The 236,173-nt window shown below is 40.3% G+C and overlaps 1 protein-coding gene across 1 annotated transcript; it reads right to left on the bottom strand.

The window, feature by feature from the left end:
- Nucleotides 1–27,001: 27,001 nt before the first annotated feature.
- LOC126469794 (chondroitin sulfate synthase 2) lies at nt 27,002–147,586 on the bottom strand. Its single transcript, XM_050097046.1, has 9 exons — nt 146,819–147,586; nt 125,577–125,728; nt 82,133–82,285; nt 80,445–80,675; nt 53,927–54,093; nt 53,606–53,786; nt 52,830–53,117; nt 37,486–37,672; nt 27,002–27,731 (listed from the first exon to the last, which is right to left on the bottom strand). Exons 1-9 carry the CDS (start codon nt 147,495–147,497, stop codon nt 27,397–27,399), a joined length of 2,373 nt encoding a protein of 790 aa, XP_049953003.1. The 5' UTR covers nt 147,498–147,586; the 3' UTR covers nt 27,002–27,396.
- Between the last annotated feature and the right edge of the window lie 88,587 nt (nt 147,587–236,173).

Below are 236,173 nucleotides of genomic sequence, written 5' to 3'. Positions count from 1 at the left end.
TTAGTTCTGGAGTCAGAAGGTAACAAATGTTATAAAAATATCATTTTCTGAAAATGTATTTTACGTCAACATTTTTTCTCGGGCTATGGGTAAACTTATACGCTACTGTAATATCTCCCAATACATTACATTTTTTCTTCTATAGCTACAAGAGCTGTTCATCTCAAAACAGCTACTAACCTCAAATAATCCTGAGATAATTGAAGAAATCCAGATGATGTTTCTGATCAGTGATAGTTCACTAAAGAGCAAGTGTTTTTCTGAATGGACAATGCTCAAAAATATTGAAGCGAACGTGATTTATGCAAATGCAGAATTTTGCTTATTTTATGATGTATAAGATGGTTACTATATGAGAATGCATGCTTTCTCAGCAAATTTTGTTCATGAGATCTCTGTGGGTTATCAGCCCAGTGTCAGCACCTAACAGATCAAAACGAAAATTTCTGTTCCGACACTGACAATGTTGAGTGTTTATGGAAAAAGTTCAAGGCAATCGTAAAATGCGTTTTAGACAGGTACGTGCCGAGTAAAACTGTGAGGGACGGGAAAAACCCACCGTGGTACAACAACAAAGTTAGGAAAGTACTGCGAAAGCAAAGAGAGCTCCACTCCAAGTTTAAACGCAGCCAAAACCTCTCAGACAAACAGAAGCTAAACGATGTCAAAGTTAGCGTAAGGAGGGCTATGCGTGAAGCGTTCATTGAATTCGAAAGTAAAATTCTATGTACCGACTTGACAGAAAATCCTAGGAAGTTCTGGTCTTACGTTAAATCAGTAAGTGGCTCGAAACAGCATATCCAGACACTACGGGATGATGATGGCATTGAAACAGAGGATGACACGCGTAAAGCTGAAATACTAAACACCTTTTTCCAAAGCTGTTTCACAGAGGAAGACCGCACTGCAGTTCCTTCTCTAAATCCTCGCACAAACGAAAAAATGGCTGACATCGAAATAAGTGTCCAAGGAATAGAAAAGCAACTGGAATCACTCAATAGAGGAAAGTCCACTGGACCTGACGGGATACCAATTCGATTCTACACAGAGTACGCGAAAGAACTTGCCCCCCTTCTAACAGCCGTGTACCGCAAGTCTCTAGAGGAACGGAGGGTTCCAAATGATTGGAAAAGAGCACAGATAGTCCCAGTCTTCAAGAAGGGTCGTCGAGCAGATGCGCAAAACTATAGACCTATATCTCTTACGTCGATCTCTTGTAGAATTTTGGAACATGTTTTTTGCTCGCGTATCATGTCATTTCTGGAAACCCAGAATCTACTATGTAGGAATCAACATGGATTCCGGAAACAGCGATCGTGTGAGACCCAACTCGCCTTATTTGTTCATGAGACCCAGAAAATATTAGATACAGGCTCCCAGGTAGATGCTATTTTTCTTGACTTCCGGAAGGCGTTCGATACAGTTCCGCACTGTCGCCTGATAAACAAAGTAAGAGCCTACGGAATATCAGACCAGCTGTGTGGCTGGATTGAAGAGTTTTTAGCAAACAGAACACAGCATGTTGTTATCAATGGAGAGACGTCTACAGACGTTAAAGTAACCTCTGGCGTGCCACAGGGGAGTGTTATGGGACCATTGCTTTTCACAATATATATATAAATGACTTAGTAGATAGTGTCGGAAGTTCCATGCGGCTTTTCGCGGATGATGCTGTAGTATACAGAGAAGTTGCTGCATTAGAAAATTGTAGCGAAATACAGGAAGATCTGCAGCGGATAGGCACTTGGTGCAGGGAGTGGCAACTGACCCTTAACATAGACAAATGTAATGTATTGCGAATACATAGAAAGAAGGATCCTTTATTGTATGATTATATGATAGCGGAACAAACACTGGTAGCAGTTACTTCTGTAAAATATCTGGGAGTATGCGTACGGAACGATTTGAAGTGGAATGATCATATAAAATTAATTGTTGGTAAGGCGGGTACCAGGTTGAGATTCATTGGGAGAGTGCTTAGAAAATGTAGTCCATCAACAAAGGAGGTGGCTTACAAAACACTCGTTCGACCTATACTTGAGTATTGCTCATCAGTGTGGGATCCGTACCAGGTCGGGTTGACGGAGGAGATAGAAAAGATCCAAAGAAGAGTGGCGCGTTTCGTCACCGGGTTATTTGGTAACCGTGATAGCGTTACGGAGATGTTTAATAAACTCAAGTGGCAGACTCTGCAAGAGAGGCGCTCTGCATCGCGGTGTAGCTTGCTGTCCAGGTTTCGAGAGGGTGCGTTTCTGGATGAGGTATCGAATATATTGCTTCCCCCTACTTATACCTCCCGAGGAGATCACGAATGTAAAATTAGAGAGATTAGAACGCGCACGGAGGCTTTCAGACAGTCGTTCTTCCCGCGAACCATACGCGACTGGAACAGGAAAGGGAGGTAATGACAGTGGCACGTAAAGTGCCCTCCGCCACACACCGTTGGGTGGCTTGCGGAGTATCAATGTAGATGTAGATGTAGATGTAGATGTATGCGCCACATTTTGATAAGTTTCCTACTAGTCATCTTCAGGCAAACTGCTGTGTTTCTATAGGACATGATCCTTTATAGATTTTGTACCACACTCCTTATCAACTTTGTGTTTTGGGAACACACTTTCAGACATACATGACTGATCTGTCTGTTTTCCTCTCCAGGAAAACAGAGCTCAGTCTAGAATCTATACAGGATGACTTCCTACAAGAATCTGGCACATTACATGAAGCTGGCAAGTACAAAACTTGCTTCAAGATAAAGCTGCGAGGCACAGAGCTTGTGATGTTCTGGCAGTCGTGGCTTTCACATTTAATGCATTTCCTGCCTCTTCTTGAGATAAGTTTCACTGTGAACTATGACAGCACACCATTGTCCTCTTCTTTTCAAGGCTGTCAAATGCTAACTTCAGTTTTTTCAAAACTCTAATTGTTTCAGTATCTTGGTAGGTAAAAATTATAAGTATTAATCATATTGTAAAATTCACATCTCTTAATGTACTATCATTTGTCAAAAATGATATCTGTAATAGTTCCAGAAATATTTGAGATTACCAGCTCAGCTGGCTGACAGTACCATAGACACAAAACAGTGAAAGTTCTTACAGTCATCCCACAAATCGGTTGCTATACAGTTATCCCAGGGTACCTCTTTCAAATGCTGTAAAATTACATACGTGATTACATTTACTGAGTAACATGAGGATATCTCTTAGGTGACTTCTTGTATTAACAGCCATACCCCCACCTACAAAACCATCATTTTCAAATGACATAACACTTTCTTCAAAAGGATGAAAGATAATTATACCTTGTAGAGAGGGTGGGGGTGGGATGAACTGAGATTACCACACTCTTTCATATGTCATTCAACAACTATGTAATAGTAAATAGAGCCAGATTCCAGCAAGCAACAGTAACCTAATTTTTAGTAAGGCTGTAGTGTTACACTGGAAAACTGCACAGAAAGAGGAGATGGTAGAGACAAAGAACATTATTCAGTGAATCAATGTTGTTTCGTAAACAACACCTGCCTTTATTTTGACAAAATCAAATATGCTGCTGTTAATTGCCAGTAATATAGAGACACCATCTTGGCTTCTACGGGGACAGTATATTTGTAGAAGTAAACAATTATCATGACTCAAAATGGTTCAAATGGCACTGAGCACTATGGGACTTAACATCTGAGGTCATCAGTCCCCTAGAACTTAGAACTACTTAAACCTAACTAACCTAAGGACAGCACTCACATCCATGCCCAAGGCAGGATTCGAATCTGTGACCGTAGCGGTCGCGCGGTTAGAGACTGAAGCGCCTAGAACTGCTCGGCCACACTGGCCGGCCTCATGACTCAGCAACAGTCCTAAGTCACTAGCTCTGCTAATCACAATGTGTAGAGAAAGACTGTCCACTATTCCTTACAAGAGGAAGAGACAGAAGGTAACAGTAAAAAGGTGAATACACTACATCCCTACAATAAAACAGAAAGCCACAGGGAGAAATCCTATGTATAGACAATGATGCACATCATCTTGAGAAACAGGTGTGTGGTGTTTGTGCAGCATAATGTCCTAAGATAAACAAAGCTGGCAACAGCACCTGCACTTATGCATATATAAAAAAAAGTGTTTCTTTCTCAAAAATGAAGATTGTGTTCTCTGAAATAAAAATGTCATTAGTTGTCATGTAATTTCAACAGCAGATGAAAAAATATAGCTCTACAAGAACAGTCACATTCTTCAAAGAAATGGAAAAGCATTGGTACAACGAAAAGTATAAGATTTCAGGTCTCTTGTCTGCCACATAAGAGCTTGTGGAGGCTAACCCAATAAACCTCTCCTAAGATCACAGGCATCTTATGTTGACAGAAAGAAAGGAGCAGACACAAAGAGAAACTTGGTTCCTGCATAACAGTGGAACATCAATTGATTCAGAAATACTGTTGAGTAATTCAGTCCCCTAACACAGCACAGGTGAACATGCATATGTTTCGTGATTTTAACTGTAGGGGCATTAGGTTGTGATCCATGGCATTTTACTGTGCATAATATTTCCTTTGGAGACACCATCAGAGGCTATAAAGACTTTGTAGTTGCTTTTTGAAGTCACACAAGCTCAGCAAGTTCAATCGTTTCTGCATAGCCACATCTGGTTGAGTAGTCCTTCTGACTGTGGAGCCGAGTTGGTCATCGAAGATTTGGTGCTATAACTGAGGATGTAAATACTGCTGTGAAAGCCAATGATGCATGCATATGTTTATCAGAAATCCAGTTGGAGCCAGGTAAACATTTATTCTAAGAGGTTACAACTGCCACAGGAAGTACAGCGTCAATGGTGACAATGTACAGGACAGTGTAGCTGTGCATGGAACACCTCACCTTTATCTCTTTCCACAGAGATGGAATCAGTTGCTATTATAGTTCTTGTGCAAACCTGAATAACTTGTACCTGCTACCACATGATACTCTTGACACTGTAGAGGAAAATAATGAAGATAATACACTCCTGGAAATGGAAAAAAGAACACATTGACACCGGTGTGTCAGACCCACCATACTTGCTCCGGACACTGCGAGAGGGCTGTACAAGCAATGATCACACGCACGGCACAGCGGACACACCAGGAACCGCGGTGTTGGCCGTCGAATGGCGCTAGCTGCACAGCATTTGTGCACCACCGCCGTCAGTGTCAGCCAGTTTGCCGTGGCATACGGAGCTCCATCGCAGTCTTTAACACTGGTAGCATGCCGCGACAGCGCGGATGTGAACCGTATGTGCAGTTGACGGACTTTGAGCGAGGGCGTATAGTGGGCATGCGGGAGGCCGGGTGGACGTACCGCCGAATTGCTCAACACGTGGGGCGTGAGGTCTCCACAGTACATCGATGTTGTCGCCAGTGGTCGGCGGAAGGTGCACGTGCCCGTCGACCTGGGACCGGACCCAGCGACGCACAGATGCACGCCAAGACCGTAGGATCCTACGCAGTGCCGTAGGGGACCGCACCGCCACTTCCCAGCAAATTAGGGACACTGTTGCTCCTGGGGTATCGGCGAGGACCATTCGCAACCGTCTCCATGAAGCTGGGCTACGGTCCCGCACACCGTTAGGCCGTCTTCTGCTCACGCCCCAACATCGTGCAGCCCGCCTCCAGTGGTGTCGCGACAGGCGTGAATGGAGGGACGAATGGAGACGTGTCGTCTTCAGCGATGAGAGTCGCTTCTGCCTTGGTGCCAATGATGGTCGTATGTGTGTTTGGCGCCGTGCAGGTGAGCGCCACAATCAGGACTGCATACGACCGAGGCACACAGGGCCAACACCCGGCATCATGGTGTGGGGAGTGATCTCCTACACTGGCCGTACACCACTGGTGATCGTCGAGGGGACACTGAATAGTGCACGGTACATCCAAACCGTCATCGAACCCTTCGTTCTACCATTCCTAGACCGGCAAGAGAACTTGCTGTTCCAACAGGACAATGCACGTCCGCATGTATCCCGTGCCACCCAACGTGCTCTAGAAGGTGTAAGTCAACTACCCTGGCCAGCAAGATCTCCAGATCTGTCCCCCATTGAGCATGTTTGGGACTGGATGAAGCGTCGTCTCACGCGGTCTGCACGTCCAGCACGAACGCTGGTCCAACTGAGGCGCCAGGTGGAAATGGCATGGCAAGCCGTTCCACAGGACTACATCCAGCATCTCTACGATCGTCTCCATGGGAGAATAGCAGCCTGCATTGCTGCGAAAGGTGAATATACACTGTACTAGTGCCGACATTGTGCATGCTCTGTTGCCTGTGTCTATGTGCCTGTGGTTCTGTCAGTGTGATCATGTGATGTATCTGACCCCAGGAATGCGTCAATAAAGTTTCCCCTTCCTGGGACAATGAATTCACGGTGTTCTTATTTCAATTTCCAGGAGTGTAGTTCAACAAGTCATTGATGCCATTAGAGATGAAACCCTACCTCATCTGAAGAACTCATAAAGAAAGTAATTTTTAAAGAACCATCCAAGCTTTAATCTGAAATGAGTTGAGGAAACCATGGAAAACACAGATCAGGATGACTGGACAGGGGCTCGAACCTCGCTTCTTTATGATTGTGTCACTTCATTTGGTTTGTAGATAATGTGGCTCTGAAAGAACTCAAAGAACTACCCTCCCCATAAAGTGCCATGGTGCTTCAATATTGCTATTCACATAGTCAAAGAATGAGGTAATTGGTCATTTATCTTTTAAATTCAAGGCACATGAGACACTTTTGCACAGAAGATGAGCTATATGCTGCTATGTATCACTTCTGCTCTCCCAGTCTCCCAGATACTGTAAAGTAGAAAGTAACCGTAGATTTACATCCCAGAATTGATTTTCCACCTGGATTCAGATAAGAAACAGAACAGTGACTGAAATCAAGGTGAACTTGTGTGGTCTGCAAGGGACACTGGATGCTTTCCAGCTAGATGGCTGTTTTAAAATTACGATAGTGTCCTTGCTGTTGTGGGTGTAATTCACTAAGCCATTGGTGTGTCCATTTCGAAGTAGAAACTTCACGGCAGATGAGGACTGCATGCCTAACTGGGACTTGAATCCAGGTTTGGGTTCAAGCTTCAGTCTGGCACACAGTTTTAGTCTGCCAGGAAATTTCAAAGCAGTGCGCCCTTCATTGCAGAGTGAAATATTCACTCTGGTATTTCAGAGTTGTTAGTTATGTCAAAATGCAGCCTGTTGCTGAGTGAATAAATGAGTGTCATTTAGCAATCAGGGAGGCAGCATATGCATGGAGGCTGAAGACAAATAAATCAAGGAAGGAAGAGCGCATGAACTCTTAGAAACATTTTGATGTGCTTTCAGAGAGATGTCCAGAGTAGAGATGAGCAAAGTCATTCATCCTTGGGAACTAGTTCACTGGTGATTGCTCTTTTTCGGGAACCATTCATTTTTACTTGTTCACCATTCATTGTGCTTGGTATATGGTTCTTATGAAAAATTGAAAATTAGTAGCACAGGTGACTGAAGATGGAAGGCGCCAAGAGGGGCACTTGCCTACCCCCTGGAGTACAGAGTTTTCATTCATAACAGAATTCTCACACACTTGTAATTCGTGATTCCGCAAAACATCTTGTTCAGCCAACTGTAGCATTATGTGGTTGAACACAGTGAAATAATATAAGGTGAAGCATGAAAAACCCGGTCCCAAGTACAGACTGCTCGCCAATTATGCACGATTTGTTGACTGCCATTAGCAGAATAGATAAACATGTAATAATTAGGCAGTGAAGGAATAACAAATAAGCTAATGCAAACAACTTCGAAACAATAGATGATGAATGGTAAGCGACAATGAGCAGTCTAGTACTCGGGGCAGATTTTTCATGCGCCACCCTGTACCACTGAAATAATATTGTAGAAGTTATCATATTCTCTTTACAAAATGTAACACCATACACTCGATTACGAAGTGCAGGCTTCATTCGGTTGTGAGTCGGTCTGCCTTCCATTACAATGAATATACTCTTGTACCTTGGATCAAAAAAAGACGGAAAATGGCCACTCGCATGTGCCGTGCCGACATCCTTTGCATGTGTAATAACAAAAAATCTTGCCTTTTTACAAGTATTTCTTCTGCTGTTTATCGAAATAGTGAAGTAAGCTGATACGCTGTTTTGTTACCTGAAAAGATGTATGTATTACATACCACGTAATTTTTATGTAATTTATGTAATCACAAAATACATTTTAATTACCAGTCATGGATGCTGAATAGAATACAAAAAGAACCAGAAGTTCAGAGTTGAGAAAAGATTTGAAACAGATCTAGAATTGGCATGCAAAGTGAACTAAATGAACGACGACAACTCGATACTGAACTAACTATGAGCAGTCGGCAGTGGAACTGCGACTAGTGGCCACGCGAAGGACGAGTCCGGCCGAGCGAGACCGAGACAGATGGGAACAGGACTGAGGCTGGAACGAGACCGGCCAACGTGCCGTTGCAGGAACGAGACCAACCATTTTCCGTTTCCGGGAACTATAAGTACAAAGCCACAACCAAAGTGAACCATGAAAGACTGTTCTTAGAATTCGTTCCTTGCTCGTTCCATTCGTTTTGGTGAACCGTTCCTTTGGACCCGTTAGTACGCGAATGACCCATCTCTAATCCAGAGACTGACAGGTCATGTGTGATTGACTTCTAAAAAGTACTTGTCATACCCAGAACTGCTAACCTAATGTCCTGAGAGAGTAAATATTGTGTATCAGACCTTTCATGTATCCCACTATGAGTGCCGAGGATGGAGTGCCACATCGTAGCTGACAGGATATGTGTCAGCTTCCTCATGGCAAAACATACATCGAAGGTACTAAAACGTGGATGCAATCATAAGCATTCACCATCCTTCCTCATTCACCTGCCAAACATCAATGCTGCAGGCAACAGCATGATTTTGGATTCATGGCAATGTAAATCACATTGAGCTGGATGTAGTAAATCTGAAGGTTCTTTGCATATAAAATTACAATGGTAAGTTTTGGTGCTTGCACCAAAGGCTCATTACTTGTGTGATGGGTTCAGTTTTTGAACATATGAATAAAAGAGGGAAACAAGGTAAGGTTTTAAAGTCCTGTTAACATCAATGTCATTAAGAGACAGAGCACAAGTCTGAAGTGGACAAGGGTGGGAAAGAAAACTGCCATTGTTCTTTTCAAAGGAAACATCCCAGCATTTGCCTCAAGTAATTTAGACAAATAAAACATAACCTAAATCTGGAAGGTTAGATGGTGATCTGAACCTTGCTCCTCCTGAATGAGAGTCCTGTGTCTTTATCCACGGACTTAAAAGTTAACTTTTTAGTGTAAAAGCCATTAGCTGTTCCTATGAAGTGTACCATCTTTTGTACAAGAGTCACTCCATAAACAGAATTGTAGTGGTACAGGGGCGGGGTTTCTAATTGCTCATTGTTGTTATAAAGTAGATATGACTTACACACGATTATGAGTAAGCATTATGCACCTAAAAGTTTTCATTGAGCGAAAATCTGTAGTAAGTTACCAAAAAGCATTAGTGAAGGAGAGCAGTAAAAATAAATTATGTTAATCTTTTATTTGTACAAATACTTGCAATGAAGTGCAAAAATTGCTGAACTGTGTTTTATTTCTGTTTCAATTATCCTCAGTATGTACACCACTTTTTTTCTTTTCTGCCATTGTACCTAACTCCTGAGAGCAAGTCTTTAATTGTACTAGGAACGTTATGCACCAACTGTCAGATGTTTTATATTTGTACAACATACTTTAGAACTATGTCATCCCATTATCAAGTGTTATAAAATGAAGAAACATTACATTGCTATACTATATGTAATGACAACCATATAAAAATATTTTTAACATCCTGTTGTATAGCATACCTTAAAGCTTCTATGTTGTTAGGCACCATCAAAAGTAAAAGCCCAGCAGCAAATATCCATTGTCAAACATGTAAATATTTTTACACAGTTGTCATTACATATACTATTGCAAAGACATGGTTTGTTTCCTTGTTTTGTAGCACTTTATAACAGGATAATCTAGTCCCCAACATGTTATGGTAAAAATACCCTATGTGATCAAAAATATCTGGACACCACCCAAAACATATGTTTTCCATATTAGGTGCATTGTGCTGCCACTTACTGCCAGGTGCTCCATATCAGCGACCTCGGTAGTTATTAGACATCATGAGAGAGCAGAATGGGGTGCTCCGCGGAACTCGCGGACTTTGAATGTGGTCAGGTGATTGGGTGTCACTTGTGTCATACGCCTGTACACGAGATTTCCACACTCCTAACCATTCCTAGGACCACGTACAACACAAAAGCATACAGGCCAACCTCGTCTGTTGACTGACAGAGACTGCTGACAGTTGAAGAGAGTCGTAATGTGTAATGGGCAGACATCTATCCAGACCATCACACAGGAATTCCAAACTGAATCAGGATCCACTGGAAGAACTATGACAGTTAGGTGGGAGGTGAGAAAACTTGGATTTCATGGTCAAGCGGCTGCTCATAAGCCACGCATCACACTGGTAAATGCCGAATGACACCTCGCTTGGTGTAAGGAGTGTAAACATTGGACGATTGAACAGTGGAAAAACATTGTGTGGAGTGATGAATCATGGTACACAATGTGGCGACCCGATGCCAGGGTGTGGTTACGGCGAATGCCCGGTGAATGTCATCTGCCACTGTATGTAGCGCCAACAGTAAAAATGCACAAAAGCATACTGTTTTTCAGTCTAATCCATTTTGTGTAGGTGTTCTTGTAAGTGATAGTGAGCCTAAAGCTGATGATAATGTTCAATCTGAAGTATAATATGTATCTTTGATGATTAAGAATATTGTAACACTAACATTTTGTAAGAGGAAGGGCAATATAAGATTTTAAATAAAAGCTTATTGTTCCAGCTCATGTCGGTGTTGTTATTTTTTTACGAAAACTGGGAACATATCAGACATTATCCTGATAGTCTCTGGCTTGCTTTCCTGGTTCCTGATAGCGACGCTCGATGGAAACAAAATAAATGCATCAGCTGCTGTTATTGTATTAGAGGAGTTGTGGTATTACATACCTAATTTGGACCAATTGTTAACACAATTTAGAGAAGCCTACCGAGAATATGGTTATGGTGTGGTCATGTTTTTCATGGAGGGGGCTTGCAACTCTTGTTGTTTTGCATGGCACTATCACAACACAGGCCTACATTGATGTTTTAAGCACCTTCTTGCTTCCCACTGTTGAAGAGCAATTCGGCAACTGCATCTTTCATCATGATCAAGCACCTGTTCATAATGTACGGCCTGTGGCAGAGTGGTTACATGACAATAACATCCCTGTAATGGACTGGCCTGCACAGAGTCCTGACCTCAATCCTATAGAACACCTTTGGGATGCTTTGGAATGCAAACTTCGTGCCAGGCCTCACCAACCGACATTGATACCTCTCCTCAGTGAAGCACTCCGTGAAGAATGGACTGCCATTCCCCTAGAAACCCTTCCAGCATCTGATTGAACACATACCTCTGAGTGTAAGCTGTCATCAAGGCTAAGGGTGGGTGAACACCATACTGAACTCCAGCATTACCAATGGACGGCGCCACGGACTTTTAATTCATTTTTAGCCAGGTGTCCGGATACTTTTGATCACAAAGTGTATAATGTTAGACAACTGGTGTGTTATATTCTCAGTACAGATTCATCAGACAGTTGTACAATGGCTTCATGACAGATAACAAGTCTTTAAATTTAAAACTGCCTGTACACTTTTTTGTCTACCTCAATCTGCAGACTTGTTTGTGTTCCATAACTTTTTCAAGAACATGGTGTCTCTTGCAGAAAGCTGTTAGCCACTGGTGAAGTGGAACACTGGTAAGAAGAACCATAGTGATCAGGCATTAGTATGCTCAGAAGAAGATCCTATACAAAATTCTAAGAGTTCCTGAACAATTGAAGCAGTCACATGTGGTGCAACATGTCTTCCACTTGCATACCTGTACCCGTAATTTATCATATGTTGCCTGTTTTGACTCAATATGCCATGTCCATATTACTGTCACTATATTGGTTTTTCAGATACAGAGTCAAAATTTGATGCAGGTAAAACGGACTTATATTATGAGAATATAAGAACAAACATGACTTTATTATATTACACAGCTCAGAATGACCTGCTTGCTCCTTGTGCAATTCATTTATTGTGTGGAGCTCATTTAGCATATGCAGTCTGAGAAGGATGGTAGCAAAGCATAAAATATTTATTTAAATTTATTGAAACAAAAGGGTTCTATTACAGAATATCTTTACTGGGATGATTTTATTTTGTTGTTAAGAGGAATATGTCCTATGATGAGTAAGGGAAACAAAATTCTATCCAGACAGAGCCCAAATAAGAATGCCAAGTGTTATAGAAGTTGACGTGCTTTACCTTGACAGCTATTAATTTCATTAATGTATTGTGTCCTACAGGGATGCAAACAAACAATTAAATGTACAGAGCAATGAAATGATTATGAATGAAAAATCTAGTTTTGGTGGTGCTATCAAACAGAAATAAGATGCGAGTGCTTCAAATGCATGCCAATGGGACGTCATTCCAGGCAGCTTTACTCTGAGCTGCAAATTTTACTATGTTTGCAACTGAATGACATTACAGATAGGGAAAAATACAATATTTGCCATGCAGAGCAGATGTGTTGAACAGTCCTTGCAACTTGTGGACAAGTATTGTACTTTTGGAATATAGCTCTGTGAGTGGTACAACTTCAGGCTCTAAAAGCTTCCTTGATATTTCTGTATCTATTGAAAGTATGCGTGGTTTGGTGTAACAAATGCAATGGCATCAAATACCACCATTACATACCATTATTCAGTATGATACTAGAAACTAGCATACTTACACAATTCCAAATACATAATCTGTACGTTGTCACCTGCAGCACTGAATGAAATATGTGATTTGCTTCTAAAGAGTCACCTTTGTTATTTCCAAATAACCTTATTCTTGTTTATCCTGAGCCCATGGAAGCCTATAATCCTACATTTACAACTTCATTAGTCAAAGCATTTCTAGTAGCTGACTGAGGCAACCATGAAATAAGAGACAGACTTACTGAGCCAGCGACTAAAGTTGCATGTACTAGGTCCAGGTAAACTAAATCTTAAAAACACAAATTGGGGATTGGCATTATAAAATTCCCACCATATGTACTATGTACATAAGTTAGCTAGAACTCTCATGTTGTATTATAAATCTAGAAGCCATGCATATTGCAATTTGATGTCCCTGGGAAACTTCCATGTACATTTTTCTCATGGGACACAGTTTAAAGGAGCCATTTTTAGGTGCTGTGTACTTCTGAAAGTATTTTTATTATCTACTTGTCTACTCTGAATTTAACAGTAAGTTAGCAGTAAGTTCATTAGCTAAGACACATACATTCAAATATAAGTGTCAAAAACAGAATCAGTAGGGAACGTGGCATATATCATCATCTTAAGATTTATGTTGAAACATCTACAGAAAACACGGAAAATTTGATTTGAGATATATCTACCATGATTTGAAATAGAATCGTCTCAGGTAAGATGTATAGGCTTAGCCACATCACTCGGCATGTTGGTGGCAGGTATTTGCAAACTAAGTTCATTTCATTATCTGTTATTATCCAGTGGTCACTACCAAAAGTGAAACAGTGTATGTATACCACAATTTATAAGCCCTAAAATTTGTCTTTACATGATTTTATGGAGAAAACTTTACAAATGTGAATGAAGAACATATATAACACAGGATATGCTTTATTCATGCAACATTTATGTATCAAAGGTGTTTGTAATAAATATGCTCCACTTTTTATTTACCATGTTTTCCTCATACTTCTTATAGATACTTAACCAATGGTACCACACGGAGGATATGCTTCACTGTAGGCAACATATTCATCCCGAGTGGCTCAGCAACTTTACTGATATTTAAGATAATTCTCATTTATTGTTCAGTTTCAGTTGCACATTTTTAATTAGATGACTTGTTTCAATCACTCAGGATCATCTTCATATATAAAACAAAGTAAAACTAAACATGTAACATCTAATATTTTACAATAAGTGGGAAAAAGGAACTTTACATAAATGTGGAATTTAGCTAAGTACAAAGGTTGTACCAAAAGTAAGGTTCCCAATGTGCTACAGCTTCGAGGGAAGGTACTAGGCTAAATCTGACAACAGTGCCATGCGCAGTGGTTCCCTCACTCTCGAGCCCGCCTGTCCGCAATTCGCTATGTTGCTCAGTGTTGACTTGGCAGCCGTCAGAGATGGAAGTGTTGATCGCTGCTCTCGCCAAGTGTGAGGTTTGAGCAGTAATCTGGTTTCTGCACGCAAGGAAATTATCACCCATGGAGATTCATCAGCAACTGACTGAGGTTTATGGCGAAGAGCACATGTCTGTTCAGCATGTTCGCAAATGGTGCAGGGCTTTCGCTGAGGGTTGCATGGAAGCTCAAGATGAAGAACGGAGTGGAAGACAGCCAATTTTGGATGTGATTCTCCAGAAGATCAACAGTGAGCTGCTTAAAGATCAGAGGGTCACTGTCTGTGAACTCGTTGAATGCATTCCTGAAGCTTCCCATGGCACAATTGAAAGAACTTTAACAGAAAATTAGGTTATCGCAAGGTGTGTGCTTGCTGGGTCCCCCAGATACTGACTGATGTACACAAGTAGAAACACCTTAACTGTGCTCGCAAGTTTCTTCAACAGTGTGAGGGGGGGAGACAACAAGGAAAAGTTGTTGACTCTATCGTCATGGGAGGTGAAATGTGGGTGTTTCATTATACCCCCCAAACAAAACAACAATCTCGTCAGTGGTGTCACTCTGGTTCACCACCACCGAAGAAATTCAGACAAACGCAGTCGGCAGGAAAGGTTATGGCGACTGTGTTTTGACATTGGAAGGGGGTACTCCTCATCGATTTCATGCAACCTGGGACAACAATAAACTCTGACAGATATTGTGAAACACTGACCAAACTCCGGTGAGCAATCCAGAATTGCTGGAGAGGACAAATGAAGGAGGGAGTAGCGCTTCTTCACAACAATCCTCGACCCCACATCGCTCGTCAAACACAGGAGCTTCTGAAGAAATTTGAGTTGACTGTTATGCCCCATCCCCCGTACAGCCCAGACTTAGCCCCCAGCGATTATCACCTCTTCTCCAAGCTAAAGGAACACTTAGGTGGAAAATGCTTCAAAAGCAATGATGAAGTCCAAGCAGAGGTCACACGCTTCCTGAACAGGTTGGTGGGAGACTTCTTCGACTTAGGAATACAAAAGCTGGAGCACCATCTTCAAAAATGTGTTGAAAAAATGGAGACTATGTTGAAATATAGACAGAAGTGTAAGATTTTCAACAATGTATAAATTAATAACAGTAAACAATGTTTTCTATTTGTAAAAAATATGGGAACCTTACTTTTGGTACAACCCTCATAGTTGTGTCAGCAACCCATCTTGTCTGTTTAGAACCTCATATCATAGTATTGAGTTTTGCAACTGTTTTAAATAGGTGTATGTTGGAGTAGGGGAAGGGGGTGGGGGAAGGTGGAAGGGGAAAATGGAGTGAGAATGATTGGGGGATGGGAAAAGAAGCAGGGAGGGGATGTCATGAGATTAGCAAGACAGGTCTTGCTAAAATTATAGAAGGTATAATTGTGTAAAAACTCACATTATTAAAAGTGCATTTTTTAAAAAATGCTTTGAAGATCTCTTCCACCTTGCTGCAGCACATGTATCATTACAGTCTCACTCACCAAGAAGAGACAGCAGCAGTGGATCAACTTACAATGTCTTGAGGCATATAGGCAGTCATTTTTCCCTCGTTCTGTTTGGGGGTGGAACAGGGAGAGAAGCTACTAGTTGTGGTACGAGGTGCCCTCCGCCACACACCATATGGTGGATTGTGGAGTATGGATGTAGATGTAGATGTAGATGTACACACTGTCCTAGCAGCAGGCTGGTGTGCAGACTGGCTTCTGTACATACTGCAAAAAGCTCCGCACTGTACAACACCACCCAGCAGAAGCAAATGCATTTAACCATAACTGTCACACCTTGTTCCCTGTAACTTTAATTGCTGCATAGTTTCCCTTTTACAATGTATTGTTTTATAGTTTTTACAGTTTTATACTTTCAACATTAAAAAAATATATATATTTAATGACACTTCATGCAGTTCTGTGTCCGCTACATAATTCCACTTCTGCAGTTTTATGATCTTTATAGCTTTCACTATTTATACATCCATTGTTCTAGGCCTATACTTGTAATATTTTTATCTTTTATACTTTCAGAGTAAGACATTATGGTTCTATACTTTCAAAGCTTCACACTTTTAATATTTTAAGACACTAATTCAATTTTAGCTACTTTCTTTCCACTTTTATAATATACTATTTTATCCTCTTTTATAGTTTTACTCATCCACTGGTCTTCACTTCTGGTATTTTAATAGAAGTTTTGTTACATAAATGCCTTTTTGTAATTTTAGTATAAGACCGTCCGTCTCTTGTTAAACCCACAGCATCCCTGCAACTACCCCTCCCTCCACACACCCTTGTTTTCTTTCCCCACTCTCAATCACCCTCATTCCATTTTATAATTTAACACTGTTTACATTTTACATACCCATTATTCTACACTATTAGTATTGTAATGAGAATGTTTCCATAATAATACCTTCCATAATTTTAGCAAGACTCTTTGTTAAACTCATGACATCCCCATCACCCCCTCCTTGCTTCTTTCCCCTCTCCCAATCACCCTCACTCCATTTTCCCTTCCAACTCCCTCCCCCCTCCCCTATCTCCAAGATATAACTATTTAAAACACTGACCACAGTTGCAAAACGTTGTACTCTGATATGAGGTTCTGAATAAGCAAGACTGGTTGCTGACAACTACTTAGGTAAATTCTACATTTATGTATAATTCTTTTTTTGTTGTTGTTGTTATTATTGTAAAATACTAGATGGTACATATTTAGTTTTACTTTATTTTAGATCTGAAGATGATCTTGAATGATCAAAATGTCGTCTGATTAAAAATGTGCAACTGACACTGAACAATAAATGAGAATTATCCTGAATGTAGCCCTGTTGAAGTGATATTGTACCTAGCTATTACCAAAATCAGCAATAAATCGTCTGTTTATTGTGTGTCACCAAAGGTAAACAAATATGTGGTACAAATTTTATATCCCATTCATCTTTCAAAAGGGAAAAGGAAGGAGTATTAGAGTTTAATGTCTCCTCAATCAGAAGGTCATTATAGAGATGGAGCTCAAGCTTGGATTGAAGAAGGAAATTGGCCACACCCTTTCAAACGAATCATCCTGGAATATGCCTTAAGCAAGTTAGGAAGATTGTGGAAAACTTAAATCTAAATGGCCGGATGGAGATTTGAACCGCCATCATCCTGATTGTGAGTCCAGTGTCTTGCTTGCATAAAAGAGGAAAGGCTTTAGGGAAATAAGACTACCCAGAAATTAAATGACAGTTTCATTATCTTTATCCCCCTATCCTGTTGGTTCTTTATTGGCTTACTGTGTAGGGGTAACTTCCCTACTTAATCTTTGAACAGTCTTGTTTCTTCAAAAGCTGTGCACTGCCAGATATAGCAACCTCTAATACAGTTAGAATGTCTCCCGTTCTGTTTGTGTTTGTATCTGCTGCTGTTTTTTTTCTTCTTCCTTTTTGTATCTTTGTCAGATTGTTTACAATAAATTAAATCATTCACCAAAGAATTGGAATTACATAGCGCAGCATCAGCACTTCACATACAGGTGAAGGGTCAGTAGTCCTCTGAAAAATTGCCTGTGTTTAGTCAAGACTTTGCATTATTTTAACCCTTAACTGCTCTAGTGGGGTCCTGGAGAACCCCAGGCGATATGAATACAATACATAGTATGTGAACGGAACAACAGATGGCATCTGTGTTCTTGGTAGTCCTCAGTGAAGTGATGCCGTTTAACATGGAGTGTTGGATGCAGTGTTTCCGGTAATATTTTGTGAGATACAGACAAAGAGCTCTCAGAATACCCCACCATAGCATTAACATAAGTTGTTTTTCATTATCTGAATTAGTTTCTTACACATCTGAAGTCTTAGAGTACTTCGAAAAGAGCAAAATTTCAATGATAACATCAATTTTTACGGTTATGTGAGTACGTATGCATTATTTTTCAGATTGGTATCTACATCTACATCTACATGACTACTCTGCAATTCACATTTAAGTGCTTAGCAGAGGGTTCATCGAACCACAATCATACTATCTCTCTGCCACTCCACTCCCGAACAGCACGCGGGAAAAACGAACACCTAAACCATTCTGTTCGAGCTCTGATTTCTCTTATTTTATTTTGATGATCATTCCTACCTATGTAGGTTGGGCTCAACAAAATATTTTCGCATTCGGAAGAGAAAGTTGGTGACTGAAATTTCGTAAATAGATCTCGCCGTGACGAAAAACGTCTTTGCTGTAATGACTTCCATCCCAATTCGCGTATCATATCTGCCACACTCTCTCCCCTATTACGTGATAATACAAAACAAGCTGCCCTTTTTTGCACCCTTTCGATGTACTCCGTCAATGCCACCTGGTAAGGATCCCACACCGCGCAGCAATATTCTAACAGAGGATGAACGAGTGTAGTGTAAGCTGTCTCTTTAGTGGACTTGTTGCATCTTCTAAGTGTCCTGCCAATGAAACGCAACCTTTGGCTCGCCTTCCCCGCAATATTATCTATGTGGTCGTTCCAACTGAAGTTGTTCGTAATTTTAAGACCCAGGTACTTAGTTGAATTGACAGCCTTGAGAATTGTACTATTTATCGAGTAATCAAATTCCAACGGATTTCTTTTGGAACTCATGAGGATCACCTCACACTTTTCGTTATTTAGCGCCAACTGCCACCTGCCACACCATACAGCAATCTTTTCTAAATCGCTTTGCAATCATTAACAGATGACGAGTCGGAAAGAATAGTGAATGATCCTGCATTTTTGCAATCTGATGAGGAGAGTACAGCAGATGAGGTTGAATTTATACTAAGTGATTGTGATTCCACCTCTGAAGTTACATCAGAAAGTAGTTGTGAAGAGGCACGTATTAGGCCTTGCACTGACAAATATTTTTTTGGAAAAAAGGAGTGCTACAAGTGGTCAAAAGAAGCTCCTCCTACAACTTGTAACCATGCTCACAATATAGTTAGTCGCCTTCCAGGCGCTAGACGTGAAGCAAAAACGCTTGATTCAGCTGACATATTATCTGCCTGGGAATTGTTCATTACTGAAGATTTATTACTCACCAGTATAAACGTCAAGATACACATGTCAAACAAATACAGAGCTCCTCAACCAGCATTCATAAAGCCACTAGATATAATACAACTGAGAGCATTTCTAGATCTGCTTCATTTTTCCTGGCATAATGAAATCTAATTACAAAGATGTTGTTGGACTTTTTGCTAATGATGGAATTGGTTGTGATGTGTTTTGAGCCACTATGAGTGTTCACAGATTTTTATTCATTTTGTCTTGTTTGCGTTTTGACTGTGCTACTACAAGAGATGCTAGGAAGGCTGATGACATACTTACAGCTATTAGAGATGTCTGGGAACTCTTTATAGACAAATGCCAAAAGTATTATACTCCAGGAGCAAATGTGAAATCGGTTATATGTTAGTACCCTTTCACGGTAGGTGCAAATTTCGCATGTATATGCCTAAGAAGCCAGCCAAATACGGCCTCAAAGTTATGTGCCTTTGTGATTCACAAACATTCTATTCATGCAATGCCATTTGTCTACACAGGCAAAGGGACACATAAAAGTATATTATCAATTCCAACACAGGGTGTTTTGAAATTAATAACACTAATTGAGGGAAGCAATAGAAATGTGACAGTAGACAATTGGTTCATGTCACTTGAACTCTGTGATCAACTGGAAGCCAAAAAGTTGACTGTCTTAGGCACTCTAAAGCTAAATAAACTGCAGATCCCAGAAGAATTCAAACCAAACAGAAAGAGGCCAGTAGAATCTTCATTATTTGGGCATAATGAAGGAAATACAATTTGTTCTTACATCTCTCAGAAAGGTCGAGCTTTGTGTTGCTTTCATCTATGCACTATGATCAGAAAATTCAGTACTCAAAAGAGAAAACCTGAAATGATCATTGATTGCAATGCCACAAAAGGAAGAGTGGATGCACTGGACCAAATTTGCGCCAAGTATTCAGTATCAAGGCGAACATGCATGTGGCCAATGTCTGTATTTTATGCCATTTTAAACATAGTAGGAGTCAATGCTGCTGTTTTACTTCAGTGCACCAAACAACTTGATCAAACTGATGATTTAAAAAGAATTGCTACAGAGGCTTGGAATGGATTTAGTTTAACCCCATACACAAGGATGAGATATCCTGCCCCCTTCTCGTGAACTGAGAGACGTTGTTGTTAAACTTGGTAGTACTCCTCCTGCCTCAACATCTTCAGAGCCAGAACCCATGAGGAAAGCAAGGTGCCACATGTGTTCAAGAAATGTGGACAAGAAAACCAAAATAGTGTGTGAAAAATGCTCAAAACATGTTTGTCCCGATCACAGATTTTCAGTGTGCCAAAATTGTTTGTAATCATATCTCAAATGCATAAAAATGTTAATAATATTCTCCTGGAGGAGAGAATATGCTTGCTGATACATGTTCCTGAGCTACAGACATCACATTGCCTGCCAACATTTCATATGAAGGTGTTGCAAAGACACAAAGCAGTGACCCAAAACTGACAAAAAGTGAAGAATTCAGACTCCTGTTCCACAGAATTTGTAAAAATATTGATGGATGACAACTACTTTGTGATAATTCTACAAGTAAACTGAGGCTGCATGTTCCTGCATTGTATTGTCAAAAAGTCTTCCATGCACTACATGACGTGTTTCACCGTGGCATCAATGTTATAGTGGACTTGATTCGACAACATTTCATTTGGCTTTCACCGAAACATGATATAGTCCTAGGGACTAAAATGAGTTCATTGTCAATAAGCAAAAATATCAAAACAGACAACCAGTGCTTTTGAAACTTTCCGTGAAACTGACAGTCACTTCTCGCAGATACACATTGTTCTAGTGGGACCATTACCTTCTTCTCAAGACTTCACCTATCTATTAACAATGATTGACAGTAAAATTATAAAGGATGTAGCAACCAGTCGCGGAAACATAATTTATTTATCTTGTTGCAAATCGATTTCGACTGATATCAGTCATCATTGGTGCATTTTTCTAACCGATACATGCCACAAGTAGAAGTACTGTCCTTGCATTGATAATGACTGATACCACTCGAAATCGATTTGCAACAAGATAAATAAATTATTTTTCTGCAACTTGTTGCTACATTCTTTATAATTTTATATTCCATGGTTGCTGCACAGAAAGGGAACCTTATGGAGCCCAACATTCAAAAATGATTGACAGGTTTGTACTTTGGCCAGAGGCAGTTCCACTGAGGGACATCTCAGTTACTATAAGATAATTTTTCCATTACTGGTTGACTTACATGTTGCTCTGCTGAAGGTTAATTTTGGTTTTCATGTACAGGCTCCAAGCCTGATTTCAGATTCCTTTTGTTATGTCAATACGGAAAGAATATCACTACCAAGTATTAAGTGCTTCTTGTTCCTTCTCACGGATACCTTTCATGTGGTTTGAAGATTGGGAAATTACCTTTGTATGGAATAATTTGCTAAAGATATCAAGTAATGTGAAAGCAAATGAAAAAAGTTGTCATCAATAAACCCAGTTAAGAAAAGAAGTATGTAAATTTCTAATATATTTGACAAATATGACATTCTTATCTGTATCAGAGCACATGTGATTAACACAGGGTCAAATATTCCAGTTATAAATACTAATTTACTTTCTGGTTTATGACATTGTATGATTTTATTTGTGTGGCTCTTGATGCTCAGAGAAAACAAAGACTCAGGAATTTAAAAAAAAAAAATCTATGTTGAGTATTTCTGATGCCTAACAAAAAATGAACAACTTCCATATGTTGCTGATGATGCTTTTGAAATAGTAAGGACTGATAAAACAATAGTGGGGGGGGAGTCACTTGGCATTTGGAATTAAATTTAATAAATTATGAAAATCAATCTCGGCATTGTGTGTGTAACTACAAAGGTGTGTGTGTGTGTGTGTGTGTGTGTGTGTGTGTGTGAGGGGGGAGGGGGGGGGAAGTTACTCCCTTACTCCTACATTATTCATTATTTATATTCTTGCAGAATTTTCCCTACAATAAACAGAAAACACGCGGTCATCTGTGCCTTACATAATTGTATGAAAATGAAAGATGGTTATAGAAGATTCACTTAATCCAGCAATACACACACATAAAAACCATAATACAGTGCATGCTCAGTACGGTGTGCAGATAACATCAGATTTAAATTTAGAAAACATTTTGTGAATAAAATTTACATAAAATAGTACAATGTATTAAAGTGTAATTCTTACAATAAATAAAGATATATATATGCTTACCTAATATTTACATATCTCCACTTTGGAAAAACTCTTCCCAGGGATATAATGTTGTTAGGGTTTGCTTCTGAACACATATCAAAAATTGCACTTTTTTTCCAGTTTCATCATCAAAAATTAAGTCTTTCATGATTCAGAGTTAGTATAATTGAAAAGGGAAATCGATAGGTGGATAGTTTGAAGTTTGATAGAATGGGGATTAATGAAGTTCAATGGCTGGATGAACAGGACTTCTGGTCAGATGAGAACAGGGTTGTAGCTACAAAATCAAATACAGGTAATGCAGGAGTACATCTAATAATGAATAAGAGAACAGAAATGCAGATAAGCTACGATGAGCAGTATAGTGAATGCATTATTGTACCCAAATAGACACAAAGCCAACACCTACCACAGTAGTAGAAATTTATATGCCAACTAGCTCTGCAGATGATGAATAGATTTAAAGAAACTAAGAAGAGATAAATGAAATTATGCAGATAGTAATGGGATAGTAAGCTTAACTGTGATGGGTGACTGGAATTGGGCAGTAGGAAGAGAACTATAAAACAGCAAGAGAATATGTATGTACTTGGGGGAAAAGAGTGAAAGAGGAAGCTGCCTGATAGTATTTAGCACAAAGTGTAATTTTCCCACAGCTTTGGCCAAGAATCATGAAAGAAGGTGATATATGTGCAAGAGACGTGTAGACAGTGAAAGGTTTCAGACTGGTTTTACACTGAGGTGACAAAAGTCATGGGATACCTCCTAATATATTGTTGGACCTCCTTTTGCCTGGCATAGGACAGCAGCTCAATGTGGCATGGACTCAACAAATTGGAAGTCCCCTGCAGAAATATTGATCCATGCTGCTTCTACAGTTGTCCATATTTGCAAAATTGTTGCTGGTGCAGGATTTTGTGCATGAACTGGCCTCTCAATTATGTCTCATATATGTTCGATGGCATTCATGTAGGGCAATCTGGTTGGTCAAATCATTTTCTCAATTTGTCCAGAATGTTTTTCAAACCAATCGCAAACTGTTGTTGCCCAGTGACATGGTGCATTGTCATCTATGAAAATTCCATTGTTGTTTGGGAATGTGGAGTCCATGAGTGGGTGGGTGCAAATGGTCTCCCAGTAGCCGAACGTAACCATTTTCAGTCAATGACTGGTTCCCGCTGGACCAGAGGACCCAGTCCACTCCAGGTAAACACAGCTCATACACCATTACAGAGCCACCAACAGCTTGTACAATGCCTTGTTGACAACTTGGGTCCATGGCTTCATGGGGTCTTATCCACACTCGAACCCTACCATCAGCTCTTACCAACTGAAATCAGGTGTCATCTGACCAGGCCATGGTTTTCTCATCATTTAGGGTCCAACCAACATGATCATGAGGCCAGGCGACACACTGCAGGCAATAATGTCATGGTGTTAGCAAAGGCACTCACATTGGTCCTCTGTTGCCATAACCCATTAATGCCAAATTTTGCTACACTGTCCTAACAGATACGTTCATCATACCTCCCACATTGATTTCTGCAGTTGTTTCATGCAGTGTTGCTTGTCAGCACTGACAACTCTATGAGAATGCCATTGCTCTCAGTCATTAAGAGGAGGTAATCAGCTACTATGTTGTCTGTGGTGTGACGTAATGCCTAAAATCTGGTATTTTCAGCACGCTCTTGATAATTTGGATCTCGGAACACTGAATTCTCTAATGATTTCTAAAATGGAATGTCCATTGCATGTAGCTTTAACTACCATTTCGCATTCAAAATATGTTAATTTCCACTGTGTGCGATACTACCACCAACTGTATATGTGCATATCACTATTCCATGACTTTTGTCACCTGAGTCTGTAATAGTAAAACAGAGATTTGAAACTGAGATTTTAAACTGTGAAGCACTTCCATCAGCAGATATGGTCCCTGACCATAATTTACTGGTTGTGAACTCTAGATTAAATCCAAAGAATCTGCAAAAAAGGTAGGAAATTACGGAGATGGGATCTAGATAAGTTGAAAGAATGAGAGGTTGTTGAGAGTTTCAGATGGAGCATTAGGCAACAAATGACTCGAAAACGTGAAAGGAATACTGCAGAAGATGAATGGGCAGCTATATGAGATGAAATAGTGAAGGCAACAAAGGATCAAATTTGTAAACAGACAAGGCCTAGTAGAAACCCCTTGGTATCACAGAATATATTTAATTTAATTAATGAAAAGATAAAACATAAAAATGGAGCAAATGCAGCAGGTGAAAAATTAGACAAACATCTACAAAATTACATTGAAAGGAAAGCTCAGATGGAAAACAAGTACTAAGCAAAGAAGGGAAAGCTGAAAGGTGAAAGGACTATATAGAGGGGCTATAAAAAGGAACTGGGCTCGAAGGCAATATTATGGAAAGGGAGGAGGGCATAGATGAAGAAGAGATACAGAAATATGATGCTCCAAAAAGAAAGGAAAGGAGAGTCTGACAAAGCAATAAAAGATTTATGCTGGAACAATGCCCTAAAATACTGACACGAATTACTTACAGCAAAATAGGAAAACTGGTAGAAGTCGACCTAGGGGACAATCAGTTTGGGTTTCGAAGAAATGGTAGAACACTCATGGCAATACTGACCCTACGACTTCTCTTGGAAGATGGGTTAAGGGAAGGAAAACCTATGTTTACAGTATTGTAGATTTGGATAAAGCTTTTGACAATTTTGAATGGAATGCACTCTTTAAATTTTGCAAGGTATCAGGCATAAACTTCAGGGAGCACAAATTTATTTGCAAACTGTAGAGAAACCAGGTGGCCCTTATAAAGAGTTGAGAGGAATGAGAGGGAAGCACTGCTTGAGAAGGGAGTCAGACAGGGTAGTAGCCTATCTCTAAGTACAGTCTCTGTACAGTGAGCAAGCTGTGACGGAAAGAAGGAGAAATTCAGAAAGGATGAGCTAACACAAAATAGAGAGAAGAAATAAAAACTTTGTGGTTTGCCAATGATACTGCAATTCTGTCAGAAACAGCAAAGGATTTGGACAGTTTTTTCAGAGGAGGATATAAGATAACCATTAACAACACGGTCTGGGCTTTAAAATAACATATGATGTCCAAAGTAGAGAGGATATAAAATGCAAAATGGCAATGTCAAGAAAGGCATTTAATTCCAGTGTTAGGAAGTCTTCTCTAAAGCTATTTGTCTGGAGTGTAGTCATTTATGGAACCGAAACGTGGAAGATAAGCAGTTTAGACAAGAGAACAAAAGCTTTTTAAATGTCATGCTACAGAAGAATGGTGAAGATTAGATTGGTCGAGCACATAACTGATGCCGAGGTACTGAATAGAAGTGGACAGATAAGAAATTTGCGGCATAACTTGACAAATAGAAGGGATCAGTTAATAGCAGATATTCTGAGACATCAAGGAATAGACAATGCAATACTCGAGAGAAGTGTGGGATGAAAAAATTGCATAAGGAAACCAAGAGACAAGTACAGTACGCAGGTTGAAATGTATCTGTAGCAGTAGTTATTCAGAGGAGAGGAGGACTGCACAGGATAGAATAGCATGGAGAGCTCCATCAAACCAGTCTTTGGACTGATGACCACAACAACAACAACAACAACAACAATGTTCTGGGGGAACCCATCTTTAATAAATAAAGTCTTCATTGCGCAAAAATGTGCTATACGAATAATGCGTGGTGCTCACCCTCAATCACCTTGTAGACATCTGTTTAAGGAGTTGGGCATTCTGACTACTACTTCACACTATATTTATTCCCTCATGTAGTTTGTTGAAAACAATCTACTAAAGTTCACGACGAACAATGATGTATATAATTATAATACCAGAAGGAAAAATGATAGTCTTTACTTCACATTAAGGTTGTCTTTCGCACAGAAGGGGTGCACAATGTTGCAACAAAAGTTTTTGATCCCTTATCCAATGATATAAAATGTCCGACAGACTGCAAAGTAAAATTTGGAAACAAACTGTGAAAGTTTCTCCTTGACAACTTCTTCTATTCTGTAGAAGAATTTCTATCACTGAAATGTAATAGATGGTGAGTAAGACTTACTAACTGACAACATCTGTGTATATTTTTTTCTTTTTGGGAAGAAACTTGGTAAAGTTCAGAATGTACCCATATTTACAAATTAACTTGCGATGTGAATGTAGAATGACTCGTTTCGCATCATTATGATCTATGTGCAAAATGATACATGGTACATGTAACTAACTAACAACAAGAACAACATATTCATAAATCTCTCAAAACTATGGCAGGAGTAAAAAGAAACACATTCAAACGCAACAAAAGAGACACTTCAGATGAACAGTGTGTGGTAATATTCCATGTCTAACTTTCCATCTAATGTAAACTTTTAAAATTTTACCTTTTGGTCATTTAATAATTGATTATATTTTCAAAGCATGGACTGCAAAAGTGTGTATATAATCACAGTCATCAGCACATATTCTGCAAGTAACTATAAATTTTGTAGACAGACAGAAGTCTGCGTAGTTTGGAACAATGCATTCGCACACCACAGAGACAGAAAAAATGTATTAATTATTCTATGCTGCTAATTAGTAATACAATAAAGTAAATAATTCTGAAAACACAACCAGGCAGTCAAACTTAATTAAAGTCTTGCAACAGATTATGTTATTTTCAAGCAAAAAGCAGCATCCAAGTTCTGTTCAACAACATCCATTAACTCTTTTACACATATTCATATCACAAGCCTTTATACATACAAGAATATATAAAAGATAGTATGCTTTATAATGTGTGACCTGTCTTATATTCGAGTATAGCATGTGCTAATTGGCTTCTATGTCCTAAATTAAAAGCTCTCTGCTGCTCACAATCCTGCAATAGCTGTAATCCATAAAGTACTGAACAGTTTCTTTCTCTGTGCCTTATTCTGAGGCCAGGCTCCACAGCACGAAGAACGTGATAATTGCTTGCACAAACAAACATAGAATACAATGAATTTATAGAACAGCCATAACTAAAATCTGATCCAACGAAAGTACGATTTCTCGTAGTAACAAGTGAGTTGATATCACGATCATTTTGCACGGTTGGAATGATATGTTCCACTTGTCTGCGAACTGCAATATAAAAAAACAAAAGGTTGGTTTTTAAAGGATTTACGAAACAGTGACTGACATATTACAAACATCAGCATGTGAGTTTTAGTACGGTAAAAGCATTGCAAATATAAACAAACTCAAAACTGCAATCTATGTTGTAAATTAAAAATTTGCATATGGCAACACAAGGAAAATTTTCTACACCTTGACAGACTGAAGCCACTAAACTGCTCACCACATTACCAACAAGAACTTTACTCGCACATATTCTCTCTAAAATATTGTGAGAAAAATAATTTTAAGAAAACAAATGCTTAATAACCACAATAAGACCCCTGTTATTTAAGACAATTAGAATTTGACAGTTAGGCAACCAGTTAATGTATTTGTGAACACATTAACTTTTGTAAAAATTGCAATGTCAAGAAGGATGTGTGTAACAGAAATGAAATTTATATCACAGATTAGGTACATGTCAACACACAAAAAATAAGGACACAGGACTGTAGATGATCTACAACTTTGAGCATATGAATATGGTGAAATGGGCTTTGCCTGAAACCAATAAATAATAATAAATAAAAAACTCTCAGAATTCATCCTCTAACAATTGTAGCATGGAATCAAAAGGGGTGGGGGCTGGATTTGCTCCCAGGGCAATCTCCCTCTACACAGTTTTATGTGAGTCCACAAAGTACCAACAACAACAGTTGATGGTGGACAATTAACCCTTTAACTGCTCTAGACGTGTCAACGCACGAGCCTTTGTACCTGTCCCTGTGTGCTCTGAACATGTTTACGTGCGCCACCAGTCCTTCTACCCGGTACTCTGAATGTGTCTATCCTTTCTTTCAGGAGTGCTAGTTCTGCAAGGTTCGCAGGAGAGCTTCTGTAAAGTTTGGAAGGTAGGAAACGAGATACTGGCAGAAGTAAAGCTGTGAGGACCGGGCGTGAGTCGTGCTTCGGTAGCTCAGATGGTAGAGCACTTGCCCGCGAAAGGCAAAGGTCCCGAGTTCGAGTCTTGGTCGAGCACACAGTTCTAATCTGCCAGGAAGTTTCAATCAATGGAATGTTAAACGCTCTTAACCAACCTTGGTTGTGCATCCAAAAACACTTGCAGCAGATTGGTAAAGACAAACAATGCTAACTGATACATCACATACAATTTATTGCTTCAGCGGCACAATACGGAAGCTTTTTTTTTTTTTTCTTTTTCTTTTTTCTCTTTTATTAAATTGCTTGTTCACTGGAGATGAAAAATAGGTCATGTATGATAATCCAAAATGCAAAAGTCAGTGGCTCTCTCTGAATGAATTGCCACAATGTGCAACTGGTCCAGGTTTACTCCCCAAAAAGGCACTTTTGTGTGTTTGGTGGAGTATTCAAAGGGTTGTTTGTTTTGAAGTGCTGAAAGCTGGATCAACAGTGAATGAAGAACTTTACTGTCAACAACTGGATCGAATAAATCAATCTTCAACTGAAATATGCCCAGTGATTTTCAACAGAAAAGGTGTTATTCTGCAACACAATAATAGATTGGCACTGCACAAGACGAACCCAGGAAAAACAATCAATGAATTGGGGTGGGAGGTATTGCCTCACCCATCATACCTGCCCGATATAGGGCCATCAGATTTTCATTTATTCTGATTGCTACAATACTTTCTAAGTGGCAAGAAAATGTGAAACTGTGGATGAGATCCAAAATGCCACCTCCATATGAAGGGCTTATTTCAATAGTGGTACAAGTCCATTTTTCTTCATATTGAGATACACAGTCCTAAAGTTAAATGAGTGCTGAAAAATCTGCAGTTGAGATACCAGAACTATTCAAGCATATGGCTTCTTGCTAGAGATGAACCTTTCTTTCTTTCCTTTTTTTTTTTATCTATAATTTCAGAAGCATTATAGGCAGAAAAGTGGAGGTAATGGACTTGTACCACTATTGAAATAAGCCCTTCACATATTTTCCTCAAAACCCAATTGATTTTTATCGATCTGGCATTGAAAATTTCCACACTAGATGGCAAAAGGTACTGAATAATGAAGGTGATTACATTGCTGGCTAAAAATAAAACCATGTTAATGATTCATCTGTTTTAATGTAATGTATAAAAATGACATTACTTTCCAGTCCCCCTAATATAAGATAATAATTGATGTCAGTTATCTATAACTGAGAAATGGGCTACAGAATGATCCAGTAGGAAAAGGCATGTATAAAGAGATGACCATTCTGAACACAAACCTTCAAATAAACACACATTTCATTATCAGCAGACTTGTTGAAACTCACAATTTTTGTTATTTTGGCCACTTAAACGGACAAACAGGTGAAGGTGTCTCCTACGCTATGGTGGATAATAATTTTAGGTGATGTTTCTAACCTAAAATGCTGTTCAGTATGACTGGCAATCATTTTATCCTGCATTAATTATTGTATTGCTATATCTGTCACAATCATTGTACAGTAATGCCCCTGCATCCACAGTACTTCACAGTCACAAACATTTATTCACTGAACATTGTGGGATTGGTGGAAAAAATTGTGAGAACAATGTTGAACCTCCTAGCTATCATCTAATTTTTGTATCCTTTTCTCCTTTTTCTGTTCAGTAAGAAGTAGATACTGAAGTAACATAATAAAGGAAATTAAATTACACTTAAGCCAATTTTTTCTAGTCTTACATGGATGTAGAGACAATTGTAAATAAATTAACAAATTTTGTATTTTTCTTGCTACTTAAGATTCATGGATGGATACAATTTTTTAAAAATCATCTCTTGGGAAAAGTTAAATGTATAGCATAAAATTGGCCCTGTTTCACAAATATATAAATTTACAAGTTTTACTAGGGCATATAACACACATTCTGGATGGTTAGTAGTGACTGCTCTCTTTCATTCTTCTCCTGTGCTCAAATAACTCTGATGCACTTCAGATTAAATTTAGATACTGCCTCAATACTCAAGCACATTCCTCTTCCCTCCGCTGTGCTTATGCTTAAAGTACAGGGTGCAACATGAAAACTTCCTTATTTAAAAAAATCATAAAACAGGAAGCATTGGTGATATCAATTTAATTTCCTTTTCTTTACATAGAGGTACATTTAAAGTTTTATTTATTTTGAAAATGATATTTAGAAGGTGGCCTCCATTCTGCTCAATGCATTTGGAGAGTGTAAATTGGCAGTTTCAGTCCACTTTGTCCAACATGTCTGCATCTATGTTGGCAATAGCAGCACAAATATTGTCCCACAGCTCACTCAGGGCCTGTTGACGACTGGTGCCACCAAGGATTTAAGATAATCCCATAAGAAAAAGTCACAGGTGGGTTAAATTTGGTGAGTGTGCTGGCCACTGAAAATTGACATTCAATGACATGAGACAGTCGGGGTTGTGTTCATGCAAGAATGTCATTGATGTTTGTGCCATACGAGCCACAGTGCTGTCTTGTTGGAGCCAAACAGTCCCCATATCCATTTTTTCAAGTTCAGGAACAAAAAAAATTTCTCAGTCATCATGACACAATGCTAAAAAGTGACTGTAACTGCCCTATCATTCTCTTTGAAAAACCATGGGCCAATAATGCCAATTGTATTTAACGCACACCAAATAGTCACATGTTCTGTATGCAGGGGCTACTCATGAAGTTCTCGGGGGTTCATGCCAAACGTCGCTGAAGACCACAAGGACATCATAAGGAAGGTTTTCGATCAAGACTTCACATGCATTTTTTCATGAAAGAAAATCACACTGATTAAGTATGTACACTACTGCCAGTTTATATGGATGAAATTTCAACTTTTCATGAAGAATTTGTCTCACTGTCTGATCAAAAATTGCAAGAGCAGCTACATGTTTGTGTCCAGATCACTTGGGAGAATTCAAAATCACCAGCTTTACTTTCTCGAAATTTCCTGGTGTCCGGGTGGTTCTTGAAGGTCCTGCTTTTTTTTTTCTGCACACTACCAGTATCCATAAATGTGTCCACCCACATAACAATAGACTTTTGATCAGGAACATGACCTGCAGGTGTGATATTAAACTGTTCCCCAAATGCACACTGGGTTGCAATGACTGGCCATTCGAAAAGAATGTCGCCACAGCGGATGCGCACTCCTCTCTCACCATACATACACACACACACACACACACACACACACACACACACAGAGAGAGAGAGAGAGAGAGAGAGAGAGAGAGAGATAGAGAGAGAGAGAGAGTTAAATTTCACCCTTTCAAATTCGCTCCATCCCACACAACAATGAGCAACAGCCACTGTGTGGCACGTGTTTCAAATAAGGAAGTTCCTGCACCACGCCTTGTATGTTTTGCTGTTGTCCTACTTCACAACTCATTCTTCATTCCACTATAATGTTCAGCTTAGACTCACAGCTCTCCATTACTCCACGTTTAGCATCAGGGGGGCAAGATACACTAACTGTGTAACAATGGAAGAATTTTGTGGTCAGAGGAGGAGGAGGAGGATATTAGTGTTTAACGTCCCGTCGACAACGAGGTCATTAGAGACGGTGTGCAAACTCGGGTGAGGGAAGGATGGGGAAGGAAATCGGCCGTGCCCTTTCAAAGGAACCATCTTTGTGGTCAGAAGTCCATCTACATCTCCATCTGTACTCCACAAGTTACTGTACAGTGTGTGAGAAGTCTCATTTTTCTCCATTCCTATTCCATTCACGTATGGCACAAAAGAAACAAGACTGCTGGTATGCTTTTATATGGGCGCAAATTTCTCTAATTTTAGCATCGTGATAATTATGTCATATGTATGACGGAGAAACTAGTATGTTTCTTGACTCATTCTGTAATGCATGCAATCAGAATTTTGGGAATAAGGCTTTCATTGATGCACCCCATCACTCTTGCAATGTCTCCTATTGGAGTCTGCTGAGCTTCTGTGTGACACTCTCAGCACTCCCGTGATACTCATGTTGACTAAACAAATCCAAGACAAATTGTGCAATTCTTCTTTGAATCCTGTGTATTTCTTCCATTAATCCAACTTGGTAAGAATCCCAAACTGATAAACAATACTCATAATTGGTTGAATGAATGTCTTGTGTGCGAATTATACTTCCTCAGGATTCTTCCAATACTAGCATCTACCACTCCCATGACTTTATTTATGTGGCTATTCCATCTTAAATTTCTCTGGATGGAAACTCAGATACTTGAAGGTTGTGTATGATTCCAGTGAGTGATCACTGATCATGCTGTCATACAATATCAGATCCTTGCATAAATTTAAATGCATTACATTATACACTAGACTCTCGCTAATCTGGCCCTCAGTAGTCCAGCCTCTCAGTAATCCAGCACACATCCAAAAACATGTGCACAATGAATTATCATGTACAACAATACTTAGTTAAACAACACTTTATATACTGTATTTGAAATTGCAGCTGAATCATGTCTTTTAAAAGGAAACACATTACGCTAGACTTCAAACAGAAACTCAGAATTTCAAATAAGTTAAATCAAGGTTCTTCGCAGAAAGTCATTGCTGCTGAGTTCAGTGTTGGACGAGCTACTTTAATGACATTAAAAAGAAAGATGTTATTCAACAGCACTCAGCACAAATGGATACTGAGTTGGGAAAATGGAAGGTTATGCAAAAGAGTGAGAATGAAGAACTGGACATAGCTGTTTATAGATGGTTCATACAACAACGCAGTAAAGGAATTCCAGTCAGTGGCCGATTATAAAGAAAAAAGCAGCTGCATTTAACAAAAACTTGGCGGTAGTAACCTGTTTTGCAGAGAGCGAAGGTTGGCTATCAAACTGGAAAAAATGACATGGCATTCGGCAGCTGACAGTCACTAGGGAAAGTCGCTCAGCTAACAATAAGGATTGGGGTGAGTCTGTAAGCAAGATACGGAAGATTATAGAAGAAGAAGATGATTTAACTGCTGATGCCTTGTATAATGCTAATGAAACAGGACTTTTACAAGATGCTCGCTTCAAAAACATTAGTTGCTAAGGACGAGAAGGAAGCTTGTGGGCCGGCCAAAGTGGCCGTGCGGTTAAAGGCGCTGCAGTCTGGAACTGCAAGACCACTACGGTCGCAGGTTCGAATCCTTCCTCGGGCATGGATGTTTGTGATGTCCTTAGGTTAGTTAGGTTTAACTAGTTCTAAGTTCTAGGGGACTAATGACCTCAGCAGTTGAGTCCCATAGTGCTCAGAGTCATTTTTTTGAAGCTTGTGGTTACAAGCAACAGAAACAGCGTGTAACATTACTGGCATGTTGTAATGCAAATGGGAGTCATGAACTACTGCTTATGGTGACTGGAAAATCCCAACATCCACATTGTTTTCAACACACTGACATAAATACTATACCAGTGCAGTATAGTGCTCAGAAGAAAGCGTGGATGGACAGACAAATATTCTCTTGGTGGTTCCATGAAACGTTTGTAGCAACAGTGAGAAAAGAGCTAAAGAAAAAGCTTCCACTGAAAGCTATCCTTATAATTGACAATGCTCCCAGTCACCCCTCAGATGTTTCTCTAAAGTCCGATGGTATACATGTACAAGCACTCTTTCTCCCAACCAATGTGACAGCCCCAATTCAGCCCATGGACCAGGGAATTTTGGAATCAATTAAACGTCACTATCAACATTCACTTCTTGTCTCCTTGCTGAACGAAACTGGAAACGACTCTATTGAGACTATGCTGAAGGCGTGGAAAGCAATTAACATACATGATGTTTTTTCCAAGCAGCCGAAGCATGGGATAAAGTGGAGAATGCTACCATAATGAAGAGATGGAGAAAATTGTGGCCATCCATTGATGCCGAATTGGATCTAGTAGTGAGTGACAGTGATGAGCCAGTCAATTCGAAATTTTCCATTACTTTGTACACTGACATGTTCCATAACCTTCCAGGAGGAGAAGAAATTAATGATGACGATGTTACTAAGTGGCTGAATGAGGAAAACTGTGATACGGACCAAACTTTAACAGATGAAGAAATAATCAAAAGTGTGCAAGAAAGTAATGATGAAAGTGATGAAGAAGAGGACACAGGAGGAGAGAGCGTGAAGATTTCTCACACTGCTGGTGCTGAAGCTGCCAAGGTCTTCCTGGAGCACATTATGGAACAACCGAATACATGCAGTACTGATGTAATGCTTGTAAAGCGGTTGCATGATAAAGCATGCCACCATCACGTATCATCATTGCTACAGTTAAAAATTAGAGACATGTTTCAAAGTGAGTAATACAACTGTATAATTATGTACAGTACACACTCAAGGGTGAAGTTTTCTTTGAAAATTAATGTATTTTAAGATTTAATAAAATGTATCCTCTATGTTTTAAAATTGTATCCCTTGGTTTAATAAAGAACAGTACACTATATCTCCTATGTTTTCAAAATAAATAAAAAACAAAATAAATGAATAAAATAAATTTCAGACACTCAATAATTCGGCACTTCCGCTAATCCGGCACCCATATGTACCCAGGAATGGCCAGATTAGCGAGAGTCTAGTATATTTATTTATGTTTAGAGTCAGCTACCAATCTTCGCACGAGACACTGATCATCGGCACGTCTCTCCGCATTTTGTAACAAGTTTCTAACAATGTCACCCTCATGTATAAAATTGTGTCATCTAAGAACAGTCCTTAGTTGTTATCTGCCAAACATTTATATACAGGGTGATTCAGGAGGAATATCACATAATTTGTGAGGTGGTCCTACATGTGAAAATAAACTGAAAAAGTCCTATGAACATGTGTCCAATTTTCAATCGTGGAACTGGAGTGGGTTGAAGACTACGCACATCCATGAATGATTATGAAGATAAGTGTGAATATTACTTAGCAAAATGCTGTGTAGGTGCTGTGGTGGGCAAATAATGGTGGAGCAGATGACTAATACATCCTGCAAGAGGTGTTCAAAGAGCCCACCCATCTCAATGCACTTGTCAACTGATTGAAGGATACACTGTGTTGCACATCGATCATCATCTCAGCAGGCTTTAATGTGGGCAACAGTGTCGGAGTAACAAGTTCTTCATGTGTATTCAACTTTGTAGCATCCACATCCCCCTTTAACCATCCCCATAAACAGAAGTATAATGGGTTAGGCCAGGTGGTCTGGCAGGGCACTTAAGGGGTCCGCCATGATCAATCTACCATTGAGGAAATGTGTTATTCAGAAACTGGGATACTTGTGTGGTACAATGATTCGGTGACCTATCATGTTGCAGATACATTTGCCATCATAGCTCTAATGTCACGACTTCCAAAAGTGCAAGTAGAGCTTCTATCAGAAAATGTACATTTGCTGCGACTGTCATGTAATTTGGTAGGAACACAGGCCATATCACCATGGCATCAATCATACCACACCAAGACATTCACTGAGAACCTAACTTGAAATCTTGTTTCCCTAGTGTCATGTGGGTTCTCCATCACCCAAGTATGAGAACTGTGGGTGTTCATGATACCATTGCATGTAAACGTAGCCTCATCTGTAAATAAAGTGTACTGCACAATGTCTCTGTTTACAGCCAACTATTCACAAAAGTTTTTTTGCTTACTGAGTCACTTGAATGCAGATGTTTAATGAGCTGCACATGGAATGGGTACAAGCCCTCAGAATGTAATGTATGCCACATTCATTCAAGTTTGTGGAATATGGAGCTGATGGCTAATGCATCATGTAGTGGTGGTGGGACTCCATTGTGCCATTACAATAATGTCTTCCCTTTCCTCAACTGACTGGATGGCCTCACATTCTGATGTTATGTATACCCTGGGTAGTGTTCCGGATGCACAAAATGTTTGAAAAGCCCTGGGAAATACCCTGGCACAGGGGGTTTGTCAGTCAGGGAAACGTATCTGGTATTCTGTTACAGCTGCAGGGGCACTGAAACTAGAGTACCTGTACATGCCTGTGAATTCTGCATAGGTGAAAGAAAGTATGCGGCATGTTGGTATTAACAGGCACAATGGACTTGCTCAGTTAAACAACACTCAAGCACGCAATGCACACAGCCTCATGACTGCTCACTTATCCAACCCACAATTACACACTGGGTACTCTTGCAGCTGTTGCCTCAGAGCAACGTCACAGTGCTGCTATCTGCTGGAGAACCTCCATCCCTCTCTTGTAGGATGGATCAGTCATCTGTCCCACCATTATTCCATCCACCACAATACCCACACAGCATTTTGGTAAGTAATATTCACACTAATCTTCATATTTTTTCATGGATGTGCGCTGTCTCCAACCTGCTCCATAATGATCGAAAATCAGACCCATGTTCCTACGACTCTTTCGGTCTGTTTTCGCATGTAGAATCACCTCACAAATTATGTGACATTCCTCTTGAATCATCCTGTATATCATGAGCAACAGAAGCCCTGTCACACTACTTTGAGGTGTGCTGGGTTCTACGTTTCCTTCTGATTATGCCTCTCCATTAAAACTGACACACAGAGTTCAGTCTGCAAGGAAGTCTTAAATCCAACAAAATATGTGTTTGGATATTCTGTATATAGGTTTTCCTAGTGACAGCTTATTTCTATTCAAAAATTAATCTGTGATACAGAAGCTGTTGTTAAGACAATGTAATTATACTAGGCATCCAAAACATTTCTGCTGTCAGACATTTTATTCCCATGCACAGATTGTCAAAGGGTTACACAGCTGTGTGTTTCACACATTTGTGTGTCAAAGCTAGATTCATAGTTATGATCTATTATCAAAAATATAAAATGAAAGAAGTGATTACCTGCAAGGTAGTCCTTTGCATAAAATGCCAGATTACTTTTGCTAAATGAATCATAATGACCATAATTTTTGTTTATGTCCAGTTCTACTGCTCTTTGTACTTCAGGTGTATACACAATATCAGGATGGAACTCTGTGAATGGTATAGGGCTAAACACCTGCCACTGAAGGACTGTATTCATCCGAACCTGTTAAGTATAATGAAAAAAAGCATATATTTAGAAACAATTATTTTGTCACACACTTTATTAATGCTACATGTTTTGTAAAATGTAGGCAGTTCATGTATGATACCAGTAAATAAACTATCATGAACTGAATATGAAACAGAAGCAATAGGATAACTTGGAGTATGAATATAACTCTGGCTGCCCAATGTTCATTGCTTGGGAAAGATTGTAAACTCACTCGTATATATGTGGGAGAACATTAAACATGTTAAATACATATTTGACTATGTCTTTCACCCTTTGAATTTTATGTTTAAAAAAACATTCACTCTCATTCTTTAACCTTCCTTCTCAACTTAGTGCATATATTTGCTTTTCCAAATTCTGAGGAAGGAGCCATAGGTTGCAATTATGTGTGTTGAACACACACTGAATTTTACTTTCATTAATAGTGAGTATTTACATTTCTTCTTCATTTTGGCTTCACAAACCAGATGCTTCCATACAGCTCAATTTTTACCTTTGCAAACATATTCCCACAATTTCCATGCAGATGTTATACATAAAGATCATTTGTTTTCTTTCTCTGAATTTGTTACTCTCTTAATACTATTCCTACAGAATTCAAAGCTTTCACTTATTTTTATTTAATATTACTTATCAGATACATATCAAGACCTCAGATGGAAACCCAGTTCTAAGCAAAGAAGGGAAAGCAGAAAGGTGGAACGAGTATATAGAGGGCCTATACAAGGGCGATGTATTTGAGGACAATATTATGGAAATGGAAGAGGATGTAGATGAAGATGGAATGGGAGATATGATATTGCATGAAGTTTGACAGAGCACTGAAAGACATGAGTCGAAACAAGGCCCCCGGAGTAGACAACATTCCATTAGAACTACTGACAACCTTGGGAGAGCCAGTCCTGACAAAACTCTATCATCTGGTGAGCAAGATGTATGAGACAGGTGAAATACCCTCAGACTTCAAGAAGAATATAATAATCCCAATCCCAAAGAAAGCAGGTGTTGACAGATGTGAAAATTACCGAACTATCAGTTTAATAAGCCACAGCTGCAAAATACTAATGCGAATTCTTTACAGACGAATGGAAAAACTTATAGAAGCCGACCTCGGGGAAGATCAGTTTGGAATCTGTAGAAATGTTGGAACACGTGAGGCAATACTGACCCTACGACTTATCTTAGAAGAAAGATTAAGGAAAGGCAAACCTACGTTTCTAGCATTTGTAGACTTAGAGAAAGCTTTTGACATTGTTGATTGGAATACTCTCTTTCAAATTCTGAAGGTGGCAGGGGTAAAATACAGGGAGCGAAAGGCTATTTACAATTTGTACAGAAAACAGATGGCAGTTATAAGAGTAGAGGGGTATGAAAGGGAAGCAGTGGTTGGGAAGGGAGTGAGACAGGGTTGTAGCCTATCCCCGATGTTATTCAATCTGTATATTGAGCAAGCAATAAAGGAAACAAAAGAATAGTTTGGAGTAGGTATTAAAATCCATGGAGAAGAAATAAAAACTTTGAGGTTCGCCGATGACATTGTAATTCTGTCAGAGACAGCAAAGGACTTGGAAGAGCAGTTGAATGGAATGGACAGTGTCTTGAAAGAAGGGTGTAAGATGAACATCAACAAAAGCAAAACGAGGACAATGGCATGTAGTCGAATTAAGTCGGGTGATGCTGAGGGAATTAGATTAGGAAATGACACACTTAAAGTAGTAAAGGAGTTTTGCTATTTGGGGAGCAAAGTAACTGATGATGGTCGAAGTAGAGAGGATATAAAATGTAGACTGGCAATGGCAAGGAAAACGTTTCTGAAGAAGAGAAATTTGTTAACATCGAGTATTGATTTAAGTGTCAGGAAGTCGTTTCTCAAAGTATTTGTATGGAGTGTAGCCATGTATGGAAGTGAAACGTGGACGATAAATAGTTTAGACAAGAAGAGAATAGAAGCTTTCGAAATGTGGTGCTACAGAAGAATGCTGAAGATTAGATGGGTAGATCACATAACTAATGAGGAGGTATTGAATAGAATTGGGGGGAAGAGGAGCTTGTGGCACAACTTGACTAGAAGAAGGGATTGGTTGGTAGGACATGTTCTGAGACATCGAGGGATCACCAATTTAGTATTGGAGGGCAGCGTGGAGGGTAAAAATCGTAGAGGGAGACCAAGAGATGAATACACTAAGCAGATTCAGAAGGATGTAGGTTGCAGTAGGTACTGGGAGATGAAGAATCTTGCACAGGATAGAGTAGCATGGAGAGCTGCGTCAAACCAGTCTCAGGACTGAAGACCACAACAACAACAACAACATGTTCCATACAGTGATTACTTGCCCTAAATTTGGAACACGTCAAAATTTTACGTGTACTTAGTTACACATCAGCACTAATAATGGTGTGGTGATATTCGGTCTGAAGACTTGTCTGATGTAGCTAGTCTGTCCTGCACAAGCCTCTTCATTTCTGCATGACTATTGGAACCTGCATACTGTATTCAAGCCTTGGTTTCTCTCTACAATTTTTACCCCCCATACTCCCATCCATTACCAAGTTGAAAATTACTTGATGATTCAGGACATGTCATATCAACCCATCCCTTCTTTTACTCAAGTTACACCATAAATGCCTTCCTTCCCAAATTCGATTAAGTACATCATCATTTGTTTACCAGTTTGTCCAGTCTTTATAAACAATTGGTGTCAATATTTTGCAGCCATGACTTATGAAACTCATAGTTCAGTAGTGTTCTCACCTGTTGGCACCTACCTTCTTTGGAATCAGGAGTATTATATTTTCCTAAAGTTAGAGGATATTTCACCAGTCTCATGTATCTTGCACACTAGGAGTATCAGTTTTGTCATGCTGGTTCTTCCAAGGATCCCAATATGAGCAGCATCTATCTTTCCCCTGGTTATGCGTGCTTCTACAGCCTGCATTTGGCCTCTAGCTAATCCTGCTTAGCCATTATGCACTTTCTGTCAATTTTATATTTATAAAGTCTGTATTTTCCTTGCCCGCTTCATTTGCTGCATTTTTATATTTTTTCCTTTTTTCAATTAAATCCAATATCTCCTCAGTTATCCAAGGTTTTCTACTGGGCCTTGTCTTTTTAGGTATGTGATACTCTGCTGCCTTCACTACATCATCTCTCAAATCTAACTATTCGTTTTAATTATTCTTCCCCCCCCCCCTCCCCCTCCCCCCCTCCGTTTCAGTCCAACATTGCCTAATACTTCCTCTGAAACTCTCATTCCTTCAACTTATTCTCATCCTATCTCCTCAATTTCCTACGTTTTTTGAAATTTCTTCAGTTTTAGTCTGCAATCCATAACCAACAAATTATAGTCAGAGTCTACATCTGCTTCTGGAAAAGTCTTACAGTTTAAAGTCTGGTTTCAAAATCTCTGTCTTATGATTATATAATCAGTCTAAAACCTTCCAGTGTCTCCAGGTTTGTTGCACATATACCACCACCTGTCAAGATTTTTAGCCCAAGTGTGTTAGTGGTGATTAAATTACGCTGTGTGCAGAATGCTACCAGATGGCTTCCTCTTTCATTCCTTTCCCCCATCCATGTTCACCCACTATTTTGCCTTCTCTTCATTTTCCAGCTAAATTCCACTCACTTATCACAATTAAATTTTCCTCTCTCTTAACTATTTGAATAATTTCCTTTATTTCATCATAAAGTCTTTCAATCTTGTCGTCTTCTGTGGAGCTAGTTGGCATATAAATTTGTATTACTATGACGGGTGTTGGCTTCACGACTATCCTGGCTATGATAATGCATTCATTATGCTGTTCATAGTAGCTTACCTGCAGTTCTATTTTCTTATTCATTATTAGGCCTACTCCTGCAATACTCCTACCTGATTTTGACCAAAAATCCTATTCTTCCTGCCACTGCACTTCACTAATTCCTACTATATCTAACTTCAAACTATCCATTTCCTTGTGACCTACTTACTTGTTTAAGGACTTTAACATTCAACCCACTGACCTGTAGAATGCCAGTTTCTTTTTCCTGATGACCACACCCTCCTGAGTAGTCCCTACCTGGAGATCCAAATGGCAGACTATTTTGCCTCTGGAATACTTTACCCAAGAAGATACCATCATCATTAACCCATATGGTACAGCTGCATATCCTCAGGAAAGAAAAATCACAGATGTAGTTTCCTCTTGCTTGCAGCTGTTAGCAGCACTAGCACAGCACAGCAAGGACCTCTTGGCTAACATTACAAGGCCAGGTGCGTCAATCATCCAGACTGTTGTCACTGAAACTACTGAAAAGGCTGCTGCCCCTCTTCAGGAATGACCTGCTAGTCTGGTCTCTCCAGAGGTAACCCTCTATTCTGGTTGCTCCTACAGTACAGCTGTCTGTAGCACTGAGGCATGCAAGCAACCCCACTTCATCAAGAGATAAATAATATACATCCACAATTTCCTTACATTTACAGAAGATGCTACTGTAGTAATCTTACAAGCTAAATAATAAATGCAGTTGTATAAAAATATAGACAGAGTAATAAGACAAATTCTTCATAACATTACAAATCACACAATAAGTACAAAAATAAAAAATAACATAAATGCAGTAGTGACATATACAAACCAGCATAAGGCTTAAATGATAAATGACCTTATGTACGCACAGTTCAGAAACATGAGCTGCTTAAGATGTTCAATTATCTGGTAAACTTGATTCACAAACTTTTTAAAAGAACAGAAAGAATGATCCCAGTTAAACTGCTTTAATTTTTTGTGAAATGTGGTTTCTGTTTTCTTAGATATTTGATCTCTGTGAGAACGAAATTGAAGATGTTGGCATCGGCATGCTTGCCACATTTTTGCACCATGACAAGTGTTTTAAATTATAATGGCTCGCATGTTTGCATCTGGTATTGTGACTGTCAACTTTTGGTTTATTTTCAAAGAGGTTTAAAAAAAGATGTAAAACTTATACGAAGGATTATGTACAAGGAAGCAGCCAAAGGCCTGAACAGTCTGTGGCAAGAAATTCTTCTGCTTACTTTACGTATTTTCTGAACAAAGAAATACTTTTATGAATAATTAGAGTTTTTATTGAAAAGACTCCATATGATGTTATAAAGCAAAACCAAGTGAAATGCGCTGTCTCTGTTACAGACTGAGCCATAATGTAAGAAAGTATTCTTAATGCGAAAGTAGCTGCAGCACTTGTTGGTTTCACTTACCCAGGAACTATGAAGTGTCTGCTGTCTGTTAACTGTAGGTTATTATATGCCACTGAGACTGATTCTACATCTTTCTGACTCTAGTGGAATTTAATGAACTTACTCTCACTAGTATTTGCCATGAGAGCGTTTACTGTGAAATGGTTGAGAAATTCGGATAGGATGTTCTTGTTGTCTATGATTGACATACTTTCCAACATAATGCTAGTGCCATCAGCAAACATGGTGAATTTACATCCCTGTGGGAAGATTATAACATAAATTGGGAATAATAAGAGACCAAGGACAGGACCCTGCAGACTCCAAGGTGAATAACTCACCAGTCTGCTGTAACAGCTACTCCCACTTCAGGAGTCCACAGCTTCCAGCACTAAGAGGGTTGCCATTTTTTAAGTTTTTACAAATGACCATTAGATGGCACTACTGAGGAGTGACATTATCATTGTTTTAAAATTTGTCATTTGTTATTGTTAAACTGATGACAGCTCAGAAACTGGACAAGTAGTTTGTTTACAGTGAGCATTTAAAGAAACAGTGTTGCGAAAATATGCAACATTCACTTGAAGGTTTTCATTGGATTAGTTTTTTTACAATTTTTATGTAGTCCTAGCTGAACAACAATGTCTCAAATAATTTCATTCAACTTTTGGTAATCGACCACCTTCACAAAAAACTGAGATACAGAAGAATTAAAGACATTAGCTGCCAGTGGGCATTGATTTATATCAATGGAGGAAATTCAAAATTTTTGCCAGGCTCAGATTAGAACCTGGGTCACCTGCTTACTAGGCAGATGTGCTGATCACTACGCCATCTATACACAGTGGTCACCACAACTGCACAAACTACCCCAACACACCTCCCGTCAGACCCAAATTCTCAACATATACCTCACACTACTAATTTAGTGCCCCTGCTCATTAGCCACATTACTTCTAACATCTCGCCGATACCCATAAGAGTTCGAGCTTGGCGTGCATCTGCACTGAAGGGAGCATTGGCCTTTATCACCTTAATTATGTATGTGGTGTCTGTTTTTTCAGACATGTTTGAAAGAACAGACCATTTTGATCCTGCAGCCACTATGAATCACAACACAAAGGAATTAAAGACAGTAACTGCCAATGGGCATTGATTTATATAATGAGGCAAGTTGGTTGGTTGGTTGGTTGATTTGGGGGAGGGGACCATACAGCAAGGTCGTCGGTCCCATCGGATGAGGAAAGGATGGGGAAGGAAGTCAGCCGAGCCCTTTCAAAGGAAGTGCCTGAAGTGATTTAGGGAAATCATGGAAAACCTAAATCAGGATGGCTGGACGCAAGTTTGAACCATCGTCCTCCCAAATGCGAGTCCAGTGTGCTAACCACTGTGCCACCTCACTTAGTGAGCCAAGTTGAAAATTTATGCTGGGCTGGGATTAGAACCTGGGTCTCCTACTTCAGACGGCTGACCACTATGTCATTAACACACAGTTGTCACCATGACTGCACAGACAACCCTGGCTCGCCTCTCATCAAACCCAAATTCTCGACTTATACCACACACTACTGACGTAGTGCACTGCTCATTAGCCTCATTACTCACGGCATCTCTCCACGACCTGTAAGAGTTTGAGCAGGGATCATGGGCCATCATTTCCTTAATTATGCGAGGGTTGGAACTTAAACAGTGGCAACTATTTATTCACAACCGATACAAAAGAGTTACATGTTTGCACAGGTTACAGTCCTTCAAAGTAGTCACTAGCGTTGTGTAGAACCCTTTGCATGTGATGTGGAACGCATAGTATACCGTTAGCAGAGCCTGTTTTGTTGATGGTGCGAATGGAGTGGTCTACTGCCCATCGAATTTCTGGAACAGTTCTGAAGCGAATGCCATGAGGTGGTTCCTTCATCTTCAGAATCAAATCAAAGTCACAAGGATGGTGGATGGTAAGGTACTTCCCAGTCCCATCGACCGAACAGAGCAGCCACAGCTTGCGCTGTATGCGCCCACACATTGTTGTGCAAAATGATGGGTGGGTTGCACAGAAAGTATCACCGCTTCTTTCACAAAGCTGGTTGCAGGTGATGCTCCAAAAACAAACAGTAATACTGTGCATTGACAGTCTGCTGTGGATGAACGTAATGTGTTAGGATAACACCATAACAGCTGTACATGAGAATCACCATAACTTTCACCATACTGGGGCTCTGACACAGTTTCGACTTTCGCAGTGACCTATAATGACACCATTCATTGGATTGGCATTTCAGTTTTGGCTTGTACGATGTGGCCCATGTCTCATACAATGCTACGATATGGCACAAGAAAGCCTCTCTTCATGCACATAGTGCTCCAAGTGCATCTGAGCACCATTGTAACACATCCATTTCTGCACTTCCGTCAAGTCATGGGGAACCCATCATGATGCAATTTTTTGCATGCCCTGGCAATCCTTCGGGACGCGAAGTACAGTCGTATGCACTAATACGGTTTCATGGGCGAGCTCACAAATTGTATGTTGTTGATCATTGTCCACTAATGCAGCAACAGCATGCACTTCTTCGTCAGAGACGCTAGGTCGACCTGCCCAATGCATGCCTGCTGCAGTTTGCCGACCTTCATTGAAGGCTTTTACCAAACGTGCCACTGTTCTGCACGGCAATGCTGATTCCCCGCACGCCTCTTGAAGACCTTGATGACACTGTCATGCTGTACAACCTCTGGCACATTCAATCTTGATCCAACTCCGTTGTTTCTGTTTCCAAAACATAGTGACACTTTTAGGTTACACCTGACTGTGTTTCCCTCGATTGTGCACACGCCGGTGACGTGGGACAGGCAAGTCCATTTTCTCGGAGGTAAGGTAGGTATGTCAGCAATGTGTGCTATCAGCGACAATAGTAGATTCCATTGCACAGTGTCTCCACAGCAGTGCTGCCACTATTTAAGTTCCAACCTACGAAGATGTGGTGTCTGTACTTTTGAACATGTTCCTTGATGCTTCCCCCCTATGTCAATCATATACTGTTCAAATTTGACAGCATTCTGAGCAGCGATTCTCCTCCTACAGTGTTTAGAAATTGGAACTTCAATTATTTGAAGAAGCCAGGAACTAAGCACAAGTCAGTGGCTTAGATGTTCCAACAGGAACCAACCCAAATAGTTGATTCATGAAGCACTTCCAAGAAAATGATCAATTGTTTCTTCGTTACCCTGGACTTGATATGACCACTGCTTTATGGAATCTAACAGTAGCTAATCCTGAATGATATAAGACAATTAGTTTGCCAATGTCAATTAAAGCTGCCAAACAACTGACAATACCATATCAGTCTTCATCGTGCCAATATCAGCTGTCACACAGTTTGGAGAAGATGGTACATGTGTAAAAAAATCTCGTTTAATGCCTACCTGCTAAAACGCCTTTCTAGCATAATAGCGTCACCAGTCTTAAGACAAATCTATTTTGGTATTATACACTCCCACCTACAATACGGTATTGAGATTTGGGGCAGGGCACCAACGGTATACACGGATAGGGCTTTTAGAGCCCAGAAGAGAGCAATTAGGATAATAGCGAATATTAGTAAACGTCAATCCTGTAGAGAATACTTCATTAAGTATAATATACTAACAGTGTATTCATTATATGTTCTAAGGACTATACTGTTTGTAAAAGAAAATATGGAGCACAGTATAATAAATAGTGATATCCATAGAAGGAAGAAAGAGGATTACCACATAAAATTTAGAAATAAAAAAGCAACCGATCATAATCCATTTTCTGCTGGAAGATTTTTTTACAACAGACTGCCAAATACCATAAAAATGTTAAAAGGAAACATATTTAAAATAAAATTAAAGCAGCTGTTAATTGCTAAATGTTTGTACTCCATCAAGGATTTTTAATGTTGTATGTACTGTATTTCTACTACTAAACTACGAGGGTTGTTTTTCAAGTAAGGGCCGCTTTTATTTTTTAAAAAAGATACAAATACTTTTGTAAAAAAAAACTTTTATTTTCTGATTCTACACACTTTTCCCTATTTTTCTACATAGTTGCCTTGTTTATTTAAGCACTTGTCATACCGTACAACTAAGTATTTAATTTCCTCTTCAAAGAATTCGGCCGCCTGCTCTGACAGCCAAGAAGAGTTCACAGCTGCTTTCACTTCATCGTCATCATTGAAGCGCTGCCCGCCAAGATGGTGTTTCAGGTACCGGAAAAGGTGAAAATCGCTAGGAGCAAGGTCGAGACTGTATGGTGCATGGTCCAAAACTTCCCAGCCAAAAGAATCAATCAAATCCCGAGTCTTTTGAAAGGTGTGAGGCCTAGCGTTATCGTGCAGGAGCAAAACTCCTTTTGTCAGCATGCCGTGCCTTTTGTTTTGAATTGCTCTGCGGATCTTCTTTAGAGTTGCACAGAAGGCATCTGAGTTGATTGTCGTTCCTCGTGGCATAACGTCCACTAGCAAAACACCATGCCGGTCCCAGAACACAGTTGCCATAATCTTGCACTTTGACAGCGTCTGTTTGGCTTTGACCTTGACGGGTGAGGTTGTGTGTCGCCATTCCATCAATTGTCGCTTACTTTCGGGAGTGATATGAGATACCCATGTTTCATCTCCACTGACAATTTGACTCAACATGTCATCCCCTTCTTCCTCGTGATGAATCAAAAAGTCCAATGAAGTGGCAAATCTCTTCCCTTTGTGGTCCTCTGTGAGGAGTCTGGGTACCCACCGACAACACAGTTTCTTAAAGTTTAGGTTTTCAGACACAATTTTGTACAAAACTGATCTTGAAACTTGTGGAAATTCCAAAGAAAGAGTGGAAATTGCGAATCTTTGGTCCTCATGAATCTTTGTTTCGACTGCAGCCACCAAACCATCAGTGATCACAGAGGGCTGGCCTGAGCGTTCTTCGTCATGGATGTTTTGACGGCCATTTTTAAACTGTCTAACCCATTGACGCACTTTACCTTCACTCATTGCATTCAAGCCATAAACTTCTGTTAACTGACGATGAATTTCTGCAGCTGATAGGCTTCTCGCGGTCAAAAAACGTATCAATGACCGTATCTCACACGCAGCGGGCGATTCAATAATCGTAAACATTATAAAGTAGCACTGCGATGCGTACACGTCAGCTACAGAGCTGCAACTTGCATCAGTGTGAATGGGAAGGATGCCGGCAAGTGGCACAATGGCTTGTTGCGGCGTCCACGCGAACTATGGGACTATACGCGCGAACGGCCCTTACTTAAAAAACAACCCTCGTATTATTATTGTTCATGTATGTACTGACTGACTATGTCGACGACTGTAAAAGTTATTATGGACAAACAAACCATTACTATTATTACTATTATTACTATTATTATTATTATTATCATCCCTTCCTCAGCAGTTCCTAACATAGTAAGGACCTCATAATTGGTCTATACTACTGAATTGTTTTTATTACAAGATGAAGTGCTCCCTCAGGTCGTCCACGCCCAGCACTTCCATTTTGTGTTACTTTCAACTGTTCTAAGGTGGTAATAACTGTACTATAAGTATATTGTAGTATATGAAAAAAGATAACACTTAGCGAATTGTCAAAAAAATGAAGTACATATTTTTCCAACTACTACATTTTTAAATATTTTTTTATGAGTGGCAAGAAAGAAAGACAGAAAAACCAAACTTAGCAGAAACATGTAATTTTAAAACCAATATGCTTTCATCAGGTTGACTTTTCTATATACACTACTGACAGAGTAATTTCATTAAAAACAAATGATATGCAAAATTTTGTGCAATTTGTGGAGTTACAGATTTCAAATTCTAATATGTTGGAGAGTTTAAAATGTAATGATATTGTGTGGCTTTTGACTACTGTAACAAATATTTCGACTGTAGTCCACATTTTAAATGACTCTTTCAGAGCATGCAGGCATTTGCTTGACAGGTTTCAAAATTTCTATGTGCTTTCTATTGCATAACTGGGTGATACATTTTACTGTTCATCACTTGGGAAAAGATCCCCCCTCTCAGTAGAAAATTATTAGGACATTGCAAGCACCAAATGGAAGGCAATGATTAATTTTAATAACCAACGTGGGTATGGCTACTAGAGATAGCTGTGGGCATTAACTGTTCACAGCAGGGTGTTCCCTACGATGCCCATGGCCATAAATGAAATCTGCCCGTGTGGACCATCAGAGGAGTCATGTCAGTGAGTCTCCATGTCTCACCACGTTCTGCCTCAGGAGTGTTATGCCTTGTTAAAATTTTTGTTGAGATGGGCACGAGGCTTCAATTTCTGAACATTGTTGTACCAGTTGAGGGAAGCGCTCTGAATTTCTGTTACTTGTTTTCAGTACTACCATCCATGAAAAGTACCATGCAGCAAATGGATTTATAGTGAAACCGCTATTTTATGTTTTCTTTAACCCAAACGTTAAAAAAATGCAAAACTGAGGAAAATGAAGAATTTAGGAGAATGTCAAAACCCCCCAAAATATGAGTAAAACACATGTAATTGGCATATATGATTTAAACCTGCAATCCTCTCCAATATTTTGTATAAAACCAATGCGAAGGAAATTAAATGTACAATATAATTTTTATACAATAATTTGTGGCAATGATTTTCATCAGTTCTTAAAAAATCACAGAAGTGTAACAGCAAGTAAAAACCAGCTCTATCCAGACGACATGTACATGTCAAAGGGAATTGAGCATTCACTTGTTGGCAGAACTATCCCAGCAGAGAGAAGTAGTTATTCAGGAAAACCATAGAAAATTTAAATCACATTAACAACACTGACGGAAAAAATTGCAACATGCAAAAATAACTTACGTAGAGTAATGAAATTTTGGGAAATGTGTAGGTAACATATTTAAGTGATTAACATTATAGGTTAATGTAAGCATGAGATAAGCTATTGGAAATGTGAAATGCTGGTACATTAATAGCTGGTAACCACCAGAATGTAAAATGCAAGCATGAAAATGTGAATGCATTGTGTTGTACAGGTGCTGGATGTATGTTTGTGGGATGGAGTTTCACGTCTGTTGCAATTGGTCAGTCGATACACAGACGGTTTTGCTGTTTGTGGATGTTGATGGAGATGTTGTCTGATGATGTCTCATATGTACATAATGGGAGACAAGATCTGGTGATTGTTCAGGCCAAGGCAACATGTCTACACTCTGTAATGCATGTTGGGTTACAATGGTGGTACATGGGCGAGTGTTATCCTGTTGGAAAACACCCCCTGAAATGTTGCTCATGAATTTGGCAGCACAACAGTTCAAATCACCAGGGTGATGTACAAATTTGCAGTCAGGCTGCATGAGATAACCACGAGAGTGCTCCTGCTGTAATGCAAAATTGCACGCTATAATATAACTCCTGGTGTAGGACCAGTGTGTTTAGCGTGCAGATAGGTTGTTTGCAGGCCCTCAACTGGCCTTCTCCTAACCAACACACAGCCATCACTGGCACCGACATGGAACCAGCTTTCGTAAGGAAACACACCAAATCTCCACTCTGTCCTCCAATGAGCTCTCACTTGACACCACTGAAGTCACAAATGGTGGTGGTTTGCGGTCAGTGGAATGCACACTACAGGACACCTGGCTTGGAGCTGTCCTTGAAGTAACCGATTTGTAACAGTTCAGTGTGTCACTGTGGTGCCAACTGCTGCTCAAATTGCTTCTGCAGGTGTGGTACAATGCACCAGAGCCATACACCAAACACAACGGTCTTCCCTCTTCATAGTGCCATGTGGCCGTCGGGAGCCCGGCCTTGTGACTATACAGTCTTGAGATCACTGCTGTCGGCAATCATGTGCAGAGGCTACATTCTTGCCAAGTCTTTCTGCAATATCACAGAAAGAACATTTAGCTTCTCATAGCCCTATTACATCACCTTGATCAAACTCAGCGAGGTGATGATAATGGTGTCTTTGTCGACTGAAAGGTACTCTTGACTAACATCAACTCACCATGTCCAATCTCAAATGTAAGTAACACTCATGACCACCGCAGAGTGTATTTAAAGCAAACCTGATTTGCACCCTCACAGTGGTACTACTGGTGCCACTCTTACGCAGCTGGTGTGAAATTTGTATAGATATTGTCTTTCAGATGAAGACACACACCTACCAAGTTTCGTTTATGTCACAAAATGTCTTCTTGATGTTGCAGTTTTTTTTTTTCGCCAATGTATATTGTGCTTTGAATCCAATGACTCTTGAATATAAGTCCAGTTTCTTAAGCAGCATGCCAAAATACTCGATAAGTCATTAAGAGCCAAAGGCAAAATAAAAATGTAAAATAGAGAAGAGTGAAAAAAGGATAAAATGGTGGAAGTATAATGTTTCCCACAGTGAAATCAATCTCATAACATGGTTGTCTATGAAAAAGAACTAACTAAAAAAAAGAACATCAGGCTTCGATAAAATTTCAACTTGTCACAAAGACTGGCATTTGGCTCCAAATGCAGAAAAAAAAATGAAGTTGCATACACAACATTAAAAGAAAAAAAAAAAAAATCAGAGAAAAATCAGAGAAATACCAGTGAGTATCCACTAGTAAAGTGACTGACAGACTTTGGTTTCCTGAAAGCATATTGGCAAATACCAGTAGCAGTTTTTCTATGAAAGGAACTGCTTATAAAACATTTTTACAGCTAATACTGGAATACTGATTAAGAGTGTGTTATCCACATCAGAGAACAATAAACACACGCAATGAAGGACAATGTAAATGGTCACAAGTCTGTTTAACTCATGTGACTGTAACACAGAAGAAACAACATACACATGCAGACATTCCAAAAGACTTTCCTAATATCTGCAAAAACTCACTAGAAACAGTTTTCAAGGAATTCTCTAAGAATATTCTTCAGATCCCTAGTATAACATTTCCATATTTATTATTTAAAGAGCTTTATTTCCTTGATGGATTTTATGGTTTCAGGGACTGTGTAAAGAAGTTTCAAGTTCATGTGAAAATTTAATTCTTGCACAGTCAAATATTAGTGTGGGTTATATAAAGGTTTCTGTTCAGTTTGCAATTGTCTTTGTGGTCATCACAGTTTCTTTGAAACCTTTAGTTCTTATTAGTTGTACATGATTTAAAAAACAGAAGTATACCTCTGATGTAAATACATGCTTGTGGGATTATATTCAACATTGTGAAACCAGGTTTACAATTGTCCCTAATTTTACTTCTCATTCACTATATTAATATCCCTCTTTTGAATTCTAAGTGTACAATGTAACACAGGAGTGTTTCCCCAGAGCATTACTCAATAATTTAGGTGGGACTGAACACAATGATGGTATGCACTCATAACAATCTCCATACTGGTGCATGGTTTTAAACCTCTTAAGACATAATTCCCTTACTTAATTTATCATTTGGTAACAATATAAGGATAAGATGTGGAATCAAATCACACAGTAGTTAATCAAATTGTCTGAAGTGGAGGAGTGAACATGAAGAACCAATGTTTGGTTTTCACATGAATGATTAATTCATGAATGTCTTGAAGAAAGGGAGATTAGGGCGTAACCTTTCATTGATGACATGACTATTAGAGATGGGGTACAAATTCAGATTGGGGGGGGGGGGGGGGGGATGTGTGTATGGCACATATGGTCTGGAGACCCCTTCTGAGGAGTTTGGCCACCTGATGCAAGTAGTATTTTTATGAGACCTCACTCCTGCAATAATGATGAAATGCTGATGAGGACAACACACGCACCCAGTCCCAAGTGAAGAAAATCCCCAACCCAGACAGGAATCAAACTCAGGGCCCTGTGATTGAGAGTAAGCTGTTGGCATATCAGAGAAAGAAACTGGTCATGCACTTTCAGTCCTAGCATTCACCCACAGTAACAATGTCTACTTGATTATTTTCATAGAAAAAAAGAAACAAGATATACTTACCCTATTGAGGTAATCCTGCCGTATTTCCATATTTGGCTGACATAATAATATTAAGGAATCAGGTGGGAGCTTTTTGACAACAAGATCCACAACTGCAAAGTCAATGAGAGAACCTGAGTGGAGGACAACTCCTGTCTGAATGGGTGCAGGAACCTTTATTGACACCCATGCTATTTTACCACCATCTTTTTTGTACTTGTCACTCAGTGCCAATGCCATATTTTTGACGTCTAAGAATACATCATCTTTATTGCCCTTGCCCGGCACTTTTGCATCATACAGTAAAACCTGCAATGGAAAACTGGGTAACTGCTCACAAAAAAAAACCTCTCAAACATATTCCATGTATACTTATGCAGTTAATATATTGACTTACCTGTAAATTACACAGGATTGATGGTGTACTGACAAAAGTTATCAGAAAGAATTCTATAGAAGAATGAATGAAGAGTTTATTTGCTTGGTCTTCAGAGCAGGAAAACAGATTTAAGAGGGCAATAATGACTGAAGGAGATACTCCTTCCCTTCAACAAAATAAGCATTTTAATTTTATTGTGCATTCCAGTTAACTTCTGGTCTTCATATCATTCACATGCTTTTCTTAATAAAAACCAGTCACAATTTTCAAATTACTGATTTCTGCATTTGGCCCATCAGTTTAACAGTGATTAGTATAAAGTATTCTCAGTTTTTATCTGGTAGGCAGAAGGTTATCTGTTCTGAAAAAAAATCTGAAAAATGTTACGTTACATTTCTGTTCCCATTCAAACACTTACCAGCATAAGGAATGTTTTGTCATGTTTTTCCATACAAATTTTTGCATACTGCTCCATGAAGGTTTTAGCCTCCTCTTTCAAATCTGCTTCAACAGGAAGAATAAGATTAACCCGAGTGTTCTCAGTTACATAAGGCATGGGAATAATCTCTACTTTACCCAAAGCCTTGCAAACTTCAATCCTGTAACACAGTGACAATACTGTTTTAATACTTAATCCTATTTTATGAAGTCTATAAAAGCTATAACATTCTGACATGTTTTAGATCTTACACTAACTCTCAAAAGTAATGAGATATCATTACTACCAATAACAATTCACCTTTTATGTACTTCACGCCCAGTAGTTGTACTTTTGAATGCCATATCTAGACGGTAGTCCATTCCACGAGACTGGTCAAATCTTCTGTAGCCATTTATGAGTTTACGAAACACCAACTGTCCATTGTACAGGTTTTCAATTTTCAACACAGCTGCTTTTAATACATACTGAAAAACAGATGTGAACTTGTAGAGAGAAAATAACTTTTCCAGTGTACCAAAAAATTGTGAGTTTGAGGAAAAAACGCTACCAAATAAAAAGGTTGTATAAATAAATTTCACTGATACTGCTCTCAACTGGAAAGAACACATCCACATATCCAGGCACAGAAAAAATGGAATTTTAACTGTCCATAAGTATCTGATATGCTACACCTGACATTTAAGACTTGTGGATTGTTATGTGAAATTCTGTGGCAAGTAGAAGTTATGATCCAAAGGATATAAAGACACCAGCTGTTATTGGTAATTGAAATGCATCAGTGGGGAAAGTTGAAAATTTGTGCCAGACTGTGATTCAAACTCAGATTTTTCGATTTCCTCATTCACCCAGACATGACCCCTCCCTGACTCGAACTTCAAATTTATCCACACAACGCTACATCATGCCCCTGCCCATTACTTTCACTACTTGCAGTGATTGACTGACTCCTATAAGAGATCGAACATGCTTGTGCATCTGTGGTGAAGATATTATTGGGCCATCTCATCCCAGTTACATACATATGCAGTGTCTGTTCTTTTGGACATGTAACACTCAATCCTTTCTATCCTCGAAATGATATTCCTTTCCTTTATGCAGGTACTGAAGCAATAGAAACGGACTGAGACTACAGGCAGTTGAATCAAATGATAAGGTGTCTGTGGTGACAATGAAGTTCTAAATTTTTTAAATCAGTCGTCAAAGTGTGCCCCCATAATTATGGAGACCATGTAGTGAGTGGGTGGTTGAAATTAAAGTGCAGTTATTAAGGGAGGTCCAGTGTGGGGTGCAACTATTGTATGGCAGTGAAACTTGATAGATATGCCAATGTGTTAATGCAGAACCAATTTATGTTGAAAAAAAAAATTTGTTCCAATTTGGGCTACCAGGTCCAAATTTGGGATTGTATACTGTTTGTATGACAGTATGACATACACACTGTCACTGGACAAACCATAACATGAGTGAACAATATGGCTACTGAGAAGAGAGACCGTACACTGTTAGTGAATCTGTTTTATGTGAGTGGTAGCAATTACAGTACCTCACTGGGAGAGTATTGCTGACTGAAAGGTCTGTAGAGAGGCCTCATGTCATTAAATGGTTTAAAGAAGATGGTAATGAAATTCGAAACATAAGTCAACTTGGTGTGGCACCTGGAAGAGGAAGGCATCCTATTCCGGTAGGAGTTATTGATGAGGTTGCTGTTGCTGTAACTGTCCATGCAGCATGTGGCCCAGGCAGTGCTAGTGCTCATGCAGTGTCATGAGAACTGTCCATCCCATGGTCAAGATTACAGAAAGTTTTTGCAGTCTTCACTACTCTGGTACCTGTACATGATCCAGATGGTGGAGCAATTAAAACCTAATGATCTACAGCAGTGTTCTGAATTTGCTCTTCGGTTCCTGGCTCATTTGGCCGGGCAGTATTTTATGGTGTGACAAGGTACATTTTACACTACAGAGTGCAGTGAATACACAGAAGTACTGAATTTGGGATACTGTTAAACCATGTGTTGTGGAAGAAGATGCCATTGCACTTGTTGTATGTGACTGTGTGGTGTGGGTTCACAAGCACCTTTATTCTTGATCCATTCTTTGAAGAGAATACACCCAGAGGGCCTGTGAGGTGTACCGTGATTCTGCACATTATGAGACTGCCTTGTACACTATGTGATTCTTGTTTTAGAAGAGCACAACTGTGGGGAAACCACAGTTTTCGTGCAAGATGGCACAACACCACCTTATGTCACCCATGAAAGGTTTGCTTCATGCAACCTTCCATGAACATGTTATATTCAGAGGTTTTCCAGATGCATGGCCTGCAAGCTCACCTGATATGAATCCATGTGACTTTTGGCTCTGGGGATATCTAAAAGAACATGTTTACCAGGGATACATTTGGCCTCTATGTGATCTGAAAGCTAATACACAGGAACACAGTGCTGAGATTCGATGGGAAGTACTGCAAGCAATTGTTGGTCACCTCATTATCTCCAGCACTCATATTGAATAAATTGTGCAAGCTGCAATTAATAATAAAATCTCACTTGTTTGATCTTTTCTGCCAAGATCTTGTTCCTAATCCATTATATATGGAAACATTTATGTATGCATGTCTTGCATTCACAGCAGCAAGTTTGCACCTGGTCACCAAAACTGGAACCAATTTTTTTTTCCAGTGTAAATTGGTTTGGCATTAATGCATTAGCATATCTACCAAGTTTGACTGCCACATGATAATTACAGACTACACTGGGCCTCTGAGAGTTGCTGCACTTTAATTTAACCACCCACTATTACAATTTATGCAAATAGCTTCTAGTTCACAAGTCCAACCTTTCTGTCATGGTTATGGTTATGAAGGTTCAAAACACAGGCTTGTGCCATTACTCAACTCTATCAATCCTTTTGAAACAAAATGTAACACTGAAAAACATTAAAACTACAAAATATTTACAGTCAAAGAAACAGCACACCTGCCAGATAATCCCTACTTAATTTCCTAATTCAGATACTGTTAAAAGAAAATATCTGCAACACAGAAATCAAGTCCCTACTTATCATTTGCTGTTAATAAAAATACAAATAAAAAAGATACATCCAATTTGTGATACTGAAACTTTTTACGCAATTTTCTGCCTTTTTCTTCCTTCACAACAATACCTTGGAAAGATGAAAGGTGGAAGGGGAGGAAAATGAGTCAAAATCCATGGGCTCCACCTATGCAGGCGGAGGTGCAAGCCTCTCTGGGTCCCATGGTTGCAGGTGATGGGAGGACTGCACAGGGCATGCAGGGGCAGCAATGAGGAGGCTTGCCATGCATGTGGGAGCTCATCCCTGGAACAATGTCATGATCAGCCCTGACACTCAGCTCACCAGAAGGCCACAGAGGCAATGCACCAACATGGCGCAGTCACAACTGATTTGCATGACAGGTCAGCTGCGCCCCACTGACGTCCACTACAAACAACTGCTGAACATTTTGACTCACTACAACACCAAGCAGCTACCCCTGCCACTGGCTGAAGAACTGGGTCCAAACAGCAGTTCTGGGAGGAAAACGAAGTGGGCCAAAGTGGTCTGTGGCATGTGTCTCAAGGTACAACAAATACAGGAGACCCTGTGGTGTATGCCCACGCAAACTTTCCACAGGGCTATCAAATTGTTAATGTCACAATTAATCACCAGCCAATAGAAGTGATGTCATGTCAATGCCTTTATAAGAGTTATACCCCAGTGTGACACATGCAGCAACGGGAGTATGCGAGGACCCAACACCGGGGATATGACTACTCAACAGCACTGCTCTCCATGGCAAGCATGAGGGTTCATTGGACAACACTGAGCCGATCACATAGGAGGAAAAATGTATGTCATGCCTTGTCCCCAAGAGATGCAGTCTGGCCAACTCATCTGGACGGCTAAACGATTTTTTGGAAAAGCTGGTCAGCGGTCATAGCGGTTGCGACTTTGCATGCCATCAATGGAAAATCTGACAGGGTTTGCTGCAAGGCATCATACAAAACAAGAGCCTCCTGCCCACTGTTGGTTGTTTTTGGGGGGAAGGAGACCAGACAGCGAGGTCATCGGTCTCACCGGATTAGGGAAGGAAGTCGGCCGTGCCCTTTGAAAGGAACCATCCCGGCATTTGCCTGGAGCGATTTAGGGAAATCACGGAAAACCTAAATGAGGATGGCCGGACGCGGGATTGAACCGTCGTCCTTCCGCCTGCCCACTGAATTCAGTATTTGGCCCCACCAGCAGTCGCAGTAGTGCATCAGCATTTGCATGCTGGGCGATGGAGTGGTAACAAATATCATAACAATAGTTACAGTGAAAGAGGGCCTACCACTGCAACTAATGGGCAATTCTATCTGGCAGCTTGGAACAAAAGCCAAATAAAGCAAACAATGGCTTGTGGTGGCGATGAGGATGAACCTTGTCCCATATAAGAAAACGTGAAATCTTTTAAGCCCAAAAATAATAGCTAGTGCGTCCTTTTCTACCTGTTAATAATTACGCTGCTCAGCAAAAAGTGTCTTCAATCCATAAGCAATCGTCCGTGTGCCATCCAAGTTCTGATGTGACACAATGGCACAAATGTCATGCTGGGACTTGTCACAGGCCAGGGTTAAAGGTTCACCTGTTGTAAAGGAAGCCAGACACGTATCCAAGAACAAATACTCATTAAGAGACTGGAAATCTCATTGTCAATCTGCAGACCACACAAATGTAACGCTATTCCAGTGAAGCTTGTTAAGAGGCTGGCAGGTACGCACAACCTGGGTAATGAACAGAGCATAATACGAAATCTTAACCAAAAAAAGACTAGACCTCTTTCAGGTTTTCGACATTGGCAGTTTGAAGATGACTTCGATGTGGTCATCTGTAAGGATGAGACCATCCTTAGTAAGCACCTGACCTGAGAAATACATCCTTAGGGAGAAAAAGCTGCACTTTTCCAGCTTGCAGTGAAGGCCATTCTTCAGGAGGTGTTTGATATCTGACTGAAGGTTTTGTAAATGCTCCTCATGCATAGGGCCCGCAACCCAGATGTCATCAAGGTAATTGATGCAACAGGTGATGTCCTGAATCAAGTGCTCCAAATACTATTGCTAAAATGCAAACACCATTGAGATTCCGAAAGTGATTAGCCTAGCAAAGCCCGAAGGTGGTGTTGAGGATAAGGAAAGACTGAGAAACAGCATCCAATGGTAACAGCAGGTACGCAATGCACAAGTTGATATGCAAAAATGCCTGCTCTTATGTATTTAGGTGTTCTAAGATTTATTTCCCATGTCAAGTGCAAGAAGTTAAACATGAAACACATATTACGCCAGATAAGATAAAAACCCACAATACATATTAATGTCCTAATTTAGACAGTAGATCCGCATGTACGCTACGTCATGACACTACAAACTTTACAGTCTAAAGTAACATTGGGGTGATTTGCTCAGAAGAATACCTTCAAGTGGATGTTTATTTACATTGGTAGTGCTAGAGCAACCAACTGCAAATGTAGGGGAGGAAAAAAGTGCTCACACTTTTTATAAGCCAACAGTCCAACAGTCAGTCGTAACACTGGGGGGGGGGGTTGCTGTTCTGGGTTGTGATAAAACTGCGATTGGAATTTTGTGTTACAGCAAGGACTGGGAGATACAGCCTTTATAAAGTCTAGTGGTCATATGCACAGAATTTTAAGAAAATGTAGTCCATGAGAAAATCAGTGTGTGTCCATACTTGGTGGAATGAATGATATTTACAGAAACAAACTGATATAGTCACGTTAAGCTTTGAGAATCACAGTGAATAAAGTGAAAAAGAAAACCTGGGATTTCATATCTCCTCTCTTTACTTAATTGTTTCTTTCTTTGTTTCATGGAGAAATGAGCATATGAAATGCACCAGTGTTATTGATGAAACTTCCTGGCAGATTAATTTGGTTTTAATCAGTGAGGAAGTTTCATTCCAGCACACACTCCACTGCACAGTGAATATTCATTCTGGAGTATTATTGATGTATATAAGTAATTTCACATGCCTGTATCAAATTTTCATTTGTTTCATATGACCCATAATTGAAAATAAAATATTATAATTTTCATCACAAAATTATGATTTAGTATTTATGTACTACAATTTCTGCTTGACAAAAACTGTAGAATTTAAATAAAAATTTGCTGTAATGGAGATCTGAATCAGAGACCTTTCCTTTACCAGACTCTGATACTACATATTCAGTTACCAGCATGACGTAGCGTACATGCGGATTTACTGTCTAAATTAGGACATTAATATGTATTGTGGGTGCAAAATATTTTACACTTCACACTGATCAGATATCATCTGATTTTTACAGGCAACATTTTCGACTTTTTCTTTTATTAAAATTGAGTTGCACTGCTTTAGGAAACTGATGTCTGAGCATAGACTTCCTGTGTGTGTGTGTGTGGGGGGGGGGGGGGGGGGGGGGTGTTGTCTGTGGTTTTGGGCATTGGGCACCTAGTGGTGAAGTTATCAGTGCCCTTACAAATATTAAACGAAAAAAATGTAGCTAAGAGGCCTAAAAATGCCACACCACAAGGAGTAAACCTACGAAATGAAGTTCACTCACTCACTCACTCACTCACTCACACCTCACTTGCACTGAGCTAGACAATCACTCTCTCTCTCATGCCGTAACACAACGGAGAAAATGGGAAAGGTGCTATATCTGAGATTAATACATAAAGAAGACACAGAAGAGCTGAAATAACAGCACAATGAAATGTGACTGACTGACCACTTAAAAAATGGCCTAAGCCAATCACCCTGGTAACACATTAAGAACATTTCCCTAAAATTTTTGGAAACAAGACGGACGTATCACAATGCTTTAAAACTCTAACTACATTCATTTGAATGTCCAATAAGACAGAGCAACTTTGGTGGCAATCCTGCAGCTGACCTCTGGTCTGATAACAACACACAATCTAGTAAAATGTGGCACACAGTGATCTGTACGCCACAAGCACCATGCATCGAATGTCCTCTCACCAGAGCAGGAGGCTATGAGTCATAGGGCTGTGGCCAATGCAAATATGAGTAAGGAGGACCTCATCCTGCATGCGTGGCTGGAAGGAGCTATGCCACAGCAATGTTGTGTGCTTCACTAGACACAGCTTACGGTCTGTCACTTCCAGCCACTTATCTTCCCGATTATAGTGGGAAGTGTTGAGAAAGAAGTTATAAGAACAGTGGTAGCAGGTAAAACAACACAGTCAGGACCAGAGAACAAAGAAACAGCAAAATTGACAACATATTTAGCTACAGAAACAACTACATTGTCAGATACAACAGTAAAAATATCCATAAGGACACAACCTGCTGGAGCGAGAAAACCACCATCAAGAAGTGAGGATTTTTACTGGCCACAGATGAAGACAGCACCTCCACAGTTCATTCCAGAAGTGTTCTTCAGATTAAAATGAAAGGAAGGCAGAGACAAATAAAGGTAAGTTATAAATCAGGTATGCCAAGCAGAAACCCCAAGTTTATAATAGGCCATCAAAATGTGCAGTCATTGTGAAACAAAATTAATGAGCTAGAAGTATTACTGTCAGATCAATTAAAAGAAGTATTTGTAACGTGTTATAGTGAACATTGGCTAACTGATGAGACGTTAGCAATCACAAGTACACAGGGTTATGTTATGACATCTTGTTTCTGTAGAAAAATATCTGCACATGGAGGAACATGTATATTTGTGGAAGACAGTATCAGCTACTGCTGCCTAAAATCTCTCGAAAAGTTAGGAAAAGAAGGTGATTTTGAAATTTCTGCTGTAGAACTAACCTCAATAAAAACAATCATTGTTTGCCTGTACAGAAGTCCAAACTCAAACATAAAAATATTCTCTTGAAGGTAGTCTTTACAGTATCAGGGACCTAAACAAAACAGTTATTATATGTGGGGACTTTAACATTAACTTTAACAAAGTTTCAAAAGATAGAGATGATCTTCTGGCTATTTGTGCAACATAACCTGCACCAAATTATACCAGAGTTACAAGTGTATCGAGCACCACTATTGATATGACACTGATAAACAAGAAAAGCCATGAATACACAGCTAGAAACTTCAACACAGGTTTCAGTGACCACTATGCACAGCTTCTTGAAATATCTTCAATGCTGAACTTAACTAAACGAACAGAGGCAATAAAAATACTGAATACTTTAGGAATTTACTAAAGAAGGAAACATAGACTGAAATGTACAGATACAAAAACACAGATGAGAAGTTAAACATATTTATAGATATATTTACACATTATTTTAACATGTCATTTCCAGTTAAAAATCAGAAAATAAAGTGTAGTAGGCTTAACAGAAAAAACTGCTGGTTGACAACTAGTATAAAAAAGTCATGTGGTGAAAAACCAAGATTATATGAGATCTCCAAGTCTTCTATAGTATCCAATGAATTCCTTGCATATTTCAAAAATTATAAAATGATACTTAAAAAAGTGATCACAGAAGCTAAAGTAATGGCAAATGACTGTTATATAAATAACTCCAATAAAAAAATGAAAGCTATATGGAGTATAGTCAAACAGCAAACTGACAATATTTCTTCTCAAAATTCCAGTATTAAATTGAATTGTAATGGCTAAGAAATTAATGATCCTAAGGAAATAGCAAATGTGTTCAATACTTATTTTAGCAATATAAGTGAGCAATTAATCGCTGAAATCAAACCTTGCAATACAAACTGCCCAGTATCATCTTTAAATACCAACATAAATCCTACTTCACTGTTTCTCTTTCCAACAACCCAGAAAGAAGTCCTGTCAGTTATCAGAACTTTAAAAGTGAATCATTCCACTGGAATAGATGGCATCCCAGACAGCCTTATTAAAAAATGTAGAGATCTCATTATTGAACCATTAGCTCACCTTTAAAATAGTTCCTTTCAAACTGGAATTTTCCCATCATGCCTAACAACAGCTAAGCTTAAACCACTATTAAAAATAGGTAAAAAAGGATGAAGTGGCTAACTACAGGCCCATTTCTCTACTATCTGTATTCTCAAAAATCATAGTAAAAATTTTTCAAAGAAGAGTAGTAAATTTTCTGTAAGAGCACAAAATACTATCCACAGCACAACATGGTTTTCAGGAAAGGCCGATCAACTGATACAGCAATTTTTGAACTATTAAGTGGAGTACTTCAGAAATTAGATAACGGCAAAAATGTCATTGGAATATCTCTAGACCTCTCTAAGGCTTTTGATATCACAGATCACACAAAACTATTGTCCGCCCCCAGTAGCTGAGTGGTCAGCGCGACAGAATGTCAATCCTAAGCGCCTGGGTTCATTTCCCGGCTGGGTCAGAGATTTTCTCCGCTCAGGGACTGGGTGTTGTGTTGTCCTAATCATCATCATTTCATCCCCATCGACGTGCAGGTCGCCGAAGTGGCATCAAATCAAAAGACTTGCGCCTGGCGAATGGTCTACCCAAGTCACACAACATTTATTTATTTACACAAAACTAAACTATTGGCTAAGCTTGACAACATGGGGATTAGAGGAACATCTAACAACTAAATAAAGTCATACCTAAGCGGTCAAAAACAAGTGGTTGAAGTGGAACGTCAAAATTTCATCAAACACACTCAACACTATTTAAACTACGAAACCATTAAATATGGAGTGTCACAAGGTTTAGTTCTGGGACCTCTTCTATTTCTGTTGTACGTGAATGACGTAAACAAATTCTGCGAGAACATCATCCAGTTTGCTGATGATACTAGTGTGCTAGTGAGTGGGAAAGAAATGGAAATGCTTCAGAAGTCTACAACAGACACACCGAACAATATTGAAAACTGGTTCAGTCACAACAAATTGGTAATAAATGGAAGTGGGACAGTAGCATTAAATTTCAGTAATGTGAAAAAGGTGAGAAAATTGTTCAGATTCAGTTACCTGACACAGAACTTCAGTATGTAGACAACATTAAGTTCTTGGGAGTATGGCTCCAAGATAATCTTAAATGAGGGACACATATTGAAAATGTCTGTAAGAAATTAAGCACTACATGCTACTTAATGAGAATATTAGAGGGATGCTGCAACAAAGATTCTCTGAAAATTGTGTATTACGCCTATATATACTCACAACTGAAATACAGAATTATTTTCTGGGGTAACTCTTCTCTCAGCCAGAAGCTCTTTAGGCTACAAAAAAAGAATTATAAGAATAATGGAAGGTGTAAAATGAAACAAAACCTGTAGACCACTCTTTAAAAAGCTAGAAATCCTCCCACTTCCATGTATATATGTGTATGAGATAACCGTATTTGTGAAAAAAAATTCAATGGAAAATACCACTCTCTTCCAGAAAAATGAAAATATCCAGTCCTATAACACCAGGCAAAAAGGAAACTTTCATTTAGAGCCCACCAACACCACCCTGAATAAAAAAGGAACCCTGCATTATGGGAAAGTTATATATAATAAACTTCCCCCACAAATTAAATCAATAAATGACCTGGCAAATTTCAAGTCAACTGTTAAGGCAAAACTGACTCATCACTGCTTCTATAGCCTCCACAAGTTCTTTCAGGAAGGTCACTAATGATTTGTGTCTTTGCCTTTATGATGTATTGTATAAATGTTAATAGAACTTTAATGATTTACCATGTAAATGTTGCTGTAATACATATATTAATCTGCCAGTACAGTAAATGCTCTTTCTGCTTTAAAATATCTACTCTTTATTTTTGTACAATATTTGCTCCGTATATTGTAACTCAGTGATCATTTAATGTAGAAATAATGAAATTAATACAAATTTAACATTATATTTTGTTATACATTGACCTGTCCTACATCAGAATGTACTATTTGTGTACTATATGATTACCAGGGCCAATAAAACTCTACTCTACTCTACTCTACTCTACCCTACTCTACTCTACATTGACACATGACTCTGTACCTCAGCAGCAAGGTGATAGCATGCAGGGGATGGCACAATGAACTAACTGAGGATTGCAACACACCTCCTTGGCTGCTACATCTGCCCTATCTTTCTCTGCAATACCCATGTGCCCTGGCGCACAGCATAAAGACATCTCCTGCTTCAGTCTTTGTAGTTGTAGGAGGGAGTCCTGGATATTCTAGGCTACTTTATCCGTTGGGTATAAGTGTTGTAAAGGATGAAGGGCACCCAGGGAATCAGAACAGGCTAGGAATTTAGCACCTGAAACACGTCTCATCTGTTCCAATGCCTGCTACATTGTTTATACTTCTATGTCAAAGACAGTAAAGTCTTGAGGCAGTCGGATCTTTAGGACACGGTCAAAGAAAACAACAGAGCAATCAACCCCTGCTTAGACCCATCCATAAATACAGCTATAGAGTTGTTGTGGTCTCACTTAAAATGTCATAAAACAATGTATTGAAAGCATATGCACCAGTGCAACCTCTTTTGTACTGCACTAAAGCTAATTACTATGGGCCTCAGCAGTAACTAGAGTGGCAGATGGTTGTACTTGCTCCATACCAAGTGACTCCAGCAGGTGGTCTTGCTGCTCATGGACAACTGTAGAACAGTCGTTCCAGAGGTGGACAACCAACAGTATGGCATGCAAATGAATCTGGAGCTGCAAGGAACTCACAAGCTTGACACACCACGAGGACTGGTTATGGTGCTGGTCCAGTAAGCACCTGTGGCCCGTCTAATTCCCGTGTGATGGACAGCATCAATGATCTTCAGATAAGAAGCCCTAGTTGAAACATACACTGTGCACCCATAGTCAAGCCATGATTGCACAAAAGCCCATACAACTGGAGCAGGTGCACTGTCCGCTCTCCAAGGCTTGGGGCTAAGGCACTTTAATGCTTTATTTACTGGCAGGGCTTAGGAGTCCTGGAAGATTCTGTGCAGATTTATGTAATTCAACAGCCCTTCAGATCTATAGGGACAGAAAGGTCTCGTTCCATGTAGTTTGTGCTTCCTGCGCTGGATGGCAGCACAGCCTGCACTCCATTCTGAGGCCTACACATCAACCTGGAATCTGGACAAACGTATTGGAAATAGCTGCTGGTGTTTGAAACAATGCAGTGAGATTACATAAATAAAAGTAAGATATATATGTAAACTGGGGGTTGCATGATGTAAATAAAGGTTTTTTTGTCTACAATGATTTCAGTGTTGACTGAGACTCAGTGTACACAGTGGAAAAGAATAATCATTCCTGCACAAAAATTCAGGGCTAAAAGGATTAAGATGTTCCAGTTTTCAGGTCTCTCAGGTGTGGTAACCACAACAGCTCGGAGTCAAAAATGAGGTCGTGAAACCTCACTGAAACTCTAAAATGTAGAATGGGTCCCTCATATGGAAGCCAGGCAAATTAAAAGTACAATGAGAAAGACTGTCATTGAAAAACACTGTAACACTGGAGGAGGAACAGAAAACTGTAAAATCGTCCACAAATAATGGACACTGTACAGGACTCCTTACAATAGATGTGATACTGTTTGTAGATATGGCAAGGAGCCCTGAGGAACAACATTGTCCTGCTCAAAATGATCCAACAGCACTTAACCAACTTTGCATCTGCAAAACTGTTTAGAGAGGAAGCATTGCATGAAGATGGAGAGGTGGCCACAAAAGCCTCATTAGTGGATCTGCCCTAGACTACTGCATTTCCAAGTAGTGCCATACATCTTACTGACGTCAAAAATATAACAAAAAAGTGATGTTTATGGAGGAAATCCTGCAGGGTAGTTGCCTCTAGCAGGGTCAGGCTGTCAACTTTGGCCAAAATTTCTGAAATCCACACTAAAGAGTGGCTAAGGAGTTGCCTGGTCTTTCACAAACAGACCAGATGATGGTCAACCATTCGCTCCAGGGTCTTTGCTACACAGCTACTGGGATATGTTCAGTCCTTTCCTGGTTAAAGGAGAGGTACCAATACCGCCTGTCTCCACAAGTTGGGAAAATGGCCTGCCTGCTATATCAAATTAAAACATTCAAGCAGAATTTCCCTGACACTGCTGGAAAATGTTGAAGCATGCTGTACCAGATTTGCTCATGACCAGGCGCAGTATTACGAGTCTCGGACAGTGCCAAATCCAGCTCACACATGGAGGAAGGACAACTGTAAGACTCAGAATGCTTGCCATCATCTGAGTGATGTTGCCAGACATTATTAGCAGATATCCCTGTTTCAGCATTGTTGCTATTGGTAAACGACTGTACTTGACGGAAAGTCTTCTGATGGTCTTCTGATGGCTACCTATACTTTGGCAGAACATGATAACAATTGGCAAGACTCCAGGAATGCTTCCATGACCTTTTCTTGCCCTCCATAATCATGTGTCAGAGCTCTTGTGAAGAGGCTGTCTGCTGTGTGGCAGTATTTAAACTGTCAGAGAGCCGCTCACCAGACCCAGACTGATGAGTAAGACTCACACATCCACCAAGGTACTGGTTGCCTCCTAAGATGACCTGAGGTCTTTGGGATAAATACGTCCGCAGGATGATGGATCACTCGTGTGCTGTGGTCCAAGGCCTTTTAGATCTTTTTTGCCCTACCATACTGGACGCACTTCGTAGTATTAATCTCTTGTATCTTCCTTTCTCCAAGAAAGACACTGCAGTCCCTACATCATACTGGGTGATTCCCAGGGCAATTTACACACTTCAGAGGAGACGAACAACTGAGTCCTTCATGGGCGACCTTACCACATTTGCCACAAGTGGCTTATCCTTTACATCCTAAAGTGGCGTGCCCAAAATGCTGGCATTTAAAACAGCACACTGGGTTGGGGGCATAAGGCTGTATGGCGTATGCTTAGGTGAAGGAAACCTGCCTTGACATACTTTACATCTACATCTATACTCCACAAGCCACCCAACGGTGTGCGGCGAAGGGCACTTTACGTGCCACTGTCATTACCTCCCTTTTCTATTCCAGTCGCGAATGGTTCGCGGGAAGAACGACTGTCTGAAAGCCTCTGTGCGTGCTCGAATCTCTCTAATTTTACATTCGTGATCTCCTTGAGAGGTATAAGTAGGGGGAAGCAATATATTCAATACCTCATCCAGAAACGCACCCTCTTGAAACCTGGCGAGCAAGCTACACCGCGATGCAGAGCGCCTCTCTAGCAGAGTCTGCAACTTGAGTTTGCTAAACATCTCCGTAACGCTATCACGGTTACCAAATAACCCTGTGACGAAACGCGTCGCTCTTCTTTGGATCTTCTCTATCTCCTCCGTCAACCCGATCTGGTACGGATCCCACACTGACGAGCAATACTCAAGTATAGGTCGAACGAGTGTTTTGTAAGCCACCTCCTTTGTTGATGGACTACATTTTCTAAGGACTCTCCCAATGAATCTCAACCTGGTACCCGCCTTACCAACAATTAATTTTATATGATCATTCCACTTCAAATCGTTCCGCACACATACTCCCAGATATTTTACAGAAGTAACTGCTACCAGTGTTTGTTCCACTATCATGTAATCATACAATAAAGGATCCTTCTTTCTATATATTCGCAATACATTACATTTGTCTATGTTAAGGGTCAGTTGCCACTCCCTGCACCAAGTGCCTATCTGCTGCAGATCTTCCTGCATTTCGCTACAATTTTCTAATGCTGCAACTTCTGTGTATACTACAGCATCATCCGCAAAAAGCCACATGGAACTTCCGACACTATCTACTAGGTCATTTATATATATTGTGAAAAGCAATGGTTCCATAACACTCCCCTGTGGCACGCCAGAGGTTACTTTAACGTCTGTAGACGTCTCTCCATTGAGAACAACATGCTGTGTTCTGTTTGCTAAAAACTCTTCGATCCAGCCACACAGCTGGTCTGATATTCCGTAGGCTCTTACTTTGTTTATCAGGCGACAGTGCGGAACTGTATCAAATGCCTTCCGGAAGTCAAGGAAAATAGCATCTACCTGGGAGCCTGTATCTAATATTTTCTGGGTCTAATGAACAAATAAAGCGAGTTGGGTCCCACACGATCACTGTTTCCGGAATCCATGTTGATTCCAACAGAGTATATTCTGGGTTTCCAAAAACGACATGATACGCAAGCAAAAAACATGTTCTAAAATTCTACAACAGATCGACGTCAGAGATATAGGTCTATAGTTTTGCGCATCTTCTTGAAGACTGGGACTACCTGTGCTCTTTTCCAATCATTTGGAACCTTCCACTCCTCTAGAGACTTGCGGTACACGGCTGTTAGAAGGGGGGCAAGTTCTTTCGCGTACTCTGTGTAGAATCGAATTGGTATCCCGTCAGGTCCAGTGGACTTTCCTCTGTTGAGTGATTCCAGTTGCTTTTCTATTCCTTGGATATTTCAATGTCAGCCATTTTTTTTTTGTTTGTGCGAGGATTGAGAGAAGGAACTGCAGTGTGGTCTTCCTCTGTGAAACAGCTTTGGAAAAAGGTGTTTAGTATTTCAGCTTTACACGTGTCATCCTCTGTTTCAATGCCATCATCATCCCGGAGTGTCTGGATATGCTGTTTCGAGCCACTTACTGATTTAACGTAAGACCAGAACTTCCTAGGATTTTCTGTCAAGTTGGTACATAGAATTTTACTTTCGAATTCACTGAACACTTCACGCATAGCCCTCCTTACGCTAACTTTGACATCGTTTAGTTTCTGTTTGTCTGAGAGGTTTTGGCTGCGTTTGAACTTGGAGTGAAGCTCTCTTTGCTTTCGGAGTAGTTTCCTAACTTTGTTGTTGAACTACGGTGGTTTTTTCCCGTCCCTCACAGTTTTACTCGGCATGTACCTGTCTAAAACGCATTTTACAATTGCCTTAAACTTTTTCCATAAACACTCAACATTGTCAGTGTCGGAACAGAAATTTTCGTTTTGATCTGTTAGGTAGTCTGAAATCTGCCTTCTATTACTCTTGCTAAACAGATAAACCTTCCTCCCTTTTTTTATATTCCTATTAACTTCCATATTCAGGGATGCTGCAATGGACTTACGATCACTGATTCCCTGTTCTGCACTTACAGAGTCGAAAAGTTCGGGTCTGTTTGTTATCAGTAGGTCCAAGATGTTATCTCCATGAGTCGGTTCTCTGTTTAATTGCTCGAGGTAATTTTCAGATAGTGAACTCAGTATAATGTCACTTGATGCTCTGTCCCTACCACCCGTCCTAAACATCTGAGTGTCCCAGTCTGTATCTGGTTAATTGAAATCTCCACCTAAGACTATAACATGCTGAGAAAATTTATGTGAAATGTATTCCAAATTTTCTCTCAGTTGTTCTGCCACTAATGCTGCTGAGTCGGGAGGTCGGTAAAAAGAGGCAACTATTAACCTAGCTCGGTTGTTGAGTGTAACCTCCACCCATAATAATTCACAGGAACTATCCACTTCTACTTCACTACAGGATAAACTACTACTATAGTTCAATTCTTTTATCTTGGCGGCTCGCGCATGCCCGCCCAGATGCTGGAGATTGCTGCGTTGCCAGTTGCACACGACGCACGCGCCAATAGAAGCAGCGCCATAGTATAGCATAGTTCGCAAGCTTACGTGTAGGGGGGAGCGCGCAGTTCATGAAGTAAAGCCACCACGGCCGCATTAACCCTTTCGCTGCTACAAAGACGTGCTCCCTGCATTCCGCGCTGTGGGCGATTTTGTCACTGCACTGCTCGCCTGTGCAGACACATTGTGTTCCGACTGCTTTGACACTCTTTATCATTCGATTCCACAAAAACTATTTGGCTCAAAAATTAGATTTTTACCTATCTTCTTGACTGATACCTTCCCCCCATAAATGACTTAATTTTGTTTCGATGTTCAATGCAGTTATTATGCAGCATTAAATATAGTAAACCTTTGCACGAAATTTTGAAGAGTTTGCAGAGGTAAAAGTCCATAGAGTATACTTTCCGTACGGTCGATTTTAGTTGCCACAATGTTGAGAATGAAATGTGGACAAGATACCTATATATTTCATTTAAGTACCACATAAGTGTCCTATGTAATATTGAGAAATATTCCACCTTTCGCGACTGTAACAAAAGTTTTACTTACACTGGGCACGTTTGGCTTTATTTTAAAGCACTTCAATCAATCAAAAGGAAGTAGACAAAATACATTAAACAAAACTGTGGACTTACAAAAACATTAGGACTTGAATATACCGTCTGTCAGTGAAGTGCTCAGAGCTATGTCAAATATAATTTTGTGTGTGGCACACACAAACAGCATTTATTTGCTAAAACACTGATGAGCCAACACAAACGTTGAATATTGTGCTACCGCAGCACAAAACTACAAATGGTGACTTGGCAATGGAGGACACAAAATACAGTCCTCTTATGATGCTTCAAAAGAGAGAAACGCGTCTGGTCTAAATAAGTCGCTTATTACAGTTGCAGAAGAGGGATATATTTCAATACCATTGGTAAAACTGCGACTGTGGAACAAAATCAAGAAATAGAACATGAATACCATTGTGTATGTGCCATACCTTTCACCGATGGAAGTGCTTTAAAATAAAGCCAAACGTGCCGTGTGTATATAAAACTTTTATTACAGTCGCGAAAGACGGAATATTTCTCAATATTACATACGACACCTATGTGGTACTTAAATTAAATGAGATATTGTTATACAGTAAATATTATATGAAATTTAGGTATCTTGTCCACATTTCATTCTCAACATTGTGGCAACTAAAATCGACCATACGGAAAGTATACGCTATGGACTTTTACCTCTGCAAACTCTTCAAAATTACGTGCAATGGTTTACTACATTTAATGCTGCACATCAAAACAAAATTAAGTCATTTATGGGGGGAAGGTATCAGGCAAGAAGACGTGTAAAAATCAAATTTTTTGGCCAAATAGTTTTTGTGAAATCGAATGATAAGTGTGTCAAAGCAGTGGGAACACCATGTGTCTGCACAGGCGAGAAGTGCAGTGATGACAAAATCGCGCACAGCGCGGAATGCGGGGAGCACGTGTCTGCAGCAGCGAAAAAGTTAATGAAGAGGTAAAGCACTAGAAATTTCATTCAAACAAATAAAATTCGTGAAGTAAGGCACTCCAATATTGTTTTTAAATAAAGAAAATATTAAGCACCACACAAGGTTTGAACTCATAACCTTTCACTTGGTAGCCCGACACCTTAACCGTTCCGCTACCTCAGCTCATCGAACAGTGTAACTCCATAAGGACTTTAACACCTCACGCAACTACTTATAAACACTGTTGGTATGACTATGAATTACTCACGCTTCATCGAAGTACAATAGGAAATAAACAATTACCGCTGTTCTTTATTGCGAAAAAGCAGTTCGTGAGATTGAAACAAACACCTTTCCTTGCTATTGCCTGAATTAGGAGTCTTATTGCTTGTTTGGTTTAATTAATTAATAGAATATGAAGCAATTGGTATAAAGAATGCTTTTTCCAAACTTTCTGTAAAAGAAAGTCTGCTATCAAGACATTGTTTTTGTTCTATTACTTTATTTATGACTGAACGTTTCTAAAACTGAAAACACTCGTCCGTGCTCTGCACTGCTGTCGAGATCTGGCAACGTCGTTCTCTGTTCATTGGCTGACTGTGATTTGTGACGTCAGATGCGCAGAACGAACCTAAACTCGGCCGCCAAGATATATGACGCGCACTTTAACAGCGACAAACACGCCACCACCGGTTGCAGGCAATCTGTCCTTTCTAAACACCGTCTGTGCCTTTGTAAAAATTTCGGTAGAATTTATCTCTGGAAGTTCTGTGCTGAATAAATTTAATCAGATCACCACCCACCCTTTTCATAATACTTTGCACATCAACAAAGACTTCTTGGGCTCACTCATTTTTCAGTTTTTCTCTGGGACTATCTACCAGATCTCTGCAAGACACAACACCTTTCCTGTAGTTCAAGGCATTATGTAACACAGTTTTGATTGCATATTCCCCAAGGCAGTTAGCTTCCTGGAGGTTCTTTAGTTGTTGGGAACTATAAGTTTCTACCAACAGCATCCCACTGCACAATCATCTGATAGATTTTAAAGTGGCAGCAATGCTCTCTAAACCCCTTTGTATATAAAAAGTGGATACTTTCTCAAAGCTGCCCTATTTCCTTTTAACTATTATAAACACATTCTGGCAGGCAGCATGCATTCCGTTACTAGTAGCACAAGAACTCTGAAAAAAATTCTGAATCGGGTGGACTGGCTACATGCACCCTCTTGTTAGACAGCTCCAACTTGATCCCATGAGCAACTAGGGAAATAATGGTCCACTGAGACAAAGCCCTATTTGCCTGAGTAAGCCTTATACAATGTAGGTGCAGCAGTTTCCCCAGAGGCTGCCCACTAACAACTGTTCTACCTCAACAGCCATGCACCTAATCGGTGCACAGCACACCTAGAGATTGAGGTTTTTTTTTATAGAGGTTTTCACCATCCTCACAATCCAGGCTGTCAAGCCATGATCCCCATTCCCTGTGGCACACAATGTTCCATCCCCGCATCATACACTGGTCGTTAAAGCTGGCCCAGAGCTTAAAGTGACAAGAGGACTAGCAGTGTTTGCTAGTATCCAGCTCTGTAACACTAGGGTCGCCAAGCCCGTACCCAGCAAAAGAATACTGAACCCCTGAGGGCCAGACTTCCAAATCCTATAAATGTACATAAATATAAATTAAATGGGGTGCATCCATAAGGTCCCCTGGTACGATATATGCTCATGTATAAGCTCAGAGCTATAAAATCAACACAACCTGCTGGCTGACCAGAGTGAAAACACACACAGAGTGCATAACAAATCCTCCAACAATAGCTCATACACACTGCAGTCATTTTCATAAGTCTTGAAAACAGTAACTCACTGAGCGTGACATCTAGTGGCAGTGCCAGGTACTTGTTGGCTTGATGTCAAGAGCTGTGACCCCATTAACCTCTGAGTTTAATGTTGAGTGTTCTGCTTACTGCTGCCTGCAAGTAAACACTTCCATCACTGGGTCTGCCCATACCATGTGATGCATGGCCATACATAGCAGCAAGTTTCTGAACTACTACGCTGCTCTACCCATGCCAGTTCATCTGCCTCAATCGCAATGTCTGCTGGCGGGGATTCAAAATTATATATTCTCACAAAAATACAAGCTCATCTGAATTTGGTGGTGTTTCCAACAGAATACTAAAGACTTGTTCCCATATAATAGCACTGTCTTTTCTGAAATATGTTATGCATAAGTAACAAGGCATTTTTCCACAGAGATTGAAATGTGCCATTGTTGAACACTTCTATAAGAAAGGTGATTGGAGGGATACAACTACCAACCTGTTTCACTACCGACATCATTTTCCAAAAGTTCTGAGAGGGCCATGTATTCTACAATAGAATACCACCTCAGCAACAATAAAATTCCAGTAAATCACAGTTTAGATTTTAGAAGATGTGCTCAACTGAAAGTTCACAAATTAACAAACCAAGTTTTACAAGAACTAAACAACAAAACAGCACCAGTTGGTATTTTCCGTAACCTATCTATGACATTTGACTATGTAAATCACAATATTCTCCTTGATAAACTGAGGTTTTATGGAATTTTCAGTATAGCCAACCAATGGATAATGTCATATCTACCCAAAAGAAAGCAGAAAGCTGTATTTAACAATTTAACCAATGTAAGAAGATGAAATTCTTCTGATGGGACAGAAATCACTTATGGGGTTCCACAATGCTCAATCTTATGTCCACTACTACTTCTCATAAATATAAACGATCTTCGTCTAAGCTACAAGAAGCAGAATTAATTCTTTTTATTGATGGTACTATTATCATAATCAGTCCAAACACACATATAGCAAGAGAAGAAATGGTAAATAATGTTCTTAAAAGAATTACTAAGTAATTTTCTGTGAGTGGTCTCACTCTCAGTTTCAAAAAGACACAACATATTCAGTTCTGCACATATAGAGGTACTACACCAACACTGTGTTAATACATGGTGAGGAAATAATAACTATGGTGGAAACTTCAAATTGTTTGTGTCCATATTGATGAGAATTTAAAGTGAAAGAAACACCTTTTGGAACTTCTAAAACAACATAGTTCAGCCACATTTGCACTTTGAATCATTACAAATCTTGGGGAGAGACAAATCAGTAAGTTGACATACTTCACGTATTCTCATTCAAGAATGTCATATGGAATAATGTTCTGGGGTAACTCATCTTTAAGTAAGAAAGTCTTCATTGCTCAAAAATGTGCTGTAAGAATAATTGTGGTGCTCACCCATGATCATCTTGTAGACATCTGTTTATGTAGTTAGGCATTTTTATTACTGCCTCACAATGTATTTATTCCCTCATGAAGTTTGTTGTAAATAATTCACCACAGTTCAAAGAAACAATCATTTACATAATTAGAATAGCAGTAGAAAAAATTACATTTATTACTTGGCATTAAGATTGTCTTTAGCAAAACAAAGGGTGCACAACACTGCCACCACAATTTTTGATCACTTACCCAATGATAGAGAATGTCTGACAGACAGCAAAGTGAAATTTTGAAACAAACTGAAAAAATTTCTCATTGGCAAATCCTTCTATTCTGTATAAGAATGCCTATTTTTGTAGTGAGTGAAAGGTGGTGGGTATGAACTACTAACTCACAAATGTATTAAAAAATCTAAATAGTCGGCATGTAGCCATATTCACATACGAATGTGTAACATGACTCGTTCCTCATCATTACAATTAAATTGTACAAATGATCAATTGTACATGAAACTAACTAATTAACTAACTCCAGTATTGTAAGCAATGCTGCTGGTGGGATAACAGAATTAACAAAATACTTCAATGATCAGGGTCTCAAGGTGATGTCACCAAATCTCTGTTATTGGCATAAAAAAAGATTTGATAAATGTAACCCAACAATATGCAATTCACCTATGAAGGAGGAGTTATCAAACAAAAATCATTTCAATTTTTTTTAACTTTCATGTTCTGCCAGCACTTCATTCTATTATTACCATTATGTGGAAACAATCAATATTTCCAGAAAGGAAATCACCAATGAAGGCCAGGCATGAAAGTGGCAAGATAACATGAAGGGAAAGAGGAGATATTATTATTATTATTATTATTATTATTATATTATGTTGTTAGGGCATCAAACAGCATGAGAGATGGAGAGAGATGAGAGTAAAAAAGTTTTGAGAAAGGTAGTAAATACAAAAACTCAATACTGAATGAATAGTTAAAGATGATGGCAAAAAGAATGTCATCAGCATGTTATGTTCTTATGGTTCTGGCATCAGTTTGCAAAAGCCAATTTCTTGTGGTGACAAACTATTTCTATGTACACTCAGTTCTGATCTATGAGATTCTTCTCTTGAGATCAAAGGCACAAAACATGGACACAATTTTCAAACTGCAGAAAAGGACCATAAGAATAACAACCAAAAGTCGTGGTCAGGATCAATGTAAAAAAACTATTAAAAACAGTGGGTATCCTTACAGCACAAAGTGAGCCCATCTGCTACTCTGTTGTGCATTATCAGGGAAAAATTAGTAAGTATTTCACTAATAGTTCTATACATAATCATGGAACAACTAAATACCATAACATGAAAAAAATGCAAAATACAGCTATTTTAAAAAAGCAGATAAAAATTTGCTGGATGCCTCCCTAAGAGACAGTCGTCTCCAGTCCTTCCAATCTAACTATGAAAGTGTAGACCAAATGAGGCTTGAATTCAAAGAAACAGTATTGACAGCAACTGAGAGATGCATACCAGATAAAAAAAACTAAGAGATGGTACTAGTCCGCCATGGTACACAAAATATATCAGAACACTGTTGCAGAAGCAACGAAAAAAGCATGCCCAATTTCAAAGGATGCTAAACCCCCCAAGATTGGCAAAGTTTTACAGAAGCCTGAAATTTACTGCAAACTTCAGTGTGAGATGCTTTTAACAGTTTCCACAATGAAAGTCTGTCTCAAAACCTGGCATAAAATCCAAAGATATTCTGGTCATATGTAAAGTACACCAGCAGAAAGGCACAATCAATACCTTCACTGCAATACAACGATGGTGATGTCACGGACGACAGTGCCACTAAGGCAGAATTACTAAACACAGTTTTCTGTAACTCCTTCACCAAATAAAATGAAGTAAATATACCAGAATTTGAATGTAGAATAATTGCCAACATGAATAACTTAGAAATAGATATTCTCAGTGTAGTGAAACAGCTTAAATCACTTAATAATGGCAAGGCTTCTGGTCCAGACTGTACACCAGTCAGATTCCTTTCAGAGTATGCTGATACAATGGTTGCATACTTAGCAATCATATACAACTGTTTACTCATAGAAAGATTTGTACCTAAAGAGTGGAAAGCTGTACACGTCACACCAATACCAAAAAAAGGAAATTGGAGTAATCTGCTGAATTACAGACCCATATCACTAACATCACTCTGCAGCAGGATTTTGAAATATAAATTGTGTTTGAAGATTATGAACTACACTGAAAAACGATTTACTGACAAATAGCCAACATGGATTCTGGAAATATTTTTCTTGTGAACACAACTAGCTCTTTATACACACATAGTAATGAGTGTTATTGATGGGGGGCCATCAAACCGATTCCTTATTTTTAGATTTCCAGAAAGTTATTGACACCATTCCTAACAAGCTATTTCTAATTGCGTGCCTATGTAGTATCGTCCCACAAGTGGTTTCACAATTACCTGTCAGAAAGGCCTCACTACATAGTAATCAATGGGAAATCACTGAATAAAATGCAAGTGATATCTGTCATTCCCCAAGGAAATATTATAGGCCCTCTGCTTTTCCTGATCTACATAAACAATTTAGAAGACAATCCGAGCAGTCCTCTTCAATGGTTTGCAGATGATGCTGTCATTTATCGTCATCAGATGATCAAAACAAATTAGACAAGATATCTGTATACTGCAAGAAGTGGCCATTGACTCTAAATACTGAAAAGTATGAAGTCATTGACATGTATACTAAAAGGTATCTGCTAAATTTCACTTACAGGAAAAACACACAACTCTAAAGGATGTAAATTCAACTAAATACTTAGGGCTTACAATCACAAGTAACTTCTGGAATGACCACATACATAATGTTGAGCAGAAATCAAACCAAAGACTGTGATTTATTGACAGAACACTTAGAAAATGCAAAAGGTCTACTAAAGTGACTGCTTACGCTACGCTTGTCTGCCCTCTTCTGGAATACTGCTATGTGTGGTGTGGGATTTGCATCAAATAGAACTGATGGGGGAAGCTGGAAAAGTTCAAAGAAGGACAACCCATTTTGTATTATCATGAAATAGGGGAGAGAGCGCCATGGATATGATAAAAAAATTGAGGTGGCAGTCATTAAAACACAGGCGTTTTCTGTTGTGGCAGGAACTTATAAAATTTGGTCAGCAACTTTCTCCTCAGAGTGTGAAAATATTTTTGTAGGTGCCCATCTACGAGGATTGGAACTTTAATAGTGGCAACTATTTATTTACAGCTTGTACAAAATAGATACATGTTTCAAATTTTACTGACCTTCAAAGTAGTCACCAGTAGTGTATAACCAGTTGCCAGTGATGTGGAAGTCATAGGATACTCTTAGCAGTGCCAGTTGTGTTGACAGTTCGAGCGGCGTGGCCTACTGCCTGACGAATTTATAGCAGTTCTGAAGCGAAAGGCGTGAAGTGTTTTCTTCAGTTTAGAAATCGAGTTGAACTGACGAGGGCTTAAGTCAGGGGAGTGCAGTAGGTTGTATAGCACTTAGCAGCCCCATAAGTCAAACAAATCAGTAACAGCTTGCACTGTATGTGCTTGAGCATTGTCCTGCAAAATGATGGTCAGGTCCTGCAGAAAGTGTATCACTTCTGTCTCTAAGCTGGTCGTAGGCTGTGTTCTAAAAATGAACAACATAGAGACAGAAGTGATGACACTTTCTGCAGGACCTGACCATCATTTTGCAGGACAATGCTCAAGAACGTACAGTGCAAGCTGTTACTGATTTGTTTGACTGATGGGGCTGCTAAGTGCTATGCAACCTACTGCACTACCCTGACTTAAGCCCTCGTAAGTTCAACTCGATTTCTAAACTGAAGGAAACACTTCACAGCATTCGCTTCAGAACTGCTACAAATTCGTCAGGCAATAGACCGCGCCGCTCGAACTGTCAACACCACTGGCACTGCTAAGAGTATCCTACGACTTCCACGTCACTGGCAACAGGTTATACACAACGCTGGTGACTACTTTGAAGGTCAGCAAAACTTTGAAACATGTATATGTTTTGTACAAGCTGTAAATAAATAGTTGCCACTGTTGAAGTTCCAACCCTCGTATATATAGAGGAATGATCACCATAATAAAATAAAAGAAATCAGAGCTTACACAGAAAGAGTTAAGAGTTCTTTTTTTCCATGTGCTGTTTGAGAGTGGAATGGAAGAGAAATAGCTTGAAGGTGGTTTGATAAACCCTCTGCCAGTCACGTAATTGTGAATTGCAGTGTAATCATCTAGATGAAGACATGTAGATGTAGAACGCAGGGCAATTTGAACTTATACATTTACCAAGTAAAAACAAACAAAAAACTAACAACAGTTTCTACAAGGGAATAAAATTGTATAAGATTGTCCAAGGAGGTGAAAAAGATTACTGAAATACATCTTACATTCTCTGTAAATAATGCATTCTATAAAATTGAAGAGAATTTAGAGTAGGGGTTAATAATGATAGGGGACAACTACAATACCAAGTCACATTACAATACATGAACACAATGTAATGCTTTTACAAGAAAATCATGTACCAAGATCTACAATGCACGATACAAATGCCATGTTATTCTCCTGAGTTCCTCTAAGTCACCATGTGCAGACTGAAGGAAGTGCAAGGGGATAACAGCACATTCTTGGTCCTGGAGTTGCCAGAGGATGTTTGTAACATATGCAGTGATAGTGCAGAGATGTTTAAAGAAACAACGCAAAACTGTTTTTTTATAATGTAAGTTATCTCATGCAAACTGTGTATGAAAAACAGAACATAGTATCATAAGGATATCATTGGGACTGACTGAACGTGGCACTGTAATTGTTAAGACATTGACCTCATATTTGGGAGGATGAAGTTTGATATTTCCAGCCATCCTGACTTAGGTTTTCCTAAACTATTTCAGGAAAATGCTGGGACGGTTCCTTCAGCAAGGCTATGGCCTATTATCATAAAAAGATCCTTATATATCCTACTTGTTTGTGAATTTTGAGCTATTTATTTTCATTGTATTATGAGGACAAATGTTATATCGAAAGGAATAAATAAATAAAACTATTTTCACTGTTCTCTCTCCCCCTCTCAAAGCAGACCATTCTCAAGCTTCATAATTTTTAAATGTTATGATTTAGTACCTATTCTCTAGTCTTGCCTGCTAATATTTTTTCTATTTCTAGTAGGCATCTCTACCCAGCCTGTCACACACTGATGTAATTGCAAAATAATACAAAATGAAGAAGATAAAAGTTGTCTAATTTTTTAAGGTAAAATTCTTTCAGTGATGTCTAGTTAGATTATACAATAATGAAACCAGATGTTTCATTTTGGCTCTACCAGCACACTGTATGTCGCAAAACAGCTCATAATATTTCCAATTAAAAAGAATAGTATTTGTGTTTTACTTATAATAATTAGTTAAAACAGGCATAGTTAAAACAGGCACAACAGATCAAAAATATTGAAACAAAATGATATTTACCTCAATGTCACGTTTGTCAGCACCTGTTAGCTGTTTGACATTGGTAAAGTCTGAACCCAGATACATTAATTTCTCAGTGAAGTAATCCCATCGCAACACGTCAAAACGTGTGCTTGGAATATTTCCTGGCTGGTTTCCCACAGGCCATGTAATAGGTACTAAGGTATGACTTTTGTTTGTCATAGAATGTCGCAAAGCATCTATTTTGTTAACAACATCATTTAAAGATGACTGAAAACAAAAACTAACCATTATTAAATCAGCAAATCTAATTCATCTTCAAATACAGAAAACAGGAGCTCATTTAAAGCAATTAACTCTGCCTCTTAACTGATACAACAGTATATAACCACAAAATAAAATATTAAATGATTCACTCTACATCATTCGAGGATTTGCTAGAACTTAGAAAGAACAGTTAAACACTATATCATTGATGAGTCTTCAACAGTTCATGTTCATGGATACAGGTAAAAATACACTCTATGATTTAATGGGTGGGAAGAGAAAGGAGGTTTGGTTTAGGGTTGGAAGGGAGAGGCAGCAAAGGAATCGGAACAGAATATGGCACCTGCGAGTTCGCCCTGAAGGAGACAAGGGGAGTTGTGTGTGGTGTACAACGAAGTGCAGGAGTGGATTGGGAAGTCAATATAGTACAGAGCAAGAGGGAGACTGCGGAGAAGAAAGTGGATGAGTCAACTGATGGGCAAGCTGGTCTTCAGGGAGGAGGATCCAGGGGACACTGTTTGTGAAGCAGCCACTGAAGTTGAGCATACTGTGTTCGCAGTACATTTTGCTACTGGGTGGTCAGTTCTGCCCTCAGTCACAGTTTGATAGTGGCCATTCATTGGAGACCCATGTGAAAGGCAGTGGAAAAGTTATAGTATAACTAGTATATGACATAACTGCTTTCACAGAAGGCTCTGCCTCTGATAAGGTCAGATATGGCTGTGGCAGTACTGTAACTGGATGTGCTTCAGGGTGCAACTGTGTAGGACAGATCAGGCTGCTGATCACTACATTCTCCACTTCAATGACTGCTTCACAGCTCATGTCAATTTAAATCCCCCCACTAAGACTAGCTTCTCTGAACTACCTAGATGGGAGCTACCCTTACAATACATACTCCAATCCTGCAGTCCTCTTGGCCTTGATCTCCATATGCCCGTCTTACACTCATTCCCACCCCTCCCTCCCACTCTCCCACTTAATCTATGCTAACACATTCCTTTGTGCAGTCTTCACATTCCTCTATTTTATTTACCTCTCCCAGTCCACTCATCCAGTACAGGCACCACACACAACTTCCCTTATCCGTGCCACGGCGAGCTACCAATGCCTCATTTCTGTCCTGTTCCCTTACTGCCTCTCCTTCACAGCCCTTAGCAACGTCTCCTTCCTCCTGCCTCCTGCCACACACTCCAGCTGAAACACTGCCTCATCCTAGTAGAGCTGCAGTGTTGGGACAATGCACTTGTGTGTGTTTGGCTCTGTTATTTGTTTACTATTTCCTCATTTCAAAGAAATATTCTTTTCTTCAGATCATAAGACCAGCAAGTACTGATGTTCATGAAATAGACTTTAATGGTCAAGATATCTTATACCAGTATCAGCTTTTCTTTCTAGTATGAATCACTTTTATATATGTCACATCTCACAATCAAAGTGCAACACAAAAGCAACCATACCTTACAAAAATAAGAATGCAACTTGTATGCCAAAGCTTCACTGACTGGATATATGGTCAGTGAAGATTCAAATAACTGATCTTGTTGCAATTTATCAAAATTTTTTCTGATGTCCATATTACTGTTCAGTTCAAAACTCGTAAACTTCTGACCCTGAAATAAAACAGAATTCATACACATGTAACAGAGATATAAAAGAAAAATTTCATTACATAACCTAAGTAATAAACTATAAGTGGCAATTACTCACATCTACGTACAAATGCTGCAAATCACTTCACAGTTCGTGGTGAAGGGTACTTTGTGTAGCACTATCATTTTCTCTTTTCTTGTTTCATTTGCGAATGATGTGCAGAAAAAAAACAACCGGCAAGCATCGTTATCCATTCAAATTTATCCAATTTTCTTGTCACAGCCATTTCACAAGATGCATGGTACCCAATTCTTATTGTAATATTTATTTTAAGGCTTTTAACAGTAAACCTTGGTAATGCACTACACTTCCTTTGGAGTAAATGTCATTGCAGTACAGTGATCATTTCTTTGATGTTCTTGCACCTACTAAGCAAGCATGTGACAAAATTTGTTTCTTTTCTTTGGAATTTTTTTCTATCTCCTGTATTAATGCTACCTGGTAAGTATCCCAGACTGATGTCTGTTACTCAAGAATAGTCAAATAATGATATTGTTAGCTGTCTACTTTATGGGACAACTACATTTGCGTAGAATTCTTCAAATAAACCTTAGTCTGGTATTCACTCCTCTTACAACTAGTTTTACATTGTTGTTGTAAGATCACTCTGAAATCATGTTTCTATATACCAAATGACTGTGTGTTTCCAGTGACTGATTGTGAATCGTGTAATCAAATAACATTGAGCCTTTCTGTCCAATTATGTGCAATGTGTTACATTAGTTTATGTTAAAGATTAAGAGCCAGTACCTGAATCAGTTAGGACAGTGCAGCACAATTTGGTGTTAACAGGCTGTGGCTGCAGATGACCAATGCAAGTATCTTTGCTAACAGCATAATATTGCCTAGAGTGCCTCCCCTGGGCTCATGCCCACATTGGTTGGACCCTAGATGACAGGAAAACCACGGACGGGTCAGATGAGTCTCAATTTCAGTTAGTAAGAGCTGATGGTAGGGTTTGAGTATGGCTGAGGCCCTATGGAGCCGAGGACCCAAGTTGTCAACAAGGCACTGTTCAAGCTGGTGGTGGCTCCATAATGGTGTTCACTGCATTTACATGGAATGGACAGGGTCCTCTGACCCAACTGAACAGATCATTGACTGGAGATGGTTATGTTTGGCTACTTATAGACCATTTGCAGCCTTTCATGGACTTCATGTTTCTAAACATATCACTGGATCACAACTGTTGGCAATTGGTTTGGAAAACATTCTAGACAATTTGAGCAAATTATCTGGCCACCTACACCACACAACATGAATCTCATTGAAAGTTTATTAGACATAACTGAGAGGTCAGTTTGTGCAGAAAATCCTGCACCAGTAACACTTGCAATTATGGATGGCTACAGAGGCAACATGGCTCAATACTTCTGCAGGGAACTTCCAACAATTTGTTGAGCCCATGCCACACTGAGTTGTTGCTCTACACCGAGCAAAAGGAGTTCTGACACAATATTAGGAGGTATCCCATGACTTTTGTCATCTCAGTGTATATTATAAACAGTAAAACCTTACAACACTTATTTGGGGTATGGCCAAGTTACTTTCATTTCTAACAATTTCTTCCTATCACGAGCAACATGCTGAGTTCCATCTTCTGAGAAGTCCTCAATATGTCATAGTTAGTTCAATATTTTATAAGTTCATGTTTCAATTGTTGGGTAACAGCAAAGGACTGTATTAAATGCCTTCCAGAGGTCAAGGAACACGTTATCAATCTGGGCACCACTATTTACTGTCTTCTGGATCTCATGGATGAACAGCTTTACAGGATCCCTTTTTGTAGAATCTATGTTGATTCTTAAAGAGTAGATTTTGTGTCTCCAAGTAGGTGAGAATAAAATATTTTTTTAATAATTTTATGATGGAGTGGTATTTAGGAAGGAAGGTTAAGGTTTAATGACCCGTTAATGACAACAGGCAGTATGAATTCTTAGTGGGGAAGGAAATCAGACTGAAGCTGAAATCGTTATAGGTACAGAAAGCTGGCTGAACCCAGAGATAAATTCTGCCGAAATTTTTACAAAGGCACAGGCGGTGTTTAGAAAGGATAGATTGCATGCGACCGGTGGTGGAGTGTTCGTCGCTGTTAGTAGTAGTTTATCCTGTAGTGAAGTAGAAGTGGATAGTTCCTGTGAATTATTATGGGTGGAGGTTACACTCAACAACTGAGCTAGGTTAATAACTGGCTCCTTTTACCGACCTCCCGACTCAGCAGCATTAGTGGCAGAACAACTGAGAGAAAATTTGGAATACATTTCACATAAATTTTCTCAGCATGTTATAGTCTTAGGTGGAGATTTCAATTTACCAGATATAGACTGGGACACTCAGATGTTTAGGACAGGTGGTAGGGACAGAGCAGCGAGTGACATTATACTGAATGCACTATCCGAAAATTACCTCGAGCAATTAAACAGAGAACCGACTCGTGGAGATAACATCTTGGACCTACTGATAACAAACAGATCCGAACTTTTCGACTCTGTATGTGCAAAACAGGGCGTCAGTGATCATAAGGCCATTGCAGCATCTCTGAATATGGAAGTTAATAGGAATATAAAAAAGGGAGGAAGGTTTATCTGTTTAGCAAGAGTAATAGAAGGCAGATTTCAGACTACCTAACAGATCAAAACGAAAATTTCTGTTCCGACACTGACAATGTTGAGTGTTTATGGAAAAAGTTCAAGGCAATCGTAAAATGCGTTCTAGACAGGTACGTGCCGAGTAAAACTGTGAGGGACGGGAAAAAACCACCATGGTTCAACAACAAAGTTAGGAAACTACTGCGAAAGCAAGGAGAGCTTTACTCCAAGTTTAAACGCAGCCAAAACCTCTCAGACAAACAGAAGCTAAACGATGTCAAAATTAGCGTAAGGAGGGCTATGCATGAAGCGTTCAGTGAATTCGAAAGTAAAATTCTATGTACCAACTTGACAGAAAATCCTAGGAAGTTCTGGTCTTACGTTAAATCAGTAAGTGGCTCGAAACAGCATATCCAGACACTCTGGGATGATGATGGCATTGAAACAGAGGATGACACGCGTAAAGCTGGAATACTAAACACCTTTTTCCAAAGCTGTTTCACAGAGGAAGACCGCACTGCAGTTCCTTCTCTAAATCCTCGCACAAACAAAAAAATGGCTGACATCGAAATATCCAAGGAATAGAAAAGCAACTGGAATCACTCAACAGAGGAAAGTCCACTGGACCTGACGGGATACCAATTCGATTTTACACAGAGTACGCGAAAGAACTTGCCCCCCCTTCTAACAGCCGTGTACCGCAAGTCTCTAGAGGAGTGGAAGGTTCCAAATGATTGGAAAAGAGCACAGGTAGTCCCAGTCTTCAAGAAGGGTCGTCAAGCAGATGCGCAAAACTATAGACCTATATCTCTGACGTCAATCTGTTGTAGAATTTTAGAACATGTTTTTTGCTTGCGTATCATGTCGTTTTTGGAAACCCAGAGTCTACTCTGTAGGAATCAACATGGATTCCGGAAACAGTGATCGTGTGAGACCCAACTCGCTTTATTTGTTCATTAGACCCAGAAAATATTACATACAGGCTCCCAGGTAGATGCTATTTTCCTTGACTTGCGGAAGGCGTTTGATACAGTTCCGCACTGTCGCCTGCTAAACAAAGTAAGAGCCTACGGAATATCAGACCAGCTGTGTGGCCGGATTGAAGAGTTTTTAGCAAACAGAACACAGCATGTTATTCTCAATGGAGAGACGTCTACAGACGTTAAAGTAACCTCTGGCGTGCCACAGGGGAGTGTTATGGGACCATTACTTTTCAGTAGATAGTGTCGGAAGTTCCATGTGGCTTTTTGCGGATGATGCTGTAGTATACACAGAAGTTGCAGCATCAGAAAATTGTAGCGAAATGCAGGAAGATCTGCAGCGGATAGGCACTTGGTGCAGGGAGTGGCAACTGACCCTTAACATAGACAAATGTAATGTATTGCGAATACATAGAAAGAAGGATCCTTTATTGTATGATTACATGATAGTGGAACAAACACTGGTAGCAGTTACTTCTGTAAAATATCTGAGAGTATGCGTGTGGAACGATTTGAAATGGAATGATCATATAAAATTAATTGTTGGTAAGGTGGGTAGCAGGTTGAGATTCATTGGGAGAGTCCTTAGAAAATGTAGTCCATCAACAAAGGAGGCGGCTTACAAAACACTCGTTCGACCTATACTTGAGTATTGCTCATCAGTGTGGGATCCGTACCAGATCGGGTTGACGGAGGAGATAGAGAAGATCCAAAGAAGAGCGGCGCGTTTCGTCACAGGGTTATTTGGTAACCGTGATAGCGTTACGGAGATGTTTAGCAAACTCAAGTGGCGGGCTCTGCAAGAGAGGCGCTCTGCATCGCGGTGTAGCTTGATCGCCAGGTTTCGAGAGGGTGCGTTTCTGGATGAGGTATCTAATATATTGCTTCCCCTCTACTTATACCTCCCGAGGAGATCACGAATGTAAAATTAGAGAGATTTGAGCATGCACGGCGGCTTTCAGACAGTCGTTCTTCCTGCGAACCATACGCGACTGGAACAGAAAAGGGAGGTAATGACAGTGGCACGTAAAGTGCCCTCCGCCACACACCGCTGGGTGGCTTGCGGAGTATAAACGTAGATGTAGAAGTAGATGTCTTTTTCAAAGGAAGCGTCCCAGTATTTAAGCCAAGGAATTAATGGAAACCATGGAAAACCTATATCTAGGTGTCTGATGAGATATTGAACCTTGTTCTTCCCGAATGCACTCAGTTATGTAGGCCTAGAGTTATGTGTGTCTATCTGATGACCTTCCTTAAGAAGTGGAATGGCCTGACATGCTTGTCATTTGTATTGCTTTATTGCTCAAGTAACATGTAATAAAATGCTGCAAAAAAGGGAAGACATTCTTTTGCATAACATAGAATCATAAAGGTATCCCAGCAGGTATAGCTGCCTTTCCTCTGTTGATGAATTTTATTTGATTTTCTATTCTGTGATCACTTATCACAATATTTATTTATTTATTTGGTTGGTTAGTTGAGTCAGAGGAGGGTCCCATTTATTTATTTATTGAAACAGATCAGATCTTACTTCAGACCAGAGTTTCACACATGCAGTACTTTTTTATATCATAGTTAGCTAAGAAATAAGAATAATTTTAATATAACAAATGTAATAAAATGGTATTAATACAATAAAAATGATTTGAATGTATTTATAGAGAATGTGAATAAATAGCACTAACTAAGAATTAAGAAAATTAATATTAGCAGTACTAATGCTACTGCTTTTGATGAATTATAGTGCTGAGTGATAGTGGTACATACAAAATGTACTTATGGGTGTACAAAGATATTTCTGACAAAATGAGATCTGAGGGAAAGACATTTTCATAGATTACACTAGCTACGAACATTGAGAAATGAGGAAGATCTGGTTGGAAAGAAGGATGTAATAGGGTAACGAGTATTATGGGGGCAAAGGTAGACATTAATGTCGCTTCAGCAGGTATGTCATTAACTGCCTTTTGAAGCTGGAGACGTTATTCAGTTCTCTAATACAATGAAGGTAGACTCGACTGTCTGGTTCCTGCTACTGACAAGGACTTTGAGGTGGCTGGATGACGGAGTGGGACTTAAGGATTTTACTCTGATGGGAATGAATATTTCTGCTATGTTGTTCACACAAGAGCATTAAGGCCACGGAGAAATATGAGGGACAGTGTACACTGACAAAACAGTAGAGGACAGAGTATATGGAACTCTCTATACTTGGCTACACATTACCAGGATAGCTGTCTATAAAATGGTAAAATAGGATCAAATAGTCAAACATTGCAGATTTACCAAATGCAGGCAATTCATCACCAGTTCCAGGCATCATCAGCTTCCTGAGAAAGACTTTCCAGATAACATTGTTGTAATCAAAAGTTTAAGCATTTGTGCAGTTTCTTTTTCAGGTTGGAAGGGAAGAGCTTTTATATTTTTATAGGACACAGAGTAATGCAGATGCCTTCTTGCATGTTCCTGTTGTGTGTTCAGCCCAATTTAGCTTTTCATCTGTTACTGTTCGTAGATTATTTGCTGAAGGAAAGAAGATAATATTTATACCATTTAAGATTGAAGGTGGAAGGGATTCAAGATGTTTTGGGCTAATGAGCCTAATATGACCCACCAGGATTACGTGGGTTTTAATTTCTTAGACACTCATAGTGATTTGTCATCATCTCGCAGAATCGAGTGAACTGCCGGTGATCCGCATCTTCCCAACATGATCTTTGATGTCATAACTTGGCATCTTCATCAAGTGTTTCCTGGGCTGCCTGGGTGGTTCTTGGTGTTCACTATACTGTCCATGCCCACTGTGGCTGTTTCTTCAATGGTATCCATCTCCATGCATTCCCTCTTCTGTCCACACCTGTTGAAGCTGTCTTCTGTGGTGGCAGCTGTACCATGGTGTTCCATATTAGGTGTGTTCTTAGCACTATATGATACTGGAGATGTTCCTTATGCTGTTTGCAACTGCTGCAGCTTTCTCTTGTGGCTACTTGTGGAGGTAGCTGCTGCCTGGTGTTCTGTATTATGTCTGCTCTCAGGTTGTGCGGTGCCAGAGGTTTCAGATGGTTGATGTTGTTCCCTATCTTGTCCGTCACTGCTGTGGATGTCTCCTGAGGAGATAGTGCCAACCTGATGTGTATGAGGTCTGCCCCTAGTCATCTGAGTTTCATTACTGGAGAAGGGAACTTTTCCCCCTTGTTTCTGTAGTAGTTCCAAAGCCAGATTCAATGCCACACTGTGCTGGTATCCTGATTCCTGGTTGATCAGGTTCTCTGCCATCTTGATTTCAATAGACTCATTGATGACACTGTCCCAGAATCTGGGGATCTGAGCCATGATCCTGTTTTGTCATGATCCTGTTTTGTATGGCTCTGGTGTTCCTTACATCTTATGTCCACTGTTTAGGTGGTTTGACCGATTTAAGACATACCACACTCACATGGTATATGGTAAATACCAGGTTTTCTTCACCCAAGATCATCCTTGATCGTTCCAAGGAAGGTCCTGATATTGCTAGGTGGGCAGAACAATCTTTCAATTTTAAGCTTCTTTGAGATTCTGCTGATCTTACTAAAGACAGGCCTTGCATACAGTAGAAAGGCTACCTTCCTGGTCTCTTATTCTTGTTCCACTTCGATTGAAGCAGGTCATCTGGTAGGATGTAACACGTTGCAGATGTTCCTGCTTGAATATACACTTCCTGGTCTCTTCTTTTTGTTCCACTTCCACTGAATCAGATCATCTGGCAGGATGTAGTATGTTGTAGATGTCCCTGCTTGAATATCTGTTGTTTGTGAACACTCAATGTAGATGTTCTAAGTCCATTGTCAAGCTGTCTGGGTCAGAGAATGTCTTGGCTCAGTGTACAAATGTTCTGAACACACTGTTCTTCTGTGCTGGGTGGGGGCAGCTGACACCTGTAGATATAAGTCGGTGTGTGTTGTTTTCTATACCCAGTGTGGCCAAATATGCCATCTGCCTTTCCCTTCACTAGGACATCCAGGAGTGGGAGTTGAGCATCATTCTCTGTTTCCACGGTGAACTTAACGTTGGGATGTGTTGAGTTCAGATGGTCCAGGAACTCGTCCATCTCTTCTGGCTGTGTGGTCAGATGATGGACATGTCATCAACATATCTGAAAGAACATGTTGGCTGGTAGGCAGCAGTTGTAAGGACATCACCTTTGAATTTCTACATAAACAGATTTGCCACTACCAGAGGTAAGGAGCTACACATCATACTCCTTCAGTGTTAAAGTATGCTTGAAAAGATCCAGCAGAGCTTCCTCAAATCTCTCACTGATCAAATTGAGTGTATCCTGAAGTGGTACTCTGGTGAATAAAGACACAACGTCAAAGCTGACCAAGATGTCTGTGTCTGAGATTTGTAGGTTTTTGAGATGTTCCATGAAGTCTGAGGAGTTGTGGATGTAGTGTGTAACACTTATAATCGATTAGAAGCAGGTTTTTATTACATAACTGTGAATCTACAATTATGAAGTGTTTATTCTTTGTTAGTTAAGTTCAAAATTTTATAATATATGTAAGTTTATAAGATAAGCAATGTGAATTGGAAGCTGGTTCATGCTTAGGGCACTTGTACTGTAAAATGTTAAAGACGTAGGGAAGTCCCTCCGCAAAGGAAGTGGCTTGGCACGATGCAAAATGTATTTTTGGCGGTCGAACTGGATGGCTCCTTGGTGTGGACGGTACACAGTCACTGGCTAGCTGTTGCACGGTACACATCAGCGGTGCCAAGGGAGACAATTGGAAGCCACTTTGCAAGGAAGTTTGCCTCGGATGTGGATTTGGCTGTTGCTTGGTACTCTCAGCAACAAGGAATAGGTCTAACACATTAAAAATCCACCGCCAAGAAGAAATTTTATAGAGCATTCAAACATCAAGAACCGTGAGTAGTTAGCCACCATGTCGCTTGCCACCACAGATTCACCACTGCTCCACAAACTTCATGCATACAGATATGTATCAGAGTACAGACCACTTAATTTGTGAGAGTGATTTCAATAATAATCCAAGCGCTATACATCTGTGTTTGGAACCATATCTTCTATCCTGATCATGAACCTATGCAGTGTCCTCTCCTACGTGTTCGAAGAACCAAGTATCCTGTTTCAAATGAACTAGTGATTTATTTATGTTTGTCAAACATGCAAGGATTAGCAAGAGTTGAAGTTAGTTAGAATGTTGCTAAAGTGCTCTCAGTTTATCGCAAAGTATTGTTTTTCAAAAAGTTCAGTGCAAGACTGTGTAAATGTTACTATCTAAAACACCTGCTTCACAGATAATGAAAAAGGCACAAAGTTAAACTTACTTGAAAGATAATTTAACACTGATTGCTGTCATGAACAATTCTTTTGAAGTTAATAGAGCTCAGTGTTGAACAATTTGCCTTGAAAAGTAAAAACATCAACTATTCCAAGTGAAGCTAACAATTAACTTTAGTTGAATTAAATTTTGCTACTGAAATAATCATAGGGTTTCATTAGTCATACTATATCAGTTTATGGGTCCCCACCATTTTCTTCTCATATTAGAATGATACTTGGAATATTATTGCTACTAAAGAAATCTGATATATTTCTTTGGGAGTATAAACAGTGTAATTGTGATATTATTTGTTTTTTTATTAGTGGTTGTTATATGTTAGTTAAGTCAGAAGCCCCTGCTGGCCAATTTTAGTTCTGCATTTCTTGCAGTAACTTTTCAGTACTGAGCCAAGTAGTGATCTTGAGTGTAACTATTACTAGTATTAGTGTGGTACACTTTTGCTTTCTATGATTACTAGTCTGTGCATTATTGGTAACTGCTGCTCCACACAGTTCAGAGTGTCCGGTGTCAGTTTGTATCCTATGTGCTATTCAAAGAGAAATCTTAATGAAAGTCACTTCAATAACTAATATTCAATTTTCTTAAACATATATTTCTAAATTAATGTGCCAAATTGGGCTGGTGGCTGTTTCTTTTTTATTTTTTTTTTTTTTATTCGTATATGAACTTTTCTGCTTTCATTAAACCCCAAAGTTAAAGCCTGTTTATTTTTTCTGTTAATTGCAATATATTCAAAATTATAGTCCGATATCTTCATCCATTAGATATATGCATGGTCAAATTTCCCAAATCCTCTCAGAGGGTAAAATTAGCTTGTTTCACAGCAGGTTAGTGTTATAAGTGGACACACTTCCCCACATATGGTGCCAACATCTTCTTAAGGTATGTGGCTATATCAATATTGCTCATGATAGAATGAAGCAGTACATCCTCTTTATGGATCTTAGGTAATCCACACAATCTTGGTGGCACTGGTGCCTTAGCTTTCAGTTGCTTGGCAGCTTTCTTAGGCAATTCTGTTTCCTTAAGAAGAGCCTTGTTTTCCTGTGCACTCTATTGATGGGATCATTCTATTGTGGACTATAAGTAGGGTTCTCTAAAAGTTGACAGATCTTCTGGTCATAGTTGGTCTTCTGCAGTGTGAAAATTGAATTCCCATTGTCCGCTGGTAACAACACTAAGCTTTCATCTTCCACTAAACACTTGGGAGCCATCCACTCATCTCTTGAGATGTTCATTTTGGGCAGCCTGGCTTTGCTTATCACCCTGTATGTCTCTCTCTTTCCAAATCTCTTCTGCAACACTTGATGGTAGGGTGTTGACCTCTTGCCCCACAGAGCTGATGAAGCTGGAAACCAGTAAATCTATAGAAGTGACTACATAGTTGAGGGTCCTTCTGAGTATCTTTAAGGTGGCATCATCTAATATGCGACTACTCAGATTTACCACCTTGAGGGTAACATGTGTTTGCTGCACTCCATTGTTCATGCACTCAAATTTTGCCAGTTGCAGAGCTGTAGTATTGTGTTTGACGCACGCCATCAGTGCGTAGTGACCATGACCCACCATCCGTCCTGTCCCAGACCTCATGTGCTAAGTTGTTTACAGAGTCCAGATGCAGACATAGTAGCTCCCTGGCGGTGACGTCCAGTCTGTTCCACATGTCATGGATCCTTTCCCTTATCAGTGCAATACTGGCATGATGCTTGATCCTGTTGGCCACCTTAGACACACCATGATGTTTAATGTTGGCATACCTGATTGGTATTTGTGTACAACAGTTGTTCCCTACCTGGGGTAATTACCCTTGAGGGGTAAAATGACAATTTCTGAAGGGTAAAAAACAAAATGCATTTAATTTAAAAAAAATAATTTTTATTATCAAAATTGTGGCTGATTCTAATATAAAACACATCATCAGCAGCAGCAGCAGCAGCAACAGCAGCAGCCATTCGATACCCACTGTTGGGTAAAAGCCTCCTCTAGGTATTTCCAGGCACTGCGACCTTCAGAGATACAAATCAATGTTGTTCTTGCATATCTTTTAATGTCTCTGCCTCTCTTCCATATATTTTCACTTTTTTCTTATTTCTTGGAATGCGGAAAAGATCTTACTTTGGCCACCTATCCTCCTCTCCCTTAGTACTGTAAAGTCCACTTTCTCTATCTTTTCATCACTATCACAGTTGTCCCACATTCTAATCTGTTCCCTAATCCATTTATTTCCATGCCTGTCTCTCCCAGTTAATTGCAACATCGTCTCATCAAAAGTTAATGGGTCACCCTCAAATTTTTGGTAGTAATCATGTTAAAAGATCACATTTCACTGTCGTGAGTTGAGACTGTTAATACAAACTGTTTGTTAATGTTCAGTTTCGTAAAAATTAAAAACTTCATTTTGAAAATTTATTTATTATACCAACTTCACTCAGGTCAACTTTACTCTCCTATTTATTGCTTCTGCTGTCCATCCAGTGGCAGTATTACTTGCCATCAGTAGCAAATTCTAATAGTAAATATTTTTTCAGGTTCGGAAAATTGACCTGGGTTCTAAGACCAGTTTCTGTAGATGAAGGAATATTTTCAGGCACTGAAATTCACACTACTGGACAGTTCCTTGGATCTTGCAAAGGCAACAAACTATAAAAAGATTTTCATACAATAGCACTCATTGTTTTAGCAATTGGTCTGTCATTAGTAGCTATTACTGTTGAAAGACCTCTTAAGAATGCCAATTCCATTTGTCACAACTTATAGGTGTTTTAAAGGGACATCCTCCTCTAGCATTACTTTTCCTCAACAGAAGTAGTCGATACCAGAAATATTTTTGACTTTTAGACAGGTCAATATTATCTCAGCTTGTTTTTCTGAAAAATTTCATATAATTTTATACACTATGTATTATATTTCACACTAAAATCTATAAAAAGAAATTACTTTATTTTCACCATTACAATTTATATGTACTAGCTTCGTATGTGCAGTTAATTTTTTTTTTTGAAACATTTTAAATTAAGAAATATTTGGCACACTTAAAATTTCTTTTATTAATTATGCAATTTGGTACCATGTTTATTCCTGTATTCATTTATAAAATAATAATATAAACTACTAGAAATTCATCTGTCAAGAAAGATTGTAAACCCTTTGGAATCTTGTTATTACTGCACAGTGTAGTAGTAGGGGGCATGCCTCTGATGTGACTGGACCTGTTTTGAAGAACAATGTAATTCGGCTTTGTTAATGTGAAAATTCAAAAAGACAGTGTGATATAGTAAAATGTGAGAGAATACATTACTGTGAAAACAAAAAATTTGCACAGGCATTCTTCAAAGTCAATTATGTCAATTGGAACCATGAAAACCTAAAATATGAAAATTCCAGCTTCAAGAATCAGACCCCTAGACATGAAGAACTGGAGAAAAGAAGATACGTAAAAAGCTTACGGTAAATCTTACTCCTCTCACATTTTTGAAAAAGAGAGACTTTACCATCAACAATAGTAGTGACATCAACAAATTGTTGGAGGGGTAGATTACAGCATGAAAGTGGACTTTCAACGGTGGTAGCAATGAAACAAAAGTAAAGATCTGAATAAACTTGGTACATGACATCCGATGTGCAATGGCCATTCAAACCAAATATAAGAAAGGATTATTAGAAATAAGCAGAACCAAACACCCCATTGACTCATTATTTTTTGGTGCTGAAGATGTGTGTGTTTCAATTGTTTGAACATTAACTAATTATTATAAATAATTTCTCACATTAAAGAAAGGAGTGTTAATTTTGTTACACCCTAATGTTTAAATAGGTCTCATTCAGGGGTCTCAGAAAGGTTGGGAACCCCTGCTCTAGAAGGTTGGTTGTACTTAAGTAGTTGGCTAGCTTGTTCTGGACTGTATGTTCTATGGCCTTGAACAGAGTTGGAAGAATTCAAATAGGTCAGTAATCAGAGGCAATGTCCTTTTTCGGTAGTGGCTTAACAAGTCCCGTTTTTAGGCCTCAGGGAAAATACTTATGGTTAAAGACTGGTTGATGATATCTGCTGTTCTGGGTGGTAGTGGGTGAACAATAAGCTTAATTATTTGGACTGTAATATCATAATGTCCAGTAAATGCTGATATAACATGCATGATAAACTTTTTGATAGTATTGCCAGTAACTTGCTTGGGAAAATTTTTTTTGTGACCACCGTCATTTATTTCTATTTCCATGAAGTACTCCATAAGTCTCTGTTTCATTTGTACCTGCCATTCTGGCAATCATGAGATGACTAAAAGGATGAACCATATTATTATTATTATTATTATTATTATTATTATCATCACTGAAATGATCTTGGAAGTCCAAATCCAGCATTTTAGTCCTGGTTCATTTTGGTGCCAGAATGATCACAGAGAAACTGTGTAGGTTATTTTGACACATTTTCTGACTAAGACCTCAGTGACACTTTTTCCTCAAAGACATTACTGGAGGTAGAGTTCTCTTGACACCTACAGCAGAAATCGAAGCAGTAATGCAGCTCAGTGAAAGAAGGAGTATTTTTAATGGTTTGTTACTGATATAGTCAAAGGGGGGCACATGCCAAGGGATTGCTACACTCCACTGTCCAATATCTGTGAAAGATTCAGCTTCAGGAGTCAACACTCCCAAACATGAGGAAAAAAGGAGACATGTACGTATAAAACAAATTCAAGATTGTTAAATAAGAACATAAGCACTTTGGCCACTGGGCAGCACTCTCCATACATCCAGCCACCACAGGTCAGTGAGCAGCTGTTATGGTCAAATTATGTACTAATGCAAAAGTAACATTTTATTAGATGCAGGGTCACAGATATTCATACTTATAGTACGAAAGTTATGTGTGGCCTAAAACCAAGCAATCCATGGTGTATGTAGACAGAATTATGTTTTACAAGGATATCTAAGTGCACATAACCTGAATGCATAATATTCTGACATGACCAAAGGTTGCTCTTGGCAGACTAAGTGTCCTTGGAGGCATTCAACAATTGGGACATATCACTGATCAGAAAAAAATCTGACCGTATTCTTGGTTACTTCAAGATGTAGAAAGTTACCTTATGATGAGTACAAAGAAGGAATTGCTGTCCTCCTCTGGCCTAACAGATTATTACTAGGACTTTGTGTCCGATTCTGTAAGGCCTTCAATTTAACTGCTAATAAATGGGTAAAATTTCACTGGATGACGGAATGTGAAGAAGTTCTACCGCAGTTGAGAAACTTGCTAAAAACCGTCTTGGCGTTACTTGGCCCAGTTAGCGGCAACAATTTACTCTACCATATGATGTCTTGGAATGCACCTTGAACCAGGAAATAGGTGAAAACAACAACATGAGACCTCTTATGTCTCCCAATAATTGAACAGAGCTGAGCACAGCTACACAATATCAGTGCAAGTAATGCTGAATGTTTTCTTGGCCTCGAAGATCCACCCAGTTAACTAGCTAGGTGGGTAACATGTCTCAGCAAATTTGTTTATACAGATGGACATGGTTGCAAAGTATCCGGAATAGAGGGTGATGTTATTTCAGTAAAAGAATAGTGACATGTACAGAATTCTGATCCAAAATGTCAGCCCTTCATGTCACAAATGCATGTACTTGATGATAAAGAATGGTGTACAGATAAGTACTCATATAACCCCATGAGTCAAAGCTGATGGGACATCGAGATTGGCCACAAACCCAAAAGTTGTAAACTATTACTGATGTAAACACTGAAAGTAAGATATAACACAGTACATAAGAGACAATGTACAAAGTGCACAATGAGTGGAATTTAGTCATCAGCTAGCACACTGTGAAGACTGCCAAGAGCTAATCAGCCATTACAGATGATCAGATAAGAAACTTACACTCAATCTGTCAAAACATCTCTAAATCATTGCCAATGTGCTCATTATTATCAATCATTTATCCTTTTATCTAGCAATGATAGCTATCTCAGGTAAGTACACCAGAACTGTGGCACAAGCAATGGGGAGACAATGGCTATACAAGTCTGGCATACCAGATTCCCCTCTTACCAACTGGGGCACTACATTTACTTCAGAATTATACAGTAGTATCGAACCATGAAAATGCAGACGTTACACACTAGTTTCCTGAAGCCAGCTGCAAATAGATATATGAAATGTGTATACAGTCATCAGCATTGTTATGAATCAGCATCAGCTTCTTTCATATGTGGTAGCCATAGAAAATTCAAGTATCACAGGAGCACAGGGCTGTCCCTGTAAGAGGCCATGTTGTGTCCTTCAGTTTCAAATTATGGAAGACCTCACATTCACAAATGAAAAAGTTGAGGATTTTGTGGAAGCAAATGAAGAAACTGTAAGTGCAGCTTTGAACAGCATGAAGGAAACATCACCCCAGCTGTAGTGAGCACTAACTAATCCCCACATGAGAATGGAGAATGAAAAAAACATTGACGCAAAGTGAAATAGACCATGCCAGCTCATCAATAAGATATCTCTAGTCAAAATCTAATTACAACGTCTTATTAGAAATAATACTGTCCATACGGATAGACTCAGGTCTCAAAGTGAAGGATCACTGTCTCCTACAGATACGAAAGTGAGCACAAGGAAACTAACAGCTAGAGCAAAACAACAAAGCAGCCCTGAAGCACCCAGAATAACGTATACACCTCCACTGTCATTACATTCACAAGGATGAGTAATCTCTTCCTCCCCACCCCCCCTTTCCAGCTAGCCATAGAGATGCATTATTAATTCTTTCTTGATCTGCCTTTTGAAATAGCAACATTCATGAGCTTCTCCAACCTCCTCACCCCAGCTTCCCACTCGACTGACACAATCAGTCCATTTCATCAAAAAGTGACTATATCCGCAGGAACACATGTTACAATGTTTGCTCAAATATAATTTAAGGTTTCAGCATGTAACCACCATTATGAGTCTGTTTTCCTCCACTGGAGCAGTAGTAATTCTTGCCACAGGAATTGTGATTTTTCACCACAAGCAAAATATATTTGAAAATGGCAATTGAATGCTGCAACAATTTTGAAATATTGTGTTAAAACATGATAGCATGCTTGAATGTAATTTGTGATTATTTGTGTTTTGTTAATTGTAATTTACACACGAAGAAAAATACAGAGCTCAAAACTTGTGAATATGTTATAATTCTCACTTACTTTGTATATACAGGGTGGTCCATTGATCGTGACCAGGTCAAATATCTCACGAAATAAGCGTCAAACGAAAAAACTACGAAGAACGAAACTTGCCTAGCTTGAAGGGGGAAACCAGATGGCAATATGGTTGGCCTGCTAGATGGTGCTGCCATAGGTCGAACAAATATCAATGGCATTTTTAAAAATAGGAATCCCCATTTTTATTACATATTCATATAGTACATAAAGAAATATGAATGTTTTAGTTGGACCACTTTTTTTGCTTTGTGATAGATGATGCTGTGATAGTCACAAGCATATGGCTCACAATTTCAGACGAACAGTTGGTAACAGGTAGGTTTTTTAAATTAAAATACAGAATGTAGGTATGTTCCAATGTGATACATGTACCTTTGTGAACTTATCATTTCTGAGAATGCATGCTGTTATAGTGTGACTACCTGTAAATACCACATTAATGCAATAAATGCTCAAAATGATGTCCGTCAACCTCAATGCATTTGGTAATACGTGTAACGACATTCCTCTCGACAGCGAGTTGTTCGTCTTCCATAATGTTCGCACAAGCACTGACAATGAGCTGACGCATATTGTCAGGCATTGTTGGTGGATCACGATAGCAAATATCCTTCAACTTTCCCCACAGAAAGAAATCCGGGGCCGTCAGATCCTGTGAATGTGCAGGCTATGGTATGGTGCTTCAATGACCAATCCACCTGTCATGAAATATGCTATTCAATACCGCTTCAACCGCATGCGAGCTATGTGCCGGACATCCATCATGTTGGAAGCACATCGCCATTCTGTCATGCAGTGAAACATCTTGTAGTAATATCGGTACAACATTACATAGGAAATCAACATACATTGCACCATTTAGATTGCCACTGATAAAATGGGGGGCAATTATCCTTCCTTCCAAAATGCTGCACCATACCTTAACCCGCCAAGGTCGCTGGTGTTCCACTTGTCGCAGCCATCATGGATTTTCCGTTGCCCAATAGTGCATATTATGCCGGCTTTCGTTACCTCTGTTGGTGAATGACACTTCGTCGCTAAATAGAATGCGTGCAAAAAATCTGTCATCGTCCCGTAATTTCTCTCGTGCCCAGTGGCAGAACTGTACACGACGTTCAGAGTCATCGCCATGCAATTCCTGGTGCGTAGAAATATGGTACGGGTGCAATCGATGTTGATGTAGGATTCTCAACACTGACATTTTTGAGATTCCCGATTCTCATGCAATTTGTCTGCTACTGATGAGTGGATTAGCCGCGACAGCAGCTAAAACACCTACTTGGGCATCATCATTTGTTGCAGGTCATGGTTGACGTTTCACATGTGGCTGAACACTTCCTGTTTGCTTAAATAACGTAACTATCCAGGAAATGGTCCAGACACTTGGATGATGTCATCCAGGATATCGAGCAGCATACATAGCACACGCCCATTGGGCATTTTGATGACAATAGCCATACATCAACACAATATCAACCTTTTCTGCAATTGGTAAACGGTCCATTTTAACACATGTAATGTATCACGAAGCAAATACCGTCCGCACTGGCGGAATTTTACATTATACCACGTACTTATACGTTTGTGACTATTACAGCGCCATCTATCACAAAGCGAAAAAAGTGGTCCAACTAAAACATTCATATTTCTTTACATACTACATGAATATGTAATAAAAAAGGGGGGTTCCTATTTTTAAAAATGCAGTTGATATCCGTTTGACCTATGGCAGCACCATCTAGTGGGCCAACCATAGCACCATCTGGTTTCCCCCTTCAAGCTAGAAGAGTTTTGTTCTTTGTAGTTTTTTCATTTGATGCTTATTTTGTGAGATATTTGGCCCGGTCATGATCAATGGATCGTATATTAACTGTATATTAACTAGAGTCATTTTCTTCATGGAAGGAAGGAGATGATGTGAGCTATGCTGATCTGAATGATTTTGATGTAACCAGATGGCTGGATGGCTGCATTGGCACTGACAAAGAGATTGGATGCCCAGGAGGAACTAACATTTACAAATTGAGTCAATACTCAGAATAATTACGGCAATTTCAACCTGACCAAACAGATGGGGCACAACAAATTCTGCTGAGTAAGTGACTGTGTGAATGGCCAAATTACTAACTGCTACACTACCTCAGTTCCCAGACCCTGATACAACTACACTGTTGTACATTTGGGAAAGCGGGTCTCTGACTCCACATGAATGTAATACAATCTAGATTTGTAATATAAAATATCTATGATGAACAGTCTTGGGTTACTGGACAGTCACAGCAAACCAAACCTAAAAGCCTTGTCTACAGGGACAGTTATAATTACTGCACCCATCACTATACCAGCTGTCACAACCGTGCTGTTGTCTGGAGCCACTTAACTATAAATACAGTAAATACAACCCAGCTCAGAGACTAAAATCAAAGGCTGGCTACTCTTGACATTCAAGTCAGGTTTGAACAAGCAAATACAACCATTGAAACATATCCCTATCCCTATCTCATCTACCTACCCTCAGAACTTCAGCCCCCCCCCCCCCCCCCCCCCAATATTTCTCTGAGCAGTCATCCACTTTTATCCCTGATTTGGTATCTACAGCCTCAACTGCATGCATTTACATGTTCCAGAGTAGGTGCATTTTAGTGTATTATTATCCTTTCCATGTGCCGATCCACTGCTCATAGCCTCTTCTATTTGGGGAGTAGCCACCTGTCTCTGCAAGTCATCTCAAACCTGGAATTTCAAATCTGTGTTATTTGTAATATACATGGAAATTCTTCTATGGAGCAGAAGGAGTTGCCATGCAGATACGGTTTCAGCTTTTGTTTGAAGTTAATTTTATTTTCTATAAGGTTCTTTCCATTACTACATTCTAACACTATAATTACAATGCTGTTTTCAGATTGGGACTGACTGTTGACACACAGAAAGTAAATGTACTGTGAGGCTGTTCTCAGTACGCCCAAATGTTTTAAAAGCTGTATCTATGAAGATTTTCACACAGTGTCAATGCAATAAAATCTTCAAGGGTGTCTTGCCGCGTAAGATTGCAGTGTGAGATTGTGGTGTGAGTATGACATTCTTTCGTGTTCTGGAGAAGTCCTGGAGGATCACAGTCCATCTCCTTGTGTAGGTATCAGTGGCAGGCACATAATCTGTGTTGCAATGGCCATTCCACAGCAGTTTAACTGAGGTTTAAATGCCCTCCACTGATACCTACATAAGAAGTGGGACTGTGAGACATCAGCACTTCCCCAGAAGAGAGAAAGAGACAGTAGCCTTTCCAAAATGATGTGCTCACACTGCATTCTTATAAGGCAAAAAAAAAGTGCAGATTTTATTCTTTCAAGAGCTGTCTACATGAGCTTCTAGAATGGACACCACATATTATCTGTCACACACACTTCTTGTCTCCTTAATGATGAGTTACCCCAGAATATGACTCCATAATACATTAGAGAATGAAAATAGGAAAAGTCAGTCAATTTTTTGACATTTTCATCTCCAAAATCCATAAGGAAAAATTTGCAGAGCTTACACTTTTAAGATATGTAACATATGGCTTCTAGTTCAGGTTCTTGACAGTATAAATACCCTAGAATTTAGAAGCTTCTGTTTTTATTTATTGATTTACTCTCATGCAGTTTTTCTAATGGTGTGGTCCGACATTCTGCAGATACTGCACTTTATGTAAGTTCAGTGATGGTACATTTACAGAGATGCAGCAATTTATTTTCAAGAAAATATTATTTACATTTTTAAGTGGTGAAATTTCTTCATCAGGTTTGATCATAATACATGCATAACCAGGATGTGTGTGTCTCTCTTGTATGAGGGCAGATCATTTATAAGAACAAGAGTGCCACAAATATTGAGCCCCGTGGCACAACTGTAGTGATTATTCCAAATTCCAAAGAAATAGTTTTGTTGTGTGCATGTGCTGCATTTCTTAATATGACACTCTGCAGTCTTTTAGTTAAAAATGGTAACTGGTAACCAGTAATATCTCCAATACCATATCTGAGCTCCGTTAGGAGAAGACTGGGAACTACACAATCAAATGCTTTTGGGAAGTCAGAGAGAACATCAGCTGGCAATATTTCCTCATTTTAATTTTGCACATCTTATTTGGGAACTGAAAAATAGCACGTTCTGATGACGGACTCTTAAAATACAAAATGAGACAAATAATCTTATTTTAAGGGAGGTTTGTCATGTTTCTTGCATACACAGTCTTTTCCTCTGACTTCAAGGAGGAGCAAGATTGGTCAGTAACTATTAACATCTATCTCACTATCTTTCTTTTACATGGGTCTTATGATAGCACAGTTCAGTTTGTCTGGAAATAACCTATGTGATAATGGTGTATTGTGTATGTGACTGAATATATCTATCTATATATATAAAAACAAAGATGAGGTGACTTACCGAACAAAAGCGCTGGCAGGTCGATAGACACACAAACAAACACAAACACACACACAAAATTCAAGCTTTCGCAACAAACTGTTGCCTCATCAGGAAAGAGGGAAGGAGAGGGGAAGACGAAAGGAAGTGGGTTTTAAGGGAGAGGGTAAGGAGTCATTCCAATCCCGGGAGCGGAAAGACTTACCTTAGGGGGAAAAAAGGACAGGTATACACTCGCACACACGCACATATCCATCCACACATACAGACACCAACTGGCCGAAATGGTTGTTTAAAAGGTGAAAGGAGCTGTTTGTGAACTAGAAACGGTGGATATTATAGCGGCGGTAGTGCTGAAAGCGGCAAAAAAAATTTTTTGGTTATAGTTTGGAAGTGGGTTACGTATTGTTGAGTATATATATAGGCGGGATAAAATAGTATAGCAGATTACGGTAAAAAGGAGAAGGTGAATGCAAAGTGAAACTACTGGCAAAAACAGAAAGAGGAAAATAAGACGACAGAAAAGATTTCGAAATGGAACAGTGACAATAACAAACGTAATTGTTGGATTCAAATTAATGATATCAATATAATGGAAGGAAACATTCCACGTGGGAAAAAATATATATAAAAACAAAGATGAGGTGACTTACCGAACAAAAGCGCTGGCAGGTCGATAGACACACAAACAAACACACACACACACACAAAATTCAAGCTTTCGCAACAAACTGTTGCCTCATCAGGAAAGAGGGAAGGAGAGGGGAAGACGAAAGGAAGTGGGTTTTAAGGGAGAGGGTAAGGAGTCATTCCAATCCCGGGAGCGGAAAGACTTACCTTAGGGGGAAAAAAGGACAGGTATACACTCGCACACACGCACATATCCATCCACACATACAGACACCCGGCAAAAAAAATTTTTTGGTTATAGTTTGGAAGTGGGTTACGTATTGTTGAGTATATATATAGGCGGGATAAAATAGTATAGCAGATTACGGTAAAAAGGAGAAGGTGAATGCAAAGTGAAACTACTGGCAAAAACAGGTGTCTGTATGTGTGGATGGATATGTGCGTGTGTGCGAGTGTATACCTGTCCTTTTTTCCCCCTAAGGTAAGTCTTTCCGCTCCCGGGATTGGAATGACTCCTTACCCTCTCCCTTAAAACCCACTTCCTTTCGTCTTCCCCTCTCCTTCCCTCTTTCCTGATGAGGCAACAGTTTGTTGCGAAAGCTTGAATTTTGTGTGTGTGTTTGTGTTTGTTTGTGTGTCTATCGACCTGCCAGCGCTTTTGTTCGGTAAGTCACCTCATCTTTGTTTTTATATATATTTTTTCCCACGTGGAATGTTTCCTTCCATTATATAAATATATCTATCTATATACATAAAGAAGAGTGTTTGTCTGTTTGTTTGTTTGCAATTCATACAAATCTACAGTTTTATTCCAATCTTGATGAAATTTTGCACACTTTACCTTCAAGACAAGAGGAAGATTATTGTCTACATAAGATTTTGTAACCTGACTTGAAACATATATAATACATAAAGGGAAAGGTAGTTACCAAAAATCTCTAAAATTTATTGGCCGATTTACTTCAAATTTCTACGCGAAACCTGTTATGAACATTTGGGTGGACATATGAAATATATATTTTTAATATACATGACATATAAATATATACAAAATATATAAAGGAGAAACATAACCACACATCTCGAAAAGTACTTGAACAATTTACTTCAAATTTTTACATTCAGATGAATCAGTGACATAAATTAATGAAAAATTAAATGCTTAACACAAGAAATATATCACAGTAATCTGACAGTAATTCCTATCGCAAGAATCTCGTCTTGGAGATAGTACCATCTGACATCACTAGACCGTTGAATGAGCAAAAGCTCAAGAATATGACAGAAACATGACTGCAAACTCTTATTTACTGATTAGTTGCTGTTGTCCTATATGCAATGGAACAAGATTTGCCTCGAAGAACCTATTGCTGAATGTAATAGAGGCCAACATAATCATTGGGTGGGCCACAGTTGAAGACATATTCATTCCTTGCATTCCCTTGATACTCAGTGATTTAAATATGCCTTTCAGTTTAAAATGATTGGAGATTCCCATGTGGCTTGCATTCAATATGAGTATCAACATGACACAGGGACAGTCACTTTGTGTGGCAGACATTAAACATCCTGGGCAACATAGGGCACTGCAGCTAGTTATATATATGAAAAGAACAAGATTTCAGTACCAGTACTTTACTTGAAAACACCAATGGCCTGTGCATATCGACCATGCATGTGAAGCTTAGTGTACAACAAGGTGAATGTAATGGACATTGACAGAAGCCACTGACAGGGATAACATCACCCCTTTGACCTCATATTTTAAGAAAAAAAGCACACTTGCATGACATCAGCCCAACAGTTGATCCCTTGTGAAAATTTGGGCTATAATTCTGATATTAGCAGTTATGACCTTCATAAAGTACAGCTTTTAAGCTTTTGTGTGCTACAGTTGTTTGTCATTCACTGTGCCACACTGCAGCTACCTAGCGCCCAAGTTCCAAGTACTGTACTGTACAGAGGAATGATAACAAGAGCCCTCCTAGTTGCAGGACGTTGAAGGCGAGTGAAGAGGTAGACGATGAAAGGGGGGGGGGAGGGGGGGCAGAGGTTGTCATATCTGCACAATGTGTTTTGAAATCTTGTTTGAGAACACATGTTATTTTGGATGCAAAACAGAGTAATATGAATATGTAATACGTCAACCTCACACACATACACGTTCAATATTATTTTAACAATATTCTCATACTGATATTCTGCAGCTGTATACCCTAAGTGATCAAAAGTATCTGGACAGCCCCGAAACATACGTTTTTCATATTAGGTGCATTGTGCTGCCACCTACTGCCAGATATTCCATATCAGCAACCTCAGTAGCCATTAGACATCATGAGAGAGCAACATGGGGCCCCCTTTGGGACTCACGAACTTCAAATGTGGTCAGGTGATGGGTGTCACTTATGTCATATGTCTTTATGAGAGATTTCCACATTCCTAGGTCCACTGTTTCTGATGTGATTGTGAAGTGGAAATGTGAAAGGACACATACAGCACAAAAGCGTACAGGCCGACCTCGTCTGTTGTCTGACAGAGACCGCCAACAGTAGAAGAGGGTAGTAATGTCTAATAGGCAGACATCTATACAGACCATAACACAGGAATTCCAAACTGCTTCAGAATCCCCTGCAAGTACTATGATGGCCTCGCTTGGTGTAAGGAGCGTAAACACTGGACGATTGAACAATGGAAAAATGTTGCGTGGAGTGACCAATTATGATACACAAAGTGGAAATCTGATGGCAGGGTGTGGGTATGGCAAATGGCTGGTGAACGTCATCTGCCAGCGTGTGTAGTGCCAACAGTAAAATTCAGAGGTGGTGGTGTTATGGTGTTGTCGTGTTTTTCATAGAGGAGGCTTGCATCCCTTGTTGTCTTGCATGGAACTATCACAGCAGGGGCCTACATTGATGTTTTAAGCAACTTCTTGCTTCCCACTGTTGAAGAGCAATTTGGGGATGGCGACTGCATCTTTCAACACGATTGAGCACCTGTTCATAATGCACAGCCTGTGGCAGAGTGGTTACATGACTATAACATCCATGTAATGGACTGGCCTGCACGGAGTCCTGACCTGAATCCTATAGAACACCTTTGGGATGTTTTGGAATGCAGACTTCATGCCAGGCCTCACCGTCCAACATCGATACCTCTCCTCAGTGCAGCACTCCATGAAAAATGGGCTGCCATTCCCCACGAAACCTTCCAGCACCTCATTGACCATATGCCTGCAAGAGTGGAAGCTGTCATCAAGGCAGGGTGGACCAATACCATATTGAATTCCAGCATTACCAATGGAGGGCACCACAAACTTGTATGTCATTTACAGCCAGGTGTCTGCATACTTTTGATCACATAGTGTAAATGTCTCAAAATCAAAATGAATAAACTTAAGCAACTGAAGAATTATTATGAAATGAAGTTACTGATTTTCAATTTACAACTGACTAATGCCAATCACATTGAAGAACAGCACATCTCCTGCAAATACATGTCACTTCAGCAGTGCCAGTTTTAAATTCCAAAGAAAGTAGTGGAGAACAGTAATGTCAATAATTAAAGAGTGCTACACTACTTCTTTAATGACACACTGATTTTTTTCATTCACTTACAGTGCATTTATGGATAGCAACACCAAAACATTCAGAGCTTTTCTCTGAGACCAGCTTTTCATAACTGTGTACTATTAGAATCACGGCCCAAATTTTTGAAAAACAAACAAATTTGTTTATACAGCTCTTCAAAGTTTTCATATGGTTTATGTGCAGTTCAAATAGATAAACTGCAATATTGTGCTGTCATAACATGCTTTGCATTGGACATTTTATAAGCAACTTAAATCCATTGGGAGCCAGTAAAGATTTATAAATAGTATGATACTTCATTTTCAACCATTAAATTATGGGCAACTAAATTCATGCACGGCTGTACTTCTCTTGAAGATGATCCATTTGTAGGATATGCAAAAATTGCAATCACAGATGGAAACATCAAGAACATTTACAGTGTAGTATGGGGCAACAGCGGGTTGAAAGGAATATACTCAAAGAGGGAAAAAAAATGTTGGGCAAATAAAACTGTCATAAAAGGAGACCACAACTACAAATTAGTCTTTTAACCTAAAACCTAAAATAATCGCTGGCAGGTCAAAAACTTGCCTCATTTCAGATTTTCCATTCCAAAGTTAACAAAAAATGCACTAATTATTTTTGTTTTGCTATTTTAGCTCCATCACTCTTTTCTTTCTTTCCACTTCCTGATTTTGTAGGAGTTTGTGTGTTATTTGGTCCACAATTACAATGGAATACATGATGAACTCTTCTTAAGAAAATTCAGTAGCTGCTGAGTACTCAAGTTGTTAACCTTTAGAGTTGGGTTGTTTTGGGGGAGGAGACCAAACTGCGAGGTCATCGGTCTCATCGGATTAGGGAAGGATGGTTAAGGAAGTTGGCTGTGCTCTTTTCAAAGGAACCATCCCGGCATTTGCCTGAAGAGATTTAGAGAAATCACAGGAAACCTAAATCAGGATGGCCGGATGCAGGATTGAACCATCATCCTCCCGAATGTAAGTCCAGTATTAACCTTTAAAGTTACAACCATAAAGCCTACTTCGTCAACATTACTGTGGAACCACTTCCTGTCCTAGTATAATTACTATCGTGTGACTTCAATATCTCAGGTATTATTGCAGCATAATCTTACTTCACATTAGGATCTAGGGAGAAGTAAGAAATAACTTATTTTCACATCCATACCTCAACTCATCAAAATGTCCAGTAATGTGGTCCACATTCCAAACCTTGCTAAGCTAGTTCTTTGACAACTTGCAGATCTCAACTTTTCCAAATCAATCCTATTTGGCATGTGAACCTGACAGCTGAAAACTCATAACACACCTTCAGACAAATTACCTTCTTTTACAAAATCGGCACACATTTCAGAAGTGATGAATGTGTGGAGCAATTTCACTCATATTATACATGTCACAAAAGGCAGTAGATAATCCTGGTCAACCGTGCTTTTTGTGCAGTGATACAATCAGTGTCATTAGGAGGTATCAATGTTACAGACAGTACCTACTACGCAAATTATACAAAAAAATTTCATGTTCCTACAACGTATTACAATTCCGTGTGTGTGTGTGTGTGTGTGTGTGTGTGTGTGTGTGTGTGTGTGTGTGTGTATGCTGGCATGCACACATGTGTGCGCACCCTCTGAAGGCTTTTTCTGATTGCTAAGCATCTTTGTATTGTCCTTCCTATTTGCTTGCCTTCAGTTATCTGTACTCGTACAAGTATTTTATTATATTCCCCCTTAAATTTCTTGTTAAAAAGTGGGATTTTCAGCAAATTTTGTAAATGATGCATCTGCTTTAACAGCTTGCCTGTGCCATTATCAGGTAAACAAATAACATGGCAAAACATCACAAAAATATGCAGCTGAAGAAGAATTCAGAGAAAGCAAAAGAATGTGATACAGGTTTAGGAAGATCAGAAATGGCACTGTGAGGCATAGCTAAGTTATGCACACACCACTTCCCTTTTTGCTTAAGTGCCAAGAAAACAAACTATAAAACAGGGAAGGCAATGTAGAATGGAAAGCTTGTTATCTCTGACAACATTATGTGCACCTCTGTGGTGAGAAAATCAAAGAATTTGTGGTACCCGGAATATGAATGTATATAGTGAGGGGCAACTGAGTGCATCAGATGCCAGCCACTAGACAATCACAGAGTACTGTGAGTACCTACATGTTACACAATATGTGGTGTCAGAGAGGTTCAGGTTTTACAGAACATTTTGTTCACTAGTCATTAGGTAGTTAGTATATCAACACTGGTATACATTTTATGAAGTTCTCTCTCTCTCTCTCTCTCTCTCTCTCTCTCTCTCTCTCTCTCTCTCTCTGTGTGTGTGTGTGTGTGTGTGTGTGTGTGTGTGTGTGTGTGTGTGTGTGTGTGTTCTTTTTCCATTGTCTTTATCTCTTTTCAAAGTAGTTACAATCAACATCAGTTATCTATGTTACCCACAAACAGTTAAAAATTCTCAAATTCTACTGTACTGAGTATAACACTATGTCACTTTGCTGTCACACACAAATGTCATAAAATTGTTAAAATGAGAGTGAAAATTTTTGGAATTACTAGTTTTCATCTACATCAATATCCTGCAAGTCACCGTATAGCATGTGGCGGAAAGTACCCTGTACCATCACTAGTCATTTCCTTTCCTGTTCTACTTGCAAATAGAGTGAAGGAAAAATGACTGTCTATATGCCACCACATGAGCCCCAATTTCTCATATCTTATCTTTGTAGTCCATACATGCAATGTATGTTGGTGGCAGTAGAATCACTCTGTAGTCAGCTTCAAACCCTTGTTCTCTAAATTTTCTCAATAGTGCTCCTCAAAAAGAATGTCACCGTCCCTCCAGGGATTCCCATTTGAGTTCCGGAAGCTTCTCTGTAATATTTGTGTGTTGTTTGAACCTACTGGTAACAAATCCAGCAGCCCGCCTCTGAGTTGGTTCAACATCTTCCCTTAACCTAACCTGCTACGGATCCCAAACACTCGAGCAGTACTCAAGAATAGGTGCTATATGCAGTGTCCTTCACAGATGAACCACACTTTTCTACAATTCTCCCAATATACCAAAGTCAACCATTCACTTTCCCTAACACAGTCCTCACATGCTCATTCCATTTCATATTGCTTTGCAACATTATGTCCAGATATTTAAACGACGTGACTGTGTTGAGCAGGACACTATTAACGCTGTACCTGAACATTACGGGTCTGTTTTTCCCATACATCCACATTAACTTACATTTTTCTACATTTAGAGCTAGCTGCCTATCATCACACCAATTAGAAATTTTGTCCAAATCATCTTGTATTATCCTAGTCACTCAAATTTGACACCTGACCATAGACCACAGCCAACAACTTACCATACACCACAGCGTCATTAGCAAACAACCACAAATTACTGCCAACGCTGTCCGCCAAATCATTTATGTATATACACTTCCTTGAGGCACTCCTGATGATACGCTTGCCTCTAATGAATACTCGCAGTTGAGGACAACACACTGGCTTGTATACCTTAAGAAGTCTTTGAGAGACTCACATATCTGGGAATCTATTCCCTATGCTCATACCTTCATTAACAGCCTGCAGTAGGGCACCGTGTCAAATGCTTTCTGGAAATCTAGAAATATAGAGTCTGCCTGCTGCTCTTCATCCATAATTCACAGTATATCATGTGAGAAAAGGGCAAGCTGAGTTTTGCATGAGTGACACTTTCTGAAACAAAGCTGATTCATGGACATAAGTTTCTCAGTCTCAAGAAAATTTATTATTCTCAAACTGAGAATATATTCAATGACTTTGCAGCAAACCAATGTTAGGGATATTGGTCTGTAATTTTGTGGGTCCGTTCTTTTATCTTTCTTATATGCAGGAGTCACCTCTGACTTTTTCCTGTCAATTGGGATTTTGCGCTGGGCAAGAAATTCACCATAAATGCAAGCTCAGTAAAAGCTCTTTGTAAAACTGAAATGGGATACATCCAAACCTGATGACTTATTTGCTTTCAAGTCTTTCATTTATTTCTCCCTGCCAGGGATATTTATTACTAAGTCGTCCATATGGGAGTCAGTTTGATGGTCAAATGACAGAATGTTTCTACAATTCTCTTGTGTGCACAATTTATTGAAAGTGAAATTTAAAACTTTGGCATTTGTCACTCCAAAACATACTAGTTTTTGTTTTTGTCTTCTGAAATGTTTATAACATCTTTGAATTTCATTGCCTTGGTATATTTATTATTTCTGTCTATGGAACAGGGTTACTAACACTGCTTGTGCAACTTTGTTGGTTATCATACAATCTCTAGCACATTCTTAAAAAATTTTGTTCTTTAAAACATGATCTAGATAAGTTTTAAGAGTGTTTTATCTTTAAACAACATCTTAAAAACAGCTATATCAATACTTTGTATAGATATTATAATTTCAAAATTAAGTTGAGAAAGTGATCTTTCACCTAGGACAAATACTGTTGCAAATGTTTTACCACAAGAAAAACAGTATTCACACAGGAAATAGCTAAAAGGCTACAAACTTCACAAAAATTGGTGATCTACATACATAAAAATCTAGTGTATTCTGCTATAGCCCTCTAGATCATATCTGGATATGTGCCAAGGCATCAGGCCACAGGCGAACCACACTCAAATTCTCCGCCAATGGCATGTGTGTGGGCCGATCACCAGGGGCAGCCTTCGATCTATGCACATGCCATAGCACCCACTGTACCGTCTACCAGAGCTCTCCTGTATTTAAATACAGTGCTCCTTTTAGGACATTACATAACACGGGATTGAAGTGCAACTTGGCCAAGTCACATTCTTTTCAGCCATCCACTGTATATTTGGAGTTTGAGTTGTCTTAGGATGGTGCAAAGCCTTTATGTCATCATGTCACTGCTGCTGTCACCACTCTGCCTCACCCTTCCAATGTCAAAGAACTCCAAGCATTTTTAGAGAAAATTGCCTATCATCACAATTCATTCCAGGTGCAGGCACATTAGCCCACCTCCCCCACGAATTGCTCCACAAGGAGGTTCCTTTTCGGTGGGAGTGAGTCTGCGAGTGCACATTCGTACTTTTGAAATCTAAATTGCACTCTGCACTTTGTTTCACTACCTTCCATCTTGGCCACTGTCTGGTCTTGGATGCAGACACCTCTCAGTATGGCCTTGTGGCTGTTCTTTCACATCTCTATGAGCAAGGTTCAGAATGTCTGATAGCTTACGCCTCAAAAACACTCAACTTTGCTCAGCATTACTACTCCCAAGTTGAAAAGGAAGCACTTGCTACTGCCTACGCCTTCAAGAATGTTTGTGGGTCTAAGTTCCACATCATTATGGCCCACAAGCCCTTTGTTTTGTTATTTAATCCTTCTGCTTCATTTCCCAACAAAGCAGCACATTGCCTCCACTGTTGGGCCTTGTTTCTGTCTTGCTGCAATTATGAAATACATTTATGGCCTACTGCACAGCATGCCAATGCCGATGCATTGTCCCGACTTCTGATGGAGCTGGTCCTTACTTTTGATCAGGATGAACTCCTTTGTTTTGAGGTGCAATGTACAGTGGAAGTGTTTCGTATTACGGACTCCCAGATCATTGCTGGTGTTGCTGCCTATCCAGTTTTGTGCCAAGTTGTTCACCTCATTCAGCATGGATGGCCGGACAGGTGTCCAGGTAGGGCTTTGGATCATTTATGTAGCTATTTTGCTCTTCATCACTACCTTTCAGTGTTCAATGGTCGTGTTCTCTTAGCTATGGATAAGCCATCACCCAGGGTTGTGCTCACAATTGCTCTGTGGCAGGATATACGTCAGCTTCTACATCTGGGACATTGGGGGTTCTCTCTTACCAAGTCATTGGCCTGTCAACACATTTTTGCCTGCATCAATGGTGACATTGTGCATCCTCTCGTGGCCTGCTCTCAGTGTGCTTCGTGACAGGTAGTGCCACAGGTGACGCTCTCTCCATGGCTAGCACCGCAGCATCTGTGGGAAATCATCCATGTTGATTTTGTGGGTCCCTTCCTCAATTCTTACTGGTTGGTGGTTTTTGATGCTTTATCAAAATTTTCGTAAGTTAACCACTATTCTTCCATGACAGCTGTGGCTACAGTTCAGACCCTCTCAAAAAAATTTTCTATTGAAAGATTGTATTATATGCCTGGGATGGATAATGGTGCACAGTTTGAGTCTCAGACCTCCCACAATTTCTGTGCCCATCAAGATAATTGCCAAGTTACTGCTCCTCCATTCCATACCCAATCTAATGGCGATGCGGAACAGCGCATCCGCATGTTCGAGATTCAAATGATGAAGTACATCATGGACTCTTCCGTGGACAACATCTTGACGCACTTCTTGAGTTCTTACAGGGTATGTCAGTGGGGAAGAGTCTGACCAAGACTTTCCATAATCACTAACCACATATCCTCCTGCATCTGCTCATGACACTCCATCAATGACCTTTGGTGTGGACCTCTTCACGGTTCGCTTCTGGTTCCAACAGGGTCTGGGATCGGGGGTTTGGCTGCTGACCTAAGCAGATTCTGTTTATGGTCCACAGCTGCCACAGCCATTGCCCTTGTACGGCTGGTGGTACACCATCATGATCAGCTGTGTCCTTATGCCACGGCAAGGTCTGCGGGCCCACCACCACCACCACCACCACCACCACCACCACCTTTGCCTCCTCCATTGGCACCCATCCAGACTTTGGAAGGCGTCCCTGCTGTAGGGGCACACCAGCCCTCTTTGTGGATGTCACCGCCTCGGCCTCTCCTCGAAGGTCTGGTGCCCCCAACGCATGCTGCCAGCCTGTCTACATCTACATCTACATCTACATTCACACTCTGCAAGCCACCCAACGGTGTGCGGCACAGGGCACCCTACATGCCACTGTCATTACCTCCCTTTCCTGTTCCACTCGCGTATGGTTCGCGGGAAGAATGACTGTCAGAAAGCTTCCGTGTGTGCTCGAATCTCTCTAATTTTACATTCATGATCTCCTCGGGAGGTATAAGTAGGTGGGAAGCAATATATTTGATACCTCATCCAGAAACTCACCCTCTCGAAACCTGGACAGCAAGCTACACCATGATGCAGAGCGCCTCTCTTTGCAAAGTCTGCCACTTGAGTTTGCTAAACATCTCCGTAACGCTATCATGCTTACCAAATAACCCTGTGACGAAACGTGCCACTCTTCTTTGGATCTTCTCTATCTCCTCTGTCAACCCGACCTGGTACGGATCCCACACTGATGAGCAATACTCAAGTATAGGTCGAACGAGTGTTTTGTAAGCCACCTCCTTTGTTGGTGGACTACATTTTCTAATGACTCTCCCAATCAACTCAACCTGGCACTCGCCTTACCAACAATTAATTTTATATGATCATTCCACTTCAAATTGTTCCGTACGCGTACTCCCAGATATTTTACATCTACATCTACATACATACTCGACAATCCACCATACGGTGCGTGGCGGAGGGTACCTAATACCACAACTAGCATCTTCTCTCCCTGTTCCACTCCCAAACAGAACGAGGGAAAAATGACTGACTATATGCCTCTGTACAAGCCCTAATCTCTCTTATCTTATCTTTGTGGTCTTTCCGCGAAATATAAGTTGGCGGCAGTAAAATTGTACTGCAGTCAGCCTCAAATGCCGATTCTCTAAATTTCCTCAGTAGCGATTCACAAAAAGAACGCCTCCTTTCCTCCAGAGACTCCCACCCGAGTTCCTGAAGCATTTCCGTAACACTCGCGTGATGATCAAATCTACCAGTAACAAATCTAGCAGCCCGCCTCTGAATTGCTTCTATGTCCTCCCTCAATCCGACCTGATAGGGATCCCAAACACTCAAGCAGTACTCAAGAATAAGCCGTATTAGTGTTTTATAAGTGGTCTCCTTTACAGATGAACCACATCTTCCCAAAATTCTACCAATGAACCGAAGATGACTATCCGCCTTCCCCACAACTGCCATTACATGCTTGTCCCACTTCATATCGCTCTGCAATGTTACGCCCAAATATTTAAGTGACGTGACTGTGTCAAGCGCTACACTACTAATGGATTATTCAAACATTACGGGATTCTTTTTCCTATTCATCTGCATTAATTTACATTTATCTATATTTAGAGTTAGCTGCCATTATTTACACCAATCACAAATCCTGTCCAAGTCATCTTGTATCCTCCTACAGTCACTCAACGACGACACCACAGCATCATCAGCAAACAGCCGCACATTGGTATCCACCCTTTCCAAAAGATCATTTATGTAGATAGAAAACAACAGTGGGCCTACCACACTTCCCTGGGGCACTCCAGATGATACCCTCACCTCCGATGAACACTCACCATCGAGGACAACGTACTGGGTTCTATTACTTAAGAAGTCTTCGAGCCACTCACATATTTGGGAACCAATCCCATATGATCGTACCTTAGTTAGGAGTCTGCAGTGGGGCACCGAGTCAAACCCTTTCCAGAAGTCAAGGAATATGGCATCCGTCTGATACCCTTCATCCATGGTTCGCAAGATATCATGTGAAAAAAGGCAAGTTGCGTTTCGCAGAAGCGATGCTTTCTAAAGCCGTGCTGATGCACGGAAAGCAACTTCTCTGTCTCAAGGAAATTCATTATATTCGAACTGAGAATATGTTCGAGGATCCTGCAACAAACCGATGTTAAGGATATTGATTTGTAATTTTAAGGATCTGTCCTTCTACCCTTCTTATATACAGGTGTCACCTGCACTTTTTTCCAGTCGCTCGGGACTTTACGTTGGGCAAGAGATTCGTGATAAATGCAAGCTAAGTAAGGAGCCATTGCAGTAGAGTACCCTCTGTAAAACCAATTTGGGATCCCATCAGGACCTGGTGATTTATTTATTTTCAACCCATTCAGCTGCTTCACAACCCCAGGGATGTCTATCACTATGTCCTCCATACAGGAATCTGTACGAGACTCAAACAGCGGTATGTTTGTATGATCCTCCTGCGTGAAAGATGTCTCAAATGCTAAATTTACAATTTCAGCTTTCGTTTTGCTGTCTTCCGTTGCCAGGCCAAACTGATCAGTGAGTGACTGGATGGAAGCCTTTGACCCGCTTACCAATTTTATGTAAGACCAGAATTTCCTTGGGTTTTCAGCAAGATCTTTTGTTAAGGTATGATGGTGGTAGTGGTTGTATGCTTCGCGCATCGCTCCTTTTACAGCAGCACGAATCTCTACTAACTTTTGCCTGTCCTCATTCTCCCAATCTTTCTTGTACCGCGAGTGCAACTGTCTTTACTTCCTGAGCATTCTCCGAATTGCGCTGATAAACCACGGTCGGTCTTTTCCGTCCGCAACCCACTTTTTCGGCACATACTTGTCCAATGCGTGATTTACAATGTGTAAAATTTGCCCATAATTCTTCCACGTCCATCGTACCAGAAGTAAATGAAGTCGTTTCATTTACTAAGTGGGATGCTAACAACTGCTTATCTGCTCTTTCTAGTAAGAATACTCTCCTAGCCTTCTTGACCGACTTTTTAACTTTTGTAACCATAGTCGTAATGACAACATCATGATCACCAATCCCTGTCTCAACACTGACACCGTCAATGAGGTTTGGTCTGTTCGTGGCTACCAGATCTAAAATATTTCCATTACGTGTTGGCTGTTGATTTAGCTGCTCAAGACAGTTTTCGGATAATGTGTTCAAAAGTAATTCACACGACGGCTTGTCTGTACCACCCGTAATGAATCCATAGACATCCCAGTCTATACTAGGTAGGTTGAAGTAGCCTCCAACTAATATAGCATTATCCGGGTACTTCTGTGATACAGAGTGTAGACTCCCTTTGAATGATTCTAGAACTGTCACGGTGGAACCTGGTGGCTGGTAATAACACCCAACAATTAACTTTATTTGTCCTAGCCCTGTTAAATGTGTCCAGATAACTTCACAATCACACTCTACTTCGACCTCAGTAGACACAATATTTTTGTCAACTGCAATGAAGACACCACCTCCTATGGTGTCTAATCTGTCTTTCCGATACACGTTCCAACCCTCACTAAATATTTCAGAACTTCCTATCTCAGGGTTCAGCCAGGTCTTAGTGCTGAGAATAATTTGCGTGCCACACGCTTCCTGGAAGGCAGTAAATTCAGGAGCTTTATTCCGAACACTCTGAAAATTTACTGCTAATATCTTGATAGCTGAAGTGTCTTTACACTGACCGTGTACTGATTTCCCTGCCTGCACATCGCCTGGTGAGTGTTCATCAGCACACCTCGCACTACTGCCTAGCCTAAAAAAAACCCATGTGCACACCACAAGTACTCTACTACCCGAGTAGCAGCTTCCTTTATGTAGTGCACCCCTGACCTATCTAGGGGCGTCCTACAATTCCCCACCAAATAGTGCAAGTCTAGAAATCTTCAGCCAAGACCGTCACAGAGTCGACGAAGCCTCTGGTTGAGACCCTCCACTCGGCTCCAAACCAAAGGACCCCGATCCACTCTGGGAATGATGTTGCAAATAAAGAGCTCTGCTTGCACCTCGCGTGCGAGGCCAGCGGTCTTCACCGAATCTGCCAGCCGCCTGTACAAACTGAGGATCGCCTCAGAACCCAAGCGACAGGCATCATTGGTGTCGACGTGAGCAACTACTTGCAGACGACTGCAACCTGTGCGCTCGATAGCCGCAGGCAAGGCCACCTCCACATCTTGGATGAGGCCCTCTGGCAGACAAACTGAGTGCACGTTGGAATTCTTTCCAGCCTTGTATGCTATTTCCTTAAGGGGCTCCATCACCCACCTAATGTTGAAGCTCCCAATAACCAGCAAGCCTCTGCCCCCGTGTGCCTGCTCGGCCCTGCTGAAGGAGCAGCCACCTGCCCACTAACAGGATGAATGGGCGAGGCCAGGTGGCCAGCCTACACATTGACCCTCCGCCTCGAGCAATGCGAACGCATTGCAGTCCGCCACTCACCCTGAGGTGAGGGTGGCCCCAACATGCCGGGTACACTAGAATGTGCCTCAGTTGCTGAGTCAGCGGATGCAGCAAGCGACACCTGGGGTGTCTCAAGCGACGTGCCAGACCCTCCGCCGCCGCTGCACCTCGAGGCAGCAGCCTGAAGGTGGCTGACCGTGGCCAACAGCACGCTCAGCTGCTCGCAAACCACTGCCAGCTCCTCCTGCACCCGCACACAGCACACACACACCCTATCCATCCTACTGCTAATATCTGCACGTATAGAGTTGCGACAAATAAAACAGCAATATGCGACAGCACAGTTGCATCACCAGCGCAAGATTAAGCTCTACATCTACATCTACATGATTACTCAGCAATTCACATTTAACTGCTTGGCAGAGGGTTCATCGAACCACAATCATACTATCTCTCTACCATTCCACTCCCGAACAGCGCGCGGGAAAAACGAACACCTAAACCTTTCTGTTCGAGCTCTGATTTCTCTTATTTTATTTTGATGATCATTCCTACCTATGTAGGTTGGGCTCAACAAAATATTTTCGCATTCGGAAGAGAAAGTTGGTGACTGAAATTTCGTAAATAGAACTCGCCGTGACGAAAAACGTCTTTGCTTTAATGACTTCCATCTCAACTCGCGTATCATATCTGCCATACTCTCTCCCCTATTACGTGATAATACAAAATGAGCTGCCCTTTTTTGCACCCTTTTGATGTCCTCCGTCAATCCCACCTGGTAAGGATCCCACACCGCGCAGCAATATTCTAACAGAGGATGAACGAGCGTAGTGTAAGCTGTCTCTTTAGTGGACTTGTTGCATCTTCTAAGTGTCCTGCCAATGAAACGCAACCTTTGGTTCACCTTCCCCACAATATTATCTATGTGGTCTTTCCAACTGAAGTTGTTCGTAATTTTTACACTCAGGTACTTAGTTGAATTGACAGCCTTGAGAATTGTACTATTTATTGAGTAATCGAATTCCAACGGATGTCTTTTGGAACTCATGTGGATCACCTCACACTTTTCGTTATTTAGCGTCAACTGCCACCTGCCACACCATACAGCAATCTTTTTGAAATCACTTTGCAACTGATACTGTAACAACAACAACGCTGTATTATTGTACAAGTAAGTAAATTTTTTTTCTTCTGGTTTTTCGATAAACTTGAGTAATTGATGTTCTGCTTTCATTTCTTTTTTGTTTCATGCCATTGTGTTAAGAAAACTGTAAACGAGTTTCAATGTGAAAATTAATGTTTATGTCAAATGTCAAGCAATATTGTAATAGAATTGAAATGTAACAAATGTTGAGACTGTTGTTAAGATGTTTAAAATTGTAACTGTGCGTCTGGTCCATACGTAGGCAATGTGTTAGGATATGTAGAATGCAAAACCTCGGGTGAATACTCTGTCTGTAAGGGAGCGGTAAATGGTGGATGACAGGTGAGCACGGGAAAATGTACGCGGGCACTGTACGGCACAACGGGCTCAGCAGTAGTAGTTGGAGTTTGACATTGGTCTGAGCAACACCTTCTGGAGCGAGGAGGCTCTCCTGGAAGACGTAGTTTCACTGAGCCTCGGGTATGCTGTTCCAACGCCCACACAGCATGGAAAAATTCCATAGGCACTAAATGGAAAAGTATTGCGATGCTAAGAAGAATTAAAGTGCCGATACGTCAAGAGCCATAGCTGTGGTTGTATGTGTGCTCTGTGCCTCGCCATCTCGCCGCCCGCCAACCGACGCATCGATACGAGCAGGTTGAAACTTTTAGTACTGTATTTGTATGGACCAGAGAGTGAACTATTCAATAATAACCTAAATTTTACCAGAACTTTCCCATCATTTAATTATCCTCACAACTAACCTAGACAGGGTCCTTTCCAAATGTTGTGCAATCCGAGTGTCCCGAAATGAAAAATTAAATTTGGTGTTAATAATAATTACTTGTAGACCTAGTTATATTAGAATGGTGTTTAAAGAACTGTTTTGTTAATGAACCAGTAAATGAATAACGAAGGTGTAACGAAGTTGAAAGATAACTTTAATATTGAAATAGTAATGAAGTTTAATTATTTCGAGACAGATATAAAGGTATTTAAGTGAGAAGCAAATAAGATAAAAAGAGTAGCAACTCATATACTGGGAATCTTGAATGCATGATAATTTCAGTAATCAATTTTTTAATATCGTGATCATAACAGTTTCAGAGTTCCCCCCCCCCCCCCCCTTTTTATTCATTTGAATTTTGAAGTGTTCTAAATTGGTTTGACCAGCAAAAGTTAAAGTCAATATAAAAGCCAAAATTTATCAGTGTTTTATCTTTATTAAAATTGACATTTTGTGTGTGGCTCGAAAGTACTATTTCTAGGGTAACCTATGCCCGATTTTAATCAGATCAATAGACAGTACGAAGTTTTATAGTATACATTATAGTGTAGTGTTATGTATTCATGGTTTTTCCATATCAGTACAGAACGTGAAACTATCAGTTCAATAGATTTTCTGGTTCTAAAATTTTACTATATTATGCAGTGTTACTACGTGTTGTTTTGCATGAATATATACCAACTTGTACAGGGAAGAAACTCAGTTAATGCCTAATTAGGCTGGCGACTGTATTATTATCAAATTGGTAGCATCTTCAGTGTTACTTTTGTTCCATACTGACGTGTAATTGCATTTTGAATTTACGTGACAGATCATTATTATTACAGAGTGGGTGTAAGTCTGATTTGCCACCATTCAGGTACATGCGGTCAATATCTATACGAAAATCCTGTCTTGTAAGGTGAACCCCGCTCACTCACCATAGTACAGGCTTTAATGAGTATTGTGCGCCACCCGCGCGCGTTACAATACTGGTCTTCAGATGACCTTACTAGACGGTAAATTACAGCATCATCTGCGAACAACCTAAGAGAACTGCTCAGATTGTCACCCAGGTCATTTATATAGATCAGGAACAGCAGAGGTCCCAGGACGCTTCCCTGGGGAACACCTGATATCACTTCAGTTTTACTTGATGATTTGCCGTCTATTACTACTAACTGCAACCTTCCTGACAGGAAATCACGAATCCAGTGGCACAACTGAGACGATACCCCATAGGCCCGCAGCTTGATTAGAAGTCGCTTGTGAGGAACGGTGTCAAAAGCTTTCTGGAAATCTAGAAATACGGAATCAACTTGAGATCCCCTGTCGATAGCGGCCATTACTTCATGCAAATAAAGAGCTAGCTGCGTTGCACAAGAACAATGTTTTCTGAAACCATGCTGATTACGTATCAATAGATCATTCCCTTCAAGGTGATTCATAATGTTTGAATACAGTATATGCTCCAAAACCCTACTGCAAACCGACGTCAATGATATAGGTCTGTAGTTCGATGGATTACTCCTACCACCCTTCTTAAACACTGGTGTGACCTACACAATTTTCCAATTTGTAGGTACAGATCTATCGGTGAGCGAGCAGTTGTATATGATTGCTAAGTAGGGAGCTATTGTATCAGCATAATCTGAAAGGAATCTAATCGGTATACAATCTGGACCTGAAGACTTGCCCGTATCAAGTGATTTGAGTTGCTTCGCAACCCCTAAGGTATCTACTTCTAAGAAACTCATGCTAGCAGCTGCGATGTATGAACAATTACTTACGAACTAAGCAATCAAATGACCATGACTACGCCACTATACAGATATTACAATGCGATCCTACCCCTGTGTTAGTACAAATGACAACCGCCTATGCAATGTTACACTCTACCGTTATTAAAATTCGATACTACCCATTTCTAGTTCGAAAATACGCAAAGATCTGAAAAATTTCACCACGCAAGCACACAAACACACAAAGTAATTTGAATTAAACCTGCGAAATTAATACGAAAAACTGAATATAAGACTAGTTTCTGCTACTGCTGTTCACACACGTCACTCTGCAACCACAGATGAAACTGTACTGGCCTCTGCCCGCTGCTAACTGACTATACGAAATAAACAGAAAGCACTGGCTGTCCAAAACAAACAACTGACTAACGACTCTGCGTATTTATACTTTACAGCTATCAATAAGCAATATAACTCCCCTCAAATACGAGAATACACAAGGATTATATGTAATTAAATATGCAAGTGCACAAACACTCAGAAAGAAATTAAGAATCAAACTACAAAACAAATATGAAAGCTAAATATGCGACTCCCTACTGCACTGCTGCTGCACTACATTTTACAATAGTAACTGCTACCAGTGTTTGTTCCGCTATCATATTATCATACAATAAAGGATCCTTCTTTCTATGTATTCGCAATACATTACATTTGTCTATTTTAAGGGTCAGTTGTCACTCCCTGCACCAAGTGCCTATCTGCTGCAGATCTTCCTTCATTTCCCTGCAACTTTCTAATGCTGCAACTTCTCTGTATACTACAGCATCATCCGCAAAAAGCCGCATGGAACTTCCGACACTATCTACTAGGTCATTTACATGTATTGTGAAAAGCAATGGTCCCACAACACTCCCCTGTGGCACGCCAGAGGTTACTTTAACCTCTGTAGACGTCTCTCCATTGAGAACAACATGCTGTGTTCTGTTTGCTAAAAACTCTTAAATCCAGCCACACAGCTGGTCTGATATTCCGTAGGCTCTTACTTTGTTTATCAGGCGACAGTGCGGAACTGTATCAAACGCCTTCCGGAAGTCAAGGAAAATAGCATCTACCTGGGAGCCTGTATCTAATATTTTCTGGGTCTCATGAATAAATAAAGCGAGTTGGGTCTCACATGATCGCTGTTTCTGGAATCCATGTTGATTTCTACAGAGTAGATTCTGAGTTTCCAGAAATGACATGATATGTGAGCAAAAAAACATGTTCTAAAATTCTACAATAGATCAATGTCAGAGATTTAGGCCTATAGTTTTGCGCATCTGCTCGACGACCCTTCTTGAAAACTGGAACTACCTGTGCTCTTTTCCAATCATTTGGAACCTTCCGTTCCTCTAGAGACTTGCGGTACACAGCTGTTAGAAGGGGCAAGTTCTTTCACGTACTCTGTGTAGAATCGAATTGGTATCCCGTCAGGTCCAGTGGACTTTCCTGTGTTGAGTGATTTCAGTCGCTTTTCTATTCCTTGGACACTTATTTCAATGTCAGCCATTTTTCGTCCGTGCGAGGATTTAGAGAAGGAACTGCAGTGCGGTCTTCCTCTGTGAAACAGCTTTGGAAAAAGGTGTTTAGTATTTCAGCTTTACGCATGTCATCCTCTGTTTCAATGCCATTGTCATCCCAGAGTGTCTGGATATACTGTTTCGATCTACTTACTGATTTAACATAAGGCCAGAACTTCCTAGGATTCTCTGTCAAGTCGATACATAGAATTTTACTTTCGAATTCACTGGACACTTCACGCATAGCCCTCCTTATGCTAACTTTGACATTGTTTAGATTCTGTTTGAGTGAGAGGTTTTGGCTGCGTTTAAATTTGCAGTGAAGCTCTCTTTGCAGTAGTTTCCTAACTTTGTTGTTGAACCACGCTGGGTTTTTCCCGTTCCTCACAGTTTTACTCAGCACATACCTGTCTAAAATGCATTTTACGATTGCCTTGAACTTTTTCCAGAAACACTCAACATTTTCAGTGTTGGAACAGAAATTTTCATTTTGATCTGTTAAGTAGTCTGAAATCTGCCTCCTATTACTCTTGCTAAACAGATAAACCTTCCTCCCTTTTTTTATATTCCTATTTACTTCCATATTCAGGGATGCTGCAATGCCCTTATGATCACAGATTCCCTGTTCTGCACTTACAGAGTCAAAAAGTTCGGGTCTGTTTGTTATCAGTAGGTCCATAGGTCCAAGATGTCCCATGGTGCTTCGCTGCCAACTGCGCTTCCACCACCAGCTGGACCAGCACTGTCAGGCCCTTCACCACCAGCATCCCCAGTGCCTCCACCCAAGCCTTCACCATCAGCACAGTTCCGCAACGTCAAGGACGCGTATATCAAGCTGCTAACAGCAGCCTCCCTTGTACTTAACAAGAGGAAGACTGGCCGGTGCGCATGATTATGACTGCACCACTTCCACCTGTATTTATCAGTTCTGGCCCAGAATCTCCTTCTGCTGTTGCCGTCATCACCTGCCATGCCTGCCACAGAGGCCATGGATGTATCATCAGTCACCCTGATGCCTGCATCAGAGGAGCACTCTTTCCCCAAGGAGGAAGACATGATATAGCACTGTACATCATCTTTGTATACGCACTTCAGCAACAGGCTGCAGGCACACTACACTCAAATACTCCACCAACAGCACCTGTGTGGGCCAGCCACCAAAGGCTGCCCATAACTTGTGCACACGGCACAGCACCCACCGCACCATCTACCGCAGCTCTCCTCTACATAAAGACAGTGCAGTCAGCTCAAAAAAGAAATCCAAATTAAGATCTGCAATGGCTTATAATTGACTCAATGGCGCTAATGAAATTAAAAATCTGTTTGAGACTGGCTGGAGCGAGGTGAGATAATTTTTAAGATACTCTGAAATCATGATTTTCTCAGAAACTACATGTGGGGGAAAATGATCTAATTAAATAATCCTATAGAACCTGAAATCTTAATGTTCTATCTGCTATTTCTTTAGATATTATTACAGGTCTGCTCTTCAGATGAGCCCATGTTGTCAATATGTGAGGTGAGCAGCCAGTATCTCAAAAGAGCTAGTGATAGCCTGTTGATAATGTCACGTGTGGCTCAAACAGTCAAGTGCCAAATTTCTGTTATGGTGTGGGGCATAATATCTGTAAATGGTTCATATAGAACATATATTGTTCAAGGTTCAATGAATCAACAGCAACAAGGAAAAGATATACTGCTTCAGATGGTGAAGTGGTTTTCTCATGGTGACTCTGTTTTTATGACAAATAAATTGTTGCATCATAAAGCCAAGTCAGTCAAACAATTCTTTGCTAAAAATGATGTAAAAACTTTGTCATGGCCTAGGAACAGCCAAGATGTGAACCCAATAGAAAGTATGTGATCAGTTGTAAAGCAAAGATTGAAGGAAACCACCTTTACAACAAACATGTAACTCCTTGAGCAGCTTACAGAAATACACACATATGAAGAAATTGGAAACTCTTTGCCCATACCTAGCAGAATGCATGCAGAGGAGGATTGAAATGTTAATCAAGGTGAAACTCATACACAAAATACTGATGTAACATTTAGCTGTTAAATAAATGAGTATATAATACAAAAAGAGTTCATTTTTGCAAATATTCTGCTTGAATCCAATAATTCACACACCATTATAGATTTCACAGAAGCTAAATTATAATAAGAATGCCGACATTACAAGAAACAGAAACTACAGCACTCTAAAATCTGGCCTCTTATAGTTGTCATAGCTATATTAATTCCATAAATGAACTTTTTTGTAACATAAAATAATGTTAGTAATTTCAAGAATAAAAACACAAAACAGTGAATATTCTACCTCCAGATTTTTACCTGAACAGAATCCTGGCATGAGAGTCCTGAAGCATGAACAATGCAACGTCCAACATTGGCATCGTCAGAGTCCGAAAATGCATTCTTGACGCACCACTCCATGTTTGCTAACACTTTTCGTAGCACTGAATTGCTTAACAGTAACCCAGCATCTGAAAATTTGTGGATGTGTCTGCAAAAACTGTCACACTACTTAATGACAATACAATGAAATATAAACCTGAAATATTTACTTTTGGGTTAAAGGAGACCATTCACTATAAAGCAGAAGCATTGAGTTATCAATAGGCACAGATAAAAAGAAAGGAAACTTGGTAGCTTTCAGAGTTACCCTTTTACGAGCTAGAGTAAAGGGAGGAAGTTGGTTTGCCAGATAGGTATGCGGGAGGGAGGAGTGGGAGGTATATGGGCTGCACATGTAATGAACAAATATAGGGGCCAGTGGGGAGTGGCCCATGCTGAAAGTGACATGGGCATGTGAATTGGAAAGGGGTGACAGGATGGAGGAGGGAGAAACTGTTGAGAGGAGGGTGCAGGGACAGTGTGTTACTTGAGACCGAGGCCAGGATGATTGCAGGTGCAGAGGATGTGTTGTAAGGAGAACTCCCATTTGTGTAGTTCAAAGAATATGGCAGTGGAGGGAAGGATACAGATGACCAGGGTTGTGAAGCAGCCACTAAAATTGAGCACACTGTGCTCAGCTGCATGTTGTGCCACCAACAGCAGCTCAACTTTGTTCTTGGCAACAGTTTGGCAGTGGCCATTCATCCTGGTGGACATCTGGTTGGTAGTTATACCAAAATAAAAGTTTACGCTGTGATCATAGCAGAATTGCTTTATGACATGGCTACTTGTGGAAGCAAGTAATCCAGCCTCTGACGGGAGTACGATAAGCCTGTGACAAGACTGGAATAGGAGGTGCTGGGTGGGTGGATTGGGCATGCCTTATACCTTGGTCTGCTCAAGGATATGACCCCTGTGGCAAGGGGTTGAGAGTGGGAGTGGCATAGGGACGGGCTAGGATGTTGTGTAGATTGGGTAGGTGATGAATGACCACTTTAGGAAGGGTAGGAAGAATCTCAGGTAAAAAGTCCCTCATTTTAGGGCAAGATGTGAGATAATCAAAGCTCTGGCAAATGATATGGTTCAGCTGTTCCAGTCCAGCAAGATGCTGGGTGACTAGGGGGGTGTTCCCTTGTTGCTGATTAGTGTAGGTTGTGGGAGGATTGGGTGTATGTGAGGATGGGGCATAAGAAATCTATTTGTGGACTAGGTTTGGGAGTGGGGGAGGTTGTATTGCCTGCCTGTGAAGGCCTTTGTGAGGCCTTCAGCATACTGGGCAAGTGAGTTCTGATCACTGCAGACACACTGCCCACAGGTAGCTAGGCTGTATGGGAGGGATTTTTAGTGTGGAAGGGATGAGAGTTGTTGAAATCCAGTTAATGTTGGTGGTTGTGGGTTTAATGGGGACACAAGTGTGGATATCAGTGAGGCAGAGAATAATATCCATGAAACTGAATTGATGAGTAGAGGAGGATCAGATGAAGCAGATGGAAGAAAAGGTGTTGAGGTTGTGAAGGAATGTGGATAGGTTGTCTTCGCCCTGAGTCCTGATCATGAAGATATCACAAAAAACCTGAACCAGACAAGAGGTTGGGAGTTTTGGGAGCTAGAAAGGTTTCTACTAGATAACCCATAAACAGGTTGGAATGGGATGATTCCATGTGTTGCCCATGGATGTGTCGTGGATTTGTATGTAAACCTTCCTTTCACAGGAAAAGTAGTAGTGGATGATAATATAGTAGATAAGTTGTATAATGACTGAGGTGATGGGTTTGGAGTCTGATGGATGTTCACAGAGATAGTATTTGATAGTAGCAAGGCCATGGGCATGATGGATGTTGGAGTTCAGGGAGGTGGCATCAGCAGTGATGAGTAGTGATTCAGGAGGTAAATGCCATTGGGATGGTGGAAATATTTGTTCATTTTACCAGATTCATAATGCATACTACAAGAGAGCCATGCTGATGTCTACTATGTCTGTATTTATACAATATACATGGGATTAAATTATAATGAACCAAATGTTGACATAAAATTTAATCTATCCTATTATAAATTCATATTATGATTTGAAAAAAGCTTTCTGCATAAGCTAACCAGAAATGATATTAAACAGCCTTGTAAAACTCCATGGGTCACTGCAGGGATTAAAGTATCATGAGACAGGAAAAGTGAAATGCTTCTGCTCGCAAGAACAAGTAAAGATTTTACAGTAGCTGCACATTACAAAACTACTCAAAATTACCAAGAAAAGGTATCAAAAATCAATAAAACACACACATTATGTCAGAAATCAGTAATTGTGACAACAGACTTAGGGCTATATGGAGTGTAGCAAAAACAAGAGACAGAGCAGGATAACATCACTATTGAATTAAATGGAAGGGCTATAAATGATAAGTCAAATGTAGAAGATATGTGTAATAATCATTTCCCAAATTTAGTAGAAAATATAGGGATAAATAGTTGAAGACAAAAATCAAAATAGTATGCTGAACACCTTACATAAAATTCAATTATATAGATGTCTCACAGACCAACTTACCTTTCCGAAATTATGAAAATTATATATTCTCTCAAAAATAAAAGCTCATCTGGATTTGATGGTGTTTCCAACAAAGTACTACGACTTGTTACACTATAATAACCACTATCTTTTCTGAAATATCTGATGCACCATTAACTCAAAGCATTTTTCCAGAGAAATTGAAATATGCCACTGTTAAATCGCCTCTGTAAGAAAGGTGATGCGAGATATAAATAACTACTGACCTGTTTCACTTACTGACATCATTTTCCAAAAGTTTTGAGGTCATATACTCTACAATAGTGTCCCACCTGAGCAACAGTAATGTCCTCAGTTAATCACAGTCTGGATTTCAGAAGAGTTGCTCAACTGATAATGCCATTCACACAGTCACTTACTAAATTTAACAAGCATTAAATAACAAAACAACATCAGCTGGTATTTTCTGTGGCCTATCTAAGGCATTTAACTGTGTGGATCACAGTATTTTCCTAGATAAATTGAGGTTTTATGCAACTGATAGTACAGTCAACCAATCAATAATGTCATATCTAACCAAAACAATGCAGAAAGTTGTACTTAGTCATTCAACTGATGTAATCAGGGGAGAGTTTTCTGACTGAAGAGAAATCAAATATGGGGTTCCTCGAGGCCCAATCTTACGTCCACTATTGCTTCTCATATATGCAATCAATCTTCCATTGAACATACAATGAGCAGAATTGGTTCTTTGTGTGAATGGGACTTGTGTTGTAATTAATCTGAGCATACATACAGCAACAGAAGAAATGGTAAGCAATGTTATAAAACGTATCACTGACTAGTTTTCTGCAAAAGGTGTCACTCTCAATTTCAGACAGACACAATGTATACAGTTCCATAAATCTTGAGGTACTACCCCACTGATAAGGGTAACACATGGTGAGGAATTCATAAAATGAAGCTTAAAATTTTTTAGATATTCATATTCAATGGAAAAAAAAACACATCCACACGGATGGATATGTGCGTGTGTGCGAGTGTATACCTGTCCTTTTTTCCCCCTAAGGTAAGTCTTTCCGCTCCCGGGATTGGAATGACTCCTTACCCTCTCCCTTAAAACCCACTTCCTTTCGTCTTCCCCTCTTCTTCCCTCTTTCCTGATGAGGCAACAGTTTGTTGCGAAAGCTTGAATTTTGTGTGTGTGTTTGTGTTTGTTTGTGTGTCTATCGACCTGCCAGCGCTTTTGTTCGGTAAGTCACCTCATCTTTGTTTTTATATAAAAATTTATTAACAGTATTATCTGTATAAATCCACTTATCCACACATCCTGCCAAACAATCTGGTCATACTCCATGGGACATTTTAGAGTAACAAACCTTTTGGCGTAATTAGTGGTCAGGATAGCATGTTTGTACTAATGTCAAATAATTCTGCATACTTAAGTCCGAAACAAGGCCCACTTACTCTCACAGAGTCAAATGACAGGCTGATTGAAAAAATAAGCAGTGAAATTAGCATACAAACTACAAAATATGATATTTATTATTTATTTATAAGTGATCTTGAAGTATGTGGGCTATTGAAGGGGGAGGGAGGGTACCATACAAACAAAGTAGGTTTCCCTAAATAATATAATAGCACCTATGAACTATATCACTCACTCGCATAGAGTATAATAATTTAATTCATAATTCTGATGCAGAATTAAGTAACCAAGAGCACTTTTGCTATAACTTTACAACAAGTACATATTGGAAACATAATTAAACTATGCAAAACAGTCTAGGAAAAGCTCTTTAATTTTATGGCTTATTAAAGTAAATGAACAACATTGGGTCTGTAATTTTTCAAATTCTTCCAATATAATTCATGATGAAGTAGTTCATGGGTTACTGGCTGGATGTCAGTGTCCAATGGGCACAAGACTTTGGCAAGCGACCACATTGCCATCATCAGCTGTGCTGATGAACTGAACATCTAGGGACTGGCACAGGACTTATATCTCCTACCCCCTCCATCCGACCTGGTGCTCTCTCCGATGTCCATGCTCAGGCACAGGCATGAGACCAGCATCTCCTCCCCATCTTCTCCTGCCAACAGATTGCTCTGTACGAGGTTTGTGCCCAAAGACATGAGTTGTCAGGTCTCTGCTATTACTCTACCACCCCTCAAAATCAGTTTGTTGTGGGATATCTTAATCTGACCAAGAACAGGTTCCCAGGCCTTACTAAGGATGTAGCCACTATTATTAGTGACCAGCAGTTCCCTTACTCAAATCTTGACAGATGCTTTAATGTTTAAAAGTTACAAATTAAAACAATCTTGATCACATAAAAACATTTATTATAATGGTAACTGGTTTCAGTCTATTTGCAGAACATCTTCAGACCATTCTCCAGTGGTGGCTGGCAGAGGTAATGAACCGAGCAAGTACTGTCTGTTGAGAGATAAACCTCAACTTTTTTAATGACAGTGTCCCAGAAATTAGACGCTTGTGTCAGAACCTTAGTGTGGTCATAATAAATAGCCTGTAGGTCCAACAGACAGTGTTCTGCTACTGACAATTTGTTAGGCAGCTGTGACCTGGGGTACCACTGATTCTCCCAGCAATGAGCTAAGACAGTACACACCATCTGACCTATGTATGTCATGCCAAATTGGCAGGGGGTATGATTGTTAAGGAGTTACTACAGAAGCACCAGTTTCACCGAGACTTTATGGACTTTCAAACATCTACAAAATATGGAGTGCCTTTCAGCCCCACTGTTACCAACGTCTGTGCTCCAACATACTCACTCACTAAATCTTTGAAGGATATGCTTAGCCTATACATCAGAACATGTTTACATCATATTCATAGCTCCATGGATTTTGTTGGGCGACTTCACAACTTTAAGCTTACATCATATTCATAGCTCCATGGATTTTGTTGGGCGACTTCACAACTTTAAGCTTACAGATCCTTACGAGTTTCGATGTTCTCTTTACAAGAATCCATGGAACTTTTTGGAAAGAAAAATTGTGTTTATTCCATTTTTGTGCTGCATTATTGGTAAGGTAGAATTAATGCTTTGGTAATGCCAAGTGACTACTGGCAACTACCTACCAGCTAAAACATGGGCACTACTCAGTAATGTGAAGGACAACCTTGGACTATGGAAGTCTGAGGTCAATCAGATCCCCTGCCAGTGTGGCATGACATTTATAGGTCAGGTGGTGTGTACTGTTGCCAAGAATACCAATAGCATATGAGACTGCAGCAGCCTAACAAGTCGGCAGTAGCAGAACATTGCCTACTGAACCTACATGCTATGGATTAATGACTGTTATAAAGGTCTGACATAGATGTCTATCTCCTGGGAATGTGTTATTAAAGTATCTACAGAGATTTTAGTAAGGGAACTGTTGATCAGTCATAATAGTAGCTACATCCTTAGTAAGGCCTGGGAACCTGTACTTAGATTAAGAAGAGGAAGGAGATATCTCACAAGTAGCTGACTTCTGTGGTTGGCGGAGCAATAGCAGACACACCAGCAGCACGTATCTCCATGCACAAACCTCTTACGGAGTAATGTACTGATACAAAAAGGGGAGGGGCGGGGGGAGGTACTGGGCTCATGCCTGTCCCTGGCTATGACCTCAGAAAGAGCACCGGGTCGGACGGAGGGGGCCAGGAGATATACGTCCAGTTTCAGCTCCTAGATAATCAGTGTACCTGATGATGACAACATGGTCACTTTGTGCCCTTTGGGCAGTGACATACAGCTGTTCACCTGTGAAATATTTGATCAACATTGAATCTAACGAGAATATTCATACTCCTGTTCATCTGTGCTGAAACTAATGAAATATTAGACAGATAAGTTTGACAACATAATCAGAATGAAGTTGTTTACAGCCTCTTGGTTAGAACATCACCATTGTGTGCTTTACAAGGCTTAGTCATGTTGAAAATAGTATAAATTTGCCTTCCTTTGGCCTGAGAATCAACCAATTGCAGGAGGAATTTGAACTACCGCGTAACCTTGAATTTGTACACAAACGAAGCAGTTGCAGATATGAAAATAATATGCAACAAGTATTATTAGGGCCAGAAAGGAATCAAACCCTGAAGATTTCTATGTGTAGTCTGACATCTATCTCCTATCAAATATTTAAAATAAAATATTGACTACCACTTTGAAATGCTGTCAAAATGAGAGACGTAGGGACAAAGGGGAATAAACTGTAAAGTATATTTCAGAAAACTTACAACAATTTGTATGATATAGCCTTTAACTATCTTGTATGTATTTGAGAACTGAGTAAGTACGGCATGTAGTACTCAGGACTGAATGCTTTCATGCAAATGGAAATGTTACCACCGTTTGCATGGGTAGACAAAACTGCTGTTTTCTAGTTGTGTGAAGGGATTAACGCTTACTTATACACCAACTATAATTGTAAGGCATTTTGTGTTGTTAAACATGCTCAAAAGCATCTCTCTCTTTCTCTCTCTCATTTTTAATTTATTTTTTATATTTGGAACAAATTATCATGCCTGCAAGATTGGTGGAGCAATTTATCATGCCTACCACAGCAATGAAACAGTGCCCCAATGAATTATCTGTGGATACAACTGTACACAGGTAAGTGATATGTGTGGATGCAATGATACACAAGTGAGTTATCTTGCCCACAGCACTTGTGGGTTCATTTGCTTCAGATGAATTATCTCGCCTTCTCCAGTTAAAGGGTTAACAAATATGTCACTTTAATCAGGTAATAATCTAATGTTATCTACCCTTAGCATTCCTCTGTTCCACAAACACCAAAGTTTCATTCCATCAATTTAGAACAAAATAGCAATGTTCTTTCAGAAGAGATAAGTAAATGTGTTTATACTGAAAATATGGGGTCAATGAAAGCATCTGATTCCATGCGTCTGGTTTGACCCGTGACGTAAGGGCGTTTTGGTGTGTGACGTCACTACGGCATGGAGTTTATGACTTGTTTGTGTTTGTAGAGAGAGAGAGAGAGAGAGAGAGAGAGAGAGAGAGAGAGAGAGAGAGAGAGAGAGAGAGAGAGAGCATGTCGGGGGGAGGTTGCATGAGCATGTGGCCAACCCAGTTTGCAGTGCCAGAATTTGTTGGTGGTGCATAATTGTTTTTTCCTTGGGGTCTATTCCTCTCGAGTTGCAATGTTTTGTGTATTTATGGTGTACTGATTTTGTTTTAATTCATGTAGGGAAGTTTAATTTCTGGGCTTTTGAGGTGTTATAGTTTCGACTTTATTTTTTGTAGTTGAAAGTGTTGGTTTTTTGGTATCAATAGTTGTGATCAACCTATGTAGGTCAAGGGAAATGCCCAATTCCAATTTTCGTAGTTTTAGTTGTAGGTATTGGTGTGGTGTCGTCAGGTGCGACTGATCTATATTGATCAAGTGATATGTCCGATTCCAATTTTCATAGTTGTAGGTGTTGGTGTTTTGGTCTCTTCAGCTGTGGTTGAGCTGTATTTGTCAAGAGAAATGTCCGATTCCAATTTTCATAGTTGTAGGTTTTTTTTTTTTTTTTTTTTTTTTTTTTTTTTTTTTTTTTTTAGCGGTATCGATAGTTGCGAAATGCCAATTCCTGCAGATTTTGTTGTTGTAGCAGAATGTTGTAATTTTTTTACAGTTATATGTAGCTTGTCCCCACCCTAAAACCCCCAATTTCCAGCAGTTGTCCCGTTAGTTTGTTTGTATTTTTGGTGGGAGATGTATGTTATTGTCTTATTTATGCGTATTTTCGTGTTTGTTGCCATGTGTACGTAGTGATGTCATAGGTGCAATATTGGAGATGCTTAGATGGCCATTTCCTCCATTTTGATGATATCATGGGTCAAAGCAGACAGGTAGAATCAGACACTTCTGTAATCCCAAAATATGTATAAACTGACTCCACTCTCATCAAAAAAGCAGAAAATGTGTGCTTCTCTTTTGCAATAATTCAATTCATATTGAATGTGCAACCACTGGAGCACATTCACATACAATAGGAACTGTGTGCCTTCAAACACAAAACAGTGTTCCAGAATTTCTCGGAGAACTAAATCTCATAACAGAGCTGACATTTGAAGCACATCCCTCCCAAATGTATCTGCTACATCCTAAATGGAAATGTTAAATAATTAATCCATTATAAACAAAAACGTGACAAAATAAACCATATTTAGTTGGACATGCACAAATATGTTGAACTGTAACACAAAACACTGAAAAGTCCACATAACAAATGTGATATACATACTGAAGCGCAAGATTACTGAATGATCAAATTGTTGTGAGGGAAGGAAGTAAATAGAAAGCTGTCAATGTCATATTGCCAAACAGTGAAAATGAATAATAACTACATTTTTGGCATTAACCACCAAGTACGAATTCAGAGAGGGAGTCTAGAAATTAAGGGAAAAAAAAACCATGAAGGGGTGGGACATTTTACTGAACGAATACATAAATTGACTATGATTTCCCTGAATATATGTATTAAATGAGCTATTTTGTTTCCATACGCTTCTTGGTTTAAGAATCATGAAAGAAAGTTGTATACATGGAAGAACCCTGGAGATACTAAAAGGTATCAGATAGATTGTATAATGGTAAGACAGAGATTTAGGAACCAGGTTTTAAATTGTAAGACATTTCCAGGGGCAGATGTGGACTCTGACCACAATCTATTGGTTATGAACTGTAGATTAAAACTGAAGAAACAGCAAAAAGGTGGGAATTTAAGGAGATGGGACCTGGATAAACTGAAAGAACCAGAGATTGTACACAGTTTCAGGGAGAACATAAGGGAACAATTGACAGGAATGGGGGAAAGAAATACAGTAGAAGAAGAATGGGTAGCTTTGAGGGATGAAATAGTGAAGGCAGCAGAGGATCAAATAGGTAAAAAGATGAGGGCTAGTAGAAACCCTTGGGTAACAGAAGAAATATTGAATTTAATTGATGAAAGGAGAAAATATAAAAACGCAGTAAATGAAGCAGGCAAAAAGGAATACAAACGTCTCAAAAATGATACCGACAGGAAGTGCAAAATGGCTAAGCAGGGATGGCTAGAGGACAAATGTAAGGATGTAGAGGCTTATCTCACTAGGGGTAAGATTGATACCGTCTACAGGAAAATTAAAGAGACCTTTAGAGAAAGGAGAACCACTTGCATGAATATCAAGAGCTCAGATGGAAACCCAGTTCTAAGCAAAGAAGGGAAAGCAGAAAGGTGGAAGGAGTATATAGAGGGCCTATACAAGGGCGATGTACTTGAGGACAATATTATGGAAATGGAAGAGGATGTAGATGAAGATGAAATGGGAGATATGATATTGCATGAAGAGTTTGACAGAGCACTGAAAGACCTGAGTCGAAACAAGGCCCCCGGAGTAGGCAACATTCCATTAGAACTACTGACAACCTTGGGAGAGCCAGTCCTGACAAAACTCTACCATCTGGTGAGCAAGATGTATGTGACAGGCGAAATTCCCTCAGACTTCAAGAAGAATATAATAATCCCAATCCCAAAGAAAGCAGGTGTTGACAGATGTGAAAATTACCGAACTATCAGTTTAATAAGTCACAGCTGCAAAATACTAATGCGAATTCTTTACAGACGAATGGAAAAACTTATAGAAGCCGACCTCGGGGAAGATCAGTTTGGATTCCGTAGAAATGTTGGAACACGTGAGGCAATACTGACCCTACGACTTATCTTAGAAGAAAGATTAAGGAAAGGCAAACCTATGTTTCTAGCATTTGTAGACTTAGAGAAAGCTTTTGACAATGTTGATTGGAATACTCTCTTTCAAATTCTGAAGGTGGCAGGGGTAAAATACAGAGATCGAAAGGCTATTTACAATTTGTACAGAAAGCAGATGGCAGTTATAAGAGTCGTGGGACATGAAAGGGAAGCAGTGGTTGGGAAGGAAGTGAGACAGGGTTGTAGCCTCTCCCCGATGTTATTCAATCTGTATATTGAGCAAGCAATAAAGGAAACAAAAGAAAAGTTCGGAGTAGGTATTAAAATCCATGGAAAAGAAATAAAAACTTTGAGGTTCGCCGATGACATTGTAATTCTGTCAGAGACAGCAAAGAACTTGGAAGAGCAATTGAATGGAATGGACAGTGTCTTGAAAGGAGGGTATAAGATGAACATCAACAAAAGCAAAACGAGGATAATGGAATGTAGACGAATTAAGTCAGGTGATGCTGAGGGAATTAGATTAGGAAATGAGACACTTAAAGTAGTAAAGGAGTTTTGCTATTTGGGGAGCAAAATAACTGATGATGGTCGAAGTAGAGAGGATATAAAATGTAGACTGGCAATGGTTGGACAAGAAGAGAATAGAAGTTTTCGAAATGTGGTGCTACAGAAGAATGCTGAAGATTAGATGGGTAGATCACATAACTAATGAGGAGGTATTGAATAGGACTGGGGAGAAGAGAAATTTATGGCACAACTTGACTAGAAGAAGGGATCGGTTGGTAGGACATGTTCTGAGGCATCGAGGAATCACCAATTTAGTATTGGAGGGCAGCGTGGAGCGTAAAAATCGTAGAGGGAGACCAAGAGATGAATACACTAAGCAGATTCAGAAGGATGTAGGTTGCAGTAGGTACTGGGAGATGAAGAAGCTTGCACAGGATAGAGTAGCATGGAGAGCTGCATCAAACCAATCTCAGGACTGAAGACCACAACAACAACAATGCTTCTGGAATGTTTCAAGCAGACAACAGTACATCATTCCTAAAGGATGGTAATGTCCAAGATACAGAAAATTACAGAATAGTCAGTCAGCTCTCTTTGTTCTCAAATATCTCAGAAACAATTATGAAAAACAAAACAAAATTATATAATGATGAAGGCTTCCAAGCGAAGCAAAATTTAGTCTCAGGTATGGCAGCCATACTACTGTATAATACAGAAAAGTAACGCATCAGGCACTCAACAATGATAAAAATGTAACATGTATATTTTTAAACCTATTATTTGCCTTAGTTGATAGCTGCAACTTTTGTCCTGGCTACTAGTTTAGGTATCTAGTACCATCATCACATCAACTTACGCGCACAGTCAATACTGACACCCCTACTTGAGAAGAGAGAATGATAACTGCATATCAAGAGATCACTTGATGATAGTACAAGGTACCTGGTACCCAGTTGATAAAATAAAAATTGTGGCTATAGACTAAAGTAAATAACTTTTTCTTATTCTGCTGGTCATTGTTGCAAGAGACAGTGTGTTGAGAAAATGTGAAAAATAGGGCACATAGTTTTGGTATATCATACACTATGTGATCAAAAGTATCCGGACATGCCCAAAAACATGTGTGTTTCATATTAGGTGCATTGTGCTGCCACCTACTGCCAGGTACTCCATATCAGCGACCTCTGTGATAGAGCAGAATGGGGCACTCCATGGAACTCGTGGACTACAAAAGTGATCTGGTGATTGGGTGTCGCTTGTGTCATACATCTGTACACAAGATTTCCACACTCCTAATCATCTCTAGGTCCACTGTTTCCAATGTGACAGGGAAGTGGAAATGTGAAGGGACATGCACAGCACAAAAGCGTACAGGCTGACCTCATCTGCTGACTGACAGAGACCACCGACAGCTGAACAGGGTCATAATGTGTAATAGGCAGATATCTATCCAGACCATCACGCAGGAATTCCATACTGCATCAGGATACATTGAAAGTACTATGACAGTCAGGTGGGAGGTGAGAAAACTTGGATTTCATGGTCAAGCACCTGCTCATATGCCACACATCACACCGCTAAATGCCAAACAATGCCTCACTTGGTGAGGGAGTGTAAACATTGGACGATTGAACAGTGGGAAAACATTGTGTGGAGTGATGAATCACGGTATGGCGAATGCCCAGTGAACGTCATCTGCAAGTGTGTGTAGTGCCAAAAGTAAAATTCGGTGGTGTTATGGTGTGGTCGTGTTTTTCATGGAGGAGGCTTGCACCCCTTGTGGTTTTGCGTTGCACTATCACAGCACAGGCCTTCATTGATTTTTTTAAGCACCTTCTTGCTTCCCACTGTTGAAGAGCACCTGTTCATAATTCACAGCCTGTAGCGGAGTGGTTACATAACAATAACATCCCTGTAATGGTCTGGCCTGCACAGAGTCCTGACCTGAATCCTACAGAACACCTTTGGGATGTTTTGGAACACCGACTTCGTGCCAGGCCTCACCGACCAACATTGATACCTCTCCTCAGTGCAGCAGTCCATGAAGAATTGGCTGGCATTCCCCAAGAAACCTTCCAGCACCTGATCGAACATATGCTTGCGAGAATGGAAGGTGTCATCAAGGCTAAGGGTGGGCCAACACCATACTGAATTCCAGTATTGCCGATGGAGGGCGCCACAAACTTTAAAGTAATTTTCAGCCAGGTGTCCGGATACTTTTGATCACATAGTGTATCCCAAATACTGTACGGGTAAAGTTATTAATGGCATACAGGGTTTGTCTGTGAAGTAATGAGACTGGGCCTGGTAAGAAGAATTTATTGATACAATCAGTATATATCGTTACATTTCTTCAGAATATTTTCCTTGGGTGTTGATACACTGCTGTCAACATGATTCCCATGCTGCATAGGGTCCTGGGAAGTCAGCTGCCGTAATCTCCTCCCGAGATTCTGTGACAGCCTGCTAGATGGCAGGAAAATTGTTGAAATGGTGACCTTTCAGGCTTCTCTTGGGCTTTGGGAACAGAAAAAAGTCTGATGGACTCATATAGGGGCTTTACAGTGACTGTGGCAAGTTGCAACCCCTATATGGGACAGTCAGTCACTCACAACGAAGGCAGTGCGGGCTGGAACACTGCCGTGGTGGAGCTTCCAGTGATTGGCACTGAATAGGTGTGCAAGGGCTTCTTTGTAGAAAACAGCACTGACAGTTCAACCTCGAGATAAGAATTCTTTGTTTTTTCACTTTGGCCACATTTTGTCCCAACCACTCATTGGAGGGTATCCAGACCACTCCATGTCTTCAATGGTCTCCTATCCATTCTTGAACCCACTGGGAAAGCTGGGCCCTTGACAGGACACCATCTTTATAACAGCCTTTAACCAAGTTGAGTCTCCTGGAAGCAGTTTTGTCCAGGTGAAGGCAAAATTTAATAATGTGCATTGCTGCAGCATAGACTCCATTTTTCATGTTTACTGCCATGACAAAATCTCAAAAAGAGCTTTTGTGCCCTGAATGAGCCTCAGTTGTGTCGGAGCTTGGACGTGACTGCCGCCCAGTTTGTTGCTTAGCTTAGTCCCCCACACAAATTCCCCTGCCGGGGAGCCTGCTTCTGGCAACCAGAGCACTGCTTGGTGGTCAGTCTCCTTTCTTTAGACATGAACCCTGTATGTATATCATATCCAAAACATAATAATATAGTGTTCTGAGGAGTGCCTCTGCTGACCAATATTGGTTTTAATATTTCTAAATGATTTTCCTGTCTATATCACACACAGTGAAGCTATTTTGTTTGAAGCAGATACATCATTGAGACCAACAATAAAACATTTCAACTTCTGATAAAGAAAGCAAAAGAAGCATGCAGGGATATCTATGAAGGGTCAACAAGGAATAAGTTACCCTAGAACATTAATACACAATAAAAACATAAATTAAAAAAACTGTATAAATTTCATCTTGAAAATAAAATATGATGATGTTGTTTAGCTAACCATAAATAATAACTTCACACATGCTGAGTATCAAACATACTTTATATACCAACAAGTCAGCCTACTGTATTCAAGTTGATGACAGATGTAATAGCTGCTAGAACTCAGCATTATGTGGAAGAAAGCAGTATTCTGCCAGCAGGACAAAAAGGAAGTAAACAGGGACGTAGGAGCACAGCAAACAAGATCATAACTGTGATTGCGTAGGCTTTCCCGGCATAATGAGTCTTGAAAGTCTCTTCGGGTTTGCTGCCGGATCCTAAAATCAACTTGACTCGATATTTCAGCGATCCAACTGTTCGCCATCTTCAGAAACTGTGATGGGCGGCGCATGCGCCGTGTACTGAACGGTGGCCTATATAGGACGTCGATTTGCAACCTGGCGTCAGGTCTCAGTGGGACTCATCAGCATAAGCAGCATTTTCCTGAAGATGGCGAACAGTTGGATCGCCGAAATATCGAGTCAAGTTGATTTTAGGATCCGGCAGCAAACCTGAAGAGACTTTCAAGATCCTAACTGACAAAATGGTCCTAGAAAATTACAAAACTAGCCAGCATGTGACTGGATCATCTACAGGAAAGCCTTTGACTCACTACCTCATCGTTGGTGCATAAACTGTCTGGAAACCATTGGAGTCATCAAAAACATTTGGAGGTTCGCAGAAAATGCAATGAAGTACTGAAAGACAGAACGTTTTGTTGGCAGATTGGTCATTATCAGGTTAGGAACCTTTCAAGGTGACTCTCCCCCCCCACTGCTGTTCATCATCACTACAATCACCCTATCCATAATTTTCCAAAATACGAACCTGGGTTATTAAGCAGGCACAGATCAACAGAAAGTTTTTCATCTACTGTACACATACGACTTCAAGATGTATAGAAGATCAGATGCTGAAATCCAGTCACTGGCCAACACCATAAGGATCTTCAAGCTGGACATCAACATGGAATTTGGTCTGGACAAATGCTCAGCAGTGACACTAGTAAAGGGGACATTCACAGAAAGTGAAGGCACAGGCAGGCCATTACGTACCGTAAGTTAAAGCATGGAATTCTGCAACTGAGCAAACATCAGGCACGAACATGTAAAAATTGGGGTCAACAAAGAAAAAACGCTAAGGGCCATGAAAGTTTTGAAAAATCAAACTAAATGGTTTAAATACCATCAACACCATAGGTCGTACCTATCATCAGGTACAATGCTGCCATTTTGAATTGGACACAGGCAGACCTTGACAAGTTGGACAGGAAAGCTAGAAAAGTCATGCTGATTCATCGTGTGTTATACTCTTGTAGTGATGGCATGACATCCTCATAGTGATGTGAATAGGTTATACTTACCCAATAAATCAGGTGGCAGTGGGCTTCTGCACGTTAAATAGCCAGTTGCAGAAGAAAAACTTGAACTAGCAGGCTACACAAAAATATCTGAGGAAACTGCTCTGTCAACATCCATACACTGCTGAAAGTGCAACAAATGAAGACTCAAACCAACTATGCAAACTTGGATGGACAGATGATGTGTGAAAAAGTTCAGAATACAAGGGCTATGCTGAAAGTTTTTAGCAGCCTGTAAACCATAAGGCAGAGGACAGTGGGGTTGTTTTCATTCGAAAGAGCGATGTTTTTCAACTTTGGGACATGCACTCGCAGTCCCTGGCTAGCAGTGATCCCCCCACAGTGAGGTAAGAAAGCGCAGGCAGTGCTGAGTCAGAGACGGTGCACGATGGAGCTGTCTTGCCGCGACTTTCGCGCCATGCTTTTTTACGATTATAAAAAGGGTTCAAGTGCTGAAGAATGTCATTCTTCTTTGCTGCGTGTTTTTGGTGAAGTTTCCTCTTCTAGGGCCACAGCTGGAAATTGGTTTCGCGAGTTTTCGAGGGGTCGGCAGTCAATTGAAGATGAACCTCGTCCCAGTCGGCCAGCAACAGCTGTGACTCCTGAAAACATTGATGCTGTGAGGAAAATGATCAAAGAAGATCCACATCTTACATTTTGCGACATTGAAGGGACCCTAAATATTGGATCAGCAGCAGCGCAGACCATCGTTCATAGTCACTTAGGCCTTACTAAGAGATGTGCCCGTTGGGTGCCACTTTCCCTGACAGAAAGCCAAAAGGAGGCGAGAGTGGACTGGTGTCGTTCCATGCTCGAAAAATTCAATGCAGGGAATTCCCAAGACACCTACAATATCGTCACAGGTGATGAAACGTGGGCCAACCATTATGACCCTGAAACAAAGAGACAGTCTTCTGTGTGGTGCTCTCCAGGGGAGGAACCACCTACAAAATTTCGACGAAGTGGGAGCTCTGGAAAAAAGATGGTGGCAACTTTTTTCACAAAGATCGGGCATCTCATCTCTGTGACCTTGGACACACGTTGTACAGTCAATGCTGAATGGTATGTGAACGATTGTCTTCCAGAAGTCATGGCCACATGGAAGCCACAGCATCCAAAGTCCAAGAGTGGGCACCTTCTGCTGCATCACAACAATGCATTTGCGCACAGGGCTGACAGAACTATGGACTTTCTGGAGAAGGAAAAAGTGCGAGCGTTACCCCATCCCCCCTATTCACCAGACCTGGCCCCCTGTGACTTCTTTCTGTTCCCGAAGACTAAGGAAAAAATTCGAGGGAAGCGGTTTTCATCACATGAAGAGGCCATTGCAGTCCAAGAGTGGGCACCTTCTGCTGCATCACAACAATGCATTTGCGCACAGGGCTGACAGAACTATGGACTTTCTGGAGAAGGAAAAAGTGCGAGCGTTACCCCATCCCCCCTATTCACCAGACCTGGCCCCCTGTGACTTCTTTCTGTTCCCGAAGACTAACGAAAAAATTCGAGGGAAGCGGTTTTCATCACATGAAGAGGCCATTGCAGTCCAAGAGTGGGCACCTTCTGCTGCATCACAACAATGCATTTGCGCACAGGGCTGACAGAACTATGGACTTTCTGGAGAAGGAAAAAGTGTGAGCGTTACCCCATCCCCCCTATTCACCAGACCTGGCCCCCTGTGACTTCTTTCTGTTCCCGAAGACTAAGGAAAAAATTCGAGGGAAGCGGTTTTCATCACATGAAGAGGCCATTGCAGCGTACGAGAGTGCACTAAGTGACATCCCAAAAGAAGCTTGGGCGACACATTTTCTAAGTGGTTTCAGAGAATGGAAAAATGTATACATGCTAATGGAGAGTATTTTGAAAAGTTGTAAACGTTTTTTTGCAAATAAATTTTTTTTTCACACATTCTGCTAAAAACTTTCGGCATAGCCCTCGTAAGACAGGATACAAGAAAGAGACCTGATTGTTACAGATGACTGAAAACCTGCAAAAGTAAACAAGAGGACTGATTGTGGCAGCTTTAGCAGAAGTCATCAGAATGAGTGCTAACAAAACCAGAACTGAGAAACTAGCAGAACATTCAAAGAGTAGAATCTGCAAAGAAGCTGATTAAGTAATCAACAACATTCTGAGCTGCTTCAAAATGATTACACAGGTTGATTACCAGCAGCAGCACAACACTGTGGTATAAATATATACTAGAACTTATGACAGAAATTTCATTTGTCAGAAGTAAATAGCTGGTGGTATTATAACCCATAAAAATTTGTCAAAAAAGAATAAGCCAAATTACTGTAGGACTTCCAACTGATCAACCACTGGGGCGCAAAATGCTGAACATTACAATCATTAAGAAAAAGGAGGTGTGGATCATGAACACTTCTTGTTTCTGGTGACAGAAAAATCAATGAAAAACAGCTGGAAAATTTCCAAGTTATGAAGATGTGAAAATTGAACTTAAGCATCTTTAGCGTGAAATAGTAAGTGGTACTAGTGGGGTTTGGCACTCTGAATTCAATAGTAAATGATGAGGCATGAATACATGCAGTTTAAAATTGTATTCTGATTTTTTTTTAATAGGTCTGTTTACTCCACTGTTTACAAATATCACAGAGTAGACAACTGTACAGGTACTGTATATACAAAACTGTTTATATTGTTCAGTTATTGCTTGCACATGATGATAGTCATGTTGCAGCTTCCCGGTGACCACATATTTCTTTTTCAAGTTCCTAACAGTGTAACTAGACACTTGTAGCTTTTGCTCATTAACGTTAAAATTAATCATGTATACATACCCTGTAAACTGATTCATTCCACATCATTTCAATAAAAGAATAGTTCAAATGATCTATGGAACATGTAACTAACTAACTTGTAATCCCTCTGATGGAATGCCCAAACATGTGGACGACAAAGTAGACACTTCACTACTTTGTGTTAAATAGATTTTGTTAAGATTTTTGTGCATGCTCAGCTGATATTTTGGAGTATTGTGATTGTTGAGATCTTTTGATGCTATTTAACAAAGGTATTTTTTCAGGTTTGTAACTATGTTAACAGCTCCATTTTGCAAAAAATTTCATCAACTCAGCTAGAAATCCAACAACATACCATAACATTGACTGTCTGCATATTTGCAAAACAGCTCCTAGAACTAAAAAAAGTTACAATACCCTGTCGTTTTTCCATACATTAAATAAAGCTCTGGCAGTGATAAGATTCTCACTAAAATTCAGATAAAAGGGATATTTACAACCTCAATTGTAACAAAGTGGAATGTTTCAGAAAAACTCCCCACAGAACCGCAGCATAAGTCCCCAGATAATTAAAAATTTATGAGAAGCTATTTTTTTCTGGGAAAAAATTGAATAATTCTCACAATTTCAGATTTACATTAACTGCATAAATGTCACAGTGGTTAGAACACAACTCTTACATCATTTCAGATGTGCCAAACACATTCATGTACCAATCACAGTGCCTTATTCAAGTATACTTAGCTTAAAGGGTTGACCTGATACAACTGCAATTACTACAGTGTCAGTGGAGTGTTTCCCCTCTTCAATCACTGTACCAACCAGCACAATTAAAGTTATTTCATAATTTCATGTCCCTACAGAAACTGAGGAAAGAAAACTGATTTAACTTACAATCAGTAAATATTCTCAGCAATGTTGGTGTGATTAAGTGAAGGGACTCTGAAATGACTAAACTGTGCGCTGAATACATCCCATATACAGACACACTTACTGCACTAACCCCTCTGAAATCTGAGTGAAAAAGATAAATTCAGTTTCTATTTAATATAAGGGAGGAATAATTGTTACAGGAAATTTTGTATAATAGCAAAAGAACTGTCAATCAGTATTAAAATGTAGCTTATCATCTTATTTTACAGGTTGCAAAATAGCGAACTGAAAGGCAAGCAAGGCTTGCAGGCAAAATCAGCAAGAAGCAGGGAAAAAAATGAGGTACCCACTGCTGTCCTTGGAATATCAGCATGCAATGTTTCTCTTGATATAAATGGAAATACAACAAATCCCAACCTTGATTCATGGGACAACAAAAAGTCTATCAGAAAAATGTGCAAAACCATATAAAAGCAAATAGGAAGCCAGTTGGAGTCCAACAGAAAACGAAAGGTAGACTGTGTATGAAGAAAACTAATACTATACTTACCGCTGGGAAATGTATAGGATTAACTTCAACATTTAATGTAAAAACTCCTGCCTTATCATTGGTGAGAAGCACAAATATTACAAGGAAACCATTTACAGCAACAGCATCAAAGCAATTGTTTAAGATTCCAACAGGAAATGAAACAAAAATTAACAATGAAAAGGAATATATTGGGCCAATGCAGCAGAAGAGTTCTACACACACTATGAAAAAACTCCCGACATTTTTACAGCAGTTAATCTAATAATAAAAAAAAAATGTTAATGCCAACATCAGTTATGTCTTAAAGCTTCCTCAGTCCACACACAAGAGTAAACCACAGCTCCCTGCAAGTGTGAGACAGAAAAATGTTCCTACAACAAATTGGCATACAGAACTGAGGCACTCATCATTTGCTGCAACATTTCATTCACATGTTGGCTCCATGCAAGTACAGAGTTTGAGAAGCCCTTCAGTACCAGATATATCAAGAGCTCCTAAAATTGGCCACACTTCAGCATACAAATCTGCAGGAAGACCTAGCTGTACAGAGACTTGTGTGGGGTTCCAGATATCACACACCATTCATCTTTGCGGAAATCTCAAATGAAAACACCTCTTAAAACTGTATCAGTCACACAACAGCCAGGTGTCTTCAGGAGGAATTTACTCAACAGGTTGGAGAAAGGGGAAAGCCATTAAATGCATTCAGCCATCTTAGATGTTTTGGGCTTTACAAGTCAGCATCTGAGGAACCAGGCAGCTATGCCAAAGAAATTGCACCAGAAACTGAACCATTGAAAGGAAAACAAGAAACGGAATTTGCTAAAACAAGTTCTGAAATATCTCTGGCACACACTAACTAAGAAGAAAAGAATAGCAGATGATGAAGTTTTTGATAACTGCAATCTGGAAGACCTCAGAAACATTTTCTCAGATCATTCTCCCATCATACCCAAGAGATCAATGTAAAGAATAGTTTCATTTAATACAAAGAAAATTTCGTAACCTGGATGACGAACCATTCTACTTGGAATGCTTGGCTGCACTCAAGGAAACTCGAGGGGACTACAGCACAACTATAGGCTTCCACAGTCAAGCGATTGTCAGTGGTGCCGAAGCTGGAACTTATTGACAAGTCATCGGACCTTCAGTGGAAAAAGTTCACCTCTTTGAAATTACAATCAAAGGATGAGGAACTTGACAACAAGAAACAAAAGACTCCCCAGTGCAGTGTTGGTCCATGCCAAATTTTTAAATCTTCAATAATAAAATTTGCACTTCAACAGGAAGCTGAAAAGCAGCTGACTGCTGACCTTGGTGTGGAGCCAAAATCTTTGCATTGTGTGCCAACTCCAGTACGAAGAAGAACAATAAAAAACAAATAATAAATAAGTTACATTTATCGAACTGATAATAGGTATCTTTATAGAGTAGTAATCATTACCTAGTGAGCAAAATGCTGTGTGTTCGTCATTTTTCCCACTGCCTGCATGTACATCTTCGCTAACACTTATTGACTGCACAGTATCACGTAGTTTCCTTGCTTTTAGGTAAGTTGAGTCTCTCATTAGAAAAAAGTAATCGTAATCTTCTAAATGATTGTCAGTGATGTATTTTAGCATATGGAATGGTTTCAATATTCGTCTTGTATCTGTAAAACCCACAATACCGGGCATCGTAATATTTAATTTCTGTGGTCCCAGAGCGTCGATGAAATACATTATTTTATCAACGAGATGTGCAACAGTTCTATTTACGCTGACGGCATTACTGAATATTGTACTCTGTGATGTTAGTACAGCAATAAATAACTTTTCGCGGATTCCTAGTTCTGTTGAATAATATCGTGGCCTAACTAGTGTTTGAGGAGTCTTCTGAGCTTTCTGTGGCTTTCCTGCCAGGTTTATTCTTGGTTTATATTCATCAGTTTCCATATCGCTTGCTGACTGCCATCCGCCAGTTAACCTGTCAGTGAAATATCCGGCCGAGATCGAGCTATCGCATTCATTCTCAAGAACAGGGGACAAAATCAAGCTAACTGAAACACCGACCGTCAATCCAATTATGAAATATATATTCTGCCTACAGTGAGAAATTATAAAACGAAGCATCGTTCCTATCATTACACGTCACTACAGCCAAATTTTCTTGTCAACAGCTCAACACTACCCAAGACATTTGTTGACATACATTGTTTGATCACTGCATCTGAATGTCAATTTTCCGGATTGCCAACATGACAACACTTAACTCCCCAAGTTCGAAACAGGCAGAGTAATTTTTTTTGTTGCTTCTAACATAACACTATTTAGTCATCACAATTTTAAAAAATGACATTTATAGCAAGGAACAGTTTGTTGTTCGTTACTTTTGTTATTTGTTATAAATTGTTTCGATTCCTTATTCCTTGTTTTAAATTTATAATTTTATAATAAATGACGAAAGATTAATTGTAGCGGTCTAAAATGTACGGCACGAGCCAATGAAATTTCTTGCCCTCTGCTACATATATAATGTGCGTTTCTATCTCATTTCCTTGTGAATTAGACATCAAGTTATGTATTATACTTGTCTGTTCAAATAAGTGTTTGTGGTAGGCTTATTTACTGTTAAGTAGTTCCCTTGATTATATGTGTGAAAGAGTTTTGCGAGTATCAGTGGTCAATATTTATGTGATTTCACTAGCTAACCCCAGTACAAGTTATATACTTCAACTGTTAAAGACCGAATACAAGATGTAAATAAAACATGTAAATCTTGAAGGGAAAAGCTCTGAAGGAGAAATGATTATTGCAAAAAAAATTTGCACTTGACTTGCAACGAAACGTAACCTTAAACAAACCAATTTTTCATGAGATGTGATGGTAGTTCGTAACACTGTGCCCTTTTAGTTATTCTGACAGCATTTGACGTATAAAATGTGAAATAACTGGTGCTTCGACTTTCTAGAATATTTTTAAATGCGGATTCCTCTTGCTCAATCTCCCCTTATAGTGTGTGAAATTACCTTCCTGTACCATATAATGATATTTTTCGGACCCACACTCTTTACTGCATGTTTTGCACTTTTGTCTTCCATCTTTAACATCAAACTTCCCTTGCAAGATGCAAACCATTTTAGTGTAATAAATGCCATTTTCGTACACATGTGGACTCTGGCGTCCAAGTATATAAGTTACCACACTGTGTAAGTGCACTTTACATGTAAAAACAGTTGCAAATCATGTCGCGAAGATCGCAATTCTCGCAAAAATGCAGTTTAGGCGAGCCATGCGAGTTGAGATTACGTGACCTGAATTGACCTGATGTGCTATGACGTGACAGACAGTGTGAATACACTTGGACATGGTGGAGCTCTGGCGTGATGGTCCGGATGGGACAGTGTGAGTTGGCCTCTACACTTGCATTGAAACAGAATGTTATTGATATCACAAATCGTTCTTGAAGACAGAAAGTCTTCATTACTCAAACACGATTTGTAAGAATAATATAGCCCAATTCACACTGACTGTCACGTCAAAACATTCTGCAATGGATTTCAAATGGCAGCATCCACACTGACCATCCATCATGTCACATCACAGCACTGTCAAGGTTTCTTGAGAAGAAAGTTTTGATGACTGACATTAATAGTTATTCCTCATTTGAAATTCCCCTCCACACCCCCAAAGGTAATTAAAACCAAACAGAAGTCAATAAATAAACCAAGGAATGTGGGACAAAAAGGAAACTGTGTCTAGCATCTAGGAACAGCTCTGATGTTAGCGTTGCAACATATTACAAAGTATACTGCACAATACTGAAGCAAGCAATGCTGAAATCTAGGTAGCTTTATTATGAAAAAGAAATGATTACAACAGGCAACAAAATAAAAACTATGTGCGATATAGTGAAGACCAAGGCAGGTGGGGTCAGTAAGGAAGAGGAACAGATAGCTTTAAAAATAAATGAGACATTGGTAACAAGTGCCTGTACTGTTACAAACATCATAAATAAGTACTTTGTTTCTGTTACTGACAGCTTGAAATTATCAGGTTCAGTAAACAGCGCAATGGAATGTCTGAGACTGGTCTCTACAAATAATTTCAGTAAAATGGAAATGACACTCACTTCTCCCAGAGAAGTAGCATCCATCATAAAATCCTTAAAGATCAAAGTATTCTTGCAGTTGTACTAACATATCAATGAAGTTAATGTAAGTGTTCATGTGAGTTCAGTTCTGTCTTAATCTTATCTGTGTAAACAATTTCTTATCAGCAGAGCATTTCCAGAATGGTTAAAATATGCTGAAGTTAAACACCCTTACAACAAGGGGGTTAAATGATCCTGTCAAATCACTGACTAATTTAACTTTTGTCCACTTTTTCCAAAACATTTGAATATGTTGTGTTCAAGCATCTTCCTAAGCGTCTGACTTGCAAAAAATATTTTATGCAAGTCACAGTTTAGCTTCTTTAAGGGTTCTAGTGTAGAGAAGGCTATATATATATATATATATATATATATATATATATATATATATATATATATATATATATATATATATATAAATATAATATACAGTAAGAATATACTTAATTCATTAGGTAACCATTTAGAGGCTACTGGTATTTACTGTGACCTGTCAAAAGGCTTTGATGTGTGAATCACAGCATTCTCTTAAGTAAATTAGAATTTTATTGTGTCACTAGCAGTGCTGCTAAATGGTTTGAGTCTCACCTAACTTATTAGGAAACAAAGTGTGTCATTGCAAGATACCTGTGGAATAAGCAATCGGTGTTCATCTGATTAGGAATTAATTACATATGGTGTTCCTCCATGTTCCATCTTGTGTTCCTTGCATGTACATTAATGACCTATCATCCGTTACATCGCCAGATGTTAAATTTGTTTCGTTTTGCAGATAATAAGAGCACTGCAATAAATAGCAAGCCAAGAAAGATTTAGAAATTGCTGCTAATTAAATTTTCACTTGCATTAATAAACGGTTTAAAGCTAATTCACTGTCATATGCAGTTCAGAATCTGTAAGAGATTTCCTTTCAGCATGTGTGTAACATATAAAGACATGCAGATAGAAGAGATTGACAGTATTAAATTTCTGGGATTACAGCTCAATACCAAATTCAATTGGGAAAGGCATACCACAGAATTGCTGAAGCGCCTAAACATGTCTGTATTTGCAATGCGAATGATGTCAGTTGCAGGAAACATAAATATAAAAAACTTGCTTACTTTTCTTACTTTCATTCTGTCATATGGGATCATATTTTGGGATAACACATAAAACTGAGCAAAAGGTTTTTTAGTCTAAAAGCTTGTAATAAGAATCATTTGTGGTGTGAATTCAACAACATCATGTAGAAACCTGTTCAAGGAGCTGGGTATTCTAACTACTGCTTCTCAGTATATTTATTCCTCAATGAAATTTGTTTGCAAATAATATATCTCTATTTTCAACCAATTGCTCAATACATAGTATCAATAGTAGGAAAAAGAACATTCTGCATAAAGACCTAAAATTGCTTACCTTGGTCCAAAAAGGGGTCCAATATTCAAGAACACACATTTTCAATAAACTGCCAGTAACCACAGAAAACTTGGTTTTGGAGAACGCCCTGTTTAAACGAAGTCTGAAAGACATTTTGGTAGGCAACTCCTTCCACTCTGTAGATGAATATGTTAACAGGGACTGTTGGACCAACTTAATTAAAAAGTTGTTAGGTTTCAGTTTTGACAGCACTTGGTAGCAACAGCGAGGAGTAGGTATTATGTGTATGCTAAATTTATTTAAAGTTTCATCCCAACAGTGTATTAATTCCGTAAATATTGGCAGTTCCAGTTTATTGCAATGTATTCACATATCTTGACAATCTGCTGACAAAGGATCAGAGAAGTGAGTATTATATTTAAATACTCTATGTTCCTTGTGTTATGCTTTCTGAACTGTTCCACACCCACGAGAATCATCTCATTTTTGGGTCTATGGAACGAGAACAGAATCAGATCTAATCAAACCTAATCCATTCTTTGTTGATTATGTTACTCCCAATCTCATTTCCTCTTGATACAGCCATGCACAGATATCCACATTTCATTTTGTCATGGTTTTTGTGGTTGATTTCAGTTGTTTGTTGATAGTTACTTGTTATAAGTTCTGTCATTTCACTATTTCTTTGTTAAAATTAAGTTTAATTGAAGCAGTGAGGCAGAAGTCTGAACTGTACAACATGAGCATACTAAATTACGTGACCTCTGTTACATTTATAAAGTAGATTTTTATACATACTGGTACTGTATTTAATATTTTACAGTAAAGTGGATTGCAAAATGGCTACAACTTGAAGTGAAAAAAATACTGTGGGTAGAATCAGATTGATTAGCAATTTGTATGTTGTCCGGCACCTGTAGTATTTCATAAAAAATGGACTGAAATCTTCACATATTGTAAGTTATTTGTTTAAATACATGTTTGTGACAGGCGTATTTATTGTTAAGCACCTCTCAGGATTGTGTGCAAAACAATTTTGCAAGCATATGTGGTTTCACTAGCTAACCCCAGTATAAGTAATGGGCTCAAACAACTAAAAGTCAAATACAAGAGGTAAAGAAAGGTTATAAATCTTGACGGGAAAGGTACTGAGCGAGGTATGCCTATTACACATTTGAGGAGAGCCATGTTGAGTTGATATCACGTGACTAGAATTGACTCGATCCACATGAGTTCCAAAAGAAATCCGTTGGAATTCGATTACTCGATAAGTAGTACAATTCTCAAGGCTGTCAATTCGACTAAGTACCTGGGTGTCAAAATCACAAACAACTTCAGTTGGAAAGACCACATGGATAATATTGTGGGGAAGGCGAGCCAAAGGTTGCGTTTCATTGGCAGGACACTTAGAAGATGCAACAAGTCCACTAAAGAGACAGCTTATACTACACTCGTTCGTCCTCTGTTAGAATATTGTTGCGCGGTGTGGGATCCTTACCAGGTGGAATTGACGTAGGACATTGAAAGGGTGCAAAAAAGGGCAGCTCGTTTTGTATTATCACGTAATAGGGGAGAGAGTGTGGCAGATATGATACGCAATTTGGGATGAAAGTCATTAAAGCAAAGATATTTTTCGTCACGGCGAGATCTATTTACGAAATTTCAGTCACCAACTTTCTCTTCCGAATGCGAAAATATTTTGTTGAGCCCAACCTACATAGGTAGGAATGATCATCAAAATAAAATAAGAGAAATCAGAGCTCGAACAGAAAGGTTTAGGTGTTCGTTTTTCCCACGCACTGTTCGGGAGTGGAATGGTAGAGAGATAGTATGATTGTGGTTCGATGGACCCTCTGCCAAGCACTTAAATGTGAATTGCAGAGTAGTCATGCAGATGTAGATGTAGATGTAGACTTGATGTGCAGTGATGTGACAGAAAGTGTGATGACACCTTGATGTGACGGTGCTGTGATGTGCTGGCTTTCACTTGTCCCATTCCCCTACGACCTCTCAGGGAAATCCCCTCTGCCAACCAGGAAAAAATGGCAGGAAAAATCGCTCAGTCAGTGTTGTACTGTGGCCTGGGAGAATATCGCAACAGTAGGCTAATATATCGTGTCACACTGCATTAAACAATTTAAGGCTTTGAAATATTGTCTGAACAATCTGCGGGTGACAAAGCAGTGTGGAATGTTGTTTATTTAACCAATTTACAGGATCTGATTTCACACAGCTTATTTATTTCTAAAATCACAATAAAGCTCAAAATTGACGATGTCACACAACTGGTGTTAAAAAAATTCACAGTACCACTTGTACTCTACATAGAGCGTCCCTTCACCTATAGCTCGAAATAAATAAATATCTCTGTAACGCTAAATAGGCCGCTCACTTCACCTACAAGTCGAAATAAATATGTCTCTTTCAGTTACAAGTCGAAACACATCTCAATACAGTCCTAAATTCAAAAATAAATCCTGTAAATCAACTAAAGACACTTGCACATATCGCAAATCACTTTTAAACCGGTTATACACTCAACAAAAACATCGTGAATTACATATAAATGTTGCCTACAAAACGCTACACAAAGAGAGCTGTAGTTTGTATTGCTGATGACACGCTTTCAAACGTTCGAGATGTGTCACAGGAAATACATCGTCTCAGCAGACGCTGGATTTCGAAGTGCTGTCCTACAGACAAGAAACGCACATGCCTAATTACCACCACGACGCACTCAGAAACAACACCTACTGTAGGAATAATAGTCACTGTGTCCCTCCGATTTGCGCCCGTACTTTATGAATGGAACGGAGGCCTTATGGCGGTTCGCTCGCTGACGCTAACAGCTATTGAATGAAGTCTGGCCGGAAATCCGGTCCCCAGTCGGAAGTCCGGTACCCAGCAGTTGTGACGCCACGAATCACGTCATTGCATCCAGTACAAATACATACTGGACACAACTCCCAGCTCTGAAAAAGAAGTGTGATATCATGGATCCCACCTCCTTACACTGGGACAAGGGATTTCAGGAACTTTCCATCAACTGTCCTTCCTGCTTGACTTTCCATTTGAAATGAAGCCCTCTGATTGGCTGCCTGTGAAATGTGGGGAGTCTGTATAAACTACCTACCTCCACTCATCCTCTCTCTACTCATGTCCATTGTGGGGGCTATAGCTCCATGTCTGTCAGTGTATGTCTGTTTCTAAAAATGAAATGAAACAGCAGCAACTCTAACATTACCGGCATGCGCCATAGATTTATAGAAGAAGAGCTACCACTTGAGTAAATAACTTGTTTTTCTTAGATCTGTGGTTATGGTGTTGAAATTGAGAAAATTTTGAGTGTCAAATTCTACACTGAATTTCTCGTCAGTACTGACTGGACCATGGCGAACTCTCCCTCTTGAGGTCCAGCTGTCTTTGGAAAACCGACAGCCAGAACTGCCTTATAATCAAGAATAACTCCGAAAGTATGACAGTAGCTGAAAGTTTGAGGGACAAATGTTGCATGGGACAACGGGACCATAATATGATGGTGTTTTTTGTTGCTAGGTGGGGTCGCATCAGAGATATGAAGGTCAACTTTGTTTTTTGTTTTTTTTTTTTTTTTAAATGGGATGCTCTAAGTAGTGGAACAAGGCGTGTGTATCCCCACTCTCCATTGTTGCCAGATGTATCCAAGATGGTGGCGATGATGTCATCCAAGATGGCGGCATGTAGACTTGGCAACAGCACATGACGTGATCCAGTATGGCGGCCGTGACGTCATCCAAGATGGCGGATTTTGACAGGAAGATAGGTCCATTGCATTATCTCCACTAACCTAAGCTCATCCCCCAGAAAGTTGTGGAAAGTTCAAATTCCAACAGGTTAATGCATCACACCATGGTTATCTCCACCAACCTAAGAAAATTGTGGGAAACAAAGCTCACTTCCACTAACCTAAGTCACCCGACTGCTACTTCTTCCTAGGGATTGGTGGAAAAAGAACTCAGCCCGCACTGGGCTGGTGGAGAGAGGAAGGGGTGAACTTCATTTCTGCTATTCACAATAAATTGCCTGGAAGAGGGTTCAATGAACCACATTCAAGCTGTCTCTCTACCATTCCACTCTTGAACGGCACATGCGAAAATCGTTCACTTAAATTTTTCTGTGCGAGCCCTGATTTCTCTTATTTTATCATGATGATCATTTCTCCCAATGTAGGTGGGTGCCAACAGAATGTTTTCGCAATCGGAGGAGAAGCTGGTGATAGAAATTTCGTCAGAAGATCCCGTTGCAACGAAAAATGCCTTTGTTTTAACTACTGCCACTCCAATTCTTGTATCATGTTTGTGACACTATCTCCCCTATTTCGCGATAATACAAAACGAGCTGCCCTTCCTTTCACTTTTTCGATGTCATCCGTCAGTCCCACCTGATGCGGATCCAACACCACACAGCAATACTCCAGAACAGGGCGGACAAGCGTCATGTAAGCAGTCTCTTTGGTAGACCTGTTGCATCTTCTAAGTGTTCTGCCAATGAATCGCAATCATTGGTTTGCTCTACCCACAATATTATCTATGTGATCGTCCCAATTTAGGTTTTTGTACTTGTAATCCCTAAGTATTTAGTTGAATTTACAGCCTTCAGATTCGTGTGACTTATCATGTAATCGAAATTTAGCTGATTTCTTTTAGTGCTCATTTGAATAACTTCACACTTTTTCTTATTCATCGTCAATTGCCACTTTACATACCATACATATATCTTATCTAAATCATTTTGCAAGTCGTTTTGATCATCTGATGACTTTACAAGTCGGTAAATGACAGCACCATCTGCAAACAATCTAAGATGGCAACTCAGATTGTCTCCTATGTCGTTAATATAGATCAGGAACAATAGAGGGCCTATAACACTTCCTTGGGGAACGCTGGATATTACTTCTGTTTTACTCGATGACTTTCCGTCTATTACTACGAATTGTGACCTTTCTGACAGGAAATCACGAATCCAGTCGCACAACTGAGGCGATACTCCATAGGAACGCAGTTTGGTTAGAAGACGGTGTCGAAAGCCTTCTGGAAATCTAAAAATATGGAATCAATTTGACATCCACTGTCGATAGCAGTTATTACTTCATGAGTATAAAGAGCTAGTTGTGTTTCACAAGAACAATATTTTCTGAAATCTGCTGACTGTGTGTCAATAAATCGTTTTCTTCGAGGTACTTCATAATGTTCGAATACAGGATATGTTCCAAAACCCTACTACAAATCGACGTTAGTGATATAGGCCTGTAATTCAGCGGACTACTCCTACTTTCCTTTTTGGGTATTGGTGTGACTTGAGCAAATTTCCAGTCTTTAGGTATGGATCTTTCTGTGAGCGAGTGGTTGTATAATTGCTAAATATGGAGCTATTTTATCAGCATACTCTGAGAGGAACCTAGCTGGTATACAATCTGGACCGGAGGCCTTCTCTTTATTAAGTGATTTAAACTGCTTCGTTACACCGAGGATATCTATTTCTATGTTTCTCGTCTTGGCAGTTGTTCTTGATTGGAATTCAGGAATATTTACTTTGTCTTCGTTGGTGAATGAGTTTCGGAGAACCGTGTTTAATAACTCTGCTTTAGTGGCACTGTCATCAGTGACTTCACCGTTGTTATCGCACAGTGAAGGTATTGAATTCGTCTTGCCACTGGTGTGCTTTATGAATGACCAGAATCTCTTTGGGTTTTCTGCCAGATTTCGAGACAGAATTTCGTTGTGGAAATTATTAAAAGCATCTCACATTGAGATACACACCATATTTCGAACTTCTGTAAAAGTTTGCCAGTCTTGGAGATTCTGCGTTCTTTTAAATTTGACATGCTTTTTTCGTTGCTTCTGCAACAACGACCTGACCAGTTTTGTGTACCATGGGGGATCAGTACCATCACTTATTAATTTATGTGGTATATATCTCTCAATTGCTGATGATACTATCTCTTTGAAAACATTCCACAACCTTTCTACACTTACATGATCAGATCGAAACGAGTGAAGATTCTTTCTTAAAAAGGCATTAAGAGCGTTTTTATCAGCTTTTTAAAATAGTTATACTTTGCGTTTCCTTTTGATGGCAGTAGGTGTTACGGTATTCAGCCTAGCAGCAACTGCCTTGTGGTCGCTAATCCCTGTATTCGTCACAATACTCACTATTTGTCCAGGATTATTTGTTGCCAAAAGGTCAAATATGCTTTCGTAACCATTTATGGTTTTAGTGGGCTCGTGAACGAATTGTTAAAAATAATTTTCTGAGAAACAATTTATTTAGGGGTGGAGTACATTTATCACAGTGATACAGAAAACATGCTATGACATGTCACACAGCGTACAGACACGCAAACAACTAAAAGACTCTGCAAACATGCTTGCTAATCGTCAACTGTCGAAATAATCCTCCAGTCATTATTTAAACAATTTGAGTCACTACCGCCATACAGTGTGTGTGTGTTCGCCACAAGGTCCAGATCCCAACTGACCTAGTACACAGTACCATCGCCAGAGTGTGCTGTCGTCCGTTCCGTGACATAATCCAAGATGGCGGCGATGACGTCAACTGATGACGCAAGTACCATTATCCAAGATGGTGGCAAACAGTGTGTTCACCACGAGGTCTGAAACTAGTACACAATACCACCACCAGAGAGTGCTATCGTCCATTCCGTGACGTAATCCAAGATGACGTTCTGGGGTGGGGGAAGTGACGGGAACCAATAGGAACCCTTAATCCAGTCATATGCTCTGCGTCATCCAGTACGATGGTAGTATCTGGTGACATTATTGTAGGGGATATAGGTGAGGCTCAGCAGTTCTGGGACCTCAGTCTAGTCCAGTCAGTCAGTAGCAGTAGAAGAAGAAGAACCGTGAAGCGCCAACAGCAGTCGCACTCCAGCACAATCACTCAGAAGAGGATTAAACGGAAAAACAAGTATCCCATATCTCGACATTCTCTCTGGTTAGCCTTAGTATTACTATTAATATTCAAAGTTTTCACGTCTTGGTCTATGTCTAATGCTTCCTCGTCTTTGTTCAACAGGGTTGAGCGCCAACGTGCCAAGCTCTGCTGCTACATCTGGGCCTGTAGCAACCTCGGCTGCCATCTCGTCGAGACCTCTAGCAACAGCCTCCAGTGCATCTGAGCCAGTAGCAGCCACGTGGGATCCGGTAGTGCACTTAGCCCCCTTGATGGAGCTGGACAAGGAGTTGCTGTTGTCCGTCCCACTCATCGATTTGTGTGATGAGGACATGCGATCTGCCGCCGACACATCGAATGCTGTCGCTGGCGGTGTTAAACAACAAGATAGAGGTCAGTGCTGGTCACCAACATATGACACATGCCAGCAGAACATCCCTATGATAGTTCTGATAGTTCAACGACAGAGTGCAGATACTGTGGATAAAAAGGCGTCGAGTGCACCTACGCTTTTCACCTCCACATACAATTTAACTCCCAGTGGATCGAAGCGTGTGAACATTGCTATAGAAGCACGTCATGTCTGGGGTTTGCATGTGAGAATGGAGATAGAAAATGTATCCAAGTGTGTTAAAGTGCCAATTTCCGAGTTAGAATGGGACGAAATATGTCGTGCAGAGCGCTACATCAATCAGCAGATGACTACAGGGTATTATTCAACTCGTTCTCCCGAAGGCATTCACTTTACTGGTGTGACACTTTCTATTACAACAGTGTATGATGACTGTGCATTATGTGTGAAATCGGGTGACAACTGTGTTTATCTAAGAGATGCCTCAGTTATGAAGTTATACAATCTGGACACTGCCATACGTCTTGCATTGGACAGACTGAACCGATGGTTGCCTAGTTGGACTCTGCACACAATGATGTTGTAAACTCCCTATGTGTGCATAGTGTACATGTTGATGATCTTAAGCAGCATCTTTGTTCATGCATGAACGCCGAACCTAAAGAGAAACAGATTAAATGTGTATGCGAAAAACCTGAGTACTGTGAGGCACCTATTGGCTTGAGGGAGATATGCACTGAATTTATTGCATGTCAAAAAGCTTTATTTAGTAATTATTAATTTGTTTTATTAATTTTTTCTATGCTATACGAGTTACTGAGATGATCATTGATCAAGTTACTCTTCATGGGTAAAATATATAGCTGTTTTCTATGTGTAGTCAATATAGCTCAGTCGGTTAAGTGATGTAACTATAGTGGCTACACATTCAGAGTACCAGGTAGAAGGACTGCGGGTGCGCGTTAACACTTCAGAGCACACAGGGACAGGTACAATGCCACATGTGTTAACATGTCCAGAGCAGTGAAAGGGTTAAGGTGCCTCAATAATTTTTCGGCAAGCAACCTTTTAGCATCCAGTAAATTGCACTTCCAAGGACCCAGTAAGTGTTATTATGCGTACTGAGTATAAGAAATTCACACAGTTTAAGAATGTTCACCATCAGGAACGATGCCTCTTTGTGGTGTACGCCAACTCTGAATGCCTCCTCGCTCCTGTGACCCACTGTGAATGTGACTTCACAGCCTCACACACTACCTTTACAGAAAAACACATATCATATGTGACTGCATACCAAATTGTATCGTCCCATGTTTCGAGTCTTAACGACTACCAATCTTATGTGGGGGATAATCCTACAGTTTGGCTGCTCACTGAGCTCAACAAACTTTCATTGGAAGTTGATAAGCCTTATTATCATGATCAAATGGAAGGAGAATGAAGGTTTGTACAAAAACGCGGTTGACTGTCATATTTGTGGGTTGCTGTTAGATTAGAAAGCAGAAACTCCTTGTAGGGTTCACTTTCGTCTCATAGCGAAATTCCGTGGCGCAGCTCACAATACATCCAGCTTCAAGTACCAGTTACCAAGGCACATACTCCTCTTCTTCCATAATTTAAGCGGGTATGACGCTGACTTTCTTGTTGAGCACTTGGCTAATTTCGGTAAGAAGAAAGATCAGATCAGTATCCTGGCTGAGGGCGTAGAAAAATACATTTCATTCTCCAAACGAATGACGCCAAGAATTACGCTCCGCTTCCTTGACTCGCTACGTTTTATGCAGGCACCACTCCAGAAACTTGTTGAAACTCTGCCATATGTGGACACGGGCATCACTCGAGCTGCATTTCCTGACGAGCAAAAGTTTCAAGTTGTGACTAGGAAGGGAGTTTCCCCATACAAGTATCTGGATAGTACAACAAAACTCAACGAAACTAGGCTACCCAACATAACTGTATTCTCCAGCAACCTTACAAGTGATGCCATAACAGATGCATATTATGAGCATTCCATGTGGGAATTCCACATTTCCGCTTTAGGCGAGTATGCACAGCTTTACTGGGACACAGACATGCACTTGCTTGTGGATGTTTTCGAGAGCCGGCCGAAGTGGCCGTGCGGTTAAAGGCGCTGCAGTCTGGAACCGCAAGACCGCTACGGTCGCAGGTTCGAATCCTGCCTCGGGCATGGATGTTTGTGATGTCCTTAGGTTAGTTAGGTTTAACTAGTTCTAAGTTCTAGGGGACTAATGACCTCAGCAGTTGAGTCCCATAGTGCTCAGAGCCATTTTTTTTGTTTTCGAGAAATTTCAGGGTCTATGCATGACCACGTATTCTCTGACCTTTTATTACACAGCACCTGGGTTGTCTTGGGATGCAATGCTCAAAAGAATGAAGTGCAGCATCGAACTATTGACCAGTACCAACATGCTTCTTTTCTTTGAGCGAGGGATCCGTTGGGGTCTTTGTCAATGTGTGCAAAGACATTCCAAGGCAAATAATCCACATATGGGTGACAGGTTCAACGAATCCCTTGATTCAACTTACATAATGTACTTTGATGTGAATAACTTCTACGGGCACGCCATGCAACAATCACTACCGGTTGCTGATTGCCGATGGGTGCCTGAGGACGAATGCAAGGGATCAGGTGGAAAAATCAAGGGTATGGCAGCTGATTCTGATGCGAGGTATGTGGAGGAGGCAAAACTCACATAACCTATTAGTTTGCATGATGCACATGTCGATTTGCCGCTATTCTGGAGCAACTAGTTCCGCAAGGAAGCTCCATCCTAAACGGAATACAATGCTAGGGAACAAGCGGAGGTATATTATTGATTACATTATCTCCAGCAGTGTCTCAGCTTGGAGGATGGACCTGGTTAGAATCACCTGGGCTATCTCCTTCAAGTGGTCCCCTTGGTTGAAGGAGTATATTGAATTGAATAAAAGACAGAGAGCGTCCATGATGTGTGACTTTGAGAAAGATTTTTATAAATTAATGAATAATTCAGTTTTCAAAAAAGCAAGGAAGAATTTGGGGAAAGAAAGTGTAATTTTGATTACAACTGAATGGGATGGGTGTTGACGTGTAAGAAAATGCATCGCCAGACGAAATTTTAAATAGGTCACAATATTTAATGAGAAATTTGTTGCTGTGGAGATGGCGGAGGATGCAGTAGATTTGAAGAAACCTATCGATGTGGGGATGCGAATACTAGATCTATCCAAAATCCACATTTACCACTTTTGTTGTGCATCTCCAAACCTTATTTCATTGATCCTAAATTACTTTATATGGACACAGGTAGCTCCATTTATTAGGTGAAGGACTGCAATCCATATGAAGTAATGTGGTACAACAGCATTTTCAGTTTGACAAATCTTCAAAGACAGCTGATAGTCCTTACAGTATTGTTCCACAGAACAGGAAGGTTATCGACCTTACGACAGATGAGGTGAATGGATTGCTGATTGTAGAATTTGTAGGTCTGTGGGCAAAAATGTATATGTATCGCACATTGGAAGTTGCCACCCAGAGATGGGTTAAGGGTGTGGATCATGTAGCATTGAAACCCATCTCCATCAAAGACTGTTTGCAGTGCTGTACAGTGGTGTTCACAGTGCTCCACCGCAGATGCAGCATGTGGTGGGGCTAACCAGTATTCGATCAAAAGGAAATCAGGTGCACACTGTACTGCAAGCTAAATCAGCCTGTCGCCTCATGACGATAAAAGGGTCATTTGTAATGACAGAATTGAAACTCTCCCATGCTCACAGTATGCACTTGTTGTGAGAGAATGGATGGGGGCTCTGACTGACAGGCAGGGAAAGAGACTGGGTGTGAATGTGACTGAATAGTATAGCACTTTTATCAAAGTTTAAGTTATTGTGTGTGTGTGTGTGTGTGTGTGTGTGTGTGTGTGTGTGTGTGTGTGTGTGTGTGCGTGTGTGTGTGTGTGTGTGTGTGTGTGTGTGTGTGTCTGTGTATGTGATATTAATACTTATTTATTCTCACCATGTGTGATTGGATAGTTTGCATACTGTGTACATCCCTACACATTTGTAAATATATATGCACACTATGTGTACTAAAAAATTGTATAAATGTGTAGACACACACCATCTGCACCAAAAAGTATGCAATTGCATGTCAGATGACAAACAAATGCCAATATGGTATCTAGCATGCCATGTACCACGTACTTTTGTAAATAGAACAGTTTTTAAGTTTCACCTGCCACTAGCCATCCAAGTCAGTTTTTAAGTGCACATAGTCAACAGTATCTGTTGAGAGGCCAGACGAACATGTGGTTCCTGAAGAGGGGCAGCAGCCTTCTCAGTAGTTGCAGGTGCAACAGTCTGGATGATTGACTGATCTGGCCTTGTAACATTAACCAAAACGGCCTTGCTGTGCTGGTACTGCGAACGGCTGAAAGCAAGGGGAAACTACAGCCGTAATTTTTCCCGAGGACATGCAGCTTTACTGTATGATTAAATGATGATGGCGTCCTCTTGGATAAAATATTCCGGAGGTAAAATAGTCCCCCATTCGGATCTCCGGGCGGGGACTACTCAGGAGGATGTCGCTATCAGGAGAAAGAAAACTGGCGTTCTACGGATCGGAGCGTGGAATGTCAGATCCCTTAATCGGGCAGCTAGGTTAGAAAATTTAAAAAGGGAAATGGATAGGTTAAAGTTAGATATAGTGGGAATTAGTGAAGTTCGGTGGCAGGAGGAACAAGACTTTTGGTCAGGTGATTACAGGGTTATAAATACAAAATCAAATAGGGGTAATGCAGGAGTAGGTTTAATAATGATTAAAAAAATAGGAGTGCGGGTTAGCTACTACAAACAGCATAGTGAACGCATTATTGTGGCCAAGATAGACACAAAGCCCACACCTACTACAGTAGTACAAGTTTATATGCCAACTAGCTCTGCAGATGATGAAGAAATAGATGAAATGTATGACGAGATAAAAGAAATTATTCAGGTAGTGAAGGGAGACGAAAATTTAATAGTCATGGGTGACTGGAATTCGTCAGTAGGAAAAGGGAGAGAAGTAAACATAGTAAGTGAATATGAATTGGGGGGAAGAAATGAAAGAGGAAGCCGTCTTGTAGAATTTTGCACAGAGCATAACTTAATCATAGCTAACACTTGGTTCAAGAATCATAAAAGAAGGTTGTATACCTGGAAGAATCCTGGAGATACTAAAAGGTATCAGATAGATTATATAATGGTAAGACAGAGAGTTAGGAACCAGGTTTTAAATTGTAAGACATTTCCAGGGGCAGATGTGGATTCTGACCACAATCTATTGGTTATGAACTGCAGATTGAAACTGAAGAAACTGCAAAAAGGTGGAAATTTAAGGAGGTGGGACCTGGATAAACTGAAAGAACCAGAGGTTGTAGAGAGTTTCAGGGAGAGCATAAGGGAACAATTGAAAGGAATGGGGGAAGGATATACAGTAGAAGAAGAATGGGTAGCTCTGAGGGATGAAGTAGTGAAGGCAGCAGACGATCAAGTAGGTAAAAAGACGAGGGCTAATAGAAATCCTTGGGTAACAGAAGAAATATTGAATTTAGTTGACGAAAGGAGAAAATATAAAAACGCAGTAAATGAAGCAGGCAAAAAGGAATACAAACGTCTCAAAAATGAGATCGACAGGAAGTGCAAAATGGCTAAGCAGGGATGGCTAGAGGACAAATGTAAGGATGTAGAGGCTTGTCTCACTAGGGGTAAGATAGATACTGCCTACAGGAAAATTAAAGAGACCTTTGGAGAGAAGAGAACCACTTGTATGAATATCAAGAGCTCAGATGGCAACCCAGTTCTAAGCAAAGAAGGGAAGGCAGAAAGGTGGATGGAGTATATAGAGGGTTTATACAAGGGCGATGTACTTGAGGACAATATTATGGAAATGGAAGAGGATGTAGATGAAGATGAAATGGGAGATAAGATACTGCATGAAGAGTTTGACAGAGCACTGAAAGACCTGAGTCGAAACAAGGCCCCGGGTGTAGACAACATTCCATTAGAACTACTGATGGCCTTGGGAGAGCCAGTCATGACAAAACTCTACCATCTGGTGAGCAAGATGTATGTGACAGGCGAAATTCCCTCAGACTTCAAGAAGAATATAATAATCCCAATCCCAAAGAAAGCAGGTGTTGACAGATGTGAAAATTACCGAACTATCAGTTTAATAAGTCACAGCTGCAAAATACTAACGCGAATTCTTTACAGACGAATGGAAAAACTGGTAGAAGCGGACCTCAGGGAAGATCAGTTTGGATTCCGTAGAAATGTTGGAACACGTGAGGCAATACTAACCTTACGACTTATCTTAGAAGAAAGATTAAGAAAAGGCAAACCTACATTTCTAGCATTTGTAGACTTAGAGAAAGCTTTTGACAATGTTAACTGGAATACTCTCTTTCAAATTCTGAAGGTGGCAGGGGTAAAATACATGGAGCGAAAGGTTATTTACAATTTGTACAGAAACCAGATGGCAGTTATAAGAGTAGAGGGGTATGAAAGGGAAGCAGCGGTTGGGAAAGGAGTGAGACAGGGTTGAAGCCTCTCCCCGATGTTATTCAATCTGTATATTGAGCAAGCAGTAAAGGAAACGAAAGAAAAATTCGGAGTAGGTATTAAAATTCATAGAGAAGAAGTAAAAACTTTGAGGTTCGCCGATGACATTGTAATTCTGTCAGAGACAGCAAAGGACTTGGAAGAGCAGTTGAACGGAATGGACAGTGTCTTGAAAGGAGGATATAAGATGAACATCAACAAAAGCAAAACGAGGATAATGGAATGCAGTCAAATTAAATCGGGTGATGCTGAGGGAATTAGATTAGGAAATGAGACACTTAAAGTAGTAAAGGGGTTTTGCTATTTAGGGAGTAAAATAACTGATGATGGTCGAAGTAGAGAGGATATAAAATGTAGACTGGCAATGACAAGGAAAGAGTTTCTGAAGAAGAAAAATTTGTTAACATCGAGTATAGATTTAAGTGTCAGGAAGTCGTTTCTGAAAGTATTTGTATGGAGTGTAGCCATGTATGGAAGTGAAACATGGACGATAACTAGTTTGGACAAGAAGAGAATAGAAGCTTTCGAAATGTGGTGCTACAGAAGAATGCTGAAGATAAGGTGGGTAGATCACGTAACTAATGAGGAGGTATTGAATAGGATTGGGGAGGAGAGAAGTTTGTGGCACAACGTGACTAGAAGAAGGGATCGGTTGGTAGGACATGTTTTGAGGCATCAAGGGATCACAAATTTACCATTGGAGGGCAGCGTGGAGGGTAAAAATCGTAGAGGGAGACCAAGAGGTGAATACACTAAGCAGATTCAGAAGGATGTAGGTTGCAGTAAGTACTGGGAGATGAAGAAGCTTGCACAGGATAGAGTAGCATGGAGAACTGCATCAAATCAGTCTCAGGACTGAAGACCACAACAACAACAGTCAACAGTCCATCAGAACTGTTGCTCATCCATGCAACTGGTGCTGTTGGGACCATAATTTAGTTGCAGCAAAAGTATCTCGGCATTAGCTTTCAACATACATACATACAAACATACATACACACACACACACACACACACACACACATACACACACACACACACACACACACAGACAGATATGCAGGGTGGTCCATTGATAGTGATCAGGCCAAATATCTCACGAAATAAGCATCAAACGAAAAAACTACAAAAGAACGAAACTCGTCTAGCTTGAAGGGGGAATCCAGATGGCGCTATACTTGGCCCGCTAGATGGCGCTGCCATAGATCAAACGAATATCAACTGCGTTTTTTTAAAATAGGAACTCCAATTTTTTATTACATATCCGTGTAGTACGTAAAGAAATATGAATGTTTTAGTTGGACCACTTTTTTCCCTTTGTGATAGATAGTGCTGTAATAGACACAAACGTATAAGTACGTGGTATCACATAACATTCCGCCAGTGTGGACGGTATTTGCTTCGTGATACATTACCCGTGATAAACTAGACCGTTTACCAATTGCGGAAAAGGTCGATATCGGGTTGATGTACGGCTATTGTGATCAAAATGCCCAACGGGCGTGTGCTATGTATGCTGCTCGTTATCCTGGACGACATCATCCAAGTTTCCGGACCGTTAGCCGGATAGTTACGTTATTTAAGGAAACAGGAAGTGTTCAGCCACATGTCAACCGCGACCTACAACAAATGATGATGCCCAGGTAGGTGTTTTAGCTGCTGTCGCGGCTAATCCGCACATCAGTAGCAGACAAATTGCGCGAGAATCGGGAATCTCAAAAACGTCGGTGTTGAGAATGCTATATGAACATCGATATCACCAGTACCACATTTCTGTGCACCATGAATTGCGTGGCGACGACTTTGAACGTCGTGTACAGTTCTGCCACTGGGCACAAGAGAAATTACGGAACGATGACAGATTTTTTGCACGCGTTCTATTTAGCGACGAAGCGTCATTCACCAACAGAGGTAACGTAAACCGGCATAATATGCACTACTGGGGAACGGTAAACCCACAATGGCTGCGACAAGTGGAACATCAGTGACCCCGGCAGGTTAATGTATGGTGCGACATTATGGGAGGAAGGATAATTGGCCCCCATTTTATCGATGGTAATCTAAATGGTGCAATGTATGCTGATTTCCTAGGTAATGCTCTACCGATGTTACAACAAGATGTTTCACTGCGTGACAGAATGGCGATGTACTTCCAACATGATGGATGTCCGGCACATAGCTCGCGTGCGGTTAAAGCGGTATTGAATAGCATATTTCATGACAGGTGGATTGGTCCTCGACTCTGTCTGACCTATGAGTCGTGTCGCCGTTCACAATGTTGCTCTCATTACCCAGTTCCTGTAACAAGTGCTGAAATGACGCGGAATCGTCTAAGCCTCTGCCTGCTATCACTATATCTCTGCGCAATCTCACTGGCAACTTCGTTATACATATCGCAATGAGCTCCCCAGTTTCGTATGGCACATCCAAATACCTATTTCGTCTCAGCATTTCCTGATAGCACGCCACTGGATCCCTTATACCACCTTCGTTACAATTTGGCATCATCAATATGCTTTGCTTAACCTGGTCCTGCTTACTTTTCGACCAGAATTCATTTAAAAACTTGTCACAAAAATTCTTGTAGCTACTACAGTCTTTAATAACTTCCTGCATTTTCGCTCTAGCCTCGTCCCTCAAATGGGTACACACAAACTTCATTTTGAGGAGCGGTCCCCACGATGAAGGTAATGAATCTTGAAATTGAGACAGCCACAGGCATGGATGTTGGTAATTATCAGGATCTGGAAAACAAGTGTACATTTGTACCGACACGATGTGCCTCCTACATTCTTCTTCCGCATTTGGGTTTTCCGACCTTGGACTATACCCAGTTGGGTTTGCCACCTGTTTTATCCGACACAACCGTTCTTCTAACTCTCTGAGTTCGTCTTCCTCTTTCTGCCTATTTTCGTTTTTTGAATTTATCTCACTTTCCCTCTGCAGTCTACCTGGTGGTGTTTCACCTTCGCTTCTGCACGCTAATTGCAACTGTGCTAGTTTTTCCCTATGTTTCCTATTTGTTTCTAATTGTGCCTCTTTAAACTGTAATAGTGATTGTATCTTCTCCTGGTCGGCATAAACCTCTCGTTGCGTACTGTCAGAGCCTGTTTCACCTCTTATACTGATCTTTTCTACATCTGCGCTAATCGTATTCATTCTGACCACTACCTCCGCAACTTCATCCCTGTGTTTATTTAGCGCCACTTCCTGCCAGGTGACTTGAGCTTTCACGCTGCCTAATGCCCCTTGTTTATCTGCAAGTAAGTCCTCCACTATCTCTTTGATTTGCTCATCCGGCAACACGTCCCTACGTTCTGTAATATCACTCTATATTGCACTTATTCGTACCTCCAAATTATTGGCTTTTTCTTTCACGGTATCACATACTTGCTCCAACGCATCCAGATTCTTCTCCCCCTCATCTAACCAATTATTAACTGTGGACAGACGCTCATCGATAACTGTGTGTAGCTTCCTCATTGCCTCTTTATTTCCCCTATACATTGCCTCCAATTTTTCCTTAGTCTCCCTATCTCTCTCCTTATTATCTTTATCCATCGCTTCCAATCTTTCCTTATTATACCTATCTCTCCCCTTATTATCTTTATCCATCGCTTCCAATCTTTCCTTATTTGCCTCCAATCTTTCCTTATTATCTCTACTCATCGCTTCCAATCTTTCCTTATTATCTCTATCCATCCTCTTAAAAACTGCAGTAGCACATTGTCATTTGCTACTTTCGGTGCACTCACCTCGTTCGCCTGAGAAACCGTAGCTTCGCCAAGGGTAGCTTCACTTTCACTGCATACCTGACCTAGTCCTGGCTCGCCCGCGTCGTCAGGAAAAGCCCCCGGTTGTGGACAAAGCCTGCCGCTTAAAGGATCACCTAGCCGCGGTCCGCTGAACAATTCAGCCCCTTCCGAGTGTTTGCCGTTCTCGCTCATTAACCCAAGGTCGACACCTACTTCCTGCTGCACTGCTACGTTTACCCCAGAATCACTCTCCTCCATGGTGACTACACTTTTCGACTGCAACCTAGTTACTACGGACATTACGCAAAAAAAAATTATACCACGATCTTCTAGCCTTGGACTACGAAGCAACCGATTACATAAAGAAATTAAAGATCCTCACCAATCCAGAAGGAAATTGCAAGCAAAAAAAATTTTACTCCTTAGCGCTATGACAATATATTCCATCAAAAAAATCTGAACAGCAAACCCTAACAGCAAAATCCTGGCAGGGTTGAAATTATAAGAGGCACGACATGCCTTGCTCATACTGTGGCATCAAGCTGTCAGGCCTGCAAGATGAGTGGTCTGCCAAGCGAGTGGATTCATTCTTATCTGTCGAGTAACATGAACTCTAGTACTCACAATAAAGTTACAAATTATCCTCCTGTATGAATAATGTGCAACGGAAACGCACTTCTGACTATCAGTAACTTACAGAACTCTGACTGTTCACTACGCACTGGCAATACCACATTTTCTTTTTGTCTTTTATTTAACGGCTTTTATCAACACGTGGCCACCGCACTGAATATGAATGGCGCACACATTATAAATTCGGGACATCATGACAACATACAATTCGAAGTAAAAGTCAACCAATCTTTTTCTTTTCACTATCTTATTTATTCCGATAAATTCTATAACCTACGACAATAACACATGAGAAATTCCGCCCAGTGGGCATGGCTTTACATAGGTGATTTTCTACCTTATGGTCTCGTAATTATTTAACGCTACAGTGCACTTTCTGGATAGGATGGTGGATCTTTTATTATATCTCACACTTCGACTCTCACAATCATCATCACGAAACTTTCCTCCAGATCGAGCGGTACAGAAGGAACAAGCATAACCCACTAATCTTTTGAAACTACCTTGCTACTCTCCCATGCAAACCACACATACCCAAATTACATGACATACACCACACTACAACATGGAATACAATACAATAAATAGTCACAACACTATCACTTTCAGCTTTCCCACTTCAATTAGTATTTATCCCAGTTTCACACGACACTGCCCCACTTTGTAATTCTACTTTCCTACTATGAACTCTGGAGATATATGCACGCCTTCCTGTGCAATGCAAGCCAAGTGGCGTTGCTGGATAGACGACCGACTCACCTTGCTTCTCTCTCAGAGTTTGAATCTAGCGTCACACGGAATCATATCACGCAAAGTAATATTAAGAACATATTCATCACACACGCGAGTCCGCAACTGATACCATGGACGAGTACTTCTCTTTATCCTTTGTCTCATACACAGATTGAGACTCACACAGTACTCATCACGTGGAAGTACTCGTCTCTAATTTCAAGTCCTGCACACGCCATTTCTTAAATATTTCAACTTATGGTACACACGCTATTTCTTAAATATTTCAACTTATTGTACACACGCTAGTAATTCAGCTTAACTTAAGCACACGGAAGTATTTCAACTTATTGCTACATGTGGTTTCATTGTGACCGTTGGTCACTTCCGAAGATTACTATGATCCCATTAATATTACCTGCCTGACATTTAATTCTCCCCACAAAAGTTCCTGAAATAGAGAAATTATTGTTTCAAACTACTCTTAAATATTCCACATGCATACCATGTCTCCACTCTTTTGTCTTTACGGAGCACACCCAAGACAGGTCTTAACAGCACAAGATCCAGCGGCAGTGTGCTGAAGCATGGCCGTTCTTCAGGCCATCTCGCACCTCTACCGTATTGGTCAGCCACATTTCAGGCGCTCAAAGCTCAGGTAAATTTCATCTCTTTGGTCCCACCAAAGGTGGCCAAAGGATCGTCTTAAAGATGATCATATATTCACATTCACTATCTGCGGTTAGCAGACGACCATACATTCATTCATTTCACAGATCTCACCAAACTGGATGTAGGGATATATTTTGTGGGAGTGCACATGTGATCAATTAAATAAATAAATTGTCATTCTTTCCCACACTGGTATCCGGCTTCGCTGTATTAATTGAAATTGAGTTATTATTAGAAACAATATGTTGTTCAGACAAGAATAATGAAGTATGTTGTACCTATTTTCAATGTCGGGCGGTACTGTACCCTTTCAGTATCACATTGGAACAACCGAAATAAAATGTTCAAACGTACCTACGTTTTATATTTTAATTTAAAAAACCTACCTTTTACCAACTGTTCGTCTAAAATTGTGAGCCATATGATTGTGACGATTACAGCGCCATCTATCACAAAGCGAAAAAAGTGGTCCAACTAAAACATTCATATTTCTTTACGTGTTGTTGTTGTTGTAGTCTTCAGTCCTGAGACTGGTTTGATGCAGCTCTCCATGCTACTCTATCCTGTGCAAGCTTCTTCATCTCACAGTACTTTCTGAAATCTATATCCTTCTGAATCTGCTTAGTGTATTCACCTCTTGGTCTCCCTCTACGATTTTTACCCTCCACGCTGCCCTCTAATGCTAAATTTGTGATCCCTTGATGCCTCAGAACATGTCCAACCAACTGGTCCCTTCTTCTTGTCAAGTTGTGCCACAAACTCCTCTTCTCCCCAGTCCTATTCAGTACCTCCTCCTTAGTTATGTTATCTACCCATCTAATCTTCCGCATTCTTCTGTAGCACCACATTTCGAAAGCTTCTATTCCCTTCTTGTCCAAACTATTTATCGTCCATGTTTCACTTCCATACATGGCTACACTCCAAACAAATACTTTCAGAAAAGACTTCCTGCCACTTAAATCTATACTCGATGTTAACAAATTTCTCTTCTTCAGAAACGCTTTCCTTGCCATAGCCAGTCTACATTTTATATCCTCTCTACTTTGACAATCATCAGTTATTTTGCTCCCCAAATAGCAAAACTCCATTACTGCTTTAAGTGACTCATTTCCTAATCTAATTCCCTCAGCATCACCCAACTTAATTTGACTACATTCTATTATCCTCGTTTTGCTTTTGTTGATATTCATCTTACATCCTCCTTTCAAGACACTGTCCATTCCGTTCAAATGCTCTTCCAAGTCCTTTGCTGTCTCTGACAGAATTACAATGTCATCGGCGAACGTTAAAGTTTTTATTTCTTCTCCATGGATTTTAATACCTACTCCGAATTTTTCTTTTGTTTCCTTTACCGCTAGCTCAATATACAGATTGAGTGACATCAGGGAGAGGCTACAACCCCGTCTCACTTCCTTCCCAACCACTGCTTCCCTTTCATGTCCAACGACTCTTATAACTGCCATCTGGTTTCTGTACAATGTGTAAATAGCCTTTCGCTCCCTGTATTTTACCCCTGCCACCTTTAGAATTTGAAAGAGAGTATTCCAGTCAACATTGTCAAAAGATTTGTCTAAGTCTACAAATGCTAGAAACGTACATTTGCCTTTCCTTAATCTATTTTCTAAGATAAATCGTAGGGTCAGTATTGCCTCACATTTCTACGGAATCCAAACTGATCTTCCCGAGGTCGGTTTCTACCAGTTTTTCCATTCGTCTGTAAAGAATTCGTGTTAGTATTTTGCAGCTGTGACTTACCAAACCGACAGTTCGGTATTTTCACATCTTTACGTACTACACGAATATGTAATAAAAGATAGGGCTTCCTATTTAAAAAAAAAACGCAGTTGATATCCGTTTGACCTATGGCAGCGCCATCTAGTGGGCCATCCATAGCGCCATCTGATTTCCCCCTTCAAGCTAGACAAGTTTCGTTCTTTTTAGTTTTTCGTTTGACGCTTATTTCGTGACATATTTGGCCCGGTCACGATCAGTGGACCACCCTGTATACATATACACACACACATAAAAAAAAAAAGTTTGTATCATCTCGGTTTCGAGAGTTCCGGAACCTATACAGTAAATTGGAATAGAGATCAACATAAACATCATTTCTGCCGTTTTTATTGCTCATGAAAATCACACATTGCGTGTTGTATCACCGTACAGCGAGACCTTCAGAGGTGGTGGTCCAGACTGCTGTATACACTGGTACCTCCAATACCCAGTAGCACGTCCTCTTGCATTGCTGCATGCCTGTATTCGTCTTGGCATACTATCCACAAGTACATCAGGGGCACTGTTGGTCCAAATCGTCCCACTCCTCAACGCCGATTCGGCGTAGAAACCTCAGAATGATTTGTGGGTGATGTCGCCGATAAACAGCCATTTCCAGTCTATGCCAGGCATGTTCAATAGGGTTCATGTCTGGAGAACATGTTGGCCACTCTAGTCGAGTGATGTCGTTATCCTGAAGGAAGTCATTCACAAGGTGTGCACGATGGAAGCGCGAATTGTCGTCCATGAAGACTAATGTCTCGCCAATATTCTGACAATATGATTGCACTATCGGTCGGAGGATGGCATTCACATATCGTACAGCCGTTAGGGCGCCTTCCATGACCTCCAGCGGCGTACATCGGCCCCACATAATGCCACCCCAAAATAGCACGGAACCTCCACCTTGCTGCACTCGCCGGCCGGAGTAGCCGAGCGTTTCTAGGCGCTACAGTCTGGAACCGCGCGACCACTACGGTCGCAGGTTCGAATCCTGCCTCGGGCATGGATGAGTGTGAAGTCTTTAGGTTAGTTAGGTTTAAGTGGTTGAAAGTTCTAGGGGACTGATGACCACAGCAGTTAAGTCCCATAGTGCTCAGAGTCATTTGAACCATTTGCTGCACTCACTGAACAGTGTGTCTAAGGCGTTCAGCCTGTCTGGGTGGCCTTCAAACACGTCTCCGACATTTGTCTGGTTGAAGGCATATGCGACACTCATTGCTGAAGAGAATGTATTGCCAATCCTGAACGGTCCATTTGGCATACTGTTGGGCCCATCTGTAACGTACGGCATGGTGTCGTGGTTGCAAAGGTGGACGTCGCCATGGACGTCAGCAGTGAAGTTGTGCATCATGCAGCTTATTGTGCACAGTTTGAGCTGTAACACGACATCCTGTGGCTGCACGAAAAGCATTACTCAACACTGTGGCGTTGCTGTCAGGGGGCCGGACGGTGTAGCCGAGCGGTTCTAGGCGCTTCAGCCTGGAACCACGCGACCGCTACTGTCGCAGGTTCGAATCCTGCCTCGGGCATGGATGTGTGTGATGTCCTTAGGTTAGTTAGGTTTAAGTAGTTCTAAGTTCTAGGGGACTGATGACCTCAGATGTTAAGTCCCATAGTTCTCAGAGCTAATTGAACCATTTGCTGTCAGGGTTCCTCCGAGCCACAATCCGTAGATAGCGGTCATCTACTGCAGTAGTAGCCCTTAGGTGGTATGAGCAAGGCATGCCATCGACAGTTCCTGTCTCTCTGTATCTCCTCCATATCCAAACAACATCGCTTTCGTTCACTCTGAGACGCCTGGACACTTCCCTTGTTGAGAGCTCTTCCTGGCACAAATGGGGGGGGGGGTAGTATAACACTGTACTCGACTGTGTCCAGACACCTCCACATTTGGAGAGGTTTAGCTTTATTTCCGTATAGGTGATGAAACCTTATTAAAAATCTTCCTGCACCGGCAGCAGCAGTTTGACAGGTGAATTCAGTGACGAACGACCTGCCCTGTTAGGATTGTTAGGAGGAATGCACCCTGTGCTATTCTGGGAAGCATTGCGACATCTCTCTCTCTGCACTGGACGCCTGTCGCAGCTACACCTTTGGGTGGGTTTAGCGACATCTCTGAACAGTCAAAGGGACAGTGTCTGTGCTACAATATCCAGTGTCAATGCCTTTCACCAGGAGTTCTGGGAACCAGGGTGATGCAAAACTTTTTCATATATATATATATATATATATATATATATATATATATATATATATATATATATATATATATATATAGGGTGTCCCAGCTATCTTGTCCACCCGAAACATCTCTGGAACAATAACAGCTATTGGAAAACGACTTTCACCGGTATCAATGTAGGGCTGGGGCCCATGAATGTACATATTTGGAAACATTCTAAAACGAAAGCATATGTGTGTTTTAACACAAACTTATGTTTTTTTAAATGGACCTCCTATCTTTTTTCTTCAGCAATCCATAGCATGACAAAGCACCTACACAATGGCGTTGATTGCATCGCAATATTCCCATTACACCCCGAGATATTGAGACGCGAAGTTGACGCTTGAAACACCAGACATGCGATGCTAGCGCACGTCCTGAGGCTCAGGCGTGAACCCCATGCTGCCCGTAATCGCGATGTGATTGACATGTGTAATCACGCCTCCATACTTATCAAGAGGTCCGAAACCAATAATACGGTCTGCTGCCATCAACTCTCATAAGCACATAATGCTTTCCCTCTTGCACGTTTTACGTATCTACGTACACAATATGAACCAGTACCGATCGGTATACACCCGTCAGGTTGTCTTATTTGCCCCTCACACCCAAAATAAGGTTTATCTAATGCGTTGTATGACCCATTGTGCCTGTCGCGCAGGGCCTGGCTCTACCTAGTCAAGTGTCCAACGTAGTTCCCACTACTGTCACAGTTATCACTTCGCCTTGTTTATGATTTGCGACCCATGCAAACTCCTGTACTCCACCACCCTCCGAGCATCCCATTTGTTGTTGCTTTGGTGTGCAGTACAGCCATCAAAGAGGAAACAGTAGCACGAAGTAGGGCATCCTTCATCCACAGAGTGACCCTATGTATGCAAGCCAATGGGCATCACTTTGAGAATGAGATGTGAACGCTATGTTTAGTATGTAGTGCTGGTATCACAGTGGAAGTTTCTACAAAGGGCCATTTTACTCAGTGATGTTAAGAAACATTTGTTTGCAACAATTTGTCATTTAACGCATTAGATAAACATAACATTGATAATTATGTGATAATAAAACTAATTGGTTAAACATGTTTACATTCATCTTCTATGTCCTACCTGAACTTTCCAAATCAAAACATTTTTACCTAAAGAACGGTAAAAGTTTTAGTCCACTTGCTCGTTTCACTAAAACCACCAACATGAATTTTACTATTACGAGTGAATGATTTACTGTCACTTGCGCTAGATCTACAGTAAAGTAAAGTTTTAACGTTGAACAGCATTACCTTTTTAGTAACAGATTAACGATAAGCGAAGTTAACTTTGTGACTAACGTTGCGATACACAGACATGTTACAGAACCGCGTCACCCCTAGCCTATGGGATAAATACCTGCTGGAATGTACGACGTTAATGCAGGATGGCAGCAAACCGTATTATTCGTTTCGGACCTCTTGATAAGTATGGAAGTGTGATTACGCATGTCAATCACATCACGATTACGGGCAGCATGGGGTTCACGCCTGAGCCTCAGGACGTGCGCTAGCAGCGTATGTCGGGTGTTTCAAGCGTCAACTTCGCGTCTCAATATCTCGGGATGTAATGGGAATATTGCGACGCAATCAACGCCATTGTGTATGTGCTTTGTCACACTATGGATTTCTGAAGAAAAAAGATAGGAGGTCCATTTAAAAAAACATAAGTTTGTGTTAAAAAACGCATATGCTTTCATTTCAGAATGTTTCCAAATATGTACATTCATGGGCCCCAGCCCTACATTGATACCGGTGAAAGTCGTTTTCCAATAGCTGTTATTGTTCCAGAGATATTTTGGGTGGACAAGACAGCTGGGACACCCTGTATATATATATATATATATATATAATCTGCAAATATTTCAACCAGTGAATGTTTTTTTATTTGTTATTGTTAAAAGACAGTATTGTATGAAATAGTATCAAATTGTATCTCAAATGCTGAATTGTAATATTGAGAATTGAACTGTAATCTCAAGCACATTAATTGTAATCTCAAGAACTCAATAAATGAAAAAAAAGAATCTGTTACCAAATGTATTTGTTATTTACAGAAAACCTACCCCGTATTGCAATGTATATATATAAATGTCGTACAAGACACAAATGATACTAGTTTTGGATATGAGTGCTATTAACGAAGTGAAGGTTAAGATGGAGAATCTATATGTATAATGGTTGCATAGGATTTCACATATTGTGCTGCACATGCTTCACTGTGGGAGCAGTTGGCATGTGACCATGATCATTTCCAAAGACATATAGCAAACATGACTAAAATCATATTTCCTGTGCTTGAAGAAAGGCACATATATAGTATCTGGGCAAAATTGCATACTACATAGCAATCAAAGTATATGAGCAGGAACAAAACAGTGAAAAAAGTACACAGAGTGTAGAGAAACAAAATTCATTGTTTCTTATCCAATTTTATAATAATTTTAATTTCCATTTGCAGATACAGCAGTACTATTTTCAAACATCTTGTTTTCAAACACCTTATCTGTAGAATTACAGGTCTTGAATCTTGAATAGCAGCTTACTTGATGATTCGACGCATCCATGTGATCTTCTCCTTCCCCTTGAGGTAGAGGATGGTATCCACGTTGTCGAATAATCAAAGCATAGGGTATACCAGCATCACTTCAGTGAATTCAGTGGTAGAAATTTGTTAACCACATTTCATTCCTCTGTGTTTTGGCACACTTCACATTCTTGAAAGATGTCAGAAATGCAGTGCCTGCTGACAATATTATCCCTGCATCTTCCATGTATGCTACGAATGTAGCATCTTTAAATATCAACTGACTACACTCATCTTTATAGAAACCCTGAGCATCTGAAGTGATGTTCACACCTTGAGATGCCATTGTGGAATGCTCTGGCTATGACACAGCACCTGTTCATTTCTACAGCTTGTTGTGCAACACTGGACAGTAGACTAAAGTTAATCACATCATCATGTAGAACTAGAGTAAGCTTTGTAGTGTGTTCTGTGAAATCTGTCTAAGATTCAAATTCAATTCTTATATCTATAGGCCCAGATTCAATTATCTCGTTCTGTTTTGAACACTCTGTTACAGTGATTGACGCCAGCTCCTTGAATTTCCGTGGACTCAGTGGACATTCTTCCTCTTTACAGTATGAAACATGGAACGTTGCATATATGGCATATGCTAGACGTATACATTTTCATCCCACTGCCAGTGTAAATTATCATACAGGTAGAATTCGAATGTCCGGTAGACTCTGGCATTAGTTAACTTGCAATTATCAAATCTGGTGGAATCATTTGCTATATTCCCTCTTCCACTGGTCTGAAAGACAAGTATGGTGAACCTGGGTGTCTCTGGTTGAGCAGAGGTTTTAATAGACAATGTTTGTCTGCGTGTAGTTGGTAGTACTGGGTACACGAAAACCTCCCTTGAACAGAAAGATAACAGGAGAAATACATTGGCATTCAGAACTATTAAAAGCTTCAAATGCTGCTCATCTGACATAGTGATGTGTGGCATTTTTTATATTATTTTATTGATGATCTTGTTCTCCTATTGAGCTCATTGAGTGTATGAGTCGTTATCCATTGCACTCCATGCCAGAATAAGATCCTGATTAGCATTCAGAAAATTTTGCAGCATGTCCTCAAAGTATACCATAAGCAGTTTAAAAGATATAAATCCAGTAAATCTCTTGTACCATTCCACTGTTCTATCAATTGTCCCGTCTATGAACCATTCAGCATTATCTAAGTCCATCAAATCCTATGGAGAAGAGTTGATGTTTTGCCTACAATGCATGTATGGTCAAACTTGACCCCTTTAAGGTCATACCATATTTATGAAACAAGAACACTAAAGTGTTACGTGAGTAGTAGGGCTACAGGGGTGCCTACATCAGGAGCAGGCATGCACTCAGGGGCATACCTATTGTTCTCCTTTGCTTGACAGGTACTTAATTTATAATTGTGTCATGTCCTTTTCCATGGCACACCCATTTCCTTTTGACTGCAGGCATTTATCCTATTGTCCCCCCACCACTTCACCCTCCCCCAACCCCCCTCCTTCCACACTGCTATAGGTACACTTTGAGATCAGAGTTATTGGAATAATTCTTCTCACACTCATCAATTTGATTGGTTACTTAATTAAATTGATCAATTAATTAATCTCTCACCCTTGGTAAATTGCCCCCTCTTCCCACTGCCACACCCCCTGGTGGGAAGTTCAAATTCCATCAGGACAATGCAACCTCTACTAACTTAAGAAAATGGCGGGAAAAAAGGGCACCTGGGCTACCTTCACTAACCTAAATCATCCAAATGCCACTTTGTTCTAGGAACTGGCAGGAAGTTCGAATTTTGGAGGGAAGATAGGTCAATTCGATTATCTCTACTAATCTAAGAAAATGGCGGGAAGGAAAAGGCACTTGGGCTACCTCCACTAACCTAAGTCATCCGACCGCCACCTCTTCCTAGGATATGGTGGGTAGAGGACTCAACCTGTTTTGGACATAAGTCTTTATTTTGCATGCACTTTTTATTTAAACAATTAGAGGCAGTACCTCCATCCAGTGTGTGAACCAAGAGGTCCAGAGTTCAACTGACATAGTACACAATACTGCCACCAGAGGCGCTGTCATCCATTCTGTGACGTAATCCAAGATAGCAGGCAAAATGGCGGGAAAAAGACTCAGTTGATCGGTCATTTGGAGGGAAATCGATTGCTCTGTATGGAATATTGTTTAAACAATTTAGACATTGTATGGAATATATGGAAAGGGTATATTGTTTATTTATAAAAAATTCAGTTTGTGGGGATTGGATTTCTCTTGCTCATCATTCTCTGCTGTTTGGAAACATCTTGGTCCTACAAAAAGCAATGAGATGGAGCAAACATGATGCATAACCTAATGTTTGGCACTGTACTCTGAGTGTCTTAACCTAATGTTTGGGCCTTTGTCAGCTCTTAACCTATTGTTCTGTTAAGTCGTTTTCCATGTAACTCCCATTTCCTTAAACTATTGTACCGCCTTTGATACCAAACTAAGTAATTAGTTATCACCTCCCACAACTTTCTGGTACTCTTTTCGAATTTCACATGCTTTTGAACGCCATTTATCGCACACTCTTCTCCAACATCCACCCCATGAAACTATTGTACTACGTTTTAAATAAAAATTCATGAGATTAACCCAGTGTTCTGCACTTAACCTGCTGTTCTGTTCCATGTCACTCACTCACAGACGCCCCCTCCCCCTCCCCTTAACTACTGCAGCGCTAACACTATGTTGATATAAAAATTTTATACAAATTAATTAAATCAATATTTTTCACATTTTATTGCTTCACAGCATCCTATTGTGCAGTGAAATCGATGGAATACAGTTAAAAAAAAGATCGCTGATAAAAAACACATCCCACTAATTGACGCCCGACGCCGCCTACGCCCCCACCACAGCCATCTCCGCCGCCGCTGCCCCTAGCCCCGACGCCACCGCAGCCACGGCCGCCAATGCATCGCTCTGGCGTCCGTGGGCCGCCCTCCCTAAGGCTAGTGGGTTAGAGTTGCAGTAACCAGGCTGCTCGCAGCGGCCCGATTCTGCAGCGTCTCCTCCTCCGCCGTCACGTCCTCGCCGATCATGTGAGATACAGCACACACCCCTGTCCACCTCGACAAAGAACTCCAAGGCATGCTCACACCAATTCCATATGCGAACCACCTACGGGCAGCATGTGTGTTTACTGTTGCTGACGCTATACCTATGGATACTGACGTCACAAACGCGCTATAGAAATCTGTTCCAGAATAGAACAGGCTGCTTTCTCCATAGCGATCCTAATGGAACATATGAGCTGTGTCCAGCCATGCGTACCTGCCCCAGTGTGGCTGACACCTCGCCGCAAAACGTCCACGTGGTGACTCACCATCTAAAATGTTCTCACTGTTATTCTGACGTCACATGGCTATGTAAAATAAGAGCCAAGTCGACTTCTCGGAAATTGTATAGTGTCCCAGAAATAGTTAATGCTCGCTTTCTTGATGTCTCACCTTGTATGCACGAAAATTCTTGTCCTAACAGAACCTGTTTACGAAAATAGCGTGGATTAACGCCGAATGCATTATTCTTTGCGGTCCTAATTTTGCACCCCATCCATCATGTGCTACCCTTCCTGCTTTCAACACATGCAAACGCTCTCATTGCTTTGTAGAGACTCCTATATCCCAGCACAAAGGGTGTCTTGTGAATGAATCGGGGATTATGATTAGCTCTTATCGAATTAACTCGCTGAATTACTGATACTACCGCTGTGAAAGCACTATCCGCCTTTTCTTTCTTTCTGCAGATGAGACTTTCAGCAGCAAAAAACTATTTTACACTGATCGCCATATTGCACTGACAACTAAACCCTGCAAAGTGCCCCTACATATCGTCAAATACAGAAAGCCTCTTACTCAGTTCACTGCTCCACCACTGAGGACAGGAGCTTGAATATTAGAGCATGAAAACGATATCCAACCCAGCAATATATCACCACGTACCATGTCGATGTAGTAAACATACAAGTCGTATCCTGTGCCAAACAAAATCACCCATTTTGACATCATTTGTACATATACCGCGAAGACGGATAGCACCATATATACTCCTGACAGCACTAGATATTTTCCTGCAGCTGACGGTCACAAGTCGTCCACTCCCAATGCACGACCAGAGCATCCTGAGCGGACCAAAGTCACTCTCAGAATTGTTCTACAAATTCGGACCCATTACCCCTTAGCACAAACGTGTTACTCTTTCTGGTGAGAACGTGCTTCCCTTCTTGCTCGCTTTTCTGCATCCATCTCAAGACTCTGGGATTAGAAGGCCACATCTATTTTCGCATGGTTTGCTAGAATGTCACACCATTTTCGCGGTACTTCTCGATATCAAGCACACGGCACTCTACATTCCATTTCTACTGATTCATCATACTGCAGTCATGTATGTGATGACTGTTTTGGTGCTAGCCACCACCAGAAGGTGCTGTCCATCCACCAAAACTCTTTCTCCAACTCAAACAAGTGGCGTCAGTCAATATTTATATGGTAACCAACAGCGTTCCAGTGAACGGATGGGACGGAAAAGACACCATTGATGTACCCTAATAATAAGCATCACAGTTGATAGTGCGAACAATTTTAATTTTAGCAATTTTACAGTAATTTCAACACTAGCCAGAGATGTGACAGCATGTTTCCCAATTTCAGTATCATAGCTAAACCACCCCTTCTCTACTTTGCAAGTATCATTGCGAATGTGGCTAGATTATTGTGCAGTACGTCCATTCATTCTTAATTCTCGAACACATACACTATCAAAGTATATCAGACAGCGCTCTACATATTTCTAACATCTCGAGCATAGTGCTTAATTTACGATCTATCCCTATGCGTATGGGAGTCACAGAGCATTCTCGCTGTCTTAAGGTAAAATCAGAGAGTGGAAGACCCTCGTCACACTGTCATTGACCAACCCGCCATGCAGCACCGTTACTAATTTAATCTGCAACCGACCAGAAGTAGGCTGCTACACTCCATGTCTCGTGAATGAATGGAGCTTGCTGAATGCTCACCCATCCAAGTGCACTAGATTTCTCGAGATTCGACCCTGTCGAGGAGGTTAGCACTCCTTATCAATGTACAGTAACAGATTTCAAAGTGTCTTGATGTAATAGCAGACGGTTAAAAAGAACAATGGAGATCCAGGCAGATGGAGTTCGACGCTTTTTTACGTAAATCAACCAAGCTATAAATTTTAAAGTATTATTCCAGAGTCTATAATCAGTACCTGAAATGTATTGGTAAGAGAGAACATAAACACACGTACTCCTAAGGCTACAACATTCTGCACTTAAAACGGGCTATAATGTTAGATCGCTTGAGTTTCCGACCTATCGGTCGTATGGAATGCAGTGCTGTTAGTATTCTTATGTAATATATTTCCAGTGCATGACATACATCCTTCTTGCAGGTTTCTCTACGATAAACTATGTTATCGAACCATAAAACGAAAAAAACTACATCCTTAAAACATTGACTCTGTGTGATACAAGCACAATATAGCTTTCCAGAGATGTACAGCGTCCACTGTTCACATCCGATCATGATTCAGAAATTGTATTATGCCTGCACCAGCCCTATATAAAATGATCGTTAGTAACGTGGAATACCTCTTACAAAGAAACTGATAAACGCATAGCAGTAGCGTCCGACATGTGAAAATTACAAGTCATTCCGCCACTGTCTCTGAAAACACCACATGTGTCAGGCAAATGTATACACAGGGATTGCAGAGCCTCACAAGCACCTATCGCTAACTTAGTTATGAAGCTGAAGTCTCTATTTTACACCCAAGATGCGATAGGGGGATGGAGTAGATCGCTTAAATCAAAGTTCGTTTAGACGAATGTGCCACGTTTCATCACACATGAGATGGAAGTCCTCCGATGACCGACAGGTTTACCATTAACAATCGCAAGTAGACAGTGCTTTAAATCACATACAGAACATGTGGCTGTATAAGAGTCGAACGCAGGCTATGTCATGTGACTAATGCATCCTGACAGAACAGTGGAAAAATTGACCTGCAGCAATTTCTCCCTCTCTAGAATGCATCATCAGTCTACCATTAATTCGTACCTCATTACAGCTCCTTCTCAATCGATCACCGCGTCCACTCCCTGTTATCCTTTAACACAGATGCAAGTAAGTTTAGAGGTGGATGGTTCTCTGTCTTCCTGAAAAGCATCAACTACAGTAGTCACCTCTCGTGTATCTCTGGTACCTCAATAGACATACAGTATAATGCTACATCGACGGAAAAACATTGACTGCTTCCCTGATTCCCTTCGCTTCCATGTCGACGTTTTCTCGCAGTCCTCTTGCTGCCACATAAGTGTTCCCATATACAAATTGTTCTGCATGAACCAGAAGATATGCAAGTACTTACTCAATTTCACCGCATTTTGGTGTATATTCGATCAATTTATATCTACTTCCCGTCATTTTTCGCAATTCTATCGATTTTATGTCAGTGCTATCCATCCGATCATGACATAACCTCTAGTTCTGTGTTCTAAAATTGCTTGTAAATGTAGCACAGCTGCCAACACGTAGTCCAGATGCAGTGATCGGGGGTGTAGTATAACACTGTACTCGACTGTGTCCAGTCACCTCCACATTTTGAGAGGTTTAGCTTTATTTCCGTATAGGTGATGAAACCTTAAAAATCTTCCTGCACCGGCAGCAGCAGCAGCAGCAGTTTGACAGGTGAATTCAGTGACGAACGACCTGCCCTGTTAGGATTGTTAGGAGGAATGCACCCTGTGCTATTCTGGGAAGCATTGCGACATCTCTCTCTCTCCGCACTGGACGCCTGTCGCAGCTACATGTCATCGCTCCAGCATCGGTGCCTAGGTGAGTTCTGTATTGGATGAAGTTAGTGGAGCGTTTATAGTTCGTAATTTCTCTCTGTTGGATAGTACAGAATAACGAAGATAGCATGTTGGGGAGATAGATGTGAATGGACGTGGATGTGTAGTACTTGTATGTAGTTTGGGGGTGTACCGCAGTGCAGTAGCAGAAATCCTTGTCTTTCTCTCAGTTCCCGTTTCCATCGAATGGTCATAACACAGTCCTGTCGCAGCTTAACCAGCTTCTACACAGGTTGCAGAATGTTGTAGACGTAGCTTTCTCTGACTTCTACTCAGTTCCAACTTACTTGGAACTATTACATGCAGGGACTGTAGCACAGAGTCTGAGAGGTAGTTGCAAGATGCATAGGGGCTACCCAAAACCAAATCAGAATTTTACTGTAGCAGATAGGTTCGAGAAAGGTGGTTCGTTTCGAGATATGAGAGTGCCAGAAATATGATTCACTAGTGACTGTAATCATTAGAGGACTTCTCCATAGGATCCAATACAGGTATGTGGTTGAATGGAGAGACATGATTCCAAATCATAGACATCATTACTAGCAGACAGTGCAACACTAGAGATCTGAAAAGCTAGTGTATATTTCTTATGATCTCAATCAGCACACCACCTACTACTGTTTGTGATTCTTCTCAATCAGTTATCACCTATAACTCAGTGGATGTATCACAGAACCTCTGACATGGTATCGAGACAGAATACGTTACAAATACTGGAGAAATATCTAGTGGCGGCAGCATCAGGGGGTCGGAAATGGCCGTTTCACACCACGTTGCGTAGCCGAATCACTTTCAAAATTGAGCGATTTTATGATGAGGTTGCATCGTTGGTTATGTGTAACCTGACTTCTGGTCTGATAATATACATTCCTACAATCACCGTCTCGGTATTTGCCTGGAAAAGCCATGTGATTCGTAGGTAATGCCATACATGGATTTATAAGGCTTTTAACATGGACACTTTTGTCATATGTAGAACCAAGACCGCTTGTGACAGTAACATACAGTAGTTGTTGGGATCAGGTTTTTTAACATCTGGCGGTTTGTAAGTCGATTAAGTCTCTCTTCCTAAGAAATGGTGGTAGCCCTCGCAAGAAAAACTTATGAGACATGCCCACCCATCGTTGATTTTCTCTGAGTATTATTTTGTATCGTCTGGAATCAGTTATTGACGAAATATTATACTTAGTAGTAGGGGGTGCGTGATAGGTTCGCCTTGAGCATCAGGCTTATAAAGTATGTGTTTGTGTTCTGACATGTGCAAAGGAAATGACTATGTCCATTCGTAAGGGTGGTATGGATTTCATGTCAAGTACTGTGATAGCAATGGGAAGAGTATGTGAAGTCATGAGAATGGTACTGATATTTCTATTTCCAGAACCACAGCCGTCAACAGGGTGTATTTCCGATACTTCGCTCATTGTCGAATGTCATTCAACTGAGACCGCGATCGTAACATTTAGTTGTAAGTACAGGGATAAAATATATATGTGAACGATTTCGTAAGATGTGGTCTGTGGTGGGCCTGTTTCACGTTTCCCGTTAATGGCAGGAGCCGTCCGAATGCAAAGGTCTGTTGGAATCCAGGAATGTAGCTCAGTAAACTGTGTCGTCCTTCAGATGGCAAAATAGCGATCTGATACTTAGTATGTGTTGGGCAGCATTTCTGACCACGTGGAAATTTGTGAAGGTTGAATGGGGACGTGTGTTAGCGCTGGACCGTTATTCCCTCCCCTGTAGATTGTTCGGTTGACTGCTTCTGCACATTGCATGCCTTTATTTAGTTGAGGGAACATCGATTGTGGTGTGTGCATCTAACAGGTGAAAGACACGTTTTCCAGTTCTCTTGACATTAGAAACACCTTAGCTGACTTTGTAAATTTTAGGGATGATTTGGAACCTGTTACATCACCGACATTGGTATTCACGAGTGGAAGTATCATTTTCCTCTACTTGTTTCGAGTTCTCAGGTAAAGGTCTTCACAGACAGGACAAGTTTCTAGTTACTCAGTGCTCTAGAGCACGCTACAGCTCGCAAAAGTTTGGGATTTGCAGAGAAATAATTTCCAGTCTGTATCTTTGGAATTATGTTGCCCGAGGGATCAGTAGGATGCTGCCGTGTGCTTGATATCGAGAAGTACCGCGAAAATAGTGTTATTATCTAGCAAACCATGTGAAAATAGATGTGTTCTTGTAAAACCAGAGTCTGGAGATGGGAATAGAAAAGCGAGCAAGCAAGGAAGCAGGTTCAGATCAGAAACAGTAAGGCGTTTGTGCCAAGGGGTAACGAGCCCGAATTTGTAGAACGTTCTGACAGTGATATCGGTCTGCTGAGAGCGCAATGGTGGCGCATTGGGATTGGATGACTTGTGACCATCAGCTGCAGGAAAATGTCTAGTGCTGTCAGCAGTATATATGGTGCTATCCGTCTTCGCGGTATATGTACAAATGATGTCAAAAAGGGTGATTTTGTTTGGCACAGGATACGACTTGTATGTTTACTACATCGACATGGTACGTGGTGATATATTGCTGGGTTGGATATCGGTTTCATGCTCTAATATTCAAGCTCCTGTCCTCAGTGGTGGAGCAGTGAATTGAGTAAGAGGCTTTCTATATATGACGATATGAAGGGGCACTTTGCAGGGTTTAGTTGTCAGTGCAATATGGCGATCAGTGTAAAATAGTTTTTTGCTGCTGAAAGTCTCGTCTGCAGAAAGAAAGAAAAGGCGGATGGTGCTTTCACAGCGGTAGCATCAGTAATTCAGCGAGTAAATTCGATAAGAGCTAATCATAATCCCCGATTCATTCACAAGACATCCTTTGTGCTGGGATATAGGAGTCTCTACAAAGCAATGAGAGCGTTTGCATGTGTTGAAAGCAGGAAGGGTAGCACATGATGGATGGAGTGCAAAATTAGGACCGCAAAGAATAATGCATTCGGCGTTATTCCGCGCTATTTTCGTAAACAGGTTCTGTTAGGGCAAGAATTTTCGTGCATACAAGGTGAGACATCAAGAAAGCGAGCATTAACTATTTCTGGGACACTATACAATTTCCGAGAAGTCGACTTGGCTCTTATTTTACATAGCCATGTGACGTCAGAATAACAGTGAGAACATTTTAGATGGTGAGTAGCCACGTGGACGTTTTGCGGCGAGGTTTCAGCCACACTGGGGCAGGTATGCATGGCTGGACGCAGCTCATATGTTCCATTAGGATCGCTATGGAGAAAGCAGCCTGTTCTATTCTGGAACAGATTTCTATAGCGCGTTTGTGACGTCAGTATCCATAGGTATAGCGTCAGCAACAGTAAACACACATGCTGCCCGTAGGTGGTTCGCATATGGAATTGGTGTGAGCATGCCTTGGAGTTCTTTGTCGAGGTGGACAGGGGTGTGTGCTGTATCTCACATGATCGGCGAGGACGTGACGGCGGAGGAGGAGACGCTGCAGAATCGGGCCGCTGCGAGCAGCCTGGTTACTGCAACTCTAACCCACTAGCCTTAGGGAAGGCGGCCCACGGACGCCAGAGCGATGCATTGGCGGCCGTGGCTGCGGTGGCGTCGGGGCTAGGGGCAGCGGCGGCGGAGATGGCTGTGGTGGGGGCGTAGGCGGCGTCGGGCGTCAATTAGTGGGATGTGCTTTTTATCAGCGATCTTTTTTTTAAACTGTATTCCATCGATTTCACCGCACAATAGGATGCTGTGAAGCAATAAAATGTGAAAAATATTGATTTAATTAATTTGTATAAAATTTTTATATCAACATAGTGTTAGCGCTGCAGTAGTTAAGGGGAGGGGAGGGGGTGTCTGTGAGTGGGTGACATGGAACAGAACAGCATGTCATGTGCAGAACACTGGGTTAATCTCATGAATTTTTATTTAAAATGTAGTACAATAGTTTCATGGGGTGGATGTTGGAGAAAAGTGTGCGAGAAATGGCGTTCAAAAGCATGTGAAATTCGAAAAGAGTACCAGAAAGTTGTGGGAGGTGATAACTAATTACTTAGTTTGGTATCAAAGGCGGTACAATAGTTTAAGGAAATGGGAGTGACATGGAAAACGACTTAACAGAACAATAGGTTAAGAGCTGACAAAGGCCCAAACATTAGGTTAAGACACTCAGAGTACAGTGCCAAACATTAGGTTATGCATCATGTTTGCTCCATCTCATTGCTTTTTGTAGGACCAAGATGTTTCCAAACAGCAGAGAATGATGAGCAAGAGAAATCCAATCCCCACAAACTGAATTTTTTATAAATAAACAATATACCCTTTCCATATATTCCATACAATGTCTAAATTGTTTAAACAATATTCCGTACAGAGCAATCGATTTCCCTCCAAATGACCGATCAACTGATTTTTTTTCCCACCATTTTCCCTGCTATCTAGGATTATGTCACGGAAAGGGTGACAGCATCCTCTGGCGGTAGTACTGTATACTACGTCAGTTGGACTTTGGACCTCGTGGTTAGCAAACCGATGGAGGTACTGTCTCTAATTGTTTAAATAAATAGTGCATGAAAATGAAGGTTTATGTGCAGCATAGGTCGAGTCTTCTTCCCACCAATTCCTGGGAAGAGGTTGCGGTCTAATGTCTTAGGTTAGTGGAGGTAGCCTAAGTGCCTTTTCTTTCCCGCCATTTTCTTAGGTTAGTAGAGATAATCGAATTGACCTATCTTATAAAGATGGTTCAAATGGCTCTGAGCACTATGGGACTTAGCATCTGAGGTCATCAGTTCCCTAGAACCTAGAACTACTTAAACCTAACTTAACCTAAGGACATCACACACATCCATGCCTGGGGCAGGATTGGAACCTGCGACTGTAGCAGTCGCGCGGTTCCGGATTGCAGCGCCTAGAACCGCGTGGCCACCGCGGTCGGCGCCTATCTTCCCTCCAAAATTCAAACTTCCCAGCAGTTCCTAGGAAGAGGTGGTGGTCGGATGACTTAGGTTAGTGGAGGTAGCCCAAGTGCACTTTTATCCACCATTTTCTTAGGTCAGTAGAGGTTGCATTTCCTGATGGAATTTGATTTTCCCACCAGGGGCAGAGAGAGGAGGGGGCGATTTACCAGTGGGTGAGAGGTTAATTAATTGATCAATTTGATTAAGTAATCAACCAAATTGATAAGAGTGAGAAGAACTATTCCAATAGCTCTGACCTGAAAGTGTACCTGTAGCAGCGAGATGGGGAGGGGGGTTGGGGGAGGGGGAGGTGGTGGTGTGACAATAGAATAAGTGCCTGTCAATCAAAAGGAAACGGTGATTTAAATTCTTCTGGGTATTATGATGCGTCATTGCAAAAAACTAACAACAATAATAAATTAAAACCGACGTTTCAGACGAATTACAACCGCCTTTCTGGTTTTGCATGAGGATAGGTGCTTCTATTTATTACAGACTATCAATGTCTGACATCACTGTTGTAAAATATTTTTAATTGGCCCTCTAACATGATTGGCTAGTCGTGACGCAAGGGGAGATGGAAGGAAAGAGGCTACTCGTGGATGTCCATGTCGTCAACGATTGGTAGCTGTCCGCCAATCAGCGTTCGGCTTCTGGTCGACAAGTTTACCTCCTGGTGTGCGCGGAAGTGGACTGACAGTTGCTCTACAGCTATTTGTGCAGATACATCCGTTTCCCGTGTAGCTTCTGCCCCACGACTGATGCGGCCCATTGGACTGGGATGGCGGGCAGCCAGGACGCCGGGAGTTTGTAGCCATCTTCTCTGCTGATGTTGCCAGGCTGGTTAATAATTTCGATCGCCTCCCGTATTTTGCGTTCTCGCATCCACGATTCTTTCGCCAGTACTCGGGCTTCTTGGATCTGATAGGTTGTCCACAGTCACGATGGTGTTCCACTATCGCCGATTTATTATGTTGTAATCGTACATAGCGTTCGTGTTCTGCTACTCGTAAGCTGACAGGTCGCCCTGTTTCTCCTATGTAGGCAGCTCCGCACTCACACCGTAGTTCGTAAACACCCGCAGTGTTAAGATTGTTGACTACATCCTTGGTGGGACCTATCATTTCGTGGATCCTGTGATTGCTTCGAAAAATCGGTTTGAAACCTCGTCGGCGGAGGACGTTGCCTAGCCGTTCACTGACGCCTTTTACATATGGTAAGTGTACCAGTGGAAGCTTCTCTTCTTTGCCTTCTTCTCGTGTTCTGCTCCCTTTGGATTTAGCTACCTTTCTTATGATGTTGTCATCATAGCCGTTGGCACGAAACATGTGTTGTAGCTCCTTTAATTCTTCTTTGATGTTGTTTTCATCGCTTATCCGGTAGGCTCGGGCAGTTAACGGATGCAGAACGGAATACTTTTTAGCTGGGTGGTGGTGGCTCTCCGCGTGCAGGTACCGAGTGGTGTGTGGTGGTTTCCGGTACACTTTGTGTCCCAGTTTACCTTCGACAGCTCTGTTTACTTCCACACTCAGAAATGGCAAGGTACCATTGTTTTCAGTCTCATGTGTGAACTTTATATTTTTGTGCAGGGTATTTGAGTGCTGGAGGAAGTTTCCCAATTCTGCTTCACCGTGAGGCCAGATAACGAATGTGTCGTCCACATATCGTATCCAACAACTGGGATGTAATGGAGCTGAAGCTAGGGCCCTTTGGTCAAAGGCTTTCATGAAGATGTCCACAGCTACAGGGGAGAGCGGGGAATCTACTGCCACTCCATCTAAATGTTCGTAATATTTTCCCCGCCAGGTGAAGTACGTAGATGACAGGCATAAGCGCACCAGATCGCAGATATCTGGTGGGATCCGATCCTGTAAAATGCGCATAGTCTCCTCAATAGGTACGTTAGTGAAGAGAGACTTGATGTCAAAACCGACCATAACGTCTCATGGCTTTATTCGCTGTTCCCTAATCAGTTGTGTAAAGTGGGAACATCCTTTCACGTAGGAGCCTGTTTGTCCCACAAGGCGGCGTAACTTAGGTGCCAGATGTTTTGCAACATAATACGTAGGTGAATCTATTCCGTTCACTATGGGCCTCAGCAGGTAACCCTCCCTATGGAGCTTAGATACACCGTAGATTGTAGGAGGAACAGGAACCTTGGTGATTAGTTTCTTGTCTGTGTCAGAATCAATTCTCGAGTTCTTTACGAGGGCCTTCGTATTTCTGCCTATCCTCGCCGACGGCGAGTCTCACTTCACTAATGTACCTATTGAGGAGACTATGCACATTCTACAGGATCGGATCCCACCAGATATCTGCGATCTGGTGCGCTTATGCCTCTCATCTACGTACTTTTCCTGGCAGGGATAATATTACGAACAGTTACATGGAGTGGCAATGGGTTCCCCGCTCTCCCCTGTAGCTGCAGACATCTTCATGGAAGCCTTTGAGCAAAGGGCCCTAGCTTCAGCTCCATTACATCCCAGTTGTTGGATATGATATGTGGACGACACATTCGTTATCTGGCCTCACGGTGAAGCAGAATTGGGAAACTTCCTCCAGAACTTAAATAGCCTGCACAGAAATATAAAGTTCACACACGAGACTAGAAACAATTGTACCTTGCCATTTCTGGATGTGGAAATAAACAGAGCTGTGGAAGGTAAACTGGGACACAAAGTGTACCTGAACCACCACACACCAATCGGAACCTGCACGCGGAGAGTCACCACCACCCAGCTAAAAAGTATTCCGTTCTGCATACGTTAACTGCCCGAGCCTACCGGATAAGCGATGAAAACAACATCAAAGAAGAATTAAAGGAGCTACAACACACGTTTCGTGCCAACGGCTATGATGACAACATCATAAGAAAGGTAGCTAAATCCAAAGGGAGCAGAACACGAGAAGAAGGCAAAGAAGAGAAGCTTCCACTGGTACACTTACCATATGTAAAAGGCGTCAGTGCACGGCTAGGCAACGTCCTCTGCCGACTAGGATTCAAACCGATTTTTCGAAGCAATCACAGGATCCACGAAATGATAGGTCCCACCAAGGATGTAGTCAACAATCTTAACACTGCGGGTGTTTACGAACTATGGTGTGAGTGCGGAGCTGCCTACATAGGAGAAACAGGGCGACCTGTCAGCTTACGAGTAGCAGAACACGAACGCTATGTACGATTACAACAACATAATAAATCGGTGATAGTGGAACACCATCGTGACTGTGGACAACCTATCAGCTCCAGGAAGCCCGAGTACTGGCGAAAGAATCGTGGATGCGAGAACGCAAAATACGGGAGGCGATCGAAATTATTAACCAGCCTGGCAACATCAGCAGAGAAGATGGCTACAAACACCCGGCGTCCTGACTGCCCGCCATCCCAGTTCAATGGGCCGCGATCAGTCGTGGGGCAGAAGCTACACGGGACACGAATGTATCTGCACAAATAGCTGTAGAGCAACTGTCAGTCCACTTCCGCGCACACCAGGAGGAAAACTTGCCGACCAGAAGCCGAACGCTGATTGGCGGACAGTTACCAATCGTTGATGACATGGACATCCACGAGTAGCCTCTTTCCTTCCATCTCCCCTTACATCACGACTAGCCAATCATGTTAGAGGGCCAATTAAAAGTTTTACAACAGTGATGTCAGACATTGATAGTCTGTAATAAATAGAAGCACCTATCCTCATGGAAAACCAGTCATGCCCTGAGGAAGGCAGTTGTAATTCGGCCGAAAAGTCGGTTATTGTTTATTGTTGTTGTTAGCTTTTAGCAATGACACGGCATAATACCCAGAAGAATTTTAATCACTATGACACCAGCTGCGGAAGCCTACATTCTTATAAAAGGAAATGGGTGTGACAAAGAACTTAACAAAACAATAGGTTAAGTACCTGTCAATCAAAGGAGAACAAAAGGTTTGCCCCTGAGTGCATACCTGCCCCTGATGTAGGCAACCCGCACTATCAAAATGCGCTCACACCCTAGTAGCCCTACTACTTACGTGTAAGGTTCGATGCCACTGTAGCAGTACCATCTCTTTTGGTAAATTATCGATCAAAATATATGGAACTCTTGCGTGGGAACGTTAAAGCACCTTAGTGTTGAAATACAATCCTAACTTTGTAGTTCTTGTTAAATGTGGTTGATTCATAAGCTTTATACGAGAAGTTTTCCTGGTGTATAATACACTAGTCATATTCCACTTGGCTAATAACATCGAACGACATAATTGCGAGGCTTCACACCTACTAATTAAGAAACCCATAGTTTGCACATGTTACCACCTTGCTGTGCTGTTGTGAAGTGCCATGTAGCGTATTCACCACTTTAGTTTGATACCTTATGCCCAACATGATGTTGTTGTTGTTGTTGTGGTCTCCAGTCCGGAGACTGGTTTAATGCAGCTCTCCATGCTACTCTATCCTGTGCAAGCTTCTTCATCTCCCAGTAACTACTGCAACCTACATCCTTCTGAATCTGCTTAGTATATTCACCTCTTGGTCTCCCTCTACAAGTTTTACCCTCCACGCTGCCCTCCAATACTAAATTGGTGATCCCTTGATGCCTCAGAACATGTCCTACCAACTGGTCCCTTCTTCTAGTCAAGTTGTGCCATAAATTTCTCTTCTCCCCAATCCTATTCAATACCTCCTCATTAGTTATGTTATCTACCCATCTAATCTTCAGCATTCTTCTGTAGCACCACATTCGAAAACTTCTATTCTCTTCTTGTCCAAACTATTTATCGTCCATGTTTCACTTCCATACATGGCTACACTCCACACAAATACTTTCAGAAAAGACTCCCTGACACTTAAATCTATACTCGGTGTTAACAAATTTCTCTTCTTCAGAAACGCTTTCCTTGCCATTGTCAGTCTACATTTTATATCCTCTCTACTTCGACCATCATCAGTTATTTTGCTCCGCAAATAGCAAAACTCCTTTACTACTTTAAGTGACTCATGTCCTAATCTAATTCCCTCAGCATCACCAGACTTAATTCGACTACATTCCATTATTATCGTTTTGCTTTTGTTGATGTTCATCTTATATCCTCCTTGCAAGACACTATCCATTCCGTTCAAATGCTCTTCCAAGTCCTTTGCTGTCTCTGACAGAATTACAATGTCATCGGCGAACGTTAAAGTTTTTATTTCTTCTCCATAGATTTTCATACCTACTCGAAATTTTCATTTGTTTCCTTCACTGCTTGCTCAATATACAGATTGAATAACATTGGGGAGAGGCTACAACCCTATCTCACTCCTTTCCCAACCACTGCTTCCCTTTCATGTCCCTCGACTCTTATAACTGCCATCTGGTTTCTGTACAAATTGTAAATAGCCTTTCGCTCCCTGTATTTTACCCCTGCCACCTTCAGAATTTGAAAGAGAGTATTCCAGTGAACATTGTCAAAAGCTTTGTCTAAGTCTACAAACGCTAGAAACGTAGGTTTGCCTTTCCTTAATCTAGCTTCTAAGATAAGTCGTAGGGTCAGTATTGCCTCACGTGTTCCAATACTTCTACGGAATCCAAACTGATCTTCCTCGAGGTTGGTTTCTACTAGTTTTTCCATTCGTCTGTAAAGAATTCGCGTCAGTATTTTGCAGCTGTTACTTATTAAACCGATAGATCGGTAATTTTCGCATCTGTCAACACCTGCTTTCTTTGGGATTGGAATGATTATATTCTTCTTGAAGTCTGAGGGTATTTCGCCTGTCTCATATATCTTGCGCACCAGATGGTAGAGTTTTGTCAGGACTGGCTCTCCCAAGGCTGTCAGTAGTTCTAATGGAATGTTGTCTACTCCGGGGGCCTTGTTTTGACTCAGGTCTTTCAGTGCTCTATCAAACTCTTCACGCAGTATCATATCTCCCATTTCATCTTCATCTATATCCTCTTCCATTTCCATAATGTTGTCCTCAAGTACATCGCCCTTGTATAGGCCCTCTATATACTCCTTCCACCTTTCTGCTTTCCCTTCTTTGGGGAACTGGGTTTCCATCTGAGCTCTTGATATTCATACAAGTGGTTCTCTTTTCTCCAAAGGCCTCTTTAATTTTCCTGTAGGCAGTATCTATCTTACCCCTGGTGAGATAAGCCTCTACATCCTTACTTTGTCCTCTAGCCATCCCTGCTTAGCCATTTTGCACTTCCTGTCGATCTCATTTTTGAGACGTTTGTATTCTTTTTTGCCTGCTTCATTTACTGCATTTTTACGTTTTCTCCTTTCATCAATTAAGTTCAATATTTCTTCTGTTACCCAAGGATTTCTAGTAGCCCTCGTTTTTTACCTACTTTATCCTCTGCTGCCTTCACTACTTCATCCCTCAAAGCTACCCATTCTTCTTCTACTGTATTTCTTTCGCCCATTCTTGTCAATCGCTCCCTAATACTTTCTCTGAAACTCTCTACAACCTCTGGTTCTTTCAGGTTATCCAGGTCCCCTGTACTTAAATTCCTACCTCTCTGCAATTTCTTCAGTTTTAATCTACAGTTCATAACCAATAGATTGTGGTCCGAGTTCACATCTGCCCCTGGAAATGTCTTACAATTTAAAATCTTGCTCCTAAATCTCTGTCTTACTATTATATAATCTATCTGAAACCTGTCAGTATCTCCAGTCTTCTTCCATGTATACAATCTTCTTTCATGATTCTTACACAAAGTGTTTCGCTACGGTTAACTTATGCTCTGTGCGAAATTCCACCAGGCGGCTTCCTCTTTCATTCCTTACCCTCATTCCATATTCACCTACTACATTTCCTTCTTTCCATAATGTATTCGTTGATAATACAGGGCTGCTGCGATCCCTGACTGATTGAAGCTCGCCTTCGATGCTTGTGATCCAGCAAGTTAAAGGTACTCGCCTCTGCCTCCAACAGGTCCCGGCTAGTTGATGACCTCCACCGCCGCTTCCGGCTGTATGTTCAAGGTCACTGCTGGTTCCATTTTAGATGTACAATGATTTCCTCAGCGTAAAATCGACAAGTTGGTTATCCTGGACCACAGTATGTAGCTCCATATACTCCAAATCCTGAAGTGTTATTTCGAAGTAAATGGCGTTGGTAGGGATCTCAACGATCTTATAGCATGTTCCCACTGATGGGAAGAGTCAGTAAATTGTATGAATCAATCTGTTTTTGAGATAAGAGTTTGTTGCAATGTTACACTTGACAAAAATTGTACTGACCGGAAGTATGTCCACTGACTGGTCGGATCTATAGAATTTGTTAGGATCCTTCTAGAAAACATGTCCTTTTGTGAAACGCAGTAGCCATGCTATAGAACATCTCTTGTTAAAGTAAATCGTTGCACTCGTTGTCTTCATCTCAGATTTAAGTGTATTGATGTTTGCACGTAGCGCAATCCCTTTCCAAACAGTTTTAAAACTTCGTTTAAATCGTCAATATCGTATGCACCACGTTTTGTTTCCATGATTTCCATTTCGCCATTAATTTCGAGATGAAGTTTATTATATTCGGAATGCTGTTGTAAGTCTCCAGGCTAATCAGTGCAATACTCCACTTCCCGTTGCTTAAATCAATAGATGGGAAGTAATTCGCTCGTAATTCTGACGATCGTTCTTTTAAAATCGAGTATACAATCCTGCACCTGAACCTCAACTGACAGGTGGTTCTTAATGCATCTCCTTATATATATGCTGCTTCGTAAAAGTTAGGAGGTACATGATGCACAGATACCCGAATAAGTAGGTATTAAAGTCTTGGTAGCGACTAAAATTGCAGAACACGCGTCTTTTGTCGGTGAAGTATCGTAGTAACTCTTCTGGCGACAGCAGGTCTCCAGATGAGTCGAAATACACTCCTGGAAATTGAAATAAGAACACCGTGAATTCATTGTCCCAGGAAGGGGAAACTTTATTGACACATTCCTGGGGTCAGATACATCACATGATCACACTGACAGAACCACAGGCACATAGACACAGGCAACAGAGCATGCGCAATGTCGGCACTAGTACAGTGTATATCCACCTTTCGCAGCAATGCAGGCTGCTATTCTCCCATGGAGACGATCGTAGAGATGCTGGATGTAGTCCTGTGAATCGGCTTGCCATGCCATTTCCACCTGGCGCCTCAGTTGGACCAGCGTTCGTGCTGGACGTGCAGACCGCGTGAGACGACGCTTCATCCAGTCCCAAACATTCTCAATGGGGGACAGATCCGGAGATCTTGCTGGCCAGGGTAGTTGACTTACACCTTCTAGAGCACGTTGGGTGGCACGGGATACATGCGGACGTGCATTGTCCTGTTGGAACAGCAAGTTCCCTTGCCGGTCTAGGAATGGTAGAACGATGGGTTCGGTGACGGTTTGGATGTACCGTGCACTATTCAGTGTCCCCTCGACGATCACCAGTGGTGTACGGCCAGTGTAGGAGATCGCTCCCCACACCATGATGCCGGGTGTTGGCCCTGTGTGCCTCGGTCGTATGCAGTCCTGATTGTAGCGCTCACCTGCACGGCGCCAAACACGCATACGACCATCATAGGCACCAAGGCAGAAGCGACTCTCATCGCTGAAGACGACACGTCTCCATTCGTCCCTCCATTCATGCCTGTCGCGACACCACTGGAGGCGGGCTGCACGATGTTGGGGCGTGAGCGGAAGGCGGCCTAACGGTGTGCGGGACCGTAGCCCAGCTTCATGGAGACGGTTGCGAATGGTCCTCGCCGATACCCCAGGAGCAACAGTGTCCCTAATTTGCTGGGAAGTGGCGGTGCGGTCCCCTACGGCACTGCGTAGGATCCTACGGTCTTGGCGTGCGTCCGTGCGTCGCTGCGGTCCGGTCCCAGGTCGACGGGCACATGCACCTTCCGCCGACCACTGGCGACAACATCGATGTACTGTGGAGACCTCACGCCCCACGTGTTGAGCAATTCGGCGATACGTCCACCCGGCCTCCCGCATGCCTACTATACGCCCTCGCTCAAAGTTCGTCAACTGCACATACGGTTCACGTCCACGCTGTCGCGGCATGCTACCAGTGTTAAAGACTGCGATGGAGCTCCGTATGCCACGGCAAACTGGCTGACACTGACGGCGGCGGTGCACAAATGCTGCGCAGCTAGCGCCATTCGACGGCCAACACCGCGGTTCCTGGTGTGTCCGCTGTGCCGTGCGTGTGATCATTGCTTGTACAGCCCTCTCGCAGTGTCCGGAGCAAGTATGGTGGGTCTGACACACCGGTGTCAATGTGTTCTTTTTTCCATTTCCAGGAGTGTAGTAGACGGTATTTGTATCTTTCTTAACATACAGTACCCACTGGGGTCCTGATCCTCCAGCCACATCTAAATTCTTAATTCCACATTCTCTGAATTTGCACATAGTCTTCGGCAATGTACACCACATAAACACACCACGGAATCTTGGAACACTGAATTTTTTCCTGACAAACTTGAGATCTGTATTTGCAAGCAGTCTGTCCGATAGGATAGCTAACGGGCTTGTTTTTCATTTTTGAAGAGACCTAGTTCTTTCTTGTATGGTTTCAGGCATAGTCCTTTTCTGGTGGTTGCTGCTTCCATCAGGCGGTTGTGACTTCTAGCTTCCTCTAGCTGCTCCTGGGAGTTCTGTGCGTTCTTGACTGTTTGTTTTGTCAGTAGCCGCAGCACTGCCAGCCAGTGAACTTATCCCTGAGAGACCTGCGAGGGCAGGAATAAGGAAGGGGATAATTTCACCTGATGTCTTATGTTTCGGCAGAATCCCGCGTGGTTTAACCAGTCCTTTATGCCTAAGTTCGCTTTTAGCTGCATACGTCGCTGTCAGGGTACAGTTTTCTAAACACCCCTTCTTCTTCTTCATCTTTGTCTTCTTCTTCTTCAGTACACGACATCCAATGTTCGTAACTTGCTCGAAATTCACACCCAAACCCAGCTTAATTTTGTCAACTATAGATGCTGTAATTTGTTATCCTATACAAATGTCCTTTCTCGCATGTATTGCCTTGGCTTTATCAGCTAAAATTCGATATGCAGCGTGACATCCTGAGTGATTTTTATGTTTTGCATTTGCAATGTTGTGTTCCAAACATGCCTCGTAGGCAGGTTAATCCCCTTATCGCCACGAGCGAAACGTTTTTGAAGCTTTGTACCGGGTCCGCTGTAATTATAGCCTGGAATGCGCAATTTGATGGGAAGTTTGTCGAGAACACGTCTCCTATCACGCATGTTATGCTACTGTGCTGGTTGAGCTCTGTGTGTCTCATTATATACGAAATCGCCAGCGTCAGTCCAGTTGTTTTGTGTTGCAGGAAAACCAATCCATTTAATCAATGTTCTATTCCCTCGATATCTTATGACACGCTGTATGAGAAACGTGTGGTTTTACGTTCTTCTGCATTTCCGCTGTGTAAAAGCATCCTGAAGTTTCAGTGCTACTGCTATCTTTTAAAATGTAAGTTCTGGGATTTGTTCTCTGCTTGACCAATTTGGGAGATATGACTTCTGAAATACTGTCTAGCATTTTGAGATATGTACCAAATCACCTACATTAAATTTCTGGTTATGTGGATCCAGCATAGTATTACGATAGTACACCATATACATGAGTCAATTATCATGAACATCGATTGGTTTCATTTTTGTTGTGCCACGTTTGGATCGATTATACTATGGAATTATTTTTGGGAGGATATATGTACATTTGTGTAAGCCATGAAGATTAAAATGCATCCACATTTGACCTTTTATTGTCCTGTTCAGACGTTCCATGATACTCTCCTCCAGGTGGGTGATTTCTGAGTAGTGATGTATTCCATAGCATGCATCATGGTCTTGAAATACCTACTGTATAACTCTCCACCAAGAACGGTTTGGAGGTTGTCAGGGCATCGATTCATCTCAGCAACCAACACTCAAACACCTCCACGACATTTCTCCTCATTTTTATTTTAACTAATAATGCCCAGGAAAATTTGGAGTGCATATCAATAACCATTAAAATGTATTTGACTCCATTATTCTCATGCGAATATTCCCTCATATCTACAAGATCATCATGTCATAAATCATCCAAACCTCTAATCATAACATGGCTACTAGGGAATGTTTTGCATTCTGGTTTGTGCAGTTCTTGAACTACTGTCTCCATACTCAGTTGATTATACCTCTCTTTCAAATGTCTGAAATTAATGAGACTACCTCATTTGAATGAACGGTGTTTTCCATAGCAGCTGATGCCATGAGCAAGTGTAGTCGATCTATTACCTCACTGGGGTCGCCATAGTATATATTCTAAGGGGGCTGATTGCTGACTCTTTTATACTGAATGTCAATACTATCATCATTGCTATATCGACCATATAATAATAATGGTTTTATAATGTCTTCACATTGCGTTGGGTTCCTGCTTTCCTGTGTAGACCTGTCAATTGCATTATTTCACCATATTCCCTATCCCCTATCAGAATTGTTTTTTCATGTAAACTTATAGGCTGCGTGCCCAACATGTATGATTTTTCACCACTGGCGTCGAATGAATGTTTTGTCTATCCTAGTGTTGCCATGACAGTTAATGAAAACGGCAATAGCATCATCGTCATTGTTGTGTAATTTTGCTGAGAGTTTATCGAGAGTAAACTGGTGTAATGGTTTCTTTCAGTGTCTGCTCTCGATCCAAATGTCATAACATTAGCAGTGGTAACTTATCATGAATAGCCTTCTGTGCAGCGATGACCTTATGCTTAGTCGACATCTTGTTATATACCAAGCGGGCTGTTTCACAGGCTGCGCCTTATATACATATCGCTCAACCTTCACAGTTAAGTCATGTACTTTCTTTTGAGTTCCATCAACCTTTACAACTAAGTCATTTATTTTCTTTCTCAGAATGATGCAGTTGTTCATCCCTAGTTCCTTAACCCTAGCATCTAATTCGTTGATCAGTCTGAGAAGGCTCTCTAGCTCCCTAACATTACATTCGAGAAACTGAAATTTTCGATCCATGTGTATTCTCTGCTATGCCCATCTATCCTCTCGGGCTGAGTGCCTGACATAAATGCGAACTTTTCTATGTATAACAATATTCTTCAATCAGTCATCTAAATTTCTAAAACATTCTTTGGCCTTTAACTTTTATCGCAATATAACTGTGATATGCAAAGACTATTTGTAAAATGTCATACATGTGATGTTAGAGTTCTTAGCTAATGTATATATGCAACGTACGTAAAGAAATATGTAAAATGTATAATTTACTAAATAATATTTTGTTGTGGATTAATGAAATGGAAATTTTTGTGTGTGTAATTTCATATATTTGAGCAAGCTGTCATTTGCATCAACTGATTCATGCTTAGGGACAATGTGTAGCATATGTGTTCTGTAAAAGATGGAGTGCTTTTGTATTGTATGGAAGTTACTGAAGTTACTGTAGGAAACGTAAAAGGTGGCTTGGGATTTTGGTGCGCTACCTGTAGAGCGAACGGGAACTAGGACACAGTCAGTAGGCTGCAGTGAAAGAGGCAACACTCAGACAGATCAGGCGATGCCTTGCGTGGAAATTGTTGCACAGTAGCTTCAGGGACGACTGCTGAATAATTATGCTTTGGTACATGTTGCTGGGTTAGGTAATGGACGTTAAAAAGACTCCAAGAAGAATTAATTAGCCCATCACACTTCAAGAAACGTGTGCGACATACCATTGACAGCATAGCTGCCATTACTACCTGCCATGACCAACGCCTCCAGCCAACAGGTTACGGACAGTATCATTAGAATTGTATAAGAGTGAATCATTTTTGAATAATTATTGTGTTAAAAGATAAAATTTAGTTCACCCTGTTACTTATTCCTAATCATTCACTTATATAGGGTCCTTTCTAGGAGTCTGATTATTCTGTGTATTCCCATTTTAAAAACATTTGAAGTGCTTTATTCTGTATCTACAAGCACTAACTTTTCTCTTTGAATAAATGTCTGAAAATAATTGTTGTGAGCTATTTTTTTTTAAAGTGAATGTGAGTAAATAAGTTCTGAGTAAAGTACAGATAAAATTTTTTTCAGTTATAAATGAAATTCAGTAATGTGGCTCAGTAAAACTGAAGTATGGTTGCATATAAATACTGAATGACAAAGAACAAAGAGTGATGAACAGAAAATTGCTTATGGTATTCGAATATATAAGTATTTAATTTGTTGGTTATACAAAATGCAAACATAGGAGTTCTCCTGATCAACTTTTTTTGCACATAGTAATGATTCAAACTTCTTGGTCTTTCTAGATCAAAACTATGTATTTATGTGCATGTAGTAGCTAAAAGAGTTGTGTGTCTTTCTCACAACCTTATCCTGAAAAGCTATATTTATTTGTGAAATTAAGTTAGAGAACTGCAGGAAAATAGGCCAAATTTACTTCTTCTGCTTTTCTGAAACCTAACCATTCTTTGCCTATATAGGTTGGCGGCTGCATATCTATTGTACAAACCACTTAATGAACCTAGTACAGAAAGTTCCTAGATTCAGTATTATTCCTTTTTACTGCATTTCTTTCTAAAAGCTACAAAATTCTTTGGAAAAAGAAGAAATAGTCTGCTTTCCGTATCCATTAGTCATACATCATGGTCATATTCTGTAAAAGGGGTAACATTATACAATATGCACAATTCCCCACGTATTAGTGTTATACGTGGCTTTTCCATTAGCAGTACTATTGCTATGTTGAAGTATAGTGTTATACATGGCACATAGTATACTATTATACTCATCACTTTTTTATAGCTGTTTATAAACAAACAAGTGGAAGTTCTGTCTGTACCTACCTCCATGCAGTTTTCTTGGTTTTTCAGTAACAAGAAACCAATACTGAATGTGATTCCAGCAATTTACACATATCTCCACAAAATCATTGAATGACATATTGGCACCTACATACACATGGTAAATGTGTTTTAAATTCAGATTGTCTTGTTTGAAAACCATAATGAGATTTGCATTACCCCTCACCAACTGTTTCAGGATTCTAGAATATATCTTACTCAAATAAAATACGTCAACGCCCATATGACGATCAAAACAAAAATATCGTAGAATTTTACCTTGGTTTTCCACAGTAACATCGTCAAATACGAACACTGTGTTTGGATTTACATTTTCTGCTGGGGGGAGCTGACTGTTTTGACTGAATGCTGTGTATGTTACATCATCTGCACCGTGTAGTATCTTTTGCAGTAGCTGGTATTTTGGTTGGAAAAGTGTTTTTGAGAATACACAAACTTGTTCAAATGGAGTCCATTTGGATGTATTAGCACTGATATGAGTACATTCGTTTTTCCTGAGTTGGATGTACCCACACTCATAACTCTTGATGTTATCAGGAAGGAAGACCCCATTCCTCTTCTTCTTCAGGTCATCATACAGGACCAGTCGCTTACTACAAAGTCCTGATGTTTCACCCACCCTGCCATGATACCAATTACATTAGGTATTGACATGCAATGGGCTTTTATAGAAAAAAAGTTGCACTGAAAATACTTGTGGTATTATGAAAAAAACATGTACACAGTTTGAGACCATATATATAGGTTCTTTCTCCACCTTCACTCCTGTACAGAATTTACCACATAACGGTTTCTTGTAACATGGAAGTCAACTTTAATTTCCCTCAGGCTTACTGGTTGTCCTTTAATGTCTTTCAGCATTATATTGGTACACTGGTGTAAATCGACAGCATGTACACTGTTCACTTGTCTATATTCTACAATGTCTTTATACACAGTTTTAACACAATGCAGCCATCTGTTCAGTTCTTCCAATGTACAAAATAATGCTATTCCTAGATTGAATTGTGAAATGTCACAGATAAACGATTGTGTCCCCTGCTATGCATGGAGAATACACTGTTGTAATTGAGAGAGTTAGAGCACCACATGTAATATCTGGTGGGCTATGACTTGGATAATACTCGGTGGTCATCTGCCGATTGATATAGGCTTCAGCACATTGTTTCATCCCATTTGTGATCAGTAAACTGCACTTTAACTTTTTTAGATACATTTTGAATTTCTAAAGACACACACCAATCATTGGCTTCTACAGCTACTCGTATTTTGTTATTTAAACGTTTTGAACTTGTAGATATCAAATTGTATGTTGAAGTGAAGAACATTAGAGCGTTAGGTGGAACTGGTAGCTTCTCATCTACAATACCTACACCTTTTTCTTCTTGCAATGGCGTCGGAATCTTCTAAGATGGCTTGTATCTTGGCAGACAGTATTTACCTGCACCACGTAGGGTAGGACCACCTGCACACTTCAGCAAGTCAGGGACAGGCTTCGTGTATTTATTGCTAAGTGGTATAGACAGCAGCACATCATTGTCCTGCTCCAGCATGATAACCAGGTGCGCAACAGGCTCCCACAGTGACGATGCTGATGCTTGTCCTAACATGTCGGAGATCACTGCAGGTCTCACAAGCCATGGTCTTTGCTATTGTTGGAGTGGACACTCAGAGGTCACTGCTGAACAAGAAGCAGTATGCACCCATACAGACTGTGGTGTGCTGCTTGATCTACACTGCTGCTGGTGAGACTTCATGGTTCTTCTTCTTTCAGAAATTGACTGAGACTAGTGAGCTGTCAAGTCTGCATTATATACCTGACGTAGTGCTCACATGACCGGATGTGGTGTTTTTGCACTCCTATTTCCCCCCCATCAATTTTCAGGTGGTAGTAGAGGGGGTTAAAAACCTATTGCAGGAGACCTCTGATGGTAGTTTTGTGGACTTCCTCACTCGGTCTGTGTTGTTTCACACATTTAACTCTTACACATACTGACAGGGCATTTCAAAAAAGGTAGACAGTTCCTCTATGAGTTGCGAAATGCATCTTCACCCCATCCCACTGCATCACCATTAGTTATTGAAAATTCTTCTTCTTCTTATGCTCATCTATTATGTTTCCTTTCCAGTCTTTGCATAGGAAGATATGGATGCAGTCCTCAGCTGCGTGCTTGCATGTAGTACAATAATTGAAATCTTCCCTGCCTGTCACCAGCATTTCTTCAACTGTACACATGGTCCTTGGGCTGGAGTGGACGAGTGTCTTTCGTCTTACACTTCGGAAAACTGACTGGACTTTTCTCGAATGGTCTACAGTTCTAATACCAGCAATTATCGGCATGAGTTGCCAAAAGTAACTTACTGCCAAGTAGCAAGTGGATATGTTGAATTTACTTGGCATGTTTTTAAAAATCGAAGTTTTTTATCTTACAAAAATATTTGTACCAAAAACCTTTGAAACATAATATAATATAAATAATATAATACACTGTAATATAATTAATTTTTGGAAAGGTAGCTCAGTAAAAACACGCCACGTGCACTCAGCATACCCACTTACTTCTATATATAAAAATTCAAGCTGTTTTGAGTGCACAAGAATGAAATGAAATTTTAATTGACATTAATGGGGTATTTCGGATGCACTAGAATGAATTCAAAAAATTTATTTGGTGTATCGAATTGAGTGGGGGTGGCCATCTCTCATGATAAAATTAAATAAAACGAATTTAATATTTTACACTTCATTCAGTAGTGGTTGATCATTCAACACTAAATTACCATGAAAAAATCAGAACAAAAATTCCAGATCATGAAATTCATTACTGCTGTTTTATGTTTCTTCATTCCTTTATATCTCAGTTTAATAGCATTTCCTTAAAAAATTTAGAACATCAATTACTAATTAATTTCAAATATCTGTCTGGCACAATAATTTTAAATTCATTATCTAATTACAAGCATATTTCATCGACATGGCTAGTATTCAAATAGTCACAACCGATAATATTATATAAAACATTTACTTGTAGCTCACTAATCTTTTTAAATAATTTAGTGTTGTTAGCATAGTTGAGTCTCTTCAGAAAGGCTTCCATTTATATAGAATAAATTTTAGAAATGAAATTTAAAACAAGTGTGGTACTGCATTACAATTTTCTATAACTATTCTTTTATCATACCGAAATGAAAATTCTTTCTTAACAGTTTTGTTTATTAAAGTTTTAGTATTCACATCTCTATTTATTTGGTTGTACTCTAATTGCATCTTTTCTTTCACTTCATCCTTAATTAATCTTATCATGGATTTGCCATTCAACTTTTGAGCATTCTTATACTTTAAAGTCAATTCCTTTGTTTTCATCTCTGTATATTTTTATCATTTTTCTCAAAATAATTATTTTAGTTCCAATTGAAGCCCAATCTGTAATCCAGTTATTTCCTAATTCATCAGTCCCTTCACCTAGCATACAATCTGTTTCCACAGTAGTTTCACCATTATCAATGTATGCTATACTGTCTGTATCAAAATGTGTAACAAATAGTGAGAGTCTTGAATTTGCTGTAGTGAATGCAACTATAACAATAGTTGTAGCTGTATTATTTTCGACATATAATCCCTGCAACTCTACTTCATCTGAACAAGGTTACCATCGATAAGACTTATGTCTCTATTATCTAATTGAACAGCCAATAATATCTCATAAAATTGTCATAAATCTCTAACACACTCAGTTTTACTTATATTTTGTAGTTGTCCAAATTTTCCTTAAAATGAATTTAGTCACAGCTTAGCAACAATTCGTTTTCCTTGATTTTATTTTATCTTATCAGGATCTAAGCGAACAATGATTTTTCTTTTACATATTTTATTTACCTGTACATCTTATCAGTTATGCAAAGACATTATTTTCATAATGTCTTTACATAATTTTTAAATAGTGCACTGCTTTTATTTAAAAAATTGGACATTTAGTAGTTATCTAAAGTTTTATATCCTTTCATCAGTTGTCCAAGCTCCATAAAACTTCTTTCATCATCATTGTGATTACTTTTTTTTCTTCTGCATATTCTACACATAAAGGAAACAACAGTTTCTCTTTTTTATCAATCTTCATTCACATAAATAAAACATGATCATGCAATCCTCTAGGTACCACTACCTTACATTTTATAGGCACTTACCATTTGTTGGATGACCTACAGGATAATAACCATAATATTGTACAGCTGGATAAAAACTATGCACTTCACTATATCCTAATTTTGTTAACACTATTTTCGCTCTTAATTTTATTGTTGTTGTATGACCTCCATAAAAGCCATCTCTTGGATTCAGTGGTTCGAAAAGTTCAGTTACAGTTGGGTAGAGACTACACATATCAGTATATCCTAATTTTATGTTAAGACTATCTGTTTTTGCTCTTAATTTTGTTGTTGTTGTATGGCCTCCATAAAAACCATCTCTTGTATTCAGTGGTTCGAAAACTTCAGGTACTGTTTTAACTCCTTAAAATTTTTATACACTGCTGACTTAATCCAATTACATTCCGTCATCTGTACTAAAGTAAATCCAGGATTTCGTATTTCTACACTTCTTGTTAATGTCTTTTGGTATAAATCATCCATCGATTGTTGGTGTAAATAGTTTCAGTTTTAAAACATTTTTTTTACAACTGTGCCAAAAACTGCTATGGTATTGATAAACCATATTGGTTTCTTTATCAAAGCTATCTTCATTAGGTCCAGCTATATTTACTTCATCACTATTCAGAACATGTTGAATATTATTATCATTCAAACTAACGAGGTTATTGATGCCTTACTATAATTTTCCTTTTGTTCGTTATCCAACAGAGCGATTTTTCTATTAGGTAAATATTTAGATCTGTATACAGATGTAAAGACTCCAGCAATTGTTAAATAACCGAATGGGTCTATATTAGCTATTACTAGCAACTGTTTCCTTAGTACCAAACAACCTCTTCATAATACACCTACATCAGAAGTACCGTATTCATTAATTTCTTTCTTCGTATGAAACACAAAATTTTCTTTAAATTTTTGACTATACCATTCGAGAAATATTCCCCTATCTTTTGGTTTCATGGTATCAGCACAATAATATTTGATATCAGGAATTGGTCCTATATAACTTTGGTTTCACATATACTGAGTAAATGTCAGAAGTAACTTCTCTTTAGTTCTTTCAAATCGAATGCTTCTGGAAATTTACTAAGTGCTCTTTGTATACAACTGCTGCTATCTATAATTTTAAGCCTATTTGTTTTATCTTCAATAACGTTAATTTAGTTCCTGTGTAGATACTCTGTGGTTTTATTGTTTTTCCAACACAGTACTTTAGAATGAATTGCGAATCATAATCTTTAGCACGACAAGCTATACATGTATAACAATTACGTTTATTAGATATCATCCACCTACTGAACTCATCATTTGTTTTAAATTTATAAACAGGCTAACCATTAAAATTTTGAACTATTGTGAGATTTGGAATATGTATTCCTGTTTCTTGTTGAGGTTCATAATCAAACCACATGTATCTTTCAGTAAAGGTACAAGGGATTTTCTTTGGGAATCCTTTCTCACATTTAAACTTTGCCTGTAACTGTATTCTTGTAGTTTGAACATTAAAAAATATAATAATTTTTTAATTCTCCAATAACATAATAATCATTTTACTACTTTTTTGACAATCATTGTCCATATTTTCTTCACTAAATTTTCTTTCATGTACAAAACCCTTTTGTATTTTGTATTGCATGTAACACTTACGATGTTTAATTTCTACTTCTAGCTTACTGGTTCTACATTTTTCAAAGCCACATATATCTTCTTTAGACCTCAATCATATCCTTTCACATTCTCCATATTTATAAGCTATATCACAAACTTCTTGATGATTGTTTAAGCATTCTCCATTATAACAGTGTTTTTTTAAAATTTTCACAATATGTCTTATTTCCCACAGTACTGCATTCTGTACTATTGCATAATACACATATTTTCCTTCTGTCTTACATTTATGTTCGTTCTTGTTGTTATATGTTTTGTTACATTTAACACAGAAATCTGATGATCCTATTAATGCTGACGCACTGTTGATTACATCAAAATAAAAAAAATGGCTCTGAGCACTATGGGACTTAATAGCTGTGGTCATCAGTCCCCTAGAACTTAGAACTACTTAAACCTAACTAACCTAAGGACATCACACACATCCATGGCCGAGGCAGGATTCGTACCTGTGACCGTAGCAGTCGCGCGGTTCCGGACTGCGCGCCTAGAACCGCGCGACCGCTGCAGCTGGCACATCAAAATCGCTGCAGTTTTTATACAGATATATTTTTATTGCTTTATCAGGACCATGATTGTTAACTGAATTGAAATTTTCAGCGCATATAACATTTGTGTGAATATCTAAGAGTTGTTCAACATTTTTAATATTGTCTAGAGTAAATCCTTCTTCATTGTATTCACCTAACTGGTTACATAATACCCTCTTTAATTCTTCTTGTATTCTGTATTTATCTCCTTCTCTAATTTTCTTAATTTTACAAGTATTTAGTTCTCTGACTAAGATAAAATTTGTGTGATATATTAGTGCAACTATTATTCCTCTAGGACAAAACAGGTTATCACTATTATTTATTCTGGTAATGCATCTTTTAGTCTTTTTACTATCAGTTAAATTTATTATTTTATTGTCTTTGCTACCTCTGGGAATTGCTAACATTTAAATTATAAATATAGTATTCGCTATATCAATATACTCATCAGATGTTAATATATCTCTGATATTGCACAGAACATGAACAGATTCTTTATTATTATTTGATGCTTTATGTCCTGTAGAAATTGGATAAAACATTTTTGGATTTGCTGTTGTTATATTCAGCTTATCTCCTTTTCTAAAATTAGTTCTCTTTTTGGCTGCTTCTAGCACAGAATTAAGCGCTTTCGTTACATAATATGATTTCTCACTAATGGTATAGAGTTTTGTCAAAGACAGTTTTTCATTAAATTTAGGTTTTATTTCTTTACTCTCAAATAAATCATTTTTTGACAGTTTTTCTTTATTTTCTTGCCCAAATAGTTTAGTACTGAATGAATAAATTTGATCTAGCCTCGTAACTTTTTCTTGTCTTGGTGGTCGAGATTTTTCAAAAACATCATGTGTAAAAATAATTTATAATAGGTACATGTTTCTGTCTCGTTTTAGTCGGAATAATTCTTCATGAAATGGAAAATCTTGTAAAATAATTCAATTAATTAATGCTGATTTCTTTAATTTACTGTAACCTCCAACATCTAGATTTTTAGTTCTAGTTTTGAGATCAGCTACGCTCATATTTTTGAGAGTCCTTGTATGAGTGGTAAATTATGTGATATAATTAAAATAATTAATTCATCTTTTCTTAACTTGTTGTAATTAGTTATATTGTTTCCTCTACAATAATCATATAGTTGGGTAATCATGAATTGCTCCATTTTGATCTCTTATTTAATATTAAAATTTTTTATTAAGACAATTTAAAATGAGCTCTCTTATTTTTGTTGCATTCTCGAGTTCATTTCTTACATCTGCTTGTATGTTTGCTTTACATGATGGATTTGAGTAAAAACATTCTGCTTCTTTTATTTCTTGTCAATCAACACTTTTTTGTGTGTTCTCAGTCTCAGTCAGTTGTTCATCATTTTTCATTGACAACAGTACGTTCAAATTATCATCATGTGTGGGAAGAAGAATCTGACACTTAAGATGCACAACACAGAATATTAACTGAGAATTTTAAACTGAAAAATTGCGAATCTAATTGTTTCCAATTTTATTTACTATTAATTTTCCGAATAGCTCTTTTCCTGTAGATTACATTAGAATTTTGAATTTTTAAAATCAGTTAATACTTGGCTAAGAGATTAACAACAGTAAAGATTCTGTTTAACTCGTTGTCTGAGAAGAGCCAAGCAGCTGAAATCTATTCTCTACCCTATTCATCGCTGGGACACAGAAGAGTCAACATGGCAGCGAGCTTATTGCTTGGCAATATACTTTTCCTGATGTATCAGTAGTGCGTTTGGGTTCATGAGTTAGTTACGTGCTGATCATTGCAGCTAACAAATCGGTCATAACAAGTGTTTACGTAAGTCACTGACAGATTACTCTCAGCGGCTATAGTTAAAATGAAAACTAATGACGTGATCCCAGCCGATACCATCCAAGGCACTGCATACAGACCATGCCATCAGGCCAATGATGACGCAATCTCCGACAACAGCGCACATTACAGACCAGCGTTAGAATTATCGAATGGAAGGAGAACATCATTCATCGCGTACAATTGTCTTGTTGCAGTCGCCGACACACAACACCCAGCGACAAAAGCCAGGCCGGCCGGGATGGCCGAGCGGTTCTAGGCACTACAGTCTGGAACCGCACGACCGCTACGGTCGCAGGGTCGAATCCTGCCTCGGGCATGGGTGTGTGTGATGTCCTTAGGTTGAAGTAGTTCTAAGTTCTAGGGGACTGATGACCTCAGCGGTTAAGTCCTATAGTTGCTCAGAGCCATTTTTTGACAAAAGCCAAGTCACCAATCACCACCATAACAACAGATACCAGCTCCTGATGCAAATGGGCCAAAGGACGCCAAGCAAAGTGAGATGCGTAGTAGTAAGGCTATAGTGGATGTTGTGTGGTAGTTGTAGCCGAAAACAATAACTTGTGTGCTGCTTCATTAAATAGCCAATGCAATGGGCAACATATTCCCCAACAGTCGGGTAGTAAGAACTTGGAAGTTTCAGTGCTCACAGTGGTCACTCCTGCAGGAAGCAGCACATTCCCTAGCAACAGGAAATATGCTATTGTGGATAATACATATCAATTAACAGACATGGGTCCATCTGTTGCATATGCAGAAGACAGCAATGACAATGCTGGAAAGTTATATCCAATGGCTCAAAATGGTTCAAATGCCTCTGAGCACTATGGGACTTAACATCTGAGGTCATCAGTCCGCTAGACTTAGAACTATTTAAACCTAACTAACCTAAGGACATCACACACATCCATGCCCGAGGCAGGAATCGAACCTGCGATCGTAGCAGTCACGTGGTTCCGGACTGAAGCGCCGAGAACCGCTTGGCCACTCCGGCCGGCTAGAATCCTATAGAAACGGGCAATGATCGCTGCATTCCCGTGTTTGTCGGAGAGTTTTCACTTCCGTGCTTCTAATACTTGGGCAAAATCCTTCAAGAAAAAATATTCGGTAAGGCAGCAAAAAATCATGAATTCGTCAGCAAAAGTGATGTCGCAACTTTGGATGAAACAGTGGCAGCAGGAGAGAAATTTCGTATGCAGATGAGACATCTAATACCACATTTCAACATCGACTATATAATTAACACCGACCAGATCGGATGCCAGAATGAGTCAACGTACAACAGGTCTCTGGATGTCAAAGGTGCAAAGGTTCTTATGGTGAAGAACTCAATCTATCGAAGACCACCCACTCTTACACAGCGCAGTACAGTTTAACTGCTTCAGGGAAATTTTTACCCTTGTTTTTTTATGTTTGCAAGAGCCTGCGAATAAATTCAGTCCTAGGGTTGCCGTCACTCTCAAAAAATTAGAAGACGCATACGAAAATGTTGTCGTTATTTGTTCTATGTCAGGGAAAGGAACAAAAGAGCTTTATGCAACATTCTTGGAAACAACATTGAAGCCATACGCCGCAGACAATTAATTTCTTCTGTTGGTGGATTCTTGGAGCGGCCAAAGAGATTTAACATTGTATGATGAGACATTTACGAATGAGCTAGGCGAAGCAATGTGTACCATGAAGGTCGTTCCACCAAAATGTACACCGTTGGTTCAACCGTATCATGTATATTTCTATCGCCAAGTCAAAATTCTAATTAAAAGACTGCAAAGTTCCCCTGAATTGCTCCGACAACAGCGAGAAATATCATGAAGATGCAATTAAAATACATTCGATCGTGCAGCATCAATTCAGTGCTCCTGTGTTCACCCCTATGATCCAGTACGCTTGGTTTGCATCCTAACTGATAGCGGACAAACCGTAGTTTCAAAACTAGAATGAAGTGTCCTTTCCAATGACACATGTTTCGGCAAAATGTCACTGCTCAGACAATGCCTTCATTAAATGTGCCTGGTGTGAAACATATATATGTCTCACATGTTTTTATGATAGATGTCACCATAACAATTGCAAACCTTCTACTGTGATAATAAAAAGTAGCGAATGTAATCACAAGAATCTTTGGGAACTTTATTTTCATTAACACTTTCGCCTAGTTATATAAATATATTGCTTAAATGTGTTTAATTTCTACGGAAGAAACGAAGTAAAATAAACATGGGAAAAAACAGAAAAAGAACTGACGAAGAACCTGGGATCGAACCCAGGTAGCTTATTATGTAAGCAATGCGCTTCACCATTACGCTACGCCGTTAACGACAAGCAGAGTGCCGAATAAGATATATGCTATAGGAAAAACTTTCGAAAGCATTATCTCCTTTCCTAAGGCCCACTCAGGCGAAATATTTAAGGCAAGTGATGTGGAGGCCCACCTCTTTCTACAGAAAGAATTTGGGAGAAATCGGCGTGTCCCGATTGGCGACATCCCCTTGTAAGTTAAAATCGTAACTGAAATATACACTGAAGAGCCAAAGAAACTGGTACACCTGCCTAATATCATGTAAGGCCCCCGCGAGCACGCAGAAGTGCCGCAGCAAGAGGTGGCATGGTCTCGACTATTGTCTGAAGTAGGCCTCGAGGGAACTGATACCATGAATCCTGCAGGGGTGTCCATAAATCCGTAAGAGTACGAGGATGTGGAGATCTCTTCTGAACAGCTTGTTAAATGGCATCTCATATATCCTCAATAATGTTCATTTCTGCGGAGTTTGGTGGCCAGTAGAAGTGTTTAAACTCAGAAGAGTGTTCTTGAAGCCACTCTGTAGCAATTGTGGATGTGTGGGGTGTCGCATTGTCCTGCTGGAATTGCCCAAGTTCTTCAGAATGCACAATGGACATGAATGGATGCAAGTGATCAGACAGGATGCGTACGTACGTGTCACCTGTCAGAGTCGCATCTAGATGTATCAGGGCTCCCATGTCACTCCAATTGCACACGCCCCACACCATTACAGAGCCTCCACCAGCTTGAACAGTCCCCTGCTGACATGCAGGGTCCATGGATTCGTGAGTTTGTCTCCATACCCGTACACATCCATCCGCTCTATACACTTTGAAACGAGACTCATCCGACAAGGCAACATGTTTCTAGTCATCAACAGTCCAATGTCGGTGTTGACCGGCTCAGGCGAGGCGTAAAATTTTGTGTCGTGCAGTCATCAAGGGTACACGAGTGGGCCTTCGGCTCCAAAAGCCAATATCGATGATGTTTCGTTGAATGGTTCGCACGGTGACACTTGTTGATGGCCCAGCATTGACATATGCAACAATTTGCGGAAGGTTTGCAAATTTCTTCAGTCATCGTTGGTCCCATTCTTGCAAGATCTTTTTCTGGCTGCAGCGATGTCGGAGATTTGATGTTTTATCGGATTCCTGATATTCTCAGTACACTCGTGAAATGGTCGTACGGGAAAATTTCCACTTCATCACTACATCGGAGATGCTGTGTCCCATGGCTCGTGCACCGATTATAACACCACGTTCAAACTCAGTTAAATCTTGCAGCAGCATTAACCGATCTAACAATTGCGCCAGAGACTTGTTGTCTTATACAGGCGTTGCCGACGGCAGCGTCGAATTCTGCCTGTTTATATACCTCTGTATTTGAATACGCATGCGTATACCGCTTTCTTCGGCACTTCAGTGTATATCTATGATTATGCAAAACTGTCAAACGAAATTCGTTGTACGTAAAATGACACAAACGTTCTTAGAGGGGGGGAAAAGGTGTAAGAGAGACTGAGGCTGTACCTGAAGGTAAGTAAACCTTTTCATTTTAACGGGATTGTTTAAATGTAGCTAAGCTCAGACAATTTCCATGTGATATTCTTGTGTTCTTCCGACAAAAAGCACAATTTCAGTGGTGACATTATGGAATTCATTTTGTTAGTGAACTGATCGGAAGGATCTCGTACTGTGAACTAATACAGCTAATACGAGGGTTGCCCAGAAAGTAATGCACCACTTTTTTTCTCAGCCGAAAACAATGCTACGAATGCGAAACGTTGCGTATGTATTTATTGAAGTCTCCTGAGTGAGTTTCCGTCATTTCCGACAGATAACGTAGGCGCAGGGCAGTTTCAAAATGGTGTCTGTAGGTGATGTACGTTTCAAGCAACGTGCAGAGAAAGAAACTGTGCGGAATATTCACAAACGCTTGTGCAAAGCCTGTGGAGCATCTGCTGTCGACGGAAGTATAGTTAGCCGCTGGGCACGGAGGGTGAGGTCATCAGATGGCGGTTCGGCGGAGCTCCACGATTTGCAGCGGTCGGGGAGGCCATCCACGGCTGTCACACCTGATATGATGCAGCGAGCTGATGCTGTCAGTCGCGAGGACAGACGTATTACGACTCGGCAGTGGGCGCTGCATCTGACTATCAGGTAAGGAAGTTAAGGAGACCACACCGTGGTTCAGGTCGAAAAAAATCGATTTTCGGTTTTCATCATATTTTGATAGATTAAGGTTTTATTGAAGCTCTCTGAGAAGGATTTTGCTGAAAAATTTTTTTTCGAGCATTTAAAGAGCATTTTCCTACGACGTGTGTTTATGTGCCACACCCACTTCTCTGCGTATATTTTAGATCTTTATACCTCCTACATTGCATGTTAGGGAGAGGGTTTTTTTTTTTAACTCCCGAGTGTGTTGGCTATCCTTGGAATGCAACGGTCGGTATTCTTTTGTTTCTGCTCTTTGTAAACAACATGTTTTTCAAACACGCGGCTAGTTCTGTTCAAATGTTATTGCGTGTAGTTGTTATATTTACGTTTGCAGTGATTGTTTACGTGTGTTTTGTTGTGTTTATTGAAGATGACGAAACATCAAGGCATTTTCAAGAAACGATAATTTAGAGGAAACAAGTTTAGAAAGTTTCTGTACAAGAGGTTATGTCATAGATTGTGTCCATCAGGAGAAAATTCGTGGTGCAAATACAATAGGACTCAGGCAACTGGAGAATCTTTTTCTCACCAGCATTCTCTTCCTGCTGCAGTTATTACATCAATTAAACCTATTTTCAGAGACTTGGCTCATCCTGACCTTCTAAGGAAATGTCTGCATGGGCAGACACAGAACCCAAATGAATGTTTCAACAGCGTAATTTGGAACCGCCTTCCTAAAACTGTATTTGTAGGCGTGCATACAATGAAACTAGGAGTTCATGATGCTGTTATTACATTCAGTTGTGGTACTATTGGAAAGTGTTGGGTACTGAAAAAGCTGAGAATTAATCCTGGTGAAAATATGATCACTGGGCTGCAACACTGCGATAAAATGAGGATAGCCGATGCAGACAGGTGTGCATTAATATGGCCAAGAAAGCAAGACAAACATCCAGGAAGGTGAAAAAGAAGCTGGAAGACCTGCTAGAGGCCAAAGAATGGCCATCATATGCAGCAGGACAGTTTTAATTAACTGTAAGTAACTAACTTCAAAAGTTTTTTCTTTAAAGTCAATTTCTCGCAAACTAAAATTTTCAGTACATATGCCCCATTATATCAGAAACTATCATAGATAAATGAATGAAATTTTCAGACACTCTGCATAACATAACAAGCCACCTCTCGTACTACATTCATTAATATTCCTCCGTTATGAAGTTCACAAAAACATATTTTCTGAAGAAAAAACTTAGTATTTGTTGTTAATAAGCTAAAAACAGTATTTCTTAAAACTATAAAATGTATAAAGTGGATTTTAGTACAGTTGACTCTATTAGCATCATGTAACATACAGTAAAAATATTAAGGTTCTGGATCAAATAGTTTTTTCACAAATGGGTCAAATACTTGCCTAAATTAACATGAGTTAGATAGGCAGGGTGTGGTCCCCTTAACACAGTGAAGCACTGGCTCCGCCACCAGGACAAGGACAGGTACCGACAGGGCATACACGCCCTTGTCTTGCGCTGGAGGCAGGCCGTAGAATGGGATGGAGATTATGTGCAAAAATAGGGTGTGTAGATAAAACACCATTCTTTCGTGTGTGTAATTCTCATTATATTCAATAAACAATTGTTGTAGAAAACTGCGGTGCATTACTTTCAGGGCAAACCTCGTAGTTAGTCTTAAAACAAAACGATAGGCTGTTTTTCGATGATGTAATCCACACTCAACGAATGAAATTTCCTATCAAAGAATGAAGTTCTCAACTCTTTGCCTATCAGCATTCCTTCACGTAAGTATGTCGTACCTAAGTAAACTCTTTTACATAAACCTTACCAGTGACCGGTTGCCACAAGTCCGCGCCGATTGGGAGCGACTAGGGGAGTGGCCAGGGTGAGTAACGTCCAATGAAGCTGACTGATTGGAAAACGTGAGATCATCAGTTTGTGTAGTTGCAATATCACGCCTTTCCACCAATCAGCACATAAGACGTTGTGGGTTATTCTGGTTGCACCAGTGGTCTCATGAAGGATGACTCCTGCTTCGAACTGTGCGCCGATGGCCCGCGGAGACGTGTGTGGAAACGTCCTGGGCAGCGGTGGGATACCAATCTGACTGTCACCCGCTGTACGGCACGAAAACCGGGAATAATAGTGTGGAGTGCCATTTCTTTTCACAGAAGACCCGTCTGTTTGTCATCCGCGGCACCCTGACAGCAGAGCGGTACATCGACGATATTCTACATCCCGTTTCGTTGTCCTTCATGGAAAGCCAACCGAGGCTCATATTTCAGTAGGATAATGCCTGCCCACGCACGGAGAATTTCTACTGCTTGTCGTCGTTCTTACCAAACCGCATCTTGGCCAAAAAGGTCAGCGGATCTCCCCAGTTGATAACGTTTGGAGCGTTATGGGCAGGGCCTTCCAACCAGCTCAGGATTCTGACTATCTAATGTGGCAATTGGACAGAATTTGACACTATATCCCTCAAGAGGTTGTGTAATAACTCTGTCAATCAATGCCAAGCCGAATAACTGCTTGCATAGGGGAAACTATCCAATTTTTCTGAACTTGTAATCCTATGTTTGTTTGTACAACTACATCACATCTACCGATTTTCGTCCCATTCGGATAATTTCTTTGTGGTGCGTCGTTTTTTCTTCTTAGATTGTATTTGTTCAAATCTAATTTTACCTTTAACCAAATCTGAAGCCGCTAGCTCTCCTTGCTATGAAAGCTAGTTGTCCGTGTCAAACGCAGGAACTTCTTAGTATGGTGTTTGCATCTAGTGAACAGTTAATAGCCGGCCGCGGTGGACGTGCGGTTCTAGGCACTTCAGTCCGGAACCGCGTGACTGCTACGGTCGCAGATTCGAATCCTGCCTCGGGCATGGATGTGTGTGATGTCCTTAGGTTAGTTAGGTTTAAGTAGTTCTAAGTCCTAGGGGACTGATGACCTCAGATGTTGAGTCCCATAGTGCTCAGAGCCATTTTGAACAGTTAATATAACTGTTTGAAACACTTTCAGCTATTCCAGAAAAACTATTAATAGAAAATACCAGCCGCAATAACACTTGCTTCTCTATCCAAATGTTTTTGTGACAGTAACCTAAATAATCATCACATCACCCTATTTTGAGCTCATGTGTATGAAATGATCGAAGGTGTAGTAGTTTTTGATATTCAGAACTTATTACATTGGAATGTAGGCTTCCATGACTGGAAGGATTGGAGAAATGTAGTGACTAATAAATATGTAACAACTTTATGTAAAATATTAGTCAGCTGTTCCACACTTGCATCAGATCTTATGGTTTATTACAGATTACACGCCTTGTCCATTGAATCTGGTGAATAATATATTAAAAAAAACTTTAACATCTTCTGTCGCATTTGCATTACAAAGAACCATCAAGGTTATGCTTAGTTTTATTTTTGAGGGGTGCATTACACACGCAGAAAAATAAATCTGTATTTTTTTTCTCTCATAAATTAAACAACCACTGGGATATTTCACCAGTTCACTTGCATAAAAACAAGAACCAGTTTAAATTTCTTGCTTCGCAAATTGTTCTTGACAGTTTCTGAATATGTAATGAAAGAACATTTCAGGATTCAAGAAGCAGAAAGAAACTGTCAGTTCTTTTTCAACTCAACACACACATATATATCACAAATCAAACAATCGAAAGTGAATTTCTTATTTGTCCTTTTGCCCACTTTGCATAGTAATGGACGTGCCACAAACGTAGAAATATTAACATGTGCCATAAAAGTAGAAATATTAACACACAAACAGGAAGGTAGAGGAGGGTTTACTGCTAAAGTGGGCACATCGTCGTGTCCAAAACGTGACTGCTCTCTCAGAATCAGAATAAGAGAATTTGTCAGTTGACCGTCGTGAGAGGGAGACTTGATCTGGCTAAATTGTTAAATTCCCTTGTATGCAAGATAAGGAATGGGAAGTGACTTGGAAAGTAAACCCTGTTAGAAGCGATTAACAACTTCTAAGTTTGTTCATAACTATTATAACGCCAAGCTAACTCCTCTGGTTGAGATGTAACCAAGAAGTGGCCAAGGCTTAACACAGAGACGATGATGGCCTATCACTGTAATGTTTGCTTCAAAGTGAATCTGTCAGCGTCACCCACGACAAACAGAGTCCAACAGCGAACTGCCTAAAATCTCATCAGGTCTGACCACTACCCTTGCAGCGACCTCTGACTAGTTCTTCCAGCTGCCTGCAGCTTCTCACTTCAGCCTATTACTCCTGAAGTCCTAACATCCCTGCGACTCTGACTGCCTTAGAGCGTCTTGCTCCCCAATTTTGTTCATCTTCTCCCTTCCATCCCGCCTGTCCCTTACATAGCGTAATGGCGGAGGTCTCTCGACACCGCATTGGCTCTTTTTAGGCGTTGTTCTTCAACGGGTTCAGAGGCTGAGTGGAGCGCTAGAGTCCATTTTATTAATAATTTTGATGTAAGACCTGGCTTTTTCTGTGAACACAACAACATGCCCAGAATGCACAAGGATGGGGGCAGCAAATCGGCCATGGCCTTCTCAACGGAGCAGTCTCAGGATTCACCTTAAGAAACTTAGGAAAACCACAGAAAACATAAGTCAGAGTGGCCAGATAGGAGTTGGAGCCACACTCATAGTGAATGCTGGTGCAGTGCTTTAACCACTGTGTCAACTTGCTAGGTATGCCTAAAGGCTGAATAATTTACATGATAAATTACACACACATTGCAGCAATGTTCTGCTGCACTCGCCGAAGCAGCACATATAATTATTCCATCGTGTAAAACTTTGTGGTAAATCGATCAAGAACTTTTCAAGATTTCTGCTAACAAAATTTTCCAATTATCCTACGCCTGTCCAAATATTTATATATGATATGCACTCTAAGAAAAAAAACAACTCACCATTAAGGAATTACCGAATGTGGTGCAAACTGGTACATGTGATGTAATTTACAGATAAACATACGATTACAATTTCAGAAAAATTGGATGATTCATTCAAGAGAAAGAGCTTGACAAATTAAGCAAGTTAATAACGCGTTTGTTCACCTCCGATCCATATACAGACGGCTATTCGGCTTGGCATTCATTGATAGAGTTGTTGGATGTCCTCCTGGGAGATATCGTACAAAATACTGTCCAACTGGCGCGTTAGATTGTCAAAATTCCGAGCTCATTGGAGAGCCTTAGCCATAATGCGAAACACGTTCTCAACTGGGAAGAGATCTGGAGACCTTGCTGGCCAAGGTATGGTTTGACAGGTACGAAGACAGGCAGTAGAAACTCTCACCGTGTGTGGGCATGCATTATCTTGTTGAAATGTAAGGACACGTTGGCTTGCCATGGAGGAAAATAAAATGGGGAGTAGAATATCATCAGTGTACCATTGTGCTGTAAGGGTGCCGCGCATGACAATCAAATGGGTCCTGGTATGAAAAGAAATGAGGCATCTCCACTCATTGCTGATCATCAGCGCTCAGTCCGAAGTCGTCTCATCACTGGTTACAATTCTACTCCAGTCAATGAAATTCCATAATCATGGTGGATAGCAAATATCGAAATGTTCTATATTGTGTCTGTTGTAGTAGAGAGAATACACGATATAATCTGTAGGTGACTTTGAGGTGTACTGAGGGCAATATGTAGTACATGGAGCTACCACCTGTGGAAGTAATATTGCTCTAACTGGCTAGAGATCGGTTCAAACTGATCATGGATGCCAGACACTGGTACGTCATTCCCTGGCTTCAACTCTATTCCAGAGTTCATCGATCTTCGTGGCTGTTAAATGATGATGTGCCAACCTTCGGCAAGTCATGATCTGATATTTGCAATGGGTGAAAAACCTGTGAAATTTGTTGGGCAGGACCACACTCGAACACCTTCTGTATTGAGGTACGACAGGAGAGCACAAGCAACATGCTACTTTTCGTTACCTTGGTGAAAGACAACGTCACGGACACGGTGAAGTTGAAGCACACTTCCTACATACATACATACATAAATACTTGTTCCACAGATCATGAATACGACATTTCGTAATGATGTGGATCGTGTTATTTTAACGTAGGTTTCCTTTACACAAAAATTAACATTTTTTATACAGTTACTACTTCATATCAAAAAATTCATCTATTGGGTAGAAGGAGTTGCCATTCAGAAATTCTTCTAATTTGTTTTTAAATGTTGGTTGGTTGTCTATGAGACTTTTTATGCTATTTGGCAAATGACCAAAGATTTTCGTGGCAGCATAATTCACCCCTTTCTGTCCCAAAGTCAGATTTAATGCAGAATAGTGATTATCATCATTTCTTCTAGTGTTGTAGCTATGCACTTCCCTGTTATTTTTGAATTGCCATGGGTTAGTAATAACAATTTCATAAGTGAACATATGTATTGTAAAGCTACTGTGAATATCCCCAGTTCCTTAAATAAATGTCTGCCAGGTGATCTTGGGTGGGCTCCAATTATTATTCTGATTACACGCTTTTGTGCAATGAACACTTTTCCTCTTAATGATAAATTACCCCAAAATATGATGCCATGAAAACAGTGAATGGCATAGTAGGCTAACTTACTGATATGTCTATCACCAAAATTTGCAATAAACCTAATAGCATAAGTAGCTGAATCCAACCGTTTCAGCTGATCATCAATGTGTTTCATTCAATTTAATTTCTCATCAATGCACACACCCAAAAATTTTGTATGTTCTGCCTTAGCAACAGACTTCTGTTCATAGTCTATATTTATCAATGGTGTTATGCCATTTGCTGCACAGAATTGTATATACTGCATTTTTTCAAAATTTAGTGAGAGCCCATTTGCAGACAACCACTTAATAAATTTCTGAAAGACATTATTTACAAATTCTTCAACTGGTTCTTGGTTATTGGGTGTTATTACTACACAGCTTCACGAATATAGAGTGGCAAGTCATTATAATATTTTAAGAACAATAAGAGGCCCAAGACTGAACCCTGTGGGACACCATTCTTGATATGTACCCAGTTAGAGGACTGCTGATTTTTACAGACTATCTGTACAGTTAATTTCAACCTTCCCATCAAATATGAATTGAACCATTTGTGCACTGTCCCACTCATGCCACAATACTTAAGCTTATCTAGAAGAATTTCATGATTCACACAATCAAAAGCTTTTGAGAGATCACGAAATATCCCAACAGGTGACATTTGGTTATTCAATGAATTTAATAGTTGATCAGGGAAAGCATATATAGCATTTTCTGTTGAAAAGCCTTTCTGAAAACCAAACTGACATTTTTTAGCACTTCATTTTTACAAATATGTGATCCTACTCTTGAATAAACTACTTTTTCAAGAATTTTGGATAAAGCTGTCAGAAGAGAGATTGGGTGGTAGTTGTTAGCACCAGACCTATCCCCTTTTTTATGCAACGGTTTAACAATAATGTATTTCACTATATCTGGAAAAATGCCCTGTTTCAGTGAGCTACTACATTTTTTGTTGAGAATCCTACTTATCTGTTGGGAACAAGCTTTTGGTACTCTGTTGGAAATAACATAAATTTCATGTGAACTTTTACTTTTGCGTGAATTTATTATTTTCCTAATTTCAGTAGGAGAGATGGGTTGAATTCTAGATTTATCAAATTGCATAGGTATTGCCTCTTCCATATACTGCCTTACATTTTCCGTTGAATAGCTGGATTGTACTTTCTCTACAACACTTAAAAATGATTATTAAAAATGTTTTCTACTTATGACTTCTTGTTCACAAACTTTTCATTGAGTTCGATAGAAATACAGTCATCCTGTGCTCTCAGTTGCCTTGTTTCCGTGTTGATAATATTCCATATTGTTTTAATTTTACTATCGAATGTGCTAATCTCAGACATAACGCACATACTTCTGGACTTTTTAATAAGTTTCTTTAAAGCAGTGCAGTAGTTTTTATAATGTTTCACTGTTTCTGGATCATTCCTCCTCCTAGCTATAAGATATATTTGCCTTTTCTGTTTATTAGATATTATTATCTCTTTAGTAAGCCATGGCTTTTTAGACGGCTTCTTACAATTATATTTCACTGTTTTCTCAGGGAAATTGTTTTCAAATATTCTCAAATGGTTCAAATGGCTCTGAGCACTATGGGACTCAACTGCTGAGGTCATTAGTCCCCTAGAACTTAGAACCAGTTAAACCTAACTAACCTAAGGACATCACACACATCCATGCCCGAGGCAGGATTCGAACCTGCGACCGTAGTGGTCTTGCGGTTCCAGACTGCAGCGCCTTTAACCACACGGCCACTTCAGCCGGCAAATATTCTCACAAAGGTCTCATGAAGTAAGTTAAATTTTAAATTAGCATCAGGTTCCTCATACACCTCATCTCAGTCTAACTGTTGCAAGCTTTCCCTAAAATTTTCAGTTGTGAAATCGTTAATTGAACGCAGTGTTTTGGAGGACTGTTTAGTATTACTGTATGCTCCTGACCTTAAGACGTCAGAAGTGTAATGGCTGCAGTCCAAATTACGAGCTAAGCGAATCAGAGGTGATAGTTTTGTATACACAACGTGAGGCATAGCACCTTACATCGTGCATATTGAAATAGCACATAACAGCAGTGAACAGAAGTGCAATATGTGTCACGTGAAGTAGAGGTGGCGTCAGGTGCCCGAGTGTATGTAGTTTTTATGGGTTGTGGTAGAGGTAGCTAGCGGACGGACACTGTTTGAGCTGCAGTCAAAATACTGTCATTTTTATTTTCAGTTCTGTTTGTTTAATTTTCGAATTGTTTATTAATTACTATTATAGTTGTGCTTTGTAATAAGATTGAATGAAGGTGCGAATGGGAAATAATGTTTCATGTAAAGTTTTTATACAATACATTGAAGTAACTGGTCTCGTGAGGAATGTTCGAGAATTATGTGTGTGTTTTATTTGTTCATACCGGGGAATAAGTTACGAACTATTTCGTCGGTTTATGGAACTAGGGAAATGGGTTTATGATTTCGGTAAAGTGGTTTTGTTGAGAGGGAGTTAATTTTATATTTCTGGGTTTTCAAAGTTTATTTATGTTGCTTTATTGTCCTCATTCAGAGTCAGACTTTAATTGGTTCCGTATATATGCGCGGGAATGTGCAGCTTGACGCTGCTTTCTGATTGGCTGTGATATTTCTTAGCCAATCAAAAATTTGCGCATTTGTGCGTATATTGGGAACTAGAAACTTCTTTTGTGTAGAGAGATGAGTAGAGTCGTGGCTTCGATCTGATAGTGATCACACCTAGTGATAGCTGCGATGAAAATTATTAATATCGTGATATTTCGCTACCAAAACGTTTGAGAAGCACTGTAAAGTGTGGAAGAGAGTTCCATTTATTGCACAGTGTGAAATTCAGAACTTTTGATGACTTTTTAAATAACTAAATACCGCGTGGCGTGTTACATACTCGCGAACATGAACATTTTGTTACGTGACACAGGTTATACTCGTAGCAACATCTGAGCGAGCTATTCCAAAAGAAACAATCCGTTTGTAAACTTTCTGTGAAGGATAGCTAATAATTACCATAAACTGGCTACAGTTATGAATGATGTGTGTGTGTGTGTGTGTGTGTGTGTGTGTGTGTGTGTGTTTGTGGGCTTTTCAGACTTTTTACACCTTAGAGTAAGGCTTGGTAGTAACTGATGCATGCAAGCTTTGCGTAATAGGATGAAATTTTACGCACGCAAATACTTTGATTTAACTATTATTCACCCTCCACCGACAAAACAATTTTATTGCGACTTGTGGTTATGAGGTGTACAGCTGATTTTTTTCTGTAGTTTTTTCCGGTTGAGAACTACATTTCACTAACTTCAAAGAGCCGTGCGTGTGAGAAGAGATTTACCACAAGGTGAATGGAACTTTATTCGCAGCAGCAAAAAACCGCGCCGCCGCAAACGGCACCCCATACCATGACGCCAGGTGTTGGACCCCTTTAACGGCGACTAATGGAATCTGTCAACGTTCGTTTTCTTCGGAGTCCTCGCACTTAGATGCTTCATCGTGATGTTGTACGCAAAAGTAGTACTAATTTGCACAGACGACGCGCAGACGCTCCCGTGTTAAGTGTTGTCGTTGAGATCACCTCTCTTTGCTGTCACGTCAAGTGAATCTACACACATCAAAAAGAGTTTTGCATCACCTCGGTTCCGAGAGTTCCAGAGCCTGTACAGAAAATTGGAATAGAGATCAACATAAACATCATTTCCACCCTTTTTATTGCTCATGAAAATCACACACTGCATGTTGTACAACAATACAGGTAGACCTTAAGAGTGGTGGTCCAGATTGCTGTGCACACCGGTACCTCTAATACCCAGTAGCAAGTCCTCTTGCGTTGATGCATGCCTATATTCGTCATGGCATTCTATACACAAGTCCATCAAGGCACTGTTGGTCTAGTTTGTCCCACTCCTCAACGGCGGTTCGGCGTAGATACCTCAGAGTGGTTGGTGGGTCACGCCGCGCATAAATAGCCCTTTTCAATCTATCACAGGCATGTTCGATCGGGTTCATGTCTGAAGAATATGCTGGGCACTCTAGTCGAGCGATGTCGTTATCCTGAAGGAAGTCATTCACAAGATGTGCACGATGGGAGCGCGAATTGTCATCCATGAAGACGAATGCCTCGCCAATATGCTGCTGATATGGTTGCACTATTGGGCGGAGGATGGAATTCACGTATCATACAGCCGTTACGGCGCCTTCCATGACCACCAGGGGCGCACGTCGGCCCCACATAATGCCATCCCAAAACAGCAGTGAACCACCACCTTCCTGCACTCGCTGGACCGTGTATCTAAGGCGTTCAGCCTGACTGGGTTGCCTCCGGACTTGTCTCCGACGATTGCCTGGTTGAAGGCATATGCGATACTCATCAGTGAAGAGAACGTGATGCCAATCCTGAGAGGTCCATTCGGCATGTTGTTGGGCCCATCCGTACTGCGCTGCATGGTGTCGTGGTTGCAAAGATGGACCTCACAATGGACGTCGGGAGTGAAGTTGGTAGCGGTCATCCACAGCAGTAATAGCCCTTGGGTGGCCTGAGCGAGGCATGTCTTCGACAGTTCCTGTCTCTCTGTATCTCCTCCATGTCCGAACAACATCGCTTTGATTCACTCAGAGACGCCTGGACATTTCCCTTGTTCAGAGTCCTTTCTGGCACAAAGTAACAATGCGGACGCGATCGAACCGCGGTATTGATCATCAAGGCATATTTCACTACAGACAACACGAGCCGTGTACCTCCTTCCTGGTGGAATGACTGGAACTGATCGTCTGTCGGACCCCCTCCGTCTCTTAGTCGCTGCTCATGCATGGTTGTTTACGTCTTTGGGCGGGTTTAGTGACATCTCTGAACAGTCAAAGGAACTGTGCCTGTGATACAATATCCACAGTCAACGTCTGTCTTCAGGAGTTCTGGAAACCGCGGTAATGCAAAACGTTTTTTGATGTGTGGATATTAATGGTCGCTGTTTTGAAATTCCGGTTGACCTATACGCCATCGCTCTGTCTGATTGACTGTGTGGATAATTGGCTTGTTGTAAACAAGTCCATTTCGTGACTGCACGTACTTGAAACCGGAGTACGATCTTGCATGATCGAGCGAACAAAGTCACTAGTTGCGTGGTCATTGAGAGCTTGGCGTAGATTGTGGTGTACAACGCAATCAGTAGTAAACATAGAATGAGAGTCTCGATGGGCTACGACCCTCGTGTTGTCGATCTGCAACAAGTGTTGACACAGCAATCTTCTCCTAAACCGCCGTCGCTCAGATGCGATTTCTGAGTGAAAATTCAGAGTAATCTCATTACCTATGGCAGTGTTTTTCAATCTTTTTGAATACGCAACCCCTTTCCAAGTAAAAATATTCTGGCGATCCCCAGAACCATATTAAAAGTATGTCAGCGATTTTAAGGGCAACGTATTTAATTTTCTTTCTATTGATACTATACTGATCGAGAAATCAAGTGCAATATGAAAAGAGGTCGCAATGCTCTGCGGGCAGAGATATAATTAAATTCTTTGCCGCAGTAGTGGCGTGGGGGTGCGAAGGGGTCAGCGGGGGCATAGTCGCGCGTTTTCAGTCACTACAATCAGTTGTCCGAGTACGCCAGTAAGTACGGACGTGATTATTGTCTTCGCTCTGAGCGAGCATAAAATGGACAAGTTTCTTAAAAGATCTGTGCAGCCCTCCACGTCTGGTACAAGTGGCAGTGGAGGAAGCGAATCAAAATCGAAAAAAAACTTTATGACGACAGTTAGCTGAAGTATGGTTTTGCTGTCATGAACTATAAACCTCAATGTGTAATTTGCGGCGAAGTATTGTCACGTGAGAGTATGAAACCATGACAGCTTCTGCGTCACATCCCAACTAAAAATTCCCAGGAAGCTGATAAACCGTTGGATTTCTTCGAATGGAAAGTGAAAACACTTAACCAACAGCAAACTACTACGATTCAGGTAATAAAATAGTAATGTTATTTGTTGATTTCAAATAGTATTGATGTTTCTAATTTTTTATTTGTTTTTCTGATTTAACAATATTTTTATCTGATTTTAGGTAACTAGTGTCAACGAGAAAGCGTTACTAGCTAGCTACCAAGTCGCATTCCGAGTCGCTAAAGCAGGAATCCGCATATTGATGCAGAGAATCTTATTTTGCCAGCAGCCCTGGATGTGGTTGAAATTATGTTAGGTAAGCAAGAGGCAAAAATACCAAAAGGCGTACCACTTTCTGATAATACCACTGAACGCAGAACAAACGATATGGCCGGTGACATTCGAGGATAGTTAGTCGAAAAATTAAATAAGAGCCCACCTTTTGCTTTGCAGTTTGATGAATCTACTGGTGTTTCAGATTATGCTCAATTTATAGTATTTGTGTGCTTTAAAGCAGATGAAAGTATCATGAAAGACATTTTATTTCGCAAAGCACTCCCTCCGAACACTACTGGTCAATGTTTGTATGACATGTTTTTAGAAAGCATTCGCAAATACGAGATTGATTGGACAAAATGTATCGCCATTTGTGGTGATGGTGCTAAAGCTATGACTGGCAGTAAAAGTGGGCTCGTTGCGAAATTGAAATCAATAACGTCAAACTTTTCGTGGGCAAAGTGCCTTCTTCATCGACAAGCTCTGGCAGCCACGATTTTAACTTCTGATTTAAATGATATGCTTAAAGAGGTGATCAAAGTTGTAAACACTATAAAGGTAAAGCGTTGCAAACTCGACTGTTCAGGATCATTTGTGAAGGCATGGTTTCGCTCGATCAAAATCTCCTTTATCACACAGAGGTCAGGTGGTTTTCCAAAGGAAAGGTATTGACACGAATTCTGCAACTAAACGGTGAATTGTTAATGTTATTACAAGATTCTAAATCTGGATATGCGAATTGTATGGTATTGTATTGTATGTTAACCGGGGACCTAGAAACGACGGAGAGCCTCCGTCCCCTCCGCAGCCGCAGTGGTCCACAACCCCACGACGACTACCGCAGTCCACTTCACCCCTCTGCCGCCCCACACCGAACCCAGCGTTATGGTGCGGTTCGGCCCCCGTGGACCCCCCAGGGAAAGTCTCACACCAGACGAGTGTAACCCCTACGTGTGCGTGGTAGAGTAATACCAGGTGTACGCTTACGTGGAGAACTTGTTTGCACAGCAATCACCGACATTGTGTAACTGAGGCGGAATAAGAGGAACCAGCCCGCATTCGCCGAGGCAGATGGAAAACCGCCTAAAAACCATCCACAGACTGGCCGGTTCACCGGACCTCGACACAAATCCGCCGGGCGGATTCGTGCCGGGGACCAGGCGCTCCTTCCCGCCCGGAAAGCCGTGCGTTAGACCACACGGCCAACCGGGCGGGCGATTTGCGAATTACTTTTGTGACCCTGTTTGGTTATTAAAATTAGCATGTCTCTCGGATCTTTTTAACCACTTAAGCATTTTAAACAAGAGCCTCCAAGGGAGAGAAGAAAACATTATAACAGCTAAGGATAAAATCAAAAGATTCCTCGCAAAATTTAGTTTGTGATCAACGTTTTTACAAAAGATGATGTTTGGGTCTTTCCCTTGTATTCAGACGGTTGTCGAAGAAATTGCAATGGACCAGTCGGTGGTACTAAGTTCTCACATTCCTCGCATGATACAGAGCTTGCATAATTTGGAAGAGAAACTGTTAGTTACTTTCCAGAGCTGAACTCTGACGCTGACAACGGTCATAGATGGATACTAAATTCTTTTTTGATATGTCAGTACAACTGGCTGATCTGAGCACGATGACGAAAGAAACACATAGTTTTAGCAGCTGACGGAATGATGAAAATGGAATTCAATTCGCAAAAGACTGACGTCTTCTGGATGAAGAGAAAAGATGAGTATCCACAGCTTGCAAAGGAAGCTCTGAAATTATTAGTGCCATTCGCCACTTCCTACCTTCGTGAATTAGCGTTCTCTTCAATGGTGAACATAAAAACTAAGAAGAGGAATAGACTGCAACTAGAAAATGATTTGGTGATTTGTGTCTCAAAAATAGAACCACGATTTGACAGATTATTAATAAATAAACAGGCACAGCTTTATCATTGAAACTGTTGTATTTTTATTGTAGTCTAGGACCTATAAACCTTGCTTACTTTCATCTGGCTAAGTGCCACCCGTGGCAGATATCGCTGGTGTCGCCCTATGAATAAAATCTATTCAAGACAGTAAAATCTTAATAAGTGTCAAGTATACTTTTTAATAATACAAATGAGAGACGTAAGTCATCAGACATCAAACAGCAGTTGAGCCGATAAAGCGCTGTGCATTTGCGTATAATCGCTAAATCATACCATTATTGTTATTGACATTACTCTTGACGGTATGGCTTGTGCTCCGCGGGAAAGAAATGAGAATGAAATAACAGAAAACTCGGAGGGAAAAAGTGTGTAATGTTTTACAACAGTATTATTATCATTACGACGAACAAAGTACATTAGACGCTCCGAAAAAGACAACGCCGCCGACAATGCAGTATTCAGCTGTACTGTTAGCGAGACTCCTCACGCTGCAATTATTGTAACCGATACCTCCTTTCGGGTCTCCTCGACGATGTTGCCATATTCTCTGTTAGGGTGTTGCAAGCAAGACTCATGTTACTTCATGACCTTGAAATACCTCTATATGAATTCCATTTTAGAAATGTCGTCGTTAATCAACACCAATTCAATAAACCTGCGCATTAACCAATACGTAGGCAGATGTTTCATTCAGCTAGGCGTCTTCTGTGTTCATGACTCATTTTGAAGAGAAGGTAAAATCAAATGTCTTTAGACGACTTCTTGTAAAAAAGGATGTACGTTTTACAAACTGTTTTAGTATTTTTTCGGAATGGTATGCATTATCCTTTTGTTACGTGAATTCCAACAGAGAAATATGTTTCGCATAACGAGTGTTTCGCAGTGCAGGTGAGACTCTAAAGTGAATTATCCTCTTTAAACGAGGTCCCACTGTATAGTCAATTTGTAAACAAGAAGATCTTTTTTCGAATTTCTAACAGTTCATTTAGTTATCGATCTGTTCCTGAAAACAGTTTTCCAGTTTTGTGTTTATATGTCGTTAACACAGTGTATTTATTATAAAACAATCCATTTTATGCTCAATTCAGCATTAATGTTAAACAAGGAATTACATAATTTCAATAAAAAATACCATTTTCCATGGGACTATGTTTTAGTATTACAGAACCCCTAGTTTTGAGACTTGTAGCAGGATGGTTATTTCATTTACAGTTTCAAAAGAACGCAACATTTCTGTTTAATTATTTGCAGAATATGTAGTATATATTTTTACAAATGATGGTAGTAGTTTTTTGTAAGATATTTTTCAACTCTTTTATAAAGCACTACCAAAAAAAACCATGATTCACTTCACGGCGGTCACCACAATTAACTACACGAAAGGAATGAGAAATTAACGAGGTGACCAGCAACGACGATTTTGTGGGAATCCCGATGAAGCCACAGAACTAGGTTCAAATGGCTCTGAGCACTATGGGACTCAACAGCTATGGTCATCAGTCTCCTAGAACTTAGAACTACTTAAACCTAACTAACCTAAGGACATCACACAACACCCAGTCATCACGAGGCAGAGAAAATCCCTGACCCCGCCGGGAATCGAACCCGGGAACTCGGGCGTGGGAAGCGAGAACGCTACCGCAAGACCACGAGATGCGGACCCACAGAACTAGCAAAATAGAAACAACGTTAAAGTGCAGTGTGTGAATTAAAGTCTGAGTTGAGCTCAGGCATCCTAAATCCGCTCGGTAGAAATTGGTGTACTTCGTGCCTTGTCTTACTGCTCCCAATCCTTGCGATCTATTGTTTTGTTCGAAGCTTGTTACTGAAATGCATTGTAGTAACCATGGTAGCAAATATTGCACTTGAGGTGTGTACGTGTTGTTGCAGTCATTTTGTATTACATTTGAATTTGAGCATCTTTTAAATGAGAGTTCATAAACTGTTCTCGTTCCGTGTGAAATTTTTATCACTGCAGATAAAAAAAAAAAGGTCATGTGACTAGGGCCTGCCGTCGGGTAGACCGTTCGCCGGGTGCAAGTCTTTCGATTTGACGCCACTTCGGCGACTTGCGCTTCGATGAGGATGAAATGATGATGATTAGGATACAAACAACACCCAGTCCCTGAGCAGAGAAAATCTCCGACCAAGCCGGGAATCGAACCCGTGCCCTTAGGATTGACATTCTGTCACGCTGAACACTGTTTTTTTTATTTTTTATTTTTTTTCTCATTTTGTTCGTTGTATATGATCGGGGCGGACGTCTAATGACACCCGTTCAGGTTGTTCGTTGAACCGTTCACTCAGTTTTTTTATTACAGAGGGTAGCTAAACCCTCTGACCGAACACGCAGAGCTACCGCGCCGGCAACACTCAGCTACCAGGGGCGGACACCACTGCAGATGACTGGCACGTAAACTAAGTTGTCAGTAATACACAAGACTTTCACCTCTCCCTGCAAACCTCTCAGAGGTAAATACTATCTGTACAAGACTTAGTGACTCTCGCCGTCCTAGTTCCAATCCGCAAAAATGTGAGGAGATCGATAAACATCTTGTTACTTCTCACTGTTGCAAGTGTTTGCGTATTTGAACACTTCAAACAGGCTTAAATTAAATTCGTATTCATTATTATAAAAAAAGTACCAGATCTGAACGTGAGTGAATTTGCAAGATGCTTTCACAAAACTTTGTCACTTTACCAACTCCATTTTTTAAATGGATGTATAGCAATTTCTACTGCTATTAACGTAGTTCTGAAAGAGACGAATTCAAAACCTGATTAGTAGTTTTGGAGTAATTACAATACTTAGAACTTAAGACCTACCCGTTATAATCATGAAACGGATTGCTGTTTTATACGGAAGTTCACTATTTCATACCCAAATAAGAAAATACGTCAGATAAGGAGTAAACAGAATGTTGTACTGCCACGATACCAGTACAAACGGTGTAGAAAGGAGATTTAGCTTTCATTATGGCTGTGTCCTTCAGGTGTGTCGAGTGTTGGTTGGATTGGAAAATAAATGTCTTTCATAAACAAAAAAATTAGATGTGTTACTTTTTCATAGACAATGCAAAATAAATACGAACTGAAAAGCTGAATTGTACTTACGAAAGCATCGTTATGGACGGTGTCCAACAAGACTGACAATTCAGTAAATATGCAAAAAATTGTTATTGCAAGGCCACTGAAATACTATGCAGAGGGTAAGGAGCTAGCACGCAATTGGTGAAGCGAAGAAATACATGTGGCTCATGCAGGGGCGGTTCTAGAAGTTGGTCAAGGGGGGGGGGGGGGGTATTGGGGGAATGGAATATCACCTAACAAAAGGAGAGTTGGGGTCCTCCGCCGACAAATTGGTAAAATTTGGTGTTGCTTAAAGTAGTTTTTGGTAACTGTTTTGGAGTTCAACGTAAAAGAAACTTATTTTCACATGGGAGATTTTATAAATTACATAAACCATATAAAAGGTCGACTTACAAAAAATAAGTTTTCATTAATTTTCTGGATACAGATGGTGACATGAATGTAGAAATTTGAACTAGACATGAATATAAAAAAAATCTGTAACAAAATTCACTGTATATTTCCGTCTTCTGCCCAATTTGTCAAGCTCATTCGCCTCTGTTTCTTTTTACTGAATATGCCAATGAGATTTTCAATGTCCATATCTCTTTCTTTATGGATATTTGCAAGAGCCAATCCATTTAGTCTCACCTGCCCCATTGTGTTACGCAAATAAGTCTTTATTCGTCTCAAAGTAGAGAAGCTTCGTTCAGGAGTGCTTGTGGTGACAGGAATAGTCCCAAATATTTGGAGTAAAACATATACATTTGGGAAAAACTGCTAGTCACAGTTCTTTAATGCTTCAGTTACTGTTTCAGGTCTTTTACTTTCATCAACCCACTTTTTCTTCCATAGTTTCAGCTCTCCTTCATTAAAAGCGAAGAACTCTCCAAAAACTGTTCATGTTTCTCGGATGCCTGGATCACTTCATCCTCACTGTATTTTAAACAGTATGCAGGAATAAGTCCCTCAAGTGGTAATATGGTGCGAAAATCTTGGGGAAATCTTGTTTCTAGCTCGGCAATAAAACGATCCACAACAGGTAAAAATACTGTTCGCCTGAAGTATTCCTCGGCGTTTGAAGCAGGAACGTTGTCTCTTTTGGTTTGTGTTGAAATAGTTCGTGGCATTGCTATTACACTCCCAATATCTTCTGCCAGTTTAACAGCGTCTTCAAAAATACTTCCGAATTCTATTTCCGAATCCGTCCTTATATTGTTGAACACCTCAAGCACATCATTGACATGATTTAAGGCAGTTGTTAAATCCATTTTAGAACTTTGGAGCTGTTCGCTTAGTATTAGAGTTAAAGAGAAGCAATATGCTGCAGTTGCTAACGCTACTACGAAGTCTCCTCTTCGGACAGTAGAACTAAACATGTAAGCTTTACTAGCCGTTTGTGTGTTGGTTTCACGACTACCCGAAAGTTCGTAAAGCAAGATCACGACCGGGACAAATAGCTCCTTGAAAGTAATAAGGATATCGTGTCTTTCCACCCATCTTGTTGGACACATTGCCTTCAACATTGTTTTCTTTGACTCTGTGAACGGTAGTCGTGATATAACTTCCTCTAGGGAACTTTTTCTGTTTGCAGAGGCAGACAAGAATGCTGAAACTGATCCTACAATTCCCATCATATTTCTAACTATTGGAGTATCACAAGACTTAGAAATGCACAAGTTTAAAGAGTGGCTAAAACTGTGGGTATAAATAGCCAACGGTTGTTTACTTAAAATAAGAGCTTGAACTCCTTTAAATCTCCCAGCCATGTTTGAGCCGCCATCATAACCCTGTCCACAAAGATATTGATAGTTCAGCCCCAGTGTCATGAGTTCTTCATCGATGGCTTCTGCAATCGAAGTGCCAGTAGCTGATTTAAGTTCAGTAAAACCCAGAAAGTCTTCTTTGGTAACAAAGGTCTCTATGTCAATGTACCCAACACAAAATGTCATCTGTTCCTTAGTGGTGACATCAGTTGCTTCATCACATGTAATGCTAAAAAATTTAGCCTTTTTCACATCCCTCGATATTGAGGAGCGAATGGCGTCACCAATGCAATGTATGACTTCGTTTTGGACTGTGTTACTTATCATAGAACTGTTTCGGCCACATGTACTGAAATGGTGTTTTAAATCTTCATCTCCAGCATCCGTACGAAAAGCCAAAAGACTCTGAAACACTCCATGTTTTCCCTCTAGAAGATCATCAGTTTTTTTCTTCTTTTAGCTGAGGAATTAAACCATGATCACGATGTCCTCGTAAAGGTAGGTTATTTCTAGCCCACAGGACTATAGTCTTTATAATAGGCCTCAAGCGTTTCCGGTTTTCTTCAATACCTGAAGATTTCTTGGTATCGAGGGCAACGGCAATACTTTTTTTACTTGATTCCATGCACTTGGTGAACTCTATAGCCTTCTGCATGGAAAATTTGTGATATTTTGTGTTTTCATGATGACGAAGATCTTCCGTAGCCTTCTTGTATTTGACCCAGTGTTTTTAACGCCTATAAAAATAAATTAAAAATGTCTTAGGTAAAGAATTAAGTAAAGAAAAAATAGCGCAAATACCAAACCTTGCAAGCACTCTAAATGTTAGCAACATAGAAATTTTTGCTGAGAAAGCAAGCCGGCCGATGTGGCCGTGCGGTTATAGGCGCTTCAGTCTGGAACCGCGTGACCGCTACGGTCGCAGGTTCGAATCCTGCCTCGGGCATGGATGTATGTGATGTCCTTAGGTTAGTTAGGCTTAAGTAGTTCTAAGTTCTAGGGGACTGATGACCACAGATGTTAAGTCCCATAGTGCTCAGAGCCATTTGAACCATTTTTTGAGAAAGCGAGCCTGAAAACTATTTGAACAATTATGTTTTTGTATCTGAAGTGTTTCCATTTAAATACTACACCTCCAAGTTATTTGCGTTTTTTACCAAGCCAGTTAAAGGTTTCAGTTATTTAGAATAATCGAAAGCTGTAATAAGTACCTGGGAGCCGATTCCGGCACCTGAAGGAGAAAACAGAACACATGCAGTACAAAATCCACCACGTAACATTTTACTGTATGAAAGCCAGTTGTACTGGCCCATCC

This window comes from Schistocerca serialis, chromosome 3, assembly GCF_023864345.2.
Source record: "Schistocerca serialis cubense isolate TAMUIC-IGC-003099 chromosome 3, iqSchSeri2.2, whole genome shotgun sequence".
Classification (NCBI taxonomy): Eukaryota; Metazoa; Arthropoda; class Insecta; order Orthoptera; family Acrididae; genus Schistocerca; species Schistocerca serialis.
The sequence above is the reverse complement of the archived record's forward strand: the minus strand, read 5'-3'. Positions and strand labels throughout refer to the sequence as shown.

Coding starts and splice junctions, on each gene's coding strand:
- LOC126469794 (XM_050097046.1), bottom strand. CDS start 147,497: ATGATAGGAACGATGCTTCGTTTTATAATTTCTCACTGTAGGCAGAAT. Junction 82,286..125,576: donor CATGCCAGGATTCTGTTCAG/GTAAAAATCTGG, acceptor GTTTTATTTCAG/GGTCAGAAGTTTACGAGTTT. Junction 53,118..53,605: donor ACAAAACATTCCTTATGCTG/GTAAGTGTTTGA, acceptor TTTCCATTGCAG/GTTTTACTGTATGATGCAAA.